Source organism: Pithys albifrons, chromosome Z (genome assembly GCF_047495875.1).
Source record: "Pithys albifrons albifrons isolate INPA30051 chromosome Z, PitAlb_v1, whole genome shotgun sequence".
NCBI classification, from domain to species: Eukaryota; Metazoa; Chordata; class Aves; order Passeriformes; family Thamnophilidae; genus Pithys; species Pithys albifrons.
In genome coordinates, this window is record NC_092497.1 from 47,074,611 (window position 1) to 47,325,223 (window position 250,613).

At 41.0% G+C, this 250,613-nt stretch overlaps 7 protein-coding genes, 1 long non-coding RNA gene and 1 pseudogene across 18 annotated transcripts; 4 read left to right on the forward strand and 5 right to left on the reverse strand.

Annotated features, from left to right (window-relative positions):
• The first annotated feature begins 1,615 nt into the window (after window positions 1-1,615).
• On the forward strand, window positions 1,616-2,375 carry LOC139685035 (uncharacterized; annotated as a pseudogene).
• Window positions 2,376-23,531: 21,156 nt separating this feature from the next.
• Window positions 23,532-58,428, forward strand: LOC139684287 (uncharacterized). Of its 3 annotated transcripts, none has more exons than XR_011699897.1 (3): window positions 23,532-23,720; window positions 41,070-41,196; window positions 57,572-58,428. It is a non-coding gene; the product is annotated as an uncharacterized lncRNA (long non-coding RNA). The 3 variants fall into 3 exon arrangements; XR_011699899.1 differs by lacking the exon at window positions 23,532-23,720 and adding an exon at window positions 23,736-24,061; XR_011699898.1 differs by lacking the exon at window positions 23,532-23,720 and adding an exon at window positions 26,054-27,035.
• Window positions 58,429-60,069: 1,641 nt separating this feature from the next.
• Window positions 60,070-63,344, reverse strand: CARTPT (CART prepropeptide). The gene is made up of 3 exons (XM_071580712.1): window positions 63,173-63,344; window positions 63,008-63,091; window positions 60,070-61,107 (listed from the first exon to the last, which is right to left on the reverse strand). Exons 1-3 carry the CDS (start codon window positions 63,314-63,316, stop codon window positions 61,000-61,002), a joined length of 336 nt encoding a protein of 111 aa, XP_071436813.1. The 5' UTR covers window positions 63,317-63,344; the 3' UTR covers window positions 60,070-60,999.
• Window positions 63,345-69,618: 6,274 nt separating this feature from the next.
• Window positions 69,619-105,481, reverse strand: MCCC2 (methylcrotonyl-CoA carboxylase subunit 2). The gene is made up of 17 exons (XM_071580034.1): window positions 105,234-105,481; window positions 101,216-101,282; window positions 97,537-97,621; window positions 97,186-97,287; window positions 96,459-96,586; window positions 94,616-94,728; window positions 89,620-89,733; window positions 83,848-83,912; window positions 82,788-82,887; window positions 81,767-81,862; window positions 80,506-80,578; window positions 80,226-80,302; window positions 78,165-78,231; window positions 77,738-77,894; window positions 76,858-76,972; window positions 75,531-75,616; window positions 69,619-70,047 (listed from the first exon to the last, which is right to left on the reverse strand). Exons 1-17 carry the CDS (start codon window positions 105,363-105,365, stop codon window positions 69,930-69,932), a joined length of 1,695 nt encoding a protein of 564 aa, XP_071436135.1. The 5' UTR covers window positions 105,366-105,481; the 3' UTR covers window positions 69,619-69,929.
• A 1,296-nt stretch (window positions 105,482-106,777) lies between these two features.
• Window positions 106,778-162,068, reverse strand: BDP1 (BDP1 general transcription factor IIIB subunit). 4 transcript variants are annotated; one of them, XM_071581742.1, is made up of 42 exons: window positions 161,755-162,068; window positions 155,581-156,115; window positions 154,857-154,960; window positions 153,797-153,856; window positions 153,310-153,456; window positions 152,320-152,453; window positions 151,304-151,398; window positions 150,665-150,719; window positions 149,876-150,019; window positions 147,774-148,058; window positions 147,259-147,433; window positions 145,814-145,973; window positions 143,491-143,567; window positions 141,685-141,820; window positions 141,445-141,521; window positions 140,694-140,853; window positions 140,193-140,275; window positions 138,845-139,076; window positions 137,640-137,827; window positions 136,844-137,060; window positions 136,157-136,344; window positions 133,990-134,179; window positions 132,491-132,606; window positions 131,577-131,796; window positions 130,883-131,070; window positions 127,772-127,955; window positions 126,534-126,751; window positions 124,852-125,242; window positions 121,791-121,889; window positions 121,463-121,499; window positions 120,955-121,038; window positions 120,087-120,207; window positions 118,991-119,145; window positions 118,237-118,378; window positions 117,508-117,694; window positions 116,193-116,253; window positions 114,497-114,686; window positions 113,063-113,270; window positions 112,125-112,167; window positions 110,964-111,258; window positions 109,472-109,706; window positions 106,778-109,125 (listed from the first exon to the last, which is right to left on the reverse strand). In XM_071581742.1, exons 1-42 carry the CDS (start codon window positions 161,970-161,972, stop codon window positions 108,973-108,975), a joined length of 6,987 nt encoding a protein of 2,328 aa, XP_071437843.1. In that variant the 5' UTR covers window positions 161,973-162,068; the 3' UTR covers window positions 106,778-108,972. The 4 variants fall into 4 exon arrangements, with proteins under 4 accessions (XP_071437843.1, XP_071437842.1, XP_071437841.1 ...); XM_071581741.1 differs by having other exon boundaries at window positions 147,774-148,055; window positions 154,857-154,963; XM_071581740.1 differs by having other exon boundaries at window positions 154,857-154,963.
• Window positions 162,069-162,374: 306 nt separating this feature from the next.
• LOC139685120 (small EDRK-rich factor 1-like) lies at window positions 162,375-166,203 on the forward strand. Its single transcript, XM_071581744.1, has 3 exons — window positions 162,375-162,481; window positions 165,107-165,215; window positions 165,703-166,203. Exons 1-3 carry the CDS (start codon window positions 162,475-162,477, stop codon window positions 165,773-165,775), a joined length of 189 nt encoding a protein of 62 aa, XP_071437845.1. The 5' UTR covers window positions 162,375-162,474; the 3' UTR covers window positions 165,776-166,203.
• A 1,611-nt stretch (window positions 166,204-167,814) lies between these two features.
• LOC139684406 (survival of motor neuron protein-like) lies at window positions 167,815-173,345 on the forward strand. Of its 4 annotated transcripts, none has more exons than XM_071580335.1 (10): window positions 167,815-167,879; window positions 168,190-168,261; window positions 168,348-168,473; window positions 168,765-168,965; window positions 169,086-169,196; window positions 169,371-169,514; window positions 170,467-170,538; window positions 171,055-171,165; window positions 172,050-172,132; window positions 172,760-173,345. In XM_071580335.1, exons 1-9 carry the CDS (start codon window positions 167,841-167,843, stop codon window positions 172,101-172,103), a joined length of 930 nt encoding a protein of 309 aa, XP_071436436.1. In that variant the 5' UTR covers window positions 167,815-167,840; the 3' UTR covers window positions 172,104-172,132; window positions 172,760-173,345. The 4 variants fall into 4 exon arrangements, with proteins under 4 accessions (XP_071436436.1, XP_071436437.1, XP_071436438.1 ...); XM_071580336.1 differs by having other exon boundaries at window positions 168,765-168,938; XM_071580337.1 differs by lacking the exon at window positions 169,086-169,196.
• A 4,118-nt stretch (window positions 173,346-177,463) lies between these two features.
• GTF2H2 (general transcription factor IIH subunit 2) lies at window positions 177,464-197,119 on the reverse strand. 2 transcript variants are annotated; one of them, XM_071581423.1, is made up of 15 exons: window positions 196,650-197,119; window positions 196,482-196,559; window positions 188,455-188,491; window positions 187,761-187,847; window positions 186,868-186,918; window positions 186,345-186,399; window positions 185,457-185,562; window positions 184,392-184,482; window positions 184,139-184,226; window positions 183,487-183,594; window positions 182,301-182,364; window positions 181,347-181,450; window positions 179,441-179,543; window positions 179,124-179,163; window positions 177,464-177,865 (listed from the first exon to the last, which is right to left on the reverse strand). In XM_071581423.1, exons 1-15 carry the CDS (start codon window positions 196,703-196,705, stop codon window positions 177,746-177,748), a joined length of 1,188 nt encoding a protein of 395 aa, XP_071437524.1. In that variant the 5' UTR covers window positions 196,706-197,119; the 3' UTR covers window positions 177,464-177,745. The 2 variants fall into 2 exon arrangements, with proteins under 2 accessions (XP_071437524.1, XP_071437523.1); XM_071581422.1 differs by having other exon boundaries at window positions 196,482-196,555; window positions 196,650-196,734.
• A 3,350-nt stretch (window positions 197,120-200,469) lies between these two features.
• MARVELD2 (MARVEL domain containing 2) lies at window positions 200,470-209,314 on the reverse strand. 2 transcript variants are annotated; one of them, XM_071581419.1, is made up of 6 exons: window positions 207,986-209,298; window positions 206,414-206,446; window positions 204,844-204,980; window positions 203,822-203,993; window positions 203,378-203,428; window positions 200,470-202,448 (listed from the first exon to the last, which is right to left on the reverse strand). In XM_071581419.1, the coding sequence occupies exons 1-6, from the start codon at window positions 209,036-209,038 to the stop codon at window positions 202,332-202,334; spliced, it is 1,563 nt and encodes a 520-aa protein (XP_071437520.1). In that variant the 5' UTR covers window positions 209,039-209,298; the 3' UTR covers window positions 200,470-202,331. The 2 variants fall into 2 exon arrangements, with proteins under 2 accessions (XP_071437520.1, XP_071437522.1); XM_071581421.1 differs by lacking the exon at window positions 206,414-206,446 and having other exon boundaries at window positions 207,986-209,314.
• Window positions 209,315-250,613: the final 41,299 nt, after the last annotated feature.

Consider the following 250,613-nt stretch of genomic DNA (forward strand, 5'->3'; position numbering starts at 1 on the left):
GCTGGACACATTTCAGTTGCACAATGAAAAACTTACACCCACAGAGAAGATTACTATGACATTTATTTCCTTATACAATCTTCCTATGCAAGGACGCTTTGTCAAGAAAAATAAATTTACAAATAGAAACCACGTCAACGCCTTTTAAAAACTTATGAGGGACCCTTTTTAAATTCCAAAACACTGTGCTTTTTTTGTGGAAAAAGATACTACTTCCTTTCTGCTTTCTCTCAACCAAGCAGTAAACATACACCCTGCTATGAAAATTATGCTCATTTTTGGGATACTCAGCTTTTAATGAGGTTCTGCTGATGCACTGCCAAGGCTGCTGCCAGCAAGACCTGCTTCAGAGACAAACCTGCCTGAAAGTCCTAAAGTCACAGATTGCTACTGTAATGCTGGTTAGTGCATAGTATGGTTCTTCATTTGTCCAGGAGGATCTGAAAACACCCAGGACAGGGTCAGCTACCAGATACTTCTCTGTAGTTGCTGATGCTTTGGGTCATCTAGCATGGACACTCTTCTATTCCAGAGAATGCTCCCAGGCCTTCCTCACTGCCTCTTCCCAGCATGCCATGACAGGTCACAAGTACAAATCAAAGTATAGTGATGAGATTTTGCTTTCAAAAAAATCTCTACGTGAACCATGTTATTTCATTTGGTCTTAAAAAAGAAGTATAAAGAAAGCATACATGTACACTCTGTGGTTAAAGAAGTGTTTTAGCACACACACACACATATTACTCTTGGCACGAAGCATAATGTACACACTTAAGACAAATGCTTACAATTTAAATATGAGTTTAATTTATGCTATTTTTTCTTTTGGATGTCACTTTTGACAGCAAAATTATATCAGTCATATAGTTCTCACCATTATGATGTTGATGTGTATTTTGTTTTCATTTTCTAACAATGAGCAGAACTTCTGAAGTATTTCACCTGCAAGAAAACTTATATTACTATTGTAGTAATAAATTAAAACCTACATGCCTATTTCACATGCATTCCTTTTCTCTCTTCTAACAGAGTACTCCAGTTCTGCTAGATAAAGTTAAATAAAAAATTCTGGTTATCGTAACAATGCCAAAAAGAATAAATAAATAAATAATTTGTGTTTAAAAGCATAACTACATATCAAATTAAGACAACCAATCAGAAATGCAACCACTTTCCAAAACTTTGGCATTCTGCATCTGTTTGGTAGTGTATATTTCAAAGGATTGAGCTTCAATAAATGATTTATGCTGCATTTAAACTAAAATGAGCTGTAAGACACAGAACAAACTCTAAGTATAATGAAGTTTAATGCTTTACTGTCTTTGTCTTGCAAACTTTCATTTACTGATGCAGTATCCCATAGCAGAGTCCTGCAAAAGCTGGCAGCCCATGGTTTGGACAAGGGCACTCTCTCCTGGATTAGGAACTGGCTGGAGGGCTGGGCCCAGAGAGTGCTGGTGAACGGAGCTGCATCCAGCTGGTGGCCGGTCACTAGTGGTGTTCCCCAGGGGGTCAGTGTTGGGTCCAGTCCTGTTTAACATCTTTATTGATGATTTAGATGAGGGGATTGAGTCCACCATCAGCAAATTTGCTGATGACACCAAGGTGTGGGGGAATGTCGATCTACTGGAGGGTAGAAGGACTCTGCAGGGGGACCTGGACAGGCTGGATAGATGGGCTGAATCCAATGGTATGATGTTTAACAAGACCAAGTGCTGGGTCCTGCACTTTGGCCACAACAACCCCATGGAGTGCTACAGTCTGAGCACAGAGTGGTTGGAGAGCAGCCAGGAAGAAAGAAACATGAGGGTTCTGATCAACAGGAAACTGAACATGAGCCAGCAGTGTGCCCAGGTGGCCCCAATGGCATCCTGGCCTGTGTCAGCAACAGTATGGCCAGCAGGAAGGGAAGTGATTCTTTCTCTGTACTTGGCACTGGTGAGGCCACACATCTAGTCCTGTGTCCAGTTCTGGGCCCCTCAATTCAGGAAGGACATTGAGGTGCTGGAATGGGTCCAGAGAAGGGCAATGAAGCTAGTGAAGGGACTGGAGCACAAGTCCTATGAGGAGAGGCTGAGGGAGCTGGGGTTGTTCAGCCTGGAGAGGAGGAGGCTTAGGGGAGACCTTATCACTCTCTACAACTACCTGAAAGGGGGTTATAGCCAGACAGGAGTTGGTCTCTTTTCCCAGAAGACCAGCAGTAGGATAAGAGAGCACAGTCTGAAGCTATAGCATGGGAAGTTTAGGTTAGACATTAGGAAGAAATTCTTTACAGAGAGAGTGATCAGACATTGGGATTACCAGAGGTAGAGAAGTCCCCGTCCCTGAACATATTTAAGAAAAGACTGGATGTGGTACTTAGTGCCATGGTCTAGTTGGCAGGATGGTGTTGGGTCACAGGTTGGACTCGATGACCTCAGAGGTCTTTTCCAACTTAGTTGATTCCGTGATTCTGTGTTCTGCAATTTTTTTTAGCTACTAACAGGTACAAATATTTCACATTAGACAATGAATTTTTTTCCAGGATGATGACCCAATATAATCACAGACTTCAGAACTTGCTTACATGTTAGGATTTGCAAAACTGCATTCACTCATGACATACACACTATTCAGTATACAGCCTGTATCAAGCTTCTGCTGTTCACTTCACTTATTAAATTTGTAACTAACGCAACTTGTTAGTTGCTACAATCTCCAAACTTTGCATTTTAAGGATATGTAGAATTTCTGTTTTGCAGAGAAGTAAAGAAGAAAAAATGGCGAGGTAGGCATAACAGGTATCTTGATCTCCTCTATCATGATGGCCCAGTGCCAGTATCTAACAGATCATACATTAGGATGAAGTTAATTACCGTGTATAAACCCAGTTCTTTTTATGACTCATTCATTCTCAATGAGATCTTCCTTATGTCAACAGTTAAAACAGTGCAGTCATAGAATTTTTTAAAATTAATATAAATTCCAGAGCTCTGCTGCCGTCAGAAGTGACAACACCCATGCAATGTTAAAACTTGAATATTTTTTCCAGTTGTCAAAAGACACAGTTATATTACATTTGCTGCTTGATCCTGCAGTCTCTATCCATGAGGTTTTATCTGATTAATGACTTAGACACAGATGCCCTTGAGTCAAAACTTGTGCAATGTAAGGGCCGTCTTCAGGGTGACAGAGAGAGGGGATTCTCAGCCATGTCCTGCACAACTTTTACAAGAGCTTGGAAAGGTACTTTATAAATCTTCACTACCCCAAGTCACCCAACAGACACCTTTTACTGCCTACTCCCTTGCATGATGTCCTATTGCCTATTTGGTTCTTTCTGAAACCTCTGCTCTAGGCTTGGTCCCATAATACAGGTAAGACATTTTGCACATTGCAAACCCTTCATCTAAAAGCTGAGCAGAGATCAAGTCAACACATGAAGAGCAGTAAGGAACAATTGTGCTCTCACTATATCTAGTGACAACCGCCCAAATTTCCCTTTCTCCCATAAACAAACCCAGAGAAAACAGCACCTACAGAAAACCCATACACCCTGTGATGATTGGACTCTCTCAAAGAAACCCCCCAAACCAACAGATCTGCAGTTTTACAGCAGAGAGACTTCCTGATTTCACTTGGCGATGTCACTATCTGCTGTGGGTCTGTTGGAGGAGATGTCTCAGAGGTATAATTTATCAGAGACTCTCTGGTACTTCTGATAGAGAAAATGTGCCATTTGTTGTCTAATTTATCTGTTTTCTCTTTGGGGCACTCATGGTCTGCTACCATTCTCTTTTTTTTTTCTTTTTTACTTTTTTGCTTTTGAGTTTGAAGACATGGTGGGGGAGTCATGAAAGTAATTGGAAATAATTTGCTACTCACAATTATATATTTATATATATTTTTAAACTTAGCTATTTATTTATTATTTAACTAATTTTTATTTATTTATTTGTTATTTATTTAAGATGGCCACCTTTACATATCCCCTTAATTGACTCATATCCTTAAGTAATTTTTAAGTGCTTCAAAGACTGTAATTTACATAATTTCCATATTGTATTTTATCTAGCATTGATGAATAACCACAAGGAAGGGAGCACAGACAAATGAATTTATAATATCCCATATTTGTAAGATTTTATGCTATTATTGTACAACTATAAGATTTGTAAGATTTCCCACAATTTTTGACATGCTAGAGAGCAGTTACAGAGCATCTATAGATGTGATTTATTTTATATATAAGTAACTGTATGTGGAGACGAGCAATCCCTAAAACAATGTAGAAATAAAGTATTTTTCTGAAGAAGGTCAAGACACTATAGCTGTCCCAGAAACTAAAAAGACTTAAATATTAATACACAACAAGCCTTGAAAGAGAGCAAGAAGAAAACAAGGGGGAGAAAAGGTAATGGAGCTATCTTACAGCTCAGAAAACACACTTTACCACCAAGGAATCCCTCTGTGAAACAGTGCAAGTCTCTCACCAAGAACACCTTACAGACTGACCTGCCAAATTGTGCTCTGTGTTTTAGAAGGCTACTCACCACCCAGTTCATTTCACTCACTGGCACAGAGTGCACTCCCCACAGGCTACTGAGGGTGCTGGTCTGGTGAAATGCTTTTAGCCAAATTTTTCACCCAGAAACCATACTGTGGAATCTCACTCTAATATGCAGTGTCAATGTGGCTTTTTAAGATTGTTCTGGGCAAAAATTTGCAAACATACCATTTTATTTTAATTTAAAAATATCTCAAACAGCATTCATGAACATGGATGATGATCTCTTGATCCTTCATTATGCAAGAAAAAACATCCCTCTCATTTTCCAATCAGGAGGGATGAATGAAGAGGGAGATTAAAAGCACTGCACCAATTTTTGGAGCAGAACACCGAGAAAACCATAAGGAAGTTGAACACTGGAATTGTGCAAAGGCAGAACAGCTCTGATTAGTCTGAAAAACTACACTTGAGTCAGTGAGCCAAGTAAGGTGAATGGGACAGAGGCTTCAGAAATACTACGTTCCCACAGTTTTCATAACAGGCATTCAAGAACAGGAAAAATAAAAATCTATTTATGTCTTTCAGAGCTAGACCCCAGTTCTTAAAAGAAACCATCTTGAGGTACAAACTCAAGGAAAACAGGATTCCTGATTTCTTCTGTTTAAACAACTGCCTGATTTTTCTGTGGCCACTGAACATTTTGGTAGGGAACTTCCAAAAATCTTTATGCTTTGAAAGGACATGAACTACAGCTGAAGTTGTTAGATTACTCCCACAACATGAGTAGCCGTGGTGATGTCAAGTTCTGAGGATCATTTAGTGTTGAGCACTTATCACTGAGAATGTATTATATATCTGCTGGTCCTGATTACCCAGATCTCACATGCCTTATTGAAAATAATCTTTCAGGGTCACAGTTTTGCTAAGACTGCAACATTGCTGCTGAAACAAAATTGTCCCACATGATCTATTTATTGGTGAGGCCAAGGAAAATGTGATCCAAATGTAAAATTAGTGTTATCATACCTGTATATGATAAATAGAAGTAAATAAATTCCTTTTTAAATGTGGAAAAAATATTTGTAGAATGAATGAAAGCCTAAATATCCCAATAAAATAGGCAAACTGTCTGAAAAGTACAAAAACTTCATCAAAAGATAGAACTGCAATTGGCTCACTAATACATAATGAAGGGGGATGGACAGCCTCTTCCAAAGGACAGTTCAGATACCTTATAAGGATTTTCTTACAAGGAGTCAGGCACTCCCACTGTATAAATATTCTTCATGCAACTATCCCTAAATGAAAACTTATCTGCAAGTCATGGCCATGTAGTGCACTGCCTGAGAGTAGAAACAAAGAAGCTCACAAAGGCATCAAAACAAAAAGGCCAGTAGTTCTTCCATGGGAAGGGACAGACCCCAACTCGGTGTTGGGCCTCACATGTGTAGCACAATTCTATTTCCACCCTGATTGCTGAGAGACATCATCCTTCACTTAATATCTACTTTCCTGATTTCAATCCTACATTAACCAAAAGTGTCTTTAATTCAGGTAGGGCTCAGTTTTAAGCCTTATCTCTAACTACGTTCTGTCTTAGCAATGGCAAAACTGGCACACACTTGTGAGGCAACACCTTTGCTGAGGGCAATACATCCTGAGCACAGCTCACCTGCACCCACAGAGAGACCTCTGACTAAGGGATGATTAATACCCATAAAAAGAGATAGGCTTCCACTTGAATGGAACATGGGCTTAAAGCAAACACTTGAAGGCAGTGACAATATGAGAGTAACCACCTGTATTAATGCATGTTAAATAGCATATTTCACAACCCTGAATCAGGGGAGATAACACATTGCCCAGGAACTAAATGACATGTAAATATGTGGGAAATTAATTTTGATGCATTACTTTGAAGTAAGAAGACAAATGTTCAGTATGCAAAGTGAGTCCATGCCTTTCTGGCCTTACACCACTTGATTTGGCAGCAGTTTTGCTCCTTTTGTACAGTTTGATATGGAATAGCTCAGATTCAGACTGATTCCAACTCAGCTTTCCCAGGAAATTCAGAGTGTTTCTATTTGCTGCACATCTCAGCTGGTTGCCAGGTCTCTCCGGATACAGTTTGAATCCCAAGTAAGAAAAAGTGTCAAGATTGTCAACAACAGAGCCACGTAGATAATCCCAGAGCAAAAGCAGGGTAATTTGGATGACTCTTTTATGACAGGGTCATTCTTTTGATTGGCTCTGAGGATATTAGTGTGCCAGAGACATCAGACTTACTGAGGATGTGAAGTCTAATTTCTCAGGTGAATATCCCCATAACTGGATACAGTTTACAATTCTGGGGGGTTTTCAGAAAAATATCTGGTGTTCAGATTTTCCTTGACCATTTTCCCATCTACTCTAAAGCAGTTAAAGTGCCATAATTTCCCCATATGTTGCTAGGCTTGAAGATATTTCCTTCTGAAATAACTATGTGTTTTCCATCTGGCAACAAGAACAAATCCATGATTCTACCTCTGCTTGCAAGGTCATATGTACAGGTTTCTTTGTAAAGAAGTAAATAAGGTACAATTAATAAGGCAATCAATATATTTCCAGACAGAAGTCTCATTTTGCCCCAGTTTTACATTTTTGTATACAGCTATATTTAATAATATACTTGTATTAATTTATAAAATCAGTGCAGAAGAATGAATAATTCAGCATCCTCTTAGACAGGAAAAGCTGAGGCTGTCAGGACAGCTTAAAAGATAAGATTTTGAGCATACAGCAAAAGAATGCTCAAAATTAAAAGAGTTTGAAACAAAGTCTTGTTCAGTCTTTGTGTTACTACTTCCCTGTTTCCCTCCTTCTTCCTCCTAGACTGAGGTTCAGCTCATTCCAGTCATATCATTCAACTCCTTTCCTTCATTCGTTCCTGGTCTGGTGATGGTCCCCTCACACATACCACCACATTATCAACAGGGCTTGGGAATAGCTGGTTCAAAGCCACACTCTGTTTTTAGACAGAATCTTCAATGTTCCTCTCCATGAAGGGATTCTTTGTAGCACAAACAAGTTGAACATTTTACTTTGTGTAAGTTTATTCCTGTGTGTTGGTTTTGGGAAGACAGACTAGATTCTGGGGACACCTTGTTCGTGTTACTCTGAATCTGAAATACATGAAATAACATTTAATCATATGAAGCATACCAGCAGATCTCAGGGTCTTCAAAGTGCAGAAAAGGAGGAAAGGCTTTCCTTAAGCACAAAATAATCTTCAACTTTAGGGAGAATAGGTCTATTTCACTGAGATATTACCACACATATAAAGGACTTCTTTAGAGAAACTAAATATTAAAAAATGGCTTGCTCTCCTTTCCCAGATATTATTTTCCGGATATTACCTTTAAAAACTACAGCTTTTGCAAGTTTATTTCCAAAAATATTCCATTTATAGCTTGCAAAATCAAAAACTTTATAAAGGAGGAAATTATATGAAACCTTCATAGGATGCAAAGAGCTTTTGCAACCACTGTAGTAAGTGTGTAAATTGTTCAAAGACTGTGGAAGCGGACTCACTATAAGAACCATGTGAAACCATGCACCTTGTATGCTGAAGCTTCTCTCTGAGAAAAACATAGACTGCCATTTCATTTAAGGCTGTGGTTTTGTAAAGAAATAAATTTGCCTTTAGAGTTTCTCCTACCACATAAAAAATTATATAGCCACATGTGGCAAAGTGCTGATCAAAAATAAGGTCATTTTTCTGGTTCAAATCAGTTCAGAAAACTTTGAAGCTCTAATTTTGTATGAAAGGCTGCAGACAGGATCAAGTATGGTCAATTTGAACAATTCTAATTTTATATTATATCAACTATCATTAAAGCAGATGCATTTACTCGATTGAGTGGCAGATGTGCAGAAATGTAGTTACATGCCCCAGATTATTTAAATCAACTCTATGCTGGCAATAGGACTACATTCAAAGACCTTGGATCAGAGAGTAAGGCTCATGAGTACTTTCAAAGTCATAGGCCTTGTTCTTGTTTGATTGTGTTTCAACTGCACCTAATGGCACATTGACATGAAAACATCTCTGCTTTCTGGGAGAGTGGGTTCAGAATTTGTCATTCTTAAGATTTCATTTAGGTGTAGGTGTACCTGGCAAGCCCCGGATATGAGTCAATATTTTCTTCCTACAGAGTAATTACATGAAAGAGTGGAAAAAAAGAAAGGATAACAGAAAACAGTGGAAATACATTCCCTTAAGGTTGGGCTTTCCCTTGGTCCAGAAACACTCAGATTAATCTCCCTCATCACTTAATTAGAAGAATCACAAAAAGGATTACTGAGAAAAATCACAGTACATCAATCACCAGTGAGAGGACTACTTGTTGACTAATAATTACGTGTCTCCCAAGGCTGCAACTCAAAAGTTCTCCTGGTGGATGGCTGGACTCATTCTGCCCAATTTCAAACCTATCTGAACAATTCTGTCTGTGGTTCATGTTTGTCTGGTCAGCCAAAATGCACAGCTGAAAGAGAAATAAAGATGAAGAATAAGTGTTGCATGTTTTAGGAAATACAAACATTAATAATGGCATCAGATTGAAGGACACTCCAATGACAGTCACTAAAAGGTAAGGGCAATATTTCAGTGATTTGTTTTTCCCAACTGAACAATGTTTTTCAATTGGGATCATATGAGTTTGCATGTGGGCATTACTGTTGTCTTCATGTGAGAGTGTCTGGTGATGGAAAGATTCTGAGCAGTGCTATTAAACATTCAGATATTACAGTCACATTAGGAAAAAACTAGTTTTTATATTTAGCATAGTATCTCTTTCAAAGTTTCTATGACATGGGAAAACACACATCATTTGAATTAATTTTTAACTATCTATTCATTCTAAGCCTTTTTGTGGTGAGTTTTTCTAAAAGACAGTAGGACTGACCAGTCCACTCTTGCTTTATCCTCATTTAACATCCTGGGTTCCTGGTCATTGGGTCTTTATAAACTTTGAACATGTTGACTAAACAGCAGAGACTTACAAAAATAAGATTAATGGAAAATTTGATATTGCTTGAGCAGACAGTAAATAATCTTGGTCCTGGATTTGTTTTTAAAGGATGATAGCAACTTCCTTTCTTGCCTCATCCCTGCCAACTACAGAATGTAAAATCCATCCCCTTTACTGCTTAAATCATGCTTACATCCAGAGGCCAAGATGCCATCCAGGAAACATCAGACTTGTAAGCAGTTTCAGGTTGATTAAATATTCACAAATTTCACTCACTCTGCTTAGTTTAAAAGGCACACTAGAAATATTCCCTTCTTAGGCAGGATATCAGTTTTTGTGATACAGTCAAATTATAGTTGCCCTGTAATCTTACTCCTAGCACAAGGATCCCCAGACTTAGACAACTCTCTTCAGGGATATTCTGTGATTTGGAGATAATGTGATTCTTGTTATAAATGCCAATAGGTGCTTTTAAGACACAATTTACTGCTGTTAGCCACCTCTGACAAATCTCACTGAATTCAACAACACTATTGACTCACTCACGTAAATAAATACCTCTGTGTGGTGATGTGTATTTCATGTGTGTAACAAATGCTCGTTCAACTTGAGCTCCATTTGCCACAGGTGGTGACTTCCACTTGGATCTTTTACCATTTTACTGCCAGCTTTGGAGCTTACTCTGGCATTTATGTTTGAAATAACACATTTGTACATTTAAACTCACTGTGTAGTCTTGGAATCCTTTCTCTAAAAAAAATGTGCTTTACATTTACATGCATGGACATTGCTCCATATTAGCTGCAGTATTCACACGTGTGAAGTTAACACTGGCAAAAGTTCTCCCATGGACAAAGGCCGTGTAATAAAAGGGGAAAACCCCCTTGGTTTTACATGAAACTTCAAAATAAACCAACATCAACAGGCCAGGAAAATCTAACTGCAACATCTGAAGAATGAAAAATTTACCTCCTTAAAAGCCACTCTGTTTACCTACCTTGATCAATACATCAGTACAGAGATTTTTCAATCCAGAAGCTGCTTCCTTTTCTGGTGAAAAAAGAATATGAAAAAAACCTGTGCACAGCTGTTAGTGTGTTGCATTTTTCTAAATTTTTACCTTTATGTTTGGAACAAACCCTTTAGTACACATAATGGAAAGAATGTTGCTGTATGCCACATATTTTGAAAGGCATAAATTCACACCAGTATTTAGAAAAGCAACTAAAACTCTAAATATATGAAAGATTTTTTTCTACAAAAATAACACAAAAGTAACCATGCAAAAGAATGTAAATATTTTTAAAAGTTGCACAGCTGTTTTCAAACTTCAGTAAGTAAAATACCAAAATTTCTTTCTGTGTTAATGCAGTACTTTTACTTGACCTAAGTTACACCTTGATTTACCAGTTTGGCAAATGGTATTTTTCAAAATACTCTAGGTGATTTTAATTCATATACTCTTATTTTAATTAAAATATTCGGATTCATCATCTTAGATGTAAGTAACCTAATTACATTGCAGTACTATTTTAGACTTCTGCTTTACCTTTGAATTTCAGGAGACTACCACATTCCTCTATTTAGCCTGAGTTTGTACAATTGTTTTTATAGTGTCTGTACAATAGATCTAGGGATATCTAATGCAAGATTTTCTTGCCTTATTGTAATAGATGCACAAATGTGCCTCCTGATTGTGTCTGTTAGGCTTTACTGGTGAAATATCAGACAGGTTGGGTTACTTCTTATGCTCCAGATAGCAATAACCAAGAAACCAGTAAAGACTAAATAAAAGACATATTTCATGACTCTATGTGACCTATAGTCACCTCTAGTCTTAAGAGGACTTTTCTTATGACAGTCATGTACGTAACAACAGCACAGCAATGCAGGAAGTGTTAAGTCAGTTGAAACAGGGACACCTTGTTACTCTTCATGTCTGTAAAGAAACTTGCAAATGCCTTGCTTGGATCTCACTAAATTTAGTCTTACAGAAGGGGCAGACTCTAGAAGTAGGTGATAGCCTAGTGAATTGATTACAATAATTTTATAAAAGATGTAGAAATCATGTCAGGGATCTGCAATGGAAAGCCACAACCAGTAGCTGTTCAAAGCAGGTTTAAAATTGGAATGGAACAATATATGTTAGCTACAGCACACAGATTTTTAGAAGAGATAAATAGGCCAATCCAGACTATATCTAGCAGCAGAAGTCTTTTTAGAATAGTTTTAATTCAGCAGTCCTAGGGTAACTCACTCGTAACTGTTGTTTCAGTTTGTGTGTCAATCATTCTGCTGCTGAACCTGGAAGAAAACTCCCCTTGTCTCCTGCAGCCTCACGAAGAACATGGTACTTTCCAAATTTCTGCCAAAGGCAGAATCTTAAAATATTAATAGCAAGAAAAATCTACCTTGAGTGCATCACCATCTCTAAAGTGTTTTTCTCCTGCTGCAGGGTGAAAGGAAAAGTATCCCTACCAAGACTGCTGCCTATCTAGCACAAAGAGGCATGTGAAAGAGAAATTAATAAGACACAAAAGAAAGAAAAGCAGGAGGAGTTGACATTTGCCTTGCAGTAATATAGTTAAAACTAAATAAGACTTCATCAGTAGCATCTTGACAAAGTGCACCAGTAAATGCAGAAAGCCAATTACACCATGAGCCTTACTTCCTCCCTGCTAAAGCTAGAAAAAGTTAGATTACTTGCAGGACATAGATAGCCTAATCCAGGGCTTGCTGTTAAGACTAAGAAGAAAAAAAGCAAAGACCTATATAGAAGTACAAAAAGCTAAACATTTCAAAAATATTCATGTTAGTATAACATTTGTGCAACAGACAATACAAACAGCAGTTCAATTACAGGTTTTAATTTGGCTCTACCAAGCATATTCAGGTGTAGCCTGTGGTTAGCTTTTGGAGGAACCAGAAGAGAAGGGCATCTTCACTCATGCATTTTAACAGAAGTTCATCACTCACTGATCAGTCTTTGCAGCTTCTTACCTGTCCAGATATTTTAATCAGCATAAGACCTAATGTTTTTAAAATATATGGCCATTCAAGTCACTTTCAGAAAAACATTTATATGCCTCCAAAATACTAGTTCTGTTTTATTAGCCTTTTAGAATGAAACAACATTGTGTTTTGGTAAGGCAGAGAAAAGATAAATATTAGTAATTTAGTATCCTAAATCATATGACTTTGTCTCTTTAACATGCTTTCAGTCAGAAGTTCATAAAAGCAAGACACTGGAATGCCCCTTCTGTACAGAAGAAAAGCACTTCTGACGGCACAAAAATCCCTGCACATACTCAAACAGGGTTCCCATCTGACAGATGACTTTCCATGCTTTTGTTGTCAGTGGACAGGACCCATTTAGGAGATTGATTTGGAAAAAAAAAAAACGCTGAACTTTTTCCTCAAATAGAAAGTAAGCATTTCTCAGAGGAAACCTCTCTTCAGAATACTGAACAGCTCAAATGTCTGGTCCAGGCTTTCCAAGAAAAACAAATTACATCTCCATGCTGAATGTAAAAACTCTCCAAATACAGATTAATCATTAGTTAATATCTAGTAGCAAGTACTTCTCTACAGGAGGACTGTAAAAGCACTGACAACCCATTACTCCCTATAATGTTTACACTAAATTTTTAAGGGCCTAAAAGACTTGGGAAAAGGTCTTTCTGCGCAAGACCTCTCAAGTATAATCCCTAAGACCTCAAAAAATCTAATTCTGCTTTACACATTTTGATAAGTAGTTAAAAGTATTAATCAAATTTATTATAATTTTCAGGGCAATCTAGGTGATTTAGACACACTACCCTTAAAGAAAAAGACCACGCTGAATACTTTCATTATTTCCAGTTCAAAAGTGTGCTGGACAGCTTTGAAAATCTCTGTCTAGTGTAATCTGAAAATCACTCCTGAACCTTGTTTTTAGATGCTACATAAAGGAATTTACTGCTGAAAATTATAATAGAGAGTAGAAGCTAAACCTAAACCATACAGCAAAGTCAGCCTTACTATTGATCCATTAATAACCATTTACTGTGTTGGCCTTTTATCACTTCTACAGGACATACCATTGATATGGCATTGACTGTGTAAAACACAAAACATTAATTGACATGCATGGTAAGTTCTAGCCATAGGTTAAAGAAACGTGTAACGCAGGAATCACCAATCTCTATTCATATTGGCATAAAGTCATCTTGTTTGCAATGCTCGTATTTATTAAACAAAGAGAGACAAAAATGTGCCTAAGAGATACTGGACGTATATAATGGCTTTATGTAAGGTATTTCTTTTATTTTAAATTCATTTTACTTGACCTTGTAAAACATTAAGCATCTCCTGTTGGCCCTATGCCCTCTTTAGTCCTGCAAAAATTTTTAAGAACAGAAGGTGTTCAACATCCATCCAAAAAGTAGCTCTGTTTTCCTTCAACATGGGACACTATTTCATGGATTGTACAACAGAAGTCTTTCCCACGTATACATGATATGCTGTTAATAATCAAGAGACAGTAATGACAACTGCATCTCTGTGGAGTATATTTTTCATTTTGTTTGGTAATTAAAATTTCCACAAATGCCAGCTCATAAGAAAAATATTTGGAAACAACAGATCAACTTTACTAAACTGTGGGCCCTGTCCCAGTTTAGAAATCTTCTGGATTTCATTAAACTTGACAACAAAGTCAGGTATTTATTTTATTCTTAGAATGTCACCCAATTTTGTGTCAGTCCTGGGCCATTGTTTGAAACAGGTTCTGAAAGTAAGTTGGCTGATGTTTATGCACCAGACCTTCATCAAACATGTACCTTTCTAAATGAACGTCATAATAAATGTCTTGTTCATTTCTTCCATAGTGTAGTTGAGAATTCAAAGCTGTATAATCACAGCACAGAGTACTGACAAAAGGATGTCCCAAAACGGTTTTCAGAATATCTCATTCAGTTGAAAGATCTCAGATTTCGTTAGGACTATTGGTTAAGAAAGTGGAGACACTTCATCTAAGTACAAGTGATGCCAGGGCAATTCTCCTATGGTAAGTGTTCTTCTCTCCTTAAGTCCCTACAGTGTTTTATAACCTATATCAAAACCATTCAAAGAATAAGATGTGCATGTGGCACACTAATAATTATTTCTACCCCCAAACTTGGGAGTGGTTACAATCCTATAGATGTAATCTCTCCATTCAGTGATACAATTCTATAAATGTTTGTTTTAGCATTCACCTGTGGAAGCCACATTGAAATTGAAAAACTGAATTACTTGCTCCACAATGGGTGTGGACATCATAAGATCAATAGATGCCTGTTCAAAGAGATTGCAAAACACTGTTCTCTGTCTTTTAAAGTCCCACTGGAGATCATGAGAAGGTGATAGAATTTTTGATGAGTTTCACTTTAAAACTTAAATCCAGTAGGTTGCATTATGATTTAAATTCTGTTTTACAGGTGTTTTCAAAAAGTTATAAAGGCAGCATTTACAGGAGCACTCAGTTAGCTTGCAGTTGTTCTACATAAAATCACAGTGCAGTTTGTCAGAGAAAGTGAGTTAACCAGCCAGCCCAGTAGTATATGTAGTCCTTAAGATTAGGTACTAATTCAGGTCTTAGAATCCATACTATTCCATTTATCGCTGTTATATCCAACTAATTCTATCTCTGAGTGGAATTGCCAAAGCTGCTGTGTCCCACAGAGGTAGCTTTATGCCTGACTGGTTCTGAAATTCATTCATTCAGTGCCACGATGAGGATCTTTGCACCTTATTTAATGCACAGTTTCAGCATCTCCACATTCTCCAAGAGTTCAAGAACAGTTTTGTTCTTTGTGTTTCACATCCCTTAAAATACTTGCATACCAGTAGTAGTGGCAGAATGAAACTCAGCAGACAGCAAACCTCACACTCCAACAGCTGAGTAAATACTCATGCAGTGGCGTGCACTGCGCTCACTGTTGCAACAGTGACTGCCAGCAGCATCAGCTTCAATAGCTTAACTCAGCTGTGTCTATAGAAGCTACAGAGACTACAGTTTAAACACACCCACCAGCCCTTCTAAAGAGTCCACTTTCTCTGAAGTAATTGACAGGCTTCATCAGAAGCAAATCAAATAGCACACTGATGTATAGGACAACTGTGTTTCTTATAACCCAGGCAGCTCCCTTAAGGATGCTGGTTCTGGCTGCCCTCTGCATACATATGCACACAAAGTTCAGGCCCTGGCTTTCTCTTAAAGACTTTTAGAAGTAGAAGCCTGACACATTAAGGCAATATTCTTGAAATGGCCACTAACAGTTTTTCAAACATTTGCTTCCTTGAAGACTTTACAGAATAATCCAAACAGATTACCTTGTAAATTCACTCTCCCTTTCCTCAGCAAAGTTATATCACTGAAAGCAAAAACATTCCTTCACATAAAATGGTGGAAACTCCCCACTATAATAAAGAGAAAAACAACACTTATTCTGGTCATTCTTATTACATTCTTCTTAAGTTTTCTGAGAGGCTCTATTCCCCAAAACACACAGGCATATGGCTAGAAATGTGTGTTTAGACAATACAATTTTGAAATATAGTATTCATAAAAAGAACCATAGATAGCATGAATAGACATGGCAGCACTAGCTCTGCTCTTGAGCATCCAGATACAAAATATTACTAAGGCATCAAAATTTAATTAAATAAAAAATTAAATTAGTTTATATGAACTAATTCCTTTCATGTGTATCGTTCTCAGTAGTGATTTACTATAGCCGTACTATGAGATCTCATGCTACCCTACAATTCAAAAGCCATTCTGTGCCAGATGACTGTCCTTTACAGTGCACAGTTAAGACTCTGGGCTGATACTCTGTGTCTTTTTGCATTCACATGTCTCATTTAAAGTCTCATGTTAGAATTTAATTGTATAACTGAACTCTTTCAGAGTAAGAAACCCCAGCGTATTTGGTAAAATCCTAAGTCTGAAGAGACAGAGTAAATGCATAGAAAATGTATCAGAACTCATAAAGATCTGCCACCCCAGAGGCCAGACAAAGACTTCAGGACAAGGCTCACAAGCATATTTAGAGGGGAAAATGAAGAGTGAAATAATATCGTTCCTATTTCATGAAAGTGAGTGAAAAAAGATGCACTTGCTTTCTGATTTCTTGCTTTGTTAAGCCTCATACTTTTAATACCATAGTCTTATTCAAATTACTAAAGATTAGAAACTGAAAACAGGAAAGTTAAATAACCGTTCTGACTCAATGCCCTTGAAGGACTTTCAGAAAGTACCTCATTGTTTGGATGTCAGAGTTCCCCAACTTTCCATGAAGCAACAGGGTCTCATTCAATGTCTATTCTGTTGCACACACTAAATTTTAACTAATATGCTATCAAGGGGTATATGAATAAACAAGAGCAGCCAACAAAGCTGATCCAGCATCATCAATACTTAAGTCTGTGAGGTTACTTCAGGAATAAATATGGCTATTGGGCTGATTCTGGTAGCTCAGACTGCCACATCTGGACAACAAACTGCTAAGTAATCTTGCTCAGCCTCTGCAAGAAACCTTGGGTTTGCCTGCACAGCCTTTAAGCTGTTCCCAGCTGTGGCCTTCTCCTATTTCTGTACAAACAGAACACTTCAGTGCTTGGAGACATCTATTATGACACCCTGCTCAAGGCAAGGCCACCTGAGATCAGATAATTCATGACCAGAAAACATGAACAAATCCGAGGAAGTCCCTAGAACCAATAAAAAAACTTTGAACCCCTCCAATACCAGTCATCCAAATTAAAACTCAGCATATGACATCTGAAACCTCTTTGAGTCAGCAACACTCCCAAGTTTTATTCAGCTCCAATTCATTACTCTTATTATATTAACTCATTACTCTAACCTAATTCATTACCCTTATTAAAAATACACAGGATAAGGTAGAGACAAATCATTTGAAAATTCCCAGCTATAAGAAGAGGACTTTAAAGGGGAAAAAGAAAAGACGGTAAATTCTACCTTCAAAATAAAACCCTAGATGTTCTGTCTTTTTTTTTTATTATTTTATTTTTTTAATACTTCTTGGCTACAACAATATTACAGGTCAAAAGGTATTCTAAATGAAATGAGACAATCTGAACTCTCAAACAACACCAACACACTGGAGAAAAAGTAAAGGATTAATTCTAAAGCAGTACAAATGAAGTAAAGTGATCTACACAACGCTATCTGCCATATTTTTAGGTGTCAGCATTTTATTCCTTGGAGCATTGAGAGCTTTACCTTCATGATCTTTTGCAACGTTGCTCGAGCAGCAACAAAACTTATGTATGTATATTTCATACGTATTATATAATAGGTATTAATACATATTACACAGTTCACAGACATAGGGAGATATTGTTGAGATTAATCCTGTTCCTTCACGGGCACCAAATTTGGACACTGACAATAAAAGTCTCTGCTCAGATGTCAAAGTAAAGGGCATTCAGATTGTTTTTCTTTCATTCACTCCTAAAGACAAGGCTGTCGATAGTTTGAAATGAATATAATTTCCTTAATCAAAAAAGTTCTTTATCCTTTTCATGTTTCTTGATGCAATATTCAGACTACACAAGACAGTAAGTTGTTTCAAAATAAAAAACATTATTTCTGTTTTAGTAAAGATCCAGTACAAACACATGGAAAGTTTTTTCCCTTTCATTTCTCTCTGATAGAGTCAGTCCAAGAACTGATGTTTAGGAACTGAACAGTTCATTATTGACAGTGGGCCTGGGACATCACACACCTTCTGTGTTTTCTTAATCTAGGGCCAAGAGAAGATGCCTTAGTAATTTGGAAATTAATCATTCATAAAAAAAAATAATAATAAAAAAATCCTTAAAGGAAATAAGGGGAGCTTAACATTCATTGAAATGAGGAATTGACTCATAAATGGTCATGAATTGTTTCCAGAGAGCCTAATCTTCACTCAATTAAATTCAAACAGTGCTTTTGTACTGGCTTCACATGGCAGTAGCATACAGTAAAATATTGTCTCCTATTCCTCTTCTCAACACCTACAGGTATTGCATATGAAAAGTGTTTTCTGACTGTTGTTGAATGATTTGCCTCTAACATAGTATTGGTCTCCAATGAAGCAGCTGATAAGAAGCTTCACATATCTCAACATGTTTTATCCAATGCAGTACCTGTATTAGACAGTATAATTTAGACTGAGTTTTCAAAAACAGACTTATAAATTGAATGTGCAACTGTATAATAAAGTTGTAAGATAAATAACAACTTTAGCACATTCTAACTGCATACAAAATGCCATCTCTACAGGGTTAGAACTGTCAGCTATTCCATCCAGGAGTCTGTCCACACTGGGGGAAGCACTGGTGCCTGTTCAGGACAGCTTAGGGAATCACTGAAGGGATCAGAGAGGTCTGTATGAGCCTTAGTCTGGTCTGGAGCTGTTCATCACACAAGAGGTACTTCAGTGTTATTGAAAAGCAGCTTAAGAAATCTACTACTCTGTAGGCTGACAGGAGGTTCAATTCCAATTTTCATTGTTAATATTGTTACTGTAAGAATTAATCCTCTGGAATATTGGACACTGAGAGGCAGGTGGTATGTGCTCTTCATGTCTCTGTCTTACAGGTGAATTACCTGATTTCACCAAGAAAGTCTCTTTTACCTAGAAAGGAAAGACAGAGTATCAGAAAGCCATAAACAAATAAATATTTTACCAAAACAGCCTGTACAGCATTGAGCAGCAGTTTCATGCACTCTGCATCTCTGCGTGCATCTTCCAGATTTCCTCATAAAAGTTGTGAGCTTGTAAGTTACTCACTTTCTCTGGAACTCACTTGTTTTTTTTTTTTGGCATGTTAGCAGTCTCTGTGGTCTGTCTGAAGGTCACGGAGAAGGCAGGTGGGTTGAGGTAATGGAATAGGGTGGGTAAGCTGGCAGATGGGATACCTCATGCTGCTTCTTATCACTCAAAACCACCTTCTATTGCCTCAAATTGGACTAACATTTCCACAGAACTCAGGGTTTCTGGTGCAGATTTGAGACTCTTCATTATATTAATGTTCTGTCTATACCACACTTTTTGTCACTTACTACTCTTCCAAATAAACAGAAAGAAAAAGTGAGATATAAGAAAAAAGTTAATTTCCATAAAACAAGAATTTTAAGAATTTTAAACATGCTATCCTGTACACTAGTTAGCCACTTTTCCTTTCCCTCTCCAAATCATGAGGTTAGGTTAAAAAAGCTCATATGTCTAAGATTAAATAAACACTGTATTTTCATTCTGAAGAAAAGTTTTAAGTATCTTTTAGTTTCCATATATTACTGCTATTAAAATATGACAGCACAGTGGGCTAGAAAAGTGATAGAAAGTTCAGGACAAAAGAAGAAGAAAGATGCTTCAAAAATGGAATTAAAACTAAACCAATAGGAATTTTTGATTCTCTGGTAAAACTAATCAAATGTTCCAGAAAAACAGATAATTTTAATGAAAAATATAATTTAATCACATAATGAATTTTATATCAAATTTCAGGGGAAGTGAATCCTGGCAATAGTGGATAAAACTGGGAGAGATGGCAGTGTCAAGGAGCGGCTAAACTACTTATAATCTTTCTGTACTGGGCTTATTTTTTTCTTTCAAGGGAGACATAAAGTCAGAGTGTAAAAGTTCATTTTGTGTAATACATTGGTAAAATAACTACTTACAAATTACCAGAAAAGCAACTGGGGAAATTTTTCCACCTTCTCTGTTTGCCTTGCTCATGGGAAAATAACTAGAACTTACAAATTTTGAGTGAGGTCCTTACTTCTATTTTCACATCGTAAACTTGATGGAAAGAGCCAGAACTGTGTAAGACTCCGAGTTTTGCCTAAAGAGATGACATCAGTGGCTTCCCCTGCACCGTCTCAGATCCTGATGCACAGGAGATGGCCTCCTGCAGAGAATTCAGGCAACCAAGGGAAGAGCTATAACCTATAATGCCATCGCCTCCACAGTCATCACCACCCAGAAGATTCCAGATTTGACTGGAGAACTTTTATGTCTTTAAAGGAGGCCAGCATAGAAGGAATGCAGCATTCTAAGCTGAGCTGTCCCCTTCTCCCAGACTGCTCTTTGTTTGTCACTAGTGAGGACAGTATCTTCTTTCTGTAGTTCCCCGCCCAGGCACACCCCTACGTTGCATTACTTCAGCCAGCTCACTGAGCCCTGCTTCTCACCTGCACAGCACAGGTAGTCGGTGACAGTTCAAGAAACTGCTTCTTTCAGTGTTTGTGTCCTTGAGTAAAAACAGTTGCATAGGTGTGAAAAAGTTGCACTAATATACACCCACCCAAACCAGAGACTGGAATTTAGATTTTAGAGCTTTAGCTTTCAATAGAAATATGCAGAAGGAACAATGTGCAGTATTTCAAGCCCCAAACAGTACACTAAGATAAAGGCTTCTGTCAGTGGACTTGTAGATGCTTCTGAAAATAAAGTGGTCTAGACAATTAGATCTTTAAACATTAGGTGGACATACATGGCATTCAGTTATTGACATTTCTTGAAGTCAAATTCAGTCAAATTAATGCACTCACTACTTTACATACCCAGGAAATCTCCAGTCACTTCCTGATAGGTATCAATTTACTAAGCAAAACAAAACTCTGAAAAATTATAAGATCAACTTCATACACGATATTTTTCAGCCTTGTGTGATTGTTGTTGTTTTTTGCTCTAATAATCCTATTAATATCTAAATGGTATGACTACAATTTAATCATTAAAATAATTATAGTGCCACTCCTGCTAAAAGCCTGACTCCTCAATAAGCTCCCTCTACTCAGTCATTTTTTGCATAAACTAACTATTTCTAAGAGTAGAGGACTGTCTGTGATCATTAAGTGGCAGTAAGTATCTTCAGAAAAGTGCTTGCTAGTCAGCAAAGAGTTGGCAAGATGGTGGTCTGGTTTGGTGGCCCTTTACTCCATTCCAAAATATTTTGTCAAAGGACTCTACAATTGCAGCCCTGCATATATAGCCAGGATACTTATAGACTACTTATCTAATGCTATTTTTAAAGCAAGCAGTTTCTGTGCTATGAGGTATTAATCATGATTGGAAGCAGAGGAAGCTGGCTCAACTCATGTGACTGTCATCCAAGCCATGAAGAACACCTGAGGAGAAGCTCCCATAGCCAGAAATTAACTGAGTTGTAACACGCTGACACAGGCAAAAAGGGACTTCACATGTGCTGCGCAGTATCTTCAAGCCTTGCTGGATCATACTAAAGGACTATTTTGTAGCATGTATTGCTTTCATCAAGCAGAAGGGGATTAAAACTGACGTAACTTTACAGTTTGCAAAAAATCTACAACAAGCTGTTTTGTAAGACAAAACCAGGAAAGTATGCCTATCTCAAGTCAGCCAAATTTGGCCTGGAAGACCATCGTGCCACCTTTTATAGAGCACATTAAGGAAAAGCACTCCGCGAGTGCGTAACTGAAAATGCTCTTAAGGAGGCACCTGAAGATTTTATCTCACTAGCTGCTCTGTCAGTTTTGTGGGTTTACAAATGCCTTCTTTTAATTTCAAAAGAATGTTTCAAATTGCTGTGAGAACACCATATGAAAGAATATGGCGCTGTGTAATTAACTGAGCATAGAAGGAAATACTGAAAATTTATACAAAGATTTTTGATAACAGTACAAACAGAAACTGGAATAAAGGAAAATGCATTTGTCTAATCACTGTTTTACAAAAGCATGTATTGGAAGTAAATGTATTTGAATTTAGAAATTAGCAAGACTTTTAATTAGCAGCATGCTCCACTATGGTGTAAGCGTGTGTACTTCTTGGAACAAAAGCTCAGATTTGACTATTTTATATGGAAATGTTACTTTAAACGTCACAGTTCAAATGTGTTTTTAGCTTTTCTGTATTGCAGCTTCTAGCCAAAGCCTTCCAACTCAGACTGTGAGTAAACCAGCACGAGAGAGAAATCATGAGGGTTCACTTTCATGATTAACAGTATACAAAACCTACCTATCTCCCTGTTCCACTATACCAATGTTCTCTTACCTTTATTCTCAAGCAGCCCAACGGATTACTTAAAAAATTGTATCTAAATTTCACTTTATTTTTAATCTTGCATTTTGCTGCTTCTTTTCAGCCATGACAAGGAACTAGGTCGAAAAATTTTACTGTTTCCCAACTGTACTGTTACGTCAGATGAGCAACAATTTTTCTACATATACAAAAGCTAACACATTTGAGTTAAAAAAAATCAAAATATTTAAGATGTGCTTGTCTAATAACCTAAGAACTGTTGAAAGTATCAGCGGTGTTGATGTTCCACGTATGCTACAATATTTTGCCGGTTGCTCTAAAATAAACAGGAAGTGTCAAAAGCTGATGAGCATTCAACATCGGAAGGCTGGTGTTTTGAGATGTATCGTTTTGAAATGCTGCACATGGTAGATGGTATACATATTCCTTCGCGCCCGCACCTGTATACCGCCTGTGTGACAGCGTGTAAGCCCACACCGCGGATCGGCTCTCCGCTGTTGTCGGCTGCTGTCGAGACAGAGTGCAACCCCAGAGGCCGCAGCACCTGCTGCGGGGATGTTTACGCTGGCCCGCGGTCCCGAGTGATGGGCGAGCAGGACCGCAGCGTGCTGGCCCTGCCGGGACCCGCCGGCAGCTTTGCGGCCCGGGATGGGGCTGCGTCCGGGACCTGCGGGAGGACCCACTCCCGGACAGGGCCCGGCTGCGAGGCGGTCGCCGGCGCTCGGAGATGGCGACTCCGAGGGCGGCTGCCCCGCGGCCGCCGTGGTAGCCCCCGGGTCTCGGGGCACAGTACACGGCGGGCAACAGCGCACCATAAGGAGAAACGGGAGCAAACCGACGGCGCGATCGCCCCGCGGGTGAAGCGCAGGGAGGGGAGCGGGGGCTGACGGAGCGCGGAGGCCGAGGCGGCCACCGTCGGGGCTGGCCCTGGGCCCGGCAGGGCGAGGCGTGTCCCCGCGGGCGTGGGCAGCGCTGGGGCCGGCGGGGCCGTTCCTGCTCCGCAGCGGCAGGTGAGTGGCGGCGGGGACGGGGACGGCGGCAGTCCGCCGAGCCCAGCCCAGCCGAGCGCAGCCGAGCCGAGCCAAGCCCGGCTAAGACGAGCGCAACCGAGCCGAGCCCAGCCGAACTCCGCTCTCCCGGCGCTCCCCTCCGCCGCTGCAGGTACGGACGGGGTCGCCCTGGCGGAACGTGGGTGGCGGAGCTGCTGGCGCCTGGCGACAACTTGGGACCTCTGGGGGCTGCGCGGAGCCTTCAAACGTCGCGGGCAGGACCGCCCTCGCTTCCCGCGGCCGTAGGCGAACCGTGGCAGGGAGCTCTCCCGTCGGGCGGCCCTCCCGGGAACCGGCTTGGTTTGGACGAAAAGAAGAGCCGTGTCCCCGGAGGACCGGCGGCCCCTGACCCGAGAGCCCCTCATCAGACCCGTGGCCGCAGGCGACGGGCATGGAGGTTTCCGTGTGGCGTAGCCCCCGGCGGGCGCGGGGAGCCGGAGCCGGCGGCAGAAGGTGCGTGGGGAGGGACGCGGAGCTGCCGGGCCCGCGGGGGGCAGCGGCACTCGGGGCACCCGACAGCGACTCCCGGCTGCGGGGGTGGTGCCGCTCCTCAGCCAGAGTCGAAGTACTGAAAGTCACTTTCAACAGTACTTGCGCTAACGTGAAATAGGTTATCGTTTTAGCAGGAATGTGCCTAAGGAGTGAATGGAAAGGAGTAAAGAACAAGTTTCTCTCACGCAAATAATGGGGAAAGGCACAGACCGGGCCGTGCTCTGGTGTGGTTTAAGGTAAATACTTTCACAGGGCAACTGCTGCGTTTTACAAGTAGCCGCCGGTAAGACCTACTGTCTGATCACATACTTAGTTACAGCTGGTTCTCTGCAGACCTCTGAAATACCTGCTTCTGTAGATACTGTCAAATATGCTGCTTTTTACTCGAACGAGTTGCTCCTCTGTAATATTTCACTGGATCCTTTCATTCCTATGACTAGAGTTGAGCCAATACAAAAAAATTTCTGTGGGCAAAAACTTACAAACAATCCAAAATTTTAAACTACTACTTCTTTTTTGTCTAAACTACTTTAGTTTAGTTGGGGGGGGTTGTTTGTTTTTTTTATTTATTTATTTTTGGGGGGTTTTTTGGCAAGCCACTAATTACTATTCTGCACAAGTGAGTTTGAGACTTTTCTGATACAGATTGCTTGCTGACACCTTCATCAGGTGACCTCTCTAATTCAGAAAAAAAGCTGACTTGCAGCCTATGGTTTGCTGAAATCTCTGATTTTCACTTTTTGTGTTTAGAAGAAACCCCTGAGAGTGGTGACGTTACACTTGAAGTCAACCTCCCTTTGGCAGTGCATCGGTTTAAGTCCACTTACCTTAATTTTACAGAAAACTTCTTAAAATAAACAGTAGCATGACAGAATTCTTTGCCCTACATGTGTATTCAGGGGCACATAGTTTTACAAGGGGATTTGTTTACTGATTGTTTCAAAATAGAATTTTTACTATCATAAATACAATACCTTCTCAATTACTTTATAAAAACAAAAGAAAGTATTTCTATAACTTTTAACACTGAGAAGAATCTGAGCCTGCATACAGTAGGGTTAAGTACAAGCAGTACTTAAGTGCAAGTATTGTCCTTCTATATCACTAGCCAAAGGCTATTGAAAATCATAATCTTTATTTAATTCTTTAGTATTTGACATCTGGACTCTAAAACAAGTATCACAGTTGTGTGTGGCCATGGATATTTTTTTAATACTATCTCCATCTGGTTTGGGAAGAGTAAAGAAAAGTTACAGGCAAATATAATTAGTCCAGCATATGACTGAATTCTGAATTTAAAGAAAACATTGCTTCATAGGGAAGAAGTGTTGAGCCTTTAAAATCTAGTGTGCATTTTCATTACTGAGTGAAACAATGTAAGTTTTCAAGGCAGCAGACTAGTCCTCGTAGGCAAGAGCATAAAGTATGTAGAAACAGAGAAATCTTTTACCTGTCTTTGTCGCTGTCAAGGTTGGCTACAAGTGCGCTAGCACTATGATTGACCTCAAGTTTTGGACTTTATTCAAGTAGCGATGGCAGGAGATTTGTGTCTTTTTTTAGATCTTGAAAAGCAAACAGCCTGCTTTAAATATTTGCAGAACACTCTGCAGGTACCGAGTTTCTAGCCTGGGAATAGAATGAGGATTTTTGCTTTGAGGTGATGTGTGTCAGCACTTAGGGGTGCTTAGCTACGCAGTGAAAAATGAGCCAGTGTTATCCTGAGCTACAGGAGGAAGCCCATTCCCTGCTTAGTTTTGAGTGGTCCCTTGTCTTGAAATATCTTTCTTTGTGTTCGACCAAAATTATTCCAAGAAATTAAGCAAGCTGTCCTCTTTTTGGAGACTTCTTAGAACTCTAAAATCTCATATACGGGAATGATTTTTTTTTTTTAGTGCATGCAATTTTTATTTTTTTTATTGCTTAGTACAAGAGTATTTCATGAAGGAGCTGTCAACAGAATGGGAAAGCACAGGGCTGGAAGAAATTAAAGAAATCGTATTTATAAGTAAAAAATAAATCCTTGTGTAAATTCCAATTTTTGTCTTAGCTAGGGCCTCCTTTTCTTTTTATTTTCATTTATCTCATCCCATGTCATTGTTATGTCTCCTGAGGCAAGGGCTAGTTAAGCAGGACTATTTCTCCTTAAAAATCAATAGGGAGGACAGTTGAGTTCAGAAGTCAGAACCACAACAAGGCATTGCATTCCCTCCCATGATATAAAAAGTAACATGTCTGGATGGTGAAAGAGTTATAGGACGGATGGAATTAAGGAACCTAAGCAAAGTTTTATTCTTGGTAACTCAAAACACACAATAAAAGTACAGTTCAGTGAAGAATAATAGTGTAGGTTTAGTTGTTCTTTCGGGGGATTGGGGGAAGAAAGCAAAGGAATTTGCCTTTACATTATAGGTGAACTTAATGGTAGACTTGGTTCAGAGTAGCTCTGGCCATCTCCTCTGCATCTTGGTCTTCCCTCACTTGTTGGCGCAATTGGCAGATGAACAGTTGCTGTGAGAACTTTCCATCAGAGGAAAGGTAACTGGTAGGAGGAATGTCTTAATGGGAAGGAGCTATGACAAGTTTGAGAACAGGGCAGATATATTCGTTCTTAAATTTGATATTTGTTTTTAAGAGAGGCATGATGCTAAAAGATAGGATAGTGCCACCCTACTATGCAGTCTTTCTTCTCTGCATTTTTGTGTTTTGCTGCCTGTTTCCAACGTTAGTAGAGTGGTGATACAAATTTTAAAGTAATGTAAGCCATTGTGTTTTAAAAGAAATTATATCTCTCTATTGTGACAGGAGGAAAAAAAGAAGAAGAAGAAAAAGAAATTTATTATTTGTGAAGGCCAGAAGCCCTTGTTAAGAAAAAATAACGTTAGTGTCACAGGCATTTTCTTCCTGCCCTGAATCCATGGACACACGTCCTAAGGAGGTATATAAGTTGGCAAAAATTAGGTTTCTACAAACTGAATTTTTTCTCTTATTAGAATCCCACCTTCATTCAGTGAAAAAATTGTTCTTTTTTTTTCCTCTTTATTTCTCACCTCATGTATTTAATCAGATTCTTTAATTTTATCCTTTGGACACCAGAGATCCTTTTAAAAATTTCTTTCTAAATGTGCTCTTAGTACAGGTGTTCTGTGTGATTTCTGGGTGTCTCTTAACAAAATAATTAAATGACACAAAACCTGCCAGACTTGTGTAGATACTAGGGCAAAAACGGTCAGATGCCTGCTGGTTCTGAATATCCTAGCTGGGTTTGATATCCTTGCAGTGATTATTTCGGCAGCATAGCAGAGAGTTTCTCATCACATCTGCTGTTCTGTCTTTGTGTATTTCATCCTGGTTATTCAGAAAACAGAATGCTAACAATTTGTGAAAACTTTGAAAGAATCAAGTCCTTGCTTTGCATAGGAAATGTAGACTTGACAAGGAGTTCAATTTACTAGGAAGTTTTTCAGTGTCTGTACAGCAAGATAACTCTTTTCCTTTATCCCACACCTATACTTAATTCACATATGTTCTGTAACTTCTGCAGCAAGCACAGTAAAGTCTCTCCTTTCACGTACTACATTTGGTGATTTCCCAAATCGTAGTCTTTTGAATGGACAGTACAAAGTAGAAAACTTTCGAAAAGACAGTATATGATCATATAGCTAGTAAATATTGTGAATACAAATGCAAATTTATTTAAGAAAGTGAAATAAAAAAATAAGCGTCTATTTGGCAGTAAATCTGTTGAGATTTGACGTGGTAGAGTACTCTGCACCCACCAGTCATTTCCACAGAGCTAGTTATCAAAATGAGCCCTGACATTCAGAGGAATTGAGGCAATACTTCATGTAGCAAGATATAAGAAGCAGTTGTTCTTACAAATAGTATTCATAAATTTTCAAGATAACCAGGAAATGATAATTACAGAGGGTAAAATATTTAAGATTTTAAAAATGGAGTAAATAAGCAGTTTACTGTTACTCTCTGAATGCATTTTAAAGCTTCTTTGTGCAAGTCAATACATATATGTTAGCAGGTAAAATTCATGAAAGAAAAAAAAAATCAAACCCATTAGACTAAACCTAATTTCAATACTTGTACTGTTTTAAATAGACACAGGATCGTTGGCTACTTGTAAGATGCCTTTTTTTTCTTGAATGCATGACTGTAACACAAAAAACATGATTAGAAATCTGTTTAGAGAGCTCGTAGGGGATCAAAATCTGGTTTTAATTATCTAGTATGATTTAAGAAAAAAAAAAGATGTTTCTTCCTGTGACTGTCTACATGTATTTAACCCACTTCAACACATGATAAAATTAATGGGAAAATTTCAATCCACTGCTTTTTTTTTAAGTGTAAACCATATGCCTAAAATGACAGTTTTGTATGTTTCATTCTTTTATCTGAGATTTTAAAAATTCAGATAATGGTAGCCCCCTGAATTAAAAAACAAGCAAACAAACAAACAAGCAAAAAAATAAACAAAGACCAAGACAAGAAGTTTTCTATAGATTTTTCTCAAGTAGACTAAAAACATGAAGGTAACTCCATTAAGCAATAAACACCGTTGGATTAATTTCAACTTCACTGAGAGTTAGTGTTCTCTGGTGGTAACTATGTAGACATTCTCCAGTGGTCTCATGTTTTAAGTGTGTCTTTCTGTTACTGGGGGCAACAAATAAAGCAATTAATTGTTCTGGCTAAATTAGTCATGCTCAGATATTTGGAGAAGTTGAGCTTAATTTGTAGTTTATTGAGCATAAAAATCTTCTCATGCTTAGGAACAGGACAGGAAAAAAAATCACTTTTCTTTCATTACTGTGTTAGGTCTTGACATCAGTTACCTCTCAGAGACCTTTTCAGCAGGCCCTCTCCACAATGAATGTCTGAATTCCTCCAGCAGAAGTGATTGTTCCCTCTTATTCTTCTGCAGTGATGCCTGATGCATTATAGATAGGATGAAGTATGTATCCACCAGCCACACTGCTTGTGGAGCCCAGAAGCATATTTTTAGGGACTGCTGGGTTTAACCAGTTGTACAAAGTGATTGGTTCTTTAACCTGTTCTGCATGAAGAGCAGAATTCCCACGTGCTATCCAAATAATCTTTTTTGGCTAATGATGGTGAACTTTTCCTTTTTCCTATGGTTCTTCTTCAGAATTGCCAATCTATGCGTTACCTTTACATTTACCTCCACATTACAGAAACAAAAAAATACAAGAAAATGCAAAATTTCCACAACAATTTCTGTGTCCCCAGTGTATCATCACTGATTCACCTAAACTTGCAATAACGGGTTGCATCTTTACCCACAGTGGGTCATGGGATAAATGGGGAGAAAGGCAGTACTGTAGTAGACATCAGACAACTTTCTGTGCAGTGAACTGAAAATGTCTGAGCCCAAAATCAAAAAACAAAACTTCCTTGGTTTCGCCCAGAGCAAGATTAAACCATACTTAAAAGTCAGAAATCCAGATTAAGCCCAATTAATTTGCAAATTTCTTTCCAATAGAGATGTTCTTGACACAGCAGGGCATTTTACTTGATCAATGTTTCTTAGACCTACTTAAGAATATGCTGCTCAGAGCAAGCTATTTTAAGAACATTTTAAATTGCACAAACACAGTTACAACACACCTGCCCCTGTAAAAAGTTACCCAGGAATAGTAATTAATACCTTTTTTTTGAAGTGCAACAGAGAATTTGAGATAGGCAGGGTCAGGAACAGTAAAATGGAACTGCAGATAACACAAAATAATTGATTTCTTAAGTAGATTAATTAAAAAAAATTATTGCAAAATCATGAAGGAGTAATGATACATTTTCAAATCTTCAACTCCTTATTAGAAAGATCAATGTCTACACCATCTTTGTATTCATTTCTAGCTGGTTACAGTTCTGGAAGTCCTAGTCTCTAAACAAGAAAATTATGGTTGTGACAACAATCATTTGGTGGGTTTCACTAATATTATGGCTAATATGAGCCAGTCATAATGCAAATGTAAAGATGGATATTGTATGCCTCCCTGAGAACTATACTGCAATAACTTCCTGTGCAACTTCTGGGCTTTTGTATGTTGAGGAATCAGTGTCTGGTTCCTACACCTGGCAGAAAAAATGAGTGAATTTCTTTGGGCAACTGACTGACTGTGAGCTGCAGAGCAAGTTATACCTCATGTCGTTGTAACTGATTTATTTTGCTAGACTTAGTGGTTCACTTGTTAATCTGTCTTACTGGGCAATCCAAGTGAAACACACTGGGTAGCAGTAACAAAGGTCTTAGACATTCTTAACAAATCACTGTGTTTTGCTTATTTTCTGTATACACCTTTTGTTAGTTATCATGACCTCATCATCAGCAATGACAAGTTGGGTTTGTTACATGTTTCTTCCTTGTTTTTTTACATGTTGGTTCAGACCCAACAGAACCCTTAGTTCAGTGTGTCATGGTGCAGTTATAATTTTACACACCAAAGCTGTTATTACCATATCCCATTGCCACTGAGCACATGCATCCTAACCACCACATAAGAAGTGGGGATTTCCTTTAAGGACAGTAGTAGTAACAGAGTTATTTGGATGAACAGCACAATGTTGGTAACACTTCCATGTTACTACAAACCATTTACATTTTTTGGTTGTGCCTTGAGAAACTGCTTCATCTTAGTCTGTTTGAACAAATAAAGGAAGTAGCCAAGGCTGTTTCTTTGCCAATAGAGAATATACAAGTATTAGTTGGCTTACAGTTTCACAAAACAGCATTTACCCTTGTTGTTCCACTTAAGAGTGTTATCTGTCATTTATATACAGCTTTGCTCCAACCTAAAAGGAAAGATGATTATCTTATCAAACAATGGATTGAGACGATATCCATTACATCCCCTTCACTGTGGAAGTCTGCCCTAGTGATATTCAAGATACTTCTGAAGAAAACCACACCCACTATTTTCACTATTAAAATACTGTTAAGATCGGTCTTCCAGGGACGCAGCTAAATTTACTATGGTTTTATAGAATACTATGTTCCTATGTAAAGATTGCAGAATTTCCCATCATCACTGACTGCTATACTAGCAATTTTTTTAAGATACGTTTTACTACATCTGGCTACACATTAGCTAACTGACTTGGAGAAAGAGAAATATTCAGGGGATCTTAATTGCTTCATGTTTCTTTTTTCCGTTTTTTTAAATGGTGACCTATTCATTTCCATGACATAATAATACCTAACAGAGTGTGTTAAAAGGACAGAATTCACACAGGAGAGTAGAATACTGTTAGCCTCATTCTGGTTTCATTCACATTTTGACTTCTGAATGTGAGCATTAGACTGTCCATGCTTCCACAAAGTCAGTGGTAAAATCCCATTTACCCAGAAGACTGAATTGTCAGCTGTTAACTAATTGTGATTCTTGGAGGTTTTACTTCCAATAAGGATGAGAGACATTCATGTTACACCAATTTGGAATTCAAATATATGGTTGAGCAATTTCAGGATCCTGTAATCCAAACTTCTTTCTACTGTATAAATTTTTAAGACAGGTAAGAAGTTGTGACAAGCACATTTACCCAGTTTACTGATGGCAGCCATCGCTGTGTTTGTTCTTTAAAAATTACTGATTTAATTTTTTCGAAGAATATGCCTATACTTTCTTGCTTAGTCATGTGACTTACATTCCTAGTATTTCATATAAGTTTGTATTCAATTTTGGTTAACAGATACAATGACTTTCTAGCTAATCAAAATTAAATATCTGAAAGCATAGTATCACTTTTAATTTATAAAAATTGACATAATTACTGGACTTTTTAGATAGATTGAAGTCATTTGATGAAATACATCCATCTCTTCAAGTGAAGTTTAAAACTCAGGGCTTTAGTTGCAAATATTTTTTAATGCAGGGGCTGACACTAAAATCACAGGAATTTCTTTTCTAAATAAGGATTGGAAGAGTATTGGCGTATGTGTAGCATTGGATATTTTGGTGAGTTGTATGTGTTACTATCTGGTTCTGTCTGATTCCATTGGAATTGTTCTTGTTTCCATCTAACTCATAAGAAATAATGTTTGAAGTTTTTATTCATGTTGCAGACTTGACCATTGGAACATGCGAAGTGTATTTCTTAATTAAAATATTGATAAAATGTGTAATTTTTATTTATATCTGCATAAATATGAATGTAGGTGAATTAAATTAAACTGAAGTTACACTGTCTTTAAACAAATTCACAGGTCAGTGTTTTTTGAAAGTTGTTGGAATCAGACACCTGCATAGGGGTCAGAGCTTCTTCACTTCTTCATTATCAGGTGAAGTCAGGGGTGTCAGCTGGTCAAGCTTCAGTGATGTGTAATTAAAATGCTCAGACAAACCCATCCAACTCACACACATTAGTTCCTTAGTGCTGGGGACACCTTAAAGATTGCTGATTGTCCCAGAGACTTGGAATTCAGCAAAATCTGTGAAACTAGAACTCCATGAAATCCTTCCATCTGGGATCTTCCAAGTAATCTTTCATTTTGAAGCTACTACTTTTTTTTTTTATTTTGCATCCAGTGAAAGACAGATAACACATCATTCCTGAAAAGATGTAGTCTGTACTATGTATCTCTTGTTATTCCCACAGCCACCTGCAAAAGCTTAGATTTTTGATTGTGTTTTTTTTTTTTTGTTTTGTTTTGTTTTGTTTTTTTGTTAAGGGCAAAAGTGACAATTTAAAAAAGATCCAATGCACAGGAGCAATGTCAAAGGAGCTCAGGCTAATTTTATTTGAAGTAATTTTAGGGTTTTTTTAGCTTGACCTAAAAAATTATCAGAGAGATGGATGCATTCATTTGTGGGGGAAGATGAAGATCAATCATATCTTAGCCACCTTGAACATGAAGATGTAAAGATCCACAAAAATTTGCACAACCCATTTTTTAAATTATTTTTAGATGCCAAAACAAGACAGGTCTTAAAAAAAATAAAAGCAGCAGCACAAGTAAATCTGATAGACTCAATTCAAACCCCACAAAAGTTAACTGGAATCTTTTCAACAGGCTTTGTAATGTCATGCATTTTTTGAGTCCATGCAGAAAAAACGATGTGGATTAGGCTATGGGCATATATCTCACAGGTTTTGGAAGCAAGGGAAAGGAAACAAGAATTTTTAATTTAGCCAGAGGAAAACCTACAGAAAACTTAGTATGGAAGAATCCTTCAAGTGGAGGAAGAGGACAGTTCTATGCAGACAGATTTAGTTAGAACAAGTATGTTTTATACTGTAAAAAGTGAAAAAGTATTTCAGGTGGAATAACTTTTAAAATTCTCCAATGGCCAAGTAGTCTGGTGTGAAGGAGGAATATGGGTGAATCTTTTTAAAACAAACATGACAAGGTTTTTTTTCAATGAGTATGTCAATTGGCTGTCTGTTTTTCTATTTCCAGCTGCTGCTTCTTTATTGTTGATGTATTCCCAGCTGAAAATTTTCATGCGAACTGGGATTGCAGAATCTGCCAGAAGGTTTTTGCCTTTTCATTCATCTTTTTCCTCATGCAGAATATTTCAGGTTTTCAGAAATCTGTCACATACTCTTTAGGAATCATGTCCATAGGAGAGTTGTCATGTGTTTGGCCTAAGTCTTCCTATAATTTGGAGTACCTCTTGTTTGTTCACCAGTCCTGTAGGGTTAAAAGCATTATTGTGTCTGCATGTTGGGTTGGTCTCCATGAAGTATTTCTTTCCTTTAAAAATGTGCTTTTTCTGCATTTAAGGGGGGAAAGTTATTTAGCCTGTGTAACAAATGTAAATTAATTACAATGCAATTAAGACATTATGGCAGACTCTTATCTTTAGAAATTTCAGGCTATTACTCTGAGGAAATTAGACATAGAGTCTCTGTAATTAGTGAGAAAATATATTGAAATGGATAATGCATGTCAGAGGCTGCCAAAATAGTTGTTTTAAAAACACAGACCCTTGAGGGTATGTCCCAAACTCCCAGTGTTATGAAGCTTCAGATTTTGTTTGCAGACATTCACATTACCAGGTCTGCATAATTAAAGGGATTAAACTGTGCCCATAAGGCTGTCTGTTTTCTCATGGTGTTTTCCCTCACTCACACACACACACACACACACTGCTAATGCCAGTGCAGCTACTGGTTCTGACAGTGGGAGTCCTATAATAGAAGAACCTTCAGGCAGCTGCCAGCACTTTAGATATTGGTTGTCTAAACCTGCTTGGAGCAGGTCTCTACACAATAACCAGGTGATGCTGGGAATTGGAAGGCAATTTTGCATTCTCTGGTGCAAGCTTAATCCCAGTGAAACAGTATCAACAATGGTTATTTCTCCTTTCCTTTTTCCCCTCCTAAAAGCTTAACTTCCATTGTCCATACGAAGTTTTGCATTTGTTGCAAAATCCTTTGAAACCTACAGCTTTGTTTCAGTAAGGTGCTGATTCTTCATCTGATTCAATCACTTTTCATAGAATCACAGAATCACTGAGTGTTGGAAGGGACTTTAAAATCACCTAGTTCCAAATCCCCTGTCACAGACAGGGACACCTTCCACCACACCAGATTGCTCAGAGATCCATCCAGCCTGGCCTAGAAACTGTCAGGAATGCAACATTCACAGCTTCTCTGGGCAACCTTTTCCAATGCCTCATCACCTTCACAGTAAAGAAACTCTTCATGATATCAAATCTACATCTGCTCCCCTTCTGTTCAAAGGTATTAGCCCTGTTCTATTCCTACATGCCCTTGTAAAACATCTCTCCCCAGTGCTCTTGTAGCCCATTTGGGTACTAGAGGGCTGCTATAAGATGACCCCAGGGCAGCAGTTTCTCCAAGCTGAACAACCCCCACCCTCTCAGCCTGCTTTCATAGGAGAGATGCCCCAGCCCTTTAATAATTTTTGTGGCCCTCTGATGGACTCTCTCCAGCAGGTCCACATTCTTTGTACACTGACAGCCCCAGAACTGAACACAGTATTCATGGTGGGGCTAGAGCAAAGTAGAGTGGTCAAATCACCCTTCTTGCCTTGCTGGGCATGCTGCTTTTGGTGCAACCCTGGATGCTGTTGCTTTCTTGGCTGCAAGCGTACATGGCTGGGTCATGTCAATCTTCTTGTCCACTGATACCCCCAAGTGCTTTTCTCCAGGATTGTTCTCAGTCCTTTCTTTGCCCAGCTTGTACTTTTGCTTGGGATTGCCCCAACCCAGGTGGGGAACCTTGCCTTTGGCCTTCTTGAACTTCATGAATTTTGCAGAGGCCCACTCAAGCTTGTCAAGGTCCTTCTGAGTGACATCACTTCCCTCCAGTGTGTTGACTGCACCACATAGCCTGGTGTCGCCTGCAAACTTGATGATGGTGCACTCAATCCCACTGTCCATGTTGCCAACAAACTTGTTCAACAGTGCCGGTCCCAGTACTGAACCCAGAGGGACATCACTTGTCACTGGTCTTCTCTTGGATGCCAACATCTTGACACAACTCTTTGAGTGTGACCATCCAACCAGTTCCTTTTTCACTGAGTGATCCATCTGTCAAATCCATGTCTCTCCAATTTAAAGACAAGGACACCCTGTAGGAAAGTGTCAAATGCTTTGCACAAGCCCAGGCAGATGATGTCTGCTGCCTTTCTCTTGTGGTAACCCCATTGTAGAAGGTCACTAAATTTTTCAGGCACAATTTGTCCTTAGTTAATCTATCTTGGCTGTCACAAATCACATTTTCCACATGCCTTTGCATAGTTTCCAAGAGAATCTATTCCATGATCTTGCCAGAAACAGAGGTGAGACTGACTGGCCTGTAGTTCACATGATCTTTTTCTTTTTTTTTTTTTTAAATAGGGGTCATATTTCCCCATTTTTAGTCAGCTTCAACAGATTGTCACAATTTCTCCAATCTGTTGGATAGTAGTCCCTTCATCTGCCAGTTCCTTCAGGACATGCATATGCATCTCATTAGGTTCCATGGCGCTATGCACCTTCAGGTTCCTTGGATGGTCTCAAGCTTGATCCTTTCCTACAATGCATGTTCTTCATTCTCCCAGTTCCTGCCTTTACCTTCTGCAAACCTGGCTGAAACACTTGATGGTAAAGGCTGAGGTAAAAAAGTTGGTATCTTGGCCTTCTCCATATCCTGGGTAGTCAGGTGTTCTATTTCCTTCTGGATAGAATCCAAATTTTCCTTATGCTTAATTTTATCACCAATATACCTATAAAAACTTTTCTTGTTGCCCTTGAACATTTCTGGCAAGATTTAATTCTATCAAGGATTTAGCTTTCATAGAATTGTACAGTATAGCTTCTTGGACAATCTCTCTGTGTTCCTCACAGTCTGTCTCTCCTTGCTGCTACCCTCTGTAGGTTTCCTTTCTGTGCTGCTGTTTGTTCAGGTGCTCTGAGTTCATCCATGGTGGCCTTCTGGTGATTCTATCTGACTTCCTCTTTGCTGGGATACATCACTCCTGAGCTTGGAGAATGTGATCCTTGAATATCAACCAGTGTTTTTGGGCCCCTCTTCCCTCCAGGGACTTATCCCATGATACTCCACCAAGCAGATCATTCAAGAGGCCAAAATCTGCTCTCCTGAAGTCCAGGGTAGTGAGCTTTCTGCGCACCCACCTTACTGGCCTAAGGATCTTGAACTCCACATTTTGTGGTCACTGCACCAAGGCTGCCCTGGAGCTTCCCACTCCCCACCAGCCCCTCCTTGCTGGTGAGAACAAAGTCCAGCAAACCACATCTCCTCACTGGCCTCTCTGTCACTTGGAGAAGAAAGTTACCATCAACGCATTTCAGAACCTGCTGGTTTGCTTGTGCCCTGTTGTTTTATCCCTCTTTAAACAAGTCCATAGGGACCAGGGGTTATGAACTTGAGGCTGCTCCTATGTGTCTATAGAGTGACTCATGCACTCAGTCTTCCTGGCTGAGTGGCCTGTAGCAGACTCCAGCTATAATTGTCACCTGTCCTTGCCCTCCCTTTAATGTAGATCCATAAGTTCTCAGTTGGCTCCTCATCCATCCCTGGACAGAGCTCCATCCACTCCAGTTGGTCATTGACAGAGAGGACAATACCTTCTCCTCATCTTCCCTGCCTGTTCCTCCTAAAGAGCCTGTATCATTCCATTCCAGCACTCCAGTCATAGGAGCCATCCCACTATGTCTCAGTGATGCTAATAAGATGATAGCCCTGTATGTTTGAGGCCTTCTCTTAAGTCCTCTTTATCTATTCCTATTGTGTGTTTGCACAGAAGCATTTGAGTTGGGTCCACAATGAAGACAACTTACTGACTGGAGTGTCAGATATTCCTTTTTAAATGCTCTCCTGCTCACCCGCATTTCCTCTCCAAGCTCTGGGCATCTCTTACTGACACTGACATCAAACTGATAGGAGTGGGATGGACTGAGGTTCCCCTCCCCCAGCACCTTGAATTTAAAGCCTTCTTCACCAGCTTGCCAAGCCCATGGTGTATGATGTCCTTCCCCTTCCTGACAGATAGACCCCAGCAGCCCCCAGTAGACCCAGTTGCTCCATCTGCTGAGTTCCATGGTCCAAGTAGTCAAACCTCTGACTAGCACCAGTTCCATAATCATTTTTTTATTTGCCAGATCTGACTGTTTGTTTTCAAAAACCTTTTCTTTGACCAGGAGGATTGATGAAAAAACTACCTGCCCTTCAGAGTGCCTTACTGTCACCCCCAGGGCTCTTGATACTCCTTGATACTTGTATCCTTCTTGATACTTCTCAGGCAGCTCCAGACTGTTTCACTGTTGCTGTATCATACCATACGATCATGTGAAACAGCAGCAGTAGATAATAGTGGACTGTACGACAATCTCGGTGACATCCCTGATACAACTCCCCAGTAAGAAGCTCCTCTCTAGAGAGCATGTCAGGTCAGCAAGTGGGTACCTCCACATCTCTCAGAGGACAGTCACCTACTGCTATCACCTGCTGCCTTTTCTTAGTTGTGCTGGTTGTGATGCAGGGAGCAGATGGGTCTGCCTTACTCAACCCTGTCATCTCTCCTGGTATGTCAGGTCTTTCTTCTTGAGTCTACAGCGGGATGAATTGATTCTTAAAGGGCACATCAAGCTTCAGGGAGTTTTCTTTCTGCAGGTCCTTGCTATTGCAAGCTTCCATTCTTGCAATAGCATTCCTATCACCCCCTTTCTTTCTGAGTGTGTTATGTCTTCTTTTGCTGTATGTCTTCCCTGCTCTGCTATTGCAGCATGTTTAAAAACTATGAAGAGCACTCTGCATGGGAGATGCTTTAATGCATCAAATCAAGTAAGCCTGTAGCCTACTTGCATTCTCCTTTCATACTCATACCTGGCCATACTGAAAAGAAGTTGTTGTGCTGGTTTAAAGGTGAACAGGCGGAGAAATGAACCTGGCTCACGAGAGATTATAAGTCAGAGTTACAACTTACTTAAAAGGATTGCAGTAAATACAATGATACAGAGAAAAATGGGGTTTGACTCACAACAAACAGATGTATAACTCAGCACCTTGGGGCACGAACAGAATGGTATTCTTTAGCCCCTATGCTGAGAGTGACGTGGTGCCCCTGAGTCCAAAGTAAAAGGAAAGGAAAACCTGTTGGTGAGGATGATGGTCTCAGTCTTGCTGAGAGTGGAAGTTACAGTCCTGTTGAGGTTCTGGTCCTTCTCTGGATCCTGTGAGGGGTACCAGAAGTCCCAAACCCCCAAGATTATATATGCTTAGGTTCAGGTGGGAATACCCAGTGCCTCCCCCAGTGTGGGGAGTTTCATTCTGTGAGTCATGAGATATTTTTGGCGTTGTTGGTGGCCCATTAGCAGACATGACCCCTCAGGCTGGATGTGAAGATGCTAATGCCTCTCTGGAGGGGAGTTGTCATGGTTCAGTCATTGGTGTGAGGACAGGAACACTTCCCTATATCACAGAATTCTTTAACAGCCAGCTTGTTGCCTAAGGTGTCACATGTATCCTGAGCATCTGTTGCAAACAGTCCATTATTAATGGTTCATGAGAAATGACACAGAGAATGTAGAACACACAGTTTTGGTTACACCCACAGAGTGATAAGCTCTAACTAGGATGGTTGTGTACTGCTGCTGAACTTTTTAACATGGAGAAGTTGGCAATTCACTAAGAAAAATGCACTATCCCACCTTTGGTTTGATTAATTATAATTAAATTTTCTACTTAGTCAGAAAATGGTTCTTTCAACAGGTGGTTTGCATTGTGCATTTGGTAGCATTTGATCTATTGCCAGATACTTAAGCTGTTGCTCTTTGTAGGGTCTGTGGGAAAATCTACATAATATGCAAAACACGTAATTTATTTTAGATTATTTATAGCTTCCTTTATTCGTTCACAGTAAGCTTTGTCTAAAGTGAACATCAATGGTACTTTATCAGGAGATTGTCCGAATCTTGTCCTGCAAGCTCCTCATGTTAGTTTTGCAACCTCTACATGTCTCTGCTTTCAGTTTTAGCAATAGTTTAGTCAAATGGGATGTCAACTTCCAGTGGCAGCCCATTACAGCTGCAAAGCGTAGTCTTGCTAGTGGTTCGATTTTGGTTTATCACTGCATATGAAATGCAGACTCTCTGGGTTAGTGACACAGCTAGGATATGCAGCTTTGAAATAACACCTCCCTTGGCCTAAGTCCAGACTAAGCTGGAGTTCATGCACTGTCCTCCAAAAAAACCGGCTTTGTTAGGACAAAAGTGATTGTATGAGACATCAGTTTGGCAGGTCAGAGAACATCGATGTTAACACACCCTGATCTTGTCTGCTGACACTGCTGTTTAATTTAATTCTTGTTTATTATATGCCACGTCAGTGTATAAAAACACTCTACTGATGAGAGTACATGTACACCATAGCATACTGTAGAATGAGATTCCAAATATAAACAGTTTTCAATTCAGAAAAAATTACTGGAAAAGTTGTTATCTTAAACACATGCAGAGATGTTGCAAAAGTTTTAACATAACCAGACTCACTTGTAAGAGATCTGAAAGATAATGGTAAAGAAAAGTTGTATATGAACATACCAGCTTCATACATATTTATAAAGTAAATTCTAAAGGCAGAAGGAACGGCTTAGCAAACACAAAATAGGCAAGCAAACATGGGAGTTTTTACCTGTAGATCCACAATTTTTTATGAAGTAAGTATTTGAAATTTACAATTTACTTTCCATTTTGAAGAATAAAACTTTTTCCCATCCTGAGATACCTGAATGGAAAATTCTAATGTAATTCACTGACAATATTCCCAAATGTCAGTTTTAAGAGCTTTTGCTTAGACTGGATTTAAAATTAATTCCAAAGGGGCTCTTTGAAATGTAGTGCCATTCACATGTCTTCAGGTCTGTGCTGTTTTCTTAGAAGAGAGTAATAGGTGGGAAAACAGACTGTAAGTTTTGTGAGACAGTTGTGTCTCAATTGTGTGAGAGACAGCTTGCATGCAAACTGTAATAGTAATTACAGTTTCAAGTGTTAACAGGGGCCACCAAAGTTGCTCTCTTGTTGTGTTTGGAAATGTGATAAAGTGCTTGGTTCCATAATATTTTCTATTCTATTTATGTGCTATGGAAAAGTGCACCTTCCTCTCTTCACTCCTTTCTTTGGATGCTTCTAGGTTGTACGTTGTTAAGTGACTTGATCATTGGTAGCACTCTAACACCTGATGGAGGCTGCATTGTGCAACAGCCACAGCTTTGAAAGGTTTTACTGGAACCCAGCTTCTTCAAGGATTACTTACTACATTTTATGCTACCACCATGTCTGGTGACCACAAATGCAGTCTTATGTTAAAGATGTTGTAACCAATGTAAACAAGTTTTCCTTTGCTTTTCTCCTCATCCAGAAGGTGGCAATGGATTTCTGTGAGTAAAGCTGATGATGTATTTCTATAAAAGCAAATGTTTGTGTTTTAAATCTCCTCCTTTGACATCCCCTTTTTGTTTATATGAATTTAGGACAAGAGACTGACCAAACACAGAAGATGAGTTTTAAATGAAATCACTTGAGAATGTGGTTCTGCTGTGCTGTATGGGATACATCTCTAGATCAACCACCCTCTCTCTTGGATTTTTTCATGCTTTGGTAAGGAAAGCGCTGAATTCATTATTACTTTATGAAAAATAATAAAGCAAACATTATCTCTGCTCTGCAGCTGCTCTAAGCACAGAACTAAAAACTTGGCTTTTGGTGGGGATTTTTTTAGATCTCATAGCCTGAAGGATAAAAACCAACTCATATTAAAATTACTGTACTGTGAGATTGATATTCAGATGTTTTACATAACAGTGCGAAGCTTCTACCTAATTTTGGTTTTCTGTTTTTAATCAAAAATATCACAATAAAATGTTATACAATTCCCACAGATGCCTTTCCAGGAAGTTCCTTTATGCAGAGCTGGAGGGGAGGCAAGATGTTGGCATAGCTGTGGACCTAAAACCTGCTATGCCAACATATTGTCATCCTTCCTGTCTGTTTGCGGCAGAGGGAAGTTATACATTGAAACATTTAGAACAGGTTTAGTTTTTATAGATAACTTGAAATTTCATTTCTCTGGCCCTGACTTTAAGTCATTGTGGTATGTGTTTATTAGTTACATAACCAAAAATGGGACAGGATTTGACTCGATGGAGTTTTTTTGTTATTCAAATGACAAACAGCTTACTTTGCTCTGAAAAAAGTTAATGTAGAGATGAAGTAAGAAAGGGCCTTGAGGAGGCCATCAGTGGACAGGACAAGAATTGAGTGTTTTACTCTCTGACCTGCATACCTTTGCAGTGAGACTATGAGTTGTCACTTAGAAGCCTTCGTATGAGTATTTCTGATTACATAACTTTCCCCCTTTTCATTATATTCTCCTTCCATATGTACTTTTAATGGTTGTAATTTCTGTTAAGAGCCGTCTAGTAAAGGGTTTTGAGCAATGAAAATGTAGTGGTAGTCAAAAAATGAATGAGCACCCACTGAAGAAATTTTGTAGATGCATTTCACCAATGTGTTTCCAATGCTTAATTAAGAACAATGAAACAGTAAAACTTGATCCTGAAGAAGGTGTCCTGATTGCTGTACAGGGAACCTCTTGAAAAATAAAAATTGTGTGTAGCAATTTCATCATTCATGTACTTATTCTGCATAAGATGTTACTTCACAAAATTAGAGTTTTACTTAGAGAATCTAGAATGAGAGGCTTGATCAGGAGTAGTAGTGCTACTTAAAAAAACATAAAGAAGCAGAACTTGGTTTCACATTGTGTCCTTTGCAGTCCTTTTACACTCTCAACAGTTTCTGTCACTCAGGTATTCAGTTTGACCCATGTATGAAAGAACCATAAAATACTTCATTATGACTAGGCTATGAGATTGCCAAACCTAACTTTGGATTAGCATCTGCATCCACCATAACAAAATGATTATAATTAAATGTTCCTACTACTTTCAGATATCTAATATCAATTCTATTTAACCTCTACATTTAGGCTGTCTATCTGCAGTGGAACATCATGCAAGTGATGTCTAAACTTCTCATTTTAGGTTTGTAATGCACTCATGATGACAAACATAGAGTAGTGCACCAAATATGGTTGTAGAAAATTACATCATTTTTAAAAACATAGAGAATTCTTTGCTCCTGATTCATGCTGAAATTAAATCTGATACATAAATAGCAAGGTCTGAAGGGCAAAAAGCATTGTGACTTTTGTTCTTAAGGCAGGATGCAGACACAACATAAAATTCAGGTCCCCTCCTGTCTCAAGCCTATCAATGGATCCACAGAGCAGTTAGCATCCTTCTTGTGGCAAGATGACTTACTGCTCTCAAATAACAAATAGTGTCCCATTGTTTGAGCACCTAGCCTGTGGTACTGGACCTTAGCCTGTGGTATGGGGACCTTTGTCAGTGGTACTGTTCTAATAAGTAAAATAAATATTATTTGGTTTTCTGGAAAGAAAGTAATGGTGAGAAGCTATTTAGTCTGTTAGAATTAATTAAAGAGAAATGGAGAAAGGCATTTGATTTCAGAAAACAATGATAATGATCTGGTCTTTGTTGAGACAGATCAGTTGTTTGACATAATAGCAAGTTTTAAATAAGGATAAGTCACTTAGCGTTATAATACTGTGTGAATTAGTATGCGCTTTGCCTTGGCTTTACTTGCTTACCATAAGTAGCTGAATTTGCTGAAGTCTTAGGCCAATACTTGTGAACTTTCACCTAGAGATGTTTTTAGCTGGAGTAGAATTAATTCTCTTAGTAATTTTCCTAATAGGTTGTGCAGTGCTGTATTTTGAATTTAATCTGAGAATAATGTTGATTATGCACTGATGTTTTAGTTATTGCCAAGTAGTCCTTGCTCTAAATCAATGACTTCTTAGTTTCCTATCCTCTGCCAACTGAACTAATGCACCAGAAACAGAAATCAGAAGATGAGGAGGCTGTAGTCATCAGCAGAAGCTACATGTTGACAAGATAAGAACAGTCAATGCCCTGCCTGTGTGGTCATAGAGAAAGAATCCAATAAGGTGTTAGAAGGGCCCAGAACAAAAATTTCCATTGCACCAAGAACCATGTGCAGGGTGCGTGAGGAAGAGGTTCATAGACTCTGAGGGCATAAGAGCCGAGGGGAATTCTATGTTCAGTGTCCCTCTTCAGAGTCAACCAGCTCTAGCTGTTCCTATTGCTGTACCATTTGATTATAAAATTATTTTTTCCTGCAATTGGATGTCTGAGGCTCTACTGCAAGAAACCTTGAGTGAAGAATTTTCTTTTATCTTCATTTTAGTGGCAGTGAAGTCTTCAAGTAACTGCTGTTATTTTGGACCACTGTTCTCTCTAGCATCTTACAAGCAGAGAAGACAAAATGCTTGTTTCTAGAAAGTAACAACTCTTCTTTCTCAAACCTTAAAAGAGAATGCAGACCTCTGTATTACTGTGTTACTGACTTTTTGAAGCACAGTGTTTTGCCTGGAGCTTAGTGAAATCTGCTGGAGTATGATTACTCTTTGCCTTCAAGGGAACAAGTTTAAATCATGTGGTACAAAACATCCCAGCTCTAGACAAATTATACTATTAATGCATTACGGCATCTGAATGCTAGTTGTGAAACTGGTTCTGCATTTCTCTTTCATTCCCTCAGGATCATCTTAACTCTGAAAATAACAGAATGGGTCATAGTTTGACCTTACTGGTACAGATTTTATTTACTTATCCAATATCACAGTCTGCATATTGTCTTAGTTTTAACAGAAATTCTTTCAAGTTCAGATAACATACACCCATTGGAAGATTGCATTAACCTAAATGTAAAGTAACTTATTCAACAGAGAGTGTACATTTTTAACTTAAAAAAATTTCACTCTTGCTGTTTTCAGTAGATTCAGTAGAATTTAGGCTTAGAATTTTATCACTGAAACCACAAAATTTTTGTCTTTTTGGTAGGTTTGCTAATGTTTAAAAGTTTAAGTTTTTAAAATTTAAAATATAAATTTGTTTTTCCAGCATTCATCAAAACTAAATGCTTCTCTGTTTAGAAAACAATTTTTCTGTGCTTACCACCGTAGCTATGGCTTAGAAGAGTACCATACTAATCCAGCACTGTGCTGTTGACTTTTGTCATGAGGCACAGTATGACTCTGTTTCTGGCAATTGCAGATTTCTACAGAACTTCCTTGATATTGAATTTCTAGACAATACCTTTTAGGTTTTGTTCCTAATAAGCAGTGAATGTAGAGCCAAATAAATGTACCAGGAAAACCCAGTTTTTTAGTAACCATTTAAATAACAGATCCTAGGTCTGCCAAAATAAAAGTTTATTCTTAAATGATAGTTTGCATGTCCTGAGTCAGTTCTCCTCAGAGTTCTTTGATGTGACAGATACAATATTTTTCCTTACCCTCCTTTCCCCTAAACTTGCAAGACTTTCAAGAACTATTTGCATTTTTTTCAATGTGTGTTCACTAAGCATGACACTGGAGAGTATTTCATAGATGTTTCATGGCAGCACTTTCATTTTGAGCTCTGTTCATGGTTATGTTGCTGAATTATATAGTCTATATTGTGGCAGAGGAGTGATCCTCAGTATATGGCAGTTATGTGCAGGCAGCCTTCTTTCATACCAAAATTGCTGCAGAACCTTAAGTCTAAGGTATGTCACCTCATGAATGAACAAAGTTAGAGTAGGTCTCAAAAAAACTTGGGCAATTTCGAACCCATGGAGAGGTGCAACTCCAAATTTAAGAAGAAAAAATTAATATAATTCCATTGGAGAATCGTCAAGTGTTCAATAACAGGCTGAAGAAAGAGAGGCGAGATTTTTCTTTTTGAATTTGGAGTAGCATTAAAAAAACCCCAAGAAACGAACAACTAACAACTCCATGAATCAAATACTCTTTATCTGTTCCTCCTTCCAAGTTTATGTCACTGTCTTATGCAAACATGTTAGTCCTACCAAGTAACTTCAAAATGTTTAAAAAAAGTAATTCCAAATAAAACAATGCAGGTAAGACATATTTGGATTCTAAACTTGCATGTAGTTTTCTCAGACCACTCACTCTGAAAAATAAGGGGTTTAAACAGCAGGTCACGAAGAAGTTTTGGTGTAACATTAACTGAATTGACTAAAGCCTTGACCAATTAACTAGATAAAATGCAATAGCATTCCTTACAAAGGACAGCATGTCATAGGATAGTTTTGATGGTAATCTGACATTATAGAATATTATAAATTGACAGAGATTATCAGAAGAGGCAACATTTTAGGTATTTATTTCCACATGTGAGGCATTTCCTTTTGTCTGCAGCTTTTAACTGTATTTCATTCCAATAAAAATGGTTTGGAAACCAAAACTTGCATCTTCTGAAGCATTCAGAATTTTCTGAGGTTTGTTGTACTGGGACAAGAAGTTGATTTTTTTTAAACATTCTGAAAAGTTTGACTTAATGTTTCTGAAAAATTACATTTTGGCTGCATTGAAACTTTTTGTTTCAGCTCCAGCAGTATATAAGGCAATGTTTTAGTAAAAAAACCTGTAGAGTCTAAAAAGCCTAAACAATACTAACCCTTATCCTCAACAAACGACATAGAAATAAGCATAGTCTGTGAAGAGAGACAAATTATGGCAAAATCTTACTATTTCTGTAGGAAGTAACTGTGCTGTTGAAATATCTCTGCTATACTGTAGTGTAAACAGTGTTTACTACATCATAAACATAATAAATGCATTTTGAGTACACTATATCAGGTTTTCTTGTGTATAAAGGTGATCTTATATGTTCAGAAGAATGATAAATGGTGCAGAAAAGAGCTGAACAAGAAGAAGGAAAATTATCCATATCTTTCTTGCCAAATACAAGACTGGGCAGATTTATAAGGAAGGGGAAGGCAAGGGCCTGAGGTGAGATTCTGGCCTTGCTGGTGTCAGCATAACCATTGTTCCAACCTTGTTTAGGATACAGATACAGCCATGGATTAAGTTTGCTGTTAGCAAGGTCTGGTTTAGTGAATCCTTTATTAACTTCAGTCCTTAACAATTCTCAAGTACTGTGCTTCACTTATAATCCTAACAGATATTCCTTATTACTTACATACTCTGCTCCTGCTTTGATGCATTGATAGAGGGAACTTGGAGGCCTCTTTGTTTCTCCAAAAAAAGAAGAGAATTTGTCCAGGAGGTAGATGGGGAATGCTACATTTAAGCAGTCCACCATGCAGCCCAGTGAGTGACCTTCATTAGTCATCAAGATTCAGCAGTATCTGGCCAGCTGAGCTCCTGTGATCATGGCAAGATACTGTGAATATAACATATGCCCAAAACAGGAAACTATCATGAGTTGGAGGGGGTGTCTGGGAAGTGGGAAGCTGCATGTAGGCAAAGGTAATTGAAAACTAGTAAGATAATCTTCAGAAATAGGTGAAGCAGGAAGCATTTTCAGTGATCCAATTATTCTGCCATCTGGATCTGGCACTTAGAATCTCTATCTAATTTCATGGGACTACATGTTCTGTGTAGCACTGATTTTACTCTGCCCTACTAGCTCACAATTGCTTACATAACTGAGACATGTGGTGAGCCAAGCAAAGGCTCAGAACAAAGGTTTTTGTAGTTTCATACTTTGGTGATCATGGCACAAGTAAAAACAAACTGCTTGTTTCAGTCTGTTAACTTGTCTGAAGAGTAGCTGTCAAAAATTGTTCTGGAAGACAAAGGCATATCCTCATCCAGATCTGCATAACATCTTTTCCAGAGGGAGATTATAACTGTTCTCTCACAGCACACATGATCCTATTGCATAAGTCAAAAGAAGAAGTAGTCCACAAATTACGTACTCCATTGAAAGCTGTTTGTCAATAGCATTGTTTGCTTCTAACCTTTTAATTTTTTTTTCTGTAAATGACAAAGACTTTCCTGGTCCAGCTTAGTGAGTGAAATTGGAAGCATAGAACACAAAAAGGTGAAGTTACATCTCAATTCAAAAAATCAATTTGAATCTAGGTTGACTGCTGGTAACAGTTTCTTAAAATGTTCTACTTCATAATCAAGTAATTTCTTAGATTTTTTTCCAAGAGCATACCCATGCTAGTATTTGATGTATAATCAGTTTTCTATAGCTCCATTGATGAATGTTCCTGGCATTAACTATTTTGAATATACTTAGAACAGTTTCATTCATTACTTCTGCCAGCTCTGTATAGCATTTCTGATCTTCAATAATTAAGTGATAAATTGCATTATTTTTATTATATGGTTTCTATAAAATTATTATTAAGATTAGTTACTTATGTAAATTGTGGGAGCTCACTTTCTCTTAGAACAGAAATGTTTTCCAGGGCTGAAATACATGCCTAATTGGAGAGTAAGAAAAAGGAAAAGGGACATAATTGTGTAGGAAATGGAATGAAACTGTCTACTTACTGCCATTCAAGAAGGAAAAGGTAGGCTTATGTGGGAAAGACAGGACAAGATTAATAATGGTACTAAGGAAAGCAGTTCTGCTTTCTGGAGAACAAGAAGGGACTGGATGAAAGTTGGCATTTACAGAAGGAAAAGTATGCAAATCTCTTTCCTCTTTTTCCATCACCTGATCAAACTTGCTTCTACCTTCTGCTGACGTGTATGCATGCATGCATGCAGGAAGATTTATTGATTGATTCATAAGTAGATATGTATGCACATGTGTGCAGAGTAGTAATTCTGAAATATAGTGGTAAGAATCTACTTACAGTATTTTAAAATTAACACAACACCAAGTAATTTGTTAACTTTCTGACCTTAAAATCAATCTTTCCTGATCCACAATTGTCTTGGGTTGAGCTGGCAAAATGCCAAGTGTCCAAGACAGAGAGAAAGGGTTCCTCCTCCCCTCAGCCAGCTAAGGGAAAAAGAAGAGGGAGAGGAAAAAAACCCCTTCAAAATAGGTTTATGCTGAAACTAACTACATCCATTTATACAGAAAAAGAGAAAATGAAAACTACAATATAACACACACTTACACAAGTTATGTATAACAAGAAATAACTTCCCACTTTCCAGTAAACACAAATTCTACCATTTTAACTACAAGTCATTCTAGAGAAGTCAATTCCCCAGAGACAGACTTAAGCAGAGAGAAAAGCTAAGAACAAACATTTTACTTCCCTAAGATAACATGATGTTAAGCCGGTGCTCCGGGCTTGGGCCTCCCCATCCCTCCTGGGACAGCAGAGTGTCTTGCTGGGACCACAGCTGTGAAGCAACTGACCAAGCCACTCCCACACCGGCTCCTCCCCCTTCTGAGATGGTATCATAATATGGTATGGAATACAACATTACCGGCTAGAAGAAGTCAGGTGTTAGCTAGCCCAGCCCAGCTCAAGTCAGCTGACAATTTCAGGCCTAGTCTGAACTTTAAAACCTAAATTTAGGCCCACCTGGCTAAACCCGTAACAACAATAAACACAAAAAAAGCACAAACACAAATCAGAGTCTTTCATTACCTTAGACAGCACAAAAAAAAGAAATAGCTTGCAATTTCTGTGAATAAAATCCATGTTTCTTACGCTGTCAAAAAGCTGATTAAAAAAAAGACTTACAAACTATAAGAAATTATCATCAAAAGCATAAGAAATTTCTCATTACTATCTCCAAATACCTATTGGTCTTCTCTAAGTGTGTATCTAAACTAATTTTAATTAAGGTGGTACTTATTCAGGTAATGTACTAGATTTACTGCAGTAACCATGAGCTGGATGGTTCCTAATCTGGGCTCTTAGCTAATGATTTATGTAGATATCCCATTTCCAAGCATAATATACATAATGTGTCAAATTGATGTGATAATTCCTCTACCAAATGCTAAACTGTTTTCCAGCAATATGCCAACAAACACTGTGCACGCTCTTTTGCTTCCATCTTCTGCTGAATTTGTAGAATAGGGTATAAGAATTCTGTGTTAAGAATCAAGAAAAATCTGTGTATATATTTAACAGTGCTTGGGTGAGCATATTCTCAAAATGGGGTCATAAAGCAAGTGAAAACTGAGTAAAAAAGCCCATCCAGAATTAGGGTGGCATGAAAGGTCTCTAGTGCAGTGTCCCTTCTGAGCCCAGGGGTGACTTTCAAAAACCTCTAGGAGAGCTATATAGTTGCTTCATCCAAATGGACAGACCTGCTATAATGATGCTACAAGATTGCATCCTTTTTGACTATTACTTTCTTTGACTTTAGACTTTACTTTTGACTTTAGAATGGATGAAGAAGCATGCAAAAAATAAATGTCTTCAGTACTGTTAAGAAAACTTATAGGAGTAACTGTGATTTCATGGGTACTGCTTACCTTGATCATGTCTCTTCAGTCACCGTATATAGCTCTTCAGAGCAGCATATTCCCTCTATCTTTTCCATTCCGAAACAGGCAGACAAAGTTATTTCCTAAGGGAAAGTCTCCACACAGTAACCAGCACCCTCTTGTGTTCATGGCATGCAGAGGCCAAACCCAGCACCAAATAACTCTGTGTGACTCCAGAGTTTCATTCCGGAGTATCTTCCACAGCACCCAAATCTGACATGACAGCAGGAACCTGAAGTCTCACACATGTTCCTCCAACAGCTAGGGGTGATTGTCAGACAGGAAAGCAGTAATTAGCACGTCTATATGTACCTTACATGTTAATTTTCTCAAACACCATCAGAAATAGTCAATCTGAACAACTTTTGCTCCAGTATTTCTTTGGAGCTACCAACACCTTTCCACGAAGCATGCATTCTTCTCAAAACAGAGTTTTCAACAGAAGCCAGAAAGTCTTCAATGGATCCTCAGATATCCAGTGTTTTACTTTGCTAAGAATTTATGAGATAAAAGTAGCACAAGAAATACTGCAATAACAATGAAATGACATGAGTAAATCCAAATCAGAACAAATAAGCAGTTTGGCCAGGATACCATACTGCTATCTAAATAAAAGAAAAATTGAATCAGCTACCAGTGTTTCAGTTCTTGAGCCCCTAAACTGTCCCTAAGTCTGAGGGGTTTTTTGTTGGGGTTTTTTTTGTGTTCGGATTACTTCATACAGAAAATCAGAATTGCATGTAGTTTGTAAGGAGCTCTCTGTGGAAACTACTCAACAGCTATAGAGTTTAACTCCCTAGGCAATGGCATGAATTTGTGTTAGGGGAGGTTTAGGTTAGATATTAGAAAAAGGCTCTTCACCTAGAGGGTGGTTGGGCACTGGAACAGACTCCCCAGGGAAGTGTTCACAGCATCAAGCCTATCTTGAGTTCAAGAAATGTTTGGACAATGCCTTCAGGGGCATGGTGTATTCTTGGGGAAGTCCTATGCAGGGCCAGGAGTTGGACTAAGTGATCCTTTTGGGTCCCTTTCAACTTCAGATATTTCATGACTCTATGATTCATAGAGAACTGCATATCTTTGCAGCTTTCAAAATCATCTACAGAGTAAGACACTGGTCTTATTGCACAGCAGTGATTTTCCAAGAATCTCCCAGTATGATTACTATTTTCTGTTTAATTATATGGTTTTCTCTATGAAGAAAGAATTCAGTCCAAGTATTTTGCACATTAATATAATTGTGTTCTATCAGAGTTGTATCTTACACAGAATTTTGTCTTGAATAACACAGAAGAATACTAGTAAAATAGGTAAATTTGAATCCAATTTTAATTCACAAGGTGCCAGATATAAAAAGATGCATGAGTTTGTATTAGATGAATTGAATACATGTAAGATATATTCTGAAGAACATAAGAAGCAACAATAGTGCCGAAGACACTCATGAAGGTATATTTATATTTAAAGAAAAATATTACAATAATACTTTTGGCCACAGTAGGTAATTCATCTCCAGGGGAAAGATTCAGTTGAAATTTCTTGACTTTTCACTGTATTATGATTACCATCAAAAGTAATTCAGATGCCTCAAAAACCCCAGCTTTGTCATCTGAATCATAGTGTTCCTTATGCATATAATGAGGGTGTTCCTTATGTACATACTGAGGGTGAAGTGTTACGTAGTGAAAACTGTTTGATCAGCTCAGGTTAGGACATGAAATATTTCAAATTCCTGTTATCTAGTATGTATCAGGAATACAGCAATGTATGGGTAAGAAGGGGTTTCACCCCTTGCAGCCTTGGCAGGGCACAGGGCACCCATCCTACATGGTGTGCCTTCACATCCACTGTCATCCACTGGCTCATTAGAGGGTGCTGCTGATTGAAGGATTCTATGATACTGTTTGATACTTACCTGTAATAGTTAATATACTTGGCAATTTGTAGAGATCATTTAAACCATAAAAAGTGAACATGTAAAACATATGCTAATTAAAAGTAAGTTTATGCTCATTAAGAGAAATTTAGGATAATTTTTGGATAAAAACTGACCTTGAGGGTCTTAGCATCAACGAAAAAAAGGACAGAAATCTCATGGGACTGAGATAAGCAGAAGATGTACTGAAGGAACAGGATAATTGCATAAAAATCTGCCAACAAAATGGTTTCAGTCACTTTTCAAGCTAAGGTAAAAGGACACTATGAGGAAGACATCCTGTCTTCATCCCTACAACCTCCACCTGGGACCACCAGGAAACAATGCGCAAGACCCAATAGGAGGAGCCCGATGTGGGGAAAATGGAAATTATTTCTTGGAACTTATTAGAATAAAGCCTGCCTTTTCTAGGATTAATGCATATGTATGTAAAGTAATGAATATGTATGTCTTAACTGCATATAAACCTGTGTGTTAGTGGACAAAGGTGTGCATGTCTTTGGAGGAGCTGTCCCCCATGTACCCAGCGCTGAAGTAAACATACCTGTCTTTGACCTCCTTGGTTGTGGAGTCTCCTTTCCACAGATCACTGCCTGTACCACCAATGTTTATAATATACCATAAGGAAGAAGCAAAATCCCCTTTTCCTTTGGTTCATTCCTACTGATACAAATAATTCAATTAATCCCTCTTTGATTCTGCACTTCAAGAAGATATAAGATTCACCATCTTGTGCTTGTTAGCCTTCAGGTGACTTTAGTATTACAATTTAAATAGAACAACAAATTCTGTGTTCAAATGTAGCAAAATATCCTCCCCTGATGTACTTTGTAAAAATGACTATTAATTCCATTGATAAAAATGAGAGTTGAAGTTATAATAAAATTGCAGCTTGCACAGTATCCTAGACCAATATGTCACACAAAAAGTGATAGTATCTTGTTTGCCTTTATGCTTTTCATTAGGTTCTTAATTTTTATTGCATTTTGTTTAATGGATCAGCCCATTGACATCATTAGTCTCATTTCTGTGATCTCTCTTTGGCAAGGATATGCACATTGGTCTGAAGTGTTACCTATTTTATGGATAAATGGAAGCAGACAACAACTGCCAATGTTGTCTCCCACATTCACAACCAGAATTCAATTATGCTTTAAACAAACCTTTAGATTAAAGGACCCATTATCTTGCCTGGAAGATACTGAAGCAGTCATTTAATGCTTACTTACTGCGTTTCTCAATTGAGTCAGAGTTTGGTTTCTTTAATCCCTTATTATGGGGTAAGGGCAACAGGATACAAGATGGCCATTGCAGGGATTGCTGGGAGTTGAATCATAGAATCGGGTTGGAAGAGATCTCTGAGATCATCAAGTCCAACCCTTAATCCAACCCCACTTTGATTACTAGATCATGGTACTGAGTGCCATGTCCAGTCTCACCTTAAAAACCTTCAGGGTCAGAGAATCCACCACCTCTCTGGGCAGGCCATTTCAATGCCTGACCACTGTCTCTGTAAAGAACTTCATCCTGATATCCAACCTAAACCTCCCCTGGCAGAGCTTAAGCCCATGCCCTCCTGTCCTACTGTTGGTTGCCTGAGAGAAGAGACCAATCCCCACCTGTCTACAACATCCTTTCAGGTAGTTGTAGAGAGTGATAAGGTCTCCCCTGAGCCTCCTCTTCACCAGGCTGAACCCCAGGTCCCTCAGCCTTTCCTCATAGGACTTGTGGTCAAGTCCTTTGACCAGCCTCGTTGCTCTTCTCTGGACCCACTCCAGTACCTCAATATCTTTCCTGAGGGGCCTAGAACTGAACGCAATACTGAAGGTGTGGCTTCACCAACACAGAGTACAGGGGAAGGATCACTGCCCTGGTCCTGCTGGCCACGCTATTTTTGATCCAGGCCAGGATCCCATTGGCCTTCCTGGCCACCTGGGCACACTGCTGGCTCATGTTCAGCCTCCTCTCAATCCAAACCCCCAGGTCTCTTTCTTCCTGACTGCTCTCCAGCCACTCTGTGCCCAGCCTGTAGCACTGCATGGGGCTATTGTGGCCAGTCCAGCAGTAAGCCCAGGAAAAACTGGCCAGTCACATAGGCAGCCTTTGTGCCCATGTGACCATCTCTCTTAGGTAACCACCTCCATTAATGTAATTGCAATGTAACTGCCTCCCTGGAAAAGTATAAATACTTAAGCACAGCCATTAATTAACAATTCATCCCCATTATCTGACCAGGGTGTGTGCATGCAATCATCTCCACATCTTGTAGATATTATGGAAAGGTGACAAAAAAGTGGAAAACCTCTAAACAAGACTTGTAAAATCTTGTTTGAAGTATTAATAAACTCACTGACTACTCTGAAGAGTAAAAAAAGTAAAAAAAAGGTGGAACAAATGTGCATTTACTTTACAAATCTTTAGAAGAAGATAAATTACTTGCTCATATGACAGAGAAAATTGTACCTCAAAATTGTGCCCCATTAATTAATACTAAATACTCTGGAAGTTTAATCAGGGGAAATATACTTTGACAAGATCAGTGCAAATAGACATGCTAGAGTTCCAGCTCCAGGAGGAAGAACATCAGCATATCTAATGTGACCTCTGGTGTGACTAAGTCTGTGGTGAAGAATGATAGGGTATAATCTCTTGTTGTGGAATCATAGAATCAATCCTTTGGGTTGGAAGGGACTTTTAGAGATCATCTAGTCCAACACATCCCCTGCAATGAGCAGAGACATCTTCAGCTAGATCAGGTTGCTCTGCGACCTGGCCAACCTGATCTTCAATGTTTCCGGGGATGAGGCACCTACTGCATCTCTGGGACACCTGTGCCAGTGTTTCACCACCCCCATCATAAAATTACTTCCTTATATCCAACATAAATCTACCCTCTTTCAGTTTAAAACCATTATGTTCTGTCCTATTACCACAGGCCCCGCTCAAAAATCTGTCCCCATCTTTCTTGTATGCCTGCTTTAAGTATTGAGACTAATGAGATTTCCCTGGAGCCTTCTGTTCTCCAGGGCGAACAACCCCTTTCAGTCTTTCCTCATAGGCCAGCAGTTCCAGGTTCACCATTTCTGTAGTCCTCCTCTGGATGTGCTCCAACAGCTCCACATCTTTCTTGTTCTGGGGACCCCGGAGGTGGGTGCAGTGTTCCAGGTGGGGTCTCACTGAGCAGAAGGGCAGAATCCCCTCCCTCACCCTGCTGGCCATGTTGCTTTTGATGCAGCTCAGGATACAATTGGCTTTCTGTGTGTGAGTGTACATTATCAGGTCATGTCCAGCCTTTCATCCACCAGCACCTCCAAGTCCTTCTTGGCAGGGCTGCTCTCATCCCTTCATCCTTCCAGCTTGTATTGGTACTGGGGGGTAGCGCACCACTTGGTCTTGTTAAACCTCTTGAGACTCCCATGGACCCACTTCTCGAGTTTGTCCAGGTCCCTCTGGATGCCATCCCATCCCTCAGTTATGTCAACTGCATCACTCATCTTGGTGTCCTCTGCAAATTTGCTGAGGTTGAACTCAATGCCACTGTCTGTGTCATTGATGAAGATATTAAACAGTACTGGTCCCAGTACAGACCCCTGAGGGACACCAACTGGCACTGACACCCATCTGGATGTTGAGACATTAACCACTACCCACTGGATGTGGACATCTGGCCAATTCCTTGTCCACCACACAGTTCACCCGTCAAACTCATCCACTAGTGAGGAGGGTGGGGTGGGGAACTGTGCCAAAGGACTTAAAGAAGTCTAAAAATAGATTATATCTGTAGCTCTTCCCTTGTCACTCCATTGAAGAAGGCCACTACATTAGACAGGAAGGAGCTGCCTTTGGTGAAACCATACTGTCTGTCTTAAATCATTTCCCTGTTCTCTATGTGCCATAGCACACCCACGAGGATCTGTCTTGTGAGGTACAGAGATGAAGCCCTGCCACCATCCACCCTCTATACTACAACCTGAAATGTAATTTGTGGTTCACAGACCCAGCAGCTTGTTCTTTGGGTTGTTACAATCTTTTTAGGAGTACTGTAGAATCCAACAAAACAATCACAGGAGACCAGAAGGGAAGGACTTCTGGGACAAAGCCTGGCTGAAATGTGGTCCTTCTGTTGCTCACAGTAATGCCCACAGGTGAGAAGACACTGCACTCCACGCAAAACAGGATCTCCAATTTGCCATCAGGCCATTTACCACATACAAAACAGTATTTGCCATTTACCAGAGAGGAATTAAAAAGGAAACATTTGAATGCTTAAGCAATGTTTATGTTTTCATTTCCAATCTCATCACAGCTGCTACTGCAGACAGGCCATGTGGAAGGGCTCCAGGCAGGTCTCCCATTCCTTCTGTGCAGTCTTGCCAAAATCATGGGTGCAGCTGCCAGACACGAGTGGAAAAGTACAAATAAGCTTATCATCCACCTGTCTCTCAAGGGCTGAAAGGCTGTTTTCCAGGGTAGACAGTGAGAATGACCGAGATTTTCTCAACATGCATGGCCTCATCTTTTGGCTTCTCAGCAAAGGGGCACCCCCACCAGCTGGGTCAAAGAAGGTTCTCCAAGGCCCTACTTGCCATGGCACAGGGAAAATTTGTTGCTTACTCAAAAGCAAACAAGAGAGGTCCATGGTTGCAGTGTTGTGCATCAGTGTTATGACCAAACATTATTGTCGCAGGGGCTGTCTGCTCCCTGAGGGAATGTGAGGTGAGAGCCAAGGTGGGCCCCAGCACAGGCAGTGCCCTCACCAATGGGACAGAGCTAGGTGCTTGTAACAGGATCCCAGAAAATGCAAGTGAGGAACCAGTTCCAGAATCCATCAGGGGAGTGCAGTCAGAGGAGATGGGGCTGAAGATGGGATTGGAGACAGGCTACAACATCTGGATGAGGGGTCCCATGCAGGAAACAAGATGCCCATAACATAGATCCCATCTGCCTCCAGAAGACAGAGCTGGTGACCGAAGGCCCATGCCTGGCCTGAAAAGGGGTTCCAACAGGTCACGTGAGAGACTGAGGGTGAGGAATGAAGGCCCCAGATAAGGCTGCTTGGATCCTTGAGCCCTTTTTTTTGAAGCCTCCCTTCCCAGCAAGGGGTCTTGTCACACCTGTCAGAGATCGAGCATTGAAGGATGACTTCCTGGGAGTCGTAAAGGTTCACAGATCCTCTAGAGAGGCAAAGTATAGCTACAGCTATACTCCAGCTCATTTAGACAAGAGACAGCATGTTGCTGAGAATATAATTCCATTACAACACTGCCACCTCTTGTTCTGCTTATTTTATTTTTAGACAACTCCAGTCTGGAGTGGATCCACCGCTAGCATGAAGGGATAAGGTCTCCACTATTGTTAAACTGAAACCCTACAGGGAATAGCAAATGATTGGATGTAACACCATGTACTTCCATATGAGTTACAAAATGCTTGAAAACATCCACAGACACATTCTATCAGTGTTGACTGGTGTGTAACTGTTTTGTCTGCTAAATCGGTAAGGTACTGAGAGAAAGGGAGATAAAAACAAATGAACAAACCCTATGACAACCACAGTGGCAAAACTCCAGAACCTAAGCAGCAGGAAAACCTGCCCCAGCAGAAAATATCTTGGGATTTGTCCAGGGACTGTGAAATACACTGTGTCCATGAAATGTTATCTCCAGACTCTGTGACTTCTGATGTGAACGTGTTGTCCTTTCAGTACCTGCTCCATCTGCTACCCCAGAGGCTGGCACCCAGACGCATACATTTTACAGATGCTGTTTAAGGAAGAGCAGTGTATGCCTCCCCAGGAACACTAAGTCTGAGAATTGTGCAGAGGCTCCTGGAGAAGACTTGGCTGCAGAAAAGGAATGTAAATTTATCATCTTTGTCTTTTGGGTTTTGACTAGGTGGTCTCTGGGAAGAGGCCCAGCATGCTCTAGAGGAAGGATCACACTGTGCTAGCAGGTGTAACATGGGGAAAGTCCACAAACAGCAAGGAGAAGAGACAAACTGGACAGGCTAGCTGGAACTCCTTGTCCTTGTGCATGATATTCAACTAGCTCTTTGATTGGTGTCTCAGTAGTGACAGAGATTGGTTTTCTGCATGGGTTCCTTGATTTCTAGCATGATATTTCATCTTTATTTCTTTCAGGCAGCTTTAGAGAGCAGTTTTTACAACCCCTTCAATTAACAATTTTTGCTATGCTTTTTCACTATGTTTCTTTGTGTTTCAGTCTTGGTGTGTAGAGTAGTTGAGAAGGGGTGTAGTGTTTTAGCTCCATCTATGTGCCTGGGAACTGCCTGGTGAGGTAGCCCAGACCCACCAGCAGTGATCCCCTCAGGTGTGGGGCAGCAGAAAGTGCTTGTCAATCCACCACAGAGAAAGAAATGACCTGCCAGCCAGTCTGTCAGGAGCAGTTTTCATGTCTCTTTCCAGCTGAAGATCCAAACAAAAATAAAATTTTGATCCTCAAATGGATTTGCCAGCAGGCAAGCAGATTTGCCTTTTTTGAGTCCTAATGGGTTGAGACTTGAGGCAGCTGTTTACTTCATACTCAATAAACATATTTCTGAAACACAGAATTGAGTCCAAACTTTCTTGCAACCTTCCCTGGTGTTCTGAACTCAAGATGAGTGCTCAAAAGTTGTGCTGCTTGTTTGGACACTCAGCTGTGTGTAGGGCCCATCTTGAATGTGTTAGTAAGGTAAAATCAAGAGATCTTCTAAATGACAAAAATGGTGTCATCTCAGGTAATTGAGTTAGGATTGAGAAATATTCATATGGTAGTGCTATCCTGACTGTTGCAGCACAAGTTTCCCTCTTCCCCTACTATTTTTAAAATCTGTACAATAGAAATAACTGTAAAATGTGTCATGTGTATAATCAGTGTGCTAAGAGTCCTCAGGTTAATGCACACAACATTTCTGAGAGTATTGTTATAATGACAGTATCATGCAAGTCAATGATAAATGTCAGTTTCCTTAAGTTAGGTTTTAGATTTATAATTTGATCATTATGTAAACCACTTTTATAATTTTGAGCACTGTGATCAGGCAAAACAAGAACTGACACTTGTCTCCAGCCCTGAGAATGCACTGTCACACCTCTCTCCCACACACCAGCACTCACCCATAGTCACAAAAATTTCAATCACAGCTGGTTGCCATCTCCACCTGGAAAATCCCACTGCCCTATCCCTGATCACTCCATATCCTTTCTCTTTGTAAGCTCCTCCCTGAACAGTATTCCCACCATTTGCACCTTGGTTCTGGTACTAATTTAACCCTTCACTTCTGACCTTCCCCAACACACACAGCCCCCCAGATTAGCACTATCTTGGCCATGAATGGTATCCCCCAGTCTTGTGGTCCCACCTGCTACAACAGCCTTCACACTCTGGATGTTTTCAGTTGCCTCTTATTTTACCTTTCTCTGAACTAACAAGACCTCATCCCTGTCCTGGAAAATAATAACTAATGATAACAACAACAAAACACAGAAACAGAGATAACAGCAATAATAATAGTAGTAATACTGATTTAAAAAAAATAACAGGAGTGGGTCTCTTTTTGCAGTTAGTTTTTCTGTACCTGTTTCAGCCAGAATTTTTTACATTCTCTTACTCTTCAGAGTAAAGCAAATGCCTTCTAGAAATCCTTCCTTTTTTCTCACAAGCTTTTGGGGTTCTCACCTAAATTTGTGCTCTCTTCAATACCAAATATGAAACCTGTTTTTGTGTCTTTCCCCCATACCTGACTTGGCCCCAGCAGTACCTCATCTCCATGCTGACAGAAATAAAAGCTTGTTCTGGCAAAGACACCCACAGATGAATTGTGACAAAGGCGAGTCAAGAAGTTCCTTCAGTGATCCATCTTTTATGAGAATCAAACATAAAGCAACACAGATGATCCAGCTTATCATGGCTGGCTCCTCTACACTGCATCCCCAGCCTGGGGATGAACCCTATCCTCTCTCAAAGGAAACTGTGAGGTTCAGAGCTCTGTGTTCAACACAATTCCTCTGAGTGCCCGTGGGGAGGGAGCAGCCATCAGCTGAGCAGCACCAGAAAACATGAACCTCAGTTTTCAGTCCTGTCCTGACCTTGCTGATGGCCTGGCTAAAGCACACAGTAACAGTTGGGGTAGTTTTGAAGAAACCCTTAGCCTCTCCTTCTGAGTGCTAGTATGTGAATTAAAACTTCTAGAACACCATCATCAGAACACTGACTTTATTAATAGAGACAACCAAAGGATTGAAACATGTCAGTAGTTTGCTGAAACACACTGTGTACCTGTGGAGGACAGATGTATGTATCTATGTACAACAGTTCATTGTAGAAACATGAGCAATTTTGTCTAAATGACCAGGATATCCCCAGGTAGTTTGCAACGGATCCAGACAGCTTTCTCTCCGTGGTGGCTCTGGTAAACCCACTGATTTCCCTCCAGCCCCACCCCAGCCAGGCTAGTGCAGGACCCCTGAACACCACCAGTATCTCATGTAAGTACTTTCTACAGCACAGGGTGAGCACAATGGATTTGGTCTGAAGCCAGTGGTGCGGGCAAACCCTGTTGCGAGCTGCCAGCTGTGGGGTGTGCAGACCTGGGACCTTCTCAGCTGCGAGGAAAGAAAGAGGGTGTCAGGGTGCTTTTGGATGCACCCGCTTCCCGACTCCTCATCTTAACCCCAGCCACTCAGGGGAATTCCCTGGCCCCGACTCCTCCAGCCGATAGTGGGTGGATGTTCCCAGGCCGAGGAAGGAGTCGGACAGCCCGGAACACGGCCCTAGGCCAGCCCCACTTCCCGGCACGGCTCGGCACCACTCGGCTCCTGCACCGGCACTGCAGCTCCCGGGACCGCCACCTCTACTCGCCAAGGCGCGGCCCGGGATTTTCCTGGACGGACAGAAACAAGCGCGGGAAGAGGGGAAGGAGGGCAAGGGGTGGAGCAGGAGGGAGAAAGAAAACAGCTCCACGGATGTCGGATGTCACGGACGGCGTTACACGGGCGACGCGGGGGCTTCTCGCTGCGTTTCTCCGGCGGAGGAGCTTCAGGAAGTCGCTGTCGTCACCCTGGGCCAGCACGTCAGGGCGGCCAGACGTCGGTGCCTGTGCTCCCGACGGCATTTCCCCGGGCGTCCCGGCTTACAGGCACTTCAGGAGGAAGGAATTGCACGAAGTCCCCCGGGGGCAGTCACAGAGCTTCCCGATGCGCGCTCCCTTCCTCACGGCACACTGCTCCCCGGCGTCGCACTGCGGGCAGCGGCCGGCGGTGAGGAGGGAGCCCATCCCGTTCCATTCCTTCTCGTCCGGCCCTGCCCCTTTCCTTGTCCCTTCCTTGTCCCTTCCCAACCCTTCCATTCCTTGTCCCTTCCCACCCCTTTCATTCCTTGTCCCTTCCCTTCCATTCCATTCCTTGTCCCGTCCCTTTCCTCCCCTTCTCTTCCTTCTCCCTTTCCTCCCCTTCTCATCCTTCTCCCTTCCCTTCCCTTCCCTTCCCTTCCCTTCCCTTCCCTTCCCTTCCCTTCCCTTCCCTTCCCTTCCCTTCCCTTCCCTTCCCTTCCCTTCCCTTCCCTTCCCTTCCCTTCCCTTCCCTTCCCTTCCCTTCCCTTCCCAAACCTTCCCAAACCTTCCCAAACCTTCCCTTCCCTTCCCAAACCTTCCCAAACCTTCCCTTCTCTTCCCAAACCTTCCCTTCCCTTCCCTTCCCTTCCCTTCCCTTCCCTTCCCTTCCCTTCCCTTCCCTTCCCTTCCCTTCCCTTCCCTTCCCTTCCCTTCCCTTCCCTTCCCTTCCCTTCCCTTCCCTTCCCTTCCCTTCCCTTCCCTTCCCTTCCCAAACCTTCCCAAACCTTCCCAAACCTTCCCAAACCTTCCCTTCCCTTCCCAAACCTTCCCTTCCCTTCCCAAACCTTCCCAAACCTTCCCTTCCCTTCCCTTCCCTTCCCTTCCCAAACCTTCCCTTCCCTTCCCAAACCTTCCCTTCCCAAACCTTCCCTTCCCAAACCTTCCCAAACCTTCCCTTCCCTTCCCAAACCTTCCCTTCCCTTCCCAAACCTTCCCTTCCCAAACCTTCCCTTCCCAAACCTTCCCTTCCCAAACCTTCCCTTCCCTTCCCAAACCTTCCCTTCCCAAACCTTCCCTTCCCAAACCTTCCCTTCCCTTCCCAAACCTTCCCTTCCCAAACCTTCCCTTCCCAAACCTTCCCTTCCCAAACCTTCCCTTCCCAAACCTTCCCTTCCCTTCCCAAAACTTCCCTTCCCAAACCTTCCCAAACCTTCCCAAACCTTCCCAAACCTTCCCTTCCCAAACCTTCCCAAACCTTCCCAAACCTTCCCTTCCCAAACCTTCCCTTCCCTTCCCTTCCCAAACCTTCCCTTCCCTTCCCAAAACTTCCCTTCCCAAACCTTCCCTTCCCAAACCTTCCCTTCCCAAACCTTCCCTTCCCAAACCTTCCCAAACCTTCCCTTCTCAAACCTTCCCAAACCTTCCCTTCCCAAACCTTCCCAAACCTTCCCTTCTCAAACCTTCCCAAACCTTCCCTTCCCAAACCTTCCCAAACCTTCCCTTCTCAAACCTTCCCAAACCTTCCCTTCCCAAACCTTCCCAAACCTTCCCTTCCCAAACCTTCCCTTCCCAAACCTTCCCTTCCAAACCTTCCCTTCCAATCCTTCCCTTCCCAAACCTTCCCAAACCTTCCCTTCCCTTCCCAAACCTTCCCTTCCCAAACCTTCCCAAACCTTCCCTTCCCAAACCTTCCCAAACCTTCCCTTCCCAAACCTTCCCTTCCCAAACCTTCCCTTCCAAACCTTCCCTTCCAATCCTTCCCTTCCCAAACCTTCCCAAACCTTCCCTTCCCTTCCCAAACCTTCCCTTCCCAAACCTTCCCAAACCTTCCCTTCCCAAACCTTCCCAAACCTTCCCTTCCCAAACCTTCCCTTCCAAACCTTCCCTTCCAATCCTTCCCTTCCCAAACCTTCCCAAACCTTCCCTTCCTGTCCCTTCCCAAACTTTCCCTTCCCAAACCTTCCCTTCCCAAACCTTCCCTTCCAAACCTTCCCTTCCCAAACCTTCCCTTCCCAAAACTTCCCTTTTCAAAACTTCCCTTCCCAAACCTTCCCTTTCGTCCCTGTCCCCGTCCCTCCGGAACACTCACCATAGGCACTTGCCCGAACTTCTTCTCGTAGTGCGGTCCTCGTTTGCTCTTCAGCTTCTCCAGCACCTCCTGAAGCGCCTCGATCTGCCGAGAGACCCCCAGCCCCGGTCAGAGGGCGCCCTGCCGGGCGGCGCCCCCTGCCCCATCCCCGTCCCGCCGCCCCACCAGCTCCTTCTCCCGGGAGGCGCCGCCGCCGCCGGGCGGTCCGAGGTCGCGGGCTCGGCGCGGCGAGGCCATGCTCTGCCCGCGGGCGGTCAGGAGCAGCGCGGCCGCCACGGCGCAGAGCGCTAGCGCCCGGCAGCTCTCCATGGTGCTGGCCGCGCCGCCCCGCCGCCGCCGCCGCCGCCGCAGCCCTTTATAGCGCCGCGCCCGCCCCGCCGTGCGTCAGAACCCACCACGCCGGCGCCGCGCCCATGGCTGCACCGCACCGCAGGCTGCGGTTCGCGTCCCCCACCCCTCGACCTCCCGAGCGTGCGCCCCACAGAGCCGGCCGCTCCGGCAGGGGTTGCTCCTCGCCCTCGGGCCAAACTACGAATCTGCCTCTGAGCACGAGCGAGGGGAAGGCGAGCCGCCCACCCTCTCCCTGCCCGCACCCCCGCTGCCTTGCCCACAAAGGAGAGGGCCGCGTCGCCCCCGTGTTGTGTGAAGAGTGGGAATCTCTTCCATCGCCCCTGGGGGTTGGGATGGAGGAGGGAGAGGGTAGCTATTGAACACACGGAGATGCCAGTGGAAGTTGGGCTACCAGGGAGACTAGGCTGGGAATTCAACACAGGGATTTGAGAGGAGGGAGAATTAGTAGCTTGTGGGCTAAGGAAAAGCATGATATGATGGAAGGAAGAGCCAGGACGGGAAGATTAGTCTGAGGGAGTCAGGGAGGAATGGAAGACAGACATGATGAGCAATGAGTTGGTGAGGATGGGAATGCTCAAATGAGGACAGGTGGGAAACAACAGGCTGAGGTGGCTCAGAGCCACAGGATAAGGTAAGAAGCAGCATCAAAACACTTAGGATAAAAGTAAGTGGTAATACTTCAAACACAACTGAATATCATGCTTGAGATCAAAAATCATATTACAAAGCAGGTGCTCAAGGAGCATCATATACCCTGTGTTTGAAATGAGGCAACCTCTGCAATGGGAGAGGAAAAGTGCAGTAGCCGAAAAGAGACCTATCACCAGCCAACACATTTCAATAAGACCTTCCCACTGATGTCTGGCTCTGTAACCCCGGTGGCCTCATGAAAACTGTCACTAAAAACACCCCTGGCAGGCAGCAGGAATTAGGTTAGGTCTCCTTAGGTGAAAGGAGGATCATCTGGAGAAGGAGGCATTTGGAAAACCTCCTTAACAAAACTCTCCTCTCTGGTCATTTTAAGAGAGCTAGTAAGTGGATCCAGGAACAGCCTGAAAACTGAGTACACAAGATAAAAATAAAGTTATTTAAAGGAAAATTGAACAGACTGAGGGACGTACTTTTCCAAATAGGCAGGTAGTCTTTTAAGAGAACAAGAGGAATTTAATAAGTAATTTCCAACAGCACCATTTTGTTTGAGGCAATAAAAAGGCTCTGATCTTTCTGACTATCACATTGCTTGCCACCAAAGCTGCGTGTTCATGTCTTGCTGTTACCTCCTCCCACACACTCCTATTGATCATCACAAAGGTTTTATTTGTAATTGCTGGTCAGAGTAGAGATTCTCTGACTGTTTGCATGAATCCTTCAGTTTCATTTTGCCACCAGGACAGCTAAGATTTCAGACATCACTCTGGTGGTGAACTAGTCATAGCAAAGCCCAGGCTTTGCTCCCAGGCTGGAACAAAAATACAACCATGTGTAGTGCTGAAAATGATGGGTTTGCAAAAAAAAAAAAAAAAAGTTTCTTACAAAAGAGAAGTAACCCAGGCTATGAAAAACTCAACACTTCATATGGAGAGGCAGATATATGGCCTACTCAACTTTGACAGCAGTGTCTGTAAAGCCTGACCAAAAATTCACGCCATATTTTATAGTATGAGGATTACTCATGCAGTGTTGAACACACCACAGAGATGCTCACAGAACATGACTGTTTTCTTTTGAACTTGGATTTGCAGTAAAAAGCTGAATTTAATGTTAGTTACCCCAGTAAAATTATTGTTGAACATGGAAGCAATTACAAATTTCTGTTTCCAAAAGTCATTGCATCTGTCTGGCTACAGACACCAATAGAACTGTACATTTCTGTCTTTTACCGTCTGTATCACATTGTCTCTGAAAAAAATCACTGTTCCTGGTTCCCCATTCAGCTGTTCTTGTGGACTTGTAACTAGCACTAGGGGGTAAAAAAGAGCAGGATAAATATCCACAGGATAGCTGAATATGAAATGAGTGTCAGAAGCTACCATGACAAGGAACTGAAAAGGGTCAAGCTTTAAAAGTGTAAGATCACTGTTCACAGTTACAAAAAGTCAGGTATACTTTTTGACTGTATCAGTACCCACTCATGTGGAACGGACCAGCTATGGAATTAGGGGAATCTGTGGCACTACAGAGCTCAGATCCAGATAATCTACATGAAATGCCATCCGGCCTCAGAGACAGACGACTCTGTTGTAGCTATGTACTAATTCAGGTTTCTCAAAGCTAGTTTTCTCCATGCAAATGTTACTGCAAACGAGGTACAAACAACACAATCAATGTGCATTAGCATCTGCATATCTAATGGATAATTTAAAAAATCATACATGGGATATGCCTTTCATAATCACACTCTTCCATCATGATCAACTAATTAAGTGTACTTCTAAAAGCAGGACAATAATAAAGGTTAATATTGAACATTTCTGCAGCATTTATGTGTTCTAGTTTTGGTATGACACAGACATAAGAGTTGGATGGATTTTAGGATTACTAGACCATAGATATTAGCATGAAGCATTTGAACAAGTGCTCTACTGAATGGGAGACATGAAAATGGACAACTGGCTTTTGGTGAATGCTTTAAGGCTTTGTGGAAAAGCAGCAGGCTTTTATAAGTGCCTTGTTAAATTGCCTTAATTTATAAACCACAGTTTAAAAAAATAACATAATACAATATACCATCATCGGTTTTCCGAATCAAGACCCTTCTTTGTCTGAAACCTTGAACAGCAAGGAAAATCTAACATAAATCAGAGTTCTGCCACATTTGAAGCAATAGGAGTCCAGAGGCATACTTGAAAAGATAACATCTATTTCAGCAGGAGCTAGCAATTCATCCCGATGAGTAATAGATTGGAAAACAGCCATTAAAATAAAAGATGGGTTCTCAGAAGAACAGTACATACACAAATGCCCACACAAATACTGAAGCTACAAACTCCCCATTAAACTAACCACAAAATGGGTGGAACAGTAGTGGGAACAGATACTCAGTGCCTTTTCCATTTCTGCAGGCAGAGCTATCACAGAGGCTGTGGCACTACCCACATCGCATTTCAGCCATGGAAGCAGGCTCACAAACCTTGCAACAATTGTGTTCCAGAGGCTCTACCTTGCTGTTTGTTGAACTGCCATCAATTTTGATTGAAGACAAAAATTGTAGCTCCCAGTGGTACTCAGCACCTTCCCAGTTGAAATGAAAATTAAAACAACAATGGGTATGTTTTTATGATCCATCCTGAATTCATCATCTCAGCCCAGGTAACTTGAGAAGGTAAGCCTTGGTTACTGCAACAATCTCTAAGGACATGACAAGCAACATAGCCCACCTCATTCACAGCTTCCTATTTCCTTCTACAGAGGTTTCTGAAAACCTCAAGTTCACAGTATTGACTTTTAAACTCCTTGTAGTCAAATGCTGATCTCTCTTGAATAGACCATTTTAGCTTTCACAGAGAACTGGAACTAGGTAACATCTTGGCCTTCTCTCTTCTCTGAGGCAGGAGGGAGGTACATAGCTTAGAAGAGATATGCCCAGGGCAAGACTAGACAGGAGTAGAAAGCTACCCTGGAAGTCTAGAGCACGGAATCCAATGTCCTGGTCCTCCACAGCTTGCGAACTTCATATGGCACAGCCATTTCCTTTGTTACTCAACTTCCATCTGAAAAATCAGTGTCATCCCTGGAAAGTATCATCCTGTCCAGTAAAGAAACAATTAGTGATTGTGAGCTGCTCCAGTGTTACAGTGAATAGGTGACATGTACCAGAAACAAATAGGACAAGTCGTGAAATAGTCACCTACAGATTTTACATTGCCTCTGCCATCGGGAATATTATGCTTTAGCAGTGGCAGTTACCTTTTTATTTATGTTTATTTAAGATTCCTTTCACTAAAAATCCCAAAGAGATCCTACTGGTATGCAATGCCAATGGAAAGTGAGAATAACTGTTGTAATGGCATTAAGCCTAAAAGGTAGCTGCCACTGCAAGAGCATGAGATTCCTGGTGGCAGAGGCAATGAAAGAGATGAGATTATTTTGAGTGAGCGTGAAGATTTGCCAACATCACCAAATGTGATACAAGCATGGGGTCCAATTCCTCACTCCTGTAGGATGTTCAGAAAACAAGGTTTTCCAGCAAACCTCTGGGTGGCAAGATGCCATCTCTGCAATCAGTGCCATCAGACACAAGTGTAGTCAGTGCCTGCATAGGAAACAGAGCACATTAACCTGCAAAAGCTTTTCCAAAATACCTGTGCAATGTAGGAGTGACAATCATCAGTGATACTCTGAATGCTGTTCTGCAGTGAAGGTCCTGCACTGTAATTGCTGCTAACAAGAACATGCTGGTAAGATACTAAGCCTGTCCTGATTAATTTCATTTGCTTAACATGTTTCCAAAGGTAAGTATTACTAAGGCAGAACATTCCCATTTATTCAGAGATATATTTTGACTTAGCTTACACATATATTGAGAGGTAGAAATTTTGACACATGCAACTGTCTTTTTACACATAAAAATGGATAGAGAGTTATCATTCTCAGAAGCACAAATCCTTCCAAACATACCTACTTCTATTATCTGCATCCAGGATTACCTGTTACTGTCTTGAACTTAGCATTATTTAATTACAGTCCCATTGAAAGAATATATTCATAGCAAAAATATTATTCAGGAGAGATCAATTTTCTTAGAAGAAACAGGCAGAACTTCTTATGGCTCTGGCAGTGACAGACAGGGGGAAGTGGCCCCCATAATTTAGAACAGAAGTGCCTGAAATGATTATTCCACTGTAGTAGGAGAAAATACAGGGTTTCTTCCTATTGGAAATCATGAACAGCAGTCATTTTCAGGATCTGAAACTTCTTGTCTCCCTGGCTATATTTATAAACACATATTTAAAAGGTTTTTTAAAAGGCATATCAGACTTCCACTAACCATAAGCAATTTCACTGTACTTTTAGGATAAAGAAATCCTGGGTCCATGCCAAACATGTTCACAAATCCATATAGGGAGACATGAACAAGAATCAGTGGCATAATAGCAAAGCTCTGTGCCCAGTTGCCAGTATTTTAAACTATTACTGTCTGCTAAATATTTATTTAATATACTAAGAACATGCATGCCGGTATGATAGTGAGACTGCATGTGTGCAGATGTCCAGAAGTAATCTTTCCAGGGTGCAGAACACACCAGGTTTTGGACACTTTGCATTTCAGCAAAGTGAGAGGGAAAACCAGCCTTGTTAGTGCAATATAGAGGTGTGTCAGAGATGACACAATTCAGCTAGGCTGTCTGTAATATACATTGAAGATCCCCATTCCAGAGAATCATGTTCTCTTTTGCATCTGCCTGAGACACAACTGACAAGGCTGGTAGATAGCAAACCACCTATCCCCAGCCTGAGTCCAAGGGGAACTCATTTGCCACACAAGCCTACGAAGACTACAGCTAGCATCTTACCCAGGATAATCACTCCTACCAGCAATTTATCCCCTCCCCACAGGTCAGCACTGGACAGGAACTCCACTCATGTACATTAACTCTTGGATTCTTAGTTAAGAATATTTCTGCCAATGGTTATCTGAGCACCCACAGAGCAAAGCTAGATAAAATCACCTTCATAGATCCAGCTAGCACAGTATTTGTCTCCTTATTTTAGACACACTATTTGCCAAGCATTTAGTTTCTACAACGTGCAATGTTTCTAAAGAAACAAAGTTACAGACATTGAATTCTTGAAAAATGTTACACTGCAACATGCTACAGTAAATAGGTCACAATAACCAAGGCACTCCAGCATCTAAATACCCCATAAGTCAGTGGATTTCAAGCTTCTGCTCTGGGTGAAGCACTGACCCTCGTGCAGAGAATTCTGTGTGTTTGTGAAACTAAAATTTGCCAGAAGAACCACACAGCAAGGTGTTTGAATACCTTTGCAGCCAATCTCCATCCTCAGAAGTCCACTCAGCAACCTCCTGCTTCCAGATCCCAGTATCTATCAGGTTCTCTTGCTCCTTTGACTTCAGGGAACCATGAATATGTAATTTCATGCCCTGCTGAACTCCCTAGCTGCCCTTATAGCACTTCTCTTTGCAAAAATAATTTGCTAACAAATGAGGGCTTTTTTCTTATTGGATTGCAAAAATATTTTGCATTTAGAGTAGACATACAAAAAAGAATTAAATAAAGGAGGTGATGAGCACCAAATACGTAGCATATTTTTCAGATTTATTTATATAAGAGAGTATCAGTGCTTTCTTAACAAACATGAAATACAATGCTAGAACCTGCAGTTTATTCATGCAATGCAGTTACACAAGTACTGTGACTAATCTCAAATCACTTAACAAAATACTGAAGCAGTGTGCTAATTACTCAGCAAAAAGAATTACATAATTTTCAGTAGAAACAGCATTATACAAATCTTTATTTTTTCATCATATCAACATTGTAGTTATTTTACTGCCCAGCCCCAAAGAAAATATACAGAGATAATTCTGATTATTGTATATTTAAGATTACATCCTGAAAACTCCAAACTCTGTCTTCTTTGTAGGTGAGTTTAATGCTGCACTGAGACTGAGTCCCAAAACAAGTCTTGTGTCAGCTGGATCAATAATTCCGTCATCCCATAACCTAGAAAAAACCCCAAAACATATAAATCAATAATAATTGAAGGAAATCAATGTATGCAGCTGGTAGATTTTCAAGCCGATGGAACTGGAAATGGTTATACTAAAGAAAGAGGAGTAAAGAGCTAAATTATACTCAAACCCACGGAGTCAATTCACCTTGACCATCAATACAAGAGTTAGGTGTGTATCATTCCATGGAATTTATCTTCTAGAATGAAGTATACATTTTAGATAAACAAAGAATATCAGATCTACATATTTCAAATGAGATTCTTCATACTTATTCCTAGTCATTACCTTCAAGACTTTCTAACTGAAGTTCCACATGCAAATTTCCTATTGTTTGGAGATTAATTGAAAAAATCTATTAGACAGGAAACAATATATTTTGCACTCTTCTTTGCATATTAAATGTGCCAACTTCACTTCCCCAAAAAAGAGGACTGTAAACTGTACATAAATACATGATGATTAATTCAAAGCAGCAGTGTTTTCCCTCTCTGCTTTACTTTGCCATTTGCTGGGGAAGCAATATTCATTAAGTCAGATAAAAATATTATGAAACTGACAATATATGCTTTTTATTTTATAACAAGTACATGTATCTATCATATGATGCAATAAAAGATGCCTCTAACAATACTGAGCCCGAGGGTTCAGATTAAGCTTAGGAAGCTGTTCTCCAACTAGCAGAGAGAGAAGAAAAAGGACACCCAGCTCAGATCAAATGCACTACTATATATATCTTATCATGGTGCAGCTTCCCAAGTAGAGGAGACTGTTAAACTAAATGAGGGACAAGAGTAAAACTGATGTACAGAAGAAGAAAGGGCCTTGGAGAAGGGAAGACTTTGGTATTAATTGGGCAAAATTATGCTGTTTCTCTCTGAAAACAAAATTTTTGCACTGCAGTAGCTGTGACACTCACAGACCTGGCTGCCAGTCCCCAAGCAGCAGATAAAGGAGTCTAGAAAAATCATAGAATCACAGAAGGTTTGAGTTGGAAAGGACCTTAGAGATAATCTAGTTCTATTCTCCCCACCATGGGCAGGGACACTTCCTTCCCACTAGATCAGGTTGCTCAGAGTCCCATCCAACCTAACCTTGGATACGGCCTGGGATGGGGTATCTACAGCTTCTCTGAGCATCCTGTTCTAGTGCCTCACTGTCTTGGCAGTAAAAAATTTCCTCAAATGTCAGTCAGTACCTCCTTTCTAGTGGGCTACTAAGATGTGCTTTGGACTATTCTAACAGCCACACTTGTATCTGCAGGGAAGTGGCAGCAATAGCAAATTCTGATGCAGTTGACACACAAGCATCATCTGTATCATACTCTGGATAATGTCCATGGTTTAAGCTCTTTCTGTCTGGTTCCTGAGAATAACCCCTTTCCTAAGTGTATTTTAAAATCTTAATGGACAACCATAAATATTTTCTGTTGCATGGAAATCAAGTTGCTCTCATACAGTCACCCCTGGCTTCTGCTTCTCTTTGTTTAAAGAAAATTATATTCTCTACTGGCATGTACCATTAATAATTAAACTATCTATTAAAACCCCATTGCTGGAACATGAGTCACAGCTACACTCATAAAATATCTGTAACTGAGACAGTGTGAGTAAAAGAAATGAAGCTGCCGAAAGTAAAATGCTCATGTAATTTGTTAAGATGCAAACCACTGAAATCTTTTTAGAAACCTGTAAGCAGATTAATAGAACTCATTAAAGAAGGTGCTGACTAATGACCACCATTAATTAAGACTGCTTATTGTGCTTATTGTGAAAGGTCCTAATCCAATAATTGGTTACAGTCTGATTAAAAAATACGACAGGGAGCAGTATTGACTGTACACGTGACAGGTTATCATATATAAGAAAAATTTAAAATAGGGATATTTTAAGATCATTAGGGCATTTTCTTCCTCTCTCCTCATTACTGCTAAAGCTTGATTCAAAGCCCAGTGAAGCAGAAGGTCACACCAATCTCAATGGGCATTAAGGGTGAAGCAGACACTAAACAAGAAGACAGCTGAGGGACTCTCCAAACTGCTGCACACAAGCAGCAATACAGACAACAGTCTTTGTGCCCACCTGTGGTCTTTTTTTCTCTCAGTAATGCAAAGCTGTTGTTGGGAGCTTTCTTGCTGGTCTTTTCAGTGGAGGTATCTTACAAAACCAAGGCTATCCAGATTCAGTTTCAATACAGCACCTTGACATTTGGTTGACAGTCAACTGGATTTTTTTATCATGCTTGGAAACAGACAGGAAGCATCCTTTAGAGCAAAGGGAACAGGTTATCTCTCCCTGACTTACAGCAAATGCTTGCTAACAAGCAGTTGCTGATGTTGGCTGAGAAAGGGGTGGTCTACAAGGTGCAAGGTGGTGACATTCCTCCCTGAAGCATATTACTTGCTGCAAAAACTGTAATCCTACTTCATCTAATTGTTTCTGCTTGTGCAGCCTACTCCACAATAATGAGAACTTCTGAGTTATTGATTGGAGACATTGCTTAGGAATTAGATAATAGTGGCAAAAAAGCATGAAATCAGGGCAGGAAACATGAGAATATCTGTGAAATACCCAATTATCTCTACAAGAGAATAGAGAGAAATTAAGAGCTCCTAGACAATGCCAACTGTACCTACATGAATTAACAGTGAGAGAAACCAGCCTGGAATGTTTTGACCTGAACCATTCACACACTGTTGTCAAAAGCCGTCTTCTGTGAAAAGAGGCATTTCACTTTCATTGCTTATAGCCAGATGAGCTTCAGCAGGATTTCAGCTCTGACATTTGACTTCACGCCTCAGCTGGGCTTATTATCTTGAGAGCAGCACTGTCTGCAAGCCAGACCCATGCCAGTTCTCAGCCAGCTCACCTGTGCAGGTCACATTTCCCTTCCAAGCTACAGGCACAGTAAGAAGTGTGTAACTACCCTGCTTTTTCAAATGAATGGCAGGTCACTTAGGATTAAAAGTATTTCTTACCTTCTAGGCTGGGCAAATTTGGGCTATTTACTGAGGTGACACCTAGATTTACAACCTAAATTCACAAAATGGCCAGATATTCTGGGAATATAACTGGTAAAAGTTTTTCAGAAGAAAGCACAAAGCTGGTATTAAACACTCAAGTTTCATGTCCAAGTATTAGTGAACATTAAAAATTTAGAATATAATAATTTTTTTAATGCTAGTCTTAATTTTACATGTAAAGCTACTTTCTTACAGATTAGTAACTTAGTGTTGTAAATGCTTACAATTATGTATTGACTTCTGGGAGAGGACAGGTTTTTATATTCCTAATATACTTAATATATTGAATTAATCCAATTATTTTCAGTCATGAGTACAAGGAGGCTTACTGTGTTTCCAGTGAACATTTAAAAAAAAGTAAAAAAAAGCCCAAACTATTCATCTTTTCCTCTGGGGTATGGATTAATTTTAAACAGACAGTTTGACTCATTTTTAAAATGTTATTATACGAGTGGAAAATTCTTCTTAAAATCCAGTTATAAAAAATGATGATACACATTTTCATTTCTCATTCTGTTTCAGAGCACAGGGTTTTGTCACACGTATTAGGCTTAATCTTTAATGGGTAATAAAAGAGATAGTATAACACTTTTTAACATCTGACATCACTTCTCAATTTGGGGAAAACTCTGTAACATTTACATAAATTTAAAATATTTTTTAAAAAATCACAACCAATGTGCCACAAGGAAATCCATGTTAATAATAATAAATGATTTTACAAAAGTATCTTCACTGATTATATATAACACCCTAAATAAACTGCAATTTACTAGCATTGGGGGTATTAAACATGCATAAAACCTAAAGAAAGTGAACATAGAGCTCTTCTAGAAGCAGATGTCAAACAGTGATGAGAACAAAACCCTCCCTAAACTGGTGACTCACATGCTATACAACTGCACCACTAAAGTCTGCCTAGATGAAATTACAAACCCTGTGCCACATATATCCCACTGAGAATATTTATTCCATCGGAGCACCAGTCAGAGCAAAATAGCAAGAGCTTCCATTTGAAGGTACTAATTTGATTAAACATTAATACAGATTCCCCAGCTATGGTTACTTCAGCTAAGTATATTCCACCATCCCAACAGAAAACACAGTAAAATTAACATTAATTTCGTATCTTCCTTCAGATCATAAAGAAGGAGCCCTTCCCAGGTCACCTGACCCTGCTTCCACTGGGTGCACACTGCCAGATCCTTGCTCATCTGTACATGTTTGCAGCCTGTCCTGCTGGAGTTCCTACGCATCAGGATGGAGAACTCTTGAGCTCTAGAAAAAGTGGCCTTAAAGAGTTGTCAGGTCTCGTCAGCTCCTCTGTCCTTAAGGACAGTTTCCCTGGAGATTTCATCCACTAGCTCTTTAAACACTTGGAAGTTCACTTTTTCAAAGTTCAGGATCGTGACTTTGTTCTTTGCCAGCCTCACAATCCTTGAGATCCTGAACTCAACAGCCCAGTCTGTTTCCAAACTTAACCTCTTTAATGAGCTCCTCTGCAGTGGTGATCACCAGGTCCAGTAATATCTCACCTCTGGCTGGCTTGTCTAATACCTGGACCAGGAAGTTGTCCTCTACACACTCCAGGAGTCTCCTGGATTGTTCACAGCCAGCTGCACTGCTTACCAAGCTGACATCTGGGTCACTGAAATACCCTTGAAATATGCCACCCTCTGCTACCATTAGCAGCCAAGAGACTGTGGAAAATTAGCTTTTGGATACCACAAGGAAAAAATGTGCAGGAATTTTGGCACAGACAGGATGAAATTAATGCAGATTAACAATCACAGACCAAGAAACCCCCCAAGCTACTTTCCAGGTACCACTCCAGGATGCCATCTTGCTTTATTAGCCTAACTAGTTTCTGGGAATTTATATTCATTAGCCTGAGCCCAACATGCTGCAAAGGACTGCTCAGCAAACATGAGTATGCTGCATCCATCAGCTAATGCCCTACACAAATTGCTGTTATCCAACACATGATACACCTACCATGATCATGACCTGAGACTTGCAATGGCTCCAGGTCTTCCTCAGGCTACTTGCTCCCTTTCCACCAGCTTCTTCTTGCACATTCCCACTAAAATGAATTCTTCCTGCCACACATGGAGCTACTCATTACACTGTTCAACAGGCTTTAGGAAGGTGACCAGATACTACACTGGGAAGAATGATAAAAATCTTATCCAGAATAAAAACATAGGAACTCCATGCTACTATATCATTACTTACAGAACCAGCACAGTAATTCCTGCAAGGGCATGCTGCCTTCAGAAAAGTCTGAGTTAAGACACACAAGACATTGATTTGAAGCTTCTTGTGTTGTACTCCTGCACATTAAACACAATCTTTGTTTCTGATTGCTCTCTTCTGCTGTTCTTCAATACTGAGATTTAGATCTTAAGTCATGTGATCACAACTAAATTTTGAAATAGTCATTTATGTGTTACCTTGCACTGGAATAATATGGGTTTCCTTCCTCCTCAAACCTCCTAATGATTGGCTCCTTCAAAGCTGCTTCATCTGCCTCAGATAACTAAAAAGACATGCAAATAAAAAAACAGATGAAATATTCTTTAATATTTTCTTCTACAATGACTTTAGAGTTTTATATGCAGGAGAAGAGACTGCCTAAATGATGTCCCCAAAGTTTTTCACCCTTTTTGCACACAATTATCAATTTCAGATATTTGACAAAATTAAAATACCACTTTTACAAACAATGGGTGGAAAAAGGAGAATAAAAATACACTTATCTCAGTTAAGAATAATTGGGGATTAGCATCTGAGAAATTACAGAAGCCACTGTACTAAAAAAACCCTGTTCTGATTTGTCTTTGGCAAGATTTTTTAATAAAATAAGTCTGTGTTATTCTAGCACTGGGTTTCTTTGTGATCCAGAGTGGTCAGCAATGTAATTCAGAGAATTTTCAAGTTTCTAACACATTTTACTTACATTAACTACAAATATTTTTCTTGAACTTTTTTCCGGGTATCAGGAATTTGGTAAATTAGGACAGACAGTAATATGGCTGAATATATTCTAACCATAGAAAGCAAAAGTAAAGTGTAGACAAGGGAACCGCTGAGGTATGTTCATACTGCTCTGCTATTCTGAGTAACCATCCATGATAAATAAAAAAAATTTAAGACATCACAATAAAATCACTTCTTATGGGATCAACGCACTAGTATAAATAATAAACCTCATCATTAAAAGAAGCTCCACAAAAAAAATGTTTACAGAGAAACTAGAAAACATTACAAAATAAAATAGAATTAATTTTCAATTGAGATGTTGAAATGAGTCAAAAACTTTTCCAAACCTCAAGAGACTTCTGCTGTTACAAGTTTTGTAATTCTCAGTCACTGAATCTTTAGAAGATCAATTTTCTATAAAACAGACATCTTCAAAATAGTTGAAAGACAGTTTATTCTGATAGATTCCTCTTCATACTCCCAAACCAGGGAGGATTCTGGCTGCTCACCTCAGGCAGAACCAATAACTCAGTGTACAAAGTAGAAAAATATGATATGTGAAATACTCCTCTTTTTAAGCAAAGACAAGAAATGTCATGAATGATCTTCACATTTCAAAGATGTAAACAGTCACATTTCATAAATGCTGCATGTTTGGCAATGCATCACATGGTATTGGGAGAATAGTGTTCATTGGTGTCTCACTTTGTAACACCTCTTCCTAGCTCATAAAGTGAGAACTCTAATGAAAGAGTAAATCATAATATCTTTACTGCAAATGAAAGAAGAAAGATGTACCTGTTTTCCCTCCCTTGCTTTTTGGTCCTTAGCTATTGTAGCTAGAACAGTTGCAGCTTGTTCCCCTCCCATCACTGATATGCGAGCATTTGGCCACATATATAGGAATCTTGGACTGAAAAAATACATATGAAACATGAAGGTAAGACATTGCCTTATTTCCTAGCGAAGAACTAATTAACTCCGCTAACAATTCATTTTTATGCGTGACAGTATTACAATATATTGTTTTTTTTTAAATGGACGTTAACATACTTCAATGCTTGCAGCATTATGTTAAAAAATGCAAAAATTCTGTACATTTCCTGTATTCAAGCACCTTAAACATTTATTTATCTTTCTTAAGTCTCTTCTGCTCACATGTCCAACCTTAGAAATTTTTTTCTGAACAACTCCAATAGTATCAGGAACCTTCAAAAATGAAATTACAAATTTATGTGAGTCATGTAAAAAAAAATTAGGGATTCTGCAAACTTTACTTATAAAAACAGGCTCATTGAAGTGAATAAAGGTTAAGGATTTTTTGCATAAGTTGGTATTCTTCCCATGAATTCAGAGTAATGGACCAGCCTATACTGCCTAATGATTGTTTAGGACTGTACAATTTTTCCTCCAGTAACTGAAATGGGAGAAAAAGACATCAACGCATTTACATGTTAGAAGGTCTCTTCTGTCACCCAGTTTAAGGTGAATCATAAGCCTGTGAGTCTCTGTAAGTTTATCAGGCTGTTATTTACTCGTGAGCATATTCACTGAGAACTGTTGTTTTCCTAATAGCATAGCTTTTGCAAGAGTTCAGATAGTTTTTCAGAATGGTACTTCAAGGTTATACTCTGTTAACTTATTCCTATCTGCAGTCCTAATTTGAAGCAAAACTTACCTATATGCCCGTCCACACATCCCATAGTTTCCAGCTCCGTAAGAACCACCGATAATCACGGTTATTTTAGGTACATTGGCACAAGCTACGGCAGTTACCATCTTGGCACCATCTTTTGCTATCCCTCCAGCCTCATATTCTCTACCAACCATGAAACCTAAAGAATTACAACATGAAGAAAAGGCTTACAAGCTTTACATTATTATACTGTGGTATGTGTCATGCTATGTGCTTTACAGCACACACAGAAAAACATGAAGAGCAAACCACAAGGCAAGGCCTTCACCAGCTGCTGACAGACTGATTTCCAAACAGGCTGAAGATGTAGATACTACAAAGCACACAAAAGGCTGTCTAAAACACAGCCTCTGCAGTTAAGAGCAAAGCCTCCAACATAGTGCAACATCCAAATAATGATCTTGTTCACCTGTAATATTCTGCAAAAACACAATGGGAATATTTCTCTGGCAACACAGCTGGATAAAATGTGTACCCTGTGGAAAGGAACATACAAAAAAGGGTTAGTCATTAAAAGTTGGACAAGTGAAGTTATCACTACCAGCATTCTGAAGTCTATCCTAAGTCCTTCCACTGAAATCCATGGGTGTATTTGCATCATGAACTGCTATACTACTTCTCCTTCATCCAAACTCAACTGCAAAACATGCACTCACTCTTGCAGAAGAAATAAAACTCCAAAGATGTGCATTACTACTGATACTGAAAATCTCAACTGCTTTGACTTAAACAGTATGTACAGACAGCATCACAGTGTGGCATTTGACATCGAGTTTTGTAAGAGTTTTATGTCACAGAAATTAGGACAGCCAGTTAGAAAAAAATATCTCCCCATTTTCTGTATAAAATAGAAGCCTTCCCTGAAACTGGGAAAGGCACACAAACATTATTTGTTCTTTGCTCTGTCAATTGCTGTAACAGTCTCTCCTTTTCCTGAGGGCAGATGCCCTCTCCCCATTTTCTAGGAAAAGACGAATTTCCTAGGAAAATTACAAATAGTATATTTCAAGCTTCTCTTTCAACTAGAAAGAATCTAAATCAATAAAATTCCTCAGGTTATTTATACACTGCTGGTAAACAAAACCAAACAGAGAAAGGTTATGTAGCACAGAAACTGAGAAAACATCCAACCTCTTCACTATACAAATCCATCAGAAGTTACAAAAAGGAGAGAAAAACAATACAGCATAATGTTTATCCAGCTTTTTCAGAGAAGCACAAGAATAGCGTAGTGATGATCATGGCGAAAATATGTAATAACTCATTACAAAAATGCAAAAAAAAAAGGAATATTGTTAGATTATGATGCTTATAGAAGCAACATTATGGACAAAGGTTTCTCTAGAACAGAAACAACTGAAACTAACCTTCTCCTTTTACAGTAATGATATGTCAGTAAAAGTCAGCAGACAAAGATTTACATTTTTTTCACTGATAGGAAAAAAGGTTGTAGCATTGAATTGTTAGAAAAATATCGTAAGTATTAGAAATACTGTAAGACTTAGTTTCTACTTGGAAATAACTGTGTTAAAACAAATGTTAGGTGAAAACAATGTTATTTACTGCTTCAAGTTAAAATTATTCCTTCAGTACATAAAACTCAATTAGCATTTTATTGCAGCAATAAATCAAGTAAAATTACTTCCTTTCTCCACATCTCTCATCAATGCTTCCTTTCTCCTATAGATTTGCAATAATAATTTTCTCACCATCAGTTTGAGAAGCTTGCTAAAACAAAATCACCATATATAACTACTATTACAAAAAATTCAACTGACAGGTGTTTCTTGAAAAAAACCAAAGAACTAAAGCAAACAACACAGACTAAGGAAAATAACCACTCTGACATATCCAGATACTCATCATCACTGGTCCCCCCAGTCCAATCTGTAGACAACTGTTAACTGTAACAGTATCACAATATTCCTCCATAGACCTCCTTTCATTCACAAAATAGGTATTTTAACCCACATCTTTTATGAGACTGCACAGGTTTTCACTCATTATTCTAAGCCAGGAGATCCTGCAGCAAAGTATGAAAATTAAAACTCTGCTAAACCAAAGAACTGAGTCCTGGAATCTAGGTTTGATATTTTCCAGTTATTACAAAAACATTTACATGATCTAAGTAGTACTTGCAATTGAGAGGTTAGGATTGACGCAATCAGCAGGGATTTGTGTTGTAATAGTTTCAAGTTGCAGGATATACTGTTTCAACTGTGCTGTAGTCACATGAATTCAAATGCTCTTCTTCTACTGACCTATTTTCTTCACATCAGAAAAATCTACAGGATATTGTTTCTAAAATATGGTCATTTTTTTTTATAATTTATTAACCCATTTCACATTTACATGAAAAATGTGGAGCCAGTTCCCTTCCATTATTTTAAAAAAAGTTTTTAATCTCAAGAGCAAGTTGTCCACCAGAAGTTTTGTTTTAAAATGGCAAAGAAGCTAATTATCTATTTACCTTTTTTGCTGACTCTGAGAAAAGAACTCCATTGTTTCCAATAATTCCTACAGGATAACCAAAAATTCTTGCAAATCCTAAGAGAGAAAGGTTGATTTGTAAATTTCCACATATATTTATTTTACCATGGCATGTAAAGGCAACACTTTCTCCTGGTATGAGAAACTGCTATTCTACTGAAGATAAATCTTCCTAAAAATATCAAGGAGTAAGCCAAACAGAATGATTCCAACAATAAAACCAATGGGAATATATATAACATAATTATATTTCTAAATACCTGTAATTAAAGTATCCCCATACAAGGCTTTGAATTCATCAAATCTACTTCCGTCTACAATTCTAGCAATTACCTTGAGAAAAAGATAGAAAAATGAAGTTAAATTCCTAATCCTTCATAGGTTTTAATTTGTTTAGAACGACCATGCCAACATATATCATCTTTCCATTTTTATAACATTAAGCAGCACACCATGTAAACAGTCTGGGTGGCAGGCAAAGTCCATTTACTTCTTTAAGTGTGATTTATCTACATGCATGTGAAAAAAGAATTTCAAGACTAAGAATATTCTAACCAAATAGTTAAATTACGCCTGAACAAAGTTTTCCCGATGAATTGAATTTCAAAGAAAAACTGCTGCCCCTAGTTATAGTAAACATTGATCAATAGACTCTCATGGATAAAGAAAAAAACATATAAAGCCATGAGTCACTTTGTTAGAGATATGATTATTTTCAGCCTTGCTTGAATTTGTGACATACAAAAATAATGAAGATGTGATCTGAAGTTTCTCTGAGATGCAAAGGAACAATTTTTTACAAATACAGATCACTGCTAGCAAGACATTTACCAGAAGATATTTATTTCAACTTTATAAGAACACAAGTCCAAATTACTCCAATACTTTTGAGAGTGTAATGAAGCCTCAACACAAGAGTTCTTCTCTTTTTCCCTTAATGCAAAGCACATCCTAATAATTTCTGCCAAGTATTTTAAGATACATATGTACTAAGACTCTTCCTAAAATACATACCTAGTTGGTAGTGAAAAAATGTGAGATCTGCACAAAATACATGAAAGGATGTGGGCTCAGATGAAGGCACCAAGGCAGATAATTAATTAGACCTTCCGTAGCGTACCGTAGACTGTGTATGTGGTTGGAAAAATGCTCAAATTTCTGGTGTGCTTTCACTCCATAAAACTTTAATTAAAGTCTTCACAGGGTTAATAGAAGAAGAAAGCCATCATATCACTCAGCAAGCCTACAGAATGCTTTGCCAATGTAAAGTTATCATTTCTGTCAGATTTTTCAGAATGTTAACAATCTTTCATCCTTGCGTATCCTTCTTAAAAGTATAACCAAAAGGTATTACATTTTCAACAGGTCATTGCCATCACAACGGATCTGGCAGACAAAAATCTAAAAAAATACGCACCCAAACCAGATATTATCAACTATGCTAACACAAAGAATGATTTCCTGCAAGAAAATTGGGTGCATGTACATAGGGGAATGTGGATCTTGCATTAGTATTCATACCTCTTTGACATCAAAATTTCTTTTTAGCTGGTCGCCAACTATTCCATATATTTCATCAGCTGGAAATAAAGGCTCTTCTGATGGTTCTATAGTCACCTACAGCAATTTAACAAAGCAGTTTACACAACAAAGGAACTATCAATCTGCATTATGACTCAAAAGTCCAAACAACAATTTATTTGCTATCTTCTTTGAGCACAAACTTCTCTTCATCAGCCACATTAAAATGACTTCACTGGCTTGTCCTCATTTCTCATAAAGATCAAGTTTCTAAAACTGAAGGTTGATAACTCCTTCCTCACTTACTGTTACCCTTTTACTACTCCTGCATATACCTCCACATGTATTCCACTTTCTCCATGTACTAAAAAGATTAAGCACATCCTCCCATTTTCTTACTTTTCCCTGTGTCCTATAAACCAGAAATTATTTGGAAAAACTGGTGAAGAATTTTGCCACACAACTGAATAAAACATCTTGCCTTCCTTCAGCTGTCTATTCACTCTCTCACATTCCCTATTAAAATAAAATAAGGCGATTCCCCACCCTATGCTATCCATCCCATTTTCTACAACAAATTTTCAAATCAATACAACAGAATGACATGATTTAGGTCTATTCCCTCAGTTTCATACTTCTCATTAATAACCAAAGAAAACGTCTATTCAAGAAGATGCTTTAGCCGGTATCTAATTTTAAGTCCATGGAAATGATCATGTGGATCTAAAATTCAACTGAGCATCTTGCAAGACTTGAATAATTTAAAAGTGCAATTCTGTGACTCTGAAGCACTCTTGTATTTGCTTCATTCTTGCACTCAATCCAAGTGATTTTATTGGGAATAATACAGCAGGAATGCAATTGCAGAACCAGCGTATTACAGAAATCTTTGAGGACAAGAACTGTTACTTCCATTTTCAAATTGTCTGAAGTCACAGACAAAAACTGTGTTATATAAATTAAGCTAAGAAAAGCACACCTAATTTCAACAATGCAGGGTTTTCAGATTCTATACACTTACATCTACTTTCTTCTGGAGATTTAAACTTCTTACAATTTTCCTTGCTAGATGAAGTGCATGATTGTCATCCAAAGCATAGTGATCCGTTACTCCAGATTTTCTGTATATAAATAACAATAGCAACATGAATACTTAGGCAAAACCATAAATCTGGCCATGAAAATGTGCAGTTTTAAAGCTTCTAAGACCTCAAAAATTTTGGTTTTATAATTAAAATATAGATGCTATAATACAGCTTTCTGTGTTTTGTTACGAAATTTAAAAATAGAACTCATACCTGACCTTTCCTTTGAAACAGTACATTCAGATTATCAGACAAATAAAATGGCAACTCCAGGCATTAAAATGTCTAAATGATACAATAAATTATAATAAGCATTGCTCAAATGAAACAAAAATTCATTTGAAATTATAAACAAAAACATGTTCAGAAAAATGGCATGAACTGCCCCTCAAAAGAACTCTTTATTCACTTCAGTAAACTGAAATAAAAAATAAGCAGTTATTGTACAGCAATACCTAACTTGCTGTGCAGTAATACCTGATTTTACTTACTATTCATTTTAGAGCTTGGAAAGTGTATAGAATTTTTTGTTTTGCTACCAAGCATTCTCTTACAAAAACCACAAGGTCTTTTGATCTGGCCTGCAGTAAGTTCCAACTGACAGTAAGGAAGATACAGTAGGCAAAATGTAATACCTTTCTTAATATGTATTACTCTATTAACAGTTAGTATTAAATAGTAAAGTCCTCCATATAATCCATGATGCTGCAGTATACTAGACTTGTAAGTATTTTAAAGTAGTAAATGAAGAAAACAACATCGTAATAAAAGTAACAGAAGGTAATTCTGCCACTCTAACAGTAAAATTAACTATTTGCACCAGATAAGCACACAGAAAATCCTAATTTTCAAAATCTAAATGCAGCTAAAAAAGATCTAAAAATAAAAAATAAAATAAAATAAAATGAAATAAAATAAAATAAAATAATAAAATAAAATAAAAGTTGAAGTCTAAAATATTGACGAAATAAACAACGTGAAAATAATTTTTTAAACCTGCAGTGAAGATCTGCCCCTCCAAGGTCTTCTGCTGACACCTCTTCACCTGTTGCTGCTTTAACCTACGACAAGAAAAGGAAAATGAGCTTCAGAGTTGGCACTTGTTTTGCATTAATATGTACACTGGTTTATTTACAGCAATAGAAGAGATTTGTGCAACATGCTTCTTCATTAACAGCTTTTTCCCAGTTACTCTCTCCCAGACCATTCAACATGCGACAACACAGAATCTTGCCAAAATTACTTAATTTCTTTGACTTTATACCCTTATTCTAGCATTGACATGTAGTTATTATTAACAAAAATTCTCCACTTATTCTTGTATTTACTGCTGTGTCCATTATTAGTGTGAATACACCTACACGCCCTTCAGATCCATAAATGTCCATTTTCACAAAAATTTTCTTAGCACTTAACAAGAAATTTCAAATGCGGTACTTCCCTGTACTGTTTCAAGCAAACAATGCCTCAGCTGAAACTTAGCATTCTTCACTTTCCTTTTCTCTACACAAACTCTCCTGTGAATTTTAACTTTCTTATTTAAGTACTAACTGCAGAATAACCACTAAGCAGTTTTTATTTTCTTAACCTTTCAGTAAACACCCAATAATTTAGTAATAATAATTTTCTTTAAAAGAGCATATCAGTAGCATGTAACTACTCAGATCAAGTATGATCAAGTATGATCAAGTCTCCATAACTACCTGCAATGCACGATCTAAATCCCGTATCTGTGAAATCTTAGACCTGATAGGGTGAATGAACCCCTTCTTAAAACAAAGTATAATCATTTAAAGCATTGTTAAAAAAAAAAAACAAACCAAAAGACTTCTTGTTGCAATTCCACTCTATGGTAACTGCTTTGAAAATAATTCCTTGGGAGATGGTGAAACCATTATTCATCATGCATGTACAGTACAGGAGTAGAGAATGAGACAAGGGAAGTGAAAACTATCATCCCTTCCAAAATTCCTTCCAGATTCCAGTGTTCATGTCTAAAAACTATGCACACTAAATATATATATATATATATATATATGTATAAACAGATATTCTCAAACACATCCTCTTCCAAACTGTCCGGTTTGCAAAATTAACTATAGATATCTCTTCAGTAGTAGAATTTTTGCTTTGAAATTTGAATTACCCATGCAGTGTAAAGGTATGAAATTCTCATACTAATTAAGGAAGTTTCTGTTACAGACATAATTAACTTCAATCTTCATTAAACAATGAGCAGAAAAACATACTTTTAACAGAAATGAGGAAGATTTCTTCAGTGAAAGGGTTATGCAGCATTGGAACAGGCTGCCCAGGGCATTGGTTAAGTGAAGGTATTAAATGCATAGAGATCTGGCACTAAAGGGACATGGTGTAGTGGTGGACTTGGCAGTGACAGGTTAACAGCCAGACTCGCTGATCTTTAAGGTGTATTCTAACATAAGTGATTCTATGCTTTGATTATATGATTTTATTCTACAATTCTATGAAATAATTACATACATCTCTCTTTATGCAGTTATGACATATTGCTAATCACTGCATAACTTGGCAGAAATCTGAATAGAGCACTGATTTTTTTTAACACAGAAATCCAAAGACTAATTTTGTTAACTTTTACAAAAATTGGTTTTCCCCTTTTCCACAGAGGTGAAGTTTTCATTCTCCAAATCACAAATTGGCACTGTGGACTCAGTCAGCAGCTCAGAGATTGCCAAATTTAACTCCCCTACTCAAAGCAAGGTCAGCCAGAGAAAATCTGCTAATGACCACAAGTTCTGAATATTTAAAGGACTCCACAACCTCTCTGGACAGCTTGGTTTGGCATGATCACCCTTGCAATCAAAAACTGTTCTCCTACAACTAAACAGAACTTTCTATATTTCAATCTGTGCCCTGTAGCCTCAACCCATCACTGGGCACCAGGGAGAAGTATGGCACTCGTATCTTTAGTCCCCACCATGAGGTATTCATACAAAAAGATGGATTCACCCTGATACATCTTCTCACCAGACTGAAAAGTAACAGTTCTCTCAGACTCTCCTCATTTCACAGATGCTCCAGTCCCTTCTTATGGACCTTCATTTACTCACTCAAGCAAGTTCATGTCTTTCTTGGTCTGGAGAGCCTAGAGCTGGACCTAGCAGTCCAAATGTGTCTTAGGAGGGCTGAGCAGATGGGAAGGATCATTTTCTCCATCACCTTCCCATGTATGGCAGCGCAACATTGCATTCTACAAAACGTAGCTTATATAACAGTTGAAGTTATTTAAAGTTAATGGTAGAAGTTATCTTAAAGTTCATTAAACTGTAACAGACTGCAACTAAGAGCTTTGGCAAGTGGGCATTTTCAAAGAAACTCTGTTGAAGCTACTTCAGCTAGAACTTATCAGAAGTAATGAACGCAAACTTCAGATAATATGTGCATTTCCCATAAGAGATGAAGCTGATATGTAGAAAAGTCCACCGTACATAAATACACATTAATTTCACAAACTTTTTCTTCTTTTTACCAGACTTTTCTTTACCTCTGAGCACAGAAAGTAGCAAATTTTCCCTCACAAATGAAGAATCACAGGTTTCTGAAAACAGATGAAGAAGCCTGAGCTACCATGCAGTGCTGTCAAAGATGACCTTCATCTTGAGGAAGGGCAGAAGAATGGCCCTAAATATTACTACTACTGTGACACTTCTCTTCTGTCACTTTCTATCTGTTTGTGAAGTCATTACTTCCCACTCTTCTGAAAAGAAGGCCAAGGAAACTTCCATTTTAGATGATGGATTAATTATACTTGCAATTCATGTATTTTTACCATACACATCTCAAGCCTAATTATAACTAACATCAGGGATTTTCTTTCACTTCCTCAGAATGTTTTGTTTTAGGCAGGTAAGCAATAAAATCCATCCAATTTTCTTTATATAGGAAAGACATTTTGGGGAACAGAGTTTATACAATAATGGCTACAATATCTGCTACAACATGGAATGGCAGTTTCCATGGGAGTCTGAAGTAATTTTGATGCGTAGAAAAGGCAAGTAAAATATTTACAGTGAGAATATGAAAAGCTCTACAAAACAGAAAAGCTGACAGGTAGCGATATTAAAGTTTGATCTGTACGCCCAAAGATAAGGATCATTACATCTGCAGGTTGCTAAGGAAAAAATTAAATTGGAGGATAGTTGTGAAATCTTCCTCTGAAAAGGGTGAAAAGTTTTTGACGAGTCTAACTTCACAAAATCCTTTCAGTCACTGACTTTCCTAGTCAAGTCTTCCCTTGAAGGCCTGACCCAGGTCACTCTTTTTCAGCTGGCTATACGGGCCAAAGTCTCACGCGCTGCATCTCAGTGATACACAAGTAGTACTTAAAGAGAGTCTGGTTCCCCTTTGTCAGCTTCCCAGACAGCTTCCTGCGTATTACGGTATTAGCTGCCTTTTTGCACCTGCGTAATGCTTGAGCTTGAAAGAAACTGGCTTTGAGTAAGTTCTCCAAGACACATTACTCAGTGCACCCATGAGGTCTCCTAGGAACTGCAGAACATTTTCAGCTCTAACACAGTTCCTTACAGGAGTGCATTCAAGGTACACAGAACTCCTCAGCAGTCTTGCCAATGGAGATTCCACACACTTTCTCAGGTCCTTTAGATTTCCTAGCTGGGCTTGTGCAACAAATTACTCTATACCTGAGCAAGCCCCAGAGGCAGTGCTGTCTCGCATATGCCACTGGCTCTAAGCCTGTGAACTGTCCTGACCCCTCAGAAAGGTTTGTACTTACACAGCTCAGGTGCTCCTACAACAGGGTAGTTATTCTTAACATAACCAAGCTACTAACTCTGATGTAAAAGGGTCATTTCTTTCATCATACTAATTTTCTTATGTCAATAAAAAGATGTATGAATCACACAGTGTTACTCACTCAAATGGTATTATTCTTAACTAATATCTCCACTCATGTTTATGCCACTTATCACCAAGAAACTCAAAATATATAAATTATACTGCTAATTTCACAAAAAATTACTTAATTTTCAGGAGTATTTGTCCTTGTTTACCTATAAACAACAAGCTGAAAAAGACTAATACAAGGTAAAAAAGAACAAAAACCTCTGTAAGACATTTGAAACAATTACTACAAAAGAAATTTCAATAGCCAAATTCTAATGAGCAGTAAATAAATCAGCATTACATTACACAGTTGTTATTAATCACTTCATCTGCTGTTGCTGATTACTTTGCTCTTCTTGCCAACTTGGAAAGCCTACACTGAAATAATAAATGACTTAGAAGTAAGTGCTTTGTTTTATTAGGGTAGACAATGAAGTATCCCTGTACTTAAGGGTGTGCTTCCCATGCCCCTGTCTTCCATATGCCAGTAACATTCTGAATTTATTTAACACACTGTGGAACAGTAAATAGCATTTCCCACCCACAGGAAAGAATCTCTCCCCTCATGGTAAGACTTTGAGTTTTCTTCAACTGCGTAAGAATTTAAAAGCCATTTATACACTGAAGTTTGCAAGAAAAAATAAAGGTACAAAATGCCAAATCCACTTTTATCATCAAGATGACACAGTGGGGAAAAATTCACACTAAAGGAAAAGAATGCAATGCAAACACATGCAGTGGAAAGGAAAGCAGTGCTACACAAGTAAACACTAAATGACATTACAGGATAAGTTCTTCATGCTTTCAATAAAATTAACACAATCATAGAACAGAATCATAGAATCATGCCTTAGAACTGGTTAACAAATATATCTGTCAGTGGTTATCTTCCCATGGTTTAATGGGTCATGCTATATCTTTCTAGCATCTTAAGTGGTGAAGTAAGTGACTCCAATAGACTTCATCTCCTCACAGGAATCAGTGCAGCAGTATCTTCATTAACAATGCTGTTACAAAGTGATTTCTCCACTATTTGTACAATAGGACAAATACCTGACTATTTTGAAACAGTAAGTTTATCCAGTCACCATTCGTTAAAACTAGAACAGTTGTGATGGGCGAGGCTCTAGCTGCTAGTTCTAGTACTAACAGTTATTACTGGAAATGCGTTTCTTCTCATAAAGCTTGTGTGAAGTCAAATAATCTTGTCAGCAGAGACTATTACTTGTACCAGTATAAAACTGAGTCTACACTTGAACATACACCTGTTTCTAAGATTGTAAATCCCATTCAAGCACTCCTTTTTCTTGGAGCCAAGCTACTGTAATTTTAAAGCTGTCTTATACTGCAGTATTTTCACTCACAAATTCGGCTCTGAGTTCTACAACAAAGCAAGTTTAAATTCAAGGAAGTTTTTCAGGTCAGTTTCCTTAGAAACAATGTCCTTACTAAGAAAGTAAGAAAACTACTCAAACTCCATCATAAGTGCATCTACTTTGTCTGTAAAATGACATAAAATATAGTTGATCAGTCCTGAAGATCTCTGATTTTGACTTTGAGATATAAACACATCATTGTAATTTTTTAATTTCACATCAAACCTAGAGACTACAAAATTGAATATAGAAACCATTTTTAGCATTGGCAATCTAATAGCAGTACTATAAAAACACCTTAATAGAGTCTGATTTATATATATACATCTAACAAACAGAAGAGACTTAATTTAGGACATAAGAATTCAGATATACTTAAAAATGCAAACTAAACCATGGAATACCTGTAAATATCTTGCCACAAAATATCTCAATTGTTTAAGCCCTACAATTATTGCAGTATGATTTTGTAGGAGGGCTATGTCACTAGAAACGTATGTAACCTTACCAGTGGTGGCCCTCCCAGGAATATTGTTCCTTGTTTGCCAACAATAATACTTTCATCAGCCATTGCTGGTACGTATGCTCCTCCTGCTGTACAGGATCCCATTACTACTGCTATCTAGTGGGAAAACAAAAACCACAAGTTAAAGAGTTGTTCGACCATTAAATACAGCAAATGTTTTGCATATGTTTTTACTGATTTTAGTACACATCACTGGACAGCTCTGCAAGAATAATTTTGCCTAACAGAGCGAACTGTTTCACATTTCAGCTTTTCTTTAAAAAACAGGGAATATCTCTAGTGTTCAACAGTCTATTAAACTACGATCCTCAGTCCACCCTGCTGGAAAATTCAAGCTATGTACATGATACGTTTGAAGAGACACACATTCTACCATGAAATTTGTTTTTACTGATGAATGGTAAAAGGTTGAAACCTAGAGGTTGCTCCTGGTATTTATGCTTAAGTCAGAGCTTCAGTTGTTGCTGACTAGTATAGTTTCACCAATATTAATATCTTTCAAAGAAAATTCCTCACATCTACTAGTACGTAACTTCAGTTCTCCAATGGATCGACTAATTAGCTTTGCCCCTTCAAGGCATTTCACTATAGGCTTCAACACAAATAATCTCTGCTTTATCTGTTTGCCTGATTTTCAGATGAACATCTACTCAATGGACATCTTCTACCTTGTTACTGTAATAAAACTGCCTTGACTCCAGATATGATCATGAAAGTGAAGTTTCTCACTTAATTTCTCCTTCAGGACAGCACCTGCAAAGGCCGTTCTAAAACACTTGTAGAACAGAAGAAAAGGAATACTCATATGAAAAAGGCAGACAGTAAGAAACATTTCCTTTCACTACCACACATATATACACAAAAAAACCTATAACCCCCCCAAAAAATAACATTATTTTAAGTTTGTTTCAAGATACTTCTCAAGCAACATCAAGTAGAGATCTCTGTTAAAGAATAATTAATGTTTATTCTTAAAAGAAAACAGCACACAGAAAAATGAAACTTCCAAATCACATGACCCGAATCTAAAGCAGGAGTAAATGAACTATGTTGGGCAGCTATCATCAAATCAAACAGCTTTTTAACCAAACAGTTTTCAGCATCTTAAACAATATTCTATTACATGATTAAGTTGCAGTATTTCTGTTGTGCATTTAAAAAATAACTTCTGGTAAATACAAAAATAACATAGGCCTCTAAAACTGAGGGAAACTTGGGGGGAAAAAAAGTTTATCTGATGTTTTTCCCCAGGATTTGTGTGGCTTTTTCTACTCTTAATTTTACCATGCTTATGCTGAAAAATGTGGTTGCATTTAAACTTTAACTCAGGTGTTACTTTTTCCAACACAAAAATTGGTATATGTATACTCTGGAAAAAAAAACCCACCTACTTGTTATCTAGCAGAACCTCAAATTCTCAAATAACATCCTGCTTCCTGACTTCATTCCCTGACTTATGCCATAGGAAATCATTGACAGGTGCAATAAAAATCAACAGAGTTGAGTGCACATACAGTATTTCATATCCACTGATCAGCTCCCTATTTTATCCATGCACCCTACGAGTGTGAGAGCTCAGGAAGCAGCTAATGAGAAGCTAATCACAGCTTTCTGATTCACAGCCATAGAGAGCAACACAATTTAAGCTGCAGTAGGTGTATAAGAAATTAGTCACAGGTAGAAGTGGAGTGGTAAATTAAAAACACCAACAGCAACTGGTAAATAAAAAAGCAAATAAAGCAAGCACTTTGAGGGCAAAACTGAGAAAAGCTAATGAACTGATGATACAGACCTTCACACAGGTCACAATACAGAACAGCAGGTAGAAAAATAACAACATCCAGACTTCCACATCAGAAGAATTAACCAGAGTGGAAATCTGAGAGCATAACTTAACCCCATTTTCTAATGAAACATGCTGTCAGATAGGGAAGATGGTTCTAGCTGCCACAATCAGTTAGCACAGGATCAATAACAGAATTACAAACGCTGCTAGTGCCTTTTTTAAATGAAACAAAGAATAGATGTATCTCCCCCCCCAAAAATACACCCTTATTACATCCTTCATATATAGGAAGCACTTCAGTAAACATTTTTCCTGGTCTTCCATAAACATTTACAGAAAGATTAAGTTTCATCAGTGTCATAACAAAGAGGAATGTGTTTTATTAAAAGGCACATCTTTCTTACAGTTAGTTTTTATTGTACAGGAGTACAATTACTCTTAATACAACACTATACAGTAATTTGAAAGAAAAACAAATGCAACTGTTTCTGTAACTTTATAAATGCATTAAATAAGTTTCAAGATATTCCGGAAAACCCCTGCATGACTTTAGGGCCGGTCATTTATATAAAGGTCCCGTCTAATACCAGTAATTTCAGCCTTGCAAACTGCGTATACATATTCACCTTTGACATAACATCTAAAAATCATTACTGTTCTAGCAGATCATGATTGAAGTCTCTAGCAAAAATAATGCTTTTCAAAATTTCTCCTAAAAATCTTCTCCAGCAAAACATCACCTTCTCTTTATCACCTCGTGATGATCTCCTTTCATACTTGCTGTTCCACAAAAACACTAGGACCAATTTTATTCACACGTATAAACGTAAAATACAACCTAGACCTGTAAGTAACTCTGCAGGATGACCAGCTTACAAACTGTCTTTTTTCCTAAATATTTTTGTTCTAGCTAAGCACTGCTATTCTCTGGAGACCTACCTAATCACTACAATTGCTCCACTTCTACTGTTGGAAAGAACTGCAGAAGGTATGTCATACCTTCTAAAGAGATTTAGAAACTCCAGCCTTGGATTTCTCTGGAGTCAATGGATTTCGGGATTCTTTGGTAGAGGAAAAGATGGTTGAATATTTGAAGTTTGACTTGCTTCCAAAATGAGCCAAAAGGTTTCAAGGTAACAAATTTCCTTTAAAATACTGCGAAGACAATGTCTGTCATTTAAGGAGTCAGATGGAATACTGTATCCCTGACTGGTACACCTGCTTCACTCTGAAAGGACATATTGGCTTCTACTACCTCCTTCCAATGTGAAGAAGCTCCTGTCTAATGGCCAGCAGAGTCAGTTGTGCAAGTGACTGGGATCATGGCCCCTCAGCCCCTTAAGTAGAATCCAGGGGATTTTATTCAGTATGGAAAAGAACACTGGATAGTGGGGTTATGGTGGGGATTGCATCATAGCACTGTCACGCATTCTGGGTGTGTGACAGCACATCAGCAGATAACCTGAGAAGAACTAACTGCTATGATATGTAACTCAGGAGAACCTCAAAGCACTCTGCAGACACCCACAAATCAAGCTTTTCAAGGACAATGACCGGCTTTTCCAGGCTTTCAAAGTGTGGTGAAGAATTTCTTTTTCTTGAAAATAAATATTGTCATTGCAAGTTTCACAGTATGTGTGACCTACTTCTCACTCAAAATAGATTTTGCTGTTCTCATTGCACAGGAAACAAGTGATGAATAATTTTTTAATGTTCTTTATTCCTCAGCTCTCATTGTAATCAGTAACAGATTAATCTGTCAGAATTGTATATACCACTGTTAGCCCTAAAAGAAAACCTGGATTTATGATCATAACTTCTTTTTGCTCCGAGCACTTGTAGATGTCCATAAAGAATTCAGGCTTCAAACAATGCCTTTATTTATTAATTTATTGTTTTGTTGGAAGGTTATATGTACTTTCCCCTGGTAAACACAAAGAGCACTGCAGGATCAAATGAACTTTGCTGTGCGTCATGAGGGAAGCTGTATGCTCTCCCTCAGGATCAAAGAAAAAGAAGACTAGTTTCTGAGAACTGTGGTTCAGAACTGGAAGATTTGGTAAGTTCCTCACAATTTGCCTTTTTTGACTTGTATTAAGGACTGTTGCTGCAGTCTGTCTCCCTCATGTCCAAAAAGGATATGAGATCTGTAAGACAAGATGAAATAGAACCGCCAAAGGTAAGGAACACTTTCTGCAGGAAAAACAGCTAAGTAAGCTTGAATTTTTTGGTCTGCAAAAGGGAGTATGAGGCAGGTATATGAGAGGGCTATAAAACCATATGAGGCTTGAAGCTGACTGACTAGATAGCAACAGTGTAGTAACTACCTGGTTGTTTTTGTGTAGTGTTTCATTATTTGGAGGAGGTTAACTTCAAAGACTATGGATTCCTCCACTCTCCCTGGCAGTTTCTCACACCTCCTTGGACAACTCCATTACAGTTTTTATCCTGTTACCTGCCTCCCTCAGCTCCACTGGGACCTTACACTCTGTCCTCTACTTCGACTGCAGCAATGGCTGCCCATCAGCAGTCACATCCTCAAACATTTTACACTCTTCATGAGTAATAGATCCAGAAGTTCAACTCCTCAGCACACTCCCTGCATCAAAAAATTGATCCCTATGTATTCCTGAAAGAACTATGACACAAAATCACTTCTGCATCCAGGAACTGTGACTAACAGTCATTCTATGCATCATTAATGCCTTAGAAAATAACCTACCTATTAGGGCAGTTTTATCATAGAGCCCATCAGTGTATAAAATGGATATATAAATATACACCTTCCTCTCTTAGCAGAAAATGTCTCATTTACTAGTCACCATCAAAGGGGTCCTCACCTTCACAATGTTGATGCAGGATACTCAACTGTTCCAAGAGACTTCCTAGTGCTTCCTTAAATGGCCTTCACACCACACTGTCAAGTCCATTTCCCTCCCACTCCAAGACAGGAGCAGGTAGGTCAAGTCATTAACACTAACACTAAGAAAGAAGACAGCTTCTTCAAAACTATAATGACTTCTTGAGGACAGTTACTGTGTTTACAGTTCTTTTTTAATGCCCAGACTGGGCCACCAGGTTTCCACAACAGTGTTGTCAAAACAAAGCATGGATACAAGCCTTGAAAACAGATAATGGCAGCAAGCATAAAAACTAGTTGGTACACTTAATTCTTAGGTAAAAGCAAATTACCTGTGGAATCCCTTGTGAGGACATGACTGCTTGATTATAGAAAATACGGCCAAAATGATCTCGATCTGGAAATACTTCTGCTTGTCGAGGTAAATTTGCTCCTCCTGAATCCACTAGAGTGAATGAAAGCATATTAACATGTCTTTGAGTAGTGTTATGCTCTTAAGTTGTTGATAAAGTATCTGCATGTTACTTAAAATATACAGCACTTACTATCACCAACCCTAAAAATAACGTCATGGATCTAGGTATATTATGACATTCTTCTTGGGGGTAGCGGGGAAGTAGAGAAGGAAATGAAACAGTAAACAACTCCTGCCAAAATCACATCCATTCCAATAATTTTCATGCAAAATAAACTAAGAGGTGCTTGAAGATGCAACTGTGCCTCCCTATCCAAAATTCTAAACTCACATTACTACAAAAGTGTAACAGTAAGAACACTTTCAATGTACAATTTTAACTCAATTTTTCTATTGCAATACTGCCACAAGTTCCAGAAAAAAAGCAAGACTAACCACCAATGAGTTCAAAAGGTGCAGCATGTGTACTTTCATACCTTGATTATACTTCATTCTGAAGCCCTTAAACTATCTTTAGGAAGACTCATTTATTGTATGTTCTTGCCCCATGATGTGCCCTTCAGCTTACAGGTTTCCAACAGCAGCTACCTCTCCACTCCCAATTAATGAAAATACATCCTGACATGAGATGTATCCAAAGATACAAGCAAAGTTTATTCTAGCTATTTTAACAACCTAGATAAAAGTTAGCCCTCCCCTTTCCTCCAAGACTCTTTCTACAGCAATTCCACAAAATCTATACCTATACTATCCCTGCATCCACCCCACCAGAAGTTTCAAGTTCATACTTCTTCTGATCCTTCTGTTGGTATTATTTGCATGGTTGGCCTGCCAGCAGGGCAAGAAACTACAAACACTTATGCTGGCCAGGATCCACATTTATGTTCCATTTTTAACTAACACAAGCAACCAGACTGGCAACCTATAGCAGCCCCTCTGCTGCTATGTAAGCTGCTAAGCTAAGCCAAACAGGTAACAACCCACTCTATGTTTTAAATAGAGATAGTAGAAGTGTCTTCCTCCTCCGATACTGACGTACACAAAACCCACAGGAATACACACTCTCCTTCCTCTGACTGTCAGATTTGAACGAAATTGGCTAATAGGTTCAAAAGTTATTAGACTCGGAATTGAGGCTGATAGAAAGACATTGGCAGAAACATCTTGGATTTGTATAAAACCAATGTAAGAAAATACTACCGGTAATATAAACATATTTGGTACTCTGATCTTAACCTTTAATAAAAGTTTACACATGTAAAATTTATGGGAAGGTTTAGCTAAATACTGATGCAGTGGACTAAAGTCAAAATGAAAAATAATACACAATTGGAATTCTGCTTCAGTAAAATTAATCGCAAATTCTAAAGATCTGTTCATCCAAACTATTAATGAGGTTATTTCTATTTTTTGGCATGTTCCTTTATACAGCTACATGCTCCACCAGAACATACTTTTTAACTGTAATTTGAATTGACTGGATGAGACTATAGGAAAGATTCATGACAGAAGGGAAAGGAAGAAGTGATACAGTGTTAACAGCTACATATGTATCTTATGAACTCAGTCCTACAGCAGTGCGGAAAGTAGTGCTGAGAACCCTCCAGTTAAGATGTGCCACCAATCTGCAGAGGTAACACATTATTGGTGAAAGTATATTTGAATATGTATGCCTAAAATACACTCATGTTTACTCAAATCTGGGGACACATGAGCTGTCCTTAACACAGGACAGTTGCTATTTCTGCAATAGGACTTACCCAAATAAAGGCAAGGAAGATGATTTTGCATTGCAATTTCTTGAGCACGTAAATGTTTCTTAACAGTGATGGGATAATAGGTACCACCTTTGACAGTTGCATCATTAGCAACAATCAAACATTCCACCCTAAAAACAAAACAAGTTTATGAGAGAGAAAAATATTGCATAACTATTTATTTTGGTTAAGAGCTGCAACATGCCAAGGACTCTTGAAGCCCTGATGCTCTGAGAGAACACTTCTTGCCTGCATAGTGTCAATTGCATGCTGTAACAGCAGCCTCAGCATTACAATGGCCTGTTCCATTATGCTGTATAGCACCATAACTAATTTCAAAAACAGTCTTTGACATACTCTGAGCCAGTAAAACTAATTTTAGACTAAAATACACTCCTGCTTTTTGCAAATGGCTTTACAAATGCACTAATCTTTTCCTTCATTGGACATCAGGAACAATATGTGTGTTCTGCATTAATATGGGATACACTAACTAAACAAAAAAACCCAAACCAAATCCAAACAAACCACCACAACATACAAAAACACAAATCAAAACAATTCACTTCCTTTTAGCTAAGACTAAACAAACTGAGACACCAACCTTGTTGATTTTTTGGATGTCAGAAAGAAAACACTAAAAACTGCTAACAGATTAACATTGGACATTGAATAAAGTTGCATCTTCTTTTTCATAACATCAATAATGTAGATGACTGGAAGCTCTTACCCAGATACTCGCCCAATGCCTGTGATAATGCCTCCTGCAGGTACCTCTTCATTGCCATACAACTGGTAACCAGCAAACTGGGAAAACTCCAAGAACGGAGAACTGAATAATGACATATAAAATGAAATTTTAAAGAGTAATTGGCTATATTTGTCATTGGATCTCACTTAAAAGGTTCAATTTTAAAAATATTTTTTTTAAAATATATTAGTGTTTCAAAGAACATTTCTTCAAAATTTCAATGGTGTTACTTGCAGTGCTTACAGAAACTGAAGAGAAATGAAGCATGTTGTAGTACTTACCTGCAAAAGAGAATCTGAAGTGTTTTTTTTAAAAAAAGGAAGTACCTACCCGGGATCAATAAGTTTGTCAATTCTCTCTCTGGGTAACAGCTTTCCTCTTGATGTGTGAAGCTTACGAGCTTTTTCTCCACCTCCTGTGATACAACAGTAAATTGTCACATTCTCTACTGACACAGATACATAAATCTCCCCTTATAATAAAACTTAGAATGGAAGCACTGACAAGTTCCCAGTTTTTCAAGTATGGACCTTAATAATAAATTTAATAAATAATGGTTTTCACTTCAAATAGATTTAAGGTATTGATAAAATGCTTCTTTTTAGAATGTTCTCTATTTCCCCCCTCATTTTTCATATTTAGTCTCAAGGTAAATATTTTAATAAACATAGTCATCTGAAACTTTACCCCACTGCTTGGCAACGAACAGGAGGGCAGAAAAGACAAAGGCAAAAGCACCGCAGAATTTCAGAAAATATTACTCCCTAGAACTGAGAATAGCTATGCTGAATTCAATCCTGAATGACCCAACATCATCTGGATTAATTTCCTTAGATCACACCAAAACTGTAAGCAGACTTCAGACACAGAACATTTAATACCAAGTTTATATTTGTTTCATGTCAACCCTTCACTCAAAGTCATCCTGAATCATACCTTTTGCTCTCTAGAGCCTTGTGTCATTCGATACTTAAGATGTGTTGACACACCTCAGCCTCTTTGTAACAACTTACACAAACATTGTCTCTCTCTGTAGACAGACCACTGATCCACCTTATCACTCTAAAATTGTCTCCCTGTCCAAAATAAAGAAGGAGCTATTTTGCTAACCTTTCTCCTTAGACTCCAGGATTTCTTTGTCAGCTAGGAATTAATGAAACAGAGCTTTTAAGCCTACCTTTCAAGTCCTTTCTCCAACTCCATCTCCTTCCTAGATCACTACACATCATTTCCTAGCCATTCGGCATGCCAAAGTCCACAATTTATGTCCCATTCAGCCTATTCATTATGTCTGCATACCAGACTAAGTCAAAATCTTGCAATTCTTTCTATACAAGTTTCCTGTGATACAGTATCTCCTATTCACCCACAGAGCTACTATTATTACCCATCTTTTTAACATCCTACATCATAACTACCTTTTCTCTGATCTCCATCTTGCCTTTCTCATTTACACTGAGTAAAGCTGCAAAAATAATTTTCATCCTGTGACTTTTGTCATCTCTGTGCACTCCTCTCCTCACACACTAATCATAAATGGTTGCTGCCCAGGTCCTGTAGCCACTCTATTGAACATGTATCTTCCAACATCAATATACTGTACCCTGCACTAGCCTCCATTCTCTTTATTGATAAGCAGTGTCCTTGACAAGAAAAGAAAGTTAGAGACATTTAATTTGAAATATCTTCCTTAATTTCTACGTTACAACAATGTCTATACCACTGTGACTGCTGATGAGCTATAATTAGTCACAGGTACTAAACATACCTCACTTGCTTCTTGTGCTTCCTATCAGAAAACCATCTGCTGTAATTTATCCAGCCTGTAAATTCTTTGGGGCACCACCCTACTGTAGCACAGCTGGGGATTACTCAGTAGACTGAGACATGGGCCCACAAAAGCACTACCCACTGAAGTAACAGCTAAGAAATATGAAGCATTCATTATAAAGATGTTAAGCAAGAACTCACCCTGTGACAGACAGCTTTTGCAACGAAATGTAAAGATCCTGCACGCATCCTTCGAAAGTGTTCAGGGCGAGTACCTAATTCCTCTCATATACTCCAATGACAGGGAAAGCAATTTCACTCAATGTCACTCAAAAATGTGTATTAACACCCTGGTAGAGCTCGCTTAGATGGAGGAAAGATGAAGACTAAATTCTTGTCCTGTCATTGTGTAACAGGTAAGAACAGGCGAACATGCAGCACTGAAGAAGGCCACAATCACTAGTTCATGAGCCATGCAGTGAACTGCTGAACAATCTCTACACTCACAAAAGACACAGGTATTCCATGGGCTTCAGCATCTCCTCAAGAAATCATGGACATTTGTTACAGAATAAGTAAGAAAAAGCACTAAGCACAAAATGTTAACTGTGCTCTGTTCCAAAGTTGTAGAAGAAATTGCATTATATAAGAAACAGTATATGAAAAGACAAATCAGTATCATATGATAGTCATAATAAGAAGGGGAAAATTAAAGCTACATGATCAACCTCTGGCAGCACAGGTAAGCACTTACAAAATAGTTTCTTTTATTGTCTCCATTAATTATAGTCTTACAAGTCAAAAAGAAGAAACACAGATTTAAATCTACTATAGACTTGCTTCTCTCTGCCAGCACAACTACAGCCACCAACAAAAGGAGGGCAAAGGTATTGAATCCCCATCCTTTATCAGATGTATGCGAAAACATACTGATAAAGCATCAGGAAAAGGCTGATGCACTTAATGCCTTCTTTGCCTTAGTCATTAAGAGACCATCCTCTGGACACCCAGCCCACAGAGCTGGAAGACAGAGGCAGGGAGCAAACTGAAGACCACATAATCCAAGGGGAACTAACTGATTAGCAACTTGCTACACCACTCAGACTCACACATGTGTACATGCAAGACGAGATCCACCCAAGGGTACTGAGAGAGCTGACAGGAATGCTCACAGAGGCACTTTCCATCATTTACCACCAGTCCTGGAGGTCCCAGTTGACTGAAGGTTGGCCAATGTGACTATCCATCTATGAGAAGGGCTGAAAGAAGATCTGTGGAATTACAGTCCTCTCGGCCTGACCTGGGTACTGGGGAAGGCAATGGAGTAGATCGTGTTGAGTGCCACTATGTAGCACACACAAGAAAGCCAGGGCATCAGGCCCAGCTGGCATGGATTTAGGAAAGGCAACTCCAGCCTGACCAACCTGATCTCTGTTCTGTGACAGGGTGACCCACTTACTAGATGAGGGAAAGGCTTCAAATGTTGTCTACATGTGCTTTGGCAAAGCTCTTGACACTTTTCCCCCCATTCTCCTGGAGAACCTGTCTGCTCATGGCTTGGACGGGTGCACCATTCACTGGGTAAAAATACAGCTGGACAGCCAGGCCCAGAGAGTGGAGTGAAAGGACTTAAATCCAGGTCATGATTGGTCACAAGTGGGGCTCCCCAGGACAGAGTTTTGAGACAAGGGGATCACATGCACCATCAGTAAGTTCATATACAATACCACGTTGGGAGGAAGTGTTGATCGTTGGAGGGTGGGAAGGCTCTGCAGAGGGATCTGGACAGGTTGGATCAATGGGTCAAGACCTATGTGTGAGGTTCAGCAAGGCCAAGTGTCAGGTCCAGCATTTGGGCCACAACAACCCCATGCAGTGCTAGAGGCTGGGGGAAGAGTGGCTACACAGCTGTCCAGCTGAACATGACCCAGCAATGTGCCCCGGTGGCCAAGAAAGCCAATGGTATCCGAGCCTGTATCAGCAATAGTGTGGCCAGCAGGACCAGGGCAGGGATTTTCCCTTTGTATGTGGTACTGGTGAGCCTGCCACTCAAATCCTGTGCTCAGTTTTGGGCCCCTCACAACAAGAGCGAGCTACAGTCCAGAAAATAAGTTGTATCTGCATGAAATGATTAATGAATGACAGTTTTAGGGGGAAAATTACAAAGAACTAAAGTGCTTGTTGTGCCAAATTGAACAAATTAATTTTTTTATTCAAAAATCTAGACAATCATACTTACCTAATCTGATTTTTTCGGCCTTTTCTTGTAGTTCCATTACCAGTGCTTTCATTCGTTCATGATTTTCCTGAGTGGGAAACAAAACAGAATTTTAAGTTTAGCCAGGAGTGACTGTAGTAATTTTTAATAAAGAAACACAGAAAGTACAAGGCTAATTTGTCTTCCAAATCTAATTCTACCTGACTAAATAGTGTCTCTGCATTGCCTTCAAAGTAATAACATTTCTACCTATGCACTGGCTTCTCTCAAGCATTTAATAAGCATGCTTCACAAAAATTCTGAGTGTGCTAGGACAGCAAAAGACTAGTTCTGAATTTCATAAACTGAAATAGAACTACTCATTAAAGGGTTGAAGTGTTATTGTTCAGATTTTGTTACTTCTTCATACAGGCTGGTTTTCTTTTCAAATCTAATTATGTTAAAAATGTGGATTCAAATCAAATGCTCTTATGTCTCTTGTAGCAAAGGACGAATGACCTAGACCAAATGGACTTTACTAAACACTTTTTAGTTTCTCCTTATTTAGATTGAACATAATGGTAAAACAAAGCATTTTTAAAAAAAAAAAAAAGTCTGGTCTTCTTGCCATTATACCTCCAGAAAAACAGACTCATAGTTCTGAATATGAGTGATCCAGTACTGAGTTCACCATTTCTATCAGACTTATCCAAAACTCTGTGTGCTCATTATATCAGGGTTTTTCCCCAGTTCCTTAGGAATCTGAAGGTATTAGTTAAGCTTAATTTGTTGGGGTTTTTTTCCAGACATATTAAGAACTATATTACCTTTTAGAAAAGTGTAACTGCAATAAAAGAATATGCTGCATAAAAAGATCATATTGCTTTGTCTAATTCTCATTTAGATGATATTTGAGTTTACTCTGACAGAAAAAAACACCTGGTGACTTTTCAAATTCATATATACTTGAACACTCAGACTTAAGGTTTTCCCTAGAAGCTGCAAATGTTGCAGTTAAGGTTGTTCAACACAGTCTTAGGCACTGAAAGGCACAAAGATACAAAGCAGAGAGAAAACAAAAACATGTACAGAGGCATCTCACATTCAAACTGGTTTAGTTGCATAGTGACTTTGAAAAGAATACATTTCTCCCCCTTCGTAATCACTACAAATAGATTAAAAATACTCTATTGAAAGCTAAAAAACATATACAGTGAAAACAGGTCTAAGCAATTTCATCAGCTCGTATACATAATTTACAAATAAGGTCAGTAGTCAGAGGTCATTCAGCAAGGTCAAGGTAAATGAAACACTTAAGCCCAACTCTTGTGCCTTAGTTGGCTCTTGGGAACAAGAGTCCCCAAGCACAAATGCAGCACTACCTGTGATACGGCTCACAGCCCGCACTTGCATGCATTTTGTACCACGTAATTTGAGCCAACACCTAACACGGACAGGACATCAGCCTCAGTCATAACCGAATCACCAGCCTTCTCCATCTCCTCTCTCTCTTCCTTTTAAGGCTGTATCATTATGTCCATCAGATTATTCCCGTTCCAAAATATATTCCTTTTGATAGCTTAATCAACTCTCTCCCTGCCCATCCATTGCACAGCTCCAACCAACATGTACTTCTACAACTGTTTTCTCTGCTGCTAACCTGTGAAATCACACTGAAGTGATGGTCAGACAGTTTAACCACTGGCAGAGTATCCCAAAACCCCAAGAAGAAAATGAGCTACATCTTGTTCACTTGACTATGCTGCCCCTACCAGAGACTGTGGACAGTAACTGTTGCCACTCAACCACGTGAAGCACTGAAATAAAAACCTGCCCTTCCCAAAAGACTGTTTACAAGTTAATTTTTTTCTCCCCTCTGAAAAGTCTGTAAACCAGTCATTGTAATTCTGGACTTTTAAAAATCTGCAGTTGTTACAACGTCCAATATTATTTTGTTCAGCTTGTCTGGCTGGTCATTCCACAACATATTTTCCCTGTTTTTTCTAAATACACTCATCTTTTGCACACAGTATTGAGGTCAAAAACTCATCTTTAACACACGAAAAAATAAAAAAGCAGCTAAAACCCAGAGGATTAAAAGAGGAACAGCAATCACAACCATAGGCTCTTTTACTAGATTCTGAATTAACAACTCATTGTAGCTACTTTGGCTATTCTAAGTGAAAAATTGTGAAACAACTTTTTAGATAATCTATAAAAAATACTGTACACAAACATTGGTGTTGCTTAAATTCACTTAACTTCTATCACGATCTTTCATGCCTTTAATCAGAACACAACGTTATACTCTACCAAAAAGAAGAAGTTTTGAAATAATTTTGAATATGCACAGAAAAGACTCCTCTCGGAATCAAATGTACTAGTTCTACCATATATTTGTGGGCTCTTCATTGTCATTAATGACGACAAAGGCCAAGTGAAGTGGCACCAAGCTCATTCTGGGAACTGGCCCTTGCACCATCAAGGTCTATAAAACTATAAAACTACTGTTAATATGAGGGCTTCCGTAAATTTTAATGCCAAATCAAGAGGCAAAACCTAGACTAATCCTACAGTTACTGCACAAACTAATGTAATTACTGCTACACCAGCCGAGTGGCTGTAAGAGTTAATCACATTGTTAAATAGACTTTCCTTTGTTTTCCAGAATTTTGTCTCAATCACTTTTAAATTACCTTTTTTTACCTATCTGGTTTGAAACACAGTTTACATGATGAGGCCAGACTGTCTAGCTGAACACACAGCCAGAAAGGCAAACATTGGCTAAAGAAAGCAAGACCTTCATCATGTACCTTGTGTTTGCACTGTATTACTTTTATTTCAGATGGTTAAATGCCTCACAGCAGGGACCTCAGCTCTTTTGCACTTACATTGTTCTGTACTTTTTTTCCTAGCAAATACTAACAGTATTACCTATTTTACAAAGCCTTGCTTTTCTTCTGAGGTTGAAAGGTACACAAACACAAATACAAATCCAGCAAGAGCTCAGATAAATAAATGCCTTTAATAAAATATCTTTTTTTGGTATGCAAAATATACATGTACACACATATAGAGAGCAGCCTTGTATGTATATGTATATATATATATACACACACATATATATACCTACACACACACACAGATATAGGACAGATATATAGATAGACATAGATGATATATAGATAGATATAGATATAGATTAGCTATAGATACACACACGCACAGAAATTTCACAGAAGTTTCAGTCACCTAACCTCTGTCCCAAATTTGGTTTCTGCAAAAACAGAGTATGGACTCAAACATGGAACCAAAGGGTAAGAATATGTGTTGTCGCTTCACTTGCTATTTGGTATATGATTTGGAACAAACATGAAAACAAAGGCATGTCCTCCTGTCAGTTTTCACCCACACTTAAAGCCACGCTTTACTCAGCCTAAGTGTAAACACGATTTTTATCTGGGACATGATGATATTAATAATGCCCCATTAAAAATTAATAATTCTTTATCAGCTACAACTAGTGCTCTCTATTTGTAAAAACAACTGAAGTTACACCTAACTTTTCTACTCAAAAACGTTTTTCGGAGGCATGTCCATGACTGTACAGCTATTCCACCTGTTTCCAACTCGGCAATCAATTTGCAAACAACAAGGAAACACCCAACTTGGAACCCATCGGGCTCCACGCTCAGCCACATACAAACTGCTCTTCTCCCTCTCACGATCACGGTAGCGATCAGCTCAGAGGGCAGCCAGGCTGGCCTCATGATTCATCAAACAAATAAAGCTGTAAAACATCCGTGACGAGGCACACGCTGGTACCAACCCACGCTCTGTCAGCGGTCTGTGCGCGCTCCGGCCGCGGACACCGAGCCCCGCGGGGGGAGGGGGCTGCAGGCGCGGCCGGGGCTGCGCGTGCCCGCGCCTCGGGGCAGCGCTTCCGCGCGCGCCCGCGGCCTGCGCCCGCCGCGCCGCCGGAGCCTCCCGGCAGCAGCGCAGCAGCACCGCGCTCCCGGCGATGTTCCCGGCGCTCCCGGCTCCGCCCGCGCCGCCGTACCTGGTACAGCGCAGAGCTCGCGTCGGGCCGCGACCCCACCGGCGCCACCGCCTCGCCGTGGTACCCGCGGGCGAGCAACGGGCGCAGCAGCCACAGCCAGCGGCCCGGGACCCGCGGGGCGCCCACCAACATGGCCGGGCCGGGCCGAGCCGAGCCGAGCCGAGCCGAGCCACAAGCCAATTCCAGGCCGAGCCGGGCACGCCGCGCCAGGCCGAGCCGAGCCGGGCAGGCCGCTGCCGCCACTCCCCCCGGCGCAGCCAATGGGCACGGCGGGGCCGGACCCAGCCGCTCAGCCCGGGCTGGGCACAGGCCCCGGGACAAGGAAGTGCTGGAGAAGGCCCTGTGGAAGAATTTCATGCGGGATTACGAACTTGTGCAGCCCTTAGCCCGTCTTAGAAATTTTCTTATACAGTAATAGGAAGAGAACTTTTTAAAATCCAGACCTCTTTGGTCGAGTTGCGTCCTTGTTTGAAAGTTTTGCTGTTCTCCACATTCCAGTTTATTTAAAATCAACGCCGTGTATTTAGCAAGTGAGGACACCTGGGAGTCTGATACCAAATAAGTTAGCCTGTAATCTAAAACAAAAGCACAAAATGACAACAGCCCTGTTAAAACTACATTCAGCCTGCAGGCACCCCAGTGTTGCTGCCACACGTACAGAATCACAGAACATGACAAGTTGGAAAGGACTCACAAGTATTGTCAAGTCCAACTCCTGGCCCTGCACAGGACTGTCCCCAAGAGTCATACCATGTGACCAAGGGTATCATCCAAACACTTCTTGAACTCAGTCAGGCTTGGTACTGTGACCGGTTCCCTGGGGAGCCTGTTCAGTGCCCAGACCTTTTTCTAATATCCAAACTAAACCTCCCCTAACACAATTTCAGGCCATTCCCTCAGGTTCTGCTACTGTTCCCCACAGAGATCGGTGCCTGCCCCTCCTCCTTCCCTCTCATGAAGAAGCTGTAACTGCAGTGAGGTCTCCCCTCAGTCTCCTCCTCTCCAGGCTGAACAAACCAAGCGACCTCAGCTGTTCCTCATACGGCTTCCCCTCATGGCCCTTCACCATCCCCACTGCCCTCCTTTGGATACTCTGTAGTAGCTTAACACATTTCTTATACTGTGGTGCCCACAACTGCATACAATATTCAAGGTGAGGCTGCCCCAGTGCAGAGCAGAGCAGGACAATCCCCTCCCTCGACTGGCTGGTGATGCTGTGCCTGATGCCCCCCAGGACACAGTTGGCCCTCCTGGCTGCCAGGGCACTGCTGACTCATATACAACTTGCTGTCAACCAGGAGCCCCAGGTCCCTTTCCATGGCACTGGTCTCCAGCATCTCACTCCCCAGTCCCTCTGTACATCCCGGGTTGCCCCATCCCAGGAGCAGAATCTGGCACTTCCCCTTGTTGAACTTCACAGGGTTGGTGACTGCCCAGTCCACTAATTTGTCCAAGTCTCTCTGCAGGGTCTCCCTGGCCCTACCTTACTATATCTTTGAGGATTTAAAAACTGCAACTGATATTCAAAGAAACAGAAACACAGGTACTAGAAAATAATTTATTCACATAATTTACATAGAGAATAGGACTACTTTCTTTGAAACAGAGAGCTTATATGTGATGATATAGGGTGTCAGACAACTGAAAAAACAACCATGCCACATCTTTGTAAAAATGCTACTCAAAGGCATTGAGATTTCACCAATATTTTTTTTCATCCTTCATCATTATAAACTTTTATACAAAAACCCCAACAAAAATCATACTGTGTCCATTAAAATTAAAATTGTTCTTTAAAAACAAACCTGACAAAGTGCATGGAATTTACTGCAAGAAAAGAGAAAGCATAGCCCCAATTAACAATGCAGATAAGGCACCATAAATCTTAACAACAAAATGGTTGATTTTTTCCCCATCTTGTAAAATTAATGCAACAGCTAAAATGTATGCAACTAAATGCAGAATGGTTATCCCCTCAGTACTCACTCAGAAGGTACTCATGGCAACTGTTTCACAGACACTCCCCACAAATCTATTTTTCGGCTCTGTGAGTGCAACTGATATACACATGCCACATGTATCAGAAAGACTTGCAGATTTAAAATAATATCTACAAGATATATAATACATACTTTTATGTATACATTAATCTATTTTATAATGTTTACAGTAAGACTATGTAGATAAACATTTCAAGTTAAATGGATTAGACAAAGTACGAGATACCATCTGAACAGAAACTGTTGTTGATATTTCTGGAGGGATTTTTTGGGGAGTGAGGTGGGTTGATCATATGCTTTCAAATAAGTTACTTCACACTGGGACCATTAGTCCCTTTACTGTCACCTCTAGGAATACGGCAGCCAGTGATGTTTCATTGACAGAGGCCTGCTAACATACCTTTGCCATAACAGTAGCTTTTGTATTTTTCCTCACTGACAAAATTTTAAAGGCTCCTTCAGAAGCCTTGCCAATAAATCCTGAAAAGACAAACATTCTCAAACGTCAAGTACTTGAAAATTAGCTACATACTTACATTATTTACCTGCCAGTAAATGATTACCCAGTCCAAAGCTGATGATAGGTTTCAATTTACAACTGACAATACCATTTAAATATCAATTTCATAATAAATCCTTTGTTTTGTGAAAGTACCTGCTACTATTAAGTAACAGGAGAAAAACTGAGACTACTTAATCCTATATACTCATTCTTGTGCAAGAAGGAGCTTCAGAGCAAATACTGAATCTTTCAGTGACTGCCTGATTTTGAGACTGCATACACTTCATTACCTCATCAAGACAATCTTCCTGATGAAGTAAGAAACTAGACTAAAATCTAAAGCTACACCAGAATTTTATACCAAGTTACAGTACAAGTAGACATGCAACATGAAAAAAACCTTTAAACTAAACTGCTTTAAAGCACCAAATCCTGAAAACAACATTGTATAGTCATAGTTTAAATCCAGTGTCCTTGTACTACTTTGCATGAGGGAAACAGAGGAAGGCAGCACATATACGAAAACCTACATGTAAAACCAAGGAAAAGAAATGGTATCTATCACTTCTAGATATCATTTCTAAATTAGAAGAAAATTAGCCTTGACACTAGGGAACATCAATCTCTTCTTCCCCAATGGTGAACATTGCAAAGATTAACCTTGTGTTTTCTAGCTTCAAATACTTTTTGAGCAAGCAATCCCAGTGGGATTTTCAGGTTGGGATCTTTTAATCTCTTTAATTAAAAAGCCCTAAAAAAATAAGTAATTTGGAGATTCTAATAAAAATATGCACAGTGCATAACATACCTATGTATTTACTACACTACTTCCAGTATTTGCATTCTGATCTTCAAAGATTACAAGCTAAAAGGTTCATTCCTCCTAACATAACATACTTCGCAAAAAGAAGTATAGAACTCCTACAGCCAATACCAAAAACTTTAGCATTAAAATGCAAAGGGATATTTGTTACAAGATTAAACATTATTTCATTGCACTTTTATGAAAGATAGTCATGCCAGCACAAGTGAAACTATAGGCCAGCAGTTGCTGGTCTAGTCCAAAGACATCCCTGTAGTGGTTTAGCTCATGTCAATATTTTGTAAGTTGCTTCAGAAGGATCCATTTCATCTTTATGGTATTAATTAACAACAGTAGAATTGGCTGATAGTAAGCGTGGCATAACAAAGTTCAGAATGAAATGTCCTCCTTTCTTTTGCAGTATATCCTGTATTCCTAGGTTTTTATAAAATCCATTTGCTCTTCTGAATCATCCACTTCCATAAAGATGTCACTGAAAAAATACTCAGAGATTCTGGTTGGTTCTTCTTCCTTCTCTTGATCTTCAGCACAAAGAGGTGCCTTCTGAGGTGAGTTGTTACTTGGAACCTAATAAAACAAGAGAAGATTGCTGTTAAGAGTCTTACTCTGTGTGTGTGTGTGTATAAATGTATTTACATATATATGTCCCTGAACTTCCTATTTATGTAGGAAGTTTTGACAAAAAAATTCAGATTTTACTGAAAATGGGAAGCAAGTAGTTATACATCCCGAGAAGAAACAACTTAGCTCCCTTACAAGTTTCTTACATATGTACAAATCAGAACTCCTTCACTGGAGCAGATACCTCTCTCAAAGCATGAGTGCTACATGCACAACCCCCCACTCCTGAAATAACTAATTTGTTGTTCTTCACATGTTAAAAATGCATGGATGTTGAAAAGCAAACACATACTTTAACTGCAGCGTCAGCCACTACATGCTCGTGTTCCACAGATGAGGATGGAGAGGGAGGGGAACAAGATTCCTTAAGATCCTTAGTAGATGGAGTGGGTTTCTTTAGACTTCGTTTTGGAGTTCCAATTCGAGGCTTTTGGATCTTCCCTCTATTTCCTTTGGTATCTTCTGCAGATTCAGAACTACTTTTTTTGCAAATTAAAGATAAAAACCCCAGTGGTTTTCGTCCACCCCTGTTCAAAACAAATACAGTTGGGATGTCACAGGATTGCTCCAAAGAAGGAAGATGTAAGTAGTACTGCAGGAGTCCAAGGCATTACACCGTAAATAATCACACACCTACAAGATTTATGAAAATTGAAAGAAAAAAGCCCTAAAAAATCATTCTGAGAAGGGCTTTTGTATTCCTGAATATTCTGGCACAAGAGTTTTTTTAAGAGCTACAAAGACTCTTGACAATTTTCAACCCTGAGAACAGGAACCTACTATTTGCTATTAATTCGCAGCACATAACAAGCTACCAGACCTTCAGAAAGCGATTCCAACAGGGCTCGAGACACACTCCTGTAACTAAAAAGAGTGTCCTTCATGTAATCAATGGAAAAGGAAACCTGGTTTCCAAGGATGGGGCCACAGCAGACTATCTGCTGCAGGGTTTCAGACTACTTACAGCATGAAAGCCAGCACCAGTAAAGTTATGGAAGTCATGGCATTGAGGAACGTACACAGAGCATTAACCTATCCTGTTGTTAAGAGTATGCAAATTAGAAAGAAAAATTTAGGGCAAGAATTCTGGTGTTAATGCATCATTATCCGATTGCTTGGATGTCCCAGGTACAAATAGCCATTACTGGTACTCACACAAGCATAATGAAAAATGACAGGATCAGAAGAGGTCAGCAAAACACCACAACCGAAATCAGTGAGCACAGGAGCAACAGAGAGCAGAGACTCAAAGACTTATGCAAACATTACAGAAAGGTGTATTTAAAAAATCAAGTCAACAGATAGGTAAGAAGAATATCCTTTAAGCTGCCAAAATTGAATCTCCTTTGGGGAATCATATGTCTTAAGTTAGTCCTAAAATTCCAGTGTTGAGCACTATACCAGTAACAAATCATACTGGCAGCACAAACACCAACACAAGTGGATGGGCATATATGTCACAATATAAGACTTACTTAAGGAAAATAAAAATTATTCTAAGTCCCTACCATAACCAAAGGATGTCTGCCTGACAAGAGGCATCTGTCAGTGCCTAAACAGACATACAGGATGTCAGTAGTGTCCTTTGATCAATATGCTCATTTAATGAGCAAAATAATTCAAATTTCAAAGCTGACAGTTTGATACTTTCTAATTTGCAAGAGAGTATAGATACTGTAACACTTAGCCATCTAGGTCACAAACAATGGTACTATTAAAAACCTCAACAGGGAAACAATGTTTTTTTAACAGAACAGGCTAACAAAACACTATTGCATAAATACCTGAGTAGTGGAGTTTTTGAAGAAGATGCTGGACTTCCAGTATGTTCCAACTGTCCAGATTCCTGCACATTCTCCTGTTTTCGTTGTCCACTTATTTCTGCTTTTCTCTTAGACGTTAATCTAAACATTGACTCTTCTTCCTGTTTAGATGCTGAATTTTCAACTGGTGCTTTCTTTAAATTCTCCAAAGTCTCAAGCTGGCTTCTGTCAGCCAGTTGTGATATAGACTCAGACGTCAACACAGAGGTAAGTACTTTCTCCTTTGCTAACGACCCTGTTTTTTGGAAAGGTTTCCCTGTAAAAGGAGTTGAGAGTTAAAGACTTCAGTGATAACACAAGAGCCCAAAGGATGCATGTGATACTAAGATGGCTTGCACCACTACAAGAGAAGGGCTCAAGTTTTGTTTAGGTTTTCTATTTATTTTTTTAAGTCATCACTAAGAATTAAAAGTTCATGGTGTGCTTTTAATGACAGTAAGTTCTTAGAGATGTTATGGGGAAAAGCTGGTGGAAGCATGGGTTTAGATGTTACAGCACGTTCCTTCCCCTCTCATCCTTTACAGCACACCATAGAGCTTAGTCAAGTCATCTGTCTGTTTAAGCTTTTACAATTTCCCTCTAAAGTCTTTTCCAGGGCCAAACCGTAGTTCTCAAAGCCCTTCACAGGTTCGGATCACTGAAGATTGCATTGTCAGCAATTCTGCTTTTCCCCTCATGCTTCAGAGGCAGATTAAGCTTTTAAGCCCTTAATTGTTTTAAAAATAGAAGTGTAGAACAAAATAAAAATAAATTATTTTGGCACAGTATGGTTAAAATGTCAGTTAATACATTTGATTATTAGTGCTTTCCAGCAGGTGGAAATACCTGCTTAGGAAAAGCTAACATGTTTAGTCAAAAAAACCCTCTCAAATTTCACACATAGACTATCTGCAGCAATGTTTTTAGAACCATTATTAAATTAACAGCCTGTTATGTAATCCAACACATCTAGTTTATAGCAGGAAACACAGAACGGTGGTATTAGCATAATACCAAGGAAATTTGTTTCTAACTTTTATGTTAGATGGTTCAGACAAGACTATTTAGCAGGACAACCAGTCTTAAACTGGGATGTGTTAAGCATTTGCATTCATTATACTTTGGTTAACGAGGTTAACCTACCGGAAGCTAACATCGGTGCATCTGTGGATTTAATTGAATAACCCTGTATTTAAAAAGGGAAAAAAAAGGAAGTTATTTTCTCTATTACTCTCAATACAAAAGAGACAGTGAAAGTTGATAAACTCGTTATCACACATGTACAGTTCTATGAACAGGACTGAAACAGAAGACAGTACAGCATCATTCATTACTTAACTCATTTCTTCAGAAAGCTTTTTAAGGTGTTTTTATGATAAATGACTTGGCAAGGATATCAAGATGAGAGATCAAAAGAAGGAAGAGGACTGTAATTCAGTCCTTCCTAGAAAAGCTCTCTGAATCACGTCGGGGAATTAGCACCCATTCCTTCACAAGGGTACACCATACAATCTTAGCCTACTCACAAAAATCAATGGTAGTCATTGCCACAAACATGATCATCTTCTAAAAAACACAGAAGGAAGCTGTAAACATGCTGGCCAGTTTTCACTGGCAGCTTAGTCTTTAAACTACTACCTGCTATGTTAAAAATTGATAGGAACATATCTAACAGCTTCTTCATGTAATAGACACAATGCAGAATCACATAATTCAGTGAACCCAGGCAGTCTGCCAGTCATCCAACATACTCCCAGAGTTTCCCCTCCTGCAATGTCATTGTCAGAAAGGCTATACTGAATGAACCAAACAAGACATTATCAATCAGCCTACCAGGAAGACTAATTAAAAAAATCTGAGAGCTTACAGACTCTCAAAGACCCCTGATAACTAAAATGCCCCAAAACTGCTGTAGAGTTCAAAATCAAACACAATCTATGGGTGTTGATTTTCCTTTTAAGTTGAATAGGCAGTATATATTTAAGCAAGTGACACCATTAAACAATGAACATAATAAAAATGCTCTACTATGAGTTACACATCTACACTATGCATGAAGATTCACCACATTTTGATCTCACCTTGTAAGTGGTTTCCAAGCTATCTTCCACTGCAACAGCAGACAGAGTTTTCTTGACAGTAGGAAAATCATTCTCTTCAAGCTCAGCAGCTGATCGTTTTTGAGTTGTCTGCAACTTTGGAACAGGGTCTAACGATGCACTCTCTAGTTTAGTGTCCATACTGCTGTTTAAACTGCCTTCATCAGCTGCAGTTGTCAAGGATCCAATGCTGTTTATATATAAAGTCATTATTGTGAGTGTACAAGAAGCCAAAATTTCTGTATGGAAATTACACGTGGGTCTATGTCTATGGTGATACTGCTTAATGTCAATGTACTATTTACTACCAAGAAGCATTTTGTTAAGCTATCTGCAGTTTTTCTAGTCATAATTGAATTCAGTTACTTTAGCTGTTCTATTTGAACTCCACTTAACTTTTCACAAAAAGTAAGATTATGGCAACTGCTTTAGAAAGTGCCAAAATACAGTATTATTTACATGCACAGTTGAATCTCCACACTATGTATGACCACAAAAGACAGTAAGACATACAGGGAAGCAGCAGAGAATAGTGACATAGGGTAAAGTAGTTAAGAGAACAATGAGACAGAACAACTCTGCCTGTCAGGAATTCTGTTTATCATCAGTAAGGAGTTAGAATTCTTATGCTGTGTACCCAAAATTCCCTCCAAGACCTCTCCCTTCTAAAAGGGAATGACATTAGCATCTGGTATCACAGAGCAAGATCCTCCACAATTACGTGGAATTGCAAATTGCACCACATCTCCATTATCTGAGGACTTAGATTAGTATAGTAATAGACTTTTTACAACTTCACAACACTTCCATTCTTCAGAATGTCTTTTTCCATTGATGTTGGGGCTTTTTTCTCCCAAACTGACCAGGAGATTTAATTCAACTGTAATGCTGAAGTAACAAGTTTGTTACATTGTGTTGGGAGGTAGTCCTTGTAAAAGAAACTCAAACCCTTTGAATCACAGCACACAAACCCAGGTAATTAATCCCCTGAGTAATTAATTTGTTTGCATTTTCATATCTTCTGCCTTTTGAACATCACACAAACTCAAACTCAACAGAATGATAGCAGATTTCATATTTACTGTTCATTGTGGTCTCCAGATGACCATCTACATGAAAAATTTGGAAGGTCATTAATAAACAGCTACTTTATAGAACTGTTAAGGTACTGTAAGAATGCAGATATGCTTAGATTTTTTCATTTCTATTGTTTTTAATGAAAAGTATCCATGGCAGAATAGGCTCAGGCTGTAAAAATTACTTGTAATAGAAAGGAAAACTTGCTGTAATCATAAATCGAATCAAAGTTGATGCCAAAATCCCAGCTAACTAAACACTAACTTTAAATCACTGATGAAATCTTCCAATCAAGGTATACAAAAAGTGTTTCACTTTGATAAAAAATAAAGCATTTACCTTTCCACTTCAGTCACACTTGTTCCACTTGCATTTATTGGGCTGATAAGTAATGGGGCTGGTAGTAGTGGTTCTGAAGTCTGTTCCAGCAAAACAGATGCATCAAACTCTTCCGACGCAACCGGGATTTCCACTAATGTTAAAATGATTGTCTGTTCCTCCTCTGGACATCTATGATCATCATTCACTACTGTAATTTTTTCAGGCAAATAAAGAAGTAACAAAAACTATTATTCAAATTTGAAATTATACTGTTGTCTTCATGCCCTTCCTACATGATGCAATCAAATTTTAGGCACTGGTTTCTTAAAGGAAAAAGTCACTGGACATTTTCTTGAGACAATCTGCCTCCTTTCTCCTTATCTATCATCATCCCCCAGAGCCTATTAATTGCAGTGGAGTCCTGATTACCATTCAGAATGAAGAATATTAAAAATGCCTAGTAGGGAGGAAGCTCTTAAAATGGGCTTTTAAGCATTAAAGAGCAATTTGCAGTTTAATTAAACTTGTGCCATGGTAGTCCTCTGTCTTTAATTGCAACTGTCAGATATTAGGAGTTACTTCTTTAAATGGCAGGTGTCTGTGGTTTTGACGGTAAACACAAGGATATTTCCCCTCACTGCTGACTGGCAGAAGAAGACCTGGAAGTATAGTCTTGAATTTAATAAATGAAAAGCAGAAATAATAATCAACAGACATTAACACATAACTGCCAACTGCCATCCATTAGAATTTATGGAGAGAACATTTGCAAAGTTTTTAAGAGACAGAAAACAACAGTGGTACTCCATGACTTAAGACAGCTCTCACTGATGATGTAAAGCTGTTATTCCAATCTCAACTTGCTTTGGTTCTTAATCTAATTAAACATGATTTAAGATGCTCCATCCCAAGATCCTTGCAATAACAGAGCATAACAACAGATGTCTAAGAAGAAGTATTAACCCTATTTTTTGCACAACCTTATGAGTTACAGTTCTGGGGTGCAGCTTCCATGTAAAGTGAGCATTCTGTGCTTCTGTCACAGTGACTATCCCATACATTAGACAAGTAGTGGTGTCAAACCAACTGTATTTTGTTTCAGGGAAAAGCAAACATCACCTTCATAACTTTCATCCCATCTCAACAGTTACACATTAATCTATTGAGTCAGTACAACTAAAGAAGGAATTCTGTCTTCTTTTTACTTCTTTTCTTCTTTCTCTCCTGCTCCACACTTGCACAGTACAGCCCTCCTACTCACACAACTCTGACAACAGCACTCATTTGGTAATTTCATGAGTAACTATAGCTCACTAAGCCAGAGGAGAACTACACAGTTTCTCCCTGTCATGTTCAGTTTTTGAAGGGTGAGTCACAGATTCATAAAGGGCTCTAAAAACTGCTATACCGAGCATTAGGTAAGCAGCAGGAGCTCACAGCAGGAAGCAAAAGCAAGAAGTTTCCCTTCCACTGATATTTATACTTAATGAAGGACTGGCCATTCAAAAATTTCCAAGTCTAACTTGTGGTAACAAAATATAATGATAAGAGACTAGGACAGGGAACGCCACTGTGCTGTGGATCATTATTTTTGTTAATGAAATAGATTGATTAATAATGTCAATGAAAATATTTAGGTTTTTAATTCATCTTTGCATAACTGCAAGATACGCAAGTGTGGGCTTTTGCTAACTTTGAATATTGTCTTTTATACCTGCAGTTTCTTCTGGGCTGCTCACACATGGTTGTTGAGTATTCTGAGCACAAGCTTCGTTCTAGAAACAACACAGTTGAAATAAAACAACTTAATAAATCTGGGAAATAAGTCTAGGAAACAGGAAAGAAACAAAGCATATCAAATGTTGAAAAACCAAAATATCTAATCACATCATCATAACTCCATTTGTCAGCTTTCAATTCTAGCTGTTCTGGATTGAAAGACATTAGCCTGACAAGGACAAGAAACACTGGAGAAATATAAAACTTATATGCAGCTCATTGTCTGTATTGATGGTTTGTCAAAATAAATTTGTATTTCCTACAGCACAACTCTGTCAGAGATGATTCACACAATAAATTGTTCAGTGGCACTAAGGAAGCAGATTCCTCCAAGCCTTACAAAACCACTGAGTGCCAAAGAAAAACACCGAGCTCTGCAGCTCATCTCTCCTTTCCCTTTTCAGGCTTGTCCCTTTGCTAAAACCAGGAATAAACTACTGCAAGTTGCCCTTTCTGACACTCTGCCAGTCCTGTAAGAGCCAAATCATTCTTGCATCTTGTTCTAATAGGAAATCAGCCTTGACATATCAACAGGTTGTACTGGGAAACAAGATTCTATGCATCTGCTGTTCTACCATAACTGCATATTCATTCATCCCAGAGAACACTAGAAAACCTGAGGGAACTGAGAATGGACCTTTCTCTCAAGAAGAAACAAGATAATACTCATTTATTCTAGAACAGGGATACAGAAACCACTGCTAAGAAATGGAAAGACATATTGTTTGTCCACAACATATATAGTGATAATATTCATGATATATGTATATGTAAAAATATGTGCAATGTTTTTGTAATATGATAACATACATGTAAAGATCTTAATTGTGGTTTTTGAATGAGAAACAGCATAACAAAGAATGCAGGTTGTTCTAAACAAAGAAAATGAAAGTGACAATAAATATGCTGCATCCAAGCAGTAACATTTTAACATAATTTTTAACAAACATAACACTAAGAGGTCACACTGAATGGATACAGGAGTCCTAAGTAACTTCCATTAAAACTCCTTAAAAATTGCGCAAAATTTTGCTAATGGATATCACTTATTGCTGAAATGCTCCGAACAGAGTTTGCAAAGACTAAGATGGTCTGAAAGATTGTTTTGTTATGCCTCTGAAGAAAGGCAAGTTTCATTCACCAGCTTAGATACCAGGTCTTTAAACAGGTGTGTACCTTTGCACTGAAAACCTCTTCCTTTACAGAATTTCAAAACCTGGACACTTCTAGACTATAAATAGTTTGTTTACCTGAGTAAAGTTGACTTTGCATATATCATGCTCAAGAGGACAAGGATTTTGCTCAGGAAGTTCATCCACAGAATTCTGATTTGGACAGTCCTCTACTTCAAGGTGTGATTTCTCAGATTTTGGTGATACACTTACAGGTCTTAAATTTCCTGAATTTCCACAAGCACCCCTCACCTGGTTTTCTGTTCTGTAAAGTATACATCAAGTTAATTTGAACCAAATGAAGATATGCTATACATGTGCTAAATTCTGTGTTATGATTTACTTAATATGAAGCTTACGTAGTTACAGAGAAACAATACATAATCTTCGTACAGGTCTACCTGAAGTATTTCAGAAAAAAGCCTTTATAACTCCACTGATAGAGACTTTCCTACTGCAAGCACAACCAACCAGGAAGCCTTACAAGATCATTAACATTTCCAAATTGATCAACTCTTCAACATTTTCTTTCAGATGCAGTTTTATGAAGACAGTTAAGCAGGAAGGGAATTACTAAATTCTTCTGGAATAGCAAATATAAGCTAATGCTTTGCCTCCAAAAGCTGTAGCACAACATGCAAGGGAGAAAAACCTTAAAAATTAAAGTCTAAGCTGTTCACTACCTGCATAAACATACACAGTCTCTAAGCACACTGTTTCCAGCACAATCACACTACACCTGAACTTCAGTTGTATATTTTAAGAGACTGTAGGAAAAAGTCAGTATTAGCTGATGACCCTTCCTACCTTTCCGTTTTGTCTACTTGCTTGATAAGTTCTACACTTCCAGTTGTAAAATCATGAAGAACTGAAGAATCATCTGCAGCTGGTCTGATCTGTTCCAGTTCCACCTTCTGCATTTCTGCAGTACCCCTCAGGGTTATAGGATCTAAGATTTAGATGAATAAAAATGAAAATAATGTTTTTTTCATCTATGTATATACATATTCATACTATTTTTTACATATAAACTCGCATATATTAGAATTATGTATATGTGTATATATAAACATGCCACAAAACCATTTTGCTGCATGTGTCTACATGTACATTTATGTCTCATAAATAAGACACACAGAGTTTCATCTTGCCCTTGGTATGTTGTGCATTTTGCCCGTGCTAGGAAGATTTTAATTAAGAGTTTGAAGACCACGTTTTTTGAAGCGGTTTTAAGAACATGAAAACAGTTCTTTCCAGCTCCTCTACTATTTCTAATAGAAGGCAAAGGCAGTAATAATAGAAAAAAGTACACTGTTATTTCTGTAATTTGTAGTCCAGTAATTTAAGTGTTTTCCAGATAATTTAAGACCTGCAGAGGAAAACTGCTATTAAAATTTCATTTAATTGTATCTGAAGGGTTATAGACAAATGTACCCTACATTACAGTGGTGATGTATCATCTGTGAACATGAACAGAAAGTGCTTAATTTCATTTCATGAGTAGATATGAATCTATATGAATAAACCATTTTCAGAGCCCTAGGATAAGAAACAGGCTTACTGGTTTGAATTTGCTCTAGTTGATCCTCAGGCACATCTGTGTTAACTGATGTCTCTATTATGTTTTTGGACCTCAATACTCCAAAGGTTGGGTCAGGGTTCAGGAGTCTGTCTCCTGTCAGACTCATACTATTCACCATAGGCAAAGAGCTATCACTGCAAGTAAAAGGAAAAATGCCATCAGTATAGTTTCTGATTTTTGACAATTAGTGGAAAGAAGATATGAGAGATATGGAGCAGATAAGACAATGAAGAGCTAAACTACAAGTTGGAGCTGATGGAGGAGACAGAAAACTATTTGGCCGAACAAAAAATAGAAGTCCTCTGGGGAACTGAAACAGGCAGGTATTCTGCAAACTAGGATGTTCCCTGCCTAAAGAAAACAATAGAAATATTTCAATAACAGGAAAATATCAGAAATCTAAAACTGATCACATGATAGTAAGTTCTGGTTTAATAATGTAATCAAACTGGACATAAAATATCTTGGATTATGAATTTTTTAGAGTCATAGTAACAACTAATCTCATGGTTTGTTCAAGCATTCAGCAAGTTAAATAGTCTTTCAAATAATACATGATCACCAGTAGATTTTCCTCTGAAAAAGTGTTCCATTAAGGTGTTTCATCATTCACAAATGCAAAATTATAAAAGCAAAAGCACTAAAAATGTAATGATAGAAGATCAGTTGGTTCCTTGCGATCCCTTTGCTCTAAATCTTTGACCTACATCCCACAGCAACAGTCAACACTTAAGCAATTTGCCTTGGTCTGATTAGCTGGAGACAACTCTGGGAAAATGAGCTTGGTAATTAACAGGGATCCGAAACAATGTAGTTCAAACATTCTTTCTTCCCCCACCAGGGTAAACTTAATTTCAGAGTGAAAAACAAGTTCTACATCGCCAAAATTACATAGAAACATCTTATGAAAAATCACAAGAAAGGGACGAGAGAGGTTTCTGCAGATCACATACCAACTTAGATAAACTGGGGAAACCTTTTACTAAAGCAAGGCTGCTTGCAATTCAATAAAATGCCAGCAAAATAAAGTGTCAGGGGATCTCTCTCACTAAAGAAAAGAAAGCAGTAATTTAACCTGGTATCAGTAGCAGCCTTCTCCAAATGTTCTTCTATGCCTATTCTTGTGACAGTGCTTTGATTCTCTACATTGATGTTGCTTCCTTTCTCAGAGGGCAGCAATTCCTTGGTAGAAGTGTCTGAAAAAAGTAAATACTGAATAGAAGTCTATTTTTTTAGAGTAGGCATGAGTTACAAGGCTATTAAACATGTCCAACTCATCTTGAACAGCTAACGTGTGTCTGTTCTGGTTATAACAATAAAGAGAACAGAAAACCACTATTTAAAACAATCATTTATATAAAGCTGTATAACTTCAAACTTTATTTAGCAAAGTTTGCATTCTCCAAGGTTGCAAATTCAAATCCCAGATAAATGCGGTCCTAAGAGCACACTTTTGATAGTAAGAACACAAAACTAGCATTCAACCAATGGAAGCAGATAATAAATTCTAAATAAAATCTACAAAAAACTAGAATAAACATAGGTAATTTCAAGTTGTATCTAGTTAGGGGGTAAAAAGCTATGCTTCATATTAAAGGTCTGAAAAGATTACTGAAAATTACAGTCTTTTAGGATTGATCCCTTTCATTTGTCCAGTTTATGTGACCAAATCAAGTCAAATGTGTCCTTCCTAAAACAGGTCTCAGAAACAACTTTCTGGAACAGCGATGCAGATGGCAGCATCCAATAGTGCCTGACTTTTTCCAGCCAACCTACGTTGGCTAGACTCACTATGCCTTACAATGCAAGAGGACTAAAAGCATAAAAGACTCTTGACCTCCTTCTCTGAGGCAGCACGTGGAAGAGCTTTGCAGCCACTCCATTCCACCTTAGGTAGACCCAGAAAACATGAGCAAGGCTTTGTCCCATAAATTAGATCATACCTTCAGTGCTTGTTTTTAACTGGAAATTTGGATCACCCATTGCAAGTAAAGTCATAGCAGCTTCAGTGCTTCCATCATTAGTTCCTGTGAAGTTGTTCACATACATTAGAAGTCAAAAGCAGATTAACTAGAAATCCACTAACCCATAGTCAAAAAGTATTTGACACTATCACCAATATAATGAAGTAGGTATTTTTTAAAATTGACTTCATTTGTGGATCAAAATGCTTGTAGATAAACAGCTATTCTCATTCAGTAAATTCAAACTACTATAAAAGCACTGAGCAGCAACATGGCTCCCTTTAATGGTGTGATGGATACAAGTGGCAAGAGGTTGGCAGCAGTGGGAATGCCCTGGACACAGCCAGTTGCAACTTATGCAAGACACAGCTGAGCCTGTCAGGCAAGATGGTGGCACCTTTGGAAAACATATTTTAAGAAAGGGGGAAATATAGATACTGGTAACAATTTAACATAAAGTAGATGAGCGAGATCATTTCATACCTACCTTTGTCCACATCTGGATTTTCATGTACAGTTGTTTCCTTAAATACAAAGAAAAACAATATCAAAGTCCTATATAAAATGACTACAATTTTATTTCAATGGTTAAGGGTAAATTCTCTGTCCACAGGTTATCCTGACTTTAAAGGCTAACAATATTTACTTACAGAGCTTTCCCATAGCTGTGCCCTTGGATCTGTGTGGGGCTCATAGGAGTCTAACAGGCTACACTGTTACATACAGACATGACAACAAGACACTATTGAAATAGCTTTGTATGTACTATGAAACAAACAAACAAAAGCTATTCTTACAGCTATTGAGGTGCTTACTTTTTCTTTCCGCTGTACAACTGGCTGGATAGATGCACAAGAAAGACCTTCAGCATCAGCAGCCACCCGAACATCTGGTATATTCACAGATATTTCCAGCTGTAAAAATAATTTTCAAAGTATTTCAGTTATCAGACTCGGAAAAAAATCTGTCAAATGCAAACATTTATAAACCTCATATACTTAACAGATCTTCACCATCTAGAGGGTTCCTTCCCCAGAATCATACCTTCTGTTTTGAGAAGGCAGAACAGGTAGTGCTATTTCTAAGTGGAAGCAGACCTTGTTTCTAGTTGCTCATTACTCCACCATATTAAATTCTGCAGCTGAAGTCTTTCATGATGACTATCTACCTCAAATTTGTTAGTTTTCACACATTTATAAGTCTTTTGGAAGGAAAAACAGTTCACTGTTTTCCCAAAGTAAGAGAGGGAATAGACATACCCACACACAGAAACACACCCAACCACTACTTCACCTAATTTTTTTCCTTCTTCTTTATCACTATCTTTTCACTGAGAACTTCAGACATTTGACATTTTCAGAAATGAGAACTTGGAAACTGGACAGAAAGGTTACAATATTTCTCAGCAGGTTTGCATAAAAAACACTGCTCAGTCTGTGTTGCTTTCAGAAGTTTGCACTTTTTACAGATACTTTCTACTGATCTGTTTAAATGTTACTGCAGCTGAGTCTTCAGGTATCTAACAATATTCTTCACTAGTGCTCAAGTCTCCTGGTGTTAAATCGGGAAACTTGATTGTAATCCCCACATTTAATACCTATTCCACATCTTTGAAATCAAAGATTCAGCAAGTTTCCATGCAGCAATGCTGCTGCCCATAAATACTCTAGAGCCTCCCTTGGTGTTTTGACTGAGCTTTAAACTCTCCTGCTATTTCACCCAGAGAAAGAACTGGCATGCTTAACTGAGGAGACAAAAAAAAGCAGGATTTCACTGGGAGAAGAAAGGAAGACAGCTAGCAGTAGTAGTAAGCAAAAAAGCACTAGTAAGCAAAAAGCACTGGAGTGAATGGATAGTAGTTTTGACACCGGAAAAAAAATAGAAGAATGTCATAACCTTTGAACACAAACTCTTTCAAGGCCTTGAACAGAGTCCACTATTCCCAAACCTCAACAGTTTCCCGATGACAAAAACGTATGCCATTTCCTCTCTAGTGACTGGTCTAAATAGATACAAATGCCACATCTTGGTGCCATCTTACAGGTACAAGTTTTAGTATCATCTAAGAGTGCAAATGAAACGCAGGCCTGCGCTCAAGGCATTAAGTTCCAAACTCTACAAATCGTCCAAGAAATTGTAAAAATATGTAGCATTTGGAAAAACTAACAAAGATGTAGATGGTCTGTTACTGACAGCATCAGGGACTGAGGCACTGGGGACATGCCAGATAGAGCAAGAACATCCCTGAATGGACTGCATCTCATAGAGGACCCACACAAGAACACAGGCAAGGAGTGGAGTCCATTACACTGTGGAATTCTACAGTGTGAACAAAAGCAACACAAGCTGGGGATTTTAATGGGTACACATTTAATGGATATATATTTAAACTTACTTAGCCCTGAGATTAGCTCAGTTGGTTAAAACTTGGTTACTTGTAATAATGCCAAGGTCATGGGTTCAATCCCCTATTTGGGTCATTGACTTAAGAGCTGGACTCGATGATCCTTGTGGGTCCCTTCCAACTCAGAATAGTTTGGGATTCTGTGATTCTGTGAGTTGTACGTTACAGTAAGAACAGTATGAATGAAGGGAAGACAAATGCACCAGAAACCATGCAAATGCAGCTGTTGACCCATCTGAACAGCCTTTGGCACCCAAAAACTCAAAACTTGCCACCTCTCCTGAGCAACCATGTAATACATGGAGCCCAAGGTATGGACTAAATAACTCAATGGGTATTTGATGGACATTTTAAGGTGGGGAGCAGGGCACAGATCAAAGAAATCACAGCCATTTATTTATCAAAGAACAGAAAGAGAAGCTGTGTTTAATAAAGATATACTGGATAGTGAAGGACCTGAGCATGACACAAGTGGAATGAAATAAAGGTTGAAGATTGTACTGGGCATGGCTGGGATGAAGTTAAATTCCCTTCATAGCAGCCCACATAGTGCTGTGTTTTGGATTTATAACTACAACAGTGTTGATAACACACAAGTGCTTTTGCTATCCTGAACAGTGCTTTCACGTCAGATTTTTTTCCTACTCTTTTACCCAGCAAGGAGGCTGTGGGCAGGCAAGAAGTCAGGGGAGCACGAAGTAGGACAGCTGACCCAAGCTGAAAAAAGGGATATTCTGTATCATATGATGACATGCTTAGCAATAAAAGCTCAAGCAAAGGAGGCAAAAAGAGGAGGGCACTTGTGGTTACAGCAATTGTCTTCCAGTTACTCTTACACAGGCTGAGCCCCTGCTCTTCAGAAGTAGCCTGATATGAAAAGCAGAAACAAATTCTTTATTTTGCTTTGCTTTTACATGCAACTCTTGCTTCATTTATGCAACGTTGTTTCTATCAGTACAGAGGTCTTCTTACCCTCCCTTCTAATTTCTCCTTGTGCCACGGGAGAAGGGAGTGAGTAAGCAGCTCTGTGTGCCTGGCTGCTGGTCAGGTCAGCCCACCAGACTAAGTTAAAGTTTCTCAGCAATGACATGACATACAGAAACATTTCAGTCATACCCTCATTTCCTAACATTCAAATATAAAATTGAAGTGCTCCATTTGATCCATCTAGGGCCTGAAAACACATGGTATGCCTGGTAGTCTGTGGGGTATTCAATCACAATAAACAAACTGGTGAGCACACTGAAGACCTATATACAGTTTGTAAATGTAACTACATAACTGGACTTTAGACTGATGCAGTATTAAGTTCAAAACCAAGTGTATGTGCCAAGTAACATCCCTACTGCTCTCAGCACCATTACATAAAACTGAACTGGGATAAAACACAAATACTAAGAGATGCAATTATGATAAAAGCTTTCTAAACAATCAGAACAAAAGTACATATGCAGAACCCAGCTACATAATACCTCCTCCATGGTTTCCTCTATCTGAACAGGAATAGGTTTTGGAGATCGAAGACCTATAGGAACAAACACTGGAGCCTTGTTTACTTCCTCAGGTGCAAAGCATTCATCTTCATCGTCATGCTCAAAGTCATCTGCCTCCTCATCCTCCTCCTCTTGAGAAGCCCGGAGAGTGATGAAGGTTGTCTTTGAACTTCTGGGGTCCTTCCCAGATTTCTTTCTATGTTTATTTTTCAAACTTTTGCCTCTAGTAACACTCAGTTTAGCTTCTTGCCTTTGATTCCCCTTCTCACTGCAATCAGCCTCACATTCAGAGGCAGAAGAAGCAGCAGTTCTTAGCTCCAACACAGGTTTTGGCAGTGATATCCATTTTGATGATCTCCTGAACTGCCTTCTAAAGTATAGAATAAAAGCAAGTTTAAAAAACAGTGAAGTCCAAGACATGCCATAAAGAGTGGTACTAGAGATCAAAACAAACTCAATTTTAAGAAAAAGAGATCATCATTGTAATCAACAATGCAAACTATTTAATTCTTAACTTAGAGTGACAAATAAGCATTTAATCAGAAGTCTTAATTTCTTCACGTATATGTGAAGTATTGATTGCAAACGTATACTAAGCAGTTTCAGAAATCTACACATTTAAACTTACAAGATACAGAATTCTTTAATTAGAAAAGTATGAATTAATTTTCCTTTTTAGGGATGTCTCATATATTTTAGTCATGGGAATTTCCAGTTCTTTTTTGCTACAGCTACACTATGACAGTTTTGTTGATCAGACTAGTATCAAGCAACTGGAACTGCTAGATGCTACATACTCATCAGCTCTGGCCTCTCAGACAGTAATCTCTCGGATGATCGACTGCTTACTGTTTCCCACTTCAAAATCATGGGCACAAGCACTTTGAGTACCAAACGTAATTACAAACTTTCCACCCAAAACATCCCCTTTGGTAAACTGGTGAGGAGTGGAAACAAATGGCAGCAGAGGATCCTTGCAGAACAAAGTTTCTGTTTAAATTAATCCCATCATTAACCTGTGCCAACTGGGTCTGACCAATAAAACTGTGATGAAATGCCTGGTTACAGGGATTCAGTAGGAGTAACAGTGCATATAAGGCTACTTGGTCTTAGGAAGGCTGTCAGTACCATCTCTTTAGAGCATTTTTGAAAAGAAGCTGTGGAAGACCTGATCAGCATCAGCCATACAATGTTCAGTGTGGTTTTGGGTTCTCTGGTTCAGGAAGGATGTTGAGGAAACAGGATTGTCCTGGGCATGCAGGACACAGCTACAACAAGAGGCAGAAAGAGCTGGGATTCTTTTATCTAGAGAAGAGAAGGGCTAGGGGTCCACAACTACACAGTGGGGGAGTTACAAAATAACAGGGACCAATTCATCTCCTTAGCAGCAGATAATATACCAATTCCCCGAAATACAGGTACTTAAAAAAAATCAGGAATTCTTGTTGCAGTCATGGGATGGATTGGTGAGAGTGTTGTCTGTGTTTATTTTATGAAAGTACAGGCAGAATAAGAGACATTGGGATATTTGCATGCATCTGGTAGAGTACAGATGGAAGACACGTGAGTTACATGCTGCAGGCATTCAAATAACACACTGCAGAACGAAGGCTAATAATTACCAATCAGCTGAGTTCATACAGCAAAATTAGTTGTGTTACCTTGTGAGATTGTCTGAATGTTTTTCCTGAGAGGCAGAAAGCTGAAAATCATCATCATGTTCTACTTGACTCTCACACTCTGACAGTATCTCTGGAGACTGGAGTGTAATATCCTGTCTGATTCTTTTACAAGATGTTTCACCAACACTCTCTGTAAAATTGTGTTTCCTTGAAGCCTCTGAGAAGGATGCAGCTTCCACAGTCTTACTGGAATTTTGCTGAACAGAGAAGACAATTACTACCATATTAACTGTCAAACATTTTTAACTGGTTTTGATGACAAAAAAGATTTAAAGAACTATGTTTGAGGTTCTTGAAAACATGTGCAGCTCTCATCTCTGGTACCACAGGACATTCTCACTGTCTTTAATTTTGCCTCTATAGCAGAGGTGTCATTAGCTATTATTATCTGTAATGTCAGAATTCCCAGCGCTGCTGGTAGTTAATAGAGCAAGACCATGCTCAATTTATCAAGAGCAACAACTTTTTAGAAGATGGAGAGATTAATAATTTTCTAAAACGACCTATTAATTTAAAGAACAGTTTGTAGGATGGAAAAATTATTTTTTTCTGTCTTGGGAACAAACTAAGAAGAAAATACTGCCATACTTTACAGAACAGCATTTAAATATCACTTGATTTATACGAAGACAAGCATCAGCAGCCACAGTTCTGTCAAATATCAATACTTGGCTAAAATAGTAAGTTAACTGAAAAATTTTACTCATCTGTCTAGAAAAAAGGGAACAACAGATAAACTTGATTCAGGTATTGCAGCTTTAGACAGAGAAGGAACTACTCTGGACTAAGTTAGGCCTGTGGAGCAAATTTAAGCAGAAGGTCTGAACTTGTTCACGCTCATTTTAACTTCTAAATATACTTACACAGAATTTAGGTAATATCTGGTATTATCAAGACAACTGCCTTAATTTCCAGTGTTCAATGAATAAAAAACAGAAAAGTGACTGCTAATGTTAGCACATATTTCTTATAATGGAGACTTCTAACCACATAAGCCACAGAACTTAAGAAAACGGTGTACATATTTCCACAGTTTTTAGGCTCCCAAGTCCATTTATTCCACATAATTTCCAGGAGAGAATTAAAAAAAATATAGATCAAATAATCACATTAAACTTTCCCAGCCATATACTGCATTTCTGTGCCATCTGCAGTTCTGAGAACTTACACAAAACAATTGAGGTATAATTGGCTCAAAACAGGTGATCAGCACTTACCATTGATACATCTGTTTTTAATAACACCAAACATTCTTCTTCATTTCTGTTCTCTTCTTTGTTTTCACCTTCTTTGGGATAACCTCTTTTTCTAGTAAATCTCATTAAGTGTGACGCTGAGTTCCAGTGAGGTTCCCTTACTCTCTGTCCACCTTCTTCTCCAGAACTTAATTTATCATTGGACCTACAAAAATACGTTTCAACACTTACTTCTGAGGAACTGCAAAACATACTCTAAAAATTTGCTTACTGTAAAAAATTTAATACTTCCAGCTAGAAATGAAATTGTTTTCTGAATTTCTGTTTGGTTAAGTTTAAAAAACCATAAAGGAGGAAAAAAATTCAAAAAGGAGATAATTCATCTGCAGCAGCAAAATTTTCTCACTGGTTTTGGGAAAAAAATTTTGGAAGGAAACCAAAATTAAGAAGTCGGGTAGAGTAGAAAGTTTCAGGTGTAACAATGTACGTCTCAAAAATTAAGTAACCATAGGAACATCAATACTCATTAATTCCAGTGCTCAAGGTTCTACTGATATCAAACAGGATAAAATCCTTCTATCATTTCAAGGACATTCAGATGAATAAGACAGAAATCTTGGGCTTCTAAACTCGTGACTGGGGAAAAGGCAAGAAGGAGAATACAGGGAACTACAGTCTGGTCAGCTTCATCTCAGTGCCTGGGGAGGTGATGGAACAACTAACACTGGAAACTACTTTCACACACATTTTAAAACAAGGTGACTTGGAGCACTCAGCATGAATTCAAAAGGGGGAAGTCACACTTAACCAACTCGATAACCTTTTACAATGAAATTACTGGCTCAATAAATGAAGGGAGAGCAGTAAAGTGTGTCCACCTTGACTTCAGTAAGGCTCCTAACACTAACACTGTCTCCCCAAACACCCTTATGAGGGAGCTGAGGAATTATGGACTGGACGAGCAGACAAAGAAGTGCACTAAAAACTGACTGAATTGTCAGCCTCAGAGGTTTGTGATCAGTGGCACAAAGTCCAGCTGCAGACCAGTAAGCAGGAGCGCACCCTGGGGGTCAATACAGTGTCAAATGCTGTTCAGCACCTTCAGGAATCATCTGGGTGGTGTGGCAGGGTGTAACCTCTGCAAGTGTAGAGATGAGGCAGATGTGGAAGGAATTGCTGAGACACCAGAAGGGTGTGGAGGCATCCAGAGGGACCCAGAGAGGCTGGAAAAGGGGCTGACAGGAACCTCAGCAGGTTTGACACAAGGGGAGATGCAAAGTCCTGCCCCTGGGGAGGAACAACCCAAGGCACAGCACACACTGCAAGCCACAGAAGTGGAAACAGCTTTGCAGAAAAGAACCTGGGGGTCCTGGTGGTCTCTGAGTGGAACGTGAGCCAGAGAGGCACAAACAGCTGGTGGTATCCCAGGCTGAATTTGGAGAAGTGCTGCTGGCAGGTTGAGGGAGGTGATCTTGCCCTTATTCAGCACTGATGCAAACACACCTGCAGTCCTGACCAGTTCTGGGCTCCCTGGGAGGAGGGGCTCGGACATGCTGGAGACAGCAAAGGGTTTGAAACATCTCTTGTCTGATGCAAGGCCGAAAGAGTGGGAATAGTTCAGCCTGGAGAGAAGGCTCAGGGGTACCTCTTCCATAACTATATAAAAACCTAAAGGGAGGGTGCAAACAGGACAGAGCCCAGCTTTTCCTCGTGGTGCCCAGTCACAGGCCAAGAGACAATGGGGGAAAATAGAAGACAGGAGGTTCCTTCTGAATGTCAGGACACACAGTCCCACTCTGAGGGGTACCAAGCACTGGCACAGGCTGCCCAGAGAGACTATGGAGTCTCCATGCTTGGCAGTATTCAAACACTGTCTGGACGTTGTATTGGGCAACCAGCTTCAGATGGCCCTGCTTGGTCAGGAGAGTTGTACCAGAGGACCTCCAGCACACCCTTCTACCCTCAACCATTATGGGAGACTGAAATTCCACCACCACAGAAGTCAAAGAAACTATAGAGTAAGATAACTGCCTTGCTAGCACAAATACTCTGGGATATGATTTAAAGGTAAGTTACCAAAGAGATTTTAAGTGGAGTTTCAGACACAGGTAAAAATTGGAAGTTAATTTCAGAAAACAGCAAAAGCACATTGATTTGAGGCTGTTCTATATTGGTTAAGACTGAACAAAGGGTAGCTTATAGCACAAGTCAGAACTGTTACATGTAAATGACACTATCTGTCCTTGTATTGCACATACATAAAAAGCATCCCCTCCACAAAAAGAGCCAGGACAGTGCACATCATTGCAGAATTTCTCCTAATTGAAGTAAAAAGTGAGGAGACTCAGAATGCATCTTAGAGAGCAAGCCTATTTTATGTTTCCCCACTTACCACTTCTCAATTACACATGAGTGCAAAGGGTACTGTTCAGTCTTTGATCCACAGTCACAGTGCACTGTACCCTAACAATCTGTTATTGAGAAATTCAGACAGTTAAACTATGATTACTTGCTTCTACTCTAATCTCCAAAGTACCTTCTAAAAGGGAACAGCATTGGGCAAAAATCTGTTAAAAACTCTTACATTACTTCAGGATGCCACCTAGTGACTTTCACCGTACATGGTGCATAATGACCAGTACAGATCAGAGCCTACATTTTCAGAAGCAAATGCTGTATGGAAACTACTGGACAAATGCACAAAGTTTTTAAAGGACTGTTGTGGTTTAACCCCAGCTGGGAAATAAGTATCAGGCAGTCGCTCACTCCCCAGCCCTGGTGGGGAGAGCTGAAAAGCAAAAGTCAGCCCTGTGGGCTTAGATAAGAACAGTTTAATTACTGAGCATGATGTTCTGTGGTATGGATTATCCCTCTGGCCAGTTAAGATCAGCTGTTCTGGCTGTGCTGCCCAGCTTCTTGTGCACCTGCTCACTGGCAGAAAATGGGAAACTGAAAAGTCCTCAACTCAGGGTAAACACTGCTCAGCAACAAATAAAACATCAGTGCATTATCAACATCATTCCCATATTAAATCCGAATCACAGCACCATACCAGTTATTAAGAAGATGATGAGCTCTATCCCAGTGAATCCAGGACAAGAACTCTTATACTGTGTCCAAAGGGAACTTTACCTTTCTGTGGTATCGAGAAGGCTTCCTATAGCACCTGCAGATGGACAGTCTTCTTGCTCTCCCTTGCTGTGGCAGTTTGGTGACTTTTTAGAAGAACAGAGCATTTCTGCCTTCATACTTTTTGAATTTATGTCTAGATTGTCGTCCTTGGCCAAATCTCCCCCAAACAACAGTACCTCCATGTCATCCTTAGATTTGAGAAGAAAAACAAACACAACAATATTAGCATACAATGTATCACCTATAAAATAAAGTATTGCAAATTATGATGGAGCTGTTCATCTGAGATAAACTGTTTAAAAACTTTCAGGTAGTTTATGGCATCCTTACTGTTCCTTGTTTCTCTAGGGAAGGTATTTAGCTCATAAAAAGATACTCTAATCAGTATAGTCTTTCACGGGCAGCCATCAAGGAGCTCAGAAGAAACTCAACAACAGAAATACAGCATGCAGTTACCTATTCAACTATCATAAATATGGCTGAAACGTCAAAGTTTAAGTGAAGTATTCAGATGTCTTATCAATGAATCACTGACAGAATTTTGGAACACTTCATGTAAATATTGAGCAAGAATGGTCACTAGTCCAGAATTAATTTATACATTTACAACATCTTAATCAGATGTCTTAAAAACAGCTGGTGTGGAGCCAAGCATCAGAAAGTATAGTCAGAAATATATGAACACAATTCTCACTGTTGAGGACAGAGGTTTTTCAGACTCCTCTGCCACAGGCAGTTTCTCTCCTTTATTAATTTCTTTCCCATCCGGAGCATCAAGTTTTTGTGCTACTGGAGGTTCTTTTTTACTACATGCTGTTTCTTGGTTTGGTCTAATTCTCAGAGCTTCAATCCTTATGAGTCGTCCTGGTTTCAGAGCACCCAGCGCGCCTTCTTGGGAGGTAGATTTTTCAGCACTGGTGAATTTAAAGCAAAGAAACAAAAAAAAATCAAAACAGAAAAAAAACCATACAAAAATTACATCACTTGACTTTGTCTGGGAGGGGAAAGCACTTCTGCACTCTACTAAGTTTTGAATGATGACTTATAGAAGAGTTAGAGACTGATGGACTGCTTTGTTAGAAAGCAATAAAATTGTATTTTCTAATATATATTTCTCATTAAGTTTGGAGAAGGAATAATAAAATTTGTCACGGCATTTTTAACATTAAGAAGTAAGTTGTGTTGCTACCCATACCATCAAAGTATCTGCAGTGTAAGACACACATCTTATTTTAACAAGAGCAGCAGGAAAGCAGAAGAGCACACTGGGATCAGTGAAAGGCAAGCCTCTGACATTTTACAAAATTTATATGTGTTACATGTATGATTACTACTTCTGCAAATACAAATCAAATAATATAAAAGCTTGGTCAAGAACAGCTATGAGGTCATACAGATCAAGTACGTAACAGATAAAACAATGACAAGGAGTTCAGCTCTCATAAAATATGCTCTGAAAACCTGGAAAGAAATTGTCTGCAGGCACTGAAAATTAACCATTGGGGAAGACAAAAAACAAGGGACAAAAAAACAGACATTGACAAAGGTGTCTCAGTGTGTACCAGATAAAAGCTTTTCAAACGTAATTTTGCTAAACTCAAACCTCACCTTCTGTGTTCACACAATATGCTTCCAGAAATAGAGGGTAGCTGAGGCACCTCTTGCTGTTCTTGTTCCTCTTTGCTCAATACATCTGCTTGACACAATACAGCTTCATTTTCACCCTTTAATTTACAGTAAAAGAAACAAGTAAGCTTTCAAAACAGATATATATTTTATATACAAAAATATAAACTGTGCTATTTCTCCAATTAAAATAAAGATAAGAATCACCTTATCATAATTCAATTTATAGGCATGAAATAACAGAAGTCTTCGTAGTGCTGGGCTGCCTAGAGTTTAGCTCTTAAATATAGTATGCACCCAAGCATGACAGGTAACACTCACCCTTTTAGCATTCAATCAACTCTCTATTACATAAAGCACCGTGGAAACAAAATACTTCAGCAAATGTAAAACCCTTGAAAACTGGACACTGCAGAGCACAGCAGAGACACACCCAAGCCACAACATAACCTCAGATCCAGAAGGCCTTATTAAGCTTTACTTCTGTATTTGCCACAGTTGTTCCACAAAGAAGCCACTCAAACATATCCATCACCATTCCAGGTCTGTAACAACCTTACTAGTGAAGAGGAGCATTAGACCTGCTCTGTTTCTACACACTCGTCCAGCACAGAGCAGATGGATGTGCATGGTCACAGATCACAGGTCTAGAAACACAAGGAGCACTCAGCTCGGGGGGAGCTGACGCTGTGGCACTGGGAGAGAGGCAGATGCAGCACACCTGTGCTCCTCTTGGGAATGCAGCAAACAGGTACTCCACACAGGTTCAAGAACAAATCCAGCTACAAACACTCCAAAAAAAGAGTAACTCTAACAAAGCTTAGCTGTTTGGAATCTGAGGCAAGTCTACACAGATATGCCCACGTTCATGACATGATTCACCTGCAACCCACAAAATGGTTACAGAGAACTCATCGTAATGTAACCGTTTTCAAGGATTACAACACCTTTTACAGTCCTGAGTAAAGTGTCTGTTGGCATACACAGTGTAGGTGAGTGACTCAATTTATTTGTGTAAAGGACTATCAGGCACTGGTGAAGCCAGTCAAAGCTTATCAAATTAAGAAAACCTTTTTTTAATGATAAAAATAGCTATCCTTTGCCTTCACTTGATAACACTATACTAGATTCCTAAACACAGATTTGATTCATACAAATATGGAAGATAAAATGAGTCAAAAAAGCTAATTTTTATGCATTTTTATGGTAAAGCTTATATATTAAGCGTGCATAAACCTTCTCCCTGTCATGCAATCCAATCAAAATAAGATTCTCATTTTACAGAAAAAAATAATTAAGGTTGTAGACTTCACTGATTTTATATATACAATACCTCAACTTACCCACATTTGGAAGTTTTTTTCAACTAGTATATTGTCTCAGTTTCAGAGAATGCAACTTACATGTTTTAATTTAATTTCATAAAACAGAACATGCAACTTTTAATCAACTTTGAAGGAAAAGCACTTATTAAGACTTACAATGACAGTATTGGCAATCTCTTCTTTTTGCAGTACTAAGCACTCTTCCTCAGGAATTTTCTCCCTCTCATTTTCTGACACTTGTAACTCCTTCTTTCCAAAAACTCCTACCGTGTTTGGCTTGTACCTCTCTACTAACTGGACAGGTGGAAGAGGTTTTTGTTCACTTTCTTCTTCAGTGCCATTTTTGCTATCAATGTAAAGTTAAAAAGGAAAAAAAAATATTGAAAACTTAATATAAAAGTATGTTACAAAAATAAATGCAGGTTCATTATTTTTACATATTAAAAACACTGAGCTTTTAAGAGAAACCATCTAAAATTAAAGTTCTGCTGTGTTTAAGTTACAACACTTTGTTTCAGCAAAAATTTCAAAGCTCTGGTCGTCAAACTATGTCCACAACACTCACTGAAGGCATTAACTTATTCACTACTTAGTACAAGAAAGTCAAAGAAATTTTCACATGGTTTCCCTGATAAGCAAACAAACATTTCTCTGCTGACATAAAAATCAATCTAGTCTTTCAGATAACAAAACTGTCATAAAATGAATGCTCATTAATTACAGAATCACAGAATATGCTGAGGTGAAAGGGACTCTCGAGAATCATTGAGTCCAGCTCCTGACCCTGCACAGGATCATCTCCAAGACACACAGCAATGCCTGAGAGCACTGTACAAACACTTGAACTCTGTCAGGCTTGGCATTGTGACCGGTTCCCTGGGGAGCCTGTTCAGTGACCAACCACCCTCTGGCTGAAGAGCTTTTTTCCAATATCCAATCTAAACCTCCCCTCACACAGTTTCAGGCCATTCCCTCAGGTCCTGTCACTGGTCACCAGAGAGATCAGTGCCTGGCCCTCCACCTTCCCTCTCATAAGGAAGTTGTAACTGCAGTGAGGTCTCCCCTCAGTCTCCTCCTCTCCAGGCTGAACAAACCAAGCAACCTCAGTTGTTCCTCATACGGCTTCCCCTCATGGCCCTTCACTATCTTCGTTGCCCTCCTCTGAATGTTCTCTAATGGTTTTTTTCTCATATTGTGGTGCCCAAACCTGCACACAATATCCAAGATGAGGTCGCCCCAGTGTAGAGCAGAGCAGGACAATCCCCTTCCTCAGCTGGCTGGGGATACTTTGCCTGATGCCCCCCAGGACACGGTTGGCCCTCCTGGCTGCCAGGGCACTGCTGACTCACATTCAACTTGCCATTAACTAGGAGCCCCAGGTCCCTTTCTGTGGCACTGCTCTCCAGCATCTCATTCCCCAGTCTCTCTGTACATTCAGGGTTGCCTCATCCCAGGAGCAGAATCTGGCACTTGTTGAACTTCACAGGGTTGGTGACTGCCCAGTCGTATAATTTGTCCAAGTCTCTCTGCAGGATGTCCCTGGCTGCAAGGGAGTCAACAGACCCTTCCAGTTTTGTATCATCAGCAAACTTGCTTAGTATCCCTTCCAGTCCTGTGTCTAAGTAATTTATGGAGATGTTGAAGAGCACAGGGCTGAGGATGGAGCCCTGTGGAACGTCACTAGTGACAGGTCACCACTCTGATGTTACCCTCTGAGCTTGGCTGGTGAGCCAATTTTGTCCAGAAGGATCTTGTGAAAGACAGTATCAGAAACTTTACTGAAATTCAAAAAGATTTTATCAGCTGGCTTCCCTTGATCAGCCAGATGGGCTACCTTGCCACAGAAGGAACAGTTTTGATAAGCAACACTTTCCTCTCATGAAGCTGTGCTGGCTGTGACCAATGACTGCATTATCTTTCAAGTGTTTTTCAATACCTCCCAGAATCATCTTCTGCGTAACTTTACCAGGCACTAAAATGGAATGGACAGGCCTGTAGTTTCCAGGCTCCTGCTTCTTGCCCTTTCTTGAAAACTGGGGCAACATTTGCTAGCTTCCAGTCAGCTGCAATCACTCCAGATTCTCAAGACATCTCAAAAATTGCCAGAACTTTTGCAATGGCATCAGCCAGCTCTTAGAGGATTTCAGGGTTGACTGGGAGTTGTTACTGGAATTTTAGTATCACTAGTGTCAAAACTCTAAGAAATCAAATTTTGTGAAGTGTTTTTATTAGATTACCTTTTCCGATAAGGAATCTAGTGGCAATTCGCTTTTAAAATACTTTCACTGTTACAGTCAGGAATCAAAAGTAGCTAAGCCCTTACCCTGCATTAGCAGTTGAAGTGTCATCTTCCTTATTATCACATGGATGCAACTCGAGTTCACCACCCTCTGATCTTGAAAACGTTTTGGGGGACTTACAATTTGATTTTTCAGAAAATTCCTGAGAGTGAAGTGTCATCCTCTTTCCCAAGGATTCTACTGGTTTTAGGACTTCAAATTTTCCTGTTTCCTGAAAAACGTAAACACAAGAACCAGAAAAAGTCACGATAATAAACGAAACAGCAACATTATGATGTCTGTGAAGTTCAGTACTAATTACTCTCTGAAGTGTTTCCTGCAAAACACCCCTGTAACTTTTCACTAATGAGTTCCTAGTCTTTCTAGGACAAATATGCATTTTCTTTATTTTAAACTAAAATAGCTTGATATCTAGATTTCTTCTTTGCCATCTTGTATTAATATTTTTCATTCTTCACTGTCAGCTCTACAAGACCACCTTGGGTCAGAAAGACACCTGGACATATAACAAGAGGTAGAGATACAGTCATCTTTTCCTCCTCACATACAACCAAGTGAAGTGTACAGAAGTTTTAATGTACAAACTTTTAGCTTCTGAAAAAAATGTTTCAAAAGCTATTAACTCTGGGTTTCTTTTAAATCATCAGTATTTCATTTCACAAACCCAAAAGCGCAAATACAACAAAAAAGCAAAACAAAAAAAGCCTTACATCTGTGTCAAGACGGATGGTACCTTCACTGCTACACTTTGTCAAACTTTCTTCCTTGTTGGTATCTTTCTGTGATACAGCTTTATTATTTACATCCAGCACTCCTTTCCTACTAGTTGTCATTTTTAAATTTGGCTTTGGTCTCTGCAATCGACTCTTCAGTAGCCGCACTGATGATGTAACTGTTTTCTCCTCTTCCTTCTGAGGATCAGATTCCCTAAAAAAACAAGGAAAAGAGCAAAGGCATATGACAATATGGCAGACATGTATGCAGCTCTCAGAGCAGTGACAAAGTTACTGACAAGAAAAAAGATGCAATAAAAACACAGCGATCATCACCAAAAGGTTGTGTATCTGATCATTAGGTGAGCTGAGACATTTCAAGAAGATACACGTTTTACAAACGCCTTTGTCAAATCATGTTTAAAGCAGCTCACTAGACATACAGAACACAGGTTGTTGCTTTTTTATTAAGGAACACTTAATAGGAAACCAAAACCCTGCTGAAGGATTTACATAAGCACATTTGGATGCACTGCTGGCACCAATGAGGAGAAGACAACCACTATTAAATATATATTTATTTGAAAATTAGGCCCATAGTCTAAAGAGCAAATTAACATCCAACAGCATATAAGCCTAGTGCTTTCAAGCTCTTGTTTTTTCTTGATTAAACATCTCATTATAGATATAAAACTAGTTTGTGATGCTGGAGTTGAATATAAAATTGCAGAGCATCTAGAGATACTGATGGCTTTGAACCAACGCTTCTCTTCATTAAAAAAAACAACCTTACCCTGTATTGAAATCTGAAACCTGTTGCAAGGTATCCAACAATCCCTTTTCACTTTCATAGCTTTCTGCTTCTGAAGACTTCTCTTGGAAACACTGCCTTGTATATTTTGAGTTCATCTGAGAATCTGTAGAAACATCCCCTTCTAACATCACACTGCATGACTCAGTGTCTTCATGAACTGTCAAATCCTAAAAGAAATAAAAGTTTCGCTCCATTAAGATGAAATATGTACTTAACAGGTCCTCCAGGAGATCGAGGCGAAAACAAGGAAGTTTTGGTATTTCTTACAGAAACACTAAGATCTCTCTTGCTTCTTGTCATTCAACTCATATCAGAACATACTGTAAACGTAAAATGTTATTTTTCTTTATACTTCCTTTCTGAAGTGGTTCATCAGTATCACAAATTCAAAACAAAGCGAGATATAATCCATTTATCCATGTGTGCTGGTTGTACAGTATCCAAGTGCCTGGAGTAGACTTAATTTTCTTCGGAGTGGCTAGCATGGGACTGTGTTTTGGATTTGTGCTGACACAATGTTTATAATTAAGAGATGTTTTTGTTATTGCTGAGCAGGGCTTACATAGAGCCAAGGCCTTCTCTGATTTTCATACTGCCATGCTGGTGAGGGGACTGAGAGTGTGTGGGAGGCTGGGAGGAGACAGAGCTGGGACAGGTGACCCAGACTGAGCAAAGGAATATTCCACACTCCAAGACATCATGCTCCATATATAAAGTGGGGCAAATGGTGTTTGTCTTCCCAAGTCACCATTACATCTAACAAAGCCCAGCTTTCCTGGGGATGGCTGAACACCTGTCTGCCCACAGGAGGTAGTGAAAAAATTTGTGATGATGCTTTTCTTGTGTATGTGGCTTTTGCTTTACCTATTAAAGCATCTTTATCTCAGCCCGTAAGTTCTCTAATCCCTCCAATTCTCTCCATGATCCTGCTCGTGGGGAGAGCGAGCGAGAGAGCTGGTACTTGGTTCCTGACTGGGGTTAAACCCAACACCATGGATAACAGAATCCAAGTCCAAGCATGAGGAAATTTTATGACAATTAATTTATGCTGAAAGAGTAAAAACAAAGCATACAAACGCTATCCTAAGAAATTTATGTGATATGTACCTAGATATTTGTAACCAAAGTCTTCTACTAAGGGTCCAGCACAGCAGTGTGCCTAGGGAACCACTAAGGAAACTTACACTTTTTAGGCAGGGATCAATGTTTTCATCTCTATGGTGTATCACACCTTTTTCTACTTCTCCACTTTTAGTTCTCTCCTCTGAAGGATCCTTTTCATCTATCAGGTTTTTTTGCCTTGCAACAGTTCTTCCTAGGTTTGGTTTTGGTCTCTGTATTCTGCCTCTCCTTAGAGGTATTGGATTGAGCAAACTCCCTTTGCCATCGTCTTGTAAACCCACTGGTTCATTAGACCTGCAAAAACACACAAGACCCATGAATTACGTACCACATCTAAAAGTGTAAGGAGACTTGGAGAAGTGATTTTTTTTCGCTCTTTTTTTGTTAAAAGAGTTATTAACATACACTGGTCTACAAGGTACTACTGGCTTCTTGAAACAATAAAATTAGAAATCATCTACTAGGGACTGAGAGTTTCAACTTATGTTTGCCCTGTTATTTTTCTTTTCCCACTGGAGACAGGATACCACACTAGACAGACCTTTTTGTGATCCATAATGGCTCTTCTTGTATTCCTATCTAGTCTAGAGGCAGATGGACCTAAACTACTGAAGAGTTAAAAAAACCCCACAAATACTCAGATTGTTTTAATGTACTCAGAAAATAAATAACTTCATCATCTTCCTTATGTAAAAATATCAGCAGAGCATTATGACAACTGTAAGATTCTTCTATGCCTTCTTGCAGCATGTGAAAATACTTTTCTGGCAGATTATCAAACCCAGAATGTCTCCCTCCACCCTCTTCAACTATCTCCCTTCAAAAACAAAAGTTTTAGGAGTTTTTTTGTTGCTTTAGGTTGTTCTAGGGTTTTTTGTTTGGGTTTTTTTTTTGGGAGGGACAGCCAGTGTTTTTGTTGTAATTTTACTTTTTACAATCTCTCCTGTAATACGTATTCCTCCTTTTACACGACAGCTGCCACTTCACTGAAGAAAAATACAACACTTAATAAATAAGTGCATTAAATTGCTCACATGTTGGGATTTTTTTCTCCTCCTACCTGACACCTAACACTTAACTACACTTTGAGAACAAACACTTACTCCTATTGTTTACTTACCCATTGAAACAGATGCATTTCAGTATTAAAACTGTAGTGAAGGCCTTGGTTTTCAAGGGACTAAGGTTTTTTTGCATTTACTATGATTGACTTCTTGTTTAAAAGCACTTTAAAACCAAAAATGATTCATGCATTAATAAAGATTCTTATCATTCCCTCAATTTCTGTATCATTGCAGAAGTTTTTGAAGAAACGCCTGTAATTACCACACTAGAAAATATCACCAGAAGTGACAGGGATGGCAAACTGCTGGAGAGCAGCAAGTATCTTCTCATTTTTCTCATACTTACTGAGACACTGTCTCCAGGACTTTGTCATCTTTTTCTGCAGCTTCTTCACTGGTAACATCAGACTTACTACTTTGGTCAGTATTCTGAACAGAAATAGAGTATTATGATATTAACTCTCTTATATTTACAAAGTACAGCATTACCTGACTGACTGAGTAACTGTCCATAATAGGAGACAAAATAGATACCTTATGACAGACACACATAATTATCAGATATATTTCACAGTCAGAGAAGTGCAATAAAAAGCAGATCAACAACTAAACTATATTCGCTGTAGGGCATGATAGATTATTGGTATCTACTGTTTGTGTAAGAAGCTCTCTGCATAGCCAGAGGTCTTTAAGCAATATCACACTGTCACTGAAGGCTAGGTGGTTAATTCCTGGTCATACTGAGGGACAAAAAAGAATATTAGAAGTCCAGAAATATGACATTACTGTTGCATCCAGCAGCTTTCTAGCTAACGCATTATCTACATCACGTTATTCTATTAAATACCTTTCCAGTTTCCCCCTTAAGCTGTAGATGGGACATTTTATCATTTCCTGTGTCTTTTTCAGGCTCTTCCTTCCTTCCAGACGCTCTTGAAACATTAGGTTTAAATCTCTGTCGATATCCTCTAACTAATGTCTTTACCACTGCAGTTTTTTCAGGTTCTCTGAAAAAAGGATCCACAACAGTGACATTTACTCCATCATATTCCAGTCTGTGTAATATTCAGTGACTTGCATAGCTTTCTTTACTGGAATAAGGTTGTTTTCAGACATATTTGCCCAAACTTAGGCAAGTTTCTTCACGTCAGAAACAAATCTTGTTTAGTCTTATAGTGCAGAAACTCAATTTACGTATCTATTAAAAAGAGATTAATTTATCACACAGGGGAGGATCCTACCTAGACTCCATACTTTAGCTGCTTCTGAAAGTATCAGAAGCAGAGCCTTTAGCTGACAGTTGAGGCTGGGAGGAAAGCAAAGCCATAGTTATCAATTTCCCGTAATTTCCCTTCTCAAATTCCAAGCATAGTCAGTACTTCATAAAGTAATGCATTCCTCGACTTTCCAGAAAGGAAGTACATACCTTGCACTATAGTACCACCTGATATCATCTAAAAAAATGCTGAAGTCAATTTTAAGATTCATATTAAAATTTCAGAGTTACTGTTGTCTTTTTCTAAGGGTAGTATACAGAACAAACTAACAATTATACTTAGTTAATTCCAGGACACTGGAAAAATAATCTCAGTACTTACTCAGACTCATCATTCAAATCTCTGTTCTCTACTTCTGTGACTTCATTTCTGTTTCTTCTACTGTCCTCCTCTGAGCACTGGAATAGAGGCAAAAAAAAATTACCCTTTGACAAGTCTGCAGATACCTCAGCAGTTTCCCAAAACACTACTTATGAACTGTAGCTGGTCCACAACATCTGGGTTCATCAAAACAGATACAGCCTCGAGAACATAACATTAAGTAACATTCCTCCTTCTGACCTTTTCATCTGCATTTGCAGAGGAAGTTTGAGCCTCCATTTTGCCTTCTGTTGCTGTCTCCCTCCTTCCAGATGATCTCACTAAATTGGGTTTAGGTCTTTGCAAGGGCCTTCCGTCTGCTGACTTTTCAATTTTCCTTAAGATATAAAAAGAGGTGGTATAGATTCTTATCAAAGATAAAATTAAGTCCAAGATGTACCTCAAGAGGATCACAGTTTGCAGGGGTCAAGACACTGCATGCAGCAAGACAATAAAAAAAAATCATCTTTCTCATATTAGAAGACATGCTACAACTTTATTGAAACTGTCAAATAAAGCATAACAGCTTTGCTGGCTTTCAGTGGAATCTACATAAAAACACTTGAAGGAAGCATTTCATGCCCTTAAATAAATATGAATACCTATTTCTCCTATGGATTCACAATTCATGTCAGTGTGAACAAGCTTATTGGTTTTAATAGAAACAAGAAATCTGCTCTATGCACAAAATTTTTCATCTGCCTCTCCTGTCCCCCCAAGCCGTTTCAAGGCTATTTCAGTCATAGAACAATGAAATGTTGTTTTCAAACACCTTGTCCCACTGGCAACATCCACACATTACTGAAGAATGTATGTATGGCCAGACTTCACGAACGAAGATTTGGGCAGGGCTGTCCCCACGTGGGTGTGCCCTTCCAGCCTGCGCAGTGGATTTTTTAGGTCAGGCACAGCGTGCGCAGAACTGGCCCCACCCTTTAGCTCCTGAGGTTCATCTGCAACGGCCGAAGAGAGCTTGGACAGTGACAGTGAAGTCCTCAGGACTAGAACCTACAGCACCCAGTATTGCCAGGAGGTCTCCCATCCAAGTACTAACCAGGGCTGACCCTGCTGACCTTCCAAGATCTGATGGGATCGCATGTCAGGGAGGCATTTAACTGCTTTATTGAAGAATAGGGAACATACATCACTCTCTCTGTCCATTGCAATGGTGTGTCCTGGGATTCACATACTGACCTAACCTTACATATTATCAATTATCTTCAGATTGGGAACTACTACTTTTTCTTATATTCTTCCTAGGAAAGGACAAATAAAGCTGACAGTCTTTATCAGAAGAGTGAGCTGCCCTTCCAAAAGGGAAAGACAAGAGCATGGAAACCAATTTAGCATTAACTAGTAGCTCATCCCTCTATCACCTTTAAAAAATTGTAACATGGAATAAGAAGTCAATGATCACACAAAAAGGGAAACTTTAGGCAGAGACTTCTTTAAACACCACTACTCAGTTTAAGAAATAGTCACAGAGACTAACTTGATAAAGGAGTGCAGGTAAGGCAGAAACATCCTGGAGAGTCTTCTCAGACTCTTGCACTGAGTCCCAAAGAGCAACAATGTATTCCAAATAGGAAGGAATACAACATAAACACAATGTGTACAGCTAATAAGTTCTGATGGACAACTACGAGTGTCAAAGAATTCAGTGAGGACCTTTTATTAAAAAAATCAAAACCAACCTTCACCATCAAGTTTCACCCACAAAGTAGCAGAACTTCTCCATCTCTTGTTCTCGCTGACTATAGAGGGTAGCTTTCTCTTTTCTAAGCTTAGTTAAGTCTTCCTCCCTGTTCCTATCTAACGCTTAAGTCTTAGAACAATGAATTGCTCCTCAGTGATCAAATTTTTTGTGGAAAAACTCGATATAGAGAAAATAAGTTATCACTATCTCCTGTCTGGTTTAACCTGCTATTGTCAATCAGAATTATATCCAAATTGAGCACATACAGGTTTATTTCAAGAACCACTACACGATAAAATAACTCCACTTACGTGATTTCAGACTGAGAACCACCTTCTGATGCACTCTGCTTTTCATCTGGTCTCTGCGAGTGACGTATGTCTTTGCTCTGAATAAGAAAAAAATGTAGAAAAGAAACCATAAATGTAGAACTTTTACTATGTAAAGCAAAGCAGAACTAAGATTACTACGTGGTTGAGGGTAGAAGGGTGTGCTGGAGGTCCTCTGGTACAACTCTCCTGACCAAGCAGGGCCATCTGGAGCTGGTTGCCCAATACAATGTCCAGACAGTGTTTGAATACTGCCAAGCATGGAGACTCCATAGTCTCTCTGGGCAGCCTGTGCCAGTGCTTGGTACCCCTCAGAGTGGGACTGTGTGTCCTGACATTCAGAAGGAACCTCCTGTCTTCTATTTTCCCCCATTGTCTCTTGGCCTGTGACTGGGCACCACGAGGAAAAGCTGGGCTCTGTCCTGTTTGCACCCTCCCTTTAGGTTTTTATATAGTTATGGAAGAGGTACCCCTGAGCCTTCTCTCCAGGCTGAACTATTCCCACTCTTTCGGCCTTGCATCAGACAAGAGATGTTTCAAGCCCTTTGCTGTCTCCAGCATGTCCGAGCCCCTCCTCCCAGGGAGCCCAGAACTGGTCAGGACTGCAGGTGTGTTTGCATCAGTGCTGAATAAGGGCAAGATCACCTCCCTCAACCTGCCAGCAGCACTTCTCCAAATTCAGCCTGGGATACCACCAGCTGTTTGTGCCTCTCTGGCTCACGTTCCACTCAGAGACCACCCAGGACCCCCAGGTTCTTTTCTGCAAAGCTGTTTCCACTTCCGTGGCTTGCAGTGTGTGCTGTGCCTTGGGCTGTTCCTCCCCAGGGGCAGGACTTTGCATCTCCCCTTGTGTCAAACCTGCTGAGGTTCCTGTCAGCCCCTTTTCCAGCCTCTCTGGGTCCCTCTGGATGCCTCCACACCCTTCTGGTGTCTCAGCAATTCCTTCCACATCTGCCTCATCTCTACACTTGCAGAGGTTACACCCTGCCACACCACCCAGATGATTCCTGAAGGTGCTGAACAGCATTTGACACTGTATTGACCCCCAGGGTGCGCTCCTGCTTACTGGTCTGCAGCTGGACTTTGTGCCACTGATCACAAACCTCTGAGGCTGACAATTCAGTCAGTTTTTAGTGCACTTCTTTGTCTGCTCGTCCAGTCCATAATTCCTCAGCTCCCTCATAAGGGTGTTTGGGGAGACAGTGTTAGTGTTAAGAGCCTTACTGAAGTCAAGGTGGACACACTTTACTGCTCTCCCTTCATTTACTGAGCCAGTAATTTCATTGTAAAAGGTTATCGAGTTGGTTAAGTGTGACTTCCCCCTTTTGAATTCATGTTGAGTGCTCAACATCACTGTGTGATGAAGGGCAAATTTTAGTCCTTTGGCCTTTATTTTAGACATAACATTCTAAAAATTACAGTGAACTCGGGATAGAAGAATTATCAAAGGAATTGAACTTTCTCTATAGGAGAAGAAATATAAGATTAAAACTTCTCAGCTTAAAACCACTACTGCTAGAGAGAGGAAAACCTGGCATTATAGACAAGAATAAGAACATTATAAAGATGAACAGGCACTTAACCAAGGGAATATTAATACGCATATTAAACTACCAGGCAGCATGCTTGAAACAATCCAAAGAATACCCTTTTTAAATTAAGTAAATAATTATCTAAGCTGTGGTATGCAATTCATCACAGAAGTACAGATGCAAAAACGCAGCTAAACAACCTCATGAGTAAGAAGTGAATCAAGGGCTTCAAAATAAGTCAGATGCAATCTCAGGTAGTTTCTAACTGCTGGACCTGACTAGAACATACTAGAAGAAAGATCATCCAATCTTGGTTGAGTCTCCTGTATCATTCCTGGAACACCTCATGGTAACCAGTAGAGTGGACAAGAGTTTACAGAGGTTTCCACTCAGAGACAGCACAAATAACCTAATGCCATCCCACTCAAACCAGTTTCCAAGATCATACTAGTAAGTTGATGCTAACAAAACCCTGCTCCAAAGGTTTAACTGTTCTGATTGCACTGCTTCACTTTTGAATAATCTAACTGTTGAGCTGTTTAAATTGTTTGTGACCTAAGTCAAGCACACACAGTTCAGGTTAACACACAACACATTAAAGCCAGTCAAACTGATATTATTTAAATTTTGCTGATGTTTTTAGACCTGTGAACTTTTTTCCACCTAGTGGTGAAAACATCACAAAAGCAACAAAATAATGACTTTGATTTATGAAACATTTCTAATGATAAAAAGCAAGGTTTTGAGAAAAACTACATAAAAAATGAAAATACCTGTGTTTCTCTTGTTTCTTCAGACTGTCTTTCTTGGCTTCCAATCCTTGAAATTGGTAACTCTGAAATCTGCCTTTCCTGTGATGTATCATCTCTAATATCTCTAGTTCTCAGTCCAGCTGACTCTGTTTCTAGTATAACATCATTTCTATCTTCAAGGCTAAAATAAAAGCATAGAGGAATATTAGTGTATTTTTAGAAAAAATGCTACTACTGTTTACAGGTGCATCAAGTTGCACAGAAAAACAATGCTATTTTGGCATTACGTAAGTACTTGTGTTTTAGTGATATTTGCAGAATATCAGCTTCAAAGCAGCCTTTGTACTTTTGCACTATAATAAGATTATGTTGAAATCTGATTATTTTAGACTAGACTGTTTTTAAAAAACACACTTTAACACGAACACTGTATGCAGAAGCCTCCTTCCTCTGATCCTTTGTGACAATCTATGTCTATGCCTACAAAGGCAAAGAGCTGTTCCTTCATATGCTTCTGTGTGTGGCTCGGCTTCACGAACGAAGATTTGGGAAGGGCTGTTCCCACGTGGGTGTGCCCTTCCAGCCTGCGCAGTGGACTGTTTAGGTGAGGCACAGCGTGCGCAGAACTGGCCCCACCGTTTAAGTCCTAAGGTTCATCTGCCATGGCCAAGCGAGCTTGGACAGTGACAGGGAAGTCCTCAGGACTAGAACCTACAGCACCTGGCATTTCCCAGGAGGTCTCCCATCCAAGTACTAATCCGGGGCTGACCCTGCTTAGCTTCCGAGATCTGACGGGATCGGATGTCAGGGAGGCATATGCTTCTAACAAAGCATTAAAGAACATTAAACTTTTTGGGAATCTGTTCAAAATAGCAAACAATTACAATACTGCTAAATATAACAAACTGACATGCAAAATACTAAAGTTGAACTCAAAGTTTCATAATGAAATTTTAGATCTACTACTTTCATATATATCAAGTTTAATAAACAAACATTCCCTTTCTCTGCAGTAACAGTATGCTCCAAATTGATAACAAAAGCTGGCTTCCCACCCAGATGTTGTATAAAGTCTTAGGAACATTCCCTTTCCAGAAGAACTATTTAATTAAAAAGAGATAAATTTTTCAAGCACATAGTAACACTACTTAGCCACATTATCAAGCAGTGTTTGAAAAGAAGTATTAGGAGTAAGAAAAAAACAATGCTCTTCCTAAACACTGAAAAAAACCGCAATCACTTTTGGAAGTGACTTTAGTATTAATGTACATCAATTTTGCAAGGGGAGCCTATCAGGACAGAAAATATTTAGAGTGTAAATCAAAAACAGCTTACTAAAACCCAGGGCAGTTCTCAGAAGCCCCAGAACCTGTGCATTCTGTAGCAGTTAACATGAATAGATAAAACCAGTATTAAAACCTTTAACTACTTTTTATTTTGCCTAAGCTTTACACCATAAATATTACCTGCATAAACTGACACCACCTTCTCTCTCCATTTGGTCATTCTCTGTTAAACAGGACTCTGATCTCACTTCCTCCGTAACAGCAGTTTCACCTTGTTTTCCTTCAATTGCACAATCCACTTCTTCTCTACAAGTAGTATGACTATCAGTGCTTGGATCATGTATCATTTTTTTGCCTGAAATAAGAATTTCCCTTTAATAAGAATTAAATCAATTTGGATATTCTGAGAAACATCTCAGAATTCCAACTCTCAAATCCTAGCTGCAGTGAAGAAGAGTTAGTTTAAGACTAAAAAATCACAGTAGAAAAAGACCAAGTATTAAGATAACTCTTTTCAGTTAAAATGAAGTGTTTAGATTTAATATGAAAGCTGATTTTGAAAGGCATTGTTCCACAACCTCCCAAGGCAGAGCAGCAATATAAATCAAAGACCAAATTCTCATCTTTTAAGTTCACAATATCTTTATATAAAATTTATATTTGAATGTTTGAAAATGAGAATTTTTGCCTCTTACTTTTATTAGAGGATTCCTCTTCTTCAGTAATTTTTGAAGGGACAGACATTTCTTCTGGAATATTCTCCACATCCTGCTCGAGATTATCTTTTCTCTTTTTCTTTCTCTTCTTTTTACCTAATGCTTCTAACGCAGCCTGTTCTTCTGTCTGTTCGGAAACGCCCAAAGACTCCTCATTTTCTTTCTCAGCCGTCACACCTTCTGCTTCTGTTTCTTCATCAGAAATTCTGGCTTCCTGAAGTTCACCTTGACCCTCAGCAGCTTCTGTGCTGGCAGCCTTTGCTGCTGAGAACAGTATGGTTCCTGGTTAATAGACTGGTGGACTACTGGGAGCCACAAACAGCAAAGGCATTTTTACTACCAACATCTTACGTATCCATCCATCACTGCCAATGCACTGCCAGGCACATGAACAAGAAGTCAGTCACTGACTTAACAGAAAAGCTTCAGCAAAGATTAACTTCAACACTAAATGCAAAACACATTCTGTACATGGGACAACATTTCACAAGGGGAGTGTCAATACGGGATGTAAAGCAAATTTAGTAAATGTTACTGTTCCTGTGCTTTTTAGCAGGTTACAGTTGCATTTGGACTCAGGGAAAACAGATTGCTATTCCAGAAAGAATTACTGTATCTCTGCAGAAAGAGGAGATGACCATTCCAGAACATTTGTCATGAAAAAGTAATTTTTTATCATGAGATGTATTGCAGTTGATCATGCTTACTTACATAAGAAAGATGAAGTATTAACTACCTAGTAACTGACAAGTTATTTTCTGGGTTTAACGAGATTCTAAAATTCTTCTCCCTATTATTTTAAGGACATTTTGTCTTGATCCTGTATTTATTTAGAACATGAATGACCAAGAACCTTTCCTCATCCTTTTCATTACTCTTAAATGAAATTGTTCCCCCACAAGTAAAAGTCCAAAATGGAACAGAATTAGAAAACCAAACTCACGTTGCTTTACACACTATGTACTTTTAGATCTACCAAAAAAGTGCACAAACAGAATGTCTCTCTGTAAGTCCTAACAGGATTCCTAATCAAATCCAAAATCAAGGCTGTAGAAAAGCAGCAGCTACTAACAGTAACTTTGTTCACAGCTATCATTCCCTTTAAAATGTTGTTCACGTGTTCATTACACAACACCACTTACAGGGGAATGGGTCCTTATGGAACAAACTGTGGGATTACAGGGGAATTAACATGGACAGTTGCTGCAGAACAACTGCAGGCACTGCTGGGAATCGAAGTCCGGGCAAATGCCTGGGAGAGAGTGATCATTCACCTATGCCCCGGGAAGACTTTAAAATGACTGTACAAGGTTGCACACATCCCCCCACCTATGTCAACACCCCCTATTTTGGGTATAAGAGGGCATGCTTGACTGTCATTAAACAGATCTCCACTTTACCATCATTTGGGGGGCCATTATTTTATTCACTGTCACAACAAACAAGTGAACAACCCCACAGAATTGGCAAGACATTTATGCAACGGTGTCAGTATAACTGTTTTTAATTTAGACACCCGGCTGAAAGGTCCCTGCCCAGGTACAGAAGCAGTAAGACACTACGGTGATGAACAGTAATTAAACATAATCTTCATTTGGAACAGACAAGAAAGAAAGATCAAACAACTTTTACAAGACTCTCTGAAAAGAGTCACACCCTTCAGACTTAGGAAGTCAAACTACTGTTAGAGAAACCAAACCCTCAAAATAAGAGGGCTTTAAATTTGAGAAATACCTAAATTAAATCACAGAAGAGCTTGCCAAAAATATGATTTTGGCTCAAGGCTTCTACAAGTGAATCATTAGCAACTCACAGATACTCATCAATTGGTAAATTAGAGAATCGGTACTTCTGACTCCGCAAAAGCACTAATTTCACTGCAGTCTCACATTCTGCTGTCAGTAATTATTACCATCCTACACATCAGGAAACTACACCTTAAAAAGTTACACAATGAAGCTATGATCCTCTTGCCCTGTCCACAACAAGGAAGGAAAAGATTCTGTATGTGATCTCTCCTCTGGCAACACATTACTGATCATTGTTTCTGTAATGTCATCTCAAGCATTCCTTCAATGTACCTTTTGACTTCTTCCGAGGCCTTGCTGGCTTCTTGTCCTTTGGCTTCTGGCTTCTAACAGTCTTCTGCTTCCGCTTTTCCTCATCTGCTAAGACCTTCTCAAGCAGCTGAGCAAAGAATTCAAAATCAAAGGGTCGTTTTTCTTCTATTGAATTAAAGCAAAGAAATAGAATGGATTTCAAAGTTGATGATTTTTTTGAGTTTCAGCTTTGTAAAATGGTACTAAAAACAATGGTTATACAGAGTTCTTCAAAATATTTTCTGTATCACTTGAGCAAGAACTGAAGTTGACATAAAGGTGACATGGATTATGATAGACTGGTTTTAAAAGAAAAAATTATAAAACTAAGTAGTTCAGAAAATGTAGGACCTGGCAAATACACAAATTGTACCACAGTATCAAATAATGTGTCAACATTTTAACATTCTGCATATGTACCTCATTCAATTAACAGAGAACGTCTTTAAGGACTCTCAAAGCAGTTTGCAGTAAATAACTGTGCTAGAAATTCCCATCAATCAGAATAATCTTAACTGACTATATACAGAAAAGTTGATATTCATCTCATTAAGCAGACATCCAAAAAACTCAGAAAATAAATCTCAATATCCTTACTGTGAACAATACTTGCCATAAAAACCTAACATTTCACAGCTTCTGGACTCATCTATGTGCCAAAACTTTCCTTTGTAATTAATTCAAGCAAGGCAAAGCACAAAAATTACTATGAAAATAGATGACTATCCTTTAATGATTCATTGTAGGGTGGGGTACATTTAGTTTACTTACTGAAAGCTTTGTCTATTCTCCATCCATTAGTTTTTTCCTCACGTTTGAACTTGTTCTAAAAGCAAACATACAGTTGTCTTTTTCATTAAGCAAGAAATGCAATAGTATGTTGTACAAAATGGCAGATCAAGATAAGCCTTCAATGCAAACCAAGTAAAGTTGTTGGATTTACACGTACACTCACACAATACTAGTTTGTAAGTAATTTTTAAGTATAAAATCTGCCACCAGGAGGTATCACCAGTTACGCCTTTTTTTTAGTATTTTCAAAACCTTTGTCCTGACTTGTAATCTGAGTAAGGTTTCAAATATCAAAGACTTTCCCAGCTGTATGCCAGAAATAAGATACTACAGAAGACCCTCACAGAACACTTATGCTTATCAGCATTCTTTGATTAAAATAAAAACAAACTGTGTCTAAGTCTGCTACACTTACTAGATACATTGATCGAAATTCAGTGACCAAACTAATGTTTCAGATACTTACAACTTCTTGAAACAGGTATTACAAAAAGCATTCCTACAGAGACAGCAGCATCAAAATTATCAATACTAATAGAGAAAGCACAGGAATGCAAACGTGAAAAAATGAAGTAAAACCAGATGTTTAACTGCTTTATTGAGTGCTTTAATTTTTACCTTAATTTCTGCTCTGGCTCTATGAGGAAACAACCGTCCAATTAAGGAGAAGTCTGTTCCTACCATACTGATAGCTAAAAAGAACATATCTGTTTCTGGAGGAACAAAAAAGAAAAAAATTACATACACTTAAGTAGTTACTAAACCATCCCTCTTGCTGTAAGAAATAAAAACACCTTGCAAACTTAATGACATGAAATCAGTAACTTTGAGGTTATTTACTTCGGTTGCAAGTCCAGGTGAGCAGGATATATGTGTTACTCTACCTCTAGTAACATTTGCTGTATGAACTATCAACAGGAAGAACTGACTGATCTGTTATAAAACTACAGAATGTGAATTATGTTTTGTAAAGCTAGGAAATCAAAGCTAACCAATCCCAAATTGCCAACGTCCATTTTTATTATGAACACCAACAGAAATCAGAAAAACAGCATGTGAAACACCATTATTATTTTACAGAAAAAGAATGCACAGAGAATTCCTTCCAAAAGGAGCACAGTGAATTCTGAAGCTGATTTTTTTCATCTACAGTTGTAAAAACTCCTTTCCAATCGTAAAAAGTCTTGCAGAGTGTTGTCAGCCTAGAGATAATAATCAATTCACGGCAGGAGTAACATAAAAAACCAACCCACCGACTCGTAAGAACACAGCTGTCTGTCTGCACTGAAATCAGTCCACACAGAGGTACCTGACATGATTTACTGCTGCCCAAGCTGGAAGAAACATACAGAGCTCAAATACCTGTACACCAGAATCCAAAATTATGCTTTTGATACAGCAGACTAGCATTTCCTTATCACCTAAATGCCCATGGCAGAAAAAAATCACAGCCTATGGATTTTTTAAAAAATACCAATTTTCACAATAAATATCACAGTTCTGCTTGTTTTAAGAGTTTGAAGGGTTGAGACTACATGACGTATAAGCAGATCCACCTAGTCCAAGATTAAAGCACTGGTGGAAAACTAAGACTTTTCTGCAAACTCAAAACTTTAAACCAAAAATATACTCACCTTTATTTGACCATGGTTTTGTGTAAAAACTTTTCCTGAAGCTGGAATAAGTAGTTGTAGAGCCACGCTCAAAGATGGGATCGTTTTCTTCTACAACACATGGACCTTTTGTTCTTAGAACTTCTACAGTTAGGCTTGAAAAGCAAACACACACAGAGATTTGACCTGAATATGTTGCTAGGAAGACACATAGTAGATGTTTATAAAGACAGCTATTCAAACTTTTCATGCCATAAGTGAGCATTTGTACTCTGTAATTAATAATCACATTAACATGTACTTTAATTGGAGAATGCATCAAGAAATCACTACCCTGCTCAGCCTGTGTAAGTAAATTTGCTTTTGTCTTTTTATAAGATATAGTACAGACATAATTAAGAATCTTAAAAAAACCCCAACGAACAACTCCTTAACATTCAAGAAATTTATTTTGCAAAACCACAAGAGCCTCTCAATATCCTTCTAGAATACTGTCAAAATCTTTTACCAGACCTGGCCTAAATTTCATGCTAATAATGCTCTTGGGGAACTCAGTAATTCAATACTTTATTTTTTAATTCATATTCTAAGCAAAGTTTCTGAAAACACTGACAGAATAATAAAGCAGCAACATGCAAGATGCAAAGCTGGAGCAGATCATATTGAAAACCAAGTAACAGTAAGCATGTTAACATGTTAACTCCGAGAAACAAAGCAGTCCACTAAATAGAAGATATTTGGATGTTTGACAATTTCCAGTGTTCACTCTCTAACAAAACATGACATCTTCTTCTACCACCTTCTCCAAAAACATTTTTCCTAAAGTCTGCCACTACTGATATGCAGATACCTGCTGCTCCTATTTTGCCACATACTTGCACTGTTCTTCTCAAGTCAGTGCAGCTCAGCTCTCAACACACAAGTACCCTCATGGTTGTCCCAGGACAAAGTAATGCTGTTCTCCATTCGCAAACTGCACTGCAATGCCATGAGTGAGGCACAAGATATTACCTTTCTTCATCTAGAATAATTGAACCATCTTCTGCTACTTTCACACGAGGAACAAGAAGTGGGCCATCCTGACTCTCCTCCCCATTCTCTTCTTCTTCTTCTTCCTCCTCCTCTTCTTCATGATCAAGAGTACTTTTCTCTTCCTGTCTACAATTTTTAAGACAGCAAACAAAATATTGGTAGTGTTTTGAACTGCTGGTCAGTATGCCAGACATTCAACAATTTAATGAACCACTCAGCAATGCAACAAGTCAGTCAACACAAACTCTGAAATCTGCTTTTCATTCTATTGTAAAATGGAAATATGCAAAAACATAACACTGAAAGCAAAATGTTCTTAAATCACTCAATTCTTTCAAATTACAATTTGTTGTAAATAAGGGCTGTGATACTGAAACAGTAAAAAAACTGACCTATACTGTATTACCACAGAAACACTTTTTTTTAACACCAGAAAACTTTTTGACTATACTGCACCAAGACTTACTCTTTCATCTGACTCACTCCAGAATTCTTTTCTGTTTTCTTTTCTTCTGCCAATGACGACCTGGAATTTCATGAAAAGCTAGAGATAAATGTTTGTACAGATACATTCCTGCTTTATTCCACAAAACTGGCTTTTAGTGGGTAACAGAGAAGGATATACAAACCTTTTTTTTCTCCAATTCTCAAGACTTATTTTTCAATTCTCAAGGCTTAAGTCTAACTAAACAACCACCACTGCTTAATGAATTTTGGTCTTTCTTGTACAAGCAAGGACAAAACAAGGTATTTTGAGCAGTAATCCATTGCTGGAGTACAGGGAATGTGAGAGTATCCTGCCCATTACATCCTTAGGGACTATTCAGAGTGGAATTAAAAAACAACATGGAAAATGATAAATAAAACATATAAACACACAAACATCAACAAGCAGGTGATAACAGACATCACTAGAAAACTCACTGGCTACTGAGAGAGAGAACAGGATTTGGATAACTGTACTTCTATTTATGTGATTGCTTTTGGTAGGAGCAGGAAACGTGTCCTGCTCTGCCTGGGGCAGTCAGTGCACCTAGCAGCGTTGGCTCCTCTGGAGGGCTCGCTCAGCCCTGCCACTGGTGGAACACGTCAGTGCAACAGCAGCAGTGACATCTGTCCAGACAGAACGTACAGACCTCATGGACCTTGCAGTGCATTTTGGACTTCAGAACGTGGAAGGAGAAATCCTTAGCTTTCTGAGTCCACTAGATCTGGAAGCAATCACATCCCTAGCAGTCATAATTAAAAATTTCACAGCAGGTACTTGAAAAACCAAAAATTCTACTATTCTGTATTCCTACAGAGATAAATCAGCACTTGGGATAGGTTCATGATTGTGTATTTCAACAAGCACATTAAGTTCCATCCTCATTTCTGTATGAGGATTAAGTAGATGAGAAAATGTCTAGAAGCTTTTGTTACCACTGCAATGACACTGCATCTGTGCTAGTATTACAGATTTAAGTATTAAACAGGCAGAAAAATAATTTAAGCTAAAGACGGAGGGAAAGAAAGGTCATACTTACTTCATAGGATTGTTTTCTGGCAGATAGTATATCAAGTCTCTCATGGTCATTTTAGAGCGATCTGGTGGAGATCGTCCTTCAGTTACTGGAGGCCTGTGTTTCAACTTCTTCCATACAAAAAAGAAAATCAAACAACAAACTCAGATTCATCCTGAAAGTAGTTTATATGTCACAAAATATTTTTTTGTTTATGAAGTACTCCATTCAGGGAGTTTTGTTGCTCACACATACCACCCCCAAGAACCAAAATATGATTATATTGAAAGTGTCCCTTTGTCAGAGAGGGCATCACAGACACCCCTTCAGATATATTCAATACCTGGCACAAATAAAAGTTAAAAGTTATTCAAAATTACAGAACTCTGACAGTGATTCACTTGAAAAAATGAGAAATCCCAAATACCAAGCTTCTTACAGCTTCCCTACTTTATTAGCAACTGTGATTTTCAAACTGGAATGTTGACTGTAAAATACCAGGTGTAATGTCAAAAAGACTCACTGATCCAATCAAATGAAACAATACACATTTCTTGTGAAATCCGTATTATCAGCGGACAAAGTTCTACTACTACTTCTAAACAGAATAAACCCATACGGAGGCACCACAGACTATTAGCAGTGAGCAGCTGAAAATCACCAGGAAACACTGCAGTAAAGAGATGATGTATGCCATGTGATTCACATGCCCTTCACAGACTGGCACCACTCAACACAGACACCTTACCATCCGCTCCTTCCTCAGTTCTTCTTTAAGCATTTCTCTTAACTTCCGAGCCTTGAGGATCCTCTCACGGTCAGAACACACTCGTTTCTCTTTTTCAGGAGGAGGTTTCATGGGTAGCTTTTCCTCCTGTCTTGGTCTCTCCTTAAGAGGAGAGGGTACACTCTTCTGCGAACTTTCATCATTTTTCTGAGCAGCTACACCTACAGTTTGCTCTTTGTTTACTGAGTTTTTTAGCGGTGAAAACTGTGGTACTTGTGGCACAGGTGTTTTCTTCTCAGGAAGGATGGGAAACCTTAAAGAGGTGTCAACATTGCTCTTTTCTGAGCTGGAGGAATCCTTCTGAAGTGAAGCGCTGCCATCAGGAACCTGTGGTGTTCGCCTCTGCAATTTTGGTGCTGAACACTGAGCAGATGAAGGTCCAGCTCTGGGTTTGACAAGATTTGGCATGGTGGAGATTCGTTTTCTTCTCTGTGCAGGCATCTCTGCAGATTTACTGCCTTTCCCAGCATCACTGGAACTATCAGCCTTGTCATTGCTGGAAAAATTAAGGGAATATTCTGAAGTACTTTACAGTGACAATTTTTTTACTCTTACTTTCAAGATATGTTTATAGGCCACTCAGTATAAACACTGAGCTACAGGAAAATAGTTATATACAGGAAGCCAAGCTTGAACCAACCTGTGGCTGGTACTTCCTCATAAACTAATCTGCTGTAAGAACCTACATATTATTTTCTAACACTCATCAATGAGCTTGTAACAGTAACATGTTCCTACCTCCCACTTCTTTTTTTGGAAGGCTCTCTCCTTTCAGCTGAAAATACGAGTACAATAAAGCTTTATAAAAAAATAACCCACACAACACTGGTGACATATTAAGAACATTTCAACAAAGCTATGTAACAAGCAGTTTGATGATTTTTATTACAATAGATGTTAACATTCATCTTACACATTTACAAGTAGATGATATGGAAACTGTGAACCCTGGAAAAACTTTGGCAGTCAAACTGGCTCCTGCTCACACTTAACTACTGTTCACAATGAACACCAAAAACTCTTAGCTTCCCTGGAAAGCTTTCTTATATAAATACTTTTCCCATCATTTATGCAGAAATAATTTTCAAAGTGTAAGTAAAATTGCCAACTGTTCTTGTTCCCCATTTAAAGGAGAACACAAACCAACAGAATGTCAGTTTATGCGGTGCTTTAATTGCTGGGCCCGGGAAACCTGGGGACTATTGTCCTAAGCCAGGATTCCAACGAGCCATTCTTGAAGACAGCTTTTATACCTTTTCTACAGCGTTGTACATGCACAAAGACACATGATCTCGTCCATAAATCAGTTACATAGGTTATACATATACAATTGATGCCCGTCTCCAAGGGTTAAAAATCTACCATGCTTGTCTAACACAGGATACTGGTTAACTAGACTCCCACCACCAGACCATTTGCAAAACCCCTTACATATGTTGATTCTAATCTTATCTTTAAGCAACAGTTTGTTTTCTTCCTCAGGTTCTATTTACTTCACTAATCCCTTTGATTATTGTCCTGCTGTTCCTAGCAAATTCCCAACAGTTTCCAGGACCCCACTACTGTTTCAAGTTACCCCACCTCAGGCCCAGTTAAACCCCGTAAACCTTAGCATAACTACTTCCACGATTAGATTTACAAATATATTTGTAACATTCTCATCTTCCCAAATCTGCTGACTTCTCCAGGGTTCAGCTTCAGCTCACAGGAAAGACCGCAGCAGAATTATAACTGAGTCATGAAGAGGGGTTTTTTCATTTTACACTGGACTTATGCCCTGTTTCTGTCTGTAAGGACAATCACACCCACAGTTCACTCAGCCATTTTCAAAAATGGTCAGGAGCAAATGCCTTTCAAGGAACACAACAAAAGCATAAACATACAGAGAAACTTTTATAAATCCTCTCCAGCTATTCCCTGTGACTCAGGTAAATGCTGCATATGATGCATTTGCATTCAGCAGCCTCTGTTAAATGGCGGAACCAATTTGTCCCACGCCCCAAGTTCATACACGTTTCCAGCACACAAAGCATCCCTGGGGACGGAGTTTAGAGGGCTCATTACATGGTGCCTCTGTCTGTTTTGGATGAGAGCCTTACCGACTTCCGTTCAACACCCTCTGTTCCTTGTACAGCAGGAGACAGTGGAAAGTAATTTTTTGTTCACCTTTTCCATACCACCTGTGTTTTGTGGCGTTTTAATCAGAGAGCCACACTGGATTTCTGAACAAAGACAATTTATCAGAAAATGTACGAAAAAAATAAGAACTACCTTAGCTTTGAAAATTTTCACTTCCTTCATAATTAACAAAACCTGCTCAGCATATAGAAAACAAAACAAGGTAAAGTAACCAATGCTACAGACACAAATTTGAGCAGCTCTGAAGGAATGCTGCAATAAGGATAAAGATGCAAGACATTTTCACATTTACTTTTACTTTTCTTGCAGACCACACGACAAACTCATTGTGCTGACTGTCACCAAATACCTCAACCAGGATACCAAGCTGTGTGATCTCCCTCAAATTCACTCTTCCTCAGAGGCATCCAGCCAGACAATTTCTAAAATGCATAATCTAGAGCTCCCCAAAAAGCTAACACTGCACACTCTACAATAAATCTCTGTTTTCTCTTTCCTATTTGGTTGCTCTATGCCTTCAAAAGCAACCAAAAACTTTAAGAAACAGCTTTCCAGTGGAACTTACAGTGACCAAATAGGGGCAAGCAGGGCGTAGCTCTCAGTTCTGCCTTTTCTATCTACTCCCAGGCCTAAAAGGTCCCCTGGGAGTCTCCCAGCATTTATTGGTGGATACCCCCTTCTCTGTCCAGCTGAGCTGTGGAAACACCACAGTTTTCCAATGGTTCCCATCTCTTCTTGTAAGTGCAATATTTTCCCAATCTGCACATCTCCAAAGAAGCTCACCCTTAAACACAGCCCACACATTCCAAAGTGTTGGCAAACTGAAGAGGTTCATACATACATTCAACATGAACAATTTCCATAACAGACTGGTTTAAATGTCTTAGAACTTCTCTACCTTTTTTGTGGATTTTTAAGCCTGGATATTTTACATATTTATTGAGGAAAATATTTTATGTCCTGTTACTTAGAATCACAGAATATGCTGACTTGGAAGGGATCAACAAGGATCATCAAAGTCCAGCTCCTGGCCCTGTGCAGGACAGCCCCAAGAGTCACACTGTGCCCGAGAGTGTTGCCCAGACACTTCTTGATCTATCAGGTTTGTTGCTGCGACCACTTCCCTGGGGAGCCTGATCCAATGAACCATCTTTAGGTGAAAAATCTACTCCTAATATCCAGCCTAAACTTACCCTGACTCAGCTTCACGCTGTTTCCTCAGGTCCTGTCATTTTTCACATGAGGGAAGAGAACTGTACTTGCCTCTCTGCTTCCCCTCATGAGGATGTTGAAAAGCACAATGAGGCCTCCCCTCAATCTCTTCTTCTTCAAGAGGAACAGACCAAGTGATATCAGCTGCTTCTGATAAGGCTTCCCCTCCAGATCCTTCACCTCCCTTGTAGCTTTCCTCTGGATGCTTTCTAATACCTTGATATCTTTCCTATATTGTGGTGCCCCAAACTGCACACAATATCCAAGGTGAGGCTGCCCCAGTGCAGAGCAGAGCAGGACAATCCCCTCCCTTGACCGGCTGGTGATGCTGTGCCTGATGCCCCCAGGACCCGGTTGGCCCTCCTGGCTGCCAGGGCACTGCTGACTCAGTTTCCATTGACCAGGATTCCCAAGTCCCTTTCCACAGAGCTGCTCTCTCATTCCCCATTCTGTATGTACATCCAAGATTCATCCATCCCAGGTGAAGAATTCAGCACTTGCCAGATTAATTGAACTTCATATGGTTGGTGACTGCCCAGTCCTCTGATTTGTCAAGCTCTCTCTGCAGGGCCTCCCTGCCTTCCAGGCAGTCAACAGCTCCTGCAAGTTCTGTGTCCTCTACACACTTTCCTCGTATCCCTTACAGTCCTGCATCCCAGTAATTTATGAAGACGTTGAAGAGCACAGGGCCAAGGATGGAGTCCTGTGGAACCCCCCTGGTGACAGGTCTAATGTTACTCTGGTCAGTTACCCTCTGTGCCCTCTCCGTGATCCAAGTGCTCACCAATGGTGCCTGTTTATCCAGCTGTGTGCTGGACATTTTGTCCAGAGGGATCCTGTGAGAGACACTATCAAATGTTTTACTGAAATCCAAAAAGATTACACCAAATGGTAGCCCTTGGTCACCTGGGTGGGTTACCTTGTCATCAGGTTGTGTGGCAAACGTCTGTTTTTAGTGCCACAAGAAGAGATCAGAGTGCCTTTCAGAACAGCACTGGTATCTAGTTTTGAAACCTAAAATCATACTCCACTGATAAATTATAAATAAAAAGTCTTTAATAAATCTGTTGAATCAGCAACAGTACCATATAAATGAAAAATGGTAAGAATGTCTTAAGAAAAAAAGGTAAGACAGTAAAAGATCCAGAATGTAATCCTTGTAACATATACATTTCATAAATAAAACTTGAAAGAAAAACATCCTTAAAGCACAATGCAAAAGAATTAAAGATGTAAGATACCAGCTGAGTAAGTGGCAGCATGGGTTTGCTAAAAACACACACATCCTGCCACCTAGTCTGGTATCTGAATTTCTAGTCACAAGAAACAGAACACTGTAAGCCCTTTTCATACTGCCATAAAGGACAAGCTTCAACTAAAAGAATGGAAGTATTCATGAAAGATGCAAAAACATATGTTTAAAAGAAGTGGGAAGGCTGTTATGAGGAGCAGTTACCAGACTGGGAAAATGTCCTGAAAAACTGGTCTGCACTGCTTTTGGTAGGGACAGAGTTCACCTCCTGCACAGTGGCTCACATGGTGGTGTTTCAGATTTGTGATGAGTGCTGACAGCACATCTGGGTTTCAGCTATGGCTGAGCAATGATTAAAGAGCACCCAGGTCTTTCCTCATGCTGCTCCATGAGTGAGCAGATTTAGGATGGGCAAAAAGCTGGGAGGCAACACAGTGGGGACAGCAGACCCCAAATGACCAAAGGCACATCTTGTACTAATTTGAATCATGCTCCTCAGTGAAAACTGGGAAAGAAGGAGGAAAAAGTTTCTCTTCTCAAGTAACTGTTACACATAACGGAGCCCTGCCTTCCTGGAGACTGTAAAATACGTGCCTGACATTGGGAAGTGGTGAATGAATTCCCAACCTTCCTTTGCTGGCATGCACATCTTTTGCTTTGTATATCACACTGCCTTTATCTAGAACCAGGAGTTCGTGCCCTTTTAATGTTCCGCCCATCCCAGGGGGCTGGGAGGGGGTAGGGTGTGAGAAAGCAAGCGAGAAACTGTGGGGGGCTTCGCGGCCAGACACGGTTAATGCACAACAGGTCCTCGTGCTTGTGCTACAATAAAAAGCACTTAAAAACTGAATAGTTTAAAAGGAAAAAAGCCGGAAAATCTTGTCTTGCCAACGCATGGAGAAGTGAATACAAAGGAGGAAACGCTGTCGGAATGCAGAATCAGTCAGTCATCCACTCATGGAGCACTAAGAACTTTTGCTGTACACAGCAAACCGGGGCTGCAGCAAAGCCAGAAACTGTCAGACCATACTGGGCCCCTCCCTCCTTCGCAGCTTTACTTTACAGAACCAATTAGCTTTAAAAAGACCTCCGGGATCGAGTCCAACCTATGGCCAAGCACCACCATATAAACAAGACAGTAGCACCAAGAGCCACGTTCAGTCTTTCCCTGAACACCTCCAGGGGCTGTGGCTCCACCACCTCCCTGGGCAGCCCCTTCAATATTATTTCAAGAACCTGCTGCGACACCGCAGCTGAGGTTCTGCTTAAGATGCGAACGCGCCAAACACCCACAACACGCCGTTCGACGGCCCCGTACGCGCCGTCACGGGGCCTGGCCCGCCGGGTCGTTCAGAAGGTGCAGGCCGGGGGCGGCTCTAAGCACCGAACGGACCGCGCACCGCAACCAGCCCCACGCAGAGCCCCCACTGCCGCCTCGGCCTCCGGCGCGGTCCCGGTTCCGCACCTGTGCCGGCTCGGCCCGCTCCCGGGGCCTCGCGGGCCCAGGCATGGCCTCACCGGGCGGGACTCACCTCTCGGCCCGACGCGCCTCCGCCGCGGCGGTCCCGGCTCTGTCGGCCGGCGGGGAGCTCGAGGGCAGGGGCTCCGGCGGCTGCGTGTCCGGCGGCTGCGTGTCCGTCCCGCCGGTGCCGGTGTCGGTGTCGGTGCTGGGGGCGGTGCCGGTGGCGGTGCCGGCCCTGCCCGGGGCCCGCACGTTGGGCCGCACCGCGAGCCGCGCGCGCCGGAACATGGCGGCGGAGCGGGAGCGGCGCGCGCCGCCCGCGCGGGAGCGGCGTCAGCGGCGCGCGGGGACGGCCCGGGAGTCCCGCGAGCACCGGCCCCTCGCGCCCCGGCGCGCCCCGAGACGTCATCACCGTGCGCCGGCGGCGCCAGAGAGCACGAGCGGAAGGGAGGGAGGGAAGGGCCGTGCGGCGCAATGGCGGCACCGGAACGGCCTGTAACGCCCCGGCGGCGCCGAGGGCACTCCACCCCTCAAGCCAGACGCCCACTTCGCCCGCGATGACTAGTTCGTCAAACCTCACGCCCCCAGGCTCGGGAGGCCCCGCCGCGATGGCCCCTGAGTCCTGCCGGGCGGGGCCGTGGCGCGCAGCCCGCTGATTGGACCGAGCCCCGGCGCCGCTGTGACGTCAGCAGCCAGCGAGGCTTCATAGGGCCCTGCGGCGGCGCGCGGCCCCGCAGACGGGAGCGGAGCGGGGGAGGAGGGCGGCGTTGCGCGGCCTCAGCCTCTCGCCATGACCCGTGAGTGGAGGGGGGGGGCTCACCCGGGGGACGGAAGGCGTGGTAGTGCTTGGCAGCTGCCCTTTTGTGCTCCGGACCTGGGCGCGACACCGAGGGCAGCCCGGCTGCGGGTCCGCCGCGGTGTGGTACCGCTGCCGCGTCGGGGCTTCTGCGGTCTTGGCATACCCGGGGCGAATTCCCGGCTGTGGCGAGTGCGTGGGGCGCTGGAGCTGAGGTTTCTTCCCATGCCCTGCCGCTGTCCAAAGCTGGAAGCGAATGCACCTCCCCCGCCTCCTGGCATAGCTGTGCTAGGGCGCGGGAGGGAGGGACAGGAGTGGCGATGAGCTCGGCTTTGGTACCAGCTGCCGCCCAGATTGGAGATAAAGGGCTTTTATATCAGTGCCGAATACTTAATACTGCACTGCTTAAGTTGTGGTTGTTAAGGCTGTCGTTGGAAGGGCAGCGGGACTTGGTAAAGCATCACCGTGTTCAGCAGCAATGTGGCAGACCCGCTCTAAAATGGCGGAGAATGGTGAACCAAGCCCAGGATGCTCCCGCTGCCCCGGTGGCTGGAGTTGCTCCTGTGCCCTCTGCGTATTGTGCTTGGCAGTACGGAAACTGCTTGTGTTTAACTAAGGTTGTGCTTTCACGTTCACCCTTAAAAATACGCAGGTTTGAGGCTCTGCTTTCACATTCACGCTTGAAATTCCACAGTTTTGAAGCCTCTGCACTGCTGGAAATGCAGCTGAAAACCTGAATGGTGCACAGTTTGCGCACAGAAGAGGTTTTGAACATGAGGAAGTGGCACGTTTAGGGCTTCCATCGGTATTTTTTTGCCTGGAGTTGGGAGAGTAAGAACAGGTTGGATTAAGGCATATGTCTTGCGCGGGCAGGCAAGGATGGGGATGCTTAAGCATAGATATAAACAAGAAGGGTGTAGTAATCTTTACAGGGCAGTTTGTGCTTGCATTTCACGTTAGAGGAAGCTGAATTGTCTTCTGTTGGGATAATTTCATTGAAAATTTAGGTTGATATTACAGAATGTAGAAAACAGCACTGGCTCCCTTGAAGATAGGGTTAGTCATTCAGCATCCCGGGTGGAGTAATGGGGCCAAATAGTCCTTAGAAATGTTTTATTGAAAGCAGGTGCGGTATAAGTAAGTTTCTTTTCAAGTAGTTCAATTTGGTCTTCTATGCTTTGAATGCATTCTGTATTGTATTGCCCAGCTTTTCTACCTGCTCTGCTTTGCTGGGCAGAAGTGACAGCCAGACTTTTCAGTGATGCCACTGTGTTTGGTTCCTAAGTCTCTGCAACCTTACTGTGTATATGGAAAAACTCCACAGAGACCATGCACAGTGTGTGCTTGAAAAGGAAGGAAGTGCCTGAGGTTAAGGGTGGAGGGTGATTACTATCTGAATTCTGGCTACAGCAGTAGGTTTTGACTTCCCCTCTCCACATGATGAAAGAAGATACTTCGTTCTTTTTAAAGCACCACAGAAGAGCTCTTTTGTTGATGCTGAATTGTTCGTATGACGTCACTCCTGAGCACCACAAAACTCGCGAACCATTTATAGCCTGGAATGTGTCATCTGCCCATGAGTCATCAAGTTCTAATCAACACTAGTACTGCCAGAGATAGAGAACTGTTATACTTCAGTTCCTGAACAAACAGCTGGGGACAGGATAATAAGGATGAGCAGTTCTTTTCTTTTTCGAAAGGTGGTACTTGATGTGCTGTCACAGGTGGAGCATATCTTCCAAGGCAGGAGCAGCAATCATAGCAGGCTGCTTTCACTTGGGCTTCTGGCACCTCTTCCCAGTCAGTACACATGCTGTTGTGAAGGATGTACAAAACCCCTGCTTCTGGAGGGTTGCTCTTAGCTACTTGTTGACATGGCAGGTAGCTTTGTCTTCTCAGAAATGGGATGAGTACAAAGCTATGGATCATATCAGCAGGTTGCTGTTTAAAAGTAACCTAGTCCTACACTGCTTCCATTAAAAGGTGTCCTCTATACTGGCAGTGATGTGGTTTTGTGTCTTGATATGTAATGTGTCTATATACACATATATGTGTGTCTATATATACACATACATGCACAAATAATGTTATTCTGCTTGCTTTTGTTGAAAGTAATGCTAATCAGTTGCTAAGGTCAGACTTAAAAGTACTGCACTTGATTTCAAATAAAAAAGTCTTTTGAGGTCACCTCTAAAATAGTATTTCAGTGTAATTAATTTTAATGCTGTTCTTTCAGTCTAGAATTAATTTATAAACTATATCGGATACTGGAATCTGAGATGGAGAGGATGATTCTTCTTTGAATGAGGTACTGACACAATTTTCCCCAGGCTAGTGGGGTGGTCTTCCTTCAGTCTTTTATGGCAAACAGCATTTTGTTTCTCTAAGGAATGTTGGAGTGAATTTTGATAACTCTTGGACATGACCTATAGAATTATGAATGTGAGAACTAACAGGCTTTGATTTCTCCCATTGTGCTGTGGAGGGGGTCACTGATGGAAGATGTGGCCACACCAGCTCCACAGACTGCGCCAAACTGCATCACCTTTATAATAGACTTCTACACAGGCAAGGGGTGTGGAGAAAAAAAGGAGTAGTAACTGTTCAATTGTATATTATATTACAGGTGGGAACCAGCGTGAACTTGCCCGCCAAAAGAACCTGAAGAAAACTCAGGAGATCCACAAAGGCAAAAGGAAAGAGGACAGCTTGTCTGCCTCTCAGAGAAAACAGAGGTAACATCTAGTGAAGTAGAGTGAAATGGTTGGGCAGAAAAGGAGAGGAAAATGGGTCAGAAAGAATCCAATGTCTTGGCTGAAACGACACTTAAGTACCTTGCTTTGATTCATGCTCTAACCACATGCTAGAGCATAAACCATGGATAAAGTTTTGCTTTTGTTTATTTTGAGCAGCTTTTTGCCTAGTACAAATAGGAAGAGATTGTGTAATGCTCTCTTGAGGATGTTTGATCTATTGTGTCCTTTGCTTCTAAAACTGAAAGAATTATATAAGGTCTACTAATCAAGTAACTTGTCTGCCTCATGGGATAATGCATGCACTGAAAAAACACAGGGTAATAATATGCTTCTGGCTAACAGGAATTTTATACTAATATTTTTCTCTTCTTGGAGTGGGGGTTACTAAAAGGCAAAAATAAGCTGGAGGAAATTCTATAGAAAAACTGTGAGTTAGTATCTGATATCCAACTCTTTTTCTTCACAGAGACTCTGAAATCATGCAGCAAAAGCAAAAAGCAGCTAATGAAAGGAAGTCTCTGCAGGCAGGAGCAAAATGAGCTGCCTCTATGGATAACATGGCACGTGCTGATGAAGGAAAAGGGCCCGGAAGATCAAAGACCGTTCATAAAAATGTCCAGCCATTAAATGATTATTGTGCAGAGTTGTTCAAGTAGCATTAGTGTAGAGTATTTTCTGGTTATCATAGGCTTAGTTGTCTGGAGTGCTGTTTCTAAACTGACTACACTCTTATGCATGTTTATGAATAAAAATACCAAGCAGTAGCTTTACTCCAGCTTTTGCTGCATTTGTTAGTTTTACTGAATGGTTCCAGTAACAAAATTTCTGAATTTACAGTCAGACCAGGTTTGGTTGCTGCAATTCTTGAAAGTACAGCTTCATTCAGAATGTGCTTAACCTTACAGAGATCTGAACTGTAAATCCCATCTTAAAATATTTTTACAATAAAATGTTGCATGAAATACTGTCTAACCTGAAATGGTTATGTTTGATAATCAGTTATTTTTGAAGAAGTTACCAAGAACACAAGGAATGGATAGTATTGTAGAGAAATGCAGTACACATATGCGAGTGTAATATAAAGTATAAATAAAGTTTATAAGAAATGCATATAAGCAGCATCCCATGCAGTGTAAGTCTGGACTAGAGGCAAAGATACCTGTTGGGTTGCAGACTTTGTTGGTGTAGAAAACTGACACAACTGGTGCTTATACTAACTTTAGAATAGCTGCAGGCTTGAGGTTAGTGAGTTGCAACATAAGCAAACCTTGAAATTGCTGGACCACCAAAGTGATTTGAAACTACTGCTTAAACCTCCCTCAGAAATAAAAGTTAGTGTGAGAAAACTCAGCCCTTGCTTCACAGACATGCTTGAGTGTGTTGTGTACTGACCGAGGGAAAACTGTGGGCAAACTTCCCTGTCTGAGCATCCAGGAGCCACTCTGTCAGCCACTTATGCACCATCTGAGTGGGGACCAAAGCCACTGCACAGCTACACACCCCCTACACACACAGACCAGGTTTCTGTACTGGCTCAATCCCAAGATTCCCACAGCAGACTCTGATACCCCAATCATTAATACAATCTAACCTTGGTACAATAACTAAATAACATCACCTTAAACTGGTGCCTCTGAGGTGGAAACCTCAAGACAAACCCTGAGCTTTTATGCCCTCACAGTCTGAGGTGGGGGAAGTCTGGGAGTCCTCAGCTCCTGCTGTGTCTATGTCTGGTCACCTGGTTGGGCCACAGCTGCCTCTACAGTTCTGGCCCCTTGCCCAGCCCTGTAGCCACCCAGAGCTCCCCTGCAGCTGCACACCAAGCTACTCCTGCTAAATGTGATCTTCATGAACTTTTCAATCTCTAAAGACAGCTTTGAGGCCTTTGCTTGTATAAGCTTTATCCTATGTAAGTGCATTTGTTTGTTGTTAATGGGCCCCTGGCACAGGTTGAGGAGAGCTGAAAGGAAAAGGTCCCTGGTTCTGGCAGCATAGTACCTGCAGCTGGTGAGAAATTAAGCAAATTTACATAATTACAGAATTGCTAGGACTGCAAGGGAACTCGAGACCATCCAGTCCAACCCCCATGCCAAAGCAGAGTCACCCAGAACAGGTAACAGGAACCTGTCGAGGTAGATTTTGAATGTCTCCAGCGAGGGAGGCTCTTCGATCTCCCTGGACAGCCTATTCCAGTGCTCATGTTGAGCTGGAACTTCGTGTGTTTTGATTTATGGCCATTACTCCTTGTCCTGACACGGCACCACTGAAAAGGGTCTGGCACCATCCTCTGGACACTCATCTTTGAGATTCTAATATGTATCGATGAGATCCCCTCGCAGTCGTCTCTTTGGACGGAACAGGCGCAGCTCCTGCAGTGTCTCATCATAAGAGAGACACTCCAGCCGGCTGATTATCTCTGTGGCCCCTCGCTGGGCTCTCCGACAGCTCCCTGTCTGTGTTGTACTGAGGGGCCCAGCGATTCCTCTGCTCGTTATCGCTGGGCTCCGTCCCTTCCAGCTCCAACGCTTGTCGCGGGGCGTTCCGGGCGCCCTTCCCGGGCAGCGGGGCGGGGCCGGAACGCGCGTGCGCGGCGTGAGCGCCGCCATGGCGGACGCGGTGCTGTTCCGGCGCGGGACGGGCCAGGTGCGAGCGGGGCGGAAACGGGGCCGGGGTCCAGGGGTGCGGGGCGGGAACGGGAACGGGAACGGGGTCCAGGGGGGAGCGGGGCGGGAACGGGAACGGGGCCCATGTGAGAGCGGGGAGGGAGCGGGGCTGGGGCCCAGGTGGGAGCGGGGCGGGAGCGGGAACGGGGCCCAAGGGGGAGCGGGGAGGGAGCGGGGCTGGGGCCCAGGTGGGAGCGGGACGGGTCCCGGGGTCGGGGCCAGGGCCAGGGCCAGGACCTGGGTCTGGGTCTGGGTCTGGGGTCGGCGATAACGCGTCGTGGCTTCCGCAGAGCGACGACTCGGACATGTGGGACGACACGGCCCTCATCAAGGCGTACGACAAGGCGGTGGCCTCCTTCAAGGTAAGGGGTCGGCGCGGCCTGGCTGCCCCCTGCGGCTGAGGCCGCTGGATTGACGTTTATTGTTTTTCTCGTTTCTTTTCCCAAAGAATGCCTTAAAGAATGGGGAGTGCTCGGAGCCTTCAGACAAGCAGGAGCAGCGCCTGGTGATAAAGAGAAAAAACCATAAAAAGAACAGAAATAGGAAGAAGAGCAACACAGCCTCCTCGAAACAGGTCACTTCGCCTGTAAATACCAGTTGTGCATGTACTGCATGTTTTACTTGTCTGCAGTACTCAGAAGTAGCTTCTTCATCTTGGGAGTAACTTTTTCGGGGGATGGGTGGGTGGTTATAACATCATAAACCTTATTTATACATTACCTTGAGCAATTTCGCTAAATTAAAAAAAACACAGGAGATGGAAATCATCTTTCTTGTGACTGGGACAAAATGTAGCTTAGAAAAAGGCTCCTTCTGTTTGATTGTTGATGTAGGTATTGACACACTTCTCTTGCTTCTGTTGCAGTGGAAAGTTGGTGACAGCTGCAATGCTGTTTGGTCTGAGGATGGTAATTTGTACCCAGCAACTATTGCCTCCATCAACCAGAAGAGAGGCACGTGTGTTGTTACTTATACCGGATACGGAAATCAGGAGGAGCAGAACCTGTCTGATCTACTCCCTGCAGCCAGCCATGAAACAGTAAATGGGACAGGGAATTCTGGGGAGGTGAGGGACAATTTTTCATTCTTCTTTAAAGGAAAGTGGGACAGCCAACTTCTCTTAGTATGTCTGGTAGTACTGCTGGGGCTCAGAGTGAGAAGCAATACACGATTCTATTGTAAACAGACAGAAGCTGATGGAAGGAATGAAAGCATCTCTTTACTACCTGAACTCAGCATGGAAGAAAGGGAGGGGACAACAGGAAATTCACCAGTGAAAGATAACATAGCTAAAAGGGTGAGCAGATAAAATTGTGATATCATAAAATCATTCCTGAGTAGAACTGGGAGTGCTAGAGAGAGGGAAGGATGTGAATGGATGTGAAGGATGTGTTCCAAGCTTTTTCACACTAAAATTGTTTTCTGTAAACTCCTGTGTAGTGCATTTCATAAAAATGTCTTGGTCTTCTAGAATGAAAATGAGACTCCATATTCAACAGATGAAAGTGAAAAATCTTCCCAGTCACCTCGAAACAAAAACAACTGCACAAAAGCAAGATTTTCCCCTCAAAACATACGATTTCCCACACCACCACCAGTCCCAGGCCTGGGAAGGGTAAGCTCAAACTTACCTGAAATAATTCATATACTACTGTAAACCTGGTGTTGTTGTGAATCCTGAGACAATTGACTGATACTTACCATTGTCTGGAATTCAGTGGACAGCATTTTGAGAATTGATGTACAGATATGCATGTTAGAATCTGCTGGTTTGCTTGTAATAATGCACGTTTGGAGTGCTGCTGTCTAGTGAGGAAAGCCTTCTCCTGCCTAGCTAACATTAGCTTCACAATTGCTTTGTGATATCGAACAAGGATGTTATTCCCTGAACTGTGATAGTCCTGTTGGTATTTTAGAATTCCGCTTTCTGTAGCTAATTGGTATGTGTCACTATACAGGACACTGAAGGCATCGAAAGTGATGTCCCCATGTCACAGAACCTTTCAGCTGTAGCTTCTCTGCTGAATTATGAGGGATGGGGTGTTGATACACACTTAATTTTGCCTGTTTAGGAGTCTGAGTAATAGTTGAACTTAGCATTATGTTTTCTGAGTATTACTGTTTGTGCAAGATTTCTTTATAAGGTTTTATTGTATTTTTTTTGTTGATATCAATAGATTTGTATCTAAGTTCTTTTTAAAGGCATTCAGCAGTGTAATGGAATTTAGTCAGCTTAGGCACTCAGCCACACAGGAGCAGAGAAATTATCTATTTGCATGTGTGCATATTAGATATGTTTCTTCCTGTGACAGTGCAACCACTGACTTCATTGAGGATAAACTTTTTAAAAATGCTTATATTAACTAGAACCCTGTTTCAGCAGTGACGTGTGTAATGTGAGCTGTACTTTTCAAGTCATGGAATATGCCACAGAAATAGCTACTGGGTGTATTTTCATTAAGTTGCTGGGCTGTGTTGTTTTAAATTTAAGGTATAATTCACATAATTAAAATCCTAATACCTCATATTCCTTTTAATTTTTACTGCTCTATTTTATTTCCATGTAGCCTGGATCAAAATTCAAGACACCACCATCATTTTTATCTTGCTGGCCACCACCCTTCCCGGCAGGACCACCGGTGAGTGATGGGAGAATGAGGAAGAAAGAAAGGTGTTGGAGATGAGTGTTGATGATCTCAGGTTTTCTCACTGAATGTGCTCACTGCCTGTTTTTTCGAAACACAATTGTTAGAGTCTGTGTTTTTCACTTATTAACACATTCAGTTACAAATATTGCAAAAATCTAATGCACAAACTCTGATTTGCACTCGTTTCTGTGACAGTGAAGCTGTTGGCAACAATATCAAGGAGACAATTACTTGAAGAAACTACACCTTAAATCAACAGTATTTCACTGAAGCAGCTAATATTTCCCATAATAACATTTTGTGTACAAGCTACAGGAATCCTGTTTCTCCCACGCTTTGAAAATTGCATGTATTTAGAAAACATCATCTGATTTGACTCCTTTTCAGAGAATGCATCGAGGATTGGTTCCTATTTTTCAGTTTTGTGTTTTAGTCTTTAGAGTTGGTTGTTCTCTAACCAGGGATACACCCTGTTGAAACCCAGACATTTCCTCTGTGATTCCTTAGTTGATTCCTCCTCCACCACCTATGACGCCAGACTCTGCTGAGGATGACGAAGCACTGGGGAGCATGTTGATAGCCTGGTACATGAGTGGTTATCACACGGGATATTACCTGGTACGTGCCACTTTTGTTTTGAAGTGTCTGCATAGATTCTGCATTCCTGTTGCTGCTGCTGTTTGCAGCAAGGAGTTAGATAGGACTATTTTAGGTCTCTTACACTAATTTTTAATTGCTACATTTCGGGGTGTTTTGTATTATGTAAGTGTTGTTGTGGTTGAGTAGGAGTCATATGAGCCAGCATATATATATAGTAGATGTTGTTTTAGTAATTTGTTCAGCTGGAGGGGTTCCATCAGCAACTTTTATAGCCACTTTTTTATAGCCTTTCTTAAACAACCAGTTCTGGTTTTGTAGACAGGTGGAGGAGATATGTTTATTATTCTGTAGTCTTCAATGTATTTTCTTTGAGTGTGACTAGTAGTGTCACATTTAAGGTCAGATCTGGCATTTTTGCAGAGACTATTTATCCGTAATTGTTTCATTTAATTGTGAAGGTCCAGCAGAAGCTGTCAGCATAGTAGGGAAAATGTATGACTTGTATTACTGATTCATATTTTCCTCTGTACTCCTGCAAATAAAGAAAATGACGTAATGAATTACATTGAGGAAGCTGGAAAGTGAGAATTTGATGCCATTGGATATGTTCAAAAGACTAATTTTGGAATTTCTTATTTCAGATTATGGGTAATTGTGGGTTGCTTTAATTTACTTTAAGCTGAACAAGAAATATATATTTGAAATTATTTTGTAGAGCAAGTGATTATAAAGAAGACATAGTTTGGCTTCTGTCCTTTTTAATCTCCTCCTTCTGCTTTCCACAGACATTTCTTAATTTGTGAAGGACTGAAAAAGATTGTTCAGAAATGTTTTTGTTCTTCAACTAAAGTTTTTATTTCCATGTTAGGAAAACCAAAATTTTCCTAAATTGTGTCTTGTAGGGTTTAAAACAAAGTCGAATGGAAGCACTGGAGAGGCAAACGCATGCAAAATAACTGAATATCCATCATTGTTCTGAAGGATTGTAAGTATCTCAACTTGGTGGTAAACAAAGATATAGTAATTTTGAAGTCTCTTCAAAAATCTGTGAGCTTTAGGACCTCTATCCACTCTTTCAGCTCTCTACAAAGACTGCTTCTGCCACTGTTGGTCCCTTCTTTGCTTAGCAGCTGTGGAATCGTGTTTTCTTGGCTAGCATGCAGGAAAGTGTTTGTTGCTCTGATGAGAGTTTTAACTACAGCAGCTCTCTACATCAGGAATGACACTGCAGCTTATTTGAATTACTAGTAGTTAGTCATAGGCTATTGTGGAAACAAAAGGTTGTAAGTGAAATACAGTTTTTTCATCTGTTTCCTTAAATAGTCAGTAAATGTGTAGCTAACCTTTGTTTTCAGGACAAGATCAAGATTCCAGTTTTATGTTGTTAAGCAGTTCTGTTCTCATTACTTCAGTTCCCACGCTTTATTTGAAATGGTTTTTTTTTCAGAATTCTCCAGTGTATTGTTCCGTTCCTCATAAACAGAACTATATTCTCTTAGGGACTTGTTTTCTGATTTTCCTTAACAACACGTAATTTCTGTGCAGTTGAGTAATTCTTTGTGTATTTAGAAACAAAAGGCTCTTTTATACTAATTTTCTTCCCTTTTTAAAGCCAGGTACCAGTCTTCCCACTGAGAGGTGTATCGCTATATCACCCACTGATGGTTGATGGTGAAGAACAGAGTTCTGTCAAGGGGATTGATCATAACATTTTCTTAACGTTGAGCTGCCTCTGTTAATGACTAAAGAAATAACTTTAGACTAGTAAGTAAGTGTACATTGAAAGGAGCTATTTCTTTCAGACCTCTAGTCAAATGAGGTTAGAAAGGACTGCAGCAGCAAAGTATTTTTTACTTCCCTGAGACAATTTTAAGTCTTCTTGCTACATGATAGATTTAATCTTTTTGATCCCATGTGATAGATTTCATTTCTCTCTCATCTTAACACCTCTTGAATTCCTCAGACATTTAGTCTGAACGACGCCATCAGAACCATTGATTATGGTGTACTCTTTTAGGAGAGAGCTATGGCAACAGTGTGTTACAGTGGCCACCAGTGGCAATGGCCGGGAAAACAGTATACTCTCATAGAAAAAGAGGTATCTTACGGCTCTGAGTGGAATAATGAATATGCTGGCTTTGTTCAGAAAAGCTAATTTGTTGTTTCAAATGCTTGTTAATAAAGATCTACTTTTCAAACTTTGAATTTCGGGGAGTAGTTTGTTTTGGGGTGGTTCTATTTTTAGCTTCTATAGGGATCTGTCACTTGCATGAATGGCTGAAATAGATCAGAAAGTCTTGCTGTGTTGCCTTTTTCTGAGTACCAGTGCTAAAAGTAAATTAGAAAAAGCAGACTGTGGAAAGGTAATGGTAAGTATGAACTTAGGGTTCAGCCCCTATAATGTAGGGCTGAATTCTATTCTACGATTCTACTCTTGTAGAGTAGAGGCTGTAGCCACAAAACTAGGCAGTACTTTAACTAATAACAGTGATTTGATTTTCAGGGAAATACAGACCTCAGCGTTACTGAGATCACTTTCTTTTCCTACTGTGGTCAAGTGTTGCAGAATCAGTTTTCCCACAAATTGGACAAAAAGAGAAAGACTTAAAATCATAACTTAGCTAAGCTAAGCTACTTTGAAGGCATTTTTTTAATTGCCTAGCTGAAGTAAGTTAAGATTGAGTGCAGTGATGCAAAGCTTCCAGATCATCTATTCAGCAACTGTTCATTGCTGAAGAGGCACAACTGCCCTTTGCTGCAATCACCTAATCCTGTGTTGGAACCTGACATTATATTACAAAAAGTGGCCTTTATCAGTTTTTAACACTAGCAAAATCTAGCCTAAAATAATTTTAGTGCAGTCCTGACTGCAAAGAGTTTTATGATTTTTATTTCACAAGTGATTCATGCAACATTTAATTGCAATCAAAACAACTGAATAGAAATAATTTATTTTAAATAAGCTATAAGCAAAATTTGACATTTTTCTTCTGAAAACTTAGGTACAATCTGTAACAATATTTGCAAAGCAAGTCAGGTTTTTAGGGTAACTTCGAGGCAGTGCTTTATTCCTTGATGTTTTTACATTAACCTAACCCTGCTGTAGAAGAGGCTGGCATGTTGCAACCTGGTAAAAACTTTACAGGATGTGTGTCAATGTTTAGAGATGATATTCCCCAATTTAGTGTTCCCACTGAAACGCTCCAAACCATGGCCATTTGCCCACTCCCCCCTCCCTCTCCTGGGAGAGGCACAAAAGGTAGGGATCATGGGTTGAGGTAAGAACAATTTACTGGAAACAGCAATTAAATAAGACTCAGTAACAGCAACAGTGCTAATGACAGATCTACAAGAAAGGTGAACAAGTTGTACACCACTGCTCACAAGATCCTCAGACCACACCCAACTGCTCCCTCTTCCACACTACCAGACCTGGAAGGGACCTCTTGTGAGGGGGTACAGAATAACCTCCAGGTCCTGGTCATACCACCTCCTGCCTAGTGCAGAAATTAACCCTGTCCTGGCTGGAACCAGGACAATGTGCTCATTTGCATGGAGGTCTATAATCAATAATAGGAGGAAAACAGAAAACAAAACAAACTCTAACACTTTCAAACTTTTTGTAGTCTTTAAAAATTTGTGAAAGGGGCAAGACTCTCTGCCAAGGTAATTTTAAACTCTATGCTAGGGATGCTGCTTCATCATTCCAAACATTTTAAGGTTCTCTGCATCAAGGAACCAAACCCACTGTCAATTGTCACAAGACCAGACAATTGAGAAACATCATCATGAAAAGCCATCAGTGCTGATACACTGTCTTTGATCTGTTGTGTGAACATAGGGATAATGTCCAGTTCTTTTAAAGCAGACACATTATTAAATGTTCTAAAGAAGTTTCTCCAACCAGTTTCTGTAACACAGTCATTTGCTAACAGCAAGGGCTTTTCAAGCTTCTGGAAATCTCCACAGTCTGCTGCTTTACTGCAAAAATAAACAGGCATCGACTAAGGATTTAAAGATGCTCCAAAGACATACATAACATGAGCAAATTCGTGGTGAAGGTGAGGTAAGGTACATAAAACATCGTTGCTGTTGGGTTGAAAACTAAGAACTCTGAATTGATACATTGTAGCATTTTAATACCTCAGACTGAGACTTGCTAAAGATACTCTAGCAAGTTGGTTTTGCTCCTTTTTATTGGCTATAAACCCCACATTTCCTCTCATCCCTATCCAAGCCAAAAAGAGCTATAATGGTTGTAAGAGTCTTCTATTTTATTTTAAAAAATTACTGTGATGGGTTGACTTCTGGCTGTATGCCAGCTGTCCACCAAACTCACTCTATCACTGCCCTCTGCAGCTGGACAGAGGAGAGAAATACAATGAAAGGCTTGTGTGTTGAGATCAGGACAAGGCAGTAATGCTTCAATTACTGTCAGGGCCAAAAGAGACTTGTGCTGGGGAAATTGATTTGACATCAAACAAATCAGAGTAGAATATTGAGAAACTGAATCTTAAACCATCTTTTCCCCCATCCCTCCTTTTATGGGCTTCATTCCAACTTTCTCTACCTCCCTCCCCCTAGCAATGCAGGGAAATGGGGGCTGTGACCATGATGTGTCTCTGCCCCTTCTGCCCCCTCAGCAGGAGGACTCCTCCCTCACACTCTTGCCTTACTCCAGCATAATGTCCTTCATGAACTTCTCCAAGGTGGGTCCTTCCCAAGGGCTTCAGTTCTCAACGAACTGCTCCAGTGTGGATCCCTTCCTTCTACAGGGTGCAGTCTGTCAACAATTGGCTGCTCCAGCATGGGTCCTTCACAGGGTCTCAAGTTCTGCCAGCAAACCTGCTCCAGGATGGACTCTTCTCTCCATGAGGCCATAGATCCTGCCAGGAGCTTGCCACAGGTGTGGGTTCTCCATGAGATCACAGCCTCCTTTGATCACCCACCTGCTCCAGTAAGAAATCCTCTTTTACTCATATTTTAATTAAAATATTATTAGCACTTCCAGTCTTGGAAATTAGTTAAGACTGTTACTACGGATGGCAACTTTTATTCCTGCAAGAAAAGTATAAAGTGGAAGGAATATCTAAGAGCCAGCTGCTCGGGGCCTTAGTTTAGCTTGGAATGGCCTATTATACCACACCAAACACTAGGACTATATCCTTTTCCTGCTAGTTTTTAGGACATCCTTACAGTAATAGGCATTACAGCCACCTGACAGCACAAAAAGTAAATAGGGATTGACTCAGCACAAAATGAAATACAGATGTTGAACAGTCATTTTTCTGCCAACAGAAGAGAATGACTGCATTCTATCCAGCCTGCAGGCATAAATAGTAGAAAAAGCACAGAAAGAACTGTGTTCACAAATGAGAATTTTCATATTTAACAGGCTTGAAAACTGCCTGTGAGAACTGAAAAGCTGCGTGCATTGTTTGTATATGGTGAGTATGAAAAATAGGGAACTAACTCAAGATAGGGGTTTGGTTCTTTAACTTAAGATTCAGTGCTTATATTACCATTTCTAATCTGACAACAAAGATCAAAATTTTAAAAATTAAGTAATATATATCCAGAGTAACCCAGTCACTGATGTATTTACAATCATCATAAGATCAGACACTGCACCTGTAACCTTTTCCTGAGGTGTATCATGTGGCAGTCTCACAAGTCCAATTGCAATCACACTTTGAAGACACACTGAGTCTTGCATTTGTCTCAACTCATATTCTTTGATGTTCAGATAAGGACACAGCTTGCCCTTCTCCACCCGTCTTACTGTCTGTTGCTCCAGGGGTTTGGCCAAGGCAAAAAGATGATGCGCAATTCTCAATTCATTATAGCCTCGGAACCAAATAGCATCTCTGTCTTCAATACTGAGCCCATCAAACTATAGTTTGTACAAACCCAGGTCTTGCCCTTTTGCAAATTAATTGCCTTTCAGCAAACTTACCTCCTACAAGAAAGTGAAACTTAAACTACACAACTGCAGACACATCAGTAATAGAATTCAGTTAGCTTTGAGTTGCACCACTAAAACCTAAAATGTGTCTTCACCACATTTATAATAACTGTACTTGAGCTGCCTTACTGAAAGCCAAGGTGAATAGCCACAATACTTGAAATTCCTGTATGAAATGTCCACCAATTAATTGCTCAAAAACATCTTTGCTGAATCCTTACAAAAGAGTATTTTGATCTATAGAGCTTCACCATCCACCAAAACCCATGGCTTGTAACAACAGATATGTAAAACATACTTTCAGAGCTTCTTTCTGAACAAATAATGAAATAAAGATCCATCGCCACATCATCATAAAAACAGTTTTACTGCTTTAACATTTACAAATATACACATTACCCATAATAAAAGCTGGAAAAACTCAGAGTACTTCAGACAAGAACAGAGAAAACAGATACAGGTAATTCAAGAATATATTAACAGTAACAAAATCATGAAAATATTATGATAGCATTGTCCATCCCTCTATAATCATCTTCTTGTTCTGAGATGTGCCAGTTAAAGTGATGGCTGAATAAACAAAATTAGATTCATGCAAAAGTGACACAGATACAATTTCCCTCAGGTATGACATCATTCAGATACAGGAGCAGGATGCTCATGAATACAGCCAGGACAGCAGTGCAGGGAACTGTGGACAAACAGGTCGCATTCCACACAGAATGCATTCTGACACACTTTACATACGTAAACCTGTGTGGAAAGGATAGAAAACCAAGTCAAATTAGAAAAATACTATCACCACCATAGCACTACAGTAGGGCAACAGTAGTTTCATCAAGACAGTGTAAATAGACTATGTTGATGTTACAGTGTCAAACTTTTGAGTGTATTTCTCACACCAACACAGTCAGGCATGAGAGGAGGCAAGTCTCTTCTAAGGAGAATTAAGCAAACATTAAGGGTTCATTGTTTTTTCCCAATTCTTTCCCTGCATAGCTTTGCCTGTGACATCAGGGTAGTTTCTGTGGGGCTTTTTGCAGGGGGGGAACTGGGACTGCCACAGTGGGCACACATGCTTTTGCTGGAGCTGTGCCACCTGGCTTTGGCTTGGCTTTGCCCAGGGCAGCACAGCAGTGGGGTTTTCCTAGCGACATCCCCACCCGTGCACGCTGCTAATAGGAGAGTCCCAGCTCTCTCCCTCGCTGACTCAGACCTCAGTGACTGTCTGCGCTAAAGCCAGCCACCAACAGCGTGAGTTCACGTGCACCCCCGAGGGCAAGAGCACCCCCGTCCTCCTTTCCCGTGCCAGCAGTGGCCTTCACCATCCGGAGAAGCTCCGAGACCGCATCTGACGACCCGGCCCTGCCCCGCACCGGCTCCCGCAGACGCGCTGGAGCTGCCGCCGCCGGCGTTCAGCAGCGCCCCCGCTGTTCGGGGCTGTCACTGCACCGGAGGGCAAAGCGGGACTGCCGCGTTTGAAAGTCTCGGTTGCGGTGCTGCTGCTTGTTCTGTTTTCTTTTTGTTTTTTTGTAGTAAAGAACTGTTATCCTCTTTTACACATTTTCTGCTAAAGCCTCTTAATTTCAGGGTTATGGTGGCTCCAGGAGAGGGAGGTCCTCTTTCCAGTCCAGGAAGACTCCTCACTGTCTTTGACAGATATCTTGGGTATTTTTTAAATCTGAGACAGTTGCTAACATCACTGAAACTCTGAAACACTGAAATTAAAGTTTCTAACAGCAAGTATATCCACAGGACTGAGCTCAGTTCATTGTAGATGCTTCCAAATCGCTAAGAGTGGAACCTCCTTTCTGCAGCTCCATAGGAAATCCCTTCCCACACTTCACAGAATTTGCAGTCTAAAAAGCATGGCTCTTGAACACAGAACTCTAGTCAACTGTGACATAAAATTCCACAAATATTTTTCTGGTCTTTAGAAGACTATACTGAAGGTTCACCTCTACTTCTTACACCCCCCAATGAAAATTCCAACGCAGTTCAACATACTTACGTTTTGATCTTTCATTTCTCCCTGGCAGCCTTGACAATATCTGAAAGCAAAATTGTGTTATTTTAACTGGAAAAAAGAGTAAATCAGTGTTTAAAGAACATCTTATACATAATAACAATTTATGGTAATTATTTCCACAATTCAACTGAACTCACAGTTCATGTGAACTACAAGTATTTCTTACTGCCAGAGGTGCCCAAAACCACCCAAACACTCAGTGTCATCAGCAAAGAAGCTGCTGCCAGCTAGTTTTACTCTGGACAAAAAAATTACAAGATTCAAAAGTACACTCTTTATCACGAATGTGATTTGCATACCGTTCCCCCTTGTATTCTTCCAGCGGAACTTCCTGAAAAGCATCCAAAGGAAACAAGTGATGGTAAGACCGAGCCAGGTGAGGTGCAGACACTAGTGTAAGACCTGCAAATAAAGAGACATCAAAATTATTACAAGAGAGGACTTACCAAAAAGCTTTTCTGTATAAAATAAAGCCAAAAGCAAAAAAAAAATTACTCAGTGGTTCAGAGCATTTAGGAATTAAAGAAATTGAAATTACTTGTTCTGTTGGCTTCTATAAGCCAAACCCATAACCCTTCCCAGAATTAAATCCAAATATAAAGAACAATCAAATTTCTACTGAAAAGGATTAACTCTGTCATTAGACGTACACCTACAATGCACAGTGATGAAGCTAGAAAGCTCCTCTTTGGCAATGATGGTTCTGCTGTATCACACTACCAGTTAAAATGATGCCCAGTTACAAAGCTCTACTGCAGCCTGCTGTAATACTGCCAAAACCATGCCATAGTCCTGCTCCAGCTAACACAGCTCTGCTGGTTTGAACAGTAAATTTTCTTCACAAGTACATAGCTGTGTTTTGGATTTGCGCTGGGAACAGGGTTGATAATGCAGGGGTGTTTTCCTTAGTGCTAATCAGTGTTTATACAGAGTGAAGGCACTCTCTGCTTCTCACCCCACCTGTGAGTAGGTTTGGGGGTGCACAAGGAGTTGGGAGAGGACACGGCCAGGACAGCAGTTTCCCAGCAGAAGAAAAGGATATCCCATACCATACAGCATCATGTTCAGCCTATAAAGCTGCGTGAAGGTGGGAAGGGGAGACTGTTCAGTGTTTTTCTTCTCCAGTCACTGTTACACATGATGGAGATTCTATGAGTGACACGTGGTGAATTAATTACTTCACTTGGCTTGCATGCACAGCTTTTGCTGTACCTATTAAAGTGTCTTTACTTCAACCTATAAATCTCACTTTTACCCTTCTGATTCTCTTCTCCAACCCAACAGAGGGGAGTGAGTGGCTGTGTGGGGCTGAGTTGCCAGCTGGGGTTAGACCTTGAGAACAGATTGGCTGAGGCATGGGCTGGCAGCTGGCACAAATGTCTTCACTCACGTCAGAGCTCTTGTTCCGCTGGTCACTGCAGCTGTGGAGAATCCACTGCTAACACACAAGATTTCTCCAGTTCCACTATTCCCTTGCTGGAACTAAACTTATGCTTGTATGAAAAACTTGAAATTAAACGAGGACAAAGTGACCCAAAACTAATTATTTTATCCTCTTGCCAAATACACACATCTTGGTAATATCTATCAAGTTTTAGTCAGAAGCCTGTAGAAGCTAAAAGGACAGAACCACTCACAATATTAATATTGTAAAACGTGCTAATCCTCCTTCCTACCCTCACTAAGGGCAATAGGGGAAGATATGCACAGTCTGTTAACATCTGCAAGACCGCATACCTTCTGTTTACAACTCTACAGCTTGCCATGTGTCACTGTGCAGCCTGCCCTTGGGTTCAACTTGGACATCTTTCATACATATACTCCCGGAGCTGGGAGGATACTTCTGTCCTTTGACAACAAAGCATTCTATCTCCATGGCCTTGCACTGAGAAATCTGTAACACTGGTGTATCTGCTAAATCAGGATTCTTGAGAAATTACCATTCAGATATGGATCACCCTTCTTCCCTGCTTTGGTTTAGGGCTTTTAGTTTATAACATTATACCAGGAGATACGATACAGCTTCACTGTTAGAGGTGTATCCTGGAAGTCTTTTGCATGAAGTTGACATCCCAGGTCACAGGAACACAGGACTCTTAAAGCAGAGCTGACTTTTAAATCCTAAGTATAGCTGAATTTTTCTACCCCTTAAACTCTCTTACCACTAACTCCTAATTCATCCACTCACCTCTTTTTGCTACTTACCACAGATTTTGCATTCCACAGGAAGCTCACAGTATTTGGCTCTGCACTGGGGACAAAAGTACCCACTCAGTGTGAGACCCGGCTCACTGTTGTTTTCCAATTGCCTACAGTAGAAAGTAAGAATTTAGTACCTAAGAGATAACACTATACCTACTATATAACAAGAAACAATTAAAAAAGTTTCAGTAGATTACATGCAACACTTCCATGTTTAAGTGTCAGAAAGCAATTGACATGGTAAGGTATCAATAATCCCATTTTCCCCCAGAAACAGAACAAAGACCAAATTTTCTCAAATAAAGGAGCCAATGTATCTTTAAAAAATAAAGCCATGAATGATAACTGCACTGCTATTTCTACTTAGACTCAAAAACATTCTGTATTGACTGTAAGGTGCATGTTAGTGTACTTATTTTTCAAATAGCAGACACTATTTCCTTCTTAAAAGTCAGACTCCTGTATCAGCCCTGAAAACTGTTTCTTTTCATTAAGAAGAGCTCTGGGACAGTAATCAAATGTGGCCTCTACTTTAAACTTCCCATTAAAGTCATATTAGGAAATAGATAAAAAAGTTTATTCAGCTAATACCCTTCATCCTCTTAATTATCTTTTATAATAATTATAATAATACTTAAATCAAGAAGTGAAGTAAAATGAGCAGTAATTACTTTAATGCCTTGTAGCACCCCTGTGGGTTATTTATAACACCATTAAGCAACATTTACTACCTTCGAAAAATTAAATTGCAAAGTTTAAAAAGCATATTTAACAGAGCTAACTATGGTCACAAACAGGATGTGCAAATGGAAATAAAATATCTACTGAGAAGTCACAAGACTGCTTACTATTTTTCATGATATTTTGCAGTATTTTCACTGTCAAGCAGATCTGTTGAACCTGACTAATTAATATTGAATTCTTATCAGCTCCTTGAATTCTAATTATTCTACTTACACCATGCTAAAGGAGGGCTTTGCATCTTGATCAGATAGAGAAGCAATAGTATGCTGAGGAAAACCTGAAGAGAAAAACATCTCATATTAACGATCTTAAACATGCAAGTAATGTTTCAGTTTTTTACTTCAACAGAGAAGTCCAAAGACTACTCTAAATATTAAAGCCTATCTCTTTCTTGTTTGTTATTACAGTAGAACTAATACACTCTTACTGGATATCAAATTCTTCTACATCCACACATCCCTGACTGTACTTTCCCAACTGAAAAAATACCTTTTCATAGACTTTGTATTAACTGAAGCTCACTGGAACTCTGTTTCTGAACAACTGTTAAAGAAAATTATATGCAATGGTAGGAAAGCAGAATAAGCACCACATGAATGTTCACTTAAACAATGGTTTCTAGTTAAGGGGAAAATATTTTTATACAGAGACACTAAGGCTATATTCACCTTCCAACTGCAGACAGATGAGACTACAGCACTTCTTGAAAACTGTAATAAATACCTTTCTTTCTACTACTTATTTTTCACAGCTCATCACAGATGGGCAGCTAGTTTTTCCAACTGCTGCTCAGGCTTTACCTATAAAAAGTAATCCTCTTCAGTACTTGTATCTACACAAAAATACATATATTCTTCTCTGTGAAAGTGGTGGATGAAAGACAGATCTCAATGCCCTGGTTTGTGGCATTAGAGTTCCTATTCTGGTTTAACTCCAAGATTAAATTTACAGAGAAACACATCAGGAGAAGAAAAGGTACCTAATATACTTGTTGACAGACCACCACACTAGTGCTCCTCACAAACATGTACTACCTGGCTCTTACAGTCTATTAACATTTTTAGCAGTTGCCTTCTGCACAATAAAAAACAGGGAGAAACAAAATAGCTTTTCATCCTTCACTTCTAAGTATTAATTACATTTATAACAATTAGTCTACAAGCAACATGATTCCACTTCATCATTTCCAACTTGTGTTGAGTAATTTGTCCTATGTAATACTTAGCTTTATTTAAAAGCTGACTACTTTGACGGGACAAGTAAAGATTAAAAAATCCCAATTGTGCAATGTCTTTACTACACTTCTTACTATATTTCTACAGTTTTAACATAGAAGACGCAAAGAAAGAAAAAGACAGGGCAAATCTTGTGCTTAGAGTTTAACAAAACCATATCCTACCCATTCGGATAAAAGAGCACTCAGAACTCGAACTGGCAGGTGGAGGACTAACATGATGCATCAGCAGTTCCTTGTAATGACCTTCATCTAAAATAACGTGGTATGTTCCTGTTACAAAGAAATAAATGCCTTACTCACAGGTAACACGCAGATGAGAATGCAAACATATATTCCAAATGACAAAAACCAACTTACACAGAAAAAATAATTTATTCAAAACTGTTCCTAAAAACTAGCCCTGCTAATGCTATTGAAAAAGATAGGTTTTAAATCTGGTAACACCAGAATGTTAAATTAGATATGAAGCCACGGAGTTTCTTCTCTAATGTTACACTGAAGTAAGGATATAGTAAGCGTTACCACTACAACAATTAACATGTTACACTGCTTAAGTCCACATCACATCTGGAACACTCAGTTTGAAAGTATATTACACTTTTTCTCTCTAGAACTGCAGCTACCACCTAATAATAATTTCAATTACTACTGTGTATTTTGAGGATTCAGGAAACCCTTGAACTTTGTGCCAGCACAATGGAAAATATTCATCCTTAAATATCAAAATGCATGAATGAATTTGTAACAAATTAGCAACTTAATTTTGATTTTAAACCTGTGTTAGTAATATAACTACTGAACTTCAGATACATACCACCAGTTTCTCGGGCAAGTACTGTACAAACTCGAACTTCAGCACTAAGGCCGATGACAGATACTCTGATCTTGACAGCTTTTAAAGACTTCAAACAGAAAAAGAAATCATACTCAAATTCATGTGCAGAACATAAAAGAGTAAAAAGATTGAGAGTCTTAAATAAAAATTAATTGGTGATGGCACTGCAACTGTCTGTTTTTACTCTAATAGCTTGGATGTTTGATGTAGTAGTCAAACTTCAGTTCTGTACCTTAATTAGATCATAGATGTTGGCTGGATCACAGGTCGTCAGGCTGCTGAAGACCACCAAAACCTCTCTGCTTGTGTGTCCTGGCATGTGCCTAGGGAGAGTATACAGTCATTTTACTGCACACTAAGCTACTTGTATGATAATGTCTTCAAGGACTTTGATACACTGAAGTCAGAAGATGACATGACATGATGTTTTCTACAAATTCTAGTAAGATCTTTCTCTGAGTACCAGAATTTCACCTTCCAGAAGTCAAACAATTCCAGCACCTAAAATACAATATTTGATTTTGTAGTTGCTATCTGATTGTTTGCTTTAATTTATCCCTTGTACCTTATCCATACTCTCACAGGTAAAATTCACCTTCAAATCAGTAACACTACAGTCAGGCTTCCTGACTTGTTAAAATAAAAATGTCTAATCAGTTTGAAGGTGTAAATCCATTACTCTTAAGTACTTTTGGTTCTTAGTTGAAAACTCTCTTTCAGCTAGTTATTCAAACAGTTTTTTATGATATTCACTACTAGCTTTGTTCTCTCAAGTGTTTCTAGCCATAAGTTTTTGTTCAGTCTTCCACAAACTAGGATACAACTCAGCACCTCAACGAGCAAAAAATTCTTTTGAATGTATCATACCTAAAAATTTTTCTTTCTAAATTATGCCAAAACTCACCCAAGATTACTATGACTCAATGCTGCTTCTTTCCCTGCTATCATTAAGCCCTAACTCTGTTCTCTCTGATACCTTAGCTCTCCCGTAAAAAATAATTGCAGTGTCTTTCACCACGGTATCTCCATACAATCATCTACTTGGTTGCAAAATATTGTTGCATTTTGTAAGTAGCACACCTCTAAATACAAACATCTTGAATTAGAAAATTAACTTCTGCACTACTGGCATATTTAAGTTCTTAATAATTTGTATTGTAAGGGGACATAAAGTTGCTCTTTGAAAAACTCAAGTCAGCATGATGCAAGATGCTACTTACAAAAACATTCTGTCTGCTTCTTAAAAAATTCACAATCACAAAGAAAATAACCCCCCCCCCTCCATGTAAATACTAACTTTAAAGTCTGCACGGCCAAATTCAGGGAATTATATAGAGAAGGTTCTCCACTGCAGTTCATATCCACTGCTTTCTTCAGAGCAGCTATGTGCTTTTTTGAGTTTCCTGTGAGTGAAAAAAAACCTCAACCAATTCAACTGACACAACAAGTTAAAAGAATTGAAGTATTTAAACTTTGTATGTAACAAAGTGTACTTATATAGCAGCAATTCACACACTGTGACTTGTCTGTATTTTTCTGTAGAAACTGATTTCTTATCAGAATGCAGAAAACAATAAAACAATGTATTAACAGACACTGGAATACCAGCAGTCATTGTTAGAAACTTTAAGAAGCCAATAAAAATAAAATCACTGCTGCGCATCATTAATTGCTTAACATGAGTGCGAAATGTCTCACAAAGCATTTCAGTAGAAAAAGAATTTAGTTTCTTTGGTTATCCTCGAAGTACTGTTCAAAGATTGATTCATCCTCAGTTTCCTCGGTAAAGTCTGTTTTATCTCTGGAGCCACAGAAATTGGTGTAACAGCTTGCTTTTTAATATATCATCACATCTCACAGAACACAAACATGTCATGACATATGAAATTACCAAACAGGGTGCGAAATTAACTATAGAAAAACAAAACATATTTTAGCTGCAATCTGGACAAGACTTGATGGCAAAAAGCACACAGTGACTATTCTGGACCAAAACAGATCAAAACAAATACTACAGTTTCAGGTCATTTGCAGTAATTTATGTTCTAAAAATGATGATGATGATGATGAGGAGGAGGATGTTAACATCACTTCATTTTCACAGTGTATCAGGCAGAACTTGTAACATCAACGAAAACAGATAAAAACACCTCCAACTGAAAACCAAAAAATACTACCTCCCTACCTGAGAGTTCTGTCATTTTTTCAGCTCTTTTACTCTTGGTTACAATTAAGCCAAGCTGGAAAAGGAAAAAAAAAAGTCAAAACTTTTCTTACCAAGTGTTCAAACAAGCTGATTTACATTTTTGCTATATTTTGCCTAATACTTCCTTATGGATCAGAATTACTTAACCATACAAGTTAAGGTTTCCTTTTAGGAGTACCAACAGCAGCCCAGTGCGATGTATCAGTTAACACAGATTATGCATTTCCAGTACTTTTGCACAAAATGAAATCTTTGAAAATACTAAGTGCCTGAAAAAATATAATCAGGTCTTCTCTACTAAAATTGATGCTAGAAAAAAGGCAACAGACAGGTTCTTATTTTCATTAGTTCAGGCAGAAACAAGAATTTCAGTAGACTGATAAGCAACCTTACAAGAAGGTACACATAAACAGAAAACATTTTACTACATACTGTTAAAACTAAAACTGCCTTTTAAAACAGGCAAGAAACAGTTACTTGTTTCTTGCATGTTAGTACATACCTGACTAATAGGATTTTGGTCAAAGTACTCTTCAACAAAATATTCCAATAACTATAAAGAAAATTAAGACTGTTAAAAACTGATTACAGTTTTATTCCTCATGCATTATTAAGTAGTTGATATTTTCAAAACATCTAGCATCATTAAAGAAAAAAAAAGTTGGGAAAAACAAAACAGAGAAATGAGACATTTTCTTCTATTCTTCTTTCACTCCAGCCCTTCTCCTTCATCCCATGTCAACAACACAATAAAGATTTCAGAAATTTGTCTCCCTTTTATTTTATTCACTTCCTTTGTTCAAGTTTCATTCACTTCCTTTGTTTGATTCCTGCTGGTCGAAATGGAGGTTTCCAATACACCACAAAGCACTAATCTGTACAAAATCATCAAAACCCAGGATTTAATGCTTTAGTGCTAGGGAAGATCACATAGTAAAAGATGCACACAGTGCAAGTCCTTCATGTCTGAAAAACCAATTCAACTTCTGTCTAACATCTTTTCAAATCAGAATTCATTAAAAAAAAGAACTGTAAGAAAAAAAACATAAACAATTCTAGAAGTGTGATGAAAACATCTGTTCATCATTTATTCCCTTTGTAACACTTAATTTCCACGTAGTTTTCAAAAACTGCCTTTCCCTAATATGTTCTTACAAAGTGTTTTTCCTGTACAGAAGTACACATGCATGACAAAATAATGCCATACAGATTTTACTATTCAAAAAACAGGAAAAACACAGACTAGCAACAGAAGCAAGGGGAAAAAAGCAGGGATGATAGGAAAGATGAGGCTGTGCACATACAGGAGATTGCAATTCTTTTAAATGCAAAATGCAACTGGAATTACAGAGAAACAGTGGTTTAGTAAGAGAAAACCTTTAAGTCCAGAAATACCTTCAAAGTGCATGTAAGTCTGTTTGGTTTTAAGTCTTGATCCTCCATTGTTCTTGATCCATCAACAACCACATAAAGGTGACGCATCTGCATTTCCATCATAAGTAAAAATCACTCAGAGAACACATACTGAAATGAATTCATTTTTCCATTTACTTAAAAAAGCCAGTATCTCCTCCCTCAGACTGGGAATATTCTGTATACCGAGTCATGCAATCAACATCAACTGAAGAAGTAATGTGTAATGCCACTTTTCCTTCAAAAGGAAAGAAAAACAAACACCCCTCTTGAAAAATGCACACTTCTCTTTTCCTCTCATAGGCTACAAAACATGCATAGCTTGAGCCTGCATGTTTTCATTGGAAGAGCTCAGTGTTGTTATTTACAAGCTGTTTCAATTATGTCCACTTTTCACATGAATTAAAATGGACGGTGTGAGTGCACGTGATTGTTCTGCTGCTGCCAAACACAACCCGTGCTCCAAACCTCTGAAGTCCACCTTGGAATACTCATGCTTCACTTCCACACTGAAAATATAAAAAGAATCTTTAAAAAAACCCTCAAAACTGGTGGAAAACACAAGATTTAGTCTCAAGCACGTTAGGTTAGCGGAAGTGTCTTTCAGCTTAGGAACACCACCTCTAGTCTCATAGTTTTGGACTAAGGAAAGAAGAGAGTTAAGATATTAACTTACCATTCCAAGTCGAACTTGTCCATGGTGCTCATAGAGCCTAACAAAACACAGAAGGTTTTAAGTAAGATGCAAATGGTTCCTAAAACACAAGTCCAAAACAAATTCCATACTAGACTTCTGGCAACTGCGCAGAGGTAACAAATTGCAGACACTTATTCACACTGAAAAACCCCACAACTCAACCACAGATTTCTCACCTTTCAGAAAACAAATAAAAACTATTTCTAACTACTAGGTTTAATGAAGCTTTAAAATTTTATCCGAACTTGAATGCTTTAACACAACTTGAAATAAAGCAAAACTTAATTTTTTTTTCTAGCAATTTTTCTGAAATTTGCAATAGAAAGCTGATGCCATGATAACAGACCCCAGCTTCTGTCGTGATAGGACAAGGGGTAATATTCCTAACTAAAAGAGAGTGGGTTTAAAGATGTTTCTATGATGAGGGTGGTGAGGCACTGGCACAAGATGCCCACAAAAGTTTAGAAGCTGTGGATGCCTCGTCTCTGAAAGTTTTCAAGGCCAAGCTGGATGCTCAGAGCCCCATCTAAGAAACCTGGTCAAGTGGGAGGTGTCCCTGCCCACAGCAGGCATGTAGAAACTGGATGACTTCTAGGGACCTTCCTGACTGTGGTAGTTTTGGCTTTAGTCAGCACAGGTCCCCATTTAGGCCTCAGTTTTTAGCAGGCCTCAAAGGATGTGACACAGATTAGAGGGGACAGGTATCATCTGACTTAAGCAGCCAAAGAGGTATTTCATATCATCTGACATCATCAGGAAGTGACGGGGAGTATAACAAGCGAGGGGGGAGGAGTCTCTCTCTCTTTTCAGTCCATGCTTCTGACCAGGAGGGTTTCTGCTCCCGACTGCTGATATAAGGCCCTGCTACCAGTCCACGTGGCTGTTTACCCAGGGACGTGAGCATATTCCTGTTAATTCCTTTTTCCCTCTTGCTGGGAGGTTTCCTTTGGGGAGGAGGTTTCGTTGGTTTGGACTTTCGCTCGTTAGCTGGGGCGACCTCGGTGAGCCTGTTGTTGTTTCCTGTCACTATGTGCTATTTCATATTCTGTGTTAAGCTCTCCTCTTCTTTGTATAAATATAAAAACCTCACCGTGTTTAAAGCCTCGATTCTGCTGTTTTCCCTCACTCTCCTGCTCTGGGAGTGGACTTTTTGACTGGGTACCAGGCAGTTGGCATTTTGCCAGCTCAAACTATAACATTCTTTTTGGTGCCGAAACCCGGGAACTGACCAAGAGTATTGGCAAGTTTCCCGGGAGCTTGGCTGTGTTCCCGGGGATTGTTTAGGTAAACTAGTGTAGATTATCTTGTGTTTTGGGAACACGTTGGGCATTGAAAGTAAAACAAAATGGAGAACAAATTGGTAATAGGCCTTTTGTTAATACCTTCCTTAGTTATAACTGTCAGTTTGCCTGTGTTAGTGCTTATACTGTTTCACTTGGTGAGAGTTACTCTGCCTGGTACAGCTTTTGACTTCGATTTTCTTTTCTCCCTCCAGTATTTGCCTGATTTCGACATAGAAGGTTTCATAGCAGGAGCATACACAGTTTTTGGGGCTTCTTACCTGATGTTTCTGATGGCAGTCGTGGGACTGGTGAAAACCCTAGGTGCATTGATAAGTTTGAAAAAGGTGGTGTTATGCTGGTGGTTTTGGTCCAGGACAGAGCGAGCTTCAAATCCGGGTTTTAAAAGACCCTTATTGGGACGTCCCTTGAAGAAGCCACTGCCTGGGTGGCAAGGAAGATGGAGTAGCCTGGGCATGTTAATAGGGCGTTTGGCACCTCTTGTTACCTGGCAATTTACTCCAGAGGAGGTGCTCCACCCTAAAAAGCTGGCACATTGCCTGAAGGAAGGATGCCTTGCTTATTCTGACCCAAATCACCACCTGCTTGCCTTCTATTGGGGTTTGGCCCATGCCTACCGAGCTGCAATAGAGCATTGCCAAAAAGTTACAGGGGAGGACACAGGGACCGAGATTGTGGGGGACAGTACAGACACTCCAAACCAGACAGGCACCCAGATCAATCAGCAAAAAACTATTATTGCTCCTGTAGTGAAAAGGAAGTCATGGATAGGGACTTCAGAAGGAGCAACATTAGGAGAGGGAGCAACAGTAGCAGAAGGAGCAACAGTAGCAGAAGAAGCTGGTGAGGGGGCAACTGCAAGCTTTTTGACAGATGATACAGGTGCAGGACCTTCAACAGAGGGGGCCAAACAATCACCTGGGAAACAGGAACGGCTAAGAGAAATTAGACAGGAGACCATAATATCCAGATCACTGACCCCAGCAGAACTTCAGGACATACGGAAGGAATACAGGCGCCTGCCTGGTGAACGAATTCTTACATGGGTGCTCCGATGCCGAGATGAAGGAGCTGGGTCTTACGTGCTGAATGGTCAAGAGACACAACACCTGGGCATTATTGCAAGAGATGATAAAATTGAAAAGGAGATGGCAAAGGAACAGGGTGATCGCAATTTGTTGCTGCGACTCTTTGGAGGTGTGACTGGGGCATACCTGTATAGGGAGTCTTTACAGAGTTCCCCAAGGAAGTGGACAACCATAGATGAAGCCAACCAATACCTACGGGAACTGGCACTGTTAGAGCTTCTCTATGGTGATCCGCTGGAAGGACTTGCTACCACTAATCCAGAGTATGTCCCCTGCACAATGCCAATGTGGAGGAAAGTAATGCAAGGTTGCCCTCCATCGTTGGTCAGCTGCCTGCTAACGGTTCTTTCCGAGAGTGGTGACCATGTACCCCGCACAGTGCAGTTGGCTACGGACAATAGAAGAGGGGCTTGACGCTCTATGGGCTGATCTTCCGGACTCTAGTGGCAGCTCTAGGTCTCGTGACTGACAGGTCACTGAGAGAAGGGTGCCCTCTGATACCTCTGACAAAGATGGGACCGAGGAAAGGCCACAGTCTCAATCTTGGTCTCATTCTCGATCCCGGTCCACGCTCCCCTCGTACTGCACACGGGAAGAAGAGAAGCCCCAAGAGTAAACCACGTAGTGAACGTGGATGGTTGTGGGCTAGCCTATGTGCACTGGGGGAGTACATGGAAAAATGGAACGGTGAGCCCACCTTTAAGCTCGGAGTCTGGATGCAAGAGCTAATACGGAAGAAAGCTGGCAAAAAGGCTGTCCATATAGTCGAGGCAGAGACCCCACAAAGGAAACATCGGTCCCCGAGACATAAAAGGAGAGACTCCTTCAACTCTGATGGAGGAGTCTCTGATAGAACATCACTGACGTCAGACAGTGAGTGCTCGGACAGGGAGCAGCAATAGAGGGGCCCTGCCTCCGGCCAGGAGGAAAGGGACAATCGAGTTTTCTTGACAGTGTGGGTTTGATGGCCTGGCACATTGGCTCCTCGGAGATACCGAGCTCTGGTAGACACTGGTGCCCAATGTACATTGATGTTGTCAGAACAGGAGGGTACAGAGACTGTTTCTATTTCTGGAGTAACTGGGGGGTCTCAAGACCTATCGGTGGTAGAGGCCGACATGAGCTTGCCGGGAAACTAACGCGAAAAGCATTCCATTTTGACGGGGCCAGAAGCCCCTTTCATCCTGGGTATGGACTACTTGAAAAGAGGACACTTCAAGGACCCAAAGGGGTACCGGTGGGCTTTTGGTGTAGCCACAGTGATTGGAGAGAGGTCCAAACAGTTGTCTGCTCTTCTTGGCCTCTCAGAAGACCCTTCTGCTGTGGGATTACTCTGAGTCAAAGATCAAGAAGTACCGATGGCCACTGCAACCGTACATAGGCGACAGTATCAGACAAACCGAGATGCTGTGATCACCATCCATAAGATGATCAAGAAGCTGGAAAGTCAAGGGGTGGTCAGTAGAACATACTCACCCTTCAGCAGCCCCATTTGGCCTGTACACAAATCAGATGGAGAATAGAGACTGACTGTGGACTATCGTGGCTTGAATGAAGTCACGCCACCATTGAATGTTGCTGTGCCTTATATGTTGGAGCTCCAGTATGAGCTGGAGACCAAAGCAGCAAAATGGTACGCCACTGTTGACATCGCTAACGCGTTTTTCTCCATTCCCTTGGCAGCGGAGTGCAGGCCGCAGTTTGCTTTCACCTGGAGGGGCGTGCAGTACACCTGGAATCGACTGCCCCAGGGGTGGAAACATAGTCTTACCATCTGCCATGGGCTGATCCAGGCCGCACTAGAGAAGGGCGAGGCCCAAGAATACATCCAGTATATTGACGTCATTGTGTGGGGAGACACAGCAGAAGAAGTATTCAGAAAAGGACAAAAGATCATCCAGATACTCCTCAAGGCTGGTTTTGCCATCAAGAAGAGTAAAGTCAAGGGACCTGCCAGAGAGATCCAGTTCCTAGGGGTGAAATGGCGGGATGGGCGTTGCCAGATTCCAACCGACATCATCAATAAGATTGTAGCAATGGCTCCACCGACTAACAAGAAAGAGACTCAAGCTTTTCTGGGAGCCATGGGCTTTTGGCGAATGCACATCCCAGAGTACAGCCAGATCGTGAGCTCTCTCTACTTTGTGACCTGTAAAAAGAACCATTTCCAATGGGGTCCTGAACAACAACAGGCTTTCAAGCAGATCAAGCAGGAGATTGCACATGCCATGGCTCTTGGACCTGTCAGGACGGGGCCAGATGTACAGAAAGTGCTTTACTCCACAGCTGGAGATAAAGGCCCCTCCTGGAGCCTCTGGCAAAGGGTACCTGGTGAGACAAGAGGGCGGCCACTTGGTTTCTGGAACCGAAGCTACAAAGGCTCTGAGGCCAATTACACCCCTATGGAGAAGGAAATCTTAGCGGCACATGAAGGCACAAGCAGCCTCAGAAGTCATTGATACGGAAGCACAGCTTTTCCTCGCACCTTGAGTACCGGTGCTAAGCTGGATGTTCAAGGGACAAGTGCCCCCTACACATCATGCCACCGATGCTACATGGAGCAAATGGATTGCTTTGATTACACAACTTGTTAGAATTGGGAGCTCAAATTGCCCTGGAATTCTAGAAATCATTAGTAATTGGCCTGAAGGTGGGGACTTCAGTCTGGCAGAGGAAGAAGGGGAGGAGTCAGTGAGTCGAGCTGAAGAAGCTCCACCATATAAACAGCTGCCAGATGAAGAGACACGCTATGGACTTTTCACTGATGGTTCTTGCCGTATCGTGGGAAAGAGCCGGAACTGGAAAGCAGCTGTGTGGAGTTCCACCCGATGGGTGGCAGAAGCCACTAAGGGGAAAGGCGAATTGAGTCAGTTTGCAGAACTCAAAGCCGTCCAATTGGCCCTAGACATTGCAGAAAGAGAAGGATGGCCAAGGCTCTACTTGTACACTGACTCATGGATGATAACAAATGCTCTGTGGGGATGGCTAGACCGGTGGGAGACAATGAATTGGAGGCGTAGAAGGAAACCCATCTGGGCTGCAGGCCTGTGGGAAGACATTGCTGCCAGAGTAAAGAAATTGAACGTGAGAGTCCGCCATGTAGATGCCCATGTGCCCAAAGGTCAAGCTAATGAGGAACATGATAATAACAGACAGGCAGACCGAGCTGCATAGATCAAGGTGTCACAAGTAGACCTGGATTGGAAGCAAAAGGGTGAATTGTTCCTAGCTCGATGGGCCCATGATGCTTCAGGCCATCAAGGCCGAGACGCAACCTATAAATGGGCACGAGACTGAGGGGTGGACTTAACCATGGACACTATTTCCCAGGTTATCCACGATTGTGAAACCTGTGCTGCCATTAAGCAGGCAAAAAGATTGAAGCCCCTTTGGTATGGTGGACGCTGGGACAAGTATAAATACGGAGAGGCCTGGCAGGTGGACTACATCACATTGCCACAGACTAGCCAAGGTAAGCGCTATGTGCTTACCATGGTTGAAGCGACCACTGGATGGTTAGAGACATATTCAGTACCACATGCAATGGCCCGGAACACTATCTTGGGCCTTGAGAAACAGGTCCTGTGGAGGTATGGCACTCCAGATCGCATTGAATCAGACAATGGGACTCATTTCAAGAACAATCTAGTGGCCACTTGGGCACGGGAGCATGGTATCGAATGGGTATATCACATTCCATATCATGCACCTGCGGCTGGAAAGGTTGAAAGGTGCAATGGACTATTAAAAACAACTCTGAAGGCACTGGGTAGAGGAACTCTGAGGAACTGGGATAAGCACTTAGCCAAGGCCACCTGGTTGGTTAACACTAGAGGGTCTATCAGTCGAGCTGGTCCTGCCCAAACAGAATCCCTCCACACAGTGGATGGAGACAAAGTTCCAGGGATTCACCTGAGAGGCATGTTAGGGAAATCTGTTTGGATTACTTCTCCCTCAGGCCAAAACAAACCCATTCGTGGGATTGTTTTTGCCCAAGGGCCTGGGAATACCTGGTGGGTGATGAGAAAAGATGGTGAGATCCAGTGTGTGCCCCAAGGCAACTTGGCCTTGGGGAAAAACTAATTATGTGCCTTGAGTTGTGTTTTGCAGGAAATCAGACGCTGGATGAAAAAGACCCAAACAAAGCTGATACTGGCATCCCGTGATGTCCAATGATAAAACAGCCCTAACCTGTGAACCAGTCCTGAACTTGGAACTGTGACTTTAACCAAAAGGCGAAGGATCCAAGCTGAAGTGATGCAGGTGTTGATCCTTGACGAAAGGACATCTACCTCGAAGGACTGCATATGGACTATATATATATGTATGTAAGCACGGGAAAATGATTAATGTGGTATATGGGCTGTAGACGTCATATGATATGAAATAAGAGGTGAACATTGTGGTAGTTTTGGCTTTAGTCAGCACAGGTCCCCATTTAGGCCTCAGTTTTTAGCAGGCCTCAAAGGATGTGACACAGATTAGAGGGGACAGGTTATCATCTGACTTAAGCAGCCAAAGAGGTATTTCATATCATCTGACATCATCAGGAAGTGATGGGGAGTATAACAAGCAAGGGGGGAGGAGTCTCTCTCTCTTTTCAGTCCATGCTTCTGACCAGGAGGGTTTCTGCTCCCGACTGCTGATATAAGGCCCTGCTACCAGTCCGCGTGGCTGTTTACCCAGGGACGTGAGCATATTCCTGTTAATTCCTTTTTCCCTCTTGCTGGGAGGTTTCCTTTGGGGAGGAGGTTTCGTTGGTTTGGACTTTCGCTCGTTAGCTGGGGCGACCTCGGTGAGCCTGTTGTTGTTTCCTGTCACTATGTGCTATTTCATATTCTGTGTTAAGCTCTCCTCTTCTTTGTATAAATATAAAAACCTCACCGTGTTTAAAGCCTCGATTCTGCTGTTTTCCCTCACTCTCCTGCTCTGGGAGTGGACTTTTTGACTGGGTACCAGGCAGTTGGCATTTTGCCAGCTCAAACTATTGTATGTATGGCCAAACTTCGCGAATGAAGATTTGGGAAGGGCTCTCCCCACATGGGTGTGCCCTTCCAGCCTGCACAGTGCATTTTTTAGGTGAGGCTCAGCGTGTGCAGAACTGGCCCCACCATTTAAGTCCTGAGGTCCATCTGCCACGGCCATGCGAGCTTGGACAGTGACAGGGAAGTCCTTGGGACTGTCACAGCACCCAGTACTAACCGGGGCTGACCCTGCTGAGCATCCGAGATCTGACAGGATCAGATGGCAGGGAGGCATCAAACTGCCCGGCATGGTCTCCACGGAGACTGGAACTCACGACCTTGTGATCCAGAGTCCGGAGTGCCCACCATTACACCACGGGGGGATGATGATTATGATGATGATGATGATGATGTTGACGACGATGACAGATTGCAGCTGCAGAGCTCCGCTGCTCCATCACCAGATCGATGGAGCACAACCTGCACACACCTGGGGAACAGCCTGCACACACGCAGCGTTTCGCTTACAGCTCATTTTACAGCTTTTCATGGCACAACAAGCAGCAGGCAGGAAGCATGAAGGGGTAAGGACACAAAAACATACAACCCACTTTCAGAATGATGAAGCCAGTGCTTGCAGCCACACAAACTACCTTTTCCTCTTTGCCTTGAAGAGAATGTCATCGATGGTCGCTTTCAAAGACCCCGATTCGTCTTCTTTAAGAATCTCCCTAGGCAAAGCAGAGTGTTACCGGGCGGAAGGGAGACTTTCCCTCCCCTTTCGCCAGAAAAGTGAGGGAGTGGAACGGGGAAGAACATACCATGTTCTTTCGTAGCCTCCTTCCCAGCGCTTGGTCCGCTCGGGTTCGTCATCCATCTCGGCGGGGTGCAGGACGCGACGCGCGACGAAGGGGCTCAGGGTAATGCGGGGAGACGAGGGGGCCCGAGCGGAGCCTATCCGGGCCGAGGGGAGCCAGCCGGGCCGAGCGGGGCCGAGAGGAGCTGAGTGAGGCCGAGCAGGGCCGACGGGGGCCCAGCGGAACCGAGCTGGTCCAAGGAGAGCCCACCGGGCCGAGAGGAGCCGAGGGAAGCCGAGCGAGGCCGATGGAAGCCGAGTGAGGCCGAGCGGGGCCGAGCGAGACCGAGAGGGGCCGACGGGGACCGAGAGGAGGCGAGCAGGACCGAGGGGAGCCGAGTGAGGCCGAGGCGGGGCCGAGGAGAGCCGAGCGGGGCCGAGCGGAGCCCAGACGAGACGCAGGCCGCCCCCACCGTCCCGGACACCCCGGTGGCCACGCGGTTCCGCCTCGGTGCGCCGCCAAAACCTTCCGGCTACCGCCCGGGCCGCGGAGCGACCGTTCCGGAGCAGTCCCGGTGTGCTTTCCACACCAAAATATTCCAATTAACTCCTGGAGGACATGAGGGCGTAGGGAAAACGCGTCGCGGAGACGCCGCTGGTGCGGTCGCCGAGCGCGGTGGTGGGGGCGTTCCTGTAAGTGCCCCCGCGACCGTCCCTCGGAGTCCCGGCACCCGCCTGGGTTATCCGGTACGTCTGTGATCACTGACACCCCGGGGTCGGTAGGGGCAGAGCCCGGAGCCTGGGAAAAGGCCTTATGTAGCACTGAAAATTAATACGTGATCAGGCTCAGTGGCCAGTTAATTAAAGCAAGTATTTTGATGTGACGTGTTTATGTTTTGCATTTATGTCAAATAATTCTGAGCACTCATCTCATGTAACCAAGAATTTCTATTTCATAAGCATCACATTAAGGATGAGCGCCGAGCTGGCTGAGCCGAGTGCCGATTGCACCGCAGTGCTCAGAACTCTCCTGGAGGCAGTGCCAGCGCCAGCGCCAGGCTCTGGGAGTGTCACTCCGGCTCTGGGAATGCCACTCCGGCTGTGGGAATGCAACTGTCCCTGGGAATGCAATTCTGGCTCTGGGAGTGCCCCTCTGGCCCTGGGAGTGTCACTCTGTCCCTGGGAGTGCCACTGGCTCTGAGAGTGTCACCCTGTCCCTGGGAGTGTCACTCTGGCTCTGGGAATGCCAGTCTGGCTCTGGCAGTGCCCCTCTGGCTCTAGGAATGTCACTCTGTCCCTGTGAGTGCCACTCTGGCTCTGGGATTGTCACTCTGTCCCTGGGAGTGTCACTCTGTCCCTGGGAGTGCCACTACAGCTCTTCGGAGTGTCACTCTGGCTCTGGAAATGCCAGTCTGGCTCTGGGAATGTCACTGTCCCTGTGAGTGTCAGTCTGACTCTGGGAATGTCACTTGGCTCTAGGAATGTCACTCTGTCCCTGTGAGTGTCACTCTGGCTCTGGGAATGTCACTCTGTCCCTGTGAGTGCCACTCTGGCTCTGGGAATGTCACTCTGTCCCTGTGTCACTCTGGCTCTGGGAATGTCACTCTGTCCCTGTGAATGCCGCTCTGGCTCTGGGAGTGCCAGCGCTGGCTGCACCTCTTCAATTACAGGAAAGCTGCCGACCATCCGTTTCTAAGGGGAGGGTCACTCTGCATCCACATAACACAATAAATGAGGAAGAAAACATGTAAATAGTAACATTTCCTGAAACAGGAGGGTGGAGAACCTTACCACTTCTGTACCCTTCAGCCTGCTGCACATTATCAGGATCACTTTGTAAGGGAAAGAGCAAATTAATTAGCTTTCAATTAAACAATACTTGGGGAAAATACACTATTTTTTGAAGGTAAAGCTGAACTGAAGGCAGGAAGAGGGGGATTCTTGAGTTTGAGAAGTCATGATTTGCTTCTTGGAACTGAAATAATTGCAGTTTGATCTACTCCTGTGAGAACAGATGCCATCCATTCCTTAGGAAGAAAAAGTCCTAAGAAAAGTGCAATATTGAAAGCAAAAATGGCTGCAAGCTCACAATTTTAATGGAAGAGAAATGAGACTTCCTTCAGAGCACAGATATTTCTTATTGTCAAGGCCAAGCATTTCAATGCTAGAGTGGAATACAGGATATACAATAATTTTCTAGATTATAATTGTCCAAGTGCTTCAACTTCCAGTACAATTTTGAGATTAATAAACTGGATACCCTCTTGTACAACTTCAAACCCATTACGTTTTTCATTGCCATGAGTGTGACGTCATGAGAGCTAAGCCACCTGGTATGCTACAGAAACTGTTGGGTACATTTGTTAGGCATTGCTTTATCTGGCATGAAAAAAATATTTTAGTAAAATGTATGCAGATGGTGTCACAGTTACCTTAATCAATGATATCCAACTGTTTACAAAGATAAAGATTAAAAAAATACAAGTCCAGTTTGGAAACAAATTGTATTCCTAGAAACTCTAAGTCTTTTGGCCAATTTGCTCTGTAGATCCGCGGAGACAGGGGAGCATTTTTTAAGGATAAAACTTGTCTGAGGACAGGCTGTAATTGAAAGCAGAGGGCACACGCCCATGGATGTAGGATAGTATTACTGGGTAAGATCTGAATACATGTTAACTTCTTCTGCAAAAGCCTATCCATGTGAGTAACATCACATGGGACGCTGTTAACATGTACATGCAAATATGTAGATCCACAGAGCTGAGACTCTGCATGAAGAAACTGCGATGATAATCATTTAATAACTTCAGTTTTGTCTGGAGCACACATTCTATTCTTTAAGGATATCAAGAGACCACTTTCCTTGATAGTTCTGATGGTAATTAATATTTAATTTCCCCATAATTTGTCTTGCTTGAACCTGCTTCAACTCTCAGCCATTATTTCATTAATCTCAATTTCTCTGAGAGATGAAAATGCCTCTTAGACTAATAATTTTTCTTTGACATGTCCAGAGCACTGTTGACAAGAAAGACCTTTTTCATTCCTCCGCTGACAGGTCAGAGCAAAACCAGCTGACGTGACTGTAGGCACTGGAAGTGCCTTAACAATCCTGAGGCCCATAACACACAAGGACTGGGCAAGTAACTTACTGTAGTGGCCTCAGCACCTTGCCCTGCTGCCACCTTAGGATGGCCTGCATACCTCAGGATGGTAACTTAAACTTAGGAAGTCCAAAACTTACTTGGCCTTCCTCAGGTAACTCAGCTTCCTAAGGTAAATGCCTTCTCGAGAGGCTCCTTGCTCAGCAGGGACACTGCCATGAACTGGAGGAATCCTGTTTGGAACCCAAAAAGCAGTCAAAAGGAAGTATTTCTCTCTCCAGCTTTCCTCTCCAACTTTTGGGAAACCCACATAACCACAACTGTGGCATCCTGCTAGGAAATATGAACCAATGAACACAGAGCTGTCACTGCTTGGTTTACTTACTGTTCCAGTCACAGGCATAGTTTTCCCCTTTCCCAGCTCCTTTATTGGAAACTTTGCAGGAAAGGAAAAGCATGGTGATTCTTCACAGGTCATGCAGTGCAGACGCTGTCTTAGGGACACAGTTCCTCAAAGACTGAAACTCAGACCACTGTCAAAGAGAGCCTGGGGCAGGGTTCAGAGTCCTATGGAAGGAAGACCTATTAAGGGTGCACACTGTGAATCCACTAAGAAAACATCAGCCAGCTTATTTTTAGCACTTCATGAGCACCAGCTGATCCTCAAAGTTGAATTAATCTTCTCCTATTACTGATGCAATGCTCAGAACTCTACTTGAGAAAAAATGAGAAACCTGGGTATAGAGTGAGAGGTCGTTTATTTACATTGTGAGGATTTTAACAAGCACCTCTCTTACAAAGAACAGTTTAACAAGTATACAGCACAAGAGGTATAACAAAACACTTGGCTAATCTCCTTTATCGGGTAGAGAGGTTTCCTCTTTGAAATGAATACAAACCAGAACCAGAGAGAGAGGCACTTGAACAGAGAGGGAGCACAAGGCATAGCACTGGGTGTGATCTCATTTCAGACTGATGAAAATATTGAGGCATCTTCGAGGTAGATGGGACTGAAGGCTTGCAAAAGAAGAGGTGCCAAATTTTCAAATCCTCTCAGTGTTCCCATGGTGTCTTGTGCTATTTACTTCATCCACTAAATCTCTTGGAATTAAGTGGCTGATAAAATTGGAATGTCAACTTTATAAATATGACGGTGGGTGTGTGGCCGTCAGGACTGTGGTATGAATGATAAGGGCTGGAAAGACAGAAGGGGTTTAACTGTGAGAGTGAGGTATGTTAACAGAAGCAAAGGACAGAGGTAATACTACCATGATCATCCTAAACTGAAAACAGCTTTCCTGATGTCTTTCCTTTAAATTAAGGCAGAAGTTAAAAATTTTCTTTTAAAGAAAAAATGATCACTAACAAAAATTTGCAATAACCTTAATCAGAGCACCTTTTTCTAACAAAATGCCTTTCTAAGCAATAGAATATGGCTGGGTTTTTTATTAAAATCTATTTCAGAACAGACAAATTGAAGTTGTAAAAACTGTACAAAGAAACTATCAATGCTTCTAACGATTTTAGTAAGTAAAAATAGTTAACAAAGAGGTGAAAAAGGATACAAAGAGAAAGTTTATGGCTTATGAAAACATTTGCAAATACAAATTTATCCCCATGATAATATATCCAAGAAAATATAAAAATAAATATTGAATTAATGCAGATATGCTCTGGAAAGCATGTCAGTTAATACATTTTACCTGGCCTTACAAATATTACTAACAATTTATACTTTGAACTAGTTCATTTTGCTGTACTAATTCTCTGAATGCCACGTTCACAAACATCTGCTGTTCTAGATGAAAAGTCCTGTTACTTGCTGGTGAGGAATGAAGTGTTTTGCCTTCAGACACGTGTACTTCTAATAGCATGACCCAGAAAAGGTATGCAGAGCATAGCAACCTATAGCAACACTAATGGAACATTAATATGAGTCTTATCCTGTACCTCTATTCCTTTAAGGTCAGGTTGCATTGTCTCTAAAGAGGGAAACAAAAAACCCAAACTCAGATCCCCCTCTCTGTTGCTTAAACAGGAAATTATTTTTCATCTCTTCTTGTATGAAAATAATTTCTGGGACACAGTACAGCATTTGGAAATACAATACAAAAATTCTCACTGAAGTACCTTATGAACTGCCAAAATTATTCAGTATGATAAAGCACTCCATCAAAACCCAGACAGAAAGAACAGCTCAAGTGTTTCTGGTGTCATTGTCACCTATAAATAAACCCTGAAATTGTTAACAGCAATTTCTGTGCAAACTTTCCACATGGTATTTAGAGCTGCGTTCTCAGGTGGGCTTTGCAAGTTTGCAAATAAAGTATTTGCAAATAAAGCATTCATATTTCAGAGGCCAGGATTTGCATGAATAAAACCAGAATGTTAGGAGAGGTTTTCTAAAGTTATATGACAAGTTTAATTACATTGATTTAAAATGGGATCCTCATACAACACCTACCAGCAATGTCCAACATTTAAGTAAGTCACAGTGATTAACTAATCCCCATAAGTGTAATGTTCCAAGCGTAAATAAATAGGTTAAAATATGCATATGAATTTAAAAAACAGAAAATAGTTTCCACAAAGTGAAGGCACAGCTAAGTTTCTACATTCCAATTCATAACTTTATCATAGTCCTGAATTCGTTGTTTTATGTGAGAAAGCTTATTCTTCAGATATTCACAACGCTCCTTTTTCTCCAGAAATGCAGGATCCTGCCAAAAACACAAAAAGCTTTACATTAACATATTATGCTTTCATATTCTTCCAAGAATAGTCTATAATTAGTTATGCTCTTGACTAAGGGCAGTATATAAATAGTCTCCAAAATCACACTCTTTTTCCTCAGACACTATTTTTTATTTCCTGCTTCCCCTTCCTTTATGAAAGGCTAGAAAAAGATGTTCTCCTTTTATGCGCTGTAGTTACTCAGTAAACAGAGCTGTGTTGCAACTGAAATCTGTGAATATAAATGACATCCTACTATATAATTTAGATTTTATAGATGTGTTGTGGTATGTGCAATAAATCCCTCACCCTAAAAAAGCCATTAACTAATGTGGACACAAACTTTGAATTCCATAGAGAAGAAAGAAATGGCATTTGTAATGTATTATGTTTTTAATGGAACACAGATACACATTTACTGTCTGCACTTAAAAATGACAGAGAAACTTCTTGGATTACAGTGAAAATTACTTTTTGAGAATGCCTAAATTCCATGCCTCAAAAAATACAGATTTTTTTTCAAGGGTAAGACTATGTTTTCTGTTATTATCTGTTGGCTGTGTCAGTCAGTGAATATAAATGAAGTGAATCCCAAAAAGTAACTAGCCTTCTGAGTGCAGAATGCCAAGAGATGAAACATACTCTCTCTTAAGATGAAAATGGTTACTGTTTGCTTATGGTTAGGGTTTTTCTTCCGTATCTGGCTACTGGAATCATTATTCTCAAAATAAGTTCTTGGCATGAGTGTGTGGGTTGTGTCCTAACGTTGCCAAAGTTTTACATGAGAAACTAAACAATGCCCTGTAGAATGTACAGAGATACCCTGAACTAGTGAACTGTGCCTGCTGTCAGCTATTTACACTCTCTTTGCTATTAATTAGATTCACTAGCAATTTTTAAATCTAAAAACACTTACATTTTTCTTCTTCTTGTATTCTTGCAGAACTTTTGATATCCTTTCCTGTTCCTAATGAGAGACCACATATTTTTAAACACTTTGAGAGTGCTCCATATCTTCATGTAAATTCTACAAAGTACTCATCAGAAGCAAAATTCTCATTTGATCAATACATTGTAGTTGTAACATTTTAGTTGTAAAACTTATATTTGAGAAATAGTGAAAGTACATTGACTGTGATGTACTCAAAAGCTACTAGTATGAAACAAACCCCAGAAGAACATGTATACTTCTTAACTACAACTTGGTATCCTTAACTAATGATCAGACAAGGTGTAACAGATATGGGAACACCTTCTTACAGCCAGCACTACAAGACACTGCAATGATAATGACAGTCAGAAACTCCCTCATACCACCTAATACCACTGCTTCCCATGAGCCCATTTCACAGATACTTACATATATGCTTTCAGGATGGTGGGGAAGCTGCCTCAGCAGTGCATCCAGCTCATCAAACTTTTTTAATACAGCATGAACTTCCACAGACAGTTCTTTATACTCAGCAAACTGATCATTGAATACTGCTTTGTACCGGTCTCTCATTTCATTTGTTTGAATTACCGGGTATTTCCTTAAAATAAAACAACAAAAAATCCCAGTTTTCAAGAACGAGTTTTAGAGCTAGGACTTATTAACAAACATTTAGACCCTTCACCTTGATAGGGTATTTCTGTATTGTTTGCTAATCTCACAACCTGCTGAAATCTGCATGTCTGTAAAGCATTGAAACCACCAAATGGCTGAAGTTGCAAGAGACATCTGGAGGTGATCTGGCCTACCCTCCACCCAGACCAGGCTGCCCAGGACTGTGTTCAGATGACTTTTGGTATCTGCAAGGACAGAGACTCCCTCTCTCTGGGCAACCCATACAAACCCTCACAGTGACAAATACTTTCCTAATATTCAGTTGAAACCTCCTGGGTTTCAGTTTGCACCCTAGTCTATAGCAATTAGTATAAAAAGTGATTTATGAACTCGTTGCTCATCATAGAAAGGGCTCCTCTCTAAAAGGGAGCATGTTACAGATTTAGCACTTAGAAGGTACAAAAGTAGTCAAACTTCAGGGGCTAAAAAGGCGATTTGCAATGTATTTTATTTTTTTTATAATGTCTGTATCATGGTCTTCTGTTCCTTTGGCAGTTACTGTACATGCTAGATTATAACATTCTGTTTTAAAAGTTGAGGTTTGTGTAGGTTTGTTTTTTTCACTAGAATTCCTTATTTATAATTACTAGGTTTATGCCACAGAATGCCACTGATAGCAGCCTCCATCCTCTCAATTTCTAAACAGTAACTTAATTATCAGTTCCCACAGCACATGCACAGCAGAGAAACTGTGAGTGTATATATGAGAAATGCTGAGTGAAAAACATCATTCAAATATTATCCACTGAGTTGGTTCATCAAAGCAAGTCACTTACGCTAAGTAGTCTGGCATCACTATAGGTTTAGGAATGTGGCCTGCAGGTATATGACCATTAAGTAGTTCTGGTTTTCTTTCCACGGACTTAAACTGCCTGTAACTGACATCTTCTCTTGGTCTGTCATCACTTTCGTACTGTTTTAAAAGTAAAAGAATTCGTTCTTTGTGAAGTTAGTTTTACATAAACCACACAATTAGCAACTTGTTTGAAGAGAGAGATACAAGTATCCAGCAGCAGTAGAAGCAAATCATAGGTATTTCTTACAACCCTTAATTAGAAATTGTGCAATGAGTTACAGTAATGTTTCTCACATAGTATTCTTCTTCAGTTTGTCCTAACAACAGTACCAGTGACATATAAATACTTCTTCAGGTTTGGAAATGTTTATTTGCATGTCTTAAAAAGACAACTCAAGTAAGTTTTCTTGGATATCCACCTAATTTTTGAATGAACAGGAATCATTCAGATCTCTGGAGCTCCCTTTTCTCCTTGTTTCCTATTCACAGAACCATAGAAAATGCCACGTTGGAAGGGATCATCAAGTCCAACCCTTCGCCCAGCACAGGACCATCCCCAGGAGTCACAGCATGTGCCTGAGGGCATCATCCAAACACTTCTTGAGCTCTGTCAGGCTTGGTGCTGTGACCACTGCCCTGGGGAGCCTTTCCAGTGCTCAACCACTCTCTGGGTGAAGAATCTTTTTCTAATATTCAACCTAAACCTCCCCTGACACAACTTCAGGTCATTCTCTTGGGTCCTTTCACTGGTCACCGTGAAGATCAGTGTCTGCCCTCCTCTTCCCCTCACAAGGAAGTTGTAGACTTTGATGAAGTCACTCATTTGCACAATCTACCCCTTGATCCAGAAACAAAAACATATGCAGTCTTGTTGGAACACATAAAAAAGGATCCTGATCCACTACTGAATAAACAGAGAAAACATTAGTAGGCAATGCAGTATCTAACAGGAGGCATTTAAGATGGAAATTAACACACTATAATTTCTCTGGGAATCAGCATGTGCTGTTAAGGTCCTATACAATCTTCACAGTGTAAGCAACCACACCTTTATGTGGTAGAAACATCAACATTGCTGATGCTTCAAAACCAGCAAGGAGTTCTTTGGAGCAGTCTCAGAGACACAGGAAGAAGCTCAACTCACAGAGCACCTACTATGCTTCCACTGCCTCTCCTGCAAATTAAGCAGACAGCCAGAAGGAAAGAGTCTAAAACCTACCACACATCAGATGACCTGTTTTAGTCATGTTTGCCAAACCCAGTGATAAATCCTGCAGAACTTGTCACCTTGTAAAAGAGGGTAAGAGGCATACATACAGAGGCATCCATCAGATCTGCCGTTTACAATAAATTTTATAACATAGCCCTATTAGGAGTAACTTCTTCACAGACTTTGTCCAATCTTCTAGGTAGCTAGGAGAATGATGCACAAAGAGTTAAACCTAATCTCCTCTAAGTCAAGTAAGTAAATAAACAAGTCAATCAAAACAGTCACAAGATTAACACTTGAGAATTACCAGTAAACAGAAAAATGAATTCCCATTTCCTACCTTCTTTTCTGGAAAGGAGGATTGTGTTTTCATCTATCAAAAAAAATGCAAAGAACTATGTTTTATTTATTTTCAGCAAAAATAGTATGCAAAAGCACAGACTCTAAAAATCTAAACTTTTCCAAAATCATGCTGTAAAGAGAATTATATTTATATTTAGGTATGAAATTTAGCTCAAGGAATATTTTCAGATCCATTGATTTAAAAACTGTTTAAGAACAGTGGAAAGAAAACAAACACCCAAACCCTAGAAGGATTTCCCAAAGCGTAGCTGTAAGGAACAGCTTGCAGGAAATACACCATCCACTTCCCAAGCTCCTTTATTATTTCACATTCCAGCCCACATTAACTCACTAACACTCTGCAGCCTAAATCATCGTGTAGAAAACACAACAGTGCACTAACTGGTAGCTCAACCTCCAGCTGTTTTGCACAGCGCTCTCCAGAGCCTAACCTAAGCACTATTATTAAAGTATTCTCTTTGGAAATGTGACTGGAATAACAGAACTTGCACAGCAACAGGGAAGAACGAACACCTGTGTAACTCCAGCAATCACCTCATTCTTGCAGGACATACTCTGAGTTGGTTAAAAACCTTTTATCAAGAGCTATAAGGTACTTTTCAAAAGGAGGGTGTCACTTTTATGCAAGATAGTGGAATGGAAAGCAGTGTTAAATGAAAGTGCTGCAAAACAGACTGCAAAGGACACGCAATTTTGCACTCACTCACTCCTACTAAAATCACTTACATGCCAACTCCTTAAGTTAGGCTTATGCAGGCCTCACATATGTTTGTTTTTGTGCTATATTAAGTCTTACCAATTTTTTAGTTTTTTTTGTGGTGTGTTCACATGAAAAGTTTTAAACAAGTTACTTTGAATTCCCTAATTAAGAGTGTGAAGTCTCTGCTATTACAATTTATCATTAACCAGATGTGTATTGAACGCTTGGTGTATGGGCAAGGCCAGCAGTCAGGAAAAACACTTGACGTGAAAAAGATTAGGCTGACTGACATCTGTCCAACTCTGTTATTACTATTATTTTCAGGTAACTATTGTAAGGAAAGATGAAAAGACATAGAAAAGAAGTAGCTTGGAGTTTTGTTTGCAAAGTAAAAGTAAGTATTTCACATTCTTACGTTCATTCACACTACCACTTGGTGTGCTGAAAGCACAGTTTTAAAATAAATGCTACGTGGCTTTAAGCCTAACCCTGCTGAACAGATGAACAAGCACATTGTTCGCTTCTTCCTTTGTTTGGAAAATGCACACTAGGAAGTAGTTCCTCAGCTGACTCAGGAAGAGAGCCCAGGATTACAAAGTGAACAACGCCAGGTCCTTACGCAAGGTGAATTATTAAAAATAAAGTCCAAGAACTTGGGTCTGACATGTTAAAACGCCTCTCATTTGGCAGTCTCAAATAATGTAAGGCTAGTTAAAATTCACCCTCAAGCTTATGGACCTGATGTGGAGAAGGCACCCCATACAACTTCATCTGCGACACGGCAAGACTTTGTGAGTGCTCCCCATCATGCAGTACCCAGTAGACAGAAAATGCTAACTAACCACTTACCTCCTGTTCCATTAATTCCCTCTGCCTCCTAGCCGCTTCGTGCCTCCATAACTTTAGACAAACCACCGCACTAATTAGGTAGATGATGACCGTGACAAACAAGAATATGATTGCTGCAGTCTGACCTCCTTCCACACGGCAGAAAGATGCATTTATGGGTGTCTTGAACAACTGGTAATAGCAGAGCCCACCTCGGTTTGTATCGTTTACATACACGATGGCAGCCGACATGTACAAAAAGAACAAGGCAACATTGATGCCAAACTCGGTCAGAGGCCACCAGTTGGAATCAAGGAGGATAGTCCGGTAGTACAGGGACATGCCCAGCACCAGCAGCACTACCGTGACAATCCACGCCATCCCTGCCACCACTAGAACGAAAGGAGTTTTGGGTCCGCTGTAGGAGTATCCGCCGTAGGCGCTGCCCGCGCCGTACCCGTAGGGCTGAGAGTACCCGAACATGTTGTACCACTCGTTGTCCTTGTGCACGTAGGCGGTGACACAGGCGAACACGGCGGCGCCCAGCAGCAGCTCGGCCACGCCGAGCATCCTGAGCAGCCCTGCCCAGGACTTCATGTAGGCGTAGCGCTGCTGGTACTGCTCCACCCGCTCGCTGTACGTCTGCCCCGACCCGGCGCGGCGCTCCAGCGAGCCCAGCATGGCCTCAGCCTCCTTCCCAGAGCTGCAGCTCCCGCCCGACCCTCCGCAGGAGCCGGGCACAGCCCGGGCCCCCGGCTGCGGACGGGCGGGGGACGGCGGCGGCGAGCACTCGACGCCATCGGAGATGTACCTGATGTCCGAGGCCGTGCTGTCCCAGCTGGAGCCGGGGTGCCGTCTCCCTTTGAAGAAGTTCTTCCACGAGTCTGGAATGAACCGCCGGACGGGCTTGAGCTCGGCCGCCCCGCCGGGGCCGAAGCTGTCCCCACAGGGGCCGCAGGGAGGCTGTAACGGCAGCGGGGGCGGCGGCAGCGGCGCGGCGGAGCCGGGACCGGGACTGGCCCCTCGGGGCAGCGGCGACCGGCCGGGCCGCCTGCCCTGCGAGCCCCGCGACATGGCCGCGGCTGGGCGCCCGACGGGAGGCACCTGCCGCCGAGCCCGACGGGCAGGCGGAGCCGGGCGGGGAGACGGACGAGCCGAGCGGGGAGAAGGATGGCCAGGGCGGGGAGCGCCCACCAGACCGAGACCAACTTCCCGACACCTGCGCGTTCCCGGCGGCCTCACCTGCGGCGGCCCCGCGGCCTTCGCCCGGAGAGGCGGGAGCTTCCGGGCGGGAGTGGCGGCACCGCCCCGGCCGGAGCGGCGGTAGCTGTCCCGAAATCCTGGTGCGCCGGCGGGAGCGCGGCCGCCCCGGAGCACCCGGGAGGGCTGAGCGCCGCGACCGCGGAGCCACAGAACGGGGCGGGCTGGAAAGGGCCACAGCGAGTCATGGCCCAAACTCCCTGCTGGGGCAGGGTCATCCCACAGCACATGGCACAGGATTGCGTACGGACGGCTCATAAATGTCTCCAGTGAGAGAAACTCCACAGCCTCTCTGGGCAACCTGTTCCCATGCAAGGTCATTCGTACTTCTGCCTCGTTCCAAAGCGGAACTCGCAGTGCATCACTTTCTGCGCGTTGCCTCTTCTATTGCTCGGCACCACCAAGCAGCGCCCAGCTCTATCCCCTCGGCACCCTCCCTTCCGACACTCACAGATATGGATGAGGTCCCCTCTCAGTTCCCTCTTCTCAAGGCTGACCAGGCCCAGCTCCCTGAGCCTTTCCTGGTAACAGAGATACTCGTGTCCTCTGATCCTCTTCATAGCCCTTCGCTGGACTCTCTCCAGGAGTTCTTGCCTCTTTTGTACTGAGGAGCCCAGAACAGGATACAGCACTCCAGATGTGCATCACCAGGGCTATGTAGAGGGGCAGGATCCCCTCCTTTCCCCTGCTGGCAATGCTCTTCCTAATGAACCCCATTATTAACCTCTATTCAACACTATGAATTCAAGCCTCGCAGATTCTTTTCTTACTATCACGAGTATTACGTTTTGTGGCTCTGTGCACACCTTCCAGTTACAGGTATTTATGCCCAGAACTCCACTCTACATGAGAACCCAATAGGAATGCACAGAATATATGAAAGTTCCTCACAGATGAAGCTTGAAATGGACTTACTAATGCAGATAGAGAAGATTTAGCAGTATTTAAACGTATGCTGCAGACAAAATTTATAGCATAAGGAACTTTACCATTATTTGTAAAGTCATAAATATTTTTGCACAGACTAGTGTGGTGGGTTGACCTTGGCTGACAGTTTTATTCTCACTTAAATATTTTTGTTTGCAAACCCCAATGGTTTTATCCAGATCTTGTGCTGACCAAACACACCTATGCCTAAAGTCAGTATGGTAGTTTTGATCTTGCAAAATGCCAAGTATTCACCTACTCAACAGCAGCCGTGCCTTAACCAGAGGGGGAAGGAAAGGAAAAAACCCACAAAACTACAATTTGCAATAAGGCAGATTATATTTACACAGAAAATAGGAAATAAAAATGAAAATAAAGCAATATACACACACATATAAGAGTAAGGCTAATAGAAAAGTATCTACTTCCCTACAAGAGGTGCCTCCGGATCTCCCAGCCCAAGGCAGCAATGTCTGTTCTCAAGGACTGCCACCACAATACAAGAGGAAGCAACTCCTCCTTCGTTTCTTTGATCTCTGATTTGGTGTCACATGGTATGAAAAATTTCTTTGGTCAGTTAAAGTCAGCTGACAGCCCATGTCCAAAGTCAGCTGACAGCCTGTATCCCTTCCTATGTCTGCCAATACAGAAACATGGGGCCTACTATGAGAAACTAAAGTTTGGCCTAACTAATCCTATCACAATCTCCATCCTTTATTTCATATCATATTACATCAAACCCATATCCTATATCCGTCTATCTCTCACGCTAGTACAGTTTCTTCAGGGCCATCTTCTACCCTTCCAGGTCTTGGCTTTTATTCTGTCACGAATATCTCTGAGCAGGAGAAGCAATTGATCATTGGGCATCAACACCAGCTTAGCTCAGGTCTTCCTTGCCTAGGGATTCATTTCCTGCAACATACAACTCAGAATACAAATTATTTTTTCCCCAAGGTTAAATCTCCTTGAGGAACACACTGGGTCTCCACATCTTCTCTCATTACTCACCAAGTACATCCTGGTCCCTTAGCAAAGACAATCCCATGAATGGGTTTGCCTTTTCTCGAGGCAGGATTAATCCACAGTGCTTTACCTAGCCTCCCCATATTTATACTTATCCCAGCATCCACCATACCACATGGGCTTCACTCTCTTTGCTTGTTTAATTGCAGCACATGTCTTTCAATCATGGATAACCTGGAAAATATTAAATTGGAATATTAAAATTTTAAAAATTAAAAAAATCTAAAAATATTATTATTAAAACAATAAATAATAAAATTATTAAAATATTGTTTAAAATTATTACAATATTAAATTGGAATATTGAATTGACCCCTCGGTCTCATGCCCACCTGTAGGTGGCATCTCTGCCTTGATGCCTGAGGCATCTTGGACCCATCGAGCCAGGAACAACTCTCCCTTATGCTGCCAGTCCAGATCTACTTGTGACACCTTAACTTGTGCAGTTCAGTGTGCTTGTTTGTTGTTGTGATGTTCTTCATTAGCTTGATTTTGTGGTACATGGGAATCTACATGGCGAATTTTTACAGCCAGTTTATCTACATGGTCAGCAATGTCTTGCCATATATCAGCAGCCCAAATGGGTTTCCCTCTGCGCTTCCAATTAGGGTACTTCCATCGGTCCAGCCACCCCCACACAGCACTGGCTATCATCCATGAGTCAGTGTAGAGGTAAAGCCTTGGCCAGATCTCCCATTTAGCAATATCTAGGGCCAACTGGACAGCTTTGAGCTCTGGAAATTGACTCAATTAACCTTCTCCTTCAGTAGCTTCTGCCACTTGTCTGGTGGGTCTCCACACAGCTGCTTTCCACTTTTGGTTCTTTCCTGTGCAATGCAGCAGGAAACCACCAGTGAAGAGGGCATAATGTGTTTCTCCTTTGGTGGAGCTTCCTCAGCCTGATTCACCTGTTCTCCTTCCTCATCTGCCAGACTTAAGTTCTCCCCTTCAGCCTGATTTGTTATGACCTCAGAGATTGCAGGGCAACTTGGTTTTCCTATTTGAGCACACTGTGGGATCAGAGCAATCCACTTGCTCCATGTAGTATCAGTGGCATGATGCGTGGAGGTCACCTTTCCCTTGAACATCTAGTTCAACACTAGTAGTAGTCAGGGTGCCAGGAGAAGCTGTGCTTCCATGCCAGTCATCTCTGGGGCTGCTTGTATCCCCTTATAAGCTGACAAGATCTCTTTCTCTGTGGAGATGTATTTGGCTTCAGATTCTCTGTAGCTCCAGCTCCAGAATCCAAGTGGTCAGCCTTGAGCCTCATCAGGAATCTTTTGCCAGAGGCTCCAGGAGGGACCATTATCCCCAGATGCAGAATAAAGTACATTTTTCACATCTGGTCCTGTCCTGACTGATTCAAGGTCCACAGCAATCTCCTGCTTGATCTGTTTAAAAGCTTGTTGCTGTTCAGGGCCCTAGTGGAAATCGTTCTTCTTGAGTCACTAAATAGAGTGGGCTCACAATTTGGCTGTATTCTGGGATATGCTAACTAAACCTACCACAGCCAGACAGTGCCCAGGTCTCAGTGGAAGAGAAGGCAGTTAAAATGTTGCTACTAACATTGCAATTCTATGTAGATTTGAACTGGAAAAAGTTTTCAGAGCCAAAGTATAAAATTAAAAGGCTACAAGTAAGGGAGGGCGGTCCCGTGGTATAACGTATAGCACTCTGGACTCTGAATCCCAAGGACCTGAGTTGGAGTCTCAGTGGGGACCGTCCTCTGGCAGTTTAATATCTCCCTGCCATCCCATCCCATCAGATCTCGGTTGCTCAGCAGGGTCAGCCCCGGTCAGTACCGGGTGCTTTAGGTTCTAGTCCTGAGGACTTCCCTGTCACTGTGCAAGCTCGCTCGGCCGTGGCAGATGAACCTCAGGACTTAAACGGTGGGGCCAGTTCTGCGCACACTGTACCTCACCTAAAAATGCACTGTGCAGGCTGGAAGGGCACACCCAGGTGGGGAGAGCCCTTCCCAAATCTTTGTTCATGAAATCTGGCCATACATATACAAGTAAGGGACAATGTCATGTTACAGTTGTACACTAAGGATGTTCCTGTATGAAAGGATTATTTTCCTTAATTTAATAAGAAAGAAGGTGTTCTTAAAGTAAGTAAATGTCAAGGTTACCTCCCAAAATATCTTTACAGTGATGGCTTCCCAGCATCTGGGATGAAAGAAATTTGACCTGTGGGAAATAATCACCAATACCACGTTGGGTGGATTGCAATTCACATAGAATTAAATACTCTGGAAAATAAATAATTCATATATGTAGTTAAGTGGTCCTGTTTATGTTTGTGTTATTTTGGATATTGAAAAAGTTTATATATATATATTTGAAGTGTTTATCACATTTTCATTTTTATATTTACATACCCACATTTACAAATTATCTCCAAAGAATAATAAATCCCTACTGTCCATCAGCTGTGTATTTCTTACAAATTTATTATTACATACCCTGCAAAATTAATTAATCCAGATAGTAAATCCTTAGTTAAGACATGAAGCTTTTTATTACAAGTAATTAACATAGCAAAGGACACACAGGTATCTGAACAGTGTTTTGTAGATTACATACCATACACAGGAATCATCTGCTACTGGATTGTCTCATCTTACAAAATTTTTAAAATGCACTGCAAACTTTGGTGGTTTTAATTTTAGCGGGGGAAAGCTTTAAAGCCTTTTGAGTCTCTTGATATCACTTTAAATGGATCAGTAAGCAATGAGGATCTAGTTAATGGTCTGTGGGATTTCCAAAAGCCTCCTCACTAAGCAACCCTAAAGGCTCTCAAAAGAAACCCTAAGCCTTAAGAGAGGCCTTAAGCATAAAAAAACCCACTTAGGAACAAAGTCTGATAAATAATTAACAGTAGGAAATGGGAGAGGGGAGTATGAGTTAATGGTTAACTCCTGCACGGGAGGAAAGTTGCCACTACAGTTCTGCAGAGCTGAGTGCTAGGACCTGGGCAATCCAGCACATCCCTAAACATAATCCTGTGAGGAAAAAAAAAAAAGGCGACTCTGAGAAGAGGGAAACAAGTGACTTTACTGATGATGCAAAGTCTGACAGGCTAGTTAAGGATCTGTCAGAAAAGTGGTACCAGGACTTTATGGGATTGAATGACAAAGTAATGACGTGACAGAATTCAACATACACAAATAGTTGAAATCCATGCAGTAAAAAAAGTTACAAAGAGTTAAAAAATAGAAAAAGGATTTAAAATACTGCAGTGAGAGGACCCTGATTCATCTATTTATTAAGCATTATGTATGCCTTATTACATGTGGGACAGATACTTACTTAATTGCTGAAGTTACTTAAGTTTTAAAGAAGTTCATGGTGGTGTTTCAAGCTGTGTCAGTCAACACACATAGGAGCCCAGAACAACCACAAATTCTCAGAACAAAAAGAATAAATCTATTTCCATTACCTTGCTGACCAGGGATCACCAAAGCAGCACGTGGACAGAGGCACACAAGCAGAGATGGCCCATGCAGGAGGACCCCTGGCCTGCTGTTCACAGAGGCTGATCAACAGTTATTCCAACTGCAAGGTCACTTGAGTGATTTACAATCCTCAACAGTATTCCATTTTTTAATCCATTCCTCCCAGCACAAGCCTAACAGGAGAATTTAAATCTTGGCTATTTGACTAGAAGTGTATTTGTGTGCCCACCATACATGTATAGCATGTGTGGGTTTTTTAGTAAGGCAAATAAACATTTTGAGTTACAAAAATGTATCACCATAATTACTGCTTAAAGAAAAAGCCCAAACAAACCACCAACAAACCAACAACTATCCCACAAATAAGTTCATGAGTTACAGTCCCTGGGTTTGCTAACATAGCATGATAAGGCAATAGCTCCATCTAAAGATCATCTGGGTGTAAAAAGCAGCTTGAAAAGAGATTTTGCAGCAAGACAGTTCTCTTGAAACAGGAGTGAAAAACCTGCTAAACCATAAGTAGTGTATATATTCTGTACAATGAAAAGCAGCAAGATGGTTTTAATGATAACTGCACATAAACTGCTGAGGAATGAATCCAGAAAAGAGATAAGCAGTTGGAGTTAATATATACAGATCATAAACATGGTGAGCAAGCAAAGCAACTATTCAATCAGAATAGTGAGCTTTAATTTTTTTAAAGTATTTTATTTATTACATTGCTACTGATAATGCTCTAAATTGGAAAAAAAAATCTAATTAACAGAAAGGATTTTATAAATAGGAACACTAAAAGAAAATCTATTAGGAAGTCAACCCAGTCACCTAAACCAGCATGCTTCATTCTACTTTTTCACCTTAAGCCAGATCTCTAGGGTGTGGAGTATTTTTTGAATAATGAATAAGTGATCTAAAGGAGAACCTGGCATTCTTGGTTACTTATTCTAGCTCTGATGAGTGTACAGCTTGCCTTTCTTATAAGTTTCTTATTTTTAAATAAAAGTAAAAGTACAAATATATATAAATCATCTTTCAGTTCCATTGTGTTCAATTACTAATTTCTCATTTATTTGCATGACCTGCAAAATGTCCTTATTGAAATACAAGAAGTTAAAGAAAACCTTTCTTTTAGGTGTTTCTTCTAGTAACCTACTATTTACACAATGATCTGAACTGTAAGGAATAAACTGCTTCTTTTAATTTAGTACTCAGAGTTTAAACCCACAGTTGGATTTAGTGAAAATTGAAAAGTTCTTTAGTGAACGGAAGCATCAATGTGAGGTCTCCCCAAAATTTACACAATAGCACTGAGCACCAATCTGTTATCTAACTGAAACACTCAAAGAACTGAGCAATTTTTATTTGACCTGATGATCCCTTCTCATTAGTCTCTGTTAAATAAAACGTGAGACAGCAGTGTTCAGTGCAGTATGATTTGAGTATCTGATTCTGACATATCATGTCTAGAAATTGCTACATTTGTTTTTTTCTCAAGTTCTCTTTGTAACTCTGGGTTTTATAATTCAAGTTAATTTATTTAAAATTTAGAGCTATTTAATGACCATTTAGATTTTCTGCAGTGTGTAGAGCTCTTTATGATCTACAAGTGAACTACAGTGAACTTTGCTTGAATATTCCCATCCATTTACCCATGTAACGGCATGAACACCAAAATGTGTTTACCGAGAGGAATTTGTTATCTTTTACTAATGCACACAAAACAATACAAATTTAGAATGATAGAAGACACCACCAGAATAATTTCATTTTCATGTTTACCAGTTAAACTTATAAATATGGCTATCTCCCCTCTGACACACAACATAGCTACTATATCCCAAATATAATCTCAGCTCTTCAATTTACCAGCAGCTGTGGCCACTTCAAAGCAAAATAAATAATTTCATAAGTGCTATACATAAAGTCAGTGGGCTATTTAAAAAATACTGTAAGTGTGGAGGTAAGGACCTAGATAAGTATACAGAGCTGAGCAATGAAAACACCTCCCCTGAATTAAGGTTACATCATAAAATCTTAGATCTGTAAAGACGTACTGATAACAAAGCTATCAAGAATAGAGGGCATTGCATTCAACTACATCAGCACTTACACAACAGATATCTATACTGGAGTGGTGTTAACTAATTTTGAGGTTATACATAACAGACATAACCCCTCCACTTAGCCAATGTCCAAAACCATTATTCCTGCTCCTGACAAATATACTCAAAGTGTTTTGCATACTTCACTTTACTGAGTTTCAACAGGTAATGGAATACCTTTACAGCATAACTGGTCAAAATGTCACTTAACTTTCACCAAAGCCATATACCTTTAGTTTTCACAGAACAAAATGGGGATTGTTTATTGCACAAAACCTTGCAAATCACATCCAGAGAGCTTCTTTCATGAACAAATTTTTTTTATTTATTCTGCAAGGAAAAGGAAAAAGTAGAAAAGGATTCTTTTCACCCTTCTTGAAGACAGGAGTAATATTTGCTTTCTTCCAATACTTGGGCATTTCTGATAGATGCTGTGCTTGATCAAAGATTGTTGAGAGAGGCCTCACAGCACTTGATGGGTACATTCCAGCTGGGCCCAAGACCTTCATTACTCCCATTTTGTTTAAGTATTCTTCTTCCACCAATGCCAAAGCCCTTCCAATGTCAACAATGCTGTAACTCTGTTCTCTCAGAAAGCCAGAGGGGTTCTTTAGGTCATAAGAACACTACATTCAGAGAAGTAAACAGATCCTGATTGTATAGTAAAGGCCGTGGTAAAAGGAAATAAGAAAGCAGAGATAGTGGTCAGTATTATGGGAGAGACAGTGAGCAAAGCAAGTACTGGAGAGGTTCTGCTTTTTATGAGATTGTTGAAGAAAATTTTTAGTCCTTCTGAAGTGGGAGGCTTCAATCTACTGGTCACAGTTCCCAGAAATTGACCAGTCCAGGACAAAGGATACAATCCTTTACTGAATGGAGAGATCTGTTGTGGGAGAATACCCTGGACGATTTCTATTGCCCCTAATGTTGAATTAAAAGTGCATCACAAATATGTCTTCCCTATTGTTTTTCCCTTAGTCACTCCTATCCCAGTTTCTTCTTCCCATGATCCCTTAAAGCTCCTTTCCTGCCACTCTTTCCCATTGGTTCTCGTTTGCTGCATTGCAGTAGTTTTCCTTATATGGTTAGAGTTCCACCCCTGTTTCCCATTGGTCCATTTTTCAGTCCCTCGTTTGCATACCCCTGGACCAATGGGAAGCTTTGTACCAGCCCTTTCTCTAGAACCTTCCCCGTGTACCCTCTATAAACACTTGCTTCTTTTATGGCCACCAAGTCTTGAGTGTGGATCTTCTTTCTGGGACCTGCGTTGGACCGGTGCAGAAGGAGCCATCCTGAGCTTGGAGGGGCAGTGACTAAAAGAGCTGGTATCATTTGAGCTGCTTATCACTTCGCCCCTCTGAGCTGAAGACCTGCAACCAACATTTGGTGTCCTCATTCATCCGCCAATAGTCTGTAGAGCCAGTGGGGACACCACTACAGATATAACTGCTCTGACAAAAGAAGCAGGTCAAGAAATTGATCAAGCAACAGATTAAGGACCTCTTCTGGAGAAAAGAACAGGATGAAAAGTGAAAAATGTGATGGATAAAGGAAATACAAAACTTGCGATGTGGAAAGCACAGTTGAGGAGCTCACAAGTCTAGTCAGAGAACACTACCCCGAAAAAACTACTGTAATTCAGTGACTGCTGCACAGGTGAATACAACCTTTTACATATTTAGCAAGCAGTGAGACAAAGAGTGAGAAAAAGAATAAAAGGATGGGGAGGCCAAGTGTGAAGACAGTCTGGGAAGGAAAAGGGCTAGATACAAAGAGCCCTCCTAATATGAAAAAGGGAAAGAAGAAACACTGGAAACCATTGCAGTCTACAGCTTCCTCATTAGGGGAAGCAGAGCACCAAGCATTGATCTCTCCTCTCTGGTGGCCAGTGACAAGACCCAGTGGAACAGCATGAAGCTATATCAGGAGAGGTTTAGGCTGGATTTTAGGAAAAGGTTCTTCACACTGAGGGCACTGGAACAGGGTCCCCTGGGAAGTGGTCACTGCTCCGAGGCTGCCAGAGTCCAAGAAGTGTTTCCACAATGGCTGGCAAGCAGGTTTGGAGAACCTGCTGGAGAGTACTTTGTTATCGCATGGCAGTTCACAGGAAGAACAGCTTACTGGAGGAAACAAAGATTGAATGGATGAATTTTGGTGCAGTATCTGCAAAATGGCATCATGCTCAGCACATAAAATAGGGGGAGGAAGGAGGACATGCAGGTGTTTGTCTTCCCAAGTAACCATTATGCATGATGGAGTTCTACTTTCCTGGGAATGGCTGAACACATGCCATCCCATGGGAAGCAGTGAATGAATTCATGTTTTATTTTCCTCATGTGTGCAGTTTTTGCTTTACCCATTAAACTGTCTTTACCTCAACTCAGGAGTTTTGCAACTCTTTCAGTTCTCTTCCTCTTGCCCCTGGTAGAGGAATGAGAGAGCAGCAATGTGGTGTTTGGTTGCTGTCTGGGTTTAAACCACAACATCAACCCAAACCACTGCTGCCTATGCTTGCCCACAGTGCCAGGTCCCTCTCCGCTTCCCAGGTCTGCCATGCTTCTGGAAGCTGGTGCTCCTGGCCAGCTGTTGCATTGATACAACGCAAAAGCACTTCTGTGGGAGCCTGATCTCACAGATGAAGGAAGGAGCTGTAGCTGTTGTCCCTTCAGAGCAGGTACAAGGGCACAGGCAGACGGAGGATTCAGAGGGCAGAGGGCAGCTTCTGACATGCTGGTTTGGACCTTTCTGTAGAAGCCTGCAGAGCTGCTGCTGGGGGTTGGGTGCCAGGTAGGATTCCCTCCTGGGGGCTGGTGCAGCAGGAGCTGGCCTCAGGGCTGTTTTCCTCCTCCCCAACAGCAAGGGAGTGCAGCAGCCTCTGGGCATCCTCACTGCATTGGCCCACAATGATGTTGATGATGCCATTGACCAGCTGTTCTGTACATTGCTCAAGGAGAGGCTGCAGCATCTGGACCATGACCTCTCCATCTGGACCGCAGAGGCAGAGGGTGTACAAGATGCTGTTCTCTGTTCTCACTGCTAGCCACCATCTGGACCCAAATATTGTCTCCAGCCTCTGACGCAGCCAGGGCAGCACAGGGTCAAGGTGATGCTCCTTGTTTCTGAAAAGTTCTGCCCAGACCTTGGGCAGGAGGCCACCCATAGCCTCAGTGGCTGCAGCCCCCTGCTTAGCTGAGGAGAGTGTCCTGCGTGGAGAAGATGGAGGGGACCCTGCAAGGTGATGGCAGCTCTTTCCATCCAGGAGGCCAAGAGCTCCTTCTGCCTGGCTGCTGCCCTCTGGCCGTGTTCCAGGGGGTGTGATGACACTCTCTAGATACTTGTGGTTCTGCAGAGGAAACCTGACAGACTCTATCAGTCTTCTGCGCAGTGGGCACTCTGGTTTCTTCTCTGTCCAACGAAGGATGCAGTCCATGCAGAATTTGTGGCCACAGAGTATCACATAAGAGACACCCTCTTGCTCATCATGGCAGATGGGGCAGCTCCACTCTGTTCTCCCTGGCAGTTCATGGGGTCTTGAGGAGCTGATCCCCATCACTGATACCACCAAAGGCTGCAACAAAATGGAGAACACATGGTCCCTTGCTATCTTAGGGAGGGAAGGGAGAAATGCCCATGCCCCTGGAGAAGGGTACCCTCCTGGCTGCCCTGAGCCCCAGCACCCTCCCCACTGTCAAGCCACGGAAAACATTTTCCTGCACAGCTCACATCAGCTGCTGTCCCACGGTGCTCAGCTGAACCCGCTCCTGCAGGTCTGGAAAAACACTGGCAATGGCTCTGGGACTGGCACTGGGAGGTGACAACAGCAGGCCCCAGAGCATCATTTGGCACCATGAGAAGCCTCACTCAGCCCTCCAGATCTTACAGACATGCTTGGCAGTAGTTCAGACCTGAGCCAGACTGAGTCAAGTGTTCCTTCTACCCAAACTGAAGCAGTGAGGGATGTGAAGTCACAATACACCCCAGGTGACATCACAGTCCACTTTCAGGTGACAGTACCTGGAGACATCACAGTGGGACATCCAGCCCTGGGGCGCTAACACAAGCACACCATGTATGAGGTGGCCTTCTGTGTGTGTCCAGGCTGATCCCCAAACACACTTGAAAACCCAGCTCTGCAGTGATACTGACCTTTGTTACACTTGTTTTCACATTAATGCATAGGGTTTTTTTCCCTGCCTTGATTAAATGAACTCTAATTGGCCTTCAGGTCACACTCTACATCATTAAACCAACAAACAAAACCCTCTTAAAATGTACTGCATTCCCTTCAGATGGGAAAGTGATTCTTTAGAATGATGTTTTCCTGCTGATGGGTGATCCTGACAGCACTAGAGTCTGTGCTTGTAAGTACTTACAAATCTAATTAGTCTATTAAAAATAAAAAGCTTTCTTTTTCCTTTTCACTGAAATCTCTGCACAATGGTAGTAGAATTTGGTCAAGTGCCACAAATCTTTACAGAGAGTTTTTCAAGCAAGAGCCAACTAAATTTTCAAACTGGATTGCAAATGAATTTCATGTTTGCCACAGAAAACTTCAATAAACTTGACATCACTCTCTTCTTTTTAAAAACAAACTAAACAAAGGCTTATGATCAATTGTGTGCTCTGTGGAAAACATTTGCCAAAAAGGCTGCCTGGACCAGGAAACAGGTGATAGCTCCAGGACAGGCACCCAGAGCTGCTGACAGCAGCCCCAAATGCACCACCCAGCACCTGGAGAAGCCTTGCTTTATCCATTTACTCCTTCTTATGCTACTTTCCACTTCAGTACCTAGTCCTCTCCTTCCTTTGATGTTTCTGCTTCTTTCTTTCTTTGCACCTTGCCCTCCCTGATTGTCAGTTGAGCTACTTCTAGTTGGCTAAGAGTCTTTTTTCACCTACGTGGCACCCCACCTGCCAAAACCACAATAATTGTCAGTATTTTACCCCAGCTGCCTTTTCTTTGGGCCACTGTCACAGCTGGCAAAGCTTCAGTCTTTCACCTACAGTTTTCAGACAGTAGGTGGGTAAGGACTGACAAAGTAATTTCCTCATGATGAACTGCCAGTCAGACCTGTTCTCTTTCAGCCAAAGTGTCTTTGAAGGCACTTTAGAATTCCCATCACAGAAATGAAGAGATGTTGGTAGCAGATCAGACTTTGAATGGATTTGGAAGGGGATATGAAGCTCAATTTGCAAACTGAGACACAAGAACCTTTCTCCCCACCAGACTTTTGGCATCATGTTAGCACTGCTCCATGCTGCCCAGGTATTCCCAGGAGAAGAGCTTCATCACCCCCTCATTTGCACACCCTTCCTGCTGCCAGCATGCAGCCTCCTGCACCCAGTTGGGAAAGGTAGCCACTGTTAGGCACACCATGGAGACGCGACTTCTTCTCAGTCTTCACACCTACCTCCCTTAGCAGGGTCCCAGGCTCTGAGGATGCTCCCTCTGGCTGGATGCCCCTTGTGGCACTGGGATGAGGCAGGGGCACCTGGGGGCTGTATGAGACCAGGGGTGCTTGTGACCCTGGCTCCCAGGACTCTCCCAGCCCTCCAAGAGGCCAGTCTGCTGGCAGCACTGTCAGGGCTCCAGCAAGTCTTTATTCAAGAGAAAGGAAGTAGGGAGGTATTTTAGACAAGTTTGTCAGGTTTCTTATACCTTAACCGTTACACCATCATGAAAATTGGAGGACAAATTACAACATAGTTAAAAATATACCAGAACATATTCCATATGTCTTTCCATCCAAACCACAATGCTTCTAGCAGGTACTTCCTCACACAGCAATGAAATGGACTAGATTGAGGCTTCTCTCGTGGACACCTGGCTCTGAGTGTGGCCCTTTCCTGGGAGCTGCGCCGGGCTGGGTGCGGGAAGAGCCATTCCTTTAGCTTCGAGAGGCAGCCTAAAAGAGCTGATATTACTTTGAGCCTGCGGCCAATGTGCCTCTCGGAGCAGAAGACCTGCACTCCCATATCAGGAGCTACTTCACCCACTGATAACTGACGCCCAATGTGGGGCGCAGGTGTCCACAAGAGAAGCCAATTTATTGGCGAGCATGTGACTTATATAGGGTCAGGGTAGAACTTTCCAGAAAAATGGGAGGGGGGAAGCATCTGAGTGGCTAAGGAGTATGCAAATGAGGAATCAAGAAAGGAACCAATGGGAGAACGAGGCATAAATGGAACCATTATGGGAAGGTGGTGCATTGCACCAAATCTGAACCAATGAGGGAAAGGTTGGCAGGAAAGAGGCTCTGAGGGTCTGTGGGAAGGAGAACTTGGATAGGAATACTATAAGGGAAATATTATGGGTAGACATGATGACTGATGCCATCAAACAGGGGAAACATCAATATATGGGGTGAACTGGGTAGAATTTTCATTAATTCCTCTCAACTTGCTGGGGTCTGCAACCTCAGACCCCCCGATTTCTATGTCCTTATCAATTCATCATTTATAATATCTCTGTCACTTGATGAAATCCGGGTATAACCTGACATCTCCTCCTTTTTTGTTTTCTATTGCGGGGTAAGCCTGCAGCAGAGCCTGGAAGAACATGAAACTTTGAAAACATTTAAAAAGGCAAGGGAAAACACACAGAAACAAGCAGATAACAAACAGAATGATTAACAGCCAAATTATGACTTTCTTGACAGTAGCTGACAAACCCTGGAAGGGCAGCCAGCTGAATAGCTCCTCAAGCTGTAACCCATCATCCTGTTTAATGTCATGAACCAGTGATTTCAATTGGTTAATATGTGAGAGAATCAAAGTCAAATGGTCGGAAAAATTAAGGCAACAGAGCCTTTCGAATTCCTGACAACCATGACCATTAACAAGGAGTAAAAAATAAATGGCTGCCCTATTCTGTAGTAATGCTTTCTTATTTTCTTGTGTGTCAAGTAATAGTTCCTCCAAGGTCTGGCTTGTGGCATTGGCCTCTTTAGCCAGCCAGCAGCCCATCTTTGTTATCAAGTCTAAAGCATGGGTGGTACCAATAGCCGGAATAATCGCTCCACCCAAAATATTTTTTCCTTTAGACCAAAAATGCATGTTGGAATCGCATTCAGCAGTAAACTCGTGTAAATGTAGCATGCCCTCTAATGGGTGAGGCTTAAATATTGGTGCGACGGTAGTAGCTTTAGTCACCTTTGGTTGGGGAGGTGTCGGACGCTGCTGTGAATAGAAGTTAAGGGCTGGTGCTAGCCAATGAAAATATCTGCATGTCCTAAGAGACCTTTTGTGTAAGAATGTCTGAGAATGCACATCCTTCCTTGCACAAACCTGAGGTGGGCCTTGAGACTGCATGAACAAGGCAGGATTATATCGTGTTAGCTTACCGAAGGTGCAAGGACCCCTGCTGCCAACCTAGGGATCATCTTCCACACTCTTTGTCCACAAATTAGAAAAATCCCTTTTGGCAGGATAACTGACTCCAGGGTAGCATGAATTTGATATGCTATCTCATCCTTGCACCAAAAACTAAAATTGGCATAAGGCTGAGGAGAGGTGACATTAATTAGCTCCACTTCAGCGACGTGTTGGTTATGTATAAAATAGAAACACAACAGAGCCCTTACACTTCCTAAAATTTCCAATTCCTCAAGCCTCTGCCACTGATAAGTGAAAGTCTTCCTGATATGTAAAGTTTTCTCTGGGCAGGTAGAACAGTCCAAAACCAGATTCCTAAACTGGTCACTATCATTGCACCAGGGAGGGTACTGGTTCCTAAATTCTCCCCATTTGCGTGGTGACCAGGGTAGACCCACTAAGCATGTCTTAAAGGGGTTGGATGGATCTAAAGTTGACAAACATATAGAATCCATATTCAATGACTGTGCCAAACTTAACCAAATATTTTGTCTGGAAGACATCACCCATGTCAGGACCGGTGGGGTCAACGAAGCAGCAACTGTTGAGGATGCAGCTTGTTGTTTCTGTTGTGCCATTACTCTGCTCATAATCACGCCACAGATGAAGTGCCTTCTCCCTCAGAGAACATACTGTCCAGATGCCATTCTTCCTTTTCCTCCACTGATGTCCATGCAGTGATGGCGCTGTCCTGGTGGAAGCGGACATAACGATATGGAACCCATCGTGGGCCAGACCCTGTGGAAACACAGACATGCTCTCTCCCCCATGTCAACAGGCGGACAGGGCCGACCCACTCTCCAGTTACCACATCTTTATACCAGACCTTAACTTTGCTCTTTCTCATCTTTCCCGCTCTAAAGTGCCTTTCAACAGGGGGAGTATCATCGTGGAGCCTATTTAAAAATTTTAACATGTATAATGCCCTGTTTAACCTCTCTTGAGGCGAGAGCCCTATCGCCAAATGATACTCAGTCATTGATTTTGCTTATATGCTGACCACACAGGGTCATGGAAATGGATCAAGTATTTCCACTAGTTCTCTGATCTGAAAAAAGGTGTAACAATGCCCTGGGGTAAAAGCAGAACAGTAAGTTAATGTAAATGTTTGTCCATTTGGGCAATTTAGTTTGCTTTTTTTTCTATCCAAATTCTGACAATTACCCCATTGTGATGCTTCTAGCCCCTCTGCAGTCTCCAGGAGAGTCTAAGACAACAGCAGGACCAGCAAGAGCAAATCTGGAGGGCGGCATATGCCCAGACAAGCAAACCAGCTGAGGAGCTTTGATGAACTGAGGCAAGTAAGGCAGCATCAGGAATTCCAAGTGTTGCAAGAAGTAACAGAGAAGAGGAAAGATTAGCTCTGGCACCCTTAAAATTTATAGCATTTAATCAAAGCAAGGATTGTGCTGGACAATTCTATACTAGTCAAAAGTCTCACCTGCTGCTTTTCTTATATTAAGTCCTATTAAAATTCATCTTTCAGGGTGAAAATCTGGCTACTATTGAGGTTTCAGTGATCAGAAAAAGAGTCTTTGTGATAGTTAAAAGTCTTTTATCTTATTTTGAAAGTAACTTGCTGTGTGTTTGTATTTTGTTTTGTGCATGTTTTGAATACAGTTCTTCTGATTTTATGTGTATTATTGTAGCCCAGAATAAGCTCAGGGACAGGAAGAGAAGTTAAAGGAGGATAACTTAGACAGAACAAGGATCGGAGACTTTTAAGAATTGTCTTTTGTAAAAGACTGTGACTATTGGGTTGGAACAGGAAGGACCAATTGATCTATTTGTATTTACATGGCATACATGGAGTGAGGATTATTTCCTAATGCTGTCCTGGGCATCTGCTGTTGTTGTGGAAATACACTAAAGGCACAGATGTCTAGGACCAGAAAGGATGTGTAAAGCTAGAGTCATCAGACCACGAAGCTGGAATTATTTTAATTGTTTTGTTTCTCTTGTGTCTTTTTCTACCCAAGTATTGAACCTCAGTATGCGTGGGGCAGAGCAGCAGCAGCAATGCCAGGGAGAGCTGGAGCACTTGCATAAGGAAGGGGACCAGAAAAGGTTATATTGCCTTTTTTCAATCCAGGAAGAACTGCTGCAACTTAAGAAGCAAATTGTTCTCAATTATAGACACAAAGACTTGCTGAGAATAGGTCTTTCTGCATTTAGTAATTGTAGCAACCAAATCTGTGTTCTGGTGTCAGGACTTACGCCCACGACAAGTGAATTAGAGGCTCTAGAATTGTTCCTAATTTTGGTTGTCATTCCTTCATAATATTTCCTGTAGATGTCTTCAAAGGCATTTTGCTGCAAGGCTGGTAAATAGGATGTCACAACAATGTTTTTAGACATTCATCGTATAAAGCATCTAATTTAAAAGCAGCACTGCAGCTGTTCTCTTGAAAATGGCTTATAAATATGCATTAGGATTTCTACAGGAGAAGGATTGAAATTAAAATACTGTAAACTCTTGGTGCTATGAAGTTTTTTTTTTGAGAAAGGTGTCTTGGTCAGCTGGCGTTTTGCCAGCTCAACCCGAGACGCCATGGAACCAAAGCGATTCATAAGATGTTAAATACTGAACATCTTATGATTATCCCATACCCCTAAGCCTTTTGCAGTAACTAGGTTTCCTTGAACTTTTCTTCCTCTATGTAAAGGTGGGAGGCAAATCTTGAAAAATAAAACACCATGATAAAGCTAATTTTCTGTTCCAGCTTATCACACCTGGCTTTCTGCAGAGGAAGCAGTCTAGGCTTTACACTGGACTCCACTTACACTTGTCAAAGTGTTTTATTAAGTTTTATTTTTCAAGATCTTATAAGAACTAGTCACAGACTAACATTATTTGCAAATATTATGACCAATATTATGTACAAATAAAGGAGATAAGAGATATTTTTGCCAAAGAGGACAAAATGTGTGGTTGACTCCCACATTATCTGAAACCTAATTCTTCGAAAGCTTCTTGCTCTTGATTCACGATAGTGGAACAAGAGATTAATGTCACGTTACACCCCGTATTTCTTGACAGAGAGGTTTCCCTACTCGAGCAGATGTGGCCAATACTATATGAGCACTACAAAAAATGGGCAGGTTGGTGTCCAGATTGCAGTAAGAAACAGCTACAGCTGTGGATGAAAAAAGGAGAGAGACAAAAGCAGTAGTAGTTATAGACAAAAGAGCAGATGAAGACTCAAACTTTTAATTCATTTATGAACATAAGTTTCTAAACTGAATTCTAGGGGAAAAAAATCACGCAACAGTTAGTTCCTTTTTGAAATGTTTTCTTACTAGGGTTTTAGGTCCTTCATGGTGTCTTTTTTTTTTTTTTTAAATACCCAGACTTCAAGTTAAAAGTACCATGCAGTGGTCAGTGACTTCAAAATGCTGCTGAAGGGTGTGTTGCTTCTTTTTATGAGAACAGCAACTGTGAAGACAACAAGGTATGAATAAATTATTAATATTGAAGGGGGAGTGTGTTAATTTGTAAGGGAAATAGAACATCTTTTATTAAAAAAATAAATAAAATCTACCTGCTTTCATTGTATGATGCTCTGATCATCCAAACTATCATAGCAGTTTACTTTTCTGTAAAGGATTTTAAAGTCTGTTTTGTAGGAAGATGCTGGATTGAATTTCAAGCACAGCTGTGCTGGAAAAGACTTTGAATCTGAAATGATTCAACTAAGAGACTTGTTATTTAAGTTTTAAAATGATGTTCTTCCTTGCTTAGTTGCAAAGTTTGTCTCATTCTCTCAGTTTGCTGCAGTTCCCCCACGGGGCTGTGTCACTACACCCTGCACTGTATTGTATCTACCCTGACCAGTCTTCTTTGTGTTCACTGGAGCCCTTTTGCTCCCTTTGATGCCTAAGGTTTTTTTTTGATTTTTGATTTTCACATTTTTTAGCTTTTAGGAGCACAGTAACTGTAGCAAATGTAAATTTAATGTGCTAGTATTCTGGCAGCCTAAGTTCATTGTTTATGTATCCTAACCCTTAGCATTTATCAGTAGCTCAAATTCTCTTAGTTTAGACTTTCTTCAAGGTAAAGAGCTGGAGGATATCAGAAAGGCCTACAGAACGAAACATAAACACAGGTCAGAGTGACCCAGAAGTCAGAACTGGAAGAACTCCAAGAGATGTTTGTGTCTGGGTTTGAGGGAAAAAAAAACCAAAATGTTTTACCCACAAGCAGGGGAGGGGCCTCCTCCACGATAATCACACCACTCTTTATCAAATTTAAGAAAAGGAATTTTAATACAAGAAGGATAACTGCTATATATATATATATGTAAACAGACTAGTGCAACCCACTTCCCCAACACCACAAGAGAGGGAAAAAAAAAACAAACCAAAAGAAACAAAACAACAACAAAACCCAGCAGGTTTTTTCTCCGGGAGAAAAGGTTATACTTAAGTGTCCTTGTCACAGCCTGGCTGGCTGCAGAGTGAGTTTCAGTCCCTCTCCAGCAAAACAGACGAGCAGTGAGCTTTCAGATGGACTCAGTCTCTTTCCCCTGTGTTCCCCGTCCAAGAAGCAGAAAGGTACGAGCAACCAGCAGCAAATCCAAGGCAGGTAGCAGCATCAGCACGGCACGAAAAGTAGTCCGAGGTGGGCAGCGGCAAGACAGCCAGGAAAAACCCCAGCAGTAACCAGCAGGGCAGCCTGCCTCCTTCGAGCCCCCACTCCCCCGTTCCGCCGAGCCAAGACTCCGGAGAAATCCAAAAAAAGAAACCAAAAGAGACAAAACCTGCCCCCACCCCAGCGATCAACAGTTAACTGCTTCTTTTGTTAACCGCTGGCCTGGGCAGTTAAGTGGCAGGGGAGAGAATTTACATAATAATCCCAAACTACAACATTATCCACCCCTAAATTCTCTTCCATGCCGATACTCTACATTAAACTTAAATTTTCTTTCAAATAATTAAGTGTTTACAAATACAGTAATATGAGTCGTTTACCCAGAGATAAGTTCCCCTTGAGGTACACGTCGTGTCTCTCCATCTTCCTGCATCACCCACCAGGTCGAACCAGATCCTTGAGCAAAGACAACCCCACGAATGGGTTTGCCTTTGCCTGAGGCAGGGTTGATCCAGACTGTTTTCCCTAGCATACCTCTCAGGTGTATTACAGGGACTTTGTCTCCATCTACAGTGTGAAGGGGTTCTGATTGGGCAGGACCGGCTCGATTGACAGAGCCTCTAGTGTTGACTAGCCATGTAGCCTTTGCTAAGTGTTGATCCCAGTGTTTGAAAGTCCCTCCACCCAACGCCTTCAAAGTGGTTTTCAACAGTCCATTACACCGCTCAACTTTCCTGACAGCTGGTGCATGGTAGGGGATATGATACACCCACTCAATGCCGTGCTCTCTCGCCCAGGTAGCAACTAAGCTGTTCTTGAAATGAGTTCCATTATCTGACTCAATTCGCTCTGGGGTGCCATGTCGCCACAGCACTTGTTTTTCCAGGCCTAGGATGGTGTTCCGAGCAGTGGCGTGAGGCACTGGGTGTGTCTCCAGCCACCCTGTGGTTGCTTCCACCATGGTGAGCACATAGCGCTTGCCTTGGCAGGTCTGTGGCAGTGTGATGTAGTCAACCTGCCAGGCCTCCCCGTACTTATACTTATCCCAGCGTCCACCATACCACAGGGGCTTCACTCTCTTAGCCTGCTTAATGGCAGCACATGTCTCGCAGTCATGGATAACCTGAGAGATAATGTCCATGGTTAAATCCACCCCTCGGTCTCGTGCCCATTTATAAGTGGCATCTCTGCCCTGATGGCCCGAGGCATCATGGGCCCATCGAGCCAAGAACAGCTCTCCCTTGTGCTGCCAGTCCAGATCTGTCTGTGATACTTTCACTTGCGCAGCTCGGTCTGCCTGTTGGTTGTTGAGATGTTCCTCATTGGCCCGATTTTTGGGCACGTGTGCGTCTACGTGGCGGACTCTCACAATCAGCTTCTCTACTCGGGTGGCGATGTCTTGCCATATATCGGCAGCCCAGATGGGTTTCCCTCTGCGTTTCCAATTGGTTTTCTTCCATCGGTCTAACCATCCCCAGAGAGCATTGGCCACCATCCATGAGTCGGTGTAGAGGTAAAGCTTTGGCCATTTCTCTCGTTCAGCAATGTCCAGGGCCAACTGCACGGCTTTAAGCTCTGCAAACTGACTCGACCCACCTTCTCCTTCAGTAGCTTCTGCAACTTGTCGTGTGGGACTCCATACAGCTGCTTTCCATTTGCGATTAGTCCCTACAATGCGACAGGAGCCATCGGTGAAGAGGGCGTAGCGTATTTCTTCTTTTGGCAATTGATTGTATGGTGGAGCTTCTTCCGCACGTGTCACCTGCTCTTCCTCTTCATCTGCTAGACCAAAATTTTCACCTTCAGGCCAGTTTGTGATGATTTCCAGGATCCCAGGGCGATTTGATTTTCCTATACGGGCGCGCTGCGTAATCAGGGCAATCCACTTGCTCCAGGTAGCATCAGTGGCGTGATGTGTAGAGGCAGCCTGTCCTGACAACATCCACTTCAGCACTGGTAGTCAAGGTGCCAGAAACAGCTGTGCTTCTGTGCCAATCACCTCTGAGGCGGCTTGAACTCCTTCATAGGCGGCTAGGATCTCTTTCTCTGTTGGGGTATAGTTGGCTTCAGATCCTCTGTAGCCTCGGCTCCAGGATCCAAGTGGTCAGCCTCAAGTCTCACCAGGCACCTTCTGCCAAAGGCTCCAAGACAGGCCATTATTCCCGGCGGCGGAGTAGAGCATGTTCTGTATGTCTGGTCCTGTCCTGACTGGTCCAAGGGCTACAGCCTGAGCAATCTCATGCTTGATCTGGTCAAAAGCTTGTTGCTGCTCAGGGCCCCAGTGGAAATCATTCTTCTTACGGGTTACCAAGTAGAGAGGGCTTACGATCTGACTGTATGCTGGGATATGCATCCTCCAGAACCCTATGGCACCCAGGAAGGCTTGTGTTTCCTTTTTGCTGGTAGGTGGAGACATTGCTGTGATCTTATTGATGACTTCTGTTGGAATCTGACAGCGTCCATCCTGCCACTTCACTCCCAGGAACTGGATCTCTTGGGCTGGTCCCTTAACCTTACTCCGTTTGATGGCAAAGCCAGCTCCCAAAAGGATCTGGATGATTTTCTCTCCTTTCTGAAAAACCTCTTCTGCTGTGTCCCCCCACACAATGATGTCATCAATGTATTGCAGGTGTTCTGGAGCCTCACCCTTCTCCAGTGCAGTCTGGATCAGTCCATGACAGATGGTGGGACTGTGTTTCCACCCCTGGGGTAGTTGGTTCCAGGTGTACTGCACGCCCCTCCAGGTAAAAGCAAACTGTGGCCTGCACTCTGGTGCCAGAGGAATGGAGAAGAATGCATTAGCAATGTCAATAGTGGCATACCACTTTGCTGCCCTGGACTCCAGTTCATACTGGAGCTCCAGCATGTCCGGCACAGCGGCACTCAGCGGTGGGGTAACTTCATTCAAGCCACGATAGTCCACAGTCAATCTCCATTCTCCATCAGACTTATGCACAGGCCAGATGGGGCTGTTGAAGGGTGAGTGGGTTTTGCTGACCACCCCTTGGCTGTCCAGTTCACGGATCATCTTATGGATGGGGATCACAGCATCACGGTTCGTTCGGTATTGCCGACGGTGCACTGTCGTGGTGGCAATTGGCACTTGCTGTTCCTCAATTTTCAACAGTCCAACAGCAGAAGGACTTTCTGAGAGACCTGGCAATGAGTTCAATTGTTCAATCCCTTCTGTCTGTACAGTGGCTATTCCAAAAGCCCATCTATGCCCCTTTGGGTCCTTAAAATATCCATTCCTGAGGTAGTCAATGCCCAGGATACATGGGGCGGCTGGACCAGTCACAATGGGGTGTTTCTGCCAATCTCTCCCTGTCAAGCTCACTTCAGCTTCTAGCACAGTCAGCTCTTGAGATCCCCCTGTCACCCCAGAAATAGAAATAGTTTCTGAGCCCACATGTCCTGATGGCATTAATGTGCATTGAGCGCCAGTATCAACCAAAGCCTTATACTTTTGTGGGTCTGATGTACCAGGCCATCGAATCCACACAGTCCAATAGACACGGTTGTCCCGTGCCTCTACCTGGCTAGAGGCAGGGCCCCTCTAACACTGATCCTGGTCATAGTGGTCAGAACCTTTTCTCGATGTGTACACCTGGGAGGTGGCCTCCTGTGGGTCAGATTCTTGCCCGTGGGAAACTGGGACTGCACTTACTCTCACTGACCTTCTTCCATTCTCCTTCAGTTCTTGTACTCGGGCTGCAAGGGCACGGGTGGGTTTCCCATCCCACCGTCCCATGTCTTCTCCATGTTTGGCCAGGAAGTACCACATCTCAGTTCGTGAGGTCTGTCCACTTCCTCTGGCTGGGGGGCGTCTGGCTCTGACTTCAGAGGTTCTCATTCGCACTGGTGCCACTTGGAGACTTTCCCTAATTTCCTCTCTGATCGCTTTTACCTCTGCAGGCAGCGTCTTGAGACTCTCAACCAATGTCTCTACAGCAGAAATACGGGCCTGCATTGGGCTGTGGGTCATGCCTTCATATATCCGGAGCTTATTTGCTACAGCGCCCACTGTTTCTTGGTTCTCTTCCCTATACATGGATGCCAGGAATTCGGTGTATTCAGCTGGCCCCGAGTGTGAAAGGTTCCACCACATATGTGGTGTGCATCTGACCTTGTCAGGGTCATTATTGGCTTGCCCACCTCTTCCAAAAAGCACGTCCATCATTGTCATCTCCCTCAGACGTAAAATTCCTTCTTCCATCGTCTTCCAAGTCTTCCTAATATGATGTTCCTGCAGGATTTCTCTATAAACAAACTTCTCTCTTACACTCATTAGAAGTCGTGCCCAGAGTGAAAGGGGCTTTGATTCCCTCACGAACACCTGTTCAATAGCCACATCCTGGGCCAGAGTCCCCAAAAACCTGGCTTCAGCACCATCCAGTTGTAAGGTTTCACCCATAAGGTCCCAAACTCGGATCGACCAAGTCAGGATGGGCTCACCCGGGTGTCGAGCAATGTCTTTCCGCAAACTACGGAGATTATCAAATGACAATGACTCAGTGATGATCTCAGGCTCTGGGTCTGCTTGCTGTGGAGGTGCAGCAGCCCCCTCATCGTCCGCTGGATGGTCTAATTTGGTCTTATATTTCCTTTTCTGGATAGGGGCAACTTCCATAGGCTTGGCCTGTCCTCCTGATTTAGCCTCGTCCTGCATCACTGTAACATCAGAGGTTTTACCCTCTTCCCTTTTTTTAGCCCCATCCTGCATCACTGTAACGTCAGGGGTTTTACCCTCTTCCTTCTCCCTCTTCACTGTAACGTCAGGGGTTTTATTCTCTTCCTTTTCTCCCTTCACTGTGGCATCAGGGGTCTTATTCTCTTCCTTTTCCCCTTTCACTGTGGCATCAGGGGTTTTATTCTCTTGCTTTTCCCCATTCACTGTGGCATCAGGGGTTTTATTCTCTCGCTTTTCCCCCTTCACTGGGCTAGGCTTCTGAATGCATTCTGGAAAAACCCTGGCCCTACCTTCAAACATTCTGTAAGCCGCAGGGATACAACCTTGCAGAAAAACCATAAAGAGCAAGATATCTCTGGCATCCAGGGAGAATTTAAACATCTCAAAAGCTGTTGTAGCAGACTTGAATGGGGAATGGACAAAGGGTTGGGAGAAGAGATTCCCCTTTGTTCCTTCCCAAGGGTCCGTACTATTATCACTGAATCCCCAGAGGTAGCAGCTTAGATTACGGCAGGAAAACAGCCTGGAGAACACCACCCACATGACATCCAAAGGCATCGAATTCATGGCACCATAAATCCAGAGTAAGAACTCAATAATAATTGCGGCTATTTGGGTTTTACTCATTGATTTGTTGATAAGACTTAAACCTGCCGCTCCTTTTGGCATGACTTTGTACCAACAAAAAGCCAATATATTATACAGGATGGTCCTGATGAACCCTAAGCTCAAGACCCACATGGTGCCACAAAATAGCAGTTATCCTTCTTTGTTTACAAGCCCCACACATTGGGCGCCAAGAAATGTCTGGGTTTGAGGGAAAAAAAAAACCAAAATGTTTTACCCACAAGCAGGGGAGGGGCCTCCTCCACGATAATCACACCACTCTTTATCAAATTTAAGAAAAGGAATTTTAATACAAGAAGGATAACTGCTATATATATATATATGTAAACAGACTAGTGCAACCCACTTCCCCAACACCACAAGAGAGGGAAAAAAAAAACAAACCAAAAGAAACAAAACAACAACAAAACCCAGCAGGTTTTTTCTCCGGGAGAAAAGGTTATACTTAAGTGTCCTTGTCACAGCCTGGCTGGCTGCAGAGTGAGTTTCAGTCCCTCTCCAGCAAAACAGACGAGCAGTGAGCTTTCAGATGGACTCAGTCTCTTTCCCCTGTGTTCCCCGTCCAAGAAGCAGAAAGGTACGAGCAACCAGCAGCAAATCCAAGGCAGGTAGCAGCATCAGCACGGCACGAAAAGTAGTCCGAGGTGGGCAGCGGCAAGACAGCCAGGAAAAACCCCAGCAGTAACCAGCAGGGCAGCCTGCCTCCTTGGAGTCCCCACTCCCCCGTTCCGCCGAGCCAAGACTCCGGAGAAATCCAAAAAAAGAAACCAAAAGAGACAAAACCTGCCCCCACCCCAGCGATCAACAGTTAACTGCTTCTTTTGTTAACCGCTGGCCTGGGCAGTTAAGTGGCAGGGGAGAGAATTTACATAATAATCCCAAACTACAACAGTTTGTGAGCCTGAGGAAGAGGAGCTGATGAAGACAGAGGGTCTCATCGACCCCCCTGACTCAATTCCTAGGGGTGGGACCAGGGGCAGGACTGGGGCTGGACTGAGAAATGTGTAAAGTAATGATTGGATAGATCATACTATAAAAGCCATGGAAACTAGAACTGGGGGGCACGTGCATGTCACCATGTATTCCTGTGGGCCTTCAGCATGTTATTAAAGGACCTTTACTTTTTATCTTATCCTACATTTACTTGGCTCAGAGACCTGCCTTGTGGGGGGCACTCAGGGCATCACCTTGATGACCCAGAAATTAAGGTAGATTGCCTTGTCCTGGCCCAGGCAGGGCTCACCCCCACCCAGGAGCTCCCGTGGTCGGAGACCCTCGGGACCCCCTCCCCTCCCTGCCCTGTGACTGCAGGGTAGGAAACCCTGTGTGACTCTCCTGTGCCTGGTGGCTGGGGGGGGAGGGGGGCAGGGCCAGGGCCCCAGCCAGCCCTGCCCCTGTCCCCAAACCCATTGGTTAATGGACCTTGGACCCTGCCTTTTCCTCAGTTTTCACCCAATCCTACCAAACCTGGGGACCTCCCAGGACTGGACATTACCTCGTGTTTTTTGAGTAAACAGTTCACTCTCCTTCTTTGCAATTGTCTGGAATTCATCGTCTCTTCCTCCCTTCACTGCCCCCATGGAACAAAGGGGATAGCAGGGAAAACCATCTCCCTTTCCCTCCACGCCGCACAGAAGAGACCCTTTTCCTTAAAACCAATACTGTTTGTTCTGCAGATGAAGAAGATAAATGCTGAAACAAAATATTCTGAAGACTGAAATAGAGGGAATAAAAAATTGTATATGAATGGAATAAATTCTGTAAGCTTAGCCAAAATATTCTAATATAATTAAATAATGTAATCTACACATTCAATAAAATAAATGGTAAGCTTACAAATTTGTAACCGGGGGGGAGGCGGGTTTTTGGACCTGAGAGACGACTTCACAGAAGTTAGCAGCAACAGGCTCCTTTATTCATACGCACACACACTAATATACATCTTTAAGACTGTAACCTTCCGCAGGTGCTTGACACTTTGGCACTGATTATTGGTTAACAATGTTGTTTACATTACAAAGCTTCTCATAATTGGCTGACCATGCACATCTGCTGAGAAGGTCGGCAGCAGCCATTTCTGATTTCATTAATTAGTTCTTAAGGCTACAGCACTTATTTACATAGGCAGTTCAGCAGAATACCTTAATTATACTTCAGAAAAGATTCATACAAACACATCAGACTTTTTTATTAAAAACCCCCAAAAATACACAAACAGGAATTGGCCAACCTGTGTATATTTAGCAATCTTTTTCAAAGCTGTTCAGCTTGTAATTTTGAGATTCAGAAATAAAAATCTTGGTTCATATCATTTAAACTGTCAGCCAACAGTGTAATGTCTTCTTGCGTTCATGTAATCTTATCTACCTCTTCAACCAATCAGGCAACCAGTGACATATACTAATGTCCTGACCAATCAGGCAACCAGTGACATATACTAATGTCCTGACATATACTAATGGCCTTTTTCAACATTCATGTTTATGAAAGTAATCTTTTCTGACATTTGTATGCCTAAGCTTAAAAACTGTGCTGCTCAGAAAACACTACTCAGCCTAAGAAGACTTTTCTACCTGTTGCTGAGAACACTACAGTATTTGAAATATTGTCTTGTTTGCCTACCTCAGGTGTGGAGCTCCTGCACTGCCTGATATCTCCACAGGGTAAAAATTTCCCAGGTTTCTGAATGTACAAGGTTTCCAGGTTCCTGTGCTTCTTAGCTGTCAAGACTCCAAAGATTTACAGCAGATCATTAAGAAACTTCCACTTTCATTTCTTCCAAAAGAGACAGCAGGAGGATTACTTTTCTTTTTAATGCTTTCCCTCCTTTATGTATTCTATCCTTGAGATAGTTTCCCAGGGAATCCTTTGAATATTTAGCTTCCTTTTCAACTTAAACCCCCCAGATTTATTCACATGTAGGGGTTGTTCTTGCACAAGTCAGATCACATACTAGTGCAACAGACCGATGACTTTGTGGTGCTGCACATCAGATTAGATAAAACTGTTCTCTGGAGGATGCCAGACTACTTCATACATAACTCTGACATGGGCAGGAGCCTGGATGGCTGGAAATTTATTCAGCTGTTTAGTGGAACAGACTGCAGAACCTGATAAGCCCTGAGGTGTTGTATTAGGAAAAGAGATCCATGACAATAACAAGCTCTAAACCTCAAAAGTGCAAGTCTCAAAAATTTCTTGACAAAAATGACAAGATGTGCGTCTTTGTTAAATGGTTTGCTTATATACAAATCATGGATATCTCTTTCTGTCCTTTTTACTGACATAATACGCTAAACACAAGGCAGCAGCAAGCCTATACAAACTTAATTGTAGTATGCATTTACACTTTGCTGTAAATGCAGCAGTGTTCAGATATGGACACATGTTCTTCTGAACTTCTTTCCAGAGCTGATTTTTTTCTGTTCTTGACATGGAAAAAGCAGGTGAGTATCACCTACTTTCCTCAGACCTTAAAAAACATAACAGCATTATCAGCAAAGAAAAGTCCTGGTATCCTTGTGGCTAAAAGACCACTTTTCTCAGCTGTTCCTCACAGCAGAGGTGCTCCAATCCTCTGATCATCTTGGTGGCCTCCTCTGAACTTGCTCCAGCATGTCCTTCCTGTGCTGGGGACACTGGAGATGGATGCCGTGTTCCAGGTGGTGTCTGACCAGAGGGGTAGAATTATCCCCATTGTCCTGCTGTCCACACTGCTAGGGATGCAGCCCAGAACACTTGGCTTTCTGGGCTGCAATCATAGCTTTGTTGAACCTGATGAGGTTCCCATGAGCCCCCTCTTGAGCTTGTCCGAGTCCCTCTGGATGGCACCCTGTTCCTCAGATGTGTCAACTGTTTAGCGTGGTGAGTCACATGCACATTTGCTGAGAGTGCACTCAATCCCACTGTGTTTTTGATGAAAATATTAAATAGCACCAGCCCCAATATGGACCCCTGAGGAACATCACATGACACAATACCCTCTGGATGGAACAATACCCTCTGGATGTGCCCATCCAACCAATTCCTCATCCACTGAAAAATCCACCCATCAGATCTGTCTTTTTCCCATTTAGAGCAAAGGATGTTGTAGGGCACAGTGTTAAAGACCTTTCAGGGAGTTGACATCTGTAGCCCTTCCCTTTTCCACTGTTGTAGTCATTCCATTTTAGAAGGCCATCAGATTGTTCAGGTAGGACTTTTTCTCGAGGAAGATGTGCTGGTTGGCCAGCTGAGCACCCCCTCCACGCTCCTGGTAGCATGTTCTTGCCATCCAGGCTCTCGTGGGCTGAGTCATGCTCAGATGCATCTCACAGGATGACTGTGGAGTGCACAGCACCCCCTCGGTCAGGGAAGACAGCACAGGCTCCCTGTAAGGAGCACACAGCAGGACAGTGACTGCTTGCTTAGTCACTGTGCTTGCTGCTTGCTGCAAACAGGACAAAGCTGCAACTTTCTCACTATGTCACATCAGCCAGCCTTCTCTGTGGTTTGAATGACCTGTGGTAGGCATTGTGAGGAAACATAAGACACAAAAAGAAATGTGTTAAATGTTACTCCTTCTTCCTCCTGCAATTGCTTTTAGTAATTTCTTCCTGCTCTCCGACAAAAGGATCACCCAAAATACAAACTTAATGTGTCTGAAAACAGTTTCCAAAGTTTTAAAGAATAACATATACATTTTTTGCTGGGTTTTGGGCTTTCTTGGTTTGTTGTTTTCAGTTTTATTGTTTATTCAGTTTTTTGAAAAGCCCCTGCAAGATCAATATGTATTATTAGTGCCCATATGAACAGTGTTTCTCATATTATCTCTTTCTCCTCTCTCCACTGTGATGTACCTTTCCCTTTCTTCCTGTCCTTTTATAGTGCTTCTTTGTACATTAATGCATAGATCTTTTCCCTCCCATTGATTAAATGAACTCCAATTGATTGTACCTTCACGTAGTACTTTTTCTCTGACTGTACATTATCAAACTCTGTTTTTCACTAATCCTTTAGGCAGAAATTGTGTTAGGCACTATTGGAGTTTTCCTCTACTCGTGTGATGCATGCCTGGTCAGGCTTTCACTTATGATGCCTCAGGAAGCATCACCTTGGTGCTTGTTCAGAAGCTCTTCCATCACCACAGCTGCAGTGGGACGTTTTGTGTGAGGAGACGCTGCTGAAATGGCTCTGGGGACCCTTGGATGATGGTGGGGCATGAAGTCCGTGGAAAGGCATCAGAAGGGGGAGAAAGCAGCACCCAGAGACTTTGTCAGGAAAACAACAATTTATTTCCATTTTCTTGGATAAAGAGTTCCTGGAGCCCTGCTAATGCCGTTGGTGAGATGGCCTCTTGCTTGGCTGGGGAGAATCCTGGAGGCTGGTGGCTCTCCTCCTTCGGCCGCACCTGTGCTTCCTGCGTGCATGGTTCCTGCCCTGGCCAGGAGCAGAAGGGCTGTAGCCCTGATCAGATGGACCTGGCACTGCTATTGCCTGCTGTGGCTTCTGCTGGGGTTGGTCCTGTTCTGAGCACATGGGCATAGATGGGGGGCAGCTGGGACTCCCTTGGAGGCTGGTCTCTGATGTATGAGCTTCCTCCGCCACATCACAGCCTGTGGGGTCACTGGCAAGAGTCACTTCCTGGGAGCTGGTGTAGCTGGAGCTGCTGGAGGCAGTGCTGGCATGATGGAAGCACAGGAGCCTCTGGGCCTCCTCACTGCACTGGGCTGAAATAACATTAATGATGCCATGGACAAGCGGTGCTGTGTGCCTGTTGAGCAGAGGCTCCAGGATCTCGACCAAGACCTCTGCGTCTGGACCACATACGCAGAGGCCATGCAGGATGGAGCCCTCTGCAGCCTCTCTTTGCCACCACTGGTGCTGGTAAATTGCTGCCAGCCTCTGGCGCAGCCAGGGCAGCACAGGGTCCAGCAGTTGCTGTTGCCTTTGGAAAAGTTCTGCCCAGACCTCAGACAGAAGGACAGCCACGAATTCTGGCCCTGCAGCCTCCTGCTCAGCTGCAGACGGTGTCCCCTGTGAAGGCGGCATAGGGGACACCACAGGGTCATTGGAGCTGTTTTCAGCCAGCTGGAAGCGAGTGCTCCCTGCCTGACTGCTGTCCTCTCTCAACTGTTCTGGGGCTGTGATGGCAAACTGCAGATAGTCCCATTCACCTCGCTCAGAAAACCTGACAATTTCTATAGGTCTGCTGCAGAGTGGGCACCCTGGATTTGTTTTTGCCCACCTCAGAATGCAGCCCAGGCAGAACTGGTCACAGCAGGGCAGAGCAGAAGCCACTTCATTCCGAGTGTTGTGACAGATGGGGCAGCTCCAGTCCATCCCTGTGGCCATGTCTTCATGATGTAGCAGGCTGCAGGACCAGGAGCTGCTCCCATGTGCAGGCACGCTTTAGAAGTGCAGGCTCGATCTAGGTTGGCCCAGCCAGGCTCTGCTGGCACCTAAACACAAGCAGTGAGGAATGTGATATCACAGTCTATTCCCCCACTGATGTCATAATCCACCACTCAGTGATGTCACAATGGGATGCCTGGCCCCGGAATATAACCAGTGATGGATGCAAGGTCACAATCTCTGATGATGTCACAATCCAACACTTAGTAATGCCAGTGAGTCTAGAATGCAATACTTACAGCTCTTGGTGGTGGCTGGATAAGCAATCCGAGTATCCTGGAATAGTTGCAGCTGGAACAAACCTTTAAAAATCAGCAATAAGCAATAAGCAGGGACATCTGAGTAACCAGATCAGGTTACCCAGAGCCCCATTCAGCCTGACTTTGACTGTTTCCAGGGATGGGGCATCCACCACCTCCCTGGGCCACCTGTAGCAGTGTTTTACCACCCTCATTACAAGAAACTTCTTTCTTATAGCTAACCTAAATTGACTCTTCTCCAGTTTAAAACCATTGGCCACTGTCCTATCACAAGAGGCCCTTCTTAGCTCAGTAAAATGCTTAACAAAGCTTAGCAGATCTAGAGTGCTGAGGGTTCAGGCTGAAGAGTCATAAAATTAAATGAGGAGTCACCAGGATTTCAGCAGAAAATGCCTTCAGTACCTGAAGCATCTTCCAAAGGGCTGATCATTCTCCAGGTTCCTTAGGATTCATTATGGAAACAATCTGAGAGATTCTTGACCAAATCTAAGATTCCTGGGAAAAGCAGTTAACAGATGTACAACATGGGAGCAATAGAGTCTGTTTAAGAGGGGACACCAGATCAAACACCAGAAAAATAATGCCCAAGAGGAATAGATGTTCAGCTGACATTCACGAGAGTCAGATCCACAGCCTGGTTGTATTCACAGAGGCCTTTGCTAACACTTTCACACTCATTTCCACATTAGAAGGGTGGGACACTTAGAAGGCTTGGGAAGCTTTAGGAAGGTTTGGGAAGGAAAGTTTTGGTAAGGGAAGTCTGAGAGACGGCTGCTGTGGGCACTGAAGGACTGTGACAACATTCACTGAGGGGCGGCAGACAGTGGACACCGAGGGGCAGAGGGCACTGAGGGGTGGAGGGCACTGAGAAGTGGTGGGTAGTGAAGGGTGGAGGGCACTGAGTGGCAGGTGGAGCACTGAGAGGCGGAGGGCACTGAGAGGCAGAGGGCACTGAGGGGCAGTGGGCAGAGCACTGAGGGGCGGAGGACACTGAGGGGCGGTGGGCAGAGCACTGAGGGGTGCTGGGCACTGAGGGGCAGAGGGCACTGAGGGGCGGTGGGCAGAGCACTGAGGGGCAGTGGGTGGTGGGCACTGAGGGGTGGTGGGCACTGAGGAGCAGTGGGCACTGAGGAGCAGTGGCAGAGCACTGAGGGGCGGAGGGCACTGAGGGGCGGTGGGCAGAGCACTGAGGGGTGGTGGGCACTGAGGGGCGGTGGGCACTGGGAGCAGTGGGCACTGAGGAGCAGTGGCAGATCACTGAGGGGTGGTGGGCACTGAGGGGTGGAGGGCAGAGAGCACTGAGGGGCGGGGGGGGACAGCGCCCCCTGCTGGCCGTGCCGCGTTGGGGTGGGCGGGGGCGCGGCCCTCGCGCATGCGCCGGTGGCGTGCGGGCGTTGTACTGCCCCCCAAGTTCAGTGTGTCGCGACTGTCGGCGACGGTGGGGGATGGAGGCACCGCCCCCGCCGCCCGCCGCCGTCAGCCCCGATCCAGCTGATCCCCAGTCTGTGTTTCAGGCGCTCGAGGAGATGCTTTCTGCGTCCCACCCTGCACTGGCTGCGTTACTGGAGGTGACCCACGGCGGCGCTGGGGTCTGCACTGGGGCCTTCTCAGTGTTGTGACATGCCTGAGAAGTAAAGGCATCTTAAGGGTTTGCTTGTTAACTAATATTTTAAAAAGAAGGAAGAATCGAAAGCATTCCACGTTAATGAGCATGAGTCGTATTAACCTGTATTGCCCAAGTTTGAGCACTCATTTTCATAGGAAAAGTGCATAGAGCAGGTGAAGTGCCCCTCCAAAGCTCCAGGCTGGACTAGACTGTTCTGCTTAGTGCTGTGTAGGGAAAAGCACATCATTTTGCCAGTGCATAAGAGGATAACAGGACTCCTTCTTTATTGCCTACTCGTCTCGCCTGCACTTGAACCTTGGCAGTTTTGATAGCTTTTGAAGTGCATTTTGAGAAGTGTATCTTTTCCATTATTGAAGGTCTTTGGCAACTGGGGTCCAGGCTTTCTTATTAGTACAAGAGAGATTAAGTGTGTGAGCCATGGAATTGTTGGGGAGATGGTGTTTTTGTTTTGAGCCTTCATGACTTGTGTAATTGGTGAGAAGAATGATGTTGCTCCTGAACATGAAGTGGATAAAGACTTGAGGCTTATTGTGCATTAAGAGCAATTCAGGGAATATTAGACGTTTTGTTTGACAGATTTGCTCTTTTCATTAGAAATCTCCTTTCTCTAACTCTTACCTCTTCCCTGACTTTCCTGGAGTGTTCAGTTTCTGTATTGGCACAGGCCTTTTTGCATATTATATTACAACGTTGCCAAAGAATGTCTCTATATTTCTATTATTATACACAGGCATTGCCTTTTAGATATTTAACATTGAGTAAGGACAGGAGTCAAGTTGATGAGTGTAATTTTTTGCAATTATCCATGTCTTATTACTCAGTTTGATGTTCTTTCATTTTCTGTAAACTCACACATAGCAGTTTTCAAAAGCTTTCTTTTCAGTAATATAAGGAAATGTTGCAGGCTCTGCACAATCACTCAGCTTCAGGATTCTGTTGGATAGGCTGTCACAGAAGAGATGAATATTCTTGAACAGGTGATAGTGAGAATATCTTCTGTCTAAAGGTAAATTCTAGGTACTTAACTTTGGGCCTTTATTACCTCAGTGGAATGAAAACCTAGCTAGGTTGTCTGGCTTTCTAGGATTTTCCTAACCCTACAGATTTGTACCACATGGTCACAGAAACACACCCATTCAGTAAATGGTTGCCTGCAAAATGCATACAAAATTGTAGCAGAGGGCTCCAAAAAGCAAGCAATACATTAGAATTTAATAAATTAGCATTTGAATAGGATGAGATTCCCAGCCAGAAATGTGTGGCTCGTGTATGCAGTTCTGCACCACACTGGCCTGTGCAGTGGTTTCAGTAAAATCTCTTCTTAACAACACACATGTTGATAACTAGGAGGGCACCTGGATTTCTTCTGGCTTGTTCCTTGTAGCAAGTGTAATAAGTGAGGGCACAGTTCAGACTGTGAGGACACGTACTCTCACTTGGTATACTCCAGTTTTCTGGTTTCATGTTTTGATTAATAGGACACTGTAAGAGCTTGAGTTTCAGTTTGGCAAACTTCAGAATTTAAACCACTTGCCATGTAAAACACCTTGGCAGTGCTCACCTTGTGTTACATGTCCTTTGAGAGTGGAGAAGAGCAGTAATTGTGTCCCTAAAGAAATTACAAGAAAATACTGAGTGGTCTTTGGTTTGTATTTTTTGTGGGTTTTGTTTGTTTTGGTTTTTGTTTATTTGTTTTTCTATTTTTTTTTTTTTTAAGGAGAGTATTATGGGTCAGTGTGAGTCTTCAGGAAGTGAGCCTGTGAATGTAGGGGTAGAAGAGAGAACTTCACCTGACAACGTGAGCTGTGGGAACAGATCCTTGGAGCCAGAGGGCCCTGGTAAAAAGAGAGTGTGCATGTTTCCAAAGATGACTGAGACAGCTACTCTGAGCCTGACTTTTCCAGGAAGCGGAGAGCAGAATAGTCGATCCAAGAGCTGAGGGTAGAGTTGGAGGAGCTGCTGCTTATTTCTAAGGGTAGTTTTTAGAACCCAGATAACAATGCCAGTGAAGAATGCAGCTCACAACAGCCATCAGTTTCAACCATTCAAATAAGGACTGAGTTCTCTTTGTCAGTACAAAAAAAGAAGGGCTGGAGTTCTGTCCCTTTGAGATGTGAATGTCTCTGTTCAAAGTTCTCATGGATGCCATTTGCAGTGCTAGTGCTGCAACTTTTATTGAGGTACTTCAAAATCTTAAAGTTTTGAAGACTTGTAAGAATTCCTCCTTTTTAAACAACAGATACCAAATTCCTGAGTGCGAACCTGTCTTTCAGGCTGTATTTTATACTCTGTGATAGAAGTGCAGTTGCTGAGTGTGCTGCCAAGGGAGACACACACACACACAAGGACCGATACTGACTCAATATTCATTTTGCTTTCTCGATGTCCATCTGCTGTACCTTTCCAGAAGGGCTCCTCCTCTGCATAGGAGGAAGCTGGTGAGGTCCAGGCCTGGCCCAGCCGTGGTAGGTGAGGATGGCTGCAGCTCTGCTGGGCCACACCCCAACTGTTGCCATGACCACCACACACTCCTTATAAACCTCAGGAGACTGATAAGGGCCCTCACTGAGAAGCTGACAGCTACTGTGGAAGTGCCTAGCCACCCATCCAGCCACTTCTAGTAACAGCTGGGCACAGCACAGAACAGGGTTGTGCTGCAGTCAGCCTTGGCAAGGCCAATAGGACTGGTGAGATGCAGTGGTCCATGTGGGGCTGTGGTGGGTTTGAGTGTGGCATGGGGTTTGAAAACTGGCACTTCCCTGAGGAGAAAGCTTACCTGTCCTTGCTGGTGGCTGCTCAGCACTGTTCACCCAGTATGGGACAAGGCCTGTTCTTCAGGAAGGCATATCCGTTCCCAGTAAGCAAAGGGAATGTGATTCACGTGTGTTTCAGTTTGCCTGTAGGCTACAATATAGTCTCTGCTGTGTCCTGCACTGAGAACACCTTCTCCTGCCCCCTGTGGAGCTGGTGCAGCCCTGCCAGATGAGCAGTAGTCCTCCTTGCTCAGCTGTAGGAATGCTTAATTGAGTAACAAATTGTAGTAAACTCATTGAGCCTGTGTGAGATGATAGGTTGGTCATGTGTATGGTCAGCTGTAGCATCCTGTTAGTTTTGTGCAAAGAGAAAAAAACCTGGAAGTAAGCTTCCTGTCACTTGTCTCCTGCAAAGGAATTCCAGGCTAGACTGTTTTTCAAGAAGACTGAATGGGTACGTGAGGGCCAAATAGACAAGTTACTTGATTTTGAAAATCTTTGGGAAGATACAAAAGACTGGTTATGAAGTGTGTATGTCTGTGTATATAAAATTTACAATGCAGATTTTTAATATCTCTACACATCTGTTATAATACATATTTTTGTAATACAAAAAAACCAGTCTTCAGATCACTTAGGAGGTAAGATTACATTTCTGCAATTTAGTCTACTGTGCAATTCCTGAAATGTTTAATCAAAGCAAAAAATAGAACTCTGCATACCAGACACAGCTTCTGGATGTTTGATGACTGTGTTTGAATTCTTGCAGGGGTACTGCAGAGTTGTTCAGCTCCCAGTCCTGTGACAGGCAGTGCTGATTCTGGGGCTTTGACTGACACTAGCAGCAGTGATTTCCAGGTGAGCAGAGTATCCTGACATCCAGAGAAAGTGGAACTGACTGTATGAATGAACTTTTATGGCCTTCTGGAATGAAGCACCTAAATTCAAATGTGAATCTCCTTTAGAAAGTGAAAGGATTCGGGTTTACAAATACTGAGTCATTAACAGTCCTTGTCTGTGTGTGTCTCCCTTGGCAGTGAGGGTTCAGGGCAGTAGCATAGTGGATGTCCTCATGAGTGGAGTGGTTTTTTCTTCAAAGGTTTTTTGCTTGACTCCACCAGAGTTTGCCTTAGTTAACTAGTCTGTGTTTATCCTTGAAGAATGTCTTTGCCTGGACAAAAAGTGTCTTTTAATATTCTGAAAAGACTAGGAAACAGATGCACTTTTTGTCTAGACAGCTTTCTGCTATCCTGAGTTTCAGTTGCTGACTGAGAAAAACTATGGTGATTTTTGAAACTGACTCCACCTCAGAAATGCCTTTTTCAAGGGAACTACAGTACTTACTATAAATGCTTTATATCATTCCAGTGGAAACTGCACCTTATTTGGAGTGTCTGGCTTTTCAAATAGCAAAAGATCAGAAATAGTCTTCCTTTTCTACTACAGCGTAATGTATATCCTTTGCGTTTTTTCTCTGACAGATAATAAGCAAAGCAATTTACACTTACTTGTGTTATAAAAGGCTTGATCCCTTACCCAAACTTGATAATCCAGTTTCCTGTCTTGCAAATATCAACCTTTGTGTTGTAGTCATGATTTTTTTTAGATGTAATCATACCAAAGAGAACCAGGCTATGGCTATGATAACATGTAAGGATAGAAATAGCCAATGGCCAGTAAGGCCAGTGATATTCTAGTATTTCTTTTTCACCCAGTGCATCTTCTTCCTCTCACTTAGATCATGAGCTGCTTTTTCATCCAAGCCTGAGGATCAGTCTGAATGATGGGAAGTCTCAAAGAACTTTATCTTTCAGGCAGCTGAAATCAGTGTTTGAGACTGCAGGTGGTTTTGTCCTTGCAGTCCCTGAAAAGGTGTGGTGGCACTTAACTTCGTGTGTACACTGTTCTGGTCTTGTAAGTGGAATGCTCACCTTCCTTTTCACCAGTCTTGCTAAATGAGATTATTTTCATCATGAGCTACAGGGACCCGCAAACTATTCTTCTGAGTCCCAACTGCAGTCTTTTATCATGGTTCATTTTTTCATTTCTGCCTCCTTCTGATTCTTATCTGTCACATCTTCTCTAGATAAACTAAAAAGACATCAGTTGTATCTTTGTGGGGTCACTTTCTCCTGTTGGTGTATGAGATCGTGTAATGCATCCAGGAAGATGATCTGTGTTATAACAGTTTCAGGTCCTCTAAGAAAAGGTAGAAGAATTTGCAATGTACATGGGTTGGTTGATTTGTTTCTATTAGGAATAATCTCATCTCTGGCCATTGACTTGGTGTCTCGAATCTTGCTTAAAAAACAAAACTTGAAAAAAATAGCTAAATGAAAGGAACTGTGGTTAACTGTATATCATAAAATTATGAAGGTGGCCTGCTGTGCTGGTTTAAAGGTAAACTGGCAGGAGACATGAACCGAAGTCAAACGGAAATTAGAAGTCATAGTTACAATTTAATAAAAAGATTACAATAAATGCCATGATACAGAGAAAAAATTGGTTTTAACCCACAAAGCCCAGATATGTAACCCAGCATCCTGGGGCACAAATAGAATGGTGCTCGTTAGCCCCTGTGCTGAGCGCCACATGGTCTCCCTGAGTACAAAGTAAAAGGAAAGGAAAAGCTGATGGTGAGAATGATGGTTGCAGTCTGGTCGAGAGCGGCAATTGCAGTCCTATTAAGGTTCTAGCCCTCCTCTGGATCCAAAGAGTGGTACCAGAAGTCCCCAAACCCCAAGATTATATATGCTCAGGTTCAGATGGGAATGGCCAGTACCTCTTCCAGGGCCAGGAGTTTGACAACGAGTGATCTAACTCTGTGAGTCATGGGATATTTTTGGAATTGTTGATGGCCCGTTAGCAGACATGACCCCTCAGGCTGGGGTGAAGGTGCTAAGTCACTGGTGTGAAGACAGGAAAACTTCCTTATCTCCCAGGCTTCTTTAACACCCAGCTAGTAGCCTTAGGTGTCAGTTGTGTCCTGGGCAGCTGCTGCACAGGATCAAGTACTAACGGTTCATCAGAAATGACACAGCAGGTGTAGAATACACAGTTTTGGTTACACCCACACAATGATAAGCTGGTCCTAGCTGCTGTAGCTAGGACACCTGCCTTTAATGAATGGGCTTAACCTAAATTTCTCAAATTCCAGCTTTTACCTTCCCCACCCTCACCAGTTTGTGGCTATCTGCAAGCTGACATGTCTCCATGAATCCACACTAGGGCTTGACTTCATGCCCAACAGAAAGGATCTCGTCTCTTTGTGCTATTCCCTTCAGGGACTTCTGATGTCCATGCTATGACCAAGTCTTTCACTGGCATTTGATCTGCTATGACTTTCCTTGTAGTAAGTGATTCTGTGTCTTCCTGATCTCTAATTCATTCATCTGTGGAAAAGCTTCTTATGAATCATTACCTTAGGCAGAAAGTCTGAGGATAGTGAGGCACTAAGGACTAATCATTCATGTTAGATCTCTTCCGTATAAGTTTGTATTTTACATATACTTGAGTTTCTGTTCAACATCAGGATATGACTCATCTTTGTCAGAAGAAATTACTTTTCCAGAGTCTTTCAACTCTGAGTCGTCTCCAGAAGAAACAGCAGTCTGGACACTGGTTGTTTAAATGGGACTGATTGTTTCACTGGGGTAGAATTTGCTGCCCTTGAAAAACTCTTCTTGTCTTCTTTCTGCTTAGAATGTTCTTTGATTTACATGAATTCCATGAAAAAAGGGACCATTGAATTACTGACTGTGTCCTGTCAACTTGTAATGGCAATGAAATGTTTTAGTAGCGTGCAGACCTTCTCTGTGATGGCAAGGTATTCTCGGGAATCACCTCTTGGTTGGATGCGTATGTGGAGAACTTCTTGAACAGGAACAAGATGTTATTATCAAGGGACTGCATTCCTGCAGTTGTGTTGATTTGCAGTATAGGAACTTTTCCTCTCGCTTAAAAATCTTGTGGTTTGTGCTACTTTTATACACAGCAGGAACACTGTAGTTCTCAAAGATGTGAAGGCAGGTAGGTTTCCTCTGTCACTTTCTGTTACAAGGAGAAGTCAGACTTGATATTGCATGTCAGCTGCTGGAGGAGATGTTATCATCCAATCCAGAAATAGCTGCCTTTTTGGAGGTAACTTTACTTGATAACGATGCTGGGGTCTTCACTAAGAGCTTCTTAGTATTATTGCATGCCTGAGAAGAAAAAGCTTCTTTAACTAAGCTTTTAATGGACAGTGAAGCATTTGCCTGGTAAAGGTGTCTCATGTTCTTGAGAATGAGGTGTGTTAGCCTGTGCTGGCCAAGTTTGGGTGCTCATTTTCATGGCAGAAGTGTGTAGTGTAGGTCCATTCATTGTTATGAAGTGCAAGCTCTTTAGGTTATAGTATGCTGTCTTTGATCTTAATTCATACAGTATTTTGAGATTTGCCACTGAAGACAAAGATTTTTGTTTAAATTCCAGGGAAATTAATAGATTGAGTTACTAATTTTCTATTTTCTGTGGAAAATACAACTTATGAACATTTGATTGGTATAAAGCATCTTCAGTTGATTATTCTTTGTGATATCTTGCAAGTTGTGATTCTCCTTTGCTCTGCCCTGTGCCTGGTCTTCCCTGTGTACAGAACTGTAATTCTCACATGCAGTGTAAACCATCTATGTATTATGTAAAGCATCTCAGCAGTGCTCACCTTGTGTTACATGTCCTTTCAGAGTGGAGAAGAACAGTTATTATTGTGTCCCTAAAGAGACTACAAGAAAATACTGAGTGATCTTTTCTTTTCTTTTTTTTCTTTTTTCTATTTTTTTTTTTAAGGAGAGTATTATGGGTCAGTGTGAGTCTTCAGGAAGTGAGCCTGTGAATGTGGCAGTAGAAGAGAGAACTTCACCTGACAACGTGAGCTGTGGGAACAGTTCCTTGGAGCCAGAGGGCCCTGGTAAAAAGAGTCTGCATGTTTCCAAAGATGACTGAGACAGCTACTCTGAGCCTGACTTTTCCAGGAAGCGGAGAGCAGAATAGTCGATCCAAGAGCTGAGGGTAGAGTTGGAGGAGCTGCTGCTTATTTCTAAGGGTAGTTTTTAGAACCCAGATAACAATGCCAGTGAAGAATGCAGCTCACAACAGCTATCAGTTTCAACCATTTAAGTAAGGACTGAGGTCTCTGTCAGTACAAAAAAAGAAGGGCTGGAGTTCTGTCCCTTCAAGGTTCCTTCTGCCTCATTGGTGCTGTCTGTTGTAGGGATGCAATCTGTAATGATATGGATGATTCTCCTGGTCCTGGAGCTTAATCCATTACCTAGGAGAAAATGTGCTCCCTGCTGTCCCTGACCACGTGGTCCCTGACAGCCCCTGAGAAGGGCACACAGAGACCACTTGAGAGAGAGAAGAAGAAGAGAGAAAGTTTATTGCTGGTCAGGGGTTTATATGGACCTTGGAGGGATTCAACACCCACCAACAGAAAACAAGAGGGGGTTTGGCTCTGGGCCAGTGGGAGTAAGGGGATTTACATTCAATAGGAGAGGGGTTCAGGTAGCATGTGTGTCACAACCTTCC

Coding starts and splice junctions, on each gene's coding strand:
- CARTPT (XM_071580712.1), bottom strand. CDS start 63,316: ATGGAGAGCTGCCGGGCGCTAGCGCTCTGCGCCGTGGCGGCCGCGCTG. Junction 63,092..63,172: donor CCTCCCGGGAGAAGGAGCTG/GTGGGGCGGCGG, acceptor GTCTCTCGGCAG/ATCGAGGCGCTTCAGGAGGT. Junction 61,108..63,007: donor AGTTCGGGCAAGTGCCTATG/GTGAGTGTTCCG, acceptor CGCTGCCCGCAG/TGCGACGCCGGGGAGCAGTG.
- MCCC2 (XM_071580034.1), bottom strand. CDS start 105,365: ATGTTGGTGGGCGCCCCGCGGGTCCCGGGCCGCTGGCTGTGGCTGCTG. Junction 94,729..96,458: donor TCTTCCTTGCCTTTATTTGG/GTAAGTCCTATT, acceptor CATTCACTCTAG/TGGATTCAGGAGGAGCAAAT. Junction 80,303..80,505: donor TGGGGATACTTTAATTACAG/GTATTTAGAAAT, acceptor TTTCTCTCTTAG/GATTTGCAAGAATTTTTGGT.
- BDP1 (XM_071581740.1), bottom strand. CDS start 161,972: ATGTTCCGGCGCGCGCGGCTCGCGGTGCGGCCCAACGTGCGGGCCCCG. Junction 145,974..147,258: donor GGTGGTGTCAGTTTATGCAG/GTAATATTTATG, acceptor CTTTTATTTTAG/CCTTGAAGATAGAAATGATG. Junction 137,828..138,844: donor TTGATCCCTGCCTAAAAAGT/GTAAGTTTCCTT, acceptor TATTTCTTTTAG/GATTTGACAGTTCATGAAGA.
- LOC139685120 (XM_071581744.1), top strand. Junction 165,216..165,702: donor GCCTCTCAGAGAAAACAGAG/GTAACATCTAGT, acceptor TTTTCTTCACAG/AGACTCTGAAATCATGCAGC.
- LOC139684406 (XM_071580335.1), top strand. CDS start 167,841: ATGGCGGACGCGGTGCTGTTCCGGCGCGGGACGGGCCAG. Junction 170,539..171,054: donor CCTTCCCGGCAGGACCACCG/GTGAGTGATGGG, acceptor GTGATTCCTTAG/TTGATTCCTCCTCCACCACC. Junction 171,166..172,049: donor ATCACACGGGATATTACCTG/GTACGTGCCACT, acceptor TGTGTCTTGTAG/GGTTTAAAACAAAGTCGAAT.
- GTF2H2 (XM_071581423.1), bottom strand. CDS start 196,705: ATGGATGACGAACCCGAGCGGACCAAGCGCTGGGAAGGAGGCTACGAA. Junction 188,492..196,481: donor TTCAAGGCAAAGAGGAAAAG/GTAGTTTGTGTG, acceptor GTGTTTTGTTAG/GCTCTATGAGCACCATGGAC. Junction 184,227..184,391: donor ACATCTATGATCTAATTAAG/GTACAGAACTGA, acceptor TTCTGTTTGAAG/TCTTTAAAAGCTGTCAAGAT.
- MARVELD2 (XM_071581419.1), bottom strand. CDS start 209,038: ATGTCGCGGGGCTCGCAGGGCAGGCGGCCCGGCCGGTCGCCGCTGCCC. Junction 203,429..203,821: donor ACCATCCTGAAAGCATATAT/GTAAGTATCTGT, acceptor GTCTCTCATTAG/GAACAGGAAAGGATATCAAA. Junction 202,449..203,377: donor AATACAAGAAGAAGAAAAAT/GTAAGTGTTTTT, acceptor TGTTTTTGGCAG/GATCCTGCATTTCTGGAGAA.